Source organism: Mercenaria mercenaria, chromosome 6 (assembly GCF_021730395.1).
Source record: "Mercenaria mercenaria strain notata chromosome 6, MADL_Memer_1, whole genome shotgun sequence".
NCBI lineage: Eukaryota > Metazoa > Mollusca > Bivalvia > Venerida > Veneridae > Mercenaria > Mercenaria mercenaria.
This window is the reverse complement of record NC_069366.1, coordinates 11,226,115-11,477,894: the sequence shown is the minus strand read 5'-3', so window position 1 is coordinate 11,477,894 and position 251,780 is coordinate 11,226,115. Positions and strand designations below refer to the sequence as shown.

The 251,780-nt window shown below is 35.0% G+C and overlaps 11 protein-coding genes across 16 annotated transcripts; 5 read left to right on the top strand and 6 right to left on the bottom strand.

The window, feature by feature from the left end:
- Positions 1 to 7,511: 7,511 nt before the first annotated feature.
- Positions 7,512 to 22,115, bottom strand: LOC123550317 (C-type lectin-like). 2 transcript variants are annotated; one of them, XM_053545107.1, is made up of 3 exons: positions 21,468 to 22,115; positions 8,806 to 9,012; positions 7,512 to 8,447 (listed from the first exon to the last, which is right to left on the bottom strand). In XM_053545107.1, coding segments are annotated over exons 1-3 (444 nt in total). In that variant the 5' UTR covers positions 21,469 to 22,115; the 3' UTR covers positions 7,512 to 8,211. The 2 variants fall into 2 exon arrangements, with proteins under 2 accessions (XP_053401082.1, XP_045194681.2); XM_045338746.2 differs by lacking the exon at positions 21,468 to 22,115 and adding an exon at positions 11,717 to 12,120.
- Positions 14,494 to 17,468, top strand: LOC123550318 (gamma-glutamylcyclotransferase-like). Its single transcript, XM_045338747.2, has 3 exons — positions 14,494 to 14,658; positions 16,033 to 16,181; positions 16,850 to 17,468. Exons 1-3 carry the CDS (start codon positions 14,560 to 14,562, stop codon positions 17,130 to 17,132), a joined length of 531 nt encoding a protein of 176 aa, XP_045194682.2. The 5' UTR covers positions 14,494 to 14,559; the 3' UTR covers positions 17,133 to 17,468.
- Positions 18,576 to 21,474, top strand: LOC123550319 (gamma-glutamylcyclotransferase-like). Its single transcript, XM_045338748.2, has 3 exons — positions 18,576 to 18,844; positions 19,055 to 19,203; positions 21,094 to 21,474. Exons 1-3 carry the CDS (start codon positions 18,746 to 18,748, stop codon positions 21,302 to 21,304), a joined length of 459 nt encoding a protein of 152 aa, XP_045194683.2. The 5' UTR covers positions 18,576 to 18,745; the 3' UTR covers positions 21,305 to 21,474.
- Positions 22,116 to 35,973: 13,858 nt separating the features above from the next.
- LOC123549660 (serine/threonine-protein kinase Nek4-like) lies at positions 35,974 to 43,011 on the top strand. The gene is made up of 12 exons (XM_045337923.2): positions 35,974 to 36,145; positions 36,316 to 36,496; positions 37,242 to 37,324; positions 37,801 to 37,901; positions 38,196 to 38,292; positions 38,918 to 39,025; positions 39,726 to 39,869; positions 40,195 to 40,503; positions 41,093 to 41,114; positions 41,637 to 41,679; positions 42,032 to 42,122; positions 42,578 to 43,011. The coding sequence occupies exons 1-12, from the start codon at positions 36,050 to 36,052 to the stop codon at positions 42,680 to 42,682; spliced, it is 1,380 nt and encodes a 459-aa protein (XP_045193858.2). The 5' UTR covers positions 35,974 to 36,049; the 3' UTR covers positions 42,683 to 43,011.
- Positions 43,012 to 67,153: 24,142 nt separating this feature from the next.
- Positions 67,154 to 133,166, top strand: LOC123549661 (flavin-containing monooxygenase 5-like). The gene is made up of 5 exons (XM_045337924.2): positions 67,154 to 67,311; positions 123,236 to 123,403; positions 124,605 to 124,769; positions 126,911 to 127,598; positions 128,905 to 133,166. The coding sequence occupies exons 2-5, from the start codon at positions 123,238 to 123,240 to the stop codon at positions 129,239 to 129,241; spliced, it is 1,356 nt and encodes a 451-aa protein (XP_045193859.1). The 5' UTR covers positions 67,154 to 67,311; positions 123,236 to 123,237; the 3' UTR covers positions 129,242 to 133,166.
- LOC123524309 (uncharacterized) lies at positions 100,136 to 101,146 on the bottom strand. Its single transcript, XM_045302409.2, has one exon. It carries the CDS (start codon positions 101,144 to 101,146, stop codon positions 100,136 to 100,138), a length of 1,011 nt encoding a protein of 336 aa, XP_045158344.2.
- On the bottom strand, positions 101,520 to 103,613 carry LOC123555228 (uncharacterized). Its single transcript, XM_045345900.2, has one exon. The coding sequence runs from the start codon at positions 103,611 to 103,613 to the stop codon at positions 101,520 to 101,522; it is 2,094 nt and encodes a 697-aa protein (XP_045201835.2).
- On the bottom strand, positions 103,619 to 105,271 carry LOC123545214 (uncharacterized). The gene has a single exon (XM_045331560.2). It carries the CDS (start codon positions 105,269 to 105,271, stop codon positions 103,619 to 103,621), a length of 1,653 nt encoding a protein of 550 aa, XP_045187495.2.
- Positions 105,303 to 107,147, bottom strand: LOC123524328 (uncharacterized). The gene has a single exon (XM_045302434.2). It carries the CDS (start codon positions 107,145 to 107,147, stop codon positions 105,303 to 105,305), a length of 1,845 nt encoding a protein of 614 aa, XP_045158369.2.
- Positions 133,167 to 135,528: 2,362 nt separating the features above from the next.
- Positions 135,529 to 164,253, bottom strand: LOC123549662 (uncharacterized). Of its 5 annotated transcripts, none has more exons than XM_053545106.1 (9): positions 164,235 to 164,253; positions 157,126 to 157,233; positions 156,673 to 156,760; positions 151,279 to 151,378; positions 150,895 to 151,028; positions 149,639 to 149,741; positions 143,234 to 143,398; positions 138,789 to 138,859; positions 135,529 to 136,612 (listed from the first exon to the last, which is right to left on the bottom strand). In XM_053545106.1, exons 2-9 carry the CDS (start codon positions 157,193 to 157,195, stop codon positions 136,558 to 136,560), a joined length of 786 nt encoding a protein of 261 aa, XP_053401081.1. In that variant the 5' UTR covers positions 157,196 to 157,233; positions 164,235 to 164,253; the 3' UTR covers positions 135,529 to 136,557. The 5 variants fall into 5 exon arrangements, with proteins under 5 accessions (XP_053401081.1, XP_053401079.1, XP_053401080.1 ...); XM_053545104.1 differs by lacking the exon at positions 164,235 to 164,253 and adding an exon at positions 163,861 to 163,977; XM_053545105.1 differs by lacking the exon at positions 164,235 to 164,253 and adding an exon at positions 163,734 to 163,752.
- On the top strand, positions 164,049 to 181,539 carry LOC123549663 (cytosolic iron-sulfur assembly component 2B-like). The gene is made up of 6 exons (XM_045337928.2): positions 164,049 to 164,158; positions 171,444 to 171,612; positions 174,204 to 174,283; positions 176,068 to 176,193; positions 178,523 to 178,568; positions 180,026 to 181,539. Exons 2-6 carry the CDS (start codon positions 171,492 to 171,494, stop codon positions 180,130 to 180,132), a joined length of 480 nt encoding a protein of 159 aa, XP_045193863.2. The 5' UTR covers positions 164,049 to 164,158; positions 171,444 to 171,491; the 3' UTR covers positions 180,133 to 181,539.
- The last annotated feature ends 70,241 nt before the right edge of the window (positions 181,540 to 251,780 follow it).

Below are 251,780 nucleotides of genomic sequence, written 5' to 3'. Positions count from 1 at the left end.
CTTTGTTTTTTTGTTACTATATTTATTACATAGACACAATCTTGTGCGCACATTCTCTCATCCCTTGAACAATTTAATGAAACTTCACACAGTGATCAGTAACAACAGTAGTTTTGCATGGGCATGTTATTTCTCTTCAGAAAATAATTTGCAGAGTTATGGGACTTTGTTTTTTGTTACTATACTATATACATAGACACAATCTTGTGCGCACCATCTCCTCATCCCTTGACACAATTTAGAAACTTCACACAAGTGATCAGTAACAACAGTAGTTTGTGCATGGGGCATGTTAGGTTCTTTCAGCGACAAAATTGCAGAGTATGGGACTTTGTTTCTTGTTAACATACTATGTACATACAGTCTGCATATGCAATTTGTGCATGCCTAATTACCAACCCCTGCACACAATTTAATGAAACTTACACAAGTGATCAGTACCAACCCTAGTTGTGCATGGTGCATGTTACATTCTTTTAGATAAATATTCTGCATAGTTATGGGACTTTGTTTTTTGTTACTATACTGTATACATACAGTCTATATACATACAGTCCACATAATTATGCAATCTTGTGTGCGTCAAATTGCAATGTACTTTATCAGTGCATGCGGGGGGTACATTCATCACCTTTAGTGATAGCTCTAGTTTAATATGGGCAGGGCTTTTTAACTCTCCATCTCTAGAGATGTTGTAAATATCAGTAGTCTAACATTGTTATGAATTTTTCATACTCGTCGAAAGATATAACATAGTTTGTAGTAAGCTTTTTATTGGGACTTGATGTTATTTTAGTGCGTTGAGACGGAAGAGCGTGGCTTATTACCAATAACTTGCACCAAATATGATTCAATCCTTAAAACACATTCACCATATATCAATGTGTTGAGTAAAGTTAAAATGTTGTTTAAGATATACAGTCATTCATCTGGACACAGAGTATTATAGTTGATTGGCATTGAATATTCAATCAGACATCATTACGTTGTAAATAAGAAATGTATTATGTGCATAATATATTCAGGCTTTATATCAAGTTTACATAAAATTATTGTTTATATTATTATCCCATTATCCCATGTATACTAGACTGATCTTTTTCCGAATATTAACGTAGACTGAATTGCACCTCGATTTGTGTAAACCTCTTTCATGTTAATAAGGCAAGCAGCTGGTACTACCTAGGAGTCTGTGTGTACCTACATTAATGCTCAATGGTGATCGGAGAAATTTGCACCCTCAAAACTAGAAACATACCAGAATAAACAAGCTTAGATCAGCAAATACGCGTGAGTTGTTAACATATTAATGACGTCATTTTGTATATAAACTGTATTCGGAAAGTGTTGTTTCCTACTATAAACCGACTTTTTATTGGAAGATTTTTCAATGTGATATAAGTATGTATACATTGTATTACTTTTCCCAATATATGTATTTTTACAATGTATAAAATATGTCCTGACCTATAATAAACTGATTTTTTTGTTCAAAGAACATAACTAGTTATGCAGTTATCACAAATCAATTCATTTTGTAAATAGTTTGAACTTCTCTGTACTTAAATTAAGTTTTCATTTATTATATATTAAAGTGTGATGTCGAGCTACCGATTGCCCGGGTCCTCAAAGCTCGATTTTAATTAGAAATTAGCTGTTCCTTGCAACTTATATATGAAATGGAAGTAGTTCTTTCTGTGTTTATATTATAGTATATTACATTTTCCATTTTATATCGTTTTTGTTAAGAATTCAAATGTCCAAGTTCGTTTTATATAATTACTTTTGTTATGTATACAATGTCCAATTATCAACTTGTGAATGCACTTGTATATATTGTAGGCACAGAAATAGCAGAAGTAGGCTGTATATAAAAGTTCTGAATTCAGCATTGCTGTGGATATTTCTTTGTTTTTTTTTCTATGCATGCTGATAAGATAGATGTATATATTACAGTCACAACTGCTGTTGTAGGCTACGATTGCATATTAAAGACATATAGATAAAAAAGAATTATCATTGGGAACTTACGGTTGATTTTTCATCAAACTTATCATTGTCTGTACTGTTAAAATGTGTTGGTATACCCAAAGATGTAAATAGATCAATCATTTTGCAAGAATGTCATTTTAACATGACATGTTGCAATCTGTTTTATATAATTCTCTGACACATTACAATAGTTACAATGTTACATGATAGTTGATCTTGTATGGTTTGCTTTTTTTTGTTGTTGTTTTTTTTGTTGTTGTTGTGGCTTAAGTTTCCTATTGCGTTTAGAATTGTTGTAGTTATATGAATTATGCCGTGAAGTGTAACGCATGTTTTGAATGAAGTATGTTTGAATTTTAGTGTAATTGGTAAAAGTGATCTTTTAACATGCATCTATTTTATCTGATAATTGTGTGTATTGAATACATTTATAGTTTGATTTTGTTTGTTCTTGCTCTTGTATTACACAATTATTTTACTTTTATCATAATCATAATCATTTTAGCTATAAAAATTAAACAACATACTTTCGGTTGATAGTCTGTTGTATCAACACGCGTATTAAAAACAAGTTGCGCAATTGCATGAAATTAAGATGTTGTTACATGTCTTATTTTGATTTTTAAAAATGATTTTAATTCTCAAGGCCTACACTATTTTCACTGATATAAGAAAGCATGGGGCATATATCTGTCCGTGTTTCAGTTTTTAGCTGTATTCAGTTAAAACCGTTAAAATGCCTGCGAAGGGACCCGATGTATTAAACTTTATTAGTGAATTTTAAGACTAAGAATTTATATACAGTGATTATAGGACTTTAAGTTTTGTCAGCTCTATGAGTTGAATCATGTTTTCTGAATTGATGTATACAAAATGGGTATATATAGCTTTGACAGTTTAATTACATTGATGTTTGTAATGTGTTGCATGACCATGTGTTTATATACATAATGGGTGCAAAATTGTATTTTTTCAAATTTTATATGTGGGACCATGTTGTTAGTTTAATCATATACAGTATGGGTGCATATAGCTGTGAAATAATGCGGGAACATGATGCATGTACTTAAGTGCATTATGGGGGCAAAATTGTATTTCCTTTTGAAAATTTAGTATGTGGAACCATGTTGTTAGATTACCCATTTAGAGCATGGGTGCATATAACTGTGAAACTTTAATTATGTTTGTTTTATAATGCGGGACCATGATGCATGTACTTATGTGCATTATGGGTGCAAAATTGTATTTCCTTTTGAAAATTTAATATGTTGTAAGATTTACCATATAGAGCATGGGTGCATATAACTATGAAACTTTTATTATGTCTCTTGTATAATGTGGGACTATGATGCATGTACTTATGTGCATTATGGGTGCAACATTGTATTTCTTTTTGGAAATATTGTATGTGGGACCATGTTGTTAAAATATATACAACATGGGTGCATACAGCGGTGTATCTTCTATATATATGCTTATAATGCGGGACCATGATGTATGTTTTTACATTATGGGTGCAGATTTGTAAATTACATATGTGGGACCATGTTGTTACAACAAATATATACAACATGGGTACATATAGCTGAGTTACTTTAATTAAGTCCGTTTAATAATGCGGGACCATAATGTATGTGTGTACATTATGGGTGCATGTTTGCCGACCTATCATGCTTAAAGTATTTTGATATGCGTTTATATGCATTACTATTTTTCTACTTTATAAAGGATCGTAGACAAATCATTACCAATATATTTTAAGGAATAAATCTGGAAACTGCACGTCAAATGTGGATTCAACTTTCCAATTTCATATATTTAAGATAAGAACATATGGTCAATTTTCTAACATTTACGTGTGAGCAACACATCGAAACTTCATCGTCTCTGCATTCATGAATGGATAAATGAGATATCAGCAAAACTAATTTCTCAACTGTTTTTGAAAATTTAAAATACGACATTTTGCCAAATATTCATCCTCAAACTATGTCGAATATACTATTAGAGGTGTTTTTGCTAAAAACTCATTGCGCTCCTTTTAATCCAAAATCCTGTATCTGCCTTTGGTATTAATGCTAATGATATGTCTACGATTATCTTAAGGGACAACAGCATGACACTAGACAGATTTTACCTGATTTGCTATGGAAAGTTGCAAGTCAAACGTATGACTGTTCAGAAATGTGATCTGATTATGATAAGTGTCATATATTGTAACCTTCGTGATGCAATATGATTTGTTGAATGGTGATTGGTCGTTCATGTTATATGCAAAGCAGTGTAGATATATGCCAAGTTGATTTATATTTCACACCGTTGTCCCTTAATACTAACACAGTACTTCAAGTTAGAAGATTTGTGTAATTACTGCTTCTAATATTGTATGTATTAGTTGAATAAAATCTTTCTATATATGATGAGTCGTTTGGTCTTATATTGTAAGGTATGCACATGAATCTAGCTCAGATTAAGAAAACAAGAGCTCGTAGAACACGAAATGCACCCTTGATGCATTCAGTAATTGTACAAGGAACAGAAATTTGGTCATCTTCTGGTCATGATAACCACGCCATTACGTTCTGTGATCCTAGGCCCAAGTGTTCTAAAGTTATCATCTGGAAACGTTTTAACTGTTATGGGTGACGTGCCCTCGATCTTGGACCTACTGATTTCAAAATAAATCTTGGTCTGCTGTCAACTTTCATGATCTTTGGCCAAAGTGTTCTTGAGTTATCATCCGGATACTGTTTAAATGTTGCGGGAAACTGTGACCTTGACCGTTGTCAACTGACCTGAATATCAATAGAAGTTATAGGTTATAATGCAGTAATTCGGTCCAAAATGTGCTTCCGTGGTGTAGTCGAAAGAAGTCCCTAATAAATAGATCCTAATTTTTCCATTTTTCGCGCATTTGCGCGTAAATCGGGGGCCAAATGGGCATTATTTCACTCGTGGAATGAATTTTACATAAAATAGGACACGTTTCATGCTAACACTTGCATGTTTTCGAGTTGTTTACTTGAAAACGAAAGTAGGGTGTTTATTCTGCGGACCGCTTTCTGAAATGCGGCAATATGAGGGTACCTGACTTCAGTTGACTTGCATTTCACTGCATACTATTCAACACCCCTTTTTCCTTTCGTTTTCTTGAAGCAAATGTATGGATATCTTGTGGAAAATAGGTCTACGACGAAGTGAAAATCTAGAAACTGTAACAAAATTGGACTGAAGTAGCTGAATTTTATATGAAACAAAGAACAATTTCTTTTATTGGTATATAGCCTATAATTATATGCAGGTCATGGTTAACGTCCCTATAAAATTTTATAATCGTAGGTCTACGTGTTAGCGTCCGGAAACCGTTTGAATGTTCAGGGTCACTGGCCTTGACCGTTGACCTAATGACCTTAAAATCAAGTCATCTACTGGTTATGACCAACCTCCCTATCGACTTTCATGATCCTATCTCCAAGAATGGTTGAGTTATCATCAGGAGCCCGTCTATTTGTTCCGGGTCATCGTGACCATGATCTTTACCTTACTGCCCTCAAAATCAATAGACATCATCTGCTTGTCATGATCAACCTCAGTATCAAGTTTTGTTATCCTAGGCCTAAGCCTTTTCAGGTTTTGTCCTATAATAGTTTAACTCCTTCTGGATCACTGTGACCTTGACCTTTGACTTGCGGACATCAAATTCAATAGGGGTAATTTTGCTTTTCACCATCAATGTCCCTATTAACTTTCATGATCCTTTGCCAAAGTGTTCTTGAGTTTTCATTCATCAACCGTTTAACTGTTAAAAGTCACTGTGAACTTGACTTTTGACTACTGACCTCGATTTCAAGAAGGTTCTTCAACCTGTCATGCTTAACTTGCATATTACGTTTCGTGATCCAAATCCAAAACGTTCTTTAATGATCGTCCGGAAACGGTTTTAATGTTCCGGGCACAATGACCTCTACCTTTGACCTTATAACCTCAAAATTTATAGGGGTCATCTGCTTTTCATGATTAACCTCTCTATTAGTTTTCATGATCCTTGGCCGAAGTGCTCTTAAGTAACCGTCTTGAAAACCGTTTAATTGTTACGGGTCACTGTGACCTTGACCTTGGACCTACTGACCTACTTCAAATTCAAGAAGGACATCTACTGGTAAAAACTTACTTCTCTGTTAAGTTTCGTGATCATAGACCTAAGCATTTTCAAGTTATCTTCTGGAAACCCGTTTAACTATTCCGGTTCACTGTGACCTTGATCTTAAACTTGCTGAACTCAGAATCAATAGGGTTCATCTGCTGGTAATGATCAACGTCCCTATGAAATTTCATGATCCTTGGCCGAAGTGTTCTGCGTAATCGTCCAAAAACTGTTTAACTGTTCCATGTCACTGACCTTGACCTTTGACATATTGACCTCAAAATCAATACGGGTCATCTGCCACCCCCCCCCCCCTCCACCTTTTATGATCCTATGCCCAAGCGTTCGAAAACCTTTAAACTGTTCTTAGTCACTTTGACCTTGACCTTTGGCCTCAGAATAAATAGGGGGCATCTGTTAGCCATGACTAACATCCCTATTAACTTTCATGGTCCTATGCCTAAGCGTTCTTGAGTTATCATCCGGAATCCGATTGGTATACGGACGGACCGACCGACCTACCGACTGACATGTGCAGATTCAGTTTGATTTAATACATCCATGAGCGATAATGAAAAGTGAAACAACCCTCATAACCGGTTATAATAATAAAAGTAGTCAAAACTACAAAAACTTTTTTTAAAACAAGTCACTTTATTTTTCACTATCGTTTCGGCTTCATTACCATTCTTCAGGGTTCAAAATATACATAACAAAGGAAGTGACGTCAACGTCAAACAACATTAACTTCAAAGTTTACAGAGTTTAACGTAAAATCATAAACAGGATCACAGTATGATACATAAATACTGGTGAAAAAAAATACAGTATAAGTACAAAGGTTAAGGGAAGGCACCAGTAAAAACTGATTATGGAATAAATACACAACATTTATATAACAGGTATTTTTACAAAAGCATTAATACAGAATATTTGAGTGACACGATGTCCAAACGATACATCTAGGAAGTATTTTTTAATATCCTTTTACAAGCATTAATTACTTTAAATCGATTGGCATAAAAGAGAAATTCTGGATAGTATGTCCTTGAGAATTAGAATGTTCAGAAACATTAGTAGTTGTTTCTGGATAATGATTTATAACAAACCTATGACTATTCATTCTTTGTGAACATTGCTGATGCGTTTCTCCAACATTTATCACATGTTATCAAGTTATAACATCAGTTGCACTGCATGACAGATCATGTCTTGCATTATAACAGGGTGAATTGGTGGTACTAGAAAGTGAATTATCTTAATTATCTTCATTTATGTTTACACAGTGTGTACAGCGACGTCTATAACATTTACTTGTATCACCATTGCTGCCTATCTTGCTCAGCTTAAAACATGAAAATTCTTGGGTCTTTTCGTAAGCAACAATACGTTTATAGTTTATAGTTATATAATTGCCTATTATTCTCATGTTGAGAATACTTAAGAAAATTCCGATATTGGTGTATTATTTTACCAAAATTAGACAAAGATGAATAGTAGGTACATACAAAAGTAACGACTTTATCTGTATTTTTGTCGCATGATTCAAGAGCATCTTGCATTGTTGCTTTCTTAAGTGTCTCATTTATAACACATGCAGGGTAGTTAGTGCTAGAAAGTATCCTCTGAATTTGTCCATTTCCTTGTCAAAAATGGTACCGGTATTATCCCAATTAATACGCCTTAAACGATTAGCCTGACTAAAGGGAATACCCTTTTTACATGAAATAGAGTGACATGATAAAATTTCCATGTACTGATACCATTTTCATCTTTTTCTACTATAACATCAAAAAAAGTAGACGTCAGTTCAGAGTAATAATATGTAAATTTTATAGTATCATGGAAAATGTTCGACCTGTCAAAAATTCGAGTTTGATCCCGTCCCCACCGCGTTCATCGAGAATTTCATGATGCAGTGCGGTCTTAATGGTGTTCGCCTGAGTGTGATTGGTAGCAGATAAACAGATAGAAAACCAGGTGTGTATGAATATTAAAACGTAAACATAATTCAGCAACTTCAAGATTGCAGAATAGTTCTAGCACATAAAATGTGTTGGAAAATTCCTAATTAACTATATCCCGTCTAATGGTACTTCACAAAGGTAAGAGTTGCGTTTAGAACATGTTGCAGATGCCCAGTTGAAGTCGTCTTCTTTTGATAATCCTATGCAATTCCTGTTATTTTCTGGTTGACCTTGACCCCATTTAAAGTATGAAAGAGCTTCGTCATCTTCAAACGTCCAAACTGTGCCGTCGTTGTCAGGCCGACGACCATCTATGATGGGGCTATAATTTGGATAAAGTGTTTCTGAAAACAAAATATGTATCTTAAAAAACTTTCCGATTTGTTTTGTATTGTGCAAAAAATAATAATCTTATACTAATAATATTCTATACTTTGAGTTTAGAATATACTCAAATATATAAAATGTCATTTTCTGAATACATCAAAACTGTTCAAAAACAGTCTTGAAATATTACGGAGCATACACACACACACACGCGCGCGCGCGCGCGCGCACACACACACACACACACACACACACACACACATCTTAATACCATCTTCTAGAAGGCAGATCTACCTTTTTGCTATGTGTTAAACAGTATGAATTAAACATTACTTTACACACCAATGTTATATTATAAGGAAACGAATAGTTTACCCATATATTTGACAACAGCATTGTGTTGCATTTCGCTCTTGATTTGCAAAAACCTGCCTCCAGCCGCTGTACAGTTCTCTCTAGCAGCAGGTCGGTATATTTTCTCCTCTGTCAAAAATTTGAAACAAAGATTTGCTTCTTCATCGAAACTGAATCCAGCGTGTGAAAGACATCTCGTCTTTGACGGTACCTGTCGCCTCATCTTCACTGGATTACAAATATAAATGAGTCGCACCATGAGAAAACCAACATAGTGGCTTTGCGACCAGCATGGATCCAGACCAGCTTGCGTATCCTCGCAGTCTGGTCAGGATCCATACTGTTCGCTAACGGTTTCTCTAATTGCAATAGGCTTTGAAAGCGAACAGCATGGATCCTGACCAGACTGCGTAGATATGCAGGCTGGTCTGGATCCATGCTGGTTGCAAAGCTACTATGTTTCTCATGGCGTGGCTCAAATAAAAAGCAACAACATTGAAACGTGTGTAAAATGTACGTAGTCAGTTTTGATAAGAAAGTAATTCAGCAACTGTGTTATTCGTGCAAGCAATCATGGAGGTTCAACATTAAAAGGTTAAAATTATGTGCACAAATGTCTAGAATATGCATTTGTCAATGTACTTTGATATTTCAAATAATCTATTGTGTTGCGCTCACTATAAACTGTTTCACTGTGAAGAACCATAAAGTGTACAGATTTTCATTTAAACAGCGTATATTGATCAGTTTGAATAAAAAAGGTCTATTTGCAAACAATGTCATTTATAGGAGTTAGAGGTATACCATGGGTCCCTGGTAGAGCATTAGAACTATGATAAAACCCTGAAGGATGAGAATGACTTGGTGATGGACCAACATTCAATGTCGCACCTGTGGGAGCGCTAAATTATACAGTTAGAATACATGGTACAAATGACGTTAAATGACACAAAACTACAGCTAAATGATATTACATTTTAGGCTCCCTAAAAGATACATAACATTGACACTAAAATACAATTTTACATTTGTTGACTAGCTCGCGACATTAATGTTCTGCACGACTTGCACGACTTGATATATATATGATCTCAAATGTATTTTCCTGGAGTGTTCGCCATTTACAACAGTTACTGTACACCCAAAGAATTCATTAAAAAAGGTGCTAAATATACAAAAATAAAGTGAAATAAAGTTGATGAAACAGTCATATAAGCTGGTGTTATATTTCATATATACCATTTTACCTCCGGTAGTAAGTACTGTTTAAAACAGGATTAAACTAGTTTGACCGATAGCGCGCGCCAATATGACAACGGGTACGATTTATACATGGTTGCCATGGACTGCTGTAATTTATTAAGCCTCTACAAAACTAAGCAACATTTTTTATGGACAGTATTGGTAAAACAGCCAGACGTGGGAGCATACATAATTATGTACAGCAGAGTATTGGAAGTAAAGAAGTAAAATATACCAAACAACTATCTGTAACCATAGGTTGTGTAACCCTGCATATCTTGAAATTATCAATTGTAGTTCCAAACTCTAATTTTAAACGAAAGACCGGCAAAAGCCACATTAACAACAAATATTATGGCAAATCCAAAGCATTCCAGCGTTTTCGTTTGTGTTTTAGTGAGAGATTGTATTAATAGTTACAAGAGGTATTTACCATGCGGATTCTTCAAAACAATTGTAAAATCTATGTAAAACAAATATGTAAAATCGTTACGGTGGTGGATATTTTGCAACAAAACTAAAAATTAGAATTTTTCCAAAAATTGTTGGCCAATAACATGAAATAGTTTAATAAAAGAAAAATATGAATTTCTTCATTTCGTTTAGATTATATCAATGATGACCATGGTACTGCTTTAGGCATACGTTTGAAACATTAAATGACATTCATCTATGTACCACCGATTCCATCTTTTACACCACTAAAATAACTGTGTAGAAATTGCATAAAGTCTCATTTAATACCACTGTGCTGGCTAGGACTCCAAGAAAATACGTTTGTTATCATGTATATGTTTATTTAACAGGGTACATATAAAACTATATTCAAATTTTGGTTTTAAGTCGTGCGTTAAACTGAGATGATAGTAATGTCGCAAAATAGTCAACAAATGTGAAAATTCTTTATAAAATTACATGCCTAGTATATAAACTTTGTATCATCTAGCGTCGACATTTTGTAACTTTTAAGGAGCTTAAAATCTTGTATCATTTGAAGTTAGTTTTGTAAATTTAAGCGAGCATCAATGTTGTATCATCAGGCGTTGGCTGTATCATTTAGCGCCAGTTCAATGTCAATTGTATCATTTAGCGAAGTTGTATCATTTAGCGAAGTTGTATCATTTAGCGCCAGTTTAATGTCAATTGTATCATTTAGCGAAGTTGTATCATTTAGCGAAGTTGTATCATTTAGCGCCAGTTTAATGTCAATTGTATCATTTAGCGAAGTTGTATCATTTAGCGCCAGTTTAATGTCAATTGTATCATTTAGCGAAGTTGTGTCATTTAGCGAAGTTGTATCATTTAGCGCCAGTTTAATGTCAATTGTATCATTTAGCGAAGTTGTATCATTTAGCGAAGCTGTATTAGCGAAGTTGTATCATTTAGCGAAGTTGTATCATTTAGCGCCAGTTTAATGTCAATTGTATCATTTAGCGAAATTGTATCATTTAGCGTTCCCACAGCCCTCTAAGATATGAAGTTACGAAAACATATCATTGTTAAGAAAGATTCCCCAATACGATACCAGTGCTGTAGCAACTAGGTTTGTGCATACTGACATCCTTGACAAAGATTTCGTTCCCTTAAAATTGAATTCCCTATTTTTTAGAACTTCCATGTAATAATAAATGTAACGAAATAAGTGTGATTGTTTGGTAAGGATCACATATAAAATGAAAACATTTTATACCAAAATATTTCCAACCGGTTTCTCCGACAACTTCGCCGTTAGTTAGGTTGGTTGAAATAAGACGGCACTCCTCGGTGATCATATTTTCAAAATATGACGAACACTCTGAATTCCTGTGGCAAAGCCTCCAGCATGTGGTAGAACTATTTCTAAGATCCAGCCGCTCTATGATGTTTATATTCCCAACAGTATTAGTAAAAGATTCCATTTCAGTAAAAACATATACTTCAACACAAAATACAGGGGCTGTTACAAGTGTGCCAAATATAAATGTTACAGTTGCACAAAACATGATTTAAGCAGTCCTTTAACCCCTTCGAAACCTTTTAATGATAGAGTTGCTTTTTAATAAACTGCGATAGCTATGCTATAATACTCAATAAGTAATTGATATAAATTGACATGATTTGTGATGCGTTACAGAAATAATTGAGCCGCGCAATGTGAAAATCAACATAGTGGGTTTGCGACCAGCATGGATTCAGACCAGACCGCGCAGTCTGGTCAGGATCAATGCTGTTCGCTTTCAAAGCCTATTGCAATTGAAGAAACTGATAGCGAACAGCATGGATCCTGACCAGACTGCGCGGATCAATGCTGGTCGCAAACCCACTATGTTGATTTTCTCATGGCGCGGCTCATATGTGCTTCCGCCTTAGAGGTTATTCGTAAACAGACAATATTTTATGGAACCAAACCATACCTCCCATCAATATCTTAAAACGAATTATCATGTTTATGTGTGATTTTCCTGTCAATATTCATAGATTTTTACACGGTGCAATGCATTAAGTAAAACAATGTCACCCTACTCAAAGAAATGATTTACTTTTATCTGTGAGATCAATGACAAAGCTGTCTTTATTTACTATGGTATCGGTCCATTTAGAGCGATGTCTCCCTTTCCTGGGTGTCAACTACACAACCTACTTAGTTTTATCTTTGACTAAAGGGAAATATAACGAAGACTACAAAAGCCTTAGTATTCAATCCAGCGTCATTGTTCAACCGGAAGTGAATCGTTAATTGTAATGACACTGCATTTAAGCCAAACATATATGCATTAAAACAGGATTCATTTTACCATTCTGATTTATGGGAAAATGAAGATGACTCGTACTAGATGCCATTGAACCAAAAGTACCAATTATGAATTGCGGTATTATGTGGACGTCTATAGATAGCTTTCTCGTGTTTGTACAACAGCAACTTCCGGAATAAACGTGCTGTCGGACCCATATAGGGTTGTTTAAATAGCACGTGATTACTGAAGTGCTTTACATTTGCTAAGTTTAAATAATACAATAATGCAACCCACTTAATACGAATAGATAAAATGAAACGATAATTTACGCTATAAAGGGAGGCATGATCTGGAACTATGCTATTTTAAGAGAGAAAGCAATTAAATGTATAGATTAAGTGTGCTAAATTATATATGATATAGTAGCATGTCACCTTCTGATCCAAGACGGACAGTTAATCTCTAAATGTCATCTGTTTATTATGTTGTTTGTTTCTGTTTATTCACTATTTACTCTTTAACCACATAATCACAGCTTTAACAATGATACCAGTCCGATTACCACAAAGAGCTCCCAAACAATATAGAACGCATATATATCACAAGTATCAAATATATAAGGAAATGGATCGGACTCCCACTTAAAAAAGACATAATTAACCGACACATTGTGATTTGTGATTTTTTAAATACCACCGAAACGTGAAAATGCTGTCACAGTTTTAGATATTTACATGAAACTTGATGGTTACGTTTCTTGTTGCTAGAATACGGGAACATTCGAGTGTTCGCACTATTCTCTAACGATCAATTTTTGAAAACATAAAACGAGAAACGACAGTATTTAAGACATTAAAAATGCGTGGACACCAAACAAAAACTGCGCGTGCGCATATTTTGCTTCCGTCATGCCAAAGGGACGCCCGAGAAAAACCGATAGTGGCAAAAAAGAAGCTATCATCGTTTCAATGCAAAACAAGTTAATATAGGAGACCAAGTAGATCGATGGACCAGCCTAAAAGGACTTATCGAAACGGGTATTGATAGAACATTAGCTTTTCTCTCACTGTCACGTGATGTTTGCAAAGTGATCTCTGCACGGAAAACCGTTGGGGAAAAAACCCTGTCAGAAATCGAAGACGAATGTTTATATTTCACATTTATTAGTAAAACAACGATTTTCAACAAAATTCAATGAAAAGTACATTGCGATAACATCAAACATATCACATAAGGCGTAAAAAAAATTGTTTGTTTCCGGTATCCCGATCTACCCTAAAATGTTGGCCCGACCCTAAATGTTTTTATGGCCTTGGAGAATATGTTTTCAACTTTTTAACAAAATGTTGCAAAACTGCACTTTTTATGCTTTAAACATGACCGGTGGTGTTAAAAATCAACTTACTGATGCTCTAAAGGCATAACCCCCTTATTTGTATTTATTTTTTGACACAAAAATAATTTCCGAAAAGTCTCCCTTTATAAAAAAAAATCCAAAAAAAAAACAATTTTCCGACCTACCTACCCTAATTTTTTTGAGCATGTTACCGGAAACAAAGATTTTTTTTAGGCCTAAAGATGATATAGGCCAAGTTTTTGTTATTTTAATCTGACACCACAATGTTTGGTTAGTCGCCTAATGAGATGGCAAAATTCTACTTAACTTAGAGGGCAAGATCGTCTGCTTAAATATTTACTTCTTAACTTAATGAATTGGTTAATATGCAGCGACATAGGTTAACACACTGTGTGTACAATGATAAACTTTGAAGGCATATTTATTTTGAATCATGCAATACTTAATGACAGATTGTAAATAATGACGTTCTTATACTTCGCTTATGGAAGCAATTTATTGCAACAAAGATTACATATGGGAAATCCGAGTGCGAGATTTGTTGCTATAGGAGAACTAAAAGTAAGTCGAAATTGTTTCAAATACTTAAACGGGACATGCTTCATCAAAATTTTACAATAGACATGTACGCACATTAATCTATGGTGGCACAGAAGTGACATAAATGTTTTTACGTGCGCATATAAGTAATTATATGCGAACGTGTTACTTATTACGTTAACATGTTTCAGTTAGAACGTGTGCACGTATTATTGATTGCGTTGACATATATTAGCATTTTAGTTTTCACGTGCGCACGTCATAGCTAATACGTGCTTAAGTGATAGTATAAAACATAAAGGCACAGCGATGACATAAATGTTTCTATACTTTTGCGTGCACACGTATTTGTTATTACGTACGCACCTATGACTTATTAAGTGCTCACTTACTAATTAATACGTGAGTACGCATTACTTATTGCGTAATAGCTAATACATACGCATATGGTAAATAATACGTGTACACGCACAAATATAAATAAATCATCTATATCACATCTGTGCCATCGTATCAAACAGAATATCTTATTATTTTAGCTGTAATTTGAGGAGTATGACGTAAACTACAGCAATTGATTATTTCTGTCTAACATCTCATACCATTGCATGACTAAAACTACTGAATTACTTCATCTAATACTTTTTTATTTACTGTTATTGTGCGTTTAAATGACCTGACGGGGTGGGGTTTCGCGACGGTCCACTGCATTATTGTGCAGGGTATGTAGTATATTCGGCAACCTGATTTCTTATTCCAGGGTATGTAGTATATTCGGCAGCCTGATTTCTCATTCCATCTACCTTACACTGTAACCACTGTAACTCTACCTATTTTGCTCCTTTTTTGAGATTACTATTATTTGCATAAGCCAGAGATTAACTCCGCCCCGCCAGGTCGAATAAAATTCACTATACTATCTGCAGAAATGAAAATCTGACACAAATCTTGAGGTGTGAGTGAGGTAAAATCGTTTCATAACAAAATATTCAATAGTTTGGCTGTGCGTATGTAACCCTGGATTAAACTTATGATATGCGACCGATTATTTATTGTAATTTCAATTGTATAATTGTTGGCGAAGTTCGATTACTTCTATACTAAGAGGTTCTGATCCTTTTGAATTTTAACATTTTACATATTACCTCTTAATTTGGCACGTCCTCATTCCTAAACGAGGTTATCAAAGTTTACTCACCAGGCATGTAAGGAAACCTTGGATTGCCATTGTTAGTGATTACCTATTTATTATTTTTAATTCACTTCTTATTCCTTATTACCTTCACATTAACGCTATTTTAAAAGACATTGAATGGTTTCGTTGCAGTTGTTATACCTGAGCATGACCTGGTTTAGCAATTGTTTTCTATTTATTTCTTTTAACTCGTATAACAGGATCACACACTAGCCTTTAGTTGCCTCGGTATGAAACCAGAGAGAATGAGATGGAGGGGAGGCGCTGCCAGTATACGAGAGGACCCTACCAGCTCAGTCTGGGGATGTGTATGGAGGTTGGGAAACGAACATAGCAACACGTTAGACAGGTGCGTTACAGATCGACTGACATTTTTAATATCTACTATATTTCCGTTTTATAATATGTCATGTTATATAAATGTTTGAACTGATTTTAACCATCTTATTTGTAAGAATATGCTATTTGTAAAATATTTTGTTAGTTGTTATGATATAATAATGTCTTTAGTCATCACATGCCTCACAAATTGCGGTTGAGTTGTACCCGCTTGTATGAAATACAAGCCAGTTAGGTGTAAATGGAGGTCGACCGCACGTAATTTAAACACAAGCATGTGCTTTGTGCCCGACCTAGTCGAATATTTATAGTTTAGTACGTTATTCTTTCATATTATTTTTATTGTTATCCAAGCTATATATTAATGAAACGACAAATTTTTCAACAAAAAGCGGGTAGTTTTTGGAATTACAAATTCTGTGGGCGACGTCCGGTAAATGCTCTTCTCATATATCAACGTAATGAATGTAAACAACTGCAGCCAATAGAACGCTTTATCTCCAAAAGCTCAAGCTTTTTGGTCGGTAGATTTAAAAAGAAAGAATGCAACAACTGTATACAGTTTTCATTGGAGGAAATGCCTGTGTACCGTAAATACATTAAAATGTCAGCTAATCAAAAATACCTTATTATTTCGTTAAAGAAAGGTTCATTTTATCTAGAATGTTTAATTTTCAGACAAGAACTTGTTTATGATTCCAAAAATGTTACAGTCACATCATTAGACGGAAGGGAGTACACATGTAGAACGTATCAACTTCCGGCCAGCTATTTTGAGGACGAAGGCCCAAACAACAGGCCTTCACCCATGTACTTGGATATAATCATAAAAGGCGCAATTCAAAATAAACTGCCAGAAGATTATGTGCATTTTCTAAGAACAGTAGAAACAAATGACCTGCTAGATAATGATCTTGAAATTTATGCAGACATTTTGAAACGTGTAAATGAAGAATCATGAAGATTGTAAATAAATTAGTAACAAAGTCATTAAACATTGTCATACATGTTTTATTAAGTGTATTAGTTTAGTTTTGGCCAGTTTAAAGTTAGCGAGGTAGGCCTTCGCGAATACTTTAAATATATCCATATATTAATACCCCCCAAAAAAATTCTCAACTAATGTTGCATAGAAGATATTAAGATAAACGTCAACAGACACTGTTTTAAGGGGCAGTTGCACACTTAATCTAGCGAGCGAGGTCATTACTATAGTGGATGAATGTAGTTCAGAAAACTGTTTTGCTTCATGTTTTATTGAACATGTCAGAATATAAATAAACAATGCCTACTAGTGGTTTATAGTCTGATTTCCTCTTTCTCATCTTTCAGATGCTTAGTTATCTAACCAGTTGGGCAGTCGCACACTCCCCCGCCCCCCACATCCCTTTCTTCCAATGGTTCAGTTCCTGCGCATCTTAACTCCGTTGTAAATCAGACGATAAACAACAGAAATACATTGCTTATTTAATATGCAAAACAAATTTATCGGATTTTACATGATTATAAATGTACATAACTGCATTAAACGATAAGACAAACGTGAACACAATCTGAAGTGCGGAATTATGTTGTACGTTAGTACTTAATAACAAGATTAAAAGTAAAAGGATAAGCTACTTATAATGAATGGTTATTTAAGAAAGATTTATTTTTGAGTTTGTTGGGTTTAACGTCACACTGGCACAATTACAGGTCTAATGGCGACTTTCCAGCTTTTCTTGGTGGAGGAAGTACACAGGTGCCCCTCCGTGCATTACTTCATTAGGGGCAGGCACCTGGATAGAACCACTGATCTTCTGTAAGCCGGCTGGAAGGCATCTTCACATGAAGAATTTTACGAACCAAGTGAGGTTTAAGAAAGATTGTTGATTTTAATAATTTTACTAAATTGCTCCATGTTGAACTTACTGTAATATCATTTGCGACATTTGAATATTCTTAAGATTGAACGAGATTTGGTTTTATTGTCAATAACCATACATATGGACTTTCGGTCTTAGAACCTACATGTATCAGTATAATAAAAAAATAAAAAATATTTTTTTTTTCGTTTTAGGGTTACAAACAGTAGCTTTTAACTTTTTTATGGGCTCCAAGACTGGATAAGCAAATATGCTGTTTAAGGCAGACATATACTTATTTGGAGGGCAATTTTATTTTAAAAAAAAATGATTGTAAACCGGAAGACAGGAAAAAATAGAAAATTAGATAATTCCAATTTATTGGGATTGTCTACGAAAAGAGCCTCGATATTTATAATTTTTTCGATTTAACTTTATAAGACAGTAACCAAATATTCTCTATATGATAGCGACTCTCCATATTGATAAAGTGAACATGTTATTGCATAATTTAACAAATGTATGTATGAATATTATATATGTGTATGTACAGGTAAGGTAAATGTAAAGTAACATACGAATATTTAGGAGTGATTGCTAAATGGTTGACTTGGTTGTGAGATGTATTAAAATAGTATTGATTGTTGTACATGTTTTGTCGAGTTGTAAAAATACAGTAAAACAACCGTTTTATATCTTATAACAAGATTGGAAAGGTCACTTGGAAATAATGACGTTCTTATACTTCGCTTATGGAAGCAATTTATTGCAACAAAGATTACATATGGAAAATCCGAGTGCGAGATTTGTAGCTGTTGGAGAACTGAAAGTAAGTCGAAATTGTCTCTTTATATTTATAAAGATAATTTAAAGTTTTAAAGAGGCATGCCCCTACACGATTATATATGTTTCAAAGGGAGAAAACGTTAAGTTGGAAAAAAAATAAGATCTTGTGAGCTATTTTGATTGTAACTTATGCAGCAAGTACCTTATTTACTGTAAAAATTTTCAAATGCCTTTGATTATCTCATTATCACAGGGTCACAAGCTAGCCTTTAGCTGCATCGGTATGAACCCTAGTGAAATACTATGGAGGGGAGGCGCTGCCAGTATTCGAGAGGATCCCAATAATTCAGTCTGGGGATGTGTATGGAGACTTGGAAATGAACATCTTCAAACATTAGATAGGTTGAGTGAAACACTAATACAGAGTTAAACCTTGCTCTTACCTGTACTTTTTTCATTAAGGTTAAGGAGTATATCATCAAAACACAGAAATATTTTGTAGAGTAACAACACCTTTACGAAAATCTGGCTGTCCATTAATGTTCTACAATACTGTTCCATACGAATGGATACTTAAAACATTGTCAAAAAGTTGCCCCCTCCCTTTAAAAATAAATGCCATTTGTAACGAAATAAAATTAAATAGCCATTTGCTGAAAACTACTTTCCACAGTTTTATGTGATATTTCAACTCAAGGAAATTACTGCTTCGGTCAGTTAATCGGTTAAACCATAACTGCCGTTTTTCAACAGTATTTCAGTTCTGTAACGGCGGGCAGTTAACCTAACCATTGTTACTGGATTCTGTACCAGTACAAACCTGTTCTCTGCAAGTAACTTCCAACTTCCCAACACGAAACAGAGGTGGAGGACAAATAATTTCAGAACAATGTCTTTTATCAAATCGTCACAGAGAACATACGCCCCGCTCGGGGATCGAACACTCGACCCCGCAATCCGTAGATCTGAGCTCTCCTTATTGAGCTAAGCGGGCGGTATCACTCAAAACAAAGTGGGATTCTGTCAAACGAAGTGGGGTTCAGTCAAACGAAGTGGGATCTTACGATTAACTTTATGTGTACGAGATACTTTGTTTTATTTTCATGAAAATTAATAAATGGATCGATGGCAATATGAAACGTAAGCACAACCCCTTATTTTGCTGCAATAGATGTTACAATGACAACAAATAATCCAAAATTCTTCAATTACTTAAAGTACAATGGATTATGTTAAAACGTAGAAGGAAATATGGATTGCAAGCACGTTTTTTATTTGCTAATGTCATATCATCCAGTTACATTTTCCCTAGGATTCAGTACATTTTGAAGCTATATTTCGGGGATTACCCTGTGACACAATTATTGAATATAATTTATGGTACACAATGTGAAATTCATTAAATCTGGACGGTATGTGTACAGTCTGGATAAGTCACTAGTAATTGACAATCAATATCTAATCACCATATAATTATGGTCTTCTTCACAAATATAATGTCAGTTTTACCTGCTTTTTGATTGTCAACAGAATCAAATAATATTATGTTATTTAGCACAGTTCTGTACAATACGGAGATATATTTGGACGAGTATCCAGCTGAGAAAACCGTACTGGACGAGCCGCTAGGCGAGTCCAATAGGGTTTTCCCAGCTGGGTACGAGTCCAAATATATCTCGTATTGTACAATAAAAGGTTAAATATATTCTATATCTATTTTATTTTAGTTTAAATTAAAATGATTCAATGAATATTCTGATTTCAAGACGCATTTATATCAAACTTTCTACTTCACCCGATGTACATTCGGAACATTTTTACGCGTTTCGGGCTTTATCGGATGTGTAACATGGGACTGTTGAACCGTCCAAATACTGAAATAATACAGGTTTTTTGTACGCACGTGCGTCCAGTATGGTAATATATTGTACAATCACGTGTTGCAAATAAGCGTTCACGATTGAATTAATAAAATTGATATAGAATAAGAGTTTCATTTTAATAAAGACAGAATATTTTTTCTAAAAATCACGGACAAATTTTATTCAGAAAAAAAATAAATGGAAAGATTAAGAAAACAATGTTTAGAGAAATGATAGCGATTGTTTTTGAATTCAATGAATGTTGAATTTGCCTAAAGAGAAAGCCGCAAATTAAACATGTATAATCATGTTTCGAATATATCCCTAAGCACATTGAAGCATTAAATTACCTCTACTCATAGAGTTTACATTTACTATAATATTTTCAGCCTCATAGTCTGTTTAAGGCAACGTAATGTTTAATTTTCAGACAAGAACTGGTATACGACTCTAAAGATGTTACAGTCACATCAATAGACGGAAGGGAGTACACATGTAGAACATATCAACTTCCGGCCTGCTATTTTGAGGACGAAGGTCCAAATAACAGGCCTTCACCCATGTACTTGGATATAATTATAAAAGGAGCAATTCAAAATAATTTACCACAACATGTATGTGGATTTCCTGAGAACAATTGAAACTAATGAATTGCTAGATAATAACATTGAAATTTATGCAGATATATTGAAACGTATAAGTGAAGAATCGTGAAGATTTTGCAAATTTACTTATACATATATAAATCAAATTTATTGATGTGTAAACAGCATCTTTACTTATAAACAGCAAGAACTAATTAACTTTCACTCCTCGATTAGTCCAACACAAGAAGTCCTTTATGTGTCCACAGAAAAGGCTATCACCAGCCAAGATCAAAACGAGGCATGGACAGCCGGAATCAAAAAAGAACGGATACTTTTCTCATTTATTTAGATGAATAAAATAGGAATTATTGATAAGTAAAAATTCAAAACTTTGCGTGTGTAGGTATATAAAACAAATAACGTATTATACCGATTTTTATAACTCATATAATAATTATGAGTTATCAAATAAAGTGCTAGTACTCTACTCCATCATGTTAACATTATAAAAAAACATTGTTTTCTTTTGACAGCTATATTCCATAAACACGTGAATTGAATATCATAATTAGCCTGTGTTTTGTTCACAGGAGATAACTCCTGAGGCTAATTAAATTTGTATAATTATGTCCCTTTACTTCTCAAAATAATCAGAGCCAAGAAAGATCGGCCAGAATATATAAGAGAAATTATTATAAAAAATAAAAAGATTATCTAGTCGGTAGCCAGACTAATTACTAGTATATATGTAAATGATAAATTACCCATTTCAAATTACATGTAGAAAAGACGAATAAAAGATCAATAACCAGAAATACAGGAACAATTTACAGGTATAAGAACAATAACCAGAAATTGTTCCCTGTCCAATACTGAACGCTCTTTTTTTTTTTTTTTTTCGCAGGGAACCAGAGTTTAAGACTGAGGTCGAGAATTTACAAAAATACTGACGACAAACTAAATTAATATGAAAACTAGATATACTTGAATTCGTCATTTTAGACAATTTTATTTCATTTGGTGTTACGAAAGTGAAATCGTTCTGAAATGATGGATAAATTACCACAGAAACGCTACCAAACATAATTTCGTTAATATGGTGTCATGAATAAAACTCTTTCTCAGCTGAACTACAATCATGCTGTATGCTGTCGCGTGACCTGGTGAACGGCAAGAAAATGTCAAGATGGCGGACGCGGATATTGTGGAAAGGCAGGCTCCTTCTTTGTTCATTGATTTCTCTGTTAATATTTCCTTTAGGGGATACTTTTTTGTCGTATAACACGGCACTGACATTTGTCTTTCATCGGCTGTATACCATTACCTCAGATAACGGCTCGATTTTCTAGACTTTGCCCTTGAATGCAACAAAAAACAACGGAAAATAAATTTAAGCCAGGAGAGACTCAGTTTTTCGAATTTTTCAGAGTCTAAAAGAAATCATGCAAAACATGTATAATTATCATCACGGAAATACTAAACATTCTATAGCGCGTCTTTAAAGGTGTAGATACTTACTTTTCTCAAAATTATGTTAAAAAGGTTTTTTTTTTCTTTCCAGTACTGACTTACACTACTGGATGCACATACCATTAAACATGGTTTAAAACCCTGTAAAATACCCATTAAAATAGGAAAAACCGTTAATTAACCCCATTAATTCTTGCATCACTTTATTTAACAGGTTTCACAATATTAATGGGTTACTTGTTAAAATACCATTAAAACACCCATATTTTACCATGAATCATGCCATTAGAAATTAATTTTGGTAGCTAAAAATGTTAATGGCTTTGAAAAAATAGTGAAATTCTGTATATTTTGAATTTAACAGGATTATTCATGGCCCTTAAAATTAATTTAATGCCCATTAAATGTTCAGGTTCTGTACGATTTCATTTAAGAGTAAACTTAATGGCCCTTAACAGCAATGTGATGCCCATTAAATCCTTCATTCTGTAAAATTTGACTCGTATATTTTCATTTTTTGGTTTTTGGCTTGCACTCCCATTGAATGCTTATAATTCCAGTCCCATATTGTTCTAAAATGGACTTTAATCACAATAAATACATACTATGCACACATTATCTATAATATATCATGATGTTATATTTAGTTGCATTAAAGTTATTTCCCCTTGATGCAGTTACGCCATTGTTTTTCAAATGTTTGCCAAATTGTGTTCCTACAAAAAATCAGATTTATTTCAATGAAAGTCGGATGAAAACATATTAATTTATTAGATAACATAAATCTACATTATTTTGGTAAAGTTAAATATGTATTGATGCATGCCACTTTTCTGTTTTTTGTTTTTCCTGTCCAAATAATTAGCATTTGTATAAGAAAAAGGGTGGGGTAAGGAATTTACATTATAAAATGTGCTCAGACCAGTTTAGATTTTCAAATTAATTTTCCAATCCTTGAGTAGAAACTAAGGTTTAAAGAGAAGTGAACAGTACACATGATTGTGAAGATTTACAGTCTGACTTAAATCCATTTGGGGCATGGGCAGATCAATCGCTTCTTCGTTCCGATGAATCAAAGAGTGTGGTACGCTTGATTGGGAGGGGGGGGGGGGGAACTTGCGATGCAATCCCTCAAACATTTGCTCTTAGCTGTTTAAGTGCATGCACCTGAGCACAAAGTACTGAAGTAGAGCTATGTTGTGATTGCCCATTGTGCGCTGACATTGTCATCAACAGTTGCTTTTTGAATACACCTGGTGCCTAATGTCTGTACCAATAAAAACTTGGTCAGAATGTGGGTCAATATTATAATGTTGAATAGTTAAAACTACCCACATGGTCACTTGATCTATTAAACCGGTACCTGTAAACCTTTCTCAGTACAAAACAAAACAATACAAAATCCATTTATTTTCTCATTTCATATGAACATATGACAGAATAAGGATACAATATGACAATATGTACGAGGCTGTTACATGTGTTTACATTACAAAATAATGAGAGAAAAAAAGAAGAAACAAATATTCTAGCATTTTACACAACAGTACATATGTATAGATACTATTACACGTGTAGTAATACGTAGTTAAAATCAATACGGCAAAAAATATATATGAAGTTGATTATCTTAAGATGTCTAATTCTTATGGCAAATTTTCATGGCCCTTAATTAGATATACCATTAAAATATTACGAACCCATTAAAATTGAATCTGGCATATTTAATGAGACCATTAATCAATTTTTTAATAATTAACGGGCATTAACAGAGTATTAAAAGAATTAATGGTCCCATTAGTTCTTACTAATTAATGGGGAATTAAGGGGTATTTTTAATGGCACATTAATTTCATGCCCATTAAAAATTTTCACGGAGTTTTAAGGAGCCTGTTAACTTATTTTAATGGTTTATTTTAAGCAGCTTTTCATGGCCATCAAAGTCATTTTAACAGGGTATATTGTACCAGGCTTTTAATATACATATTTCATGGCTTTTTAATGTATTGCATTAAAACTATGGTCATGAAAATCCCAATAAATAGTAAGAACTAAAGGGTGAATTTTAATGGTAACCTGTTAAAACTCTGTTAAAAACGTTTGAAAAAGTTAAGGCCAATTTCATGACCCTTTTAATGGCATGTGCATGCAGTAGTGTTAACAAGGTATTGTACATTTTATGATTTTATTCTTGTATTCTAAAAAAACTAAAAAAAAATGATATAAGGTTTCATAACATGTATGTGTTTTGTGACTTTTGAAATTGAGCATTGTCGTAAAATTAATTTAACCAGGATAACATATTTGGCTATTACCAGTGTAACAGATGATCCTTTATTCTAACATGCTTGTTTCTGTTAAAACACGCTAACGCTAAAATGACGCCACGTTAAAGAGCGATAACGTCAATGTTTATGTTGCGACCTCTTTGCGCGCTATTGTATTTTATCTACTGCATAATAGAATCGAAATAATGTATAGCAAAATCGTGTTTTACCTAAATTAATAAACTCAAAACCGGTTATACGTCGCTGGAATAATTTACTCGGGATACGCCCTCGTGAAATTATTCCGCAGACGTATAACCTCTTTTCGTGTATTAATAGCGTTAAAACACAGGTTTTCTATACATTATTTCTTTATCAAAATGATGTAAAAATACCATCCAAATATGACATGAATGGAATGAATTCAATTTATAGGCATCATCAGAAGCTTAAAATATGTACAAGTGGTTAAAGAATTAATTTTATTTCTAATCCGCGCGCCAATCCCTCCCCCCCCCCCCCCCCCCCCCCCCCCCAAAAAAAAAAAAAAAAACAGAACAAAAACTATTATGTGAGACGAATGCATCAGTGTAGCCTACATAGAAAAAGCAACAATATTGTACATGTAAGTATGTCTGCAGGAAAATACATATTTGTAATAACAGAAATAAACGAAAGAAAACGTTTGAACTCTACAAATAATGTAACTTGAAAATAAAATATAAAGACATATACCTAAAATAATTGTTTTCTATTTTTTTACTATTAAATAGAAAAGATAGAGGATATTTGTTTGTTTGCAGTGAGATATCGAAATATATCATCACCGATAAGGGAGACAATTCTGATATTTTCTCTCAGGCGGAACAAATTTTCTTTTTATTTTATGTTAGTTTGTGAAGATCAACGAATTTTCTGTTTATTACGTACATAAATGTTCATATAAATCCAATATTTCATGACGAAATTCGGATTTATTTAAGCTACCGTGTTACATATGATACATCCGCTAAATTACCATGGACACTTAGGCACATTAATATCGAATATTGGTGATAAGTTCATTAAATCAACACGACGCCATTTTGTTTTTAAAAAACAAAAACTGCATTTAAATATTTTGTGTAAAAAATACACAGTCCACGGCTAACAGAGACATTGACAAATGCCGGTAGTAAAGTAGAGGCATATTTAAAACTTTTCGGGTCAATCCGTCAGTTCGTTGAATAACGGGAGGTTGCTTTGTTTACCAAACCCACGCTGAAGGTCAGATTAAAAAAAGGGCGACACGTAAAATCTAAACAACTGTGGAATATGCGTAAGGCCTTGGAAAATCAAGCTGCGGAATATAATATCATCATGGATTCAATAGAAATAGCTAGGACATATTGATCTAGGAGTTGCATAGCATAACAAAATGGATGGAAGTTGGAACACAACTGGCTTGGCTTGGAGTTGGAGTGGGAAAGTACTTCGACGAAAATTCTGGCATATTACGTAAGGTTGAGTTGACGTCTTGTGATAATTAACTAAGACAACAACCAACTAAATGTGCTGTCGCCAGTAAAATCTACCACACGATAGTGAACCAATGGAAAAAAGGTAGAGGAAATACACATAGATACATGAATGGCAAGGCCAAGCAACCATGCTGACATTTAGGTAACATTATTTCTTTTGCAGATTTAATTATAGCTAGCCTGTTCTATATAGGATTGTCTAGCAGTTCATGACTCGTGTATCACTGTATGGCTTGAGTATTAGTATAATCCAGTAATTTTAAAGGCAGCAAAGGGAGGTAATTAAAGAATATATTTCAAGGCAGATAATTTATCTGGAAAAAAAGAAGTTCGGCTCTGTGAGTGATGTAGATTTATATCTCACTGCTATTTTCCAGTATTTCACCAATAAGCATAAGATAAAAGATAATATTGTTTGAAACGTAGATAAAATGATAACTTTAACGGAACAGTGAACAGTATACACAAATGTAATGATAGTGTGGATGGAGATGGTCAGAAAAAAATGTAAAAGACCAGCCATAACAGCACCCTTCTCCCCGAGGCTTTTTCATTCCTGTTGCTGGGTACGACTGCTTAAAACCTTACAGTAAAATTACAGTCGATGTATTATATTAAAATTAATTTATGACATTAACACTTTAATTGTCTAACCGTATGCCTATTTCTGATATGTACCACAGGTAATGTTTAAATTATTGCCTGAAAAGTAAATGTGCTGTAACATTTGATAAATGTATGTGCACGCTACTATTTCCTTATTACCTTAAAGTTCCTGTTCTCTCAAAAATGAATATTTAAATTATGTATTTTTTTCGGTTGACATTTCTGAAAATCCTATATACTATAATCAATCAGCACATTTATCTCTGTATACACGTATCATGATTCATTATAAATTTTGTTTGTCAGTAATTTTTACTTATCAAGGACAGATAACTCTTTTTCAATACTGGTGACCTGTGACTTTTATTGCATATCTTTGTTTCTTAGATGATTGTCCTTCAATCATGATCCAAAGTTTGAAGAAATTCTATTACTGGGAAAAAATTCGCCTGTCTCATATATATGGAATTCTAGCATACGCCTTTAATTTTATTTTGTAATTATATATTTCATTATTAATGTCAAGTACAAGTAAATTTCCTTTTAATGCAAAGTATCGTTCATAGTGCTTCATCCAGGTTGAAACTACTCGTATTATACATTGTTGGGTGTAATGTTTGATGACTATAAGGTGAAGACTGACCTGATGAATGACCAGTTGAATGGCGGGCTCTCTTTGATCGGCATACGAGCTGGTAATCCTTGGATAGAGGACCGAATTTAGCAACATAGTATCCATGCTCTTTACCAAAAGCACTTCTAATTGAATTAGAACAATCCAAAACAGGTTTTAATAAATCTAAACAAGTCACTTCACCAAAATATTTAAATCCTTTATCCTGTTGAAAAAACAAATTACCCACAATATTCTACTCTGATATATGTATTAAACACAGTCATTGGTTTTTGATTAGTTTTGCCATGGAGGTAATATATATTACCTCCATGGTTTTGCCTATTTTTATATATTTTTTGGATCAATAAGTACTAGTAAGTCAAACAGGAAAAGCCATATTCAAAGAACGCAACCGCCCTAACACGCACACACAAATGAACGCAGTAATAATAAAGGAACTAAGAGACACAATACAGGGAGACACTCTATAAAGTTAAGCTATAGCACAGAATTAATTTAAGACACTCGAGTCAATGTTACAATACCTTACATGGCTGCACTCTTTTCAATGAATGGCGTATTCAATATTTAAGCTTAAATTCGTTTCTTAACAAATTCTTATACATGCAATAAAGTATCTTAAATTCTTTTCTTTAAACGTTATTTTTTATGTTTATTCTAAACCTAAAATTTCTTTTAGTCTTTTCTCAACACATTTTTGTATGCATCTTCTTTTATGTTCTTAGATTCTTTTCTTAACACATTTTTGTATACACCTAAACTTTTCTGAAATTTTTCCTTAACACATTTTTCTGTATACACCGTCTGACAATTTCTACATTCTTACAATACAATTTTTGATATGCACTCTCTAAACGTAAATTTTCTTACATTCTTTCCTTAACAAACTTTCTGCATGCACCCTGTAACATTTTCTGGAATTCGTTCCTGAACAATGACCCGGTCATGAAATACAGCAAGAAGTTGAAGCTAAAATTACACCACATTAAGGACCTTGTCACGATGTTTATAAGCTGATACTTTGCGAATGTATGTTCATCAACGTGTACGTTGTACTTCACAAGTACGAAGTACGTACAAAAAGGTACGGTTGTTAAGATAAACACGCCGCAAAGGACGAAGAATATCTTTGTACTGAAACCGTTTCTACGCTTTTGGTTGGCAATATTACTTGTATCGCTACCCGCGTGTTGTCGAAGTGCTCGCCTACGCTTGGTCAAGGATATTCCGACAATTGCATTTGCAGTCACGATGAAGCATATTGGCACAACAGAACCCGTTAGGGTAAACATGATACCCAACGCAGTATTGAAGAACTCCATGTATTCACCTGGGCGTTGGGTGCATGTTTTAAAGCTTTCAAACTTTCTTTCGTTAACTTCTGTCATGTTCACCACTTTCATGTTAACCTCTGAAATGTTCATCTCTGTCATGTTCACCTCTGTCATTTTCACCTCTGAAATGTTCACCTCTGTCATGTTCACCTCTGTCATTTTCACCTCTGAAATGTTCACCTCTGTCATTTTCACCTCTGAAATGTTCACCTCTGTCATGTTCACCTCTGTCATGTTCACCTCTGAAATGTTCACCTCTGTCATGTTCACCTCTGTCATTTTCACCTCTGAAATGTTCATCTCTGTCATGTTCACCTCTGTAATGTTCACCTCTGTCATGTTCACCTCTGAAATGTTCACCTCTGTCATGTTCACCTCTGTCATGTTCACCTCTGTCATATTCACCTCTGAAATGTTCATCTCTGTCATGTTCACCTCTGTAATGTTCACCTCTGTCATGTTCACCTCTGTCATGTTAACCTCTGAAATGTTCACCTCTGTCATTTTCACCTCTGAAATGTTCACCTCTGTCATGTTCACCTCTGTCATGTTCACCTCTGAAATGTTCATCTCTGTCATGTTCACCTCTGTAATGTTCACCTCTGTCATGTTCACCTCTGAAATGTTCATCTCTGTAATGTTCACCTCTGTCATGTTCACCTCTGAAATGTTCATCTCTTGTCATGTTCACCTCTGTAATGTTCACCTCCGTCATGTTAACCTCTGTTATGTTAATCTTTGTCATGTTTACGTTCATTTCAGTAATGGTCATGCCGTAAAGCAAGTGTCCAGTATATAAGATAGTAGCAATAACTAGAGTCAGAGAGGCAATCAGTGCGTTTCGAGGTGTAACCTTTGGCTTTGCTTTCACTGGAAACAATGTTAATAGTGTTCGTTCGACCGTAATTAGTACAATAAGCCAACAGGACATGCTACCTGATGGAAAGACAAGCCATCTAAACAGGCTACAGGAAGCTGCCGAAAGGGTGAAAATGTCAATACAGGAAAAAATTCTTACGATTTGTGCAAGAGGTCCTGTACATAACACTGTAGTATCTCTTACAGCCAGAAATACGAGGTAGATGCATATTGACTTCTTTCGAAGCTCCTTTCTCGACAAGACTGCTATGTTAAAAATATTTCCTAGGAGTCCAACAACTACTAGAACGACGGGTATGATTCTCCACATCCAGTAAGCAATCGTACACTCAATATATCCCGTCTTGCCACAGTTTACAAAAATAAGATTATCATATGTTACGACTGGCATTTTGTCATTACAGTCTCAGTGCATCATTTATATCTTCTGCCATCTCTTCATAGCGCCTAGAAGCATTAGAAAATAATCTGTCAATATACGAGACCATTATATAGCACCTTTCTCCAGCGGTCAAATTCTCGATGAGGTTAGAGACCTGTAAACAGATAGGCTTGGCAAAATCTAATTTTGGCCGGTGAACTTGCGATGCTTTAATGTATGTTTGATCTGCAGATTGGTCACTGCCTGGATATAATTATTTTCTACAGTAGAATCAAACGACATATCAGAGAATTTATAAAACATAATGTACAACGTTCGGCTCATCTTTTCAAAAATTGATATTTAAAACTGTTGCTACTTTTTTTGTGGGAGTGGGGGGGGGGGGGGGGGGGGGGGGGTGGAGATCGGGGCTCCGTTGTTAGAAACGTTAACAGGCGCTTACGCTAACGGTCGATTAACTTTTAGGGTTGTATTTCGACTGTTTAGAAAACTTAGAAAAACCAGTATATGAGATAATTATCTTGAACACAAAAATATCTTTGCAGTAAAATTAAAACATCGTACTGGTGTTTCCCACTTAGACTAGTATTTTGAATGGCGGTTAGTTTAACAGCCTGTTAAAGTTCCGAACAACTGGGCCCAGAATAAAATCACACAGAGCAATCACTGATTTTATTCAAGCTCTGAGAAATGGCAGAAATTACAGGACTCGAAATAAAAATATTATAAGGAACTGACATAATGATATTGATGATTGTGTGTGTAACTAACAGAATCTATACGAAAATCCTGAGCGTCGAGCACAATCAAGCAAAATGATAACTGGAATACTGATTTTTGTGCGAAGTTGGCATGCCCTAAACGCGTTTAAACCCCCAGTATAGGTTACTGACCGTTCCAAGGCGATGCCTTATTTTCAACTTGTTTTCCGTCCGTCTTGTATTTTGTGTTGCGTATATTGTCTTGTTTGTTATTGTTATTAGCGTTTCTTTCCTCTTTCTCCTCACACCTTCTATTCCCTCCCCCCCCCCCCCCCCCACCCCCTCACCCCCACCCTCGTGTTTTCCCCTTGCATTTGTGCTCTCTTGCTTTGACATCCCCTCCATTTTTAGTAAGAGTTAGTTTTCGTGCCCACTTAATTTTGGCTGACGAAATCCTAAAGCGGTGCCCGATTGTTGTTTTTCTTCCTGCTTATGTTTGTGCGTTTGTCTGCTTGTGGGTCTGTGTGTCTTGGGCGGTGCCCTACAGTGTTGTTACATCTTACATGTCTGTTTATCTATGTAAGTTAGGTATGTGTGCGTGCGTGTGTGTGTGTGTGTGTTTGCCTTTTGTACGCGAGTGTCTGCGTTGCTGTGGTTTGCGTTGTGATTAATGAACGTAGCATTCCATTCCCTTTTGAATATTCATCCTTGTTCCATTTTCACCTTCAACACCCTTTCCCCCCCCCCCCCCCCCCCCACCACTTTTCCACCCCATTCCCCTTCCTCCCCCTTTATCTATATATATAATTTGCATAAAATTGAAATGTTCCTGTTGAATATTTGAAGCAACCCGTCTATAATACTTTTCCGTTACAGCTTCTTTTTGTTGTGGGCCTACTTTGCAAATGCATGGCTCGGAGGCTGTATTTGTGGTGCTCTGTGCTTCCGAGAAATCTTCTATTACCTATTACTTTTTGACATTAAACGATAAATGAGCTGTGCCATGAGAAAATCAACATCTGCGCATTCTGGTCAGGATCCATGCTGTTCGCTAACAATTTCTCCAATTCCAATGCCCAAACGGAACACCGTAGATAAGGGTGTATCAAGAGTGTGAGCTCCTACGTTAGTGACTCTCTCATGATTATTCCGAAATATTTCTATCAAAATTCATTATCATGTCCTTTGATTTCCGATTCATCCAATAATTACAGGTAACTTAAAATGATGTTAATTTCCTTGAAATATGAAATACATTAAGACTGACCAGTCAGTTACCTTTGTAAATAATAATTAGCATTCATTTCTATAAGAAGATCTATAAGACGTAAAGAACAAAACAAAGCAAATTAATTGGAGAGTCGGATGAAAGAAGAAAAGTGACTTTCTTAAGGTGATAAACCCGTGACGACAATCGGCATTTTACGTGCGATTTCGGCAACCATCTGATTTTTTTTTTCATAACAACAGAAGAATGCCGGAGAATGCCGAACATTTAAATGGAGAATACGTAATCGGTCGGAGTTTTCCGATTGTCATTAACGCTTAGCCTTACATTTGGAAAAAAACAATCGAACAACACCAACTCATAGAAAGAAAGGGTTGTTTAAGCTGAAACTTGAACAGCATATAAATCATCTGTATTGCTCTACAAATCAAGAATAAAGTAGCAAACTTTAGGTTCTCTTAAAGTTAAAGCATATCTACATTCTCCAATTTTTGATATTCGATACAATGCTCGTAAAAATGCAAAACTATGATGACACTCACCTTTGTTGACGTTCTTTTATCGCGACATGCACTAGCTCGAAAGTTGCGACACAGCGATTTACCGTATACCTCCGGAAGAGGTAGCTCTGTTGTGTACCAGACGTGTTTCGGTGTCTTGAAGAAGTCTTTAGTGAAATAGTGCCTTTGATAAGTTTGAATACTAGTATTTAAAAAGTTTTTGCTAAATAGGTGTGAAAATTTAGTTCGAAACAAAACAGATACAATAAAAAAAGAACGAATCGACTTTAAAAGATGAGAACAAGGAATATAATCTTGTTTTATACAAACCATGTGGCGAAAATAAAGGTGTTCTTGCAGCGGGTAGATAAAAATTGCTTGCTTGGTTATTTTAATGCTGGCATATTTTGATATATTTCGGATAGATATTAACTTGTGCGCACCCGAGATAGTTGGTATATTGACGTCATCCGTTCGCAAACTGTGGACAGTGGTTGAACAACAGCATGATGTAAAATAAACGTAAAATTGACTTAAGTATTTAGGGCGGAGAGGGGGTAAGAAACGGGCACAGTTCAGGAAATATCGGTGCAAGAATCGGGGACTCTGTTACATATGATCAGAATGGTGCAGTGGAACAATCGCTGAGGCAAATTGAAAAAAAATAAGATAAATGGAAAACTGCATATAATGTTTAACCTTAAACTATAAAGGAAAAGCCTTGAAAAAGCATTCAATAAATCATTAATTCAGGTTTCACGAAGCTTTGTATTGGTGTTATGGACCCATCTTATGTTAAGGAATAAGTACGTTAAGTTTGAGGGGCCTCCGTGGCCGAGTGGTTAAGGTCGCTGACTTCGAATCACATGCCCCTCCGGCACCGATGTGGGTTCGAGCCTCACTCGGGGCCGTTGAATTCTTTATGTGAGGGAGCAATCCGGCTGTCTTACGGAAGACCGGTAGTTTTACCCAGGTACTCACCCGTGATGAAATAAGGCACGGAGAGGCACCCGGTGTCTTCCTCCACCATCAATGCTGGTAAGTCGCCATATGACCTATAATTGTGTCAGTGCTACGTTAAACCCACCAAAAAAATGTTAAGTTTGAATCAAACTCATAAGGGAATTTCAGAGACAGAGCGAAAGAGCATTTATAAATCCATTAACTAAACATCTTATTTATGAACTAATCATATGATGTAGGTGATCATGATAACTGGAACAAGGTTGAAGCAAAATCATTGAGTATTATCAAGGAAAGATTACAGACGAACCCAAACATTTGTTCTTTTCTGCATAAATATTGTCGGACTACTTAACATTTAAAAAGGAGCTCATTCCAAATTCTACAACAACTTTTTAACGTTCAAAGAAGAGTGGGTAACCGTTTTCGTTTGTTTTATCAATCGCATTTATCATTTAATACAATGTTGTAATTGGCCCTCATTTTGTCGGTTTCTTTATCCAAAACTGTAGAGGGAGGAAAGAGGAAGAAAGAACTTACTTAAACCGCCGGAATGTTATATTGTTCTACAAGTCTAACCGTCGAAATGTTATATTGTTCTACAAGTCTAACCGCCGGAATGTCTAACCGCCGGAATGTTATATTGTTCTACAAGTCTAACCACCGGAATGTTTAATTGTTCTACAAGTATATCTATCTATCTATCTATCTATCTATCTATCGGTAGTCTGCCAACCCAACTCGCGAGTGTTACAGGCAGGAAATAAGTGCACGTCGGATTGAGAGAGAGCTAAAACCTGAAAGTGAAAGCATGTCAGGATAAGTGAGACTGGAAAAGTGTTCTATATCAATACCGTTTTGAAGTAGTGTTGAATAGTAAAATACTGTGAGAGTCGTACAATCTGCAACGAAAGCAGCGATCAATACGCGATTCTTAGATTGACTTCTTTTAAAGGTTTTAAAATAGGCCTATTAAATCATTTTCTTTTTATTTTGTAATTGACGTTGGAACAAGTGCTCGGCGTATTCCTGTAAAAAAATCGTGCAAACTGGCATCTTCTCAATATATACTTAATATTTTAGAGGTATTGAAATCATTTATTTTACAATAAATTGGAATAATTGAATGGTAGAATTTATGCCGTCGATATTGAACACCAATCATTTCCAAAAACAGGAAGTGCATGAATCCCAGCTAAATATTAAGCCGGGTGAAACATAAAACGCTACTGGTTTACGAAATCTGACCAATAAAACGGGGTTTTTTAAACAGACATTTTTTCAATGACCCGTGCCTTCATTAATGAACACAAAGTGTTTAATGTCACGTGAACGAAAATATAACGAAAACGTATTCAAATTGGTTGAAAGGTACAATGTGACTTCCATTTCACTCTGTCGTCTCAAATCAAGAATCAAGCGAGTCGTATTCTAGCTTTTTTTTAAAGCTCACGTTGTTGGATGTACGTCGGCTGAAGTTGTACGCGGCTTACATGACCTATATCATCAGTTCAAGACAAATCATTTACCTGATGCGAGTTCTTAGTAACACTTGATACGATCAGCTTATCTCTAATACAAATATGAACGAAATTGTGTTCCATAGTCCAGTACGCCGAACAAACATACTCTGAAAACGACAGCTTTCCGAAAAAAAAAAGAAGAGAAATACATGAGAATTAGGGTTTTAAAGAAATTTCCCGCTGTAAGTTTGATTTCTTTGTAAAAGATTTCGGAACATGACTAATCTCATTCAGTCGACCTACTCATATTTGCTCCTTATTTTCTTCATTACTTCATCAGAAAGTAGCAAAACAAAGAATCGGTATACAATTAACATCTCAGTCTTCGTGTCCACGGGAAGAGTATATCTCCTTTTCGCTGGATGTACGTATATATTTTGGATTTTTTTCACTTCAAATAGTTCTGAAATTGTTATATATTCAAATCTGAATTACTTAATTCACAACATAATTAGGAGAGTCATGAATAGCAAATAGACAAAACCCACTCATTATTAACATGTAATAAACAAACATAAATCAGTTTATTTTTCCAAAACTGAAATAAAATATAATTGCGTGTACGTAGCGACACGTTGAGAAAACATCCAGTCATCTATACCTCATGATTTTTGTCAACAAAAGTAGATATTATTACGAGAAAGTCTATCGAGCGTGATTTACTTCCCGTTTTGATGTGTGTTCTATATAGATTACTATCGGGTTAATTGCCTTCCTTGTTGTATTCTACGAACGATACATCAAAGTGACAGAAAATATTTGTAGAAAAAAAAGTTCAGTAGTTTAAATATGTCGGCGCCGGAATTCAAAATAGAAAAATTACTTGGTGAGGGTGGATTTGGTAAAGTGTTTTTGATTGAAGACAAAACGGACCCAAGCGTCAAAGTATGTATCAACAGACACATTTCTACTTTCGATTTCATGTACATTTATATAGTTGGAAATTTTGATTATTGAAAAAAATGAAATATCAACTGTTCGTAAAAAATATAAACTATTTTCGTCTCAGTAAATACTTACAGTTAAAACGAACTATATACATGTTTTACATTTAGCATGCAATGAAAGTCATGGACATTGGGAAAATGGACAAAGAGACGTTAGCTTTGACGTTGCAAGAAATCAAGCTTCTGTCTGAACTTGACCACGAGCGCGTGCTGTCTTACGTCATGTGCTTCCAGCAAGCAGGAACTCTTTGTATAGTGACAGAATTCTGTCCGAACGGTGACCTTTCCGGTAAATATGCTACAAACGATTTTTAGATTAAAGATCAGTACATGTAGTCTTACTCATAACTTAAAATCACAGATATGTAGTAACTATAAGTCAAAATATAGTACCAATGGTTAGGTCTAAAAAAATCTTTGTTTCCGGCATCATCATGACATGACAAAAAAATTAGGGGAGTTTTTTTTATTAAGTGAGACTTTTCGGATATTATTTTTGTATCAAAAATGAATATAAATAATGGGGTTATGCCTTTAGAGCATCAGTAAGTTGATTTCTAACATCACTGACCATGTTTAAAGCATAAAAGTGCAGTTTTGCAACTTTTTGTTAAAAATAAAAAAAAAATCTTTAAGGCCATAAAAACATTTAGGATCGGGCAAAAAATTTAGGGTAGGTTGGGATACCTGAAAAAAGCATTTTTTTACGCCTTGGAGATACATGTTAACCACTTTTATTTTATAGGTTGTGGCAACAAAAACTCAGTTAAGCTTTAATACTTCATACAGAGGAAGAATGCTTCTGTATGAATGTGTTGGACCATTTTTATTTTCATCTTTCAATAAAATCATTTACCGTATACTACCTGCGATTGACGATAAATTCTAACCTCAGGCTACTTGTGCAAAGTATTGTACTGTTAATTAAAATGATTATGCTGAACTTTGAATCTTCTGTCTTGCAGAAATATATATTGATGACGCTTTCTTTTGTTATCCTGAGTTCTGAATCATTACGAACTTTTTTTTTTCAGATTACATAAAAAATCAGCATGGTTCTCCACTGGAGGAGGCCCGGCTTATAGAATGGTTTCGACAGATCGCAAGTGCAGTTGAGGTATATAGCATTACTACTTTTTCGAATCTCAGTAAGGAATGTGACAGATAAATTAAATTGACTGAACAAGAAAGAAACCCTGTTTGCACTTAGAAATAGCTAATAGTCCTAATTTGTCTAAAACAATCTGTTTACATATATATGAAATTGGTAAATGCTTCTACCATGATCTAGACAGAAATCAAAATATGTAAAGCCTCCTGATATTGTACATTTATGTCTGTACTGCAGATTGGATCATTTTCACGGAGGCTTTATTTAGCGATTTCATGGTTAGCAGCCAAATTCGCGGTGTTAAAATTCGCGAAACGTGAGTGTGTGTTTTCATTACCTGATGTAAATCAGTATATCCTAGATTCTAATGTATACTATTTTGAATTGACGAGATGCATTTAGCGAATATAAGCGAAAAAAATACATCGCTAATATAATCCAATTTACAGCATGGTTGAGTTTGTATCAGTTTATATTTTCAGTATCTTCATGGCAAAAATATCATTCACCGGGATCTAAAAGTTCAGAACATATTTCTGGATGCTAATATGGATTGCAAACTGGGCGATTTTGGAATAGCCAGGTAATGATAACTGGTAGGCTTTGTAGGTTAATGTTACATTCGCGTGTTGTTTTTTTTTTCTGTCAAAATTGTATGTTTAGACGCGATCACATTTAATTGACTTTTAATTCTTTATATAGATACATAATGTATAATATTTGAGATAATAATGTTCGGACATCTCACATCAATTTTCAGCTTTTTTCTTCATGAATTACAGGTTAAGTTAATATATAAAACACAGCATGTGCTGCTAAGTTCGAAAACGGATACTGCACAACTATATATATGTATGACCTTTTGAAACTTTTTCAGGATTCTAGACTCTGTGACGGACATGGCTCAGACACAGATTGGCACTGTTCACTACATGAGCCCAGAAATATTCATGGGAATACCTTACAATGCAAAGGTACAAACATTCTTTGACAGAATTCGTCACTACGGCTAAATCTTGACTTGAATTGTCACATTGGTAGTTTTGTTTACTGGTTGATTGGTACGTTTGATTAAACACAAATATATATACAAAAACAAAGCTCGTGGAACCCCTCACTTTCTAGTACCCCTTACTGAATTCCAAAGAAAATACGCAAACATAACACCAGCATGGTGTCAACATCCTTTTCTGAAATAAGTTGGAAACATTTTGATTTTAAGAAATGGATAATTGTGTAATAAAAATGAAGGAACTTTAATGCAGCAAAGATGTTACTGGCTTAGAAAATGTACTGGTTTACACAATTCGTGCTGTTTAAAGCAGGAATAATCCCAATGTAATAATACTGAATGTATTTTCATTTCGGTAGGTAAAGTTTGTATATTTTGAAAAAAAAAAAACGTTTTATTGTATACATCTATATATGTGTCATTTTACGAGCAAACGACGAGGGAATTCGACAAGATTTACCCACTTACTCTTGATTAAAAGATTCATCTATGATATCTGAAATGACAGGAGTGGGCAGGCAGCATACTTAAGAGCATGCATGGAGTGCGCGGCACCACATTTTGTTTACTGTTCTCGTTTTTTCCAGACGGATATATGGTCTCTAGCTGTTGTAATATATGAACTTGCTACCCTGGAGAAACCGTTTGATGCCTTCTTTTTACCCTCGCTTATTTTCAAGGTGACACGAGGCGAGGTAAGTCACCAGTTTTCATACCTAGAGACAAACCTTTTGGTATTTTTTATAATGAACCGGATTATTTTCACATTAATTACACAACTATATATGCCTTATACACGTTATGTACATTCTTAAGGAAATGTCAAGGTATTATACAATACAACATAGTCAACGCCGCGACTGTAATTCTTTCAAGGTCAAAATGTTATTTGCTTTTAATCAAGAATGAAATGACCGCAAACTAAACCCTTCGATTCAACTGTTAAATAATAAAATGCTTCATAGAATTAAATTCTCCGCGCGAGTCTCTCTCTATCTGTACGGTAACACTGGCCACTGAGACGAAAACAACATGGAACAAAATCTGTAAAAAGAAATTACACTGCTTCCATTCTTGATGTGAAGACCTGTGGTTGTTTCAAGCGTGGACCGGCATCAAGGTAGAACCACCGGTCTTCCTTAAGCAGGCTGGATGGCCTCCTCATTTGAAGAAGTATACCCTCCAGACGAGGTTTTGAACCCACATCCGCGAAGGGCAAGTGATTCGAAGTCATCGACCTTAACCACTCTGCCATGGAGGCCCCATGGCCCAGATGTAGAAGCATGGACAGTTGAAATATTTGTCAAGTTTGCGAGTTTCCAGGTTTTAATAAAACATTGAAAACTGCAATTTGCTTTTGTAAAGTTACGGCAAAGATTTTTTTATTGTTTGAAGAAACCCGACATGCCACGTGGTTACAGACCGGACTTTGCAGAACTATTGTCCAAAATGATGGAAAAGGATCCTGACGACAGACCGTCGGCGGCACAGATCATGCAAGACAAACTCTTCAGAAGACCAGTAAAACCAACACGAATGGTGAGTAGGTGTCTTTCTATCCCCCGCTTAAATGTATAGCTTTTAATAAATGCATTGTTTTCTCTAATTATATGTTCCAATGAAAAAAATGCATAATTATGCAGTGTTCATAGAAGAAAAATCAAACGGCTGAACTGCGCCTACAGCCAAGATGAATAAGTTAGCAAGTACAGAACTATATTAAAATTCCTGTTGTGCTGAAATATCCAACTATATTGTGCAACGATGTTTCAACAAGATTTCTTTTAGTTTTGCTAATGTCCTTAGAGCATTATGTGCTGTGATGTTTTTGTCTAATTCAAATAAATATGCTTTGCATATTAAGCAAAACCTAAGATCTCCAGGTGACTATGGAAGCGAGGACTATGACGAGGGTGAATTCAACCTACAGAATTTCCTCAAAACCATTAGTGATATGTCAGTACCGGGCAGGAGACCCGGAGGCAAGAAACCAACGCCTAAGGCCAGACCGAGTCATGTGGGTGAAGGCGACAAGCACGTAGTGAAACCTGTGGTTGGAGCTGAAATTGGCAATAAAATTGGTAATAAAATTGGTAATAAAATTGGAGATGTTGAGAAGGAAACTATCACTGACCCTGTGATGGAGCTCGTCACTAGAACCCTGACAGACATGGTAATGTTCAATTTGTAATTTTATCTGATAATCCTAATTATTGTTATTGATGTCTGTACTTAAAACTCAACTGTACCGAAACTGGAGGCAAAACATGCCTTATGCTAGAACGGGTCCTGCGGGTAGAGGCGTGAAGTCTTTGGTAGGGCATGTGGGTGGAGTTTGGAAACCTGATCTTTTTGCTTAGGGTAGTGCTGAAGGTGGTAATAAACTACGAGTTGTCAAAGGGGAAATTATCACTGGCCATGTGATTGAACTCGTCATTAGAACTCTGTCTAGACTTGGTAATGTTCAGATTTAAAGGCATTTACACAATGCACGTGTTTACTGAAATTGCTTCGAGTTCTTGGTTTTCAGGCTGATTGTTCGATACCTTACACTATTTTCACGAGAATCTTGCCCTTATTTGTTTTTAGAAACGTCCTAGGATAAATATCTGCAATGACAGTTATGTATATTCATAGAATGTGTTTAAGGTTATGTTTTGTCTAAATATATTTTTAATAAACGACATAAAACACACAGAGAAAAAAATCAGTTTTACAAAAAATGAAAATCCTAACAAAATCGTAATTTGTCTGTTTTGCAGGGTCACAATACACTGCGACCAGGTAAGGACCACTAACATGCAATAATTGTTCATATAAATGTAGTACCATTTCATTACAAAGTTAAAACTATATGGAACGCTTGCATCGCCAAGGACTAAACTAGCAAGTGTTAGATTTACAGTGTTAAAAACTTACCTGCTGAGCTAACTGACACGTCTTTGACAAGTCTGTCCATATAACCTCTCAGCTCATACTTCCTTTGTCACGTGTACCGATTGCTACTGACTAGTTTGACCAATGATTTTAAAATGATTGTTTAAAACATCAATCTACTAAAAAGGTCAGGCATATAATCAATTCAATATGCGGTCCGTATTGTACAACAGCTGGTATCAAACAACTTAAATCTTTGACCTTTTACCAGCTATGTTTCAAACCAAACACGTTTCATATAGTTCAGACGATCGACTTCCTGTTTTAATTACCGAAGGGCACGTAAAGCGCGAAAGGGACCGAATTCGCGACACCTGTTTTATATGATACAGAAATATTAGATTATTATTCATCCTATATCCCTTTCAGCTGGAAAGTCTCATGTGCAACAGCAGGTTGACTTGCTCAAGTTGTAAGTTAAAGCTTCCACAAATAAAACATATTTTCGGCAATGCTTCTTATTATACAGATGTTCTAAAAAGTAGTTCCATTATTTCAATAGTGTATTTAAAAAGTAGTTCCAATTATTTCTATAGTAAACACATGTTTTAAAAAGTAGTTCCAATTATATCAATAGTGTACACATGTTTTTAAAAAGTAGTTCTAATTATTTCAATAGTAATGATTAAACTATTGCTGTAGATATTAACAGTGCAGTCTTCCTTTGTTAAAAGTTAAGATTGCTTTTGTTCTGCCATATTTGAAAAGATATTGAAACTAATACTGCGTGTAACAATACTTAATAAAGTCCTTTCTATGGTCAGTTACATTTTGAGTGTGCTTGACAATGACAAAGCTCTGTTTGACAAAGCAAGCAAAGAACTTGATTCAACAGCTGGCCAGGAAGAGCTGGAGGTAAATTTCTTCTTGTGTACTACATGCTACCTTTAAAACAAGAATTAATCTGTGTGCCTTGTCCCCTTGAGGATTCCCGAGGTTGGAAGGATGTCACCAAAAGCAGTAGCATTACCTATCGGTGGTTGACTTAAATTAATGAATCCGTAATGACAGTCGGCTATATCCGTGCGATTACGAATCCACCGTATGTGATTTCGGCCCTCATCGGGAATATACGTCAACGAACGGAAATTGACGAATGCCATTACGGATCTATAACACATACTGTCATTTCTAATTAGATACTATTTGTTGAAGTTTTCTACAACACAAGAAATAATTGGTAACAGTGTTAAGTCAACGTATTTGAGAACTGTAATAAAGTATTCACTTATTTTAAAATCGTCAGCATTTTGTTTGTTTGTGGTAAAATGTTGTTTGTTTGTGGTAAAATGTTGTTTGTTTGTTTTCAGGAAAAGCTTATACGTGTTCTCGGTCATGAGAAGTTTGGACTTTGTGGTGTTGAACTTTTACACTATAAAAACTTTACATACAATCTTAAACTTATGAAGAAATAGTAGCATCAGTCAAAGAATCCTGCATATGTTACAATATTGCTCACGGAATGAAAATCAAAGTGTGTGTGGTTATATTACTGACTAAACTGAAGCTGACTTGTTACATTATATAGTTTCTCAAGTATTGAGGATGTGTTCCTTACAACTGACTTAAATAATATTTTTTAATAGGGCAATTTTACACAATAATCAAAAATATCATAATTATGCGGAAGTGTGCATATATCATCAAGAGGCAATGGCTTTTTTTTTTTTTATCTCAGATGTTAATTTCTTTAGATGAATTGTTTCTATGAAAGGACATATTAAATTATTTATTGTATAAGTGACATGGTATTTGTTTACTTAAACAGAGAAACTGTAAATGTTTATTCTCTTCTTCAAGCAAATTGTCAATGCATTTCTTTGTTTTAATCATGCATATTGCACAATACAATAGGGTTGTTATAACAGTAACTCGATCTGGGATGCTGTTTTCGGCTCGAGTGGATTTTGCAAGACCCGGACCTTGCAAAATCCACGAGAGTCGAATACAAAATCCCAGATCGAGCAACTGTTGTAATGACCCTTTTATTATATACCTCCGCCTTTTTGTTTGTTTGTTTGTAATCGAACGAAATCTTAAACGTTTGTTGATGTTACAATGAAATGAGTGATGTTTTTGTGTGCGCTATTTATATAAGTGTCAGATCCTGCATATTTATGAAAGTAGTCCGGCATCATACAATACAGGAGCTACAATACGGGATTTTGGAAGGTACAATACGGGCTTTTTCAGCCTGTTCGTATTTCCTTGTGAAATGCAAGCTGTATTTTTGACAGAATTTATATAGGTATACGATAAAATATATTACAGTGATAAAGTGTTTTATTTGACTCTGTATGTCGCTCAAGCACTAACGAAGAAACTATTCGAAAATTAAACAGAGCAAGAAAATGTCTGTCCATCGTGTAACGGTAGATAAAACTTATTTAAGAGCTCAAAATCACTGAACAAGTCATCTCCCTTAGATGGCAAATAAATTAAAATCGTACAAGTGCGGCAGTCTGAAAGTCTTGCAACTTGTAGCGCATTAGGAAAACTGAACGTATCAGTATATATTTGACTAGTTCAGGCCTTCGAAGTATTCACACATTGACTTCGGCGTACTTTTTAACTGTCTACTCCATTGGGTAAATGCCTCACTGTAGTCACTCTCAGGTATACTATTAGTGCGCGGGTGCACAGCTCTGCCCAAGGCCTATCGGGGTCTCAGGTTTTTGTCCCCTAAGGCATTGCTCAAGAAGGGGATTCAGTCAGAAATCACATGGAGAAAGATCTGGACTATAGGACGAGTGTGGTAAAGTTTAAAGTCCCTGGTTGTACGACTACGAAAACGTGAGCCGGGGCATTGTCATGCAGCATTTTCAAGCCAGTCATCCGGACCTTTGGACGGTCCTCTGTGTTGTGGCGCACCACATAAAATGAGCCTGTGACATCAAGGACAAGAAATTCGGCTATCAATCCTCCTGCATAAAAAATAAAGCGTATTAAACGCGTTTCGCATGCCCTTGCCCATGTCGCCATTTACACCCACACATATATACTTCGTTTTTCTTTTCCACGAGGCTCGTAGAAGGTTCGGTCAGTAGTAAAATAACACAGAGTTGTCCGGGTAACCCAAAAACAAACATTTTTAGGCCTAATATATTCAGTAAAAATACCGTGAAAAAAATGTTATGCAGAGCAGATATTCATCAATGCTTTAAGCCTGAAACTGACATATACTTGAGAACGGCAAATATTCATTTTGTCATAACTTTGTTTATTGCCTGATAATTTGCTGGACTGGTGGACATTCTCACAAAGTTTCACTACAGTCTATGCTTATTAAATAACGACAGAGTAAAATAAAAATTTAGAGCCTTTAAACGTTGGTGAATATGTAGCCTGGACACACGTTCATCAAACGTTTTAAGTATGAAACTTTTACTTTAAATACCAACAGATTGTAACAAAAATTTGAACGTATCTGTGTTCAGAAGCTAGACATTTCTGCAAAATTTCATCTGTATAAAATGCCCGATTACTTGCGTTAGCGGGAATAACCTTTCTTTTAACTTTTTTTTTATTTGGCGGATCACGGACTACTGTTAAATAACTGATTGTATTTGTAATAAATATTTGTGTTTTGCTGTACGTTCAATCTCATTTACCCAGGCGTAATTTACTTCCCGTTTAGTTGTCTTGCATGTAATTGAAAACGTGAATTATTTAAAAGTGTTCTTGTAATAATATTCTTCCTCATTGTGTTCTAAGAAATGTAAGCTTAAGTTAAAACTAGTATTCTGAGAAAGCAATTTAGTTGTTTAAGAAAGAAAATAGATATGAATCAAGTGTTATGTTAATATAAATATTTCGAAATGAATTTAGTATCCATTCAACACTTTTTCAGAATTCTGGATTCGGCGACGGACATGGCCAAAACGTGACATGAAATTCATTTTGTAATGTCCGCTAGTTCTGCAGCTCTCAAATACGGAACTATCTACCATCCGAGGCATATACTGACACTTTAAGACAACATCAAAAGGACGTTTTGAACGATTTGACGAAGTTCCAAAAAAAATCCCATATACCCTTGCTCCGTTACGGACCCCTGTGGGATTTGTGTTTATTCCGAGTTCAAATATTTTTTCGTAGATGAAAAGCTGACATGTCATGCTAAAGCCCAGGTATTTTCAAGTCGTTAAAAAGTGCTGAAAGTTCGGCCATTTAAAGTACAAAAAATTATTCAAATCAATGCAAAATTTGGACATTTTATTGTGATAATGTCGCAGTTATAATACACCGTGAATTGTAGAACATTTTGAAATAAAAGAAACGGAACAGTCTGATCCGGATTTCCGGTTACCTGAAACGGGATAATTAAGGTGACATTTAAATGCCGTCAAGTGTGCGTGCTCCTGCATTATTTCCGGCGTGGCTCAGAAAATAACTCGCAAGCTGGGCTCTCAGCTTATGATTTTTACTCACACAGTCCGATATTTTGGTCTCACTTGGCGGCCGCTAATCTGAAACACTGCCCTAAGCCAGGTTTTGAACCCACATCGGCGAGGGGTGGGTGGTTCGAATTCAGCGAAATTAGCCACCGAGAAACGTGTATAATTTGATAGAAATTTTGATAAGAAATACGAGAAGTATTAGCTTTTATCAGCTTTTGTAGTAACTGCTAGTGATAATCATAATTTATGGGTGAAATGTTATGTTAAAACTAATTTGACAGTAAGGGTACCCCATTTTCCCTGACGCCCACTTCTTCAATATAGTTAGTCACTTCCTAAGTAAAAAACAAAACCAGAGCGCGTGAACACTTTGTGCCTTTTACTATTTCTACAGTTTTGATGTCCTCCGGCACAACAATTTTAAGAATTCCAATGTCATTTATTTTCCTTATTTGTCTCACTATCATTGTTTAATAACGTTGGCATCTTGTTGCGGAGGTTCGCATGCTTCAAACGTTCTTTTTCCAGAAATATTTGGTTTGTTCTCTGGCAATATTTGAAATTTTGACCAACATTTTAAGTCATCCCTTTGATAAGTTCGCACCGTGTTTGAACAGTGTTTGGATCTGCTTATCACCGATTTGTCACTGAACTGATTATTGTATAACGTTAAGCAAAGTGTAAACCTTCCAGAATGGTTTGAAATGTTTCTATTCTCCATAGAAATTTGAACCTCATTGAAAAACGTTCCGAAGATACCGCCGAAGTCCGGCGGAAATCTGACGCAAAGTATCTGGTGGATAAGGTTTACTATGCTTCCTAATAGGACCGTGAACAAACCTTTTTAGCCAATAATCCATTACTTCAAAATTTTGAAAACAACAAATATCCTCGGAAATAGGATACCCCGAATCATTAAATGACTGTGGCTGTAAATTTCGAAATACTGCCCAATCCTTCCACACGGCTATAGTCCAGTTGTTTGACGACTGAGTAGTGCTTGGCGTAGTTTTACGCTTTTTAGCCTCGAGGTGTTCTCGCGCAAGAGGTGCATCATGCGTCAAGATCCTGTCACCAATGGCGTCGAATCTTGACCGGCGGGTTTATGCGGCACAGATATTGGCACAGTCGGCACTGTAAAGGGATTGGATGCCACAATCTCGGGAGGAGTAATCTTTACTGAAAAGATAAATTTACATTTAGTAGATATATTTCTTCATTTAAACTGATTTCTAAATTCCAGAAAGTCCCCTCATCGTGAAAAATCGAAAAACAAGAAATTATTTAATGATTGAAGTTACAAACCCTTAAAGACACTGAATCTGGTATGCGAGGTATATGGCCTGTGGGGATGATATAGTCTGCGTATTGGCGGTTAGGGCCAATATACAAGACTGGACCTAGCTTCTGTTTATCATAATAAGCTACTGTATAACTACTGTGCAGTACATAGATTGCATGTGATATTGCTCACCTTTATAGCAAACCAGTTCTCATCTTTATAACGAGTTTAGAAAGCCTGATTAAATTAGGGCTAAACAAGCAAAGTGATAAAATACAACAATATTTTTATTCTTAAATGAATCAAGTTTTATTACTATAATATATCAATATTGCTGGATTTTTTATGAAAAATAAAACAAAATGCATTCAGGCATATTTTATAAATAAAAAATCATGTATATTTTGAACAGTGATATCTCTTTATTGTTGGGTTTTATTATAAATAAAAGAAAATGTATTGAGGCCACACAAAGGGAACTATATATTCCCAAATCATAGTTTTTATACTATAATCAGAATTTTCTGCAATTAATAATTATATTTCTTTTTTATTTTTTAAAATGCAACTGAACGCTTCTTTAATTTCTAATAAAATCTAGCAATAATCAATTTTTCTGGTTTTATTTTTTTTACTTAGATAAAAAGATCATAATAATTGAAAAAAGTACTTGTCATTTCTCTTATTCAGTTTAATTGAAATAATTATTTTATTCTTTATTAAATAAAGGTGAGAATTGAACCGTTGCAGATACCCAGTTAGCAATAATTATGCAAATTAAACATATATATCTCTTTCTTGCTCTTTAGCTCTTGCAATACTGTTTATATCCGTTCAAATTTGGAATATACATTCACTTATACTTTTATCAGGCGATGTACATCTAAATCCAGGACCAGGGTCGAATGATTCCATGTCGTCATCATCCTCAATATCGACCTTCACGGAGCATATCGATCTCTCCAAACATATCTCTTTTATCCGTAGCCCGCCCGCTTAGCTCAGTAGGTAAGAGCGTTGGTCTATGGATCGCGGGGTCGTGAGTTCGATCCTCTGGCGGGGCGTATGTTCTCCGTGACTATTTGATAAACGACATTGTGTCTGAAATCATTAGTCCTCCACCTCTGGTTCATGTGGGGAAGTTGGCAGTTACTTGCGGAGAACAGGTTTGTACTAGTACAGAATCCAGGAACACTGGTTAGGTTAACTGCCCGCCGTTACATGACTGAAATACTGTTGAAAAACGGCGTTAAACCCAAAACAAACAAACAACCTCTTTTATCCACTACTATGTTGAAAGTATAGTTGCAAAGTTAGATTCCCTTTTCGCAGAGCTAAAGGGCTTAGACATCTTAGTTTTTTCTGAAACATGGTTACATATAGATTCTCCAAATGACGAATTAATTTTGGAGTCTTTTTCAATTCAGCACCCCCGCTACCATACCTACAACCCGTTGATCACGAACTCCTTGCTGGTATTAATATTTCCCCATATGAAGTAATATCTGTCTTACAGTCTCTCCAACTAGGTAAAGCCACTGGGCCTGGCGGTCTTAATAATCATATCCTTCGCGAGCTTTCTTTAGAACTACCCGGCCCTTTGTGTGACCTCTTAACACGCTAAAGTTACACCTATTTTTAAGTCTGGAGATCCTTTTCTTGTAAATAATTACCGACCTATTTCTCTCATAAGTACTGTCAATAAAGTCTTTTAAAATTGTCTTCAAACATACTTTTAAATTTCTTTTCCCGACATAATTAAGGTATTCGACCGCGTTTGGCACAAGGGTCTCATTTTATAGGGAATCGGGATCGATACCTCTACGGTAACATGCGATATACCGAATGAGATATATACTATCGAATTAAAAAAATTGTACTTCCGGCACGTGCACAGAGCATCTGACTTCGGATTTTTTTGGAAGAATACGCTTTTTCCTTGTGCCTAATAAGCGTCAACATAACTTGTCCGAACCGCAACGTCTTTTTATTCCAAAATCTACCTTTAAAATGATACGGAATCGATCCCTCTACGGTAACATGCGATATACCGAATGAGATATTTACTATCGAATTAAAAAAAATGTGTCCTTCTATGCTATCAATAGACAGTTCTTTTCAAATCTTATGGGATGCGTTGAAGTCGGATCGATTCCCGATTGAGGCAGTGCCTTATTTCATATTAAACTTAAGTCTATTGGAATCTCTGGATCTTTATTATCCTGGTACTCCTCATACCTGCATGATCGAAAACAAAGTGTTATACTCCCTGGCTGCAAATCAGCGCTAAAGGTAATCACTGCAGGGGTTCCCCAAGGATCAATCATTGGCCCCCTCTTATTTCTCATCTACATCAATGACATAGTCCTAGATATTCAAACTAATAAACGATTATTTGCAGATGAAACGAGCCTTTCAGTTGTAGTTGAAAATCCAAATGCTGCTTCTGCTATCTTAAATTCCGATCTTCAGACGATTTCAAACTGGGCATCAAGATGGCTAGTAAATTTTAACCCTTCTAAAACCGAGTCGTTATTAATATCCCGCAAACAAAATAGAGCTTATATCCTCCACTAGTAATGCAAGGTCAACAAATAAACGAAGTCTACGATCATAAACCAGTGACGTAGCTTCCATAAGGCACCGCAGGCCCGGGCCTGCAGATTACCCGAGAAAGTGAAAAAATATAAATGCCAAATATGCAATAAAAATCGAAGGGTAAGGGGGGTTAGGCTGTAGGATGTAATGAATCAGTCACTAACAGGAGCGTACCTGGATGGTTTTGAACTGTACGCTAGATATGAGCAGCATAGTTACGAACGAAGCAGCGATGCTGCGAGTATGATGTAGATGAGGGAGTGTGTCTCCATCTCCCAGAAAATTGAGATTTAGTGAATGTTTTAGGCAAGAGATGCGTAGTTTGCTATATTCCAGCGTTAATCTATTTTGTTTGTCACATTTGTACTACATACTACGGAGGTAATCATTTAAAATCAAAGTTTAGCACACCGCTCATGCTTAATGGCAGGGATCGTGACATTGTCTAAAAGCAAAAACTGCAACTCGAGCAGCCCAGGATATTTTGAGGAATACAACCATTTTTCGTATACTTTATTTACAATTTGGAGTTCTTATTAACTTGACCATGAAATTGTGTATCGCTCTAACACGGCTAAGACTTAGAACGTTGAAGAATCAGAGTTCTGCGAATTGCTCTACACAATATACTCCCTGTTTTCGTACATTAGACATCAATACTAACAGTAGATATATGGTTATGTTTCAAAATATTTGTGTCACTGAAACACTGTGTCATTCTATGATATATTTTATTGTACAACTGCCAAGACCCGCTCACGCTAAAGGGGCCTAACACTATGGCAGTTTGGGTAACTGCATCTAACTGCACCACACGTGAACAAATCGAATATTTGAACCGTGTGCAAAGCTGTCACTATGGTTATTTATTTATTTATTTATTTATTATTCATTTAATTACATAGGCAATGAATGGAACGTTACCTAGCTCATTAAAGGTATACTAGGTTTTTTTGTTGTTATCGTATTTGAAATCTTCGTCAATGCATTGCGTCTGCATCAGCATTTTGGTAAGGTTTTGATACCTCGCACTTTAAAGGTATACTAGGTTTTTTTTATTTTTGTTGTAATCGTATTTGAAATCTTCGCCAGTGTTTAATTTAATGCATTGCGTCTGCATCAACATTTCGGCAAGTTTTTGCCGGATTAATGTATCTATGCACACATTGCAAACGTTTCAAGTTTTCTCATGGGAAGCTTAAGATTTTTTAGTCAGATTAAACATCTAATTTTGGCGAATGCAAATTTAAAATGCGCGAATTGCTAAAAGTATTTCTGTATTCAGATCTGGATATAGATTGATAGATGTTATTGCAACCATTAATAAAGTCTTCGATATCACGTAAGCAGTCACGTTTTTCTTACTCGAGAAAACGGAAGGCTATCATTTTTATTCTCCCACTGCTCTGTTTTATTGCATCTTATTGATACTTGAATAGCAGCCAGGCGGGTGATCCTTTATGCAAACAGATTCCGACATGCCCAAATTGAGTATACCGAGGTTCAGTTGGCAAAGTGAAATGTAGGTCTGTTTGTAGAAAACGAGCGCTCGGTAGTTGCCGTAGAAACTTGCATGCACAACAGAATCTCGCTTTTGACTGAGTATCGCAACTTGGGGTTTGTGGCAAAATGTTTCGCCTGAAGTGGTGGTCTAAATCTAAAACATCCAAACATCCAGTTTATATACATGTACCGATATGCTGAGATTTAGTGTCAATTAAATATAAATCATTGGCTAAACTTTTTGTAATAGCAGCAAATATTTATACTGTGTTTAGCTATACATGCATTACGTCTTATCTTAAAACTAGGGCATATAGTACTTTTAATACAGATAAACCTGTTACTTTATGTTTACCTAAACTATATGTAGTAACTGTTCATATTTTCCTAGTATACCCCTGAGACATAGTCTTTATATCTTTGTATCCGCTTGTATCTTTGTATGTTCGAAACCTCGCACGAGGTGTCTATTTTTTCATTTTTCGTTGTGAGGAAACCATCAGGTTGGCTTTCTGAACAATTTATGGCTTTATCCAGGTATCAGTTCATACATCAGGTTGGCTTTCTGAACAATTTATGGCTTTATCCAGGTATCAGTTCATACATCAGGTTGGCTTTCTGAACAATTTATGGCTTTATCCAGGTATCAGTTCATGCCTAAAGTTATGTCCGAAGTAGACATCCGGGGTCTTCCACCCAAAATTAAACACTGTTAAAAGCTGGACAGTTCTTTTGAGACATAAACACGTACTTGTAAAAATTACAGTTGATGATTTTATACTAAACCTCTGAAACTGTTTAGGGTTTACCTACATACTGAATCGTATATAATGCAGAACTCGCATTAAAATATATCTGCGTTGTGCAAAATACATAGAATCATATTTCTTTCCTACAAAATATATGTACGTAAATACACATGTTTTCAACTAGACAAAAAATTTGAACACGGTCATTATATGACCTTTTAGTCACATTAAATATTTGTTGATTTCTTGTACTAACAGTATATTTAGTATGTTGTGGGCGGAAGCTGTTTGCTTTGTAGAAAGGTATTTCCATTCAGGAACTTACGACACGCACGCACAGTCCAATGTACACACACTAGTTATAGCATATTCACAATCTGACTACATCTCCAATTAACGCTGCGCTTTGGATCTGAAGACGTGCTATTGATAGCCACGTTCTGACTACTCTTCCCCCAAGCCAATCAGAGCCTTGCTTTCAACATTTTGAAAGTGAAAGTAGAAGTTTAAAAAAAAGCTATATTTAACCTGGGTTTTTCATGTTTACAATTCTTATGACGACCACATCATGACTGCTCCCTCGTGTTTTGAGAGGAATCATACGTCACGGTACGGACTTGGTCACGGAAGGTGTCAGTTAGCTCAGTCGGTAGAGCACTCGCCCTGTAAGCGAGGGGTCACGGGTTCGAGCCCGGACTGACTGCACATTTTTCTCACCCTTTGACATTCGAGGCTATTTTGATGGTTCAGCCAAATTCTTGTTGAAACGAGCCGTCAGACTGGTTAAAATAAAAATAAATTTGCGAAAATAAAATTAGCAATATCGGAAATCCAAATATACAGAAAGATGAAAGTGAATGGGTCATCCTCAGATCTTCGTTTAGAAGATCAAGTACTTTAGTCAGATTGAGCACATTCACTCACAAGTGTTGTCACATACTCCTTTTGAAAAAAAATTACCTCGTTTTCAACAGGGCTTAGTATATACCATTTGGGTCGAAAGTCTGCTTTGCGTTAGCGCATATTTCAATTTATATATGTACTCGTAAATATGTACGTCCGCGTGTAATTTTTATACGTGTACGCGTAAATATGTAGGTGCACGCTTATATGGACCTGCGTGTGTAAATATAAATGCGCCACCTGTCAAAATGCATGCACGTATAAATTTATGCATGCATGCCCACGTACGCGTGCACCCACATATTTACGCACGTGCGTTTAAAAATATATACTTGCACGTATATATTTAAGCGTGCACGCACATTCTAGCTGCACATAAATATGCGCTTATACATTTACAGTGCACGCGTAATTATATAATATTTACCATTGTACGCGTATAATTTTATGCGTGCATGCTTGATTCTGGGTGCTTGTATATTTAAAAATATGTAAATTTATAAGTACACTTGCAATTAATGGTACACGTATATATACGCGTGCACGCATATATGAACGTGCACGAGTAAATTTATACACATTCGCACGTCCATATAAGCATACACCTATGTATTTACATTTGCTCATATGAGCCGCACCATGAGAAAACCAGCATAGTGCATTTGCGACCAGCATGGATCCAGACCAGCATCCGTGCAGTCTGGTCAGGATCCATGCTGTTCGCTTACGGTTTCTCTAATTGCAATAGGCTTTGACAGTGAACAGCATGGATCCTGACCAGACTGCGCGGATGCGCAGGTCGCGCAGTCTGGTCTGGATCCATGCTGGTCGCAAATGCATTATGTTGGTTTTCTCATGGCTCGGCTCATATTTTTCCATCACATGTTTGATGTCGTTTCAATGAAATAAAGCCATTGCATAAATATGATAATGTAAAGAAAGAAGAAATTTTTATGTTTCAGCAGAAAAAAAAAACTTACATGTGATACATTTGTGTCTTTCCACATTGAATTTTATCAAACTCGTTGAATAAAATTCATAAAATGCTCGACAGCGCCTCGGATTTTATCATTTTATTCAAATTCAAAATGACAAGACACTCATGTAATATCCTCTATATATGTGCACGTATGAACAGCAGATTTCGGCCGAATTTGTGCACCATATGTAGGACAGTCTATTGACCCAGCCAACCTCTCTTGTCGTACGACAGACAGGTAAAAGATAAAATATGATATATATAATCTGTATTGCCGGCTTATGTGCCTGTGTAATCAACTTCGATTCAATTTTCACTAGTTTATGTAACTAGTTTTATGAATACAATGACTGCACGGATGTTGCTGGCGAGCACTCCAGAAAAATTCAGTTGGGATCATGTATATGTTTATTTAACGGGAAACATACAAAATTATATTTACATTTTCGTGTGACAACTCCTGCATAAAATAAGATAAGAATTTTGTGAAATCGTCAACAAATGTAGAAATTCTCCATGTACCCCTATAGAAAATTTGTATCTTTTAGCGTCAACGGTTTGTATCTTTTAGCGAGCCTAAAAATGTTGTATCATTTAGCGTTAGTTTTGTATCTTTTAGCGAGCCTCGATTTTGTATCATTTAGCGTTGGCTGTATCATTTAGCGTTAGTTTTGTATCATTTAACCTCCATATAGTTAAGTGCAGACTGTGATGTTACCCAGTGTATTTGGTTTTCAAGGACTGTATCTTTTGTCAAGGCACATTATAGATTTTTTCTCAATTAGTGTTCGAAGATTTTCTTATTATTTTTTGTCATAACTGAGAGACAGGATCATTGTAAGCTAGTTAAATGTAACACTTGACTTTTTTTCTGCAAAACTGCCTTTTTCAAATTTCAATAACTGCTGTGAATTGTATTTATCTTAGCCAGAGGTAATAGTTCAGTGTTGTTGTTTGCATCTCTTCAATATAATATTGAGCCGCACCATGAGAAAACCACAATAGTGCATTTGCGACCAGCATGGATCCAGACCAGCCTGCGCATCCGCGCAGTCTGGTCAGGATCCGTGCTGTTCGCTAACGGTTTCTCTAATTGCAATAGGCTTTGAAAGCGAACAGCATGGGATCTGACCAAATGCACTATGTTGGTTTTATCATGGTGCGGCTCATATATTATTTATTTCAGGCTCTTCCATTTACAAAATATATACAAATATACATCAAAGTATACTGATACGTTAATATGGAAGTCAAATCCATATTTCAATGAACAAGTGACTAAGGTATTTCGTCACATTCCATTAACAATAACAATTATAATTAAGCATACTAAGTACAATGAAGAATATTATGCTCTTGTATGAAGAATTTGTAGACTTATAACTTAAATTTACAATGACTGCAAACTCTACCAGTATAATGGTGGATTTGATAAGAGTACCAACTATTGTTAATCACAGACAACACCCAGTGTTGTCTATATTAAAGTAATTGTCTTCTCCATATACTGTTTTATTTTAAAAATAGAGATGAAATACATGTACCCACGTCAAGTTGCAGTACGTTTTGTTTATTGGATATACACATCAATAGCTTACAAACGTGTAATATTTTCTCGGATAAGCAAGTTTGACATATATAGACACATTGTATAAATATAAAGAAATGAAAATCATTTCCACTTCAACGTAGAAAACGGCAAAATTTGTAGTTTCCTATGCACCTAACACCCAAGTTGCACGTGCGAAATATGTACTTGAAAGAAGGGGACAAAGTTATTCAGAGATTGATGCCCACGGAGCGATGCACCCTGTTTTCATGTACGGAAGCCTGCACACTTCAGAATTTGTAACATTACATTTAAAAATCAAATGTTTTTAAGTGTCGCTTGAATAAGCAATAAACAGAACAGATAATGATCTTGAACAAGCAATACAATGAAGCAGTCGAAAAAAAACATAATCATTCGTAATGTCTTGTTTACTTTAATAAAGAATAAAACATAAGCATTGTCTTTTTATTAATTCCCATTTTATTGCCGTTATTAAATGCCTCCTTTTTGCTATAAAAGTGCGAAATATCCACTATCACCCCCATAATTATCCATGCATGGTGTTAAAATATCATTACAGTGAAAAGGTAATAAAGTCAAGTCAAAGTTTATTCGGCAAAAACATATACATGTTCATCGCCAGTTACAATTTGGCGGTACATACACATATTACAGAAAAGTATGAGTCATATATGGTATGAGCGGAATGTACAATCAATTATAAACATATTAAGCATTATGAATAAATATACAAACAAGCAAGAACATTTCATTCATTACAATACTATTAGCATAAAAGTAACAAGCAAAGGACTATCTAATTAAGTATCAGTTAGAGTTTACGCAAAAATTTATATCTATTACATCTGATTGAAATAAAAATCCCGATATAAAACTGTCAGTTTCTAAATTAATCTTCGCTTACGCTGTCAGAGTTTTGATTAACATGCTAAAAGATTGAAATACGGATAATTTACTCTCCATCTTATCATTCATTAATATGTATAAGTTGTCATTTAACCATATTAAAACACTTCGCTGAAGCGAACTGGTTAAAGAAAAGGTTGAGGAATCTTGCATGTCAAGGTGTGTGCAAATAACAAAAATAAATCGCACATTTTTGACAGTTGAGGACATTCTTCATCCAATACAAGGATCATATTTTGATGTACTTAAGAAAACAATTGGACAAATAATCAAGTTGACACTTTCTCTAAGTACAGACAATTTCATCTTTGTGTCTGCTTTTTTCCCGAATAAAAGATCCCATATGTATCTACTTTTGTTTACCTCTGGTCCCTTCTTTCACGCATTCGCATGCCAAAATATGTATAACCTTTAATCATTGTTATGAAAAATAGACGCAAAATAATTGATAAATTATGATGATTACATCCAGGTATTTCCTTAATTCCAGTTTGTTTAGTTCTGCCCATTGTTTTCTCGTTTGGGGCAAACCCATTATTTTATCTGGGGACCAAACGCCGTTCTTCATGGAATTACACGTCTCAACACGTGTATCATTGAAGATTCCATGTTCACCGCCGTTTGAATACATCTGCGGATGTCTCTGAATTGCTTTTTGTACTATTAGCGTATATGTGTAAATGTTGAGTTCTGCTCTATGACGTACCATTTGGGTCAAAAGTCTGAAATCGCTCGAGCGGTACCATAATACACGGTAAGCGTGTAAATTTACACGCTCACCGTGTAAATTTATACGTTAAGCGTGTTTTTTTACACGCTTAGCGTATAAATTACACGCTAAGCGCGTAAATTTACACGCTCACCGTGTAAATTTACACGCTCAACGTGTATTTTTGTTGACCCGATTCTAAATTTAGAATTCGAGCGGATAGACCAATCAAAATTTAGTTTAGAACTGCAAAAATGACTGCATTTACCGCGGACCAGTAGTATGATCGTCTTCTGTATGGATCCATATGAAAAAATGCAGACAGCAGTAGTTTCTTCAACGACTGTATATTATTAAATGGGTAATAATTCATATCTACAATCAAATGGAGAATAATTTCATTGAAGAAATACATAATATTTATTTCCGGATAGCCAACGACCGGCTGCGCGAAGTCCCAGTAATGTATATGATGCGTACCTGTAACTAACAAACTTATACTGAAATGGATAATAATTTATAACTACAGCGAAACGGAGAATTATTTCATTGGCGAAATGGATAATATTTATTTCTGGGTAGACGACTGGCTACGCGAAGTCCCGGTAATGTATATGATGTGTACCTGTTTCTAACAAACATAACTGAAATTGATAATAATTTATAACTACAACGAAATGGAGAATAATGGCAGCATTCGCTGAGTTATCTTCCCAAATGATTTGACAGGTGTCGCTACGGGCGAATAGGTCCTATCATGCGGTGTACTCTCGGCTTTTATCATAGTGTTAAACTCTTTTTCTTAACCTTTCATGCATTTGATAGCTGAATAATAAAATAATTAAAGCATTTAAAAAAAAATTCTAATCATGTAATTTATCAATATAATCTATCTGGATAGCTGTTTCTTTGGTTTTAACATAAAATTTAAAGCCTTGTAAAATTTTCATCATTTCAAAATGCTGGCTAGTAATATATAACTGAAATTATTATTTTAGCATTAATTTAAGCGAGTCACATTTCCGTATAATTTATAAGCAAAGTGGGGCTAGCTAGTAGCTAGTTGAAAATATTGTTAAATTTTACCCCTGAATGGAAGCTTTGTTTCAAATAGACAATGGTTACTCTGGAAACATTTAGTTTGCATAAAATTTCCTATCCACCGGCTGCATACTGATTGTTATCATAAAATGTGCATGCCATGTGTCCTGTTAACTCTAGGGGGTTAAATTCAAGAATATGTCCTTAAAGCAGACTTAACACTTTCTGCTCCCACTTAGGTGCTAAATATCGGTCAGATGTTAATGTAATGTGTATAATAAGTTTTCTTAATACATTGCAATTTGAAATAATGTCTAAAAGGTCTCACAGTTGTTTTTATTTTTAAAGCTTCACAAATTTGTGGTCTGTGTATTAAAAATCCTACGGGTGTTTTTATTAAATGTAAAGATTTATATTTTAACTTTATGTGGGCAAGTTACTGTGAATTTGAATTGACTGAAAATTAAAGAGGCAGCAACATAAAATTAAATTAACACGTGGTATGTCAACTTGTCAATAGAGATCATTTATGCCTCATGGATGATATTTTGAAATATATGAGAAAACACCTATAATAAATTAATTGAGCTGATGGAAAATTGAAGGTACATCTTATCACAAAGGCATATATTCTAACATTTTACAGTAATTATTATTATAATTTCTATATTATTCAAGATCTCATTGCATTAAGCTGTGTTTGCAGATCTTTCCGATTAATTTTGTAACTTTAGGAATATATACTGTCTAGTATATTGATCCTTATTCTAAGAATATAGTCTGAATACTTGCACAATGATAAAATGATTTTCCAAGGAGGCATTTCAATATTGAAAAATACTTTAAAGCTGAATAAAAGCATTTATTGTCACAATTAACAAACATAACAATCATACAGTCCATATATAAACTGACACACAGAAAATGCACTTTAAAACAGTCCTTACAGCTAGCCTCATATTTTTTAAGGCACAGAGTATCAATAAATATAAATAAAGTTCTTTCTTCAATTGCTCAAGAGATAAACAGCTGAATTTTGATTACATAATCGGATATTTTCCAAATCTACTAATATAGTTTGAAGTGACAGCGACTGAATAATAATGTAAATAATGTAAACAAACTTTTCTAGGACCTATTCGCATGTAGCGCCACCTATACGCGCACCTGTTTAATCAGGGGAATTAACTGACCGATATCGCCCAATTGGCAGCATTCGCTGAGTTATCTTCCCAAATGATTTGACAGGTGTCGCTACGGGCGAATAGGTCCTATCATGCGGTGTACTCTCGGCTTTTATCATAGTGTTAAACTCTTTTTCTTAACCTTTCATGCATTTGATAGCTGAATAATAAAATAATTAAAGCATTTAAAAAAAAATTCTAATCATGTAATTTATCAATATAATCTATCTGGATAGCTGTTTCTTTGGTTTTAACATAAAATTTAAAGCCTTGTAAAATTTTCATCATTTCAAAATGCTGGCTAGTAATATATAACTGAAATTATTATTTTAGCATTAATTTAAGCGAGTCACATTTCCGTATAATTTATAAGCAAAGTGGGGCTAGCTAGTAGCTAGTTGAAAATATTGTTAAATTTTACCCCTGAATGGAAGCTTTGTTTCAAATAGACAATGGTTACTCTGGAAACATTTAGTTTGCATAAAATTTCCTATCCACCGGCTGCATACTGATTGTTATCATAAAAATGTGCATGCCATGTGTCCTGTTAACTCTAGGGGGTTAAATTCAAGAATATGTCCTTAAAGCAGACTTAACACTTTCTGCTCCCACTTAGGTGTTAAATATCGGTCAGATGTTAATGTAATGTGTATAATAAGTTTTCTTAATACATTGCAATTTGAAATAATGTCTAAAAGGTCTCACAGTTGTTTTTATTTTTAAAGCTTCACAAATTTGTGGTCTGTGTATTAAAAATCCTACGGGTGTTTTTATTAAATGTAAAGATTTATATTTTAACTTTATGTGGGCAAGTTACTGTGAATTTGAATTGACTGAAAATTAAAGAGGCAGCAACATAAAATTAAATTAACACGTGGTATGTCAACTTGTCAATAGAGATCATTTATGCCTCATGGATGATATTTTGAAATATATGAGAAAACACCTATAATAAATTAATTGAGCTGATGGAAAATTGAAGGTACATCTTATCACAAAGGCATATATTCTAACATTTTACAGTAATTATTATTATAATTTCTATATTATTCAAGATCTCATTGCATTAAGCTGTGTTTGCAGATCTTTCCGATTAATTTTGTAACTTTAGGAATATATACTGTCTAGTATATTGATCCTTATTCTAAGAATATAGTCTGAATACTTGCACAATGATAAAATGATTTTCCAAGGAGGCATTTCAATATTGAAAAATACTTTAAAGCTGAATAAAAGCATTTATTGTCACAATTAACAAACATAACAATCATACAGTCCATATATAAACTGACACACAGAAAATGCACTTTAAAACAGTCCTTACAGCTAGCCTCATATTTTTTAAGGCACAGAGTATCAATAAATATAAATAAAGTTCTTTCTTCAATTGCTCAAGAGATAAACAGCTGAATTTTGATTACATAATCAGATATTTTCCAAATCTACTAATATAGTTTGAAGTGACAGCGACTGAATAATAATGTAAATAATGTAAACAAACTTTTCTAGGACCTATTCGCATGTAGCGCCACCTATACGCGCACCTGTTTAATCAGGGGAATTAACTGACCGATATCGCCCATTCCATTGACGAAATGGATAATATTTATTTCTGGATAGCCGACGACCGGCCGCGCGAACCCCATGTAATATTTATCATGCGTACCTGTAACTAACAAAGTTATTACTGAAATGAATAATAATTTATAACTACAACGAAATAGAGAATAACTTCATTCACGAAATGGATTTCTGGGTAGCCGGTGACCGGCCGCGCGAAGCCTAGGAAATGTATATAATGCGTTTAATTTTTTTTATCAAACTTCGAGTTAATAATATTTTATTGTTTATTACTGTTTACATTTATACTAACAAACATCAAGAAAATAAGCAAATGGGTCGGGCCACAAGTACATGTAACTAACAAACTTATTACTAAAATGGATAATAAATACAACGAAATGGAGAATATTATTTCATAGCCGAAATGGCTAAAATTTGTATTACCTAAATGGAAAATAATTATATATATGGAACATTTAAAGATCAATTATTTAAACCAAAGTTTTTGTCTTATTTCCTTGCTCGACCTCGCAGAACTTACAACCTGCCGCAATAAGCTTGCATGATACTTGTAATATAATTAAAAGTGAAAGTTGAAAATGAAATATTCAATTAAGTCCAGCTATTATACAAACAAAACTTACCCTAAATTTTAGCAAAAAATAGACATCTACAATTGACGTCAATGGAAAACAAGGGTGGTACGTTTAAAAGTCCAAAGGGTAAGCGAAAGCGTAAACTTACAACATTTAAAATTATACCATCATTTAGATGAAAGATTAAATCAACGAATGCCACCGAAGCAAATTCGTTATTTTAAACCATTTAAAAGATATAGCGAATAAATCGAAATTATCCTTCTTTATTTAATGTGTCAAAAAATCGATAATACCGATTATTGGAAAAATTGAAAGTTCAATATGCTTAAGTAGCAAATTCCCTTGTCATTTAATTCATATTCAAATAAGGCAAACATTCTTATTCTGAAAATGACTCCCTACTTATCAAGTCTATGTTCTAACAATATCACATCATAGAAACACTTTATGTTAAAAATAATTGACATACGGATTACTTTCACATGTTGGGAATAAACTTTGCACATCACACTGCCTTGTACATACCCATGAATAAAATTCAATGACAAATAATATATCGTTACTGTGACCTAAGTGTACTGTCATTTTCACATTAGACAAGTTAGCCTATATTTTTAACCTACCTAGTGCACCACTTTCAAGACAGGAATGAGATAAAAAAAAAAAGTGCACACCATCAGCATTTACTGTTAGCTTTCAGGTCAACACTTTTATCCTCTGTATTAACTGAGGCCCCGGCATAATTTTTAATATAGCACAAGTATTTTAGTTAAACAAACCCTGGAATGAATGTTAAACTGTATTTACAGAACTCAATTGAAAGACAATTTCTGTTTTAAATATGCTGTTAATTTTCTGTATGAAATTTAGGAAGACTGATATCAAAATCAAAAACAATAAATAATAAAAAATAAAACGAAAGAAAAAGTAAGAATACATAGTTTTTAGTCCAGCTTAAATTCTCATATTCGGTACGTTTTCATTATTTGGACACCACTGTCAACAATTCGTTACAACACATTCCGGCATATGTTCTGGTCGTTACCAAGTTTTGTCTATTAGACTCACAATTTAGACCGGTCGTTCGATATGAGCCGAAAAGAACTAGACAAATATGTCTGTGTATCTGGTGGGATTCGAACCATTACCCTTACGTCGAAAGCGCCTAAAGCTGAAATATATGTGAAGCAAACCAATGCCATGCTCTATTGCATACACCCCATTTAAAATGTTGCGCATAAAAAGATTACATCATGAAAACGTATGGAACATCTTGTATTAACTTAACATAGAATTATAAAATATATTATTTTATTAAGTTTTAAACACATATTTATAGTGCTGTAACTAGCATGTAATATATTGGTTAAACATATCTAAACGTTCCTTTAAATGAATTGAATTATTGATAAATTGTCATATTAACATCTCCGACATAATGACGAACAGGGACTTCTAAAACAGCAGTAGATGTCATTACACATAATTTATCCTTAAATATAGCATTGGTTTCCACTATTACTTGTGAAAGGTTTGTGTAATTATACGTGGGTATATTTCGGGTTTTGTTAGATATATCTTGATACTGCATGGATATTTTAAATTAGCTTAAAGTACACTTAGAAAATAATGAAAAGCAACTATTCTTTTAATTTGGTTTAATTTTTGAGTAATTGAAACTTCTTGTATACTCCTTTGAATGTCCATACTCCATTGCCGTTCAAAGGCACTGACCTCCAGACCGTACGACAACAAAAAAAAAGGAGAAAAGTTTTAGATATGAGAAAATAATTGCTATATTTCTTAAATCAGTATAAGTCCAAGAAGTTGCATTCGAGGGCACATAGGAAAGGTTAACTGATAAAATTGTGATATTTTATGTACCGGTAATTCGTTTAGATATAATATTTTCAAATTTATTGCATTTCTACTAAATTTAATTCAGATTTCAGAACTATATAAAGAGTACCATTTGTTTCAGTTGTATACTTATGTTTTTATTATAATGCAGTATTTTTACTCTTTTGTTCCAGACTTTAGAATTTTTCAAAATTGTTAGAGACTGCGTTTTGTTTATGTAAAGCATGAATACGTGCATTTCCCAAATAGAGAGAATAGTGTGGTGCCTGAGGAACCCTTTCCCAAAATGGTGAAATGTGGAGCCCATGATATATAGAGGAAACATTTTCCAAATTGGGAGAATTAGGTCTCAGGACATACTGGGGGATCATTTCCCGAAGAGAGGGTTGAGGTGCCTAGGACATATCGAGGAAGCATTTCCCAAAGAAGGAGAATAAGGTCCCAGGACATTTGGGGAAGTATTTCCTGAAGAGGGGGAATGAGGTACACAGGAAATATAGTGGAGCCATTTCCCGAAGAGACGGAATGTGGCGCCCGGATATATTGTTGTAATATATAGAAGATATTATACGAATGACTTTTCATACCAACACCATGCACTGGCTTTATTTCACTCCAACAAAGGCAAACGTGCAGTAGCATTTATATTTATTGACGAATCTATTGTTTCATTATACAAGCATTGCGGTGCTCTCAACTTTATAGCTACGGTACTTGTTAGATCTTTCTCTGTACATGTACACATTCTGCATATGTGTGTCAAGTGATATTTTCAGTTGAAAAAGTAGTACATTTAGATCATTGGTTGGTTCCCATCTACGTTCGTGTCCCCACCAGCCTCCAAACTAACAATTCCCGTCTGGTCACTTCATCTCTTAACTTTGGTATGAAAAAATCGAATTGTAAGATTATATAACTTCTATTTCGGAAAACTAGATTTATCATTCTAAGTTTTTTAATATCCTCAATAATTGTTTTCTTCGATTATCTGTGGATATAAATCTCGGTAAGAAATATTTAATTATGTGTGTAGAGAATCCGTGATATTTGTATATTCTATTATATGATATATGCACTGTTTATTTTATTATTTTAAAAATTTATGAAAAAGGCTATCTGACTTAAACTATTTCTAATACAAGAGCTGTCCGTGAGACAGCGCGCTCGACTTTTCTCAGTGCTTGACTCTGAATTAGAGCTTTGCCAGTAAAAAAATTCCAAGTTAAAAAGGGACATGTCTGTCAAAATTCAAATCAGAGTTATGGGAATTGTGTCTCCTGGTGTAGACTTTGATAGTAAATAACTACTTTGAGTTTCAAGTCAAAAGCTTTAATAGTAACAGAGATATTTTAACAAAAAATTCTAAGTTAAAAAGGGGCATAATTCCGTCAAATTTCAAACCAGAGTTATGGGGATTGTTTCTCCTAGTGTAGACTTTGATGGTAAATAAGTATTTTAAGTTTCAAATCAAAAGCTTTGATAGTAACAGAGATATCTGACTTTATCAAAAATTTTAACCAACAATTCTAAGATAAAAATGGGCATAACTCTGTCAAAATTCAATCAGAGTTATGAGAATTGTGTCTCCTGGTGTAGACTTTGATAGTAAATAACTATTTTGAGTTTCAAGTCAAAAGCTTTAATAGTAACAGAGATATTTGACTTTATCAAAAATTTTAACAAAAAATTCTAAGTTAAAAAGGGGCATAATTCTGTCAAAATTCAATCAGAGTTATGGGGATTGTTTCTCCTGGTGAAGACTTTGATGGTAAATAAGTATTTTAAGTTTGAAGCCAAAAGCTTTGATAGTAACAGAGATATTTGACTTTATCAAAAATTTTAACAAAAAATTCTAAGTTAAAAAGGGGCATAATTCTGTCAAAATTCAAACCAGAGTTATGGGGATTGTTTCTCCTGGTGTAGACCTTGATAGTAAATAACTATTTTAAGTTTCAAGTCAATAGCTTTGATAGTAACAGAGATATTTGACTTACCAAAAACTTTAACCAACGGCGACGCCGACGCCGACGCCGGGGCGAGTGCAATAGCTCTACATTTTCTTCGAAAAGTCGAGCTAAAAACGAAGGTTGCATTCCTGGGAGGGTGATATAAAAATGTTCACCTCTCGGAGTACGAATATCAACCTCGGCTGATGCCTCGCTCGGTATTCATTTTTCTCGAGGAAAACATGTTTCCTATCACTCATGTATGTGTGAACCCTGGCGAGTTGTTTTTAATGATTAGCTCTCCGTGCCAAAAATTTCGAAAACAAAATTTTAACAATTTTAAATCGAAACTATGCGCATAGGATAAGAAACGATCTAACTCAGAAAATGAGTGCTCACAGTTCTATATTTAAGAAATAAGAAAAATATCGCCGGTATTCAAATGTTACTGCTGTCGGTTTCGTTCCTAGCCTATTCTCATAGGGTTGTCTAAAAATACGGAACTTCCGTAATGCTAGAATCGGAGGCTAGGATTACGGTACCGTAACCCTAGCCACTGCCTTAATTTTATGGAAGTGTCTAGGGGTACGGATCCGTACCTCTAGAATCTGATTCTAGAGGTACGGATCCGTACCTCTAGACAAGCCTGTAAGGGGTTTTCTAGGGGTACGGACCTCCGATTTTATAGAGATTAAGGGTCATTTACATTTCAAATTTTGTTGAAAATGAAATAACAAATAAGACTTCATCATAATTCACCTTAAACTTAAACCTAAATGGTTTACAGACAACACCGTTCACCCGATTTGTTATATTTTCTTTCGAAACGTAAATAACCGAGGAACACTAAATAAATCATAAGGATTCGAACTGACAGAAAAAAAATACAAAGATTAAACAAAATAATGTTAAATATGTTGGGGAAAAAACTATTTTTAATGATAATTAACCCTTAGGGTATTTATGTTTTCCATTCATTTGGTAGCCGTTAGGAGATACAAGGGACGTTTTCACAAACAGTTTTCTTTACTTAATGTCGGTTAATTGATTATTAAACAATCAGTTCCGTGCCGATTATCATTATATCTTGTTAAAAAACAAAATAAATAGGTGCATATTATTATGAAGAAAAAGAAGAATGTTTTATTTGACTTAAACTTATACAGTTTCTCGTCATACAAATACAATTCATAATTATAATAAATACAAAAATATACAGGTCAAAATCTAAGTAATAACTTATATAAATTCTGAGGGTGGTCCTAAGCATGAACTTCTTTCTATCGTATAAAAACTACAGTTTCTCGTCATACCAATACAATTCGTAAAATTTTATAATATATACAAAAAATACAGATCAAAATCTAAGTAATAAATTATATAAATTCTGAGGGTGGTCCTAAGAATGAACTTCTTTCAATCGTATATAAACTAACACAAAGAGAAAAAAAAAAATATGCTTAATTTATTTTTTTTCTGCTGAATTTCAAATAGAAATCATTTAAGGGTTACATGCACTCACTTATATGTTATCAACAGTTTATTTTACAACAAACTGATCGGCACGGAACATTTTATTCATTTGGAGTTCCTCGGTTATTTTGGTTTTGAAATAGAAGGTAAACAATCGGGTGAACGCTGGTATCTGTAAACCATTTAGATCCAAGTTTTAAGTGAACACTGGTTAAGTCTTACTTTTTTATTTCATTTTCAACAAAATTTAAGATATATATAACCCTAAATCTCTAGAAAAAGGAGGTCCGTACCCCTAGAAAACCCCTAACAGGATTGTCTAGAGGTACGGATCCGTACCTCTAGAATCAGATTCTAGAGGTACGGATCCGTACCCCTAGACACTTCCTAATTTTAATGTCATGTACATATCCTTGAGTAAAATAATTAGGTACCTTCGACAGCTTTCTTGGTGCATTTTTTTTTTTTTACAATTTGACAAGTATTTCACAGAAAAATCAACTGTAATACTTTCTAGCGAGTCCACTGCAAATATGCATGAATCCGCCATTTTGGAAGAAGCTTGTGGGAAGCAGCAACAGTAACTAAAGGGCGGAGTTTATTGATCGGTTTACGGATCCATGCATTGAAGGCAACTCGACCAGTGAATTGCATACTTTAAGCGCACATTACGTTACAACGGGCTGCTACATATTTGATGTTAACCCAGACTTTATAGTTAGAAGGATTTTTTCTATAAATTAAATATATTATTTGATTTCAAACAACGAAACAAGGTAAGCGTGATTTTTTACATTTTATTTCTGCACAAGAACTGGATTTTATACCTAAAGGAAGAATGTTTATATATTATATAATATGTAAGATAAAGGCCTGGGGGTAAATTATAATTATTTTTTTTTAAATTTTACACACTACGTACAGTAATGTAACGGTTTAGTAAAAAATTTAGAGTCGACTTTTCAGTGTTTAATCATTGCAAAGTGATAGCATAGTAAATCAAACTATATGATTATGGAAATTATATTCTTTAAATTATATTAAAAACATACCTACTTGATAATTGCAAAATGAATATCTGAAAATCTCGAAAGCAAAATGGACAAAAGTTACGCTTGTTTTGACAGTATTTTAACCCTCATCATGTTAAACACGACAGATTCTGCCTTTGCGACCAGTGTAGATCATGATCAGCCTGCACATCCGTGCAGTCTGATCATGATCTGCACTGTTCCCCATCAAGTCAGTATCTTTATTAAGCACCCATTTTAACAGATACCGGTACTGTCCAAACTGAAAGATGGACGAGTTCATTACAGAAATTTAGCAGGGTAAGGGTTAATAGTTGAGGATTTTGAAGGTTATAGTCTACATCAAAAGCCCCCAAAGATAAAGAATGCTTTGAACACTTTGAAATAAGCTACACTGGAATTTCCTTGTGTTTTATTATAAACTAGGCAATAGTCTACAGTACCATAGCCAGACACAAATTTTAACCGGGGCAATCTAGGGGCGTCGGTGGGCATGCCGCCCGGAATCCCCCCCCCCCCCTCCCCCCCAAGGACGTCTCTGGTGCGTTCTGGAGCACTCTCAGACTGTGTTGTATCGCAGTAAAAATCGTCCTTTTCGCAGTTACTTTCATTTTTAAGATCAATTATATTGATAACAATGATAATTGGGGATTTATCCTAGTCTAATAGGGTTGGATACAATCATTTTTGTAACTGAAAGGCAATTAAATCAGAAAACCATCATTAAAGAATACAACAACATGCTATTTATCAGTTTGTGGTGCATTGTTTCGTCTAAATTTTGAGGTACTGTAGGAGGAACCCTCCCATGTTAGGGGGTGTAGGGGGCTCTCCACTGGAAAAAATTGAAATACAGGTATGAAATGGTGGCCTCTGGTGCATTTAAATGTGCGGATATGGGTCATAATTCTAGCAAAAAACAGGGCGGAGTTATGTTTCTTGCTGTACAGAGCCAGCTTTTGATGGTGAACAAGTGTTGCAAGTTTTAAAGTAATATCTTTGATAGTTCAGGAGAAAAGCTGACCTAAACATAAAACTTAACCAAAAAACCTGATTTTTTAAATCCAAAAAGGACCATAATTCTTGCAAAAAGCAGGGTGGAGTTAAGTTTCTTGCTATACAGAGTCAGCTATTAATGGTGAACAAGTGTTCCATGTTTTAATCAATAGCTTTGCTATAGTTTAGAAGAAAAGCTGACATAAGCTGACGCAGATCAAGTGATGACAATAACTCATCTATTTTTTTCTCAAGTAATCACATGAGCTAAAATATAAATTATGATTTAAAATTTACAAAATCCTTTTAGATCTTTGGAGCGTGTATCTCCATGTTCGTGTTTGTATTTATATACATCTATCAGATACTATATAATATTATAGTTATCAAGTATATTTTACAAAGATTTTTTTCTCACGCATCAGTGAAAAAAGAAATTATATTTCACTGCATTAGAACAGTGAACATATCAATTTGATTTCACCGATATAAGTCTTCACTCATTATTTCTTATTGTTAGATATATACGCTAGATATATTATATGTTTTATATCATTGTTGCTAGTACAAGTTAAAATATTTGCATTGACAATTGTTTAAGTCGTAAACTTCCTTTTAATCAAGATTTGTACTTAAACTGTCTTGCACTTGCAGGGACTCGGACTGACTTTCAAATAACTTTTATATTGACGTTTCGACCTGGACAAACTATAGCCTAAAATGACTCTTGTAGTGAAATCAAATGCCCACAGTCTCTGACATAAACTATTCCATTTTCGGCACGAATATGATAATTTAGTGAAAGTCCTTCGACAAGAAATGGCTTAAACCAGAATCTCTTCAGATCGTTCAGCGCGACATTTATAAATGTTGTGTTAGTGTACTGTTAAATTTTTCAGCTTGAACATTTCAGTTCGGGTGTTTCCAATACTCCCGCCTTTTGGATATGGTGCCTGCTTTTTTGTTTTGTCTTTTGGCAGTGTATGTGATATGCAGGCTCTATAACCACAGATCCCCTCTCTAAATTTCAGTTGTTTATTTCTGCCCATTGTTTTCTCGTTTAGGACAAAGCCATTATTTCATCGGGGACCATACGCCGCTTTTTATGGAATTGCACTCAGTGCATGATTGAAGGTTTCATGTGTACCGCCGTATGATCACATCTGCGGATGTCTCTAAATTATATCCTAGTACTTATAACATGTGTAAATGCTGAGTTCTGCTCAGCCTGTGACTAGAGGGCGTGGACGGTAGCTTGCATATCCGCTACCGTCCATGAACAGGCCCAATCAAACCGAGCCTGTAACATTTTCGTTTATGTCGTGTTGGGCGACCTGTGGTTTTCCACTATTTTTTATTTATATCCAACAATTACGAAAAAATGCCTGCTAAAACATTTAAGATCAATTCTCTGTAAGAACCAAAAAAAAAAAAAAAAAAAAAAAAGAAATGGACGGAAACTCATAGTGTCAGAATTACTTCATATCTGCATCCTTTTTAGTATTCAAGCCATATGAAGAATTAAGGGTGAAAATATATGAATCAGCTCTGGTTACCATGGAAACAGGAACTTTAATTTTTTGCAAAAACCGGCAATTTTGGGGTCAAATTTACTAAATGTACAATTTTATAGCAAAACATAAGTATTTCATGTAAATTTATTTTATAAAGTTTTACTGTCCAAAACTTTGCCCAAAAATTTAAAGGAAATGTCCGTTACCGGCAACCAACAAGAAAATTATTTGCCATTTTAAGCACTTTTCGTATCAATTTTGTACTATAAAACAAAAAATTTCATCTGCAAGCGTCAATGCTCTAAGGCACCTAAAGCATATTCTGGGCAAAATTGGTAGGATCAACCAAAAAAATGATCATGAAATTAAAGGTGGGCGAACCTTATTCGTCAAATATGGCATTCCCTCCGATTTTGATGAAACTTGTCCCCTGTACAAAGGGTTTCAAAACTTTTTTTCCGCGTTTGGCAAAAATGCTTTATCAGTGATGACATCCCAAACGTCACAACAAAGGGCCCCCAAAATGTCAAAAATACGCCGTTTTGGTCCTTAAAATGCCAAATTATGTTTTAAAAACAGCAAAAACTGTCATTTTGAAACTTTATTTAAATTTATATTGGACTACGTGTTTTGTAAGTGGTGTCGCACCTTTACAACGGACATTTATATTTGTAAAGAAAACCCAGGTTCCTTCTGTTTTTAAAAAAATTTTGACAAAAATGGGCAAATATACGCGAAAATGCATTTTTAAAAAATCTACGGCCCTTTAAAAAGTCTAAATTTTCGGCACAATCATCAATTTTGCAAGAAAAGTCAAAAAAAAAGGGAACTTTACCTTTTCATTTTTTCACATATTGTGTTGAAACAACTGTCCTTCCGATTTTGGGACGTCAACTCAACTTTTTTGACGTTAAGCCAAGTGAAAGCGGCCATAGCATTTGATATCTTACACGGTTTGTTCTCGTTCTAGAGGGTTTTACAAATAAGCAAATATAACTAAGGGAAAAATTTTTGAAAAGGGTGCGTATTGATAAAAGAAGGTGTAAAAGGGACAGTTCCAAAAATTTATTGTATGGGAGGGTGGAAGGCAATTTTGGAAAGAAAAAGAAAAAAAAAAAAACAACCCATATTTTTTATTTTCCCCAACCCCACTTCCATGATTTTGTTTTCCTCCACCCCCCTATATAATTATGAATTTTTTTACTAACTCCCCCACCACAGTTAAAATGTCAAAAATCGAAATGGAGAGGGTCTGGGGGAATTTACCTTTTTCCCCCTTTTACATCAAAAACGTCTAAGAATCCCCAAACTGTTTCTTTCCCTTTTTAAAAATTTGCCGTTGGTGGAAAAATGTCCAAACCCCACCCTTTATTTATTATAAGCCCCCTGTAAAACATTTTGTTTCAGTTCCAACTCAGACTTCAAAAAGTGAGTCCCGACAAGTAAAACAATCGCATCATTACTTTTTAGTTTTTTTAAACTTAACACCTTTCTTTTTTTTGAACAGAATATAATATTAAATTCTCGAAAAAAAAAATCATAAGGCCTTGCGGCGAACAGACACGATAAAAATTCAAGCTCTTAAGCATGCATTTTTTTGGTTGTAGAGCATTTTGTTAAAAATAAATAAAAGCTTCAACACAATGTTGACGCAGAAATATAACCTAAAACGTAATTTTCTATAACATTCGGTCATTACCGAAGGGAAAACATGGAAGGCACATGCTGTTTTTTCACCCAAAATACAAAGAGAAAAAAGTCTGCTTCCCTATCTGTCAAGAAAACCCCATATTTACGCAAGGGGGAAAATGTGCATTTTTTTCTATTTTGGGGCCAAAACTTGGAAATAGGGGGGCGGGCCAGACGAAAATCAAGGTGGCAAGTTCATTTTGTGAAAAACGCCCAAGCAAGGTTTCATCAATTTAAATTTTAAATCTTTTTGGGCAGGCGCTCACGAACTTAAGGCGGAAGGATGCACGGACACACGCACGGACGGACAAGACCAAATCTATATGCCCCACCACTCATGGCGGCGGGTGGGTGGGGGGGCACAAAACACTGATCATGCACATTCTAGTGCCAGTATATACTCAGTAAATACAAACTGCAGTTGCAGACTATCCCTATTAAGGCCCCTTTTAAAGGCAAAATATGTTTCTCAACATGTGCAAGGGCCTTTTTGAAAAAAAGGGGATGCATATTTTTAAAATTTTCAAAAATTATCAAAATTTTTTAGTTACAAAACAATGAATGTATATCAATTTAAGTTATAGAAATCCTATAGCTATTCTTTTATCGTGATTGAGAGGTCAAGATTTCAATTTTTTTTAGTATGGGCTTGGGGGGATTTCATTCTTTTCATTCGTAGTACTTTTAAAAATTTTTAAAAAAGGCTGTGTACATTTAAAAAAAAAGCAGACTTTTGTTAGCAATGGATTTTTTTAAAAGTTTTTTATTTTTAGCATTCAGTGAGTTTTTACTTTAGTAAGTCTATATTTTTTCGGACTTGGCAAACACAATACACTATTGAAATGACTAATAATTATGATTACCCCTCTAGAACCCCACTCACTTCATGTTGTTTGACACTTTTTCATCAAGCAGTATTTTTAAAGACAAACTCACAGCTGAAAAACAAAACAAATAAATTTACAAAAATATATACATTTTGAAATATAAATATGTCTTTATCTGCTTTTTTCAAATAAATAAAAAACTGTAATGGTTTTATTTACAATAAATCAGGGGGTAAAAAGTGGGAAAGACTATCAGGTTTCCCCAAGCCTAGTTACTTAGTGCTCCCTGCAGTTGGTGATAAAAGGGAAAAACCAACACCTAATATGCCCAAATTTTAAAACATGTACAAAATAAGCTGTTGTGAGGGAAAAAGAAAAATTAGTAGGGGGGTTAAAAACGGATAAAAAAAGTATATATAATAATTAGGTTGGAACTCGATGCAGCCAGTGCTGATTTGAATCCGAAGTTTTTTTCAGCATGATACATGAGATGGTAAAAAGTTCCACTCTCCAGTTTGGGGAAGAATGAGTACTTGTGAGTCATGGAAGAAGGGTTTTTGCTGATTAAGTGATGGAATGTTAGATTGTCAGTTTAATTTGGGCGAGTATTTTTTAGGATCAAAAATCAAAAGATTAGAACCCTTTTTAAAAAAAAACCAACCTACTTCTTTTTTCTGGGTTGGAGGGAATTCCAACTTAAAAATTTATCAAAAAAATTTATTTTTTCTGCTGAACCTGTGCACTTTTCAAGATGTAGAGCACAATTTAAAAAGTAGTTTTGTTCCTAAAAAATATTTTTCTTGCAGAAAAAATCTGATCAACAAGAATCAAATAAAATATTTGGGGAAAAATTAGTTTGGTGTGAAACCCTTTTTCATTTGCCTTTAAAATTTTCAAATACGAAAATAAAGGACACTTTCAGTCTTCCAGATAACAAAAGGCAAGCACCCTGATTTTTTTTAAAAAAGCAAGTGGGAATTTTAGATCCTCGTTTCCATGGGAAAAGGGACATAATTGAAAAAAGAAAAACAGGATTTTCTTAAATTTTTCACCTCTTCAAAAAAAAAGGTTTAAAGGAAACCAGTGACTGTTCTGGTTTTTTAATTTTTTTGGTTCTTTAAAAGAATTTAAACTACTGTAGGTACCAAAAACCCAAAACGAACGCGCCGAGTCTAACATTTTTGTGTTTTTTACACAGTGGAATATTCGTACATAACTTTCAAATTTATTTGTAACTTCTTAAGTCTTAACAAATGTCATCATCTAAAGCCTAACTTAATCGTAGTATTATGAGACCCATTTCTGTCTCATGCACCTGGTCCTTCCTAGACACTTCTGCCGAAGACCCTCGCCACGAGATATCTAAAACATCAGTATATATAGTAAATTTCTAATTCCTAACCAGCAAACATATGTAACTGTCTGACAATTGACGTATAATACGTGTTTGTTTGATATAATAAACAATTACAAACCATGAATCATATATCAATTTTGACAGGTGTGTACTGTGTACTGTCTACCCACTGATTATTTTACACTCGTTATCCCACCGAAAGAAAAATTTTGAATTACAAATGTAAATTTTTTTTAGACTTGAAGTACTATCTGACGCCTTACAGTATGAGTAGTAATAACGATGCGTTTTCGGAGATTTGGGCATTGGGCTTTGGGCATTGGTGCATTGGGGCAATTGGGCAGTCGGGCAGCGGGCATTTTAATCCGACATAATCCCTAATCCGGCTTAATCCCCTCGTAAATCGGGCAATGGGGCAGCGGGGCAGCGAGATTTTTGTTATTAGGACTTCAGAATTGCGTTTTGGCTCTTATCCTACGTAATCCCTAAGCCGGGCAACCCTATCACGGTCTGTATTTTATTAGAAAACCGTTGACAGCGAAGAGCATTCTATCAAATCGTGTCCATGACGAAAAGACGAACCTTTTTCCCTTTTTTCCTTTTAGTTTATATCGGTGATTGATTTGAGGAACTTAAATGGATATTTCCAGAAAATCAAAAATTAGATTTTAAGCAAGCATACGAACGCGTTTTTTACGAAGACAGATGAGAACGTTTGAACTGTGGTCTAAGCAAATACGACCGGTTAAGTATTTCTGTATCGAAGGCTGGATTCTGCTTATTCTGGTCATTTCCGACAAAGTGATTTGTTTTAGTCTGCGGCGTAAATGTGGTAAGTTGTGAGTCTAACGACGAACCCTTGGATAGAGCACGAGATGTGGGCTCCGGACTGTACATACTGAAAATCATAAGGCTACGTAACTCCCAACTAACAGCTTCAATGACTAGGGAGCGTTTTTCGTTAATTGTCAGACAATACGAGTCAAAACAAGTCTGTATTCGGGTCCAGCTCACAGAACCACGGATTCAAGTGGCAAATTAAGACAACCTAACGTTTTTCGCCTGAAATTGGGATGTCACAGTACTATATCAAAAGCAGTCACAAAAATGAAATAAATAAACACAATGTGTACCTTAGAAGACGAAACATTTAGTTATTAGCGTGATAGGGAGGGTAATCACTAACACTAAATTCACTAATATTTTCCACTATGTAAACAACTTTCAAATCTTGGCTGCTTCATCAAAAATGGAAACGTGACTTTCCGTGTACATATTTTTTCTTTTCTCTTCCAATACTTATATGATATTTAGACACTCTCGACCAAAATTTTATCCTCAGGAAAACAAAGAATAAACACAGAACTTTGGCCGAATATTATAAATAACGAACGCACAGAACGTACAATATATGCACATTTGAGTGACAGGTTAATAAAATATCACATTTTTTAATATCTTAATTTTATAAAACAGAAATAGCTTGTGCTGAATTGTGTTGATTAATTTGAACAGAATTCTTTATACTATGGATACCCAGTATCTCAATCCGAACAATAATAAGGAAACATCCATAGACATACGAAAAAAGTTTTGTTTTCATATTCAGTTTATAAATACAAGGGTTTTTCTTTTATTTGCATTCATTTCAAGATACTTAATCCCCTTCATCAACGCGCATTCGTTACAATCGGATTAAAGTAAAAAAACGCCACCGAATTAGTACCGAAAACTAATCTCTATTGTAGACAAACAATAAATGGCATTCTAGTATAGGTTGATACACTACCTCCCTATTGTAACATTAATCGTAAAGAATAACAACACCGACATAATGGACGAATAAGTGCATATATTGTTTAAATGTTTATGTCAAACTTCTGAGTTTTACTACATCTTAACAACTGTCATGAGAATCCGTAATTGCTTGTCGGTCCCCAATTCTATGACAAGTTTGATTATTATGTTACACTTTTAATCTTTATCTTAGTTTATTTCCCATTATTTTAAGTGACTGAAAAGAAAATTAACCTCCGACGGGCCGTCTGGCGATTTCTTTTCCTTTTTGTTTTCCTTTCTAAAGACGTTATAAAATCTATCACAAAATTACAAAGTCATTTACTGCATAATTTAGTACAAACAATAGCAGTGAAAATGAAATAATTAACAGACAATCGTAACATTAGAAGAACGAAAAACATTTTATATTACGTTGTTCAAAGTAATACGTACGATATTTCAGTGTTTATAGAAAGCTTACCTAAAACATCCACCCCTCAGCCGTTTTACAAATCTCTATTATATTTCCCGGTCCCCTTATACATATTTACAAAATCTGTAAAATGAGTTTAACAACATCCTTTATGATTAAAGAATACCTACTATCTCAGACCGTACAATAGTATGGAAAAAGCGCAATAAGAGTCCAAACAACTTAATGTTTTGTTTTATAATTCAGTTTTTCGTTAGACACAGATTTTTGTTTTATTGCTTTTATTCTAAGATACTTAATTCACTTCAATGCGCACAGTGCGTTGACAATGGGGTTTAAAGTAAAAAGTTGCCACCGGAGTACGTAAACTAATCTTAGTAGAAAAACAATAATGGCATCTGTATATTTAGGATGTTACACTACCTCTGTTGTAACTTAATCGTGAAGAATAACACCGATATATATGAGAGAAAAGTGTAAAGATAATTGAAAAACATCCAAAGTTGTTACTGTAATAACGAAATTGTGATATATTATATTATAATAAAACAAAACGAATCTTTTAATAATAAAAGCGTTGAAAGTATAAATTAACTGAAAATGTTATACGCTATAATACAAAGCGCTAAACGTACTGATGTAATTAAAGGTACGTTTAATGTAAGTTCTTAAACTTGTAAAACTAAAACGTTGGCTGTTGTAATCAAAGCGTTGAAAGCAACTAGTTTTTCTTCAAAACATGCATAGGATTGAAAACCTAGGACTTACTTCATTGCTTTTCAAAAACATAATCAATCTTAAGTCTTCATATAGTGAACATTCTAGAATAACATTATTTCATCATCTAAAATCTGACAAAATGGACACAAGCCTGATCTACAGGTAAGTCCGTCATATCTTTTCCGGTCTCAATCCTGATTGGTGCAACACCACATCTAAATGTTACAAAAGGTTGAACGATGTTTTAATGGCACAACAATAGTACAATATTTCCCTGCTACACCATTACTCTTCTTAAAGGTACAATATGTTCTAACTTATACCTCCCCTACGCGAGTGACGCAGTAACTAAAAGGGGGGTAATTTTCACAACCATTCATTTTTAAATTGGTCTATCAAACACTGTTCAACTGACTTAACAAGTATCAACACTTAGACATAGCCTGTCAAGATAAGAATACATATTCGAGACCAATAGATTTCAATTGTTTTCTAATCACTAAAAGTAACCAATTGTTAATAGTGTTAATCCGGGATTTAGGGTGAGTCAAGGGGAGAGTTTATTATCCATTAGTTAATATTCATCAAATTAATGAAACGATATTTGAAAATTGATTTACATATATGTCGTAGTTCAATTATTTTCTAATCAGTTTATATTATGTTTTGAAAAGGTCATAAGTATACAAAATATAAATAGCCCAAGGAGTGATCTCCTATAAAAAAAGGAATAAAAAACTTTTGAGTCTAAAGAAGAGACTTGTCAAATATAGCTGTAAAAATAGGATTTGTTAAAATACCCACTGTCTATCCATTCAATTAATTAATTTAGGTAAAGGAATACGGTAAAAGCGTGGTTTGCAATTAAGTCACTAAAGACTGAAAATGTTAGACGTTAAAAAAGTCAAAGCGCTAAACGTACTGAAGTAATTAAAGGTGAAACTGGTTAATTTGAATTATCATTTATTATTGTGGTAAAGTTTAGTATAAAAAGCGTTGAAAGTACTTTATTATTTCAGTCGAGGACACATTCCTCGTTATTTAAGGGAAGAACATTAATTAGCTACCTCGGTGCCGTTCTAACGCGTATAAAACAGTAAGAAAATAGTCAAAATAAATTCGAAAAGTGATGGAAATTATCACTAAGGGAAGAAACCTTGATGAAGTAAGTCAATTTGTTTAGTCGTGTTTTTTTTTTTTTTTTTTTGAAAAAAGTTTTTCATATTTTCTGACACAACCGTCTTTGGTTTTATTATGTTTTAGAAGGTCATAAGAATAAGCAAAAATTTAAATTGCCATCAGAGTGATCTCCAATAAAAAAATCGAAGCAGCAACAATCAAACAAAAAGACATTGGGTCTGAGGAGAAAGACAAGTCAAATTTAGCTCTAAAAAGGATATGTTAAATACTCCGCTGTCTTCTATTCAAGATTCTATAATTTTATGTAAAAAAAAATACTGTGAAATCGGGTTGCGATAGTCACACTATAGGCCCTAAAAATGTACGGCGTTAAAAAATCAAAGCGCTAAACGTACTGAACCAATACAAAGTGAATACCTATAGATGTGTACCAATCATAAATGCGTATCGTACTCTATCAATTGTAGTATATAAATAACTATTTATCTCCTAATGTAAAATACGAACGTACTATTAGAATGGACGAAGCAAATGTTTTGTCTCGACAACACCAAAGTGTTTGTAGACTCGAGTTCTCTTTACAATTAAAGTATGCTAGTAACGTCGTAGATACGCTAGAATCTGTCGCTTGCATCACACTTGTCTCGGGTGTAAGCAAAGGTTGGCTGTCACAAAGGATCATACTTGTTTTGAATAATAAACCGAGTCGTGCTAGCCAAGACGTTATATCATAACAAAATTTGTACTCAAAGAGAGTAAGTAAGCTGTTTACTTATTAGGGCGATAAGCATAGACGGTATTGACGACGAAAAGCTGTGTGTTTGACTGGGGGGGACGGAATGACAGGTTTTGGACATGTTGCACAGCTTATAGAACAAGTTCATGTTACAAAGTGAAATGTAAAGACTATCGAGAATCTTCGCATAATAATAATCTCCGCCTGGGAGAGAAACGTTTTGAGGCTGCCAGAAGCATTCTAAACGCAGCACGCATGCTAAAAATAAATCGAAACTCTAATTTAACTAACAAGTTTGACAATTTTCTTTCCCTCACTGCGAAAATGACGGAAGGAACTTCAGTTTTAATAGTAGAAAAATTGATCAACCCATCACGAAGTTTTAAACCATGTAATTTACTTGAAAATGAAAAGCTGTTGTTTGCCTGGGAGACGGAAATGAAAGTTTTGGACATGTATGCACGAGCATTATAGACATTCATGTTACAAGTGAAAAATGTAAAGACTATCGAGAATCTCGCATGAAAAACAAGCAATCCCCCTGGAGGAGAAGCGTTTGGGAGGGGGTCGCCAGAAAGCGTTCAACGCAGCATGCACGCATGCTTAAAATCGACGAATACGTAAATAAATCTAACACGTAGTCATTTTTTTTCTCACTGGCAAAATGACGGAGAAACTTCAGTTTAAAAAGGTTGAAAATGATCACCACAGATCGGCGGAAAAAGAGAAGGAGATCTATCAAGTAGAACTTGTTACCTAACAATTCAGGCAGAGCACCTCCAACAAGGAACTTTTATCCAATATGGTCTTTTTACCTTTCATTCATATACATCATTTACAGTTACAATATAAACGGCATTTACTTGAACATGAAGATACAACTGTGTCTTTCTATCAATATATCCGTAACGAAATTTGAATATAGCCAGATTTTTATAGAGTTAGCATATGCTTGTTAGTTAAATGATAGACTGTAAAAAAATTTAAAATTAGTGTCGCTAAAGTATCATAACAGAGTCTATATAGAACATGTCTTTCTAAATGTTGCGATATATTTTGGGTCGTTTATGTTAATGTTAAAAATTATTTTCCACTTATTGACTTTTCAGGTAATATTTATTTAAAAACCCAATAAAATAGTTTTGAATTTAGGGTCGCTATAACAGCTTTCTGTATTATTTTAATGACCTATTTCTTGATCTGGACATTCATGGTTGACTATGATGCGCCAAGCTTTTTCTATATTTATACATATCTGTGAAAGTTTGAATGGCTTTAATAATAAGCGTTGTTAATTACTTTTTTTTTGATTTATTTATTTACAGTCGGAGAAGATCTTTCTTGTAATTGTGAAGAACATTAATATTCCTTTGTTTATAAAACCCATAAATTTGAATTTGATTTGACAGAAACGAGGAATCTTGTTGTACGTATTGGTGTACACAATTAAAATAATCGTATTCCTTATCGTATTTTTTATTTTCTCAACAGTCGTTTTACAATATTGATGATCATGCTTATCAATAAGCGTTTTTTCTAACAGTTCTAATGAAGAATTGCAATCAAACGATTATCTACAGTATTTCGTAAGCAGAATACGATTTTGTTATTTACCTTCTCTATGACGGAAACCAATGTATTGAAGTTCTGGGCACCACTGTTCGTATCACATCTTGGACATAATGGCGCTATTTCCTCCTTCTCAGAATATAAGTCCATCCATCACATTCACTGATTTGCCTCAATATTCAAAAGCATCTTATGAAAACGAAATCATATCGATCAAAGTGTCTTTAAAAGAATAAAATGTGCTCTTTTTCTAAGCCATGGTTGTGATGCTTCCGTGGGGAAAAAATGTTGTTGTCGTTGTTTTTTGCCAAGAGCCAGTTATAACGGCTCATAGTCCCTACACGTAATATAACGGTATGTATGGTCTTTCAACACAGTCCAGAAAATAATTGTCCACATAGATCCATGCGAACACATCCATCATTGAAGATTATTTAAAAAACTGCCTCTTCGGCGGTTTTCATACAAACTTGCGTGTATTGATGAACAACAAATCAGCAAAAGCTATTTTCTGTTTTTTTTAAATGAAATTAAGAATACTTCGCTAAAAAACGAAACCTAGAATAACACGATATAGTAGGTGAATGCTCAAGTGCATTTACATTACACAGTGCGCTTCCAAATAATCAGTGTTTAATAAATACATTAATAAAATCGTACATAGCATCGGAAGGACTGGAATTGTTAGACTAAACGGGCATCGGGGACATTTTTCCATATTTTTATATGAAGTAAGTTTTTTAGAGTACAAAATTCTAATTTATAACTTTAATAAGTGAGACTTCTTATTGGTTTAGCTTATTTTCTATTAATCAAAACGCGATTAAAAAATCTGTCTTTCCAGTCTGAGGATTGCTGTGGCTATGACTTGTGGTAACTTGAAACACGAACCAGATGGAGCAAATCATCTTTAAAAAATACATGAATTTTAATATATCAGTGTTTTTGGTCATAGTTTACATTTAACAGTCAGAGATAAATATGTTCTTTACAATTTCCGATTTCCGCAATTAACAAACGGTGATCAAGTATGGCATACATTACCGCATACGAGATAGAAAAATAAGTAAAAAGACAAACAATAAAACATTCACGTGGTGATCCCTATTTATTTTCGTGCGTATGGCAGTATAAGCCGTACTTGCTAGTCTGGTCGCGTCGCCCGAATTCTATGAACAATTTGTTCGATGTTTGATAATTGGGTCGCGCGGTCTGGTAACAAAAAAAATGAGTGTAATTAAAAACAATGAGCTGTTGGGAAACATTCGACGCTAAAAGAAATATTTAAATGCCTTATAATAGCAACACTTCATTTTCTATCCCCCATGTCTTTATTATAACCTTTTTTATTTGGGATATTATTATTGCTATAGCTAAAACCCTCTACCACTTTCGTTTTCGCATGAATAGATTATTATTGGGCGCCGTGGCTATCTTTTCAAAATCTGGAAGCGTTTAGCAAAAAAGAAAAAAAAACTTAGTCTGAGTGCTACAAATATGGCCATTAACCTTTAACATAAAACTTCTTTTTGTGGCTATATCATTAGTATCATTAATATCATTAGTCTTTACAAAAACTTACTTAGTTATACAAAAAGGTTGATTAGCGTTTACAAAAACTTACCCGATGCTCAAAATATGCCATTACCTTTAACAAAAAACTTCCTAGAGTTTACAAAAACAGAACTCATTAATACAAAAAATCGATGCGACATTTGACAAAAATTACCCGAGGGCAGACAAAAACTGAAACTCGATTTTTTACAACTATATAATTTAAAAACGGGATTTAACATTTTTGTGACTATTCGCGCAAAAACATCATTAGTCTTTACAAAAACTTACTAACTCTATACAATAAGTTTGATTAGCGTTTCAAACTTTCCCGAATGCAACAAAATATGCCTTTACCGTTAACAAAAACTTCCCTGAGTGTATACAAAAACTGTTTCGATTTATACAAAAAAATCGATCGACATTGACAAAAACTTACCCGAATGCAACAAAAACTCGATTTTTAAACTATGATAATTTAACATGATTTAACATTTTTGTGAAAATTCGCGCAAATCTTCATGAGTCTTTACAAAAACTTACTAACTCTATACAAAAAGTTGATTAGAGCGTTTACAAAAACTTACCGCGGATTGCTCAAAATATGCCATTACCTTTACACAAACACTTCCAGAGAGTTTTACCAAAAACTGAACTCGATTAATACAAAAAATCGATTGGACAATGACATAAATCTACACCCAATGCAACAAAGAATCGATAATTTTACACTAATAATTTAAAAAACGGATTAACATTTTTTTGAGGCGTTCGAGCAAAAATATCATTAGTCCGTTACAAAAACTTACTTAGGTTATACAAAAAGTTGATTAGCATTTACTAAAAACGTACCCGAATGCAACAAAATAAAACCATTACCTTTCAACAAAAACTTCCTGAGAGGTTTTACAAAAACTGAGCTCGATTAATACAAAAAATCGATCGACATTGACAAAATCTTACACCGAATGCAACAAAAACTCGATTTTTTTTACACTAATAACTTAACTGGATTTAACATTTTTTTGGACTATTCGCGCAAAAATATCATAGTCTTTACAAAAAACATACTAACTCTAATACAAAAAGTGGATAGCGTTTACAGAAAATTAACCCGAATTCAACAAAAATATGCCAGTTCCTGGCTACACTATGCTAAACAGTTGCGTCAACTCTCCCTCACTTGAACTGCTTGCCGTCAAGGCAAACCAGCAAGCGCCCTGGTCACAGTAGCTTATGGTGTGAATGTTCACACCCAGGGCGCTTGCTGGTGCCTTGACCGGAGCAGTTCCAAGAGAGGGAGAGTTGACGCAACTCGTAGCCATAGTGTAGCCAAGGAAATGGCATATTTTTTTTTTGTTGCATTTCGGGTAATTTTCTGTAAACGCTAATCCACTTTTGTATAGAGGTTAGGTTATGTTTTTTGTAAAGACTAAGATATTTTTTGCGCGAATGAGTCCACAAAAAATGTTAAATCCCGTTAAGTTATATATGTAAAAAAATCGCGTTTTTTGTGGCATCGTGTATAGATTTTGTCAATGTAGATCGATTTTTGATTAATCGAGTCGTTTTTGAAACTCTCAGGAAAGTTTTTCGTTAAAGATTATGGTATATTTTGTTGCATTCGTGGTAAGTTTTTGTATCGCTAGCAACTTTTGTGGTATGTAGTAGTAAGTTTTTGAAAAGACTAATGATGTTTTTTTGCACGAACAGCCTCAAAAAATTTTAAATCCCGTAAAATCATATAGGTGTATAAAAGTGCGAGTTTTTGTTGGCATTCGGTAAGGATTTTGTCAATGTCGATCGATTTTTCGTATTAATCAGTCACTTTTTGTAAACTCTCAGGAAGTTTTTGTTTAAATGTAATGGCATATTTTTTGTTGCAATTCGGGTAAGTTTGGTAAACCTAATCAACTTTTTGTATAACCTAAGTAATTTTTTGTAAGTACTAATGATGGTTTTTTGCCGCGAACAGCCGCAAAAATGTTAAATCCCGTTAAAATTAAAAAAATAGTGTAAAAAATCGATTTTTTGTGCATTCGGTAAGTTTTTGTCAATTCGATCGTTTTTTTATTAATCGAGTCAGTTTTTGTAAACTCTCATGAAGTTTTTGGTAAGGTAATGGTAAGATTTTGTTTGCATTCGGGTAAGTTTTTGTAAATGCTAAATCAACTTTTTGTATCACCGTAAAGTAAGTTTTTGTAACGACTAATAAATTTTGCGCGAACTGCCTCAAAAAATGTTAAATCCCGTTAATTAATAGTGGAAAATATCGAGTTTTTTGTTGCATTCTGTAATTTTTTGTCAATGTCGATCGTTTTTTTGTATTAAACGAGTCAGTTTTTGTAACTCTCCAGGGGAAGTTTTTGTTAAAGGTAATGGCATATTTTGTTGCATTCGGGTAAGTTTTTGAAACGCTATCAACTTTTTGTATAGAGTTAGTAAGTTTTGGTTAAAGACTATTGCTATTTTTGCGCGAACAGCCCTCAAAAAAATGTTAATCCCGTTAAATTATATAGTGTAAAAAAACGAGTTTTGTGTTGCAATTCGGTAAGTTTTTGTGCATTGTCAATCGATTTATTGTATTAATCGAGTCATTTTGTAAACTCTCAGGAAGTGTTTGTTAAAGGTAATGGCATATTTTGATGCATCCGGTTAATTTTTGTAACCGCTAATCAACTTTTTTTGTATAGAGTTAGTAAGTTTTTTGTAAAGACTAATGATGTTTTTTGCGCGAAATGTTACACAAAAATGTTAAATCCTGTAAATTATAGAGTGTAATAAATCGTGTTTTGGTGTTGCATTCGGGTAAGTTTTTGCAATTCGAGCGATTTTTTTGTATAATTCGAATCAGTTTTTGTATACTCTCAGGATGTTTTTTGTTTATGGTAATGGGCATATTTTGTTGCATTCGTGGTAATTTTTTGTAAACGCTAATCAACTTTGTATAGAGTTTAGTAAGTTTTTGTAAAGACTAATGATGTTTTTTGGCGAGCGAATAGATCACAAAAATGTTAATCCCGTTAAATATATAGTGTAAAAAATCGAGTTTTTGTTGCACTCCTGGTAGAGTTGTTTGTCAATGTCGATCGATTTTTTGTAATAATCGAGTCAGTTTTTGTAAACTCTCAGGAAGTTTTGTTAAAGGTATTGCATGGCGTTGGTGAGCATCCGGTAGAGTTTTTTGTAAACGCTAATCTACTTTTTGTATAACCTAAGTAAGTTTTTTGTAAAGACTAATGATATTAATGATACAAATGATATAGCCACAAAAAGAAGTTTTTTGTTAAAGGTAATGGCTTATTTTTTGCACTCATATAAGTTTTTTTGTCTTTTTGCTAAACGCCTTCCAGATTTTGAAAGATAGCCACGGCCGCCAATAATAATCTATCAAGCTAAAACGCAAGTGGTAGAGGGTTTTTCACTATAGGCAATACTAATACCAAATAAAAGGTATAAAGACATGGGATAGAAAAGAAGTGTTGGCTTATTTAAGGCATTTAAAATATTTCTGTTATGCGTGCGGGGGTTTGGGGCCCAACAGCTCATTGTTGTATACACGCTGTGTTGTTTCATGAAAAAGACGAGACTAACTTAAAATCTACATCGTACAGACTTTCCATAGAATTCGGGACCAGACTAGCAAGTACGGATTCACATGAAAATACGCACGAAAAAACTAGGGATCACCAGTGAATGTTTTATTGGTTTGGTCTTTTTACTTATTTTTCTGATCTCTATGCGGTAATGCTATGCCCATACGTGATCACCCGTTTTTGTTTAATTCGCGGAAATCGAAAAGTGTATAGAACATTTAATCTCTGACATGTTAAATGAACTATGAAAAACACTGATATATTCAAATATTCATGATTTTTTTAAAGAATGATTTACTCTCATCTGGAATCGTGTTTTCAAGTGTCCACACAGTCATTGCACAGCAATCCTCAGACTGGTAAGGACTCAGATTGATCGCGTTTTGATAATAGAAATAAGCTAACAATAAGATGTCTAACATATTAAGAGTTATAAATTGAATTTGTACTTAACTTACTCTAGAAAGATTGGAAAACATGTCCACGTTGCCCTGTTAAGCTATCAATACAGGTCCTTCCGATGCGAGTACGATTTATTAATGTATTATTAACTGATTATTTGAAGAGCAACGTGTAATGGTAAATCATGAGCCATTCACTACCTACTATCGTGTTATTCTAGGTTTCGTTTAAAAGGAAAGTATCTTAATTTCATGTTAAACAAAATAGCTTATTTCTGATTTGTGTTCACAAATAAACGCAGTTTGTAATGAAAACAGGCCGAAGAGGCAGTTGTAAATATATAAATGATGGATGTGTTAGCATTGGATTCTATTTGTGGAAAAATATTTTCTGACTGTGTTAAAGACGCATACATACCGTTATATACGTGTTGGACTATGAGCCGTATAATCTGGCTCCTTGGCAAAATAACGACACAAACATTGTTCCCACGGAAGGCATAAAACAGTGCTTAAGAAAAAGAGCACTTTTATATCTTTTAAAGACTATTTGATCGATATGATTCGTTTTCATAGATGAATTTGAATATTGAGGCAATCAGTGGAATGTGACTGGATGACTTTATATTCCCCTGAAATGAGAAATAGCGCTTTATGTCAAAGATGTATACAAGTGGTGCCCAAGAACTTCAATATAATTGTGTTTCTCCAGTCTTAGGAGAAGGATATTAACAAAAATCGTATTCTGCTTACGCAAACTGTAGATATCGTTGAGGCAATTCTACTCAGTTAGAACGGTTAGAAACGCTTATTGAAAATCATGATATCAATTTTGTTAAAAACGTTGTGAAGAAATAAAAATACGATAAGGAATACGTTTATTTTATATTTTTGTGTACAACCAAATACGTCAACCAAAGATTCACGTTCTTTCCAAAACAAATTCAAATTTAATGGTTTTATAACACAAAGGGTATATTAATGTTCATCAAATAACAAGAAAGATCTTCTCCGATTGAAAATAAATTAAAATAAAAAATAAGTAAGTTCAACGTTGGGCTTTTGATTAAAGCCATTCCAAACTTTTACAGATATGTAACAATATAGAATTAGCTTGCGCAGTTAGTCAACCATGAATGTCCAGGGTTAAAGAATTACGGGTTCATTAAAATATTACAGAAGCTGTTTATAGCGATCCTAAATTCAAACTATTACTTGTTTCCTGAATATAAATTTTACATGAAAAATAATAAGTGGAAATAAATTTAAAAACATAACGACCCAAAAAATATATCGCTACATTAGAACGAACAGGTTTCTATATAGATCTGTCTGATATTTAGACCACACTATTTTTATTTTTTTTTCAGTCATCATTTAACTACACATCCAATGTAACTCTATAAAATCTGGGCTATAATTCAAATATCTTTTACAGATTATATTGATAGAAAGACACAGTTTGTATCTTCATGTTACAAGTAAATGCAGTTTATATATGGTTACTGTAATGATGTATATGATGAAGGTAAAAAGACCATATAGGACTAAAAAAATCCTTGTTGGAGGAGTCTGCACTGAATGTTAGGTAAAAGGTTCTACTTGATAGATCTCTTCTTCGCCCGTGTGGTGATCACTCTTTCTACTTTTAAACTGAAGTTTCTTCTCGTCATTTTTGCAGTGAGAAAAAAAATGTCTACGTGTTTAGTTTTATTTACGTAGTCGTCTATTTTAAGGCATGCGTGCGTGCCGTTTAGAACGCTTCTGGCTACCCTCAAAACGCTTCTCCTCCAGGCGGGATTGATTGTTTTTCATGCGAGATTCCGATAGTCCTTTTACAATTCACATTGTATCATGAACATGTCTATAAATCTCGTGCATAACATGTCCAAAACCTTTCATTTCCGTCTCCAAGGCAAACAACAGCTTTTCATTTTTCCCTAGTACAATTACATGGTTTAAACTTCGTAGATGGTGATCAATTTTGATTCTTCTACTTTTAAACTGAAGTTCCTCCGTCATTTTCGCCAGTGAGGAAGAAATTTGTCAACTGTGTTAGTTAATTTACGAGTTCGTTTATTTTAGCATGCTTGCTGCGTATAATGCTCTGGCTGCCCTCAAAACGGTTTCTCCTCCAGGCGGGATTATTTTTCATCGAGATTCTGCGATATTCTTACATTTCACTTGTAACATGAACATGTCTATTAATGCTCGTGCATACATTTCCAAAACCTTTCATTTTCCGTCCCCAGCAAACACAGCTTTTCGTCGTCAATACCTTCTATGATATCGCCATAATAAGTAAACAGCTTTACTTACTCTCTTCTGAGTACGAAATTTTGTTATCGATAAAGCGTCTTGTGGCTAGCACGCTCGGTTTATTATTCCAACAAGTATGATCCCTTTGTGCACAGCCAACCTTTGCCTACACCCAGACAAATGTGATGACATGCGACAGATTCTAGCGTATCCAACTACGTACTAGCATACTTTAATTGTAAAGAGAACTTCGCGTATAGCAAACACTTTGTGGTGTCGAGACAAAACATTTGCTGCCGTTCATTTAATAATATACGTTCGTATTTTTTGAAATTAGGAGTATAAATAGTTTATTTAGATACTACAAGTGATAGAGTACATAACGCATTTATTGATTGGTACACTCATAGGTAATCACCTTTGTAAATTGGTTCAGTACTTTAGTGCGCTTTGATTTTTTTAACGCATAACATTTTTGTGCCTTTAGTAGACGATCGCAAACCACGCTTTGCAGCACCGTATTTTGTTTGACTAAAATATTGAATTTTTGAAATAGACAGACAGCGAGTATTTTACATATCCTTTAGAGCCTATTTCTGACTAGTCTTTCTTCAGACCCAATGGTCTTTTTGTTTTTTGTTGCTTTATTTTTTTATAGGAGAACACTCCTGAGGCAATTTATATTTTTGTATCTTAGGACCCGTCTAAAAACATAATAAAACCAAGACGGTTTGGTCAAATAATATGAGAAACTATTTTCAAAAAAAAAAACAAAAAAAACAACGACTAACAAATGTGACTTTTCATCAAGGTTTCTTCCCTTAGTGAATAATTTCCATCACTTTTCGACTTTATTTTGACTTTTTCATACCTGTTTTATACGCGTTAGAACGGCACGAGTTGCTAATAATGACTTCCCTTAATTAACGATGAATGAGGTTCGCCGACTGAAATATAAAAGTACTTTCAACGCTTTTATACTAAACTTCCACTTTATAAATGACTAATCAAATTAACCTGTTGTCACCTTTTAAATTACTTCAGTACGTTAGCGCTTTGCCCTTTTTAACGTATAACATTTTTCAGGTCTTAGTGGACTATTTGCAAACCACGCTGTTTATCGTTTTTCTTTACCTAAATTATAAATTTGAATGGATAGACAGTGGAGTATTTTACATATTCCTTTTACCAGCCGATTTTGACAAGTCTTTCTTTAGACTCATGTTTTTTATTCCTTTTTTTATAGGATATCACTCCGTTGGGCTCATTTATATTTTTGGTATACTTATGACCCTTTTCAAAACATAATAAAAACTGTTAGAAAATAATTGAAATACGTACATATATTATGTAACTAATTTTCAATATCGTGTAATTACTGTGTGATGAATACTAACTAAATCGGATAATAACTACTCCCCTGACTCACACCAAAAATACGGATTAACACTATTTAAAAATTGTCTTTATGATAGAAAACATTGAAAGATAGTGGTCTCGATATGTATTCTTATATTGACAGGCCTTATGTCGTATAGAGTTACTTGTTAAGTCAGTTGAACAGTGTTTTAGACCAATTTAAAAATGAATGGTTGTTGAAAATCATTCTGTTACTGGTCACTCGCGGTAGGGGAGAAAAGCTTAGAACAATTGTACCGGTAATAGTAAGAGTATGGTGTAAGAAATTTGTACTATGCTGTTGCCATTAGAAACAATCGTCAACCTTTTGTAAATTTAGATGTGGTGTGTCACCAATCAGGCTTTAGACCGGAAGATATGAAGATCTACCTGTAAGATCACGCCTTGTGTCCATTTGTCAGATTTTTAGTTGATAAATACTGTTATTCTAGAATGTTCACTATATGAAACTTAAGATGATTATGTTTGAAAAAGCAAATGATGTAGTCCTAGGTTTTGTCAAGCTATGCTTTAAGAAAAACTAGTTGCTTTCAACGCTTTGATACAAGCACAGCCTACGTTTTAGTTTACAATTTTAAGAACAATAATTTTAACGTACCTTTAAATTTACTTCAGTACGTTTAGCGCTTTTAGTTTTTTAGCGTATAACCATTTTCAGTTAATTTAGTTACCCTCAACGCTTTTTATTATAAAAAGTTTCCGTTTTGTTTTTTATAATACTAATACACAATTTCGTTCTACAGTAACACTTTGAATGTTTTTTACTTATCTGTTACACTTTTCTCTCATATATATCGGTGTTATACTTTACGATTAACGTTACAACAGAGGGAGCATCGCTCATCCTCTTATACAGAATGCCACTTTATTGTTTTTCGACAATAGAGATTAGTTTTCGTTACTACGGTGGCACTTTTAGCTTTAATCCCAATTGTCAACGTGTGCGCAATGAAGTGGATTAAGTATCTTAGGAATAAAATCAAATAATATCAAAAAAAATTAAAATCTGTGTAATAAGTATATTGTGAGATATAAAAACAAAAACATTAATTGTTTGACTCTCCTATTGGTTTTCCGTACTATTTTTTATCGGATCTGAGATATTAGGTATCTGTAATCATAAAGATGTTGTTAAACTACATTAAGATTTTGTAAATATGTATAAGGGGACCGGAATATCAGAATTTGTAAAACCGTCTGAGGGTGTTATGTTTAGGTAAGCTTTTATGAAACACTGTAAATATCGAACGTAATTCCCTGAACAACGTAATATAAATTTTTCGTCTTCTAATGTTACGATTGTTGTTAATTATTTCATTTTCACTGCATTGTTTGGTACTATATTATCAGTAAATGACTTTGTAATTTTGTGTTAGATTTTATAAGTTCTTAGACAGGAAAACCAAAAAGAAAAGAAATCGCAGACGGCCCGTCGGAGGTAAGTTCATTTCAGTCACTTAAAATAATGGGAAATAAATAAGATATTGATAAACGTGTAAATAATAATCAAACTTGTCATAGAATTCGGGGACCAGATCTAGCAAGTACGGATTCTCATGACAGTTGTTAAGATGTAGTAAAACTCAGAAGTTTGACATAAAACATTAAACCATATATTGCACTTATTCGCCCATATATGTCGGTGTTATTCTTTACGATTAATGTTACAATAGAGGTAGTGTATCATCCTATAATAGAATGCCACTTATTGTTTTTCTACAATAGAGATTAGTTTTCGGTACTAATTCGGTGGCGTTTTTTACTTTAATCCCGATTGTCAACGATTGCGCATTGAAGGGGATTAAGTATCTTGAAATGAATGCAAATAAAACAAAAACCCTTGTATTTATAAAACTGAATATGAAAACAAAACTTTTATCGTTTGTCTATCTGGATGTTTCCTTATTATTGTACGGATCTGAGATATTGGGTATCCATAGTCATAAAGATTCTGTTAAATTAATCAACACAATTCAGCAACAAGCTATTTCTGTTTAAATAAAATTAAGATATTAAAAAATGTGATATTTCATTAACCTGTCAAATGTGCATATATTATACGTTCTGTGCGTTCGATATTATAATATTCGGCCAAAGTTCGGTGTTATTCCTTTGTTTTCCTGAGATAAATTTTGGTCGAGTGTCTAAATATCATTATAAGTATTGGAAGAGAAATGAAAAATATGTACATGGAAAGTCAAACGTTTACTTTTCTGATGAAGCAGCCAAAGATTTGAATGTTGTTTACATAGTGGAAAATATTAGTAAATTTATTGTTTGTGATTACCTCCCTTTATCGCTATAACTAAATGTTTTCGTCTTCTAAGGTTACACATTGTGGTTTATTATTTCATTTTTGACTGCTTTTGTTTGTACTGTGAACTCCCAATTTCAGGCGAAAACGTTAGGTTGTCTAATTTGCCACTTGAATCCGGGGTTCTGTGAGCTGGACCCGAATACAGACTTGTTTTGACTCGTTGTCTGACAATTAACGAAACCGCTCCCTTGTATTGCAGCTGTAGATTTGGGAGTTTCGTAGCCTATGATTTTCAAGTATGTACAGTCCGGAGACCACTTCTCGTGCTCTATCCAAGGGTCGTCGTTAGACTCCCAACTTCCCACATTTACGCCGCAGCTAAAACAAATCACTTTGTCGGAATGACCAGAATAATAGAATCCAGCCTTTGATAAAGAATACTTATCCGGTCGTATTTGCTTAGACCACAGTTCAAAAGTTCTCAATCTGTCTTCGTAAAACGCGTTCGTATGCTTGCTAAAATCTAATTTTGATTTTCTGGAAATATCCATTTAAGTCCTCAATAAATCACGATATAAACTAAAAGGAAAAAGGTTTGTCTTTTCGTCTTGGAAACGATTTGTAGAATGCTCTTCGCTGTCAATTCGGTTTGCTAATAAATACAGACCGTGATAGGGTTGCCGGCTTAGGGATTACGTAGGATAAGAGCCAAAACGCAATTCCTGATGTCCTAATAACATAAATCTCGCTGCCCCGCTGCCCCATTGCCCCGATTACGAGGGGATTAAGCCGGATTAGGGATTATGTCGGATTAAAATGCCCCGCTGCCCCGATGCCCCAATGCCCCAATGCACCAATGCCCCAATGCCCCAATGCCCCAACTCTCCGAAACGCCTCGTTATATACTACTAGTATGACATGTAGAATGATATTTAAAACGATCAAGAACATTAGAATACTATCTGAAGGAATGATATTAAAGAACAGTGTTAAAGAAAAAATCTTAAGTCATTTATACAATTAATGATAAACAAGAACAAAGGAGAATAGTATTTAAAACTAAACAATTTTCACATTTCATAAAAAGTCTAGGAGAATAGTATTTAAAACTAAACAATTTTCACATTTCATAAAAGTCTTTTTTATTTTATATCGGCCTTTGTAGTGGCACTTCTCCTTTCTTCCTCCAAGACTTTTTCTTTAACCCGTGTTACATCCATATTTCACAAAACCAATAACTGTAAAATAAAGCAAACACAGGTGAGTATCTTTTTAGAATATATGCTATATAAGAGTTAGGAAAAAGATAACAATTTCGTTTGATAACATTGATAAATTGGCTGTAATTATTGTCGCGTGTATAGAAATTTATCATGATATTTAAATTTCACTTATTTATACAAAGATTTTATTCAGCATATTCATCTTACTTTCGAAATATTTTGATATTTGACTACAAATCTTAAATAAATAGTAAAATCGATATGTAATGACCAAAAGGTATGAATTATGTATTGATAAGTAGAAAGAGAGAGAAGATAATTAGTTTTTTTAGTGTTCTGTAATTTCCCAACTGGACCATTTTCTTCGCCAAACTTCACAGGCTCACAGCTTGCAGTCCACTTTCGCCATTTTCGCTTGGTTTCGCCATCTTTCTACACATTTGTCCTTTGGTTTCGACATTTTATACAGCGTAACGCATCACCATCAGTCTCAGTAGCTAACAATCTCCCATCATAGGCCGTAACGTTGTACCGCACTATCCAAGTTTATGATGTTCATCCATCTAATTTCATTTGCTAACTTCTGAAATTATCTAGAGTTCTCCAAGTTATAATATTATTGTTTCATTAACGAAATGTTCAATATTTCAATGACCTCCGAAAATACTTTGTTATTCATTGTTCCTATTTGTCATAAATGACAGTTTATGACAGATAAAATCAAGTCTGCATGTTTACAAATTGTCATAATACAAAATGCAAATGTCATCATTTTGCTTTGACAGGTACTTCTCGATATGTAACCGTTAGGTATAATTAGTTTCCCTTTGGCTATTACATAATGACAGTCCACAATACGACAAGACTTATAATGTTGACTTGGAATACACTTTTTCCCATGTTAATTTGACAGTTTGTTGGTATTTTATTTCGGACAGTTCGTATTTTATTCAAGGCAGTTCGTTCGTACTTTCTTTTCATAAGTGGTATCTGTACTTCGAATAAACCGTTATGTTACCGAAAACCTTACTTCTTTGTACTTTGTTTTGCAAGCTATGTCCTACGTTTTACATTATTCGAAAAATAAAGATAGCAGCCAAAATATGTTCCTAACAAAAAGCAAAACATGTTCTCAAAATAAAAATATACTTTTTTAAAAATGTATAAGAAAGCTATAAAAATTCTACAAAATAAAGCATTTAGTCATTTCCAAATACAAACAGACATACATACAAAACCAACACCAACACCAATATATAAACAGAATAACTGATAATAATTTCTTCCATGATTATATTTACACAATGTAACCTTTCTAGATGATTCAACAGAAATATTATGTCGTCCGCGAGAAAAATATAAATTTTCCGGCAAAATACCCTGCTTAAAACCATTAAAGGTAACCTAAAAGTAACAGCACATTCGACTGTTTTTGCAACTCTTTGACAAAAATACTACATCAGGTCTCATAAAACAAAAAGCTATTGCGCTTAAAATATCTGGTACACACCCGTACCTCATAATGCAATATATGCATCTATTTCACGCTATGATAGTAAGACTCCGATTTAAGATTTCGGAAGACAGTATCTGTGTCTGTATAATAGTATACATCTTACAAACAACTGGGATCACAACTTCCAGTCTCACAACACAATATCAAGTAACTCTAAGTATCTCACAATATATATAAATTCAACCTTACTGGAATTCCAGCGACAATATCGAGTCATTTTCGCATAATAAACATATTCTTGTGCCATATCAGGCTTCAATATATTTCCAGCACAACAGACCAGACCAACCTTTTAATTAACTGAGACCTGAAGTAACCATATGGTTAGAAAGATAACCATGTACACATTTATTCAGCAATGACAATTTAACCCAACAATGCATTATCATGCATAAAACATCTTAAACACGAATTCCACGTATTTAACTAGTTTTCAGCCGTTCCATGTATTTTCACATATATTCGTGATGAAATATTACCCATAACCTCAACAGAAACTATTTACAACTCATTTTGCGCATATCTATGACTATAACACAAGTTTCATAGGACAATCCATCTTCCTTCATTTAAACAATTTGTAAATGCGGGAATGCTCAAAACTGTTTAAATGTGGCCATAAGGGAAACAAATATCATATGGAACAAGTAAAATAAACATAATACGACAAGTAAAATTTTCGAAAAACAAATATTTTCACATTTGCATTTCATTAATTCAGTCTCTTGAGTATTTTTCTCAATGCATTGTTCCTTACTTTTTACGTTTTTTTTCTATTTATTTTACTCTTTTTTTAAGAATTTTGAATATTATGAGTTAGGTTTTATCATTTTATAAATTTGAATTTCTTTTCATGTCTAACAATTGATCAAAATAAATTTACCTTGAAATTTTGTTCAAAAATAGAAACAAAAATTTAATAAAAGAAAAGACTAGCTTGCAAAATTATACAAGAAGATAGGTAAGATGGTAACTTACAGTTTCTCTTCATTCGTCTTGGCAGCGTGTCGTCGTTGGCAGAAGTACTTCGCTTGGTAATGTCGCAACAACCCATCCTGAAATTCGACATCCTGTCTGCGGCTCCAAAAATTGAATAAGGTTGTGTAGCGTAACACTAACACAACACGAACGCGACACGAGTCTATACATTTTTGATGTTTATTTACACAGTGGAATATTTTGTACATAACTTTCATAATTTATTTTGTAACTTCTTAAGTCTTAACAAATGTCATATCTAAAGCCTAACTTAATCTTAGTATCTATGAGACCCATTTCCTAGGTCTCATGCACCTGGTCTCTTCTAGACCCTTCTGCCCAAGACCCTTCTCCACGAGATATCTAAAAACATCATTATATATAGTAAATTTCTAACCATCATACATATGTACTGTCTGACAATTTGACGTATAAAACGTGTTGGTTTGATATAATAAACAATTACAAACATGCATCATATATCAATTTGACAGGTGTGTAGCTGGTGTACTGTCTAACCCAACTGATTATTTTACACTACATGTCTAACTAGAACCTTCGAACAAAAACGTTGTCAAAGTCCAGACTTAAAAAACTGTCTTCGTATCGTTCTGTAATGTAGAATAATAGAATAACATTGAATAATATTTCATTTTACGGTGATAGTCATAGTTTGTGGGCATGATGAATTATGGAACGCCGGGACTGTCTGATGTGATCAACTGTAGTTTTATTATGTTAACATTACATATTGACTTATTTAAAGCTGTGTTTTCTTGTTAGTTTGCGGTACTGTCTTGTCTACTGACCATAGTATCTTGTCAAACGGACGTGCCATTATGTTTACATACAGTATTAACTTGTTTAAAGCTGTGTTATTTTGTCTGTTTGCTATACTGTCTTGTCTACTGACCATATCATCTTGTCAAAATGACTTGTCATAGTGTTTACAGAAGTGTAAAAACTTGTTTAAAGTTGTGTTATTTTGTCCGTTTGCTATTCTGTCTTGTCTGCTGACCATATTATCTTGTTAATTTGATGTACCATTATGTTAACATGCAGCATTAACTTGTTCAATACCATATTGACTTGTTCAACGCAATGTTGTTGTTGTTAGCACACTGTGGTGATGTCATCAGTTCGTCTCTGTGGTGAGTAGGGATAGAGTGCGAAATGGACTCTATTTCGCGAAATCGACTTTTTGTCTACGAATTGGGCTTTTTTCTTAATTGTGACTTTAATTGCAATGCTATCTGTATTTTCTTAAATAAATATGAAAGATAAGAGAAAATACTAAATGATGGTCACTTTTGATAATATATTTATATAATTTATAACCAAAATATTGCAATTTATTAAGACCGCGTCACTCGCAATAGAGATTTTCATGCCAAACTTCTACGAACTGGACATTTATTTACTTAATTGTGAGTTTTTCAATGATTTCTGTATTGTCTTTAAAAATATCCATTTCGTAGGACGCGGTCTTAATTAAGTGTAGCATTTCGGTTATATATTAGATAAATATATCCTTAAAATGGCCAACATGTAGGTTTATCTCTTTTTAAATATATCAATCTAAGAAATGACAGATATCTTTCAAATTAATGCTGAAGTTAAAGTCCATTTCGTAGAAGTTCTTGCAAGAAAATGTCCATTTCGTATGATGCGGTCTTAATAAGTCGTAAGATTTCCGTAATAAATTGGAAAAATATATTATTGAAAATACCCAGCATGTAGGTTTAACACCTATCTTTCATATTTATATAAGAAAATACAGATTTCATTGAAATTGAAGCCATAATTTAAGTAATAAAAGTTCATTTCGTAGATGAAAAGTCCATTTCGTGAAATGGAGTCCATTTTGCACTATATCGAGACGGACTGAGAACGTCACCGTTATGTGTCAACAACAACAACATTGCGTTGAACAAGTTAATATGGTATCGAACAAGATAATGATGTATGTTAAGATAATGGTATGTCAAATTGACAAGATAATATGGTCAGTAGACAAGACAGTATAGCAAATGGACAAAATAACACAGAATTAAACAAGTTAATACTGTATGTTAACATAATGGCATGTCCGTTTGACAAGATAATATGGTCGATAGACAAGACAGTACAGCAAACAGACAAAATAACACAGCTTTAAACAAGTTAACACTTATGTAAACATAATGATATGTCTTATTGACAAGAAAACATGGTCAGTACACAAGTCAGTATAGCAAACGAAAAACATAACACAACTTTTAACAAGTTATTACTTATGTAAACATAATGACATGTCCTTTTGACAAGATAACATGGTCAGTAGACAAGACAGTGTAGCAAACCGGCAAAATAACACAGATTTAAACAAGTTAATACTGTATGTAAACATAATGACGTGTCCTTTTGACAAGATACTATGGTTAGTAGACAAGACAGTGTAGCAAACGGACAAAATAACACAGCTTTTATTAAGTTAAAACTTACGAAAACATAATGACATGTCCATTTGACAAGATAACATTGTCAGTAGACAAGACAGTATAGCAAACGGACAAAATAACACAGCTTTATTCGTTTAACAAGATAGCATGGTCAGTAGACAAGACAGTATAATAGCAAACGGACAAAATAACACAGCTTTTAACAAGTTAACACTTATGTAAACATAATGACATTTCCTTGACAAGATCACATGGTCAGTGGACAAGACAGTATAGTAAACGGACAAAATTACACAGCTTGAAGCAAGTTAATAATGTAAGTTAACATAATGGCATGTCTGTTTGTCAAGATAATATGGCCAGTAGACAAGACAGTATAGCAAATGGACAAAACACAAATAGACAAAACAGTATGGCAAACAGACAAAATAACACAGCTTTAAACAAGTTAATACTGTATGTAAACATAATGGTTTGCCCGTTTGACAAGATAATATGGTCACTAGACAAGACAGTACAGCAAATTAACAAAACAAACGCAGCTTTTAACAAGTTAATACTGTATGTAAACATAATAAAACTACAGTTGATCTCATCAGACAGTCCCGGCGTTTGAATTGTTTGAATGATCGTCAATCACATCTTCTGAAATCTTGACCCACTTTATAATGCATGCTGTACATGTACTTACAAAGTAGTCCGTCAGCACCTGCCATGTAAAGGCGGGATGACGTAGAAAGCCAATATTTACATGGCAAGCCGATCTTATCGAAATAAATGGTAGCGTATATTATGTGGAACGCCGGGACTGTCTGATGTGATCAACTGTAGTTATATTGTGTTAACATACAGTATAAACTTGTTTAAAGCTGTGCTTCTTGTTAGTTTGCTATATTGTCTCGTCTAGTGACCATATTATCTTGTCAAATGGACATGTCGTTATGTTTGCATATAATATTAACTTGTTTAAAGCTGTGTTATTTTGTCTGTTTGCTATACTGTCTTGTGTACTTGTGTTTTGTCCATTTGCTGTACTATCTTGTCTACTGACCACATTATCTTGTCAAACAGACATGCCATTATGTTAACTTACAGTATTAACTTGTTTAAAGCTATGTTATTTTGTCCTTTTGCTATACTGTCTTGTCTACTGTCAATGTTATCTTGTCAAAAGGACATGTCATTATGTATACATAAGTGTTAACTTGTTTAAGCTGTGTTATTTTGTCCATTTGCTATACTGTCTTGTCAACTGACCATGTTAACTTGTCAAAAGGACATGTCATTATGTTAACAGAAGTTTTAACTTGTTTAAAGCTGTGTTATTTTGTCTGTTTGCTATACTGTCTTGTCTACTGACCATGTTATCTTGTCAAGAGGACATGTCAATATGTTTACATAAGTGTTAACTTGTTTAAAGCTGTGTTATTTTGTCTGTTTGCTAGTATTTTGTCAAAGAACATGCCATTATGTTTACGTAGGTGTTAACTTGTTTAAAGCTGTATTATTTTGTCCGTTTGCTATAGTGTCTTGTCTACTGACCATGTTATCTTGTCAAACGGACATGTCATTATGTTTACATGCAGTGTAGCAAACAATCCATATTTACCAGAATTCATATGTTTTAATAACTACAAATTAATCAGTAACACGTCAACATTTCTAACAACTTTTAATATTTCCATTTTTGTCACATACAGCAATATTATCTAAACATCAAGTAACCTTTTTTTATTATAACAGAATCAAGTCCTTATATACTATAGCAAGTTTAAAACAGTTCAGGAAAAACACGTGGAAAACGAGTTAATTATTTGGAACCGGCGGAATATGAATATAAAGATATGCCGGCGGTACATTATGTAATAGTGATAAACCATGATATCAAGGTGCCGTCGGCTATAAGGTTAACAAATATATATCGTTTACGACACTCCCGACGACAAACAGTAAATATGATTTGTTACTTAATTTATATAATTGTAACATTTGTGGTTGTGAAAACAACAACAACAACAACAAAAATACAATGACACAAAGTATTTATACAGAATGTCAAATAATCATCGTAATGTCAACATCATCATGAAATAACTTTCTGTTTATAATGTATCACTATTCAGTTTATCGCTATCCTTTTAACAACGTTCTAATGGTATAGAAGTTTAAAACCAGTCTTCTGAGTAATCATGACTAGCAGAAATATATGAATCTATTTCCATTTCATTGCTATAGGTAGATATTTTGCAGAAAGTTAAGGTTAATGTTTGCACTCTTGTTTGCAGGTTGGAAGGCACAATAGATTGATCATTACTAATTTCATCCCAATGATCAACTTCGGTATCGCTTATATCCTCATATATGAAAATCGTATTGGTCTGGTTATTATTTTCGTCATATTTTGAGTTATCATCGTTCGTGACGTCATCATCATTTTCCATGACGTCATTATCGTTTTCAATGACGTCATAAATTTTATCCTGATTAATATCAGCTGACTTTAAATTAGATGTACTCGTGACGTCATCAACATTTTCCATGACGTCATCATTAGAACAATCACTAACATCATTATAATCCAGCTCCAATTCTGAATCATTTTGTAACACTCTAGAAAGCACACTTTTTTCATTTTTTACACAATTTTCCTTTTCACCACACTTTACTCCATTTTTATCACTTTCATCATTCACACTTTTATTTTCACATTCATTTTCAACACTATCCACTACATTCTCATTTATTTCTTCACTCATAGTACTCTCGTACGTGATTGTGTCGTCTTCCTTGTTAACCGGCTCTTGAAGTAACGAAATGTCGAAATTTGATATAGCACCTACATATTCTAGGCTGACATTGTCACCATTTCCTTCCATTTCCTGTATAAGGCTAAATATGCTTTCGTCCTCACTTATGTCCTCATAGTAAGCACCACTATGCTGTTTCTCTTTATCTCCTCTAGGAACATTAATTGCTGTTTCTTTGGCTTTACTTGACTGGAATTTATGTTTCAAAATTAGATGCTTACTAAGATAGTTTCTTCTTATAAAACGTGATGAACAATTATATTCTGTACACGCAAAATATTCTATTCCAGAATGTTTTTCTTTTATGTGTCGCTTTAAACTTCTCATACTTTTGTAACTTTTGTTACACGTATCACAATACACTGTCATGATGATTACTCCTTTGTGACAAATTTTCAAAATCAATACACTTATAAAGCTTACACTACCTTATAGGTATACACCGCTACACGAAAATCACGTGCATTTCATGGTTAAACATTACAAGATCACTTTGCACCGCCAATTTACAATATTCACGTGCACCTCGAGGAGTTTAAGTATTTTACTTGACTATACACCTCTCTTAAAGTACATGGCGGTGTATAAGTGTATAGGATAATGCATACATTAAATTTTCATTCAACACTCAATTAGTTACAATATATTATTAAACATTTCATTTACACTAAAACGAGTATTTCTCATTGTCTGTACAGTACTAATTTGTATTAAACAAATTCTGTAACACATATCTGCTGTATTATTGTGAGAGTTGTTCACGAATTTTGCGCTTAGCATCCTCCGCAGCCGCGCGTGGTACACGGACAAATTTAATTGGTTCACTAACTTTAACACTTGACGTATCAACATGTGGCGAAACTGTATCACTAACACAGGTTGACGTTTCAATAGGATAAAGCAAGCATAATGGACGTCCAAGCAATTTTCCAGATGGCATCTTGACCTTTGCCGAACGTATCTGATTGTCACTGCTCTGCACTAATTTTACTATTTTGCCACATTTCCAACTTCCTCTGGGGAGATCATCTTTCACTAATACTATATCACCTTCTTGTGGATGATTTTCAAAGTGTGATCGTCCAGTTTTTAGGCGCGTTTGCGTTCGCTCTCGGAGGCTTAAGAGGTAGTCATTGCGCCAAATGGTCCAAAACATATTAAGTACTTTTTGACCTTTTTTCCATATTTCAAGCAGCCGATCTTTTGTACTTTCCTTTGTCCTGAAATCAGTATCTTTGTCATCTTTTTCTGACTCTGGTATACCAATAGTTGGGATTAAAGTTAAAAAGTGATTGGGCGTTAACGTAATGCTTGAGTTGACGTCATCGCCTACATACACCAGTGGTCTTGAATTTATAACGGCTTCGGCTTCTTTAACTAGTGTTTGTAACTGAATAAGTGTCAGAAGACGTCTTCCTAATGCTTTTCGAAATACTCTTTTCACAAGACCAACGAGACGTTCATAGAATCCACCCATCCAGGGAGATAATTCAATTATGAAAATCCACGTTATTCTTGCGTTTGACACATATGTTTGAACTTCTTCACTGCTAATCGTTTTTCTCCATATCTGATCTACGATTGAGCTAGCAGCTTTAAATTGGGAGCCATTATCACTAATAATCTGTGTTGGTGCGCCTTTTTGTGACACAAATCGTCTGAAACACAATAAAAACTCTTCAGTGGTCATATCTAGGACAACTTCTAAATGTACTGCTCGAGTTACTAGGCAGGTAAATAAACAAATCCAAACTTTTTTAGGCGTTTTGTTCTTCACAAAGTGTGGGCCTAAGTAATCCAATCCTGTGCGTCTGAAGGGTTTTGCTTCCGTAACTCGTGATTTTGGTAGAGGAGGCATCGGCGGCATCTCGTAAGGTGCACCTTCAAACCGGCGACAAATTGTACACTTGTTTATGACATACTTCACAGCAGCTCGGCCATGTGGAATCCAAAATCTTTGTCTTACTCCAGCTAAGGTCTGTGAAACACCACTGTGTAATATTTCCTTGTGCATTTTTTCTATAACAAGATGTGTAAACGTATCCTTTTTGTGTAACAAGATAGGGTGTCTAGCGTTTTCACACAATCCGGCATTTTCTAACCGCCCTTGACATCGCAATAATCCATTTTCATCTATGTAAAGGCCCAACTGTACTTGCAGGTTGTTCCTTTTGGCATTTGAAATTGCGTCTAATTCACTTGCAAAGTATTTCTTCTGAACATGTAAAAGCCATTTTTGCTCTACGTCCTTTAATTCGGAGGATTTTAAATACCCATTCTCACAGGATTGTTGTCGTATTTTCTTAACGAATCTGAGTGTAAGGGCTGAAACTCGAAGTAACTTTGTTAAGGAGGAATACTTCTCAATGTTTATTCCAAATGGCACAAGATTTGTATCATTCTTGTCTTCATCAGAAACTTGTAGCACCATGCTTTCTGTATCATGTGCTTCCTGTTCGTCTTGTGGACAGTTTGTACTTGTATTATGATCGTGATCTGCCCATGTGTTCGGAGCCTGTAGTAACCATTGTGGGCCATGCCACCACAATTCACAATTACTGACTTCCTTTAAGTAAGAACTCCTTGAAGCAATATCTGCAGGATTTTCACTTCCCGAAACATGTTTAAAGTTGATGTTTTGGTTTGATCTTATCTCTTTCACTCTGTTTTGAATAAAAACAGGCAATACCTTTGTAGACTTTATCCAGTGTAAAACGCACTGTGAATCTGTCCATAGATACAGTTGTTTCAAATCCAACTTTAATTGGTCCGTAACAAATTTCAAACAACGAACACCTATCAGCACCGCCATCAGTTCTAATCGTGGAATAGTCATACCTTTCATAGGCTACTTTTAGTGAATACTAAATTCACTGTTGTTTCTTTTTCACTTCTCTGATGAAGGTATATTACAGTTGCGTAAGCCATTGCCGATGCATCACAAAAGCATACAAGTGAATGTTCCGTTTTATCCACAATTGTGTTCATTGCAATACACCTTGAAATTGTAAAGCTTGAAATATTTTTCAAGTCTTCTTTCACATTTCGCCATGAATTTACAATTTCACTATCAGAATCATCTATTGTATCGTCCCAGCCTATTTTCTTTTTCCATATTGATTGCAAAAGTAGTTTTCCCTTTAGCACAACTGGACACAATAATCCTAACGGATCAAACACAGATGAAATCTGTTTTAACATAATCCTTTTGGTCAATCTTCTGGTTTCACACGTGATATCTGTCACACACAATGCAAGAGTATCATTCGATGTATTCCAAGTGTGTCCTAATACCTTTATTACTTGATCATCTGTCTTGTCCTTTGATGGTATCATTTCCATAAGTTCCTTACTGTTGGATGCCCATTCTCTTAAATTCACTGATGCGTCATTAAACATCTTTTTGCTGTCAGAGTACAGTTCGAACGCTTCTGGCCAAGTATTTGTGCCCGTAATAACGTTATCAACGTAAATATCATCTTTGATCTTTTCGGCAGTGCTATTACCATACCTTTCTAGATGACTCTCAATTGTTGCACCTAACAGAAAAGGACTAGATATTACGCCAAATGGTACACGGCAAAATCTGTACTCTTGAATATTTTCAGTAAACACAACGGGCTGTTTAATATCTTTAATCCAAAGAAATCTCGTGACATCTCGTTGGCTAGGTTGTAATCCTATCTGTAGAAACGCCTTTTCTATATCGGAAACAAGAGCGATCCTATTGAGTCTGAAACGCATGAGCAATCCGCATAAATCATGCAACATTACAGGATCTCTATAGAGACTATCATTTAAACTTCTGTTTTCAGCTTTCGTTTTTGCCGAAGCATCATATACCACACGCAACTTAGTTGTAGATTTATGTGGTGTGATAACAGCATGATGGGGAATGTAATGCACCAAATCACTCGTCGTATTAGTTTCAACTGGTTCAGTCATTCCTTTGCTGAGTTGTTCTTTAATCACATTGTTGTATTTGTCTAGTATATCTGGTTTATTTCTCATTCTAGCGACATTTGATCTTAATCTAGCCAATGCAAGATCTCTGTTGTCTGGTAATTCTGGTGCAGCCTCTTTCCACGGCCATGTAACGTGATACATTCCATTGTCATATCTCAAGGTTTCTTTGAATTTTGTCAGTGCAATTTTGTCACTTATTCCATCTTGTTCTTCGGAAATTCCAAGTGATTCTATCTTCCAAAAATCTTCCAAGTCAGGTTTTGTCTGTACGACTGAATCAACTTTTGAGAACACTTTGGTTTTTGACATATTTGTTCCATGTGTAAGAATAAACATATTGGATTCACTATCACCTTCATTTGTTTCATTAGTCCTACCCGTAAGGATCCAGCCAAGCTTTGATGCCAGTATGTAAAGTCCAGGTTGTACTTCAATCTTTTGCAACATGACTACGTCAAGATAGTAATCGTTTCCCAATAACATGTCAATACTTGAAGATCCTTCAGTAGAAATGTGTGTGTCGGCCATATCTAGACTTGTTACAAGATATTTCAGATTTTCATTTGAACATATGTTTAACTGTCTTTTCTGTATGCTTCCGCTTATAACAGGCACTATATTTGCACTGATTTCTATGTATTCGCCATTCTTCAACTTCATGCTCACTTGTGTAGAAAACGTTTTTATCGTTTTGGGTTCCAAAAGTTACTAACTTTATCTGCTCTTCTTTTCCTTGCTTAATCCCAAGTTTCTCTGCCAATGCCTGTGTAATATAAGTTCTTTGTGAACCCGAATCGAGTAGAACTCGCACATTTTTACATTGATTTTGCATTGGACCTTTCACTTCTGTTCTGGCTGTCTGCATTAATACCATTTCGCTAGAAGAAATAAGCACATTTTCACTTAAAACTTCATTGACGTCAGATGACACGTTCGTCTCGGAACTAATCGCACAAAACTCCGTTGGTCTGAATTTCTGCAAACATAAACTTCTATGATGCACATTGAATCCTCCGCAATACACACAATGTTTATTTCCTTTGCACTCAGATGAAGAATGTCCGGGCTTCAAACACTTGAAGCAACTCCCTTTTAATTTTTTCTTCCTTTCATCAATAGTACGAAATATTGGACACTCATCGCTCCAGTGTTTATTATCGCAGTACCGACACTTGTTAAACGTGTTCGTTGTATTTGGTGTTTCACATTTTGCAGTTTTCTGTTGTTCATGTGTAACAAGAGCTTCAGCAGAGCCTTTTTGATTTGGTCGCTTAGAGTAATCGGACATATGTTGATTACCTAGGTATTTCTGTCGATGTTGTCCCGTATTACTTGAATAAATTGTATCACGTTTTTCTTTCCGCGATTCTGACTGAGACACAGCCTTTTGTTCTGCCTTTTCACGTGCTGTCACATAGATATCAAGTTTTTCTCGGAGCTTGGAAACAGTCCATTTATCTGTCTTTCCTTTCTGAATTTCTAATTGAAGCAATACTTCTTCTGGAAGTTTAGTTCGTATCATTGATACAAACACGTCTTGTTCCGTGTTTTGATGAAGTACTTCTAGACTTCGTATATGTTGGTCCACTTTATTCAATAATCCTCTTAAACTTTCTGTTTTATTGCTCGCGGGAAACAGATTGATCATTTGATTGTAATGTAAATCGATAACCTCTTGAATATTCCCGAATCGGTCTTTCAGGATTTCAATTGCTACCGTGTAATTTTCGTCTGAGAGTGCAAGACCCGCTATTGAGCGTTTGGCTTCTCCATATAACTTGTTTCTAAGATAAGTGAATTTTTCAATGTTTGACAATTGTTTGTTACTATGTATAGTACACTCAAATGAATCCCAAAATTCTAACCACTTGAGCTTGTCACCGTTGTAAGGTAATAGGTCTAATTTTGGGAGCTTCAAGGATGATTTGAATTTGTCTTGTTTCATGTTCATGGCTAACATTTTGTTTTGCTGTTCCATGTGTGTAGCCACAATATTTTTCATTTCATACAGTAATTTTAAGATATCAGAGGCACTCACCATTTGTTTTTTCTCTTCAAGCTCTTCTTCTTTATTTTTAAGAAACAATAATTTCTCCTTGCTATTCTTTAAATCCATGCACATATCCCTTGCCTTTTCACAAAGTGAACAATCCTCCTCAAGAATTGTTTGAATATATGTTTCCTCCTCTTTGCTTAATGCACTTGCTAGTTTATCCGTTTGATTCTCGAGCTTTTCACGATATACCTGCATTTTTTCAACACATTTCATTACACATTCCACATATTCATCCTTATCACAATACTCTAAATCTTTTTGTAGTATTCCCTCTGCAATTTCAACTTCTGTTTTTAATATGTTGACATATCTTGTACGAACACCTTTCAAATATGGTATGTTTGCCATTTTGTTTTCTTTTTATCCTTTATCCTTTGAAACTTTTGAATTTAATTTTCACTGGTTTTATGTTCCCGGGTTCCGGCGCCATAAATGTAGCAAACAATCCATATTTACCAGAATTCGTATGTTTTAATAACTACAAATTAATCAGTAACACGTCAACATTTCTAACAACTTTTAATATTTCCGTTTTTGTCACATACAGCAATATTATCTAAACATCAAGTAACCTTTTTTTATTATAACAGAATCAAGTCCTTATATACTATAGCAAGTTTAAAACAGTTCAGGAAAAACACGTGGAAAACGAGTTAATTATTAGGAACCGGCGGAATATGAATATAAAGATATGCCGGCGGTACATTATGTAATAGTGATAAACCATGATATCAAGGTGCCGTCGGCTATAAGGTTAACAAATATATATCGTTTACGACATGCAGTATTAACGCGTTTAAAGCTGTGTTATTTTGTCTATTTGCTGTACTGTCTTTTTTACTGACCATGTTATCTGGTCAAAAGGACATGCCATTAGGTTTACATAAGTGCTAACTTGTTAAAAGCTGTGTTATTTTGTCTGTTTCCTATACTGTCTTGTCTGTTGACCATGTTATCTTGTCAGAAGGACATGCTTTGCTATTATGTTTACATAAGTGTTAACTTGTTTGTCCGTTGCCTATATTGTCTTGTCTGTTTGACCATGTTATCTTGTCAAAAGGACATGTCATTATGTTTACAGAAGTGTTAACTTGTTTAAAGCTGTGTTATTTTGTCCGTTTAAAGCTGTGTTATTTTGTCCGTTTGCTATACTGTCTTGTCTACTGACCATGTATCTTGTCAAAAGGACATGTCATTATGTTTACAAAAGTGTTAACTTGTTTAAAGCTGTGTTATTTTGTCCGTTTGCTATACTGACTTGTCTACTGACCATGTTATCTTGTCAAAAGGACATGTCATTATGTTTTGCAGAAGTGTTAACTTGTTTAAAGCTGTACTACCGACCTTATTATCTTATAAATTTGACGTACCATTATGTTAACATACAGCATTAACTTGTTCGATACCATATTAACTTGTTCAACGCAATGTTGTTGTTATTAACACAGTGTGCTGACGTCATCAGTCCTTTCTGCGGTGGGTAGGGATAGAGTGCGAAATGTACTCCATTTCGCGAAATCGACTTTTAGTCTACGAAATGGGACTTTATTTTCTTAGTTGTGATTTTACTTGCAATGTTATCTGTATTTTCATAAATAGATATGAAAGATAAGAGAAAATACTAAATGATGGTCACTTTTGATAATATATTTATCTAATTTATAACCAAAATATTGCAATTTATTAAGACCGCGTCCTTTGCAATGGAGCTTTTCATGCAAAACTTCTACGAAATGGACATTTATTTACTTATTTCAGTTAATTGTGACTTAATTTAAATGATATCGGTATTTTCTTTTAAAATGTCCATTCATAGGACGCGGTTTGATAAAGTGTAGCATTTCGGTTATAAATTAGATAAATATATCTTAAAATGACCAACATGTAGATTTATCTCCTATTAAATATATCAATTTAAGAAATTACAGATATCTTTGAAATTAATGCCGCAATTAAACAAGAGCTGTCACAGGAGACAGCGCGCTCGACTATTTCGATGCTGGATAGTGAAACTGGGCACATCTGAGGAAACTAGAGCTGTCACTGGAGTGTTTAATGACTCCAATTGTGGATGAAGATATTGCACAATAGCCTGAGTCTATGTCAAAAATATCAACTTAAAGTAATAAGAGAGGTAAAGATAAAATGTATCAAAACACTATATGAGTATATCCTAAGCAAAAAGGGGCATAATTCATTAAATATTGGTGCCAGAGTTATGCACCTTGTGTCATATGGTGTGGGTGATGATGTTGAACAACTATTTTAAGTCTGAATCAAATCCATTCAATAATAACAGAGACAGAGTGAAAGTGCATCAAAACTTTAACCTAAAATTCTAAGTAAAAATGGGGAATAATTAATGAAAAATTGGTGCCAGAGTTATGCACCTTGCGTCATATGGTGTGGGTGATGATGTTGAACAATATTTTAAGTTTGAATCAAATCAATTCAGTAATAACAGAGACAGAGTGAAAGTGCATCAAAACTTTAACCTAAAATTCTAAGTAAAAAGGGGAAATAATTCATGAAAAATTGTTCCCAGAGTTATGCACCTTGTGTCATATGATAAGGGTAATGATGTTGAACAATTGTTTAAGTTTGAATCAGATCCATTCAGTAATAACAGAGATAGAGTGAAAGTGCATAAAACTTTAACCTGAAATTCTAAGTAAAAAGGGGCATAATTCAAGAAAAATTGTGCCAGAGTTACGCATCTTGTGTCATATGATGTGGGTGATGATGCTGAACAACTATTTTAAGTTTGAATCAAATCCATTCAGTAATAACAGAGGTAGAGTGAAAGTGCATCAAAACTTTAACCTGAAAATCTAAGTGAAAAGGGGGGATAATTCATGAAATATTGGTGCCAGAGTTATGGCCCTTATGTCAGATGATGTGGATGATGATGAGGAATAAGTATTTCAAGTTTGAATCAAATCCGTCAAGTAATTACAGAGATAAATTGAAAAAAGAGAAAGTGTAAAAAAACTTTAACCAAGGTGGGGACGCGGAAAGACGCCGACGCCGGGTCGAGTAGGATAGCTCTCCTTATACTTCGTATAGTCGAGCTAAAAATTAAAGTCCAGTTCGTAAAAGTTCTTGCAAGAAAATGTCCATTTTGTAGGATTCGGTCTTAATAGATCATAAGATTTCGATAATAAATTGGAAAAAAATATTATTGAAAATAACCAACATTTAGGTTTAACTCTTATCTTTCCTATTTATATTTATTTAAGACAATGCAGATTTCATTGAAATTTAACATTGCGTTGAACAAGTTAATATGGTATCAAACAAACAACTTGTAATGTAACAGGTTTGAAAGGTTCGGAATATTGTATATTCTATAAATCATTGTTTAATATGCTACGTAGAAAGATGATAAACTATCATACTTGAATCTAAATTGAAAAGCTGAATTGTCAAAACCTGTCACAAAACATGTAGCCAAGGGTTTAAACAGGTATACTTAGTGTTTATATCATTTACTTCGGGATCAAAGTTAGATATGTTAAGGAAAAAGGCACGGGGGATTGTGTAATTTTACATAGCGGCTAGACTGCTTAATTAAATATATATGCTGAAATTTTAATTATCTAGGGTCAGAAAAGAGAGTTAGATTTAGAGTTAGAGAGAAAGATGGGTTATAGATGCTAGATTGATAAGGTCACCTTTACTTAATAATATCTAGCTAAATGTTATGATTAAATATAAAGACTGTTGCTATGATAAATAAAAACTGGTTATAAAGGTTATGTTTGTTGTATTAAATGGCCACGCTACGTTACAACGCGCGTTTCTGGTGCGCAGACCAGGATGGACCTTGGAATGTTGTCAGGGCACTACGATGAAGTACGCAATACCACTAGATGATCACGCCGAGAAACAAGGTTAGAAAACTGTCTATTCTTTTTGCTTGTTAAATCATTTATTTTAAATGGCAGACAACGCTTCTATTCAGCAATATTTCAAGATTTGGCTATTCAATTAAAAATGTTTCCACCGCAATTAGGAATCAGAGCGTACAACATATGATTTCAAAATTTGATGGTAAATCTGAAGATTTTAAGTCGTGGGTAAAATCAATAGAAATATTCTTTTTTTAAATGATTTAAATGATGGAAAAAAAAGAAATTAATTTGCTATCAGACTGCAACAGGGCCAGTGTCAGATTTCATACATAGATTTATGAACAAAAATCAAGATTGTACTTGGGTGCTTTGAAAAATGCTTTATTTACTAGATTTTCTACAGTACATGACTCACAGCATGTTTTATTTCTTTTGCAAAGTATAAAACAAAAACTGGTGAAAATGTAAATGTCTATGCTGAAAGATTGTTAACTTGGCGGAAGATCCCTATGAAAATCAGGATCAAGGTCAAAACATACTGTTAACTTAGCAATTATTCAGAAACAGTTAATAGGTCATTTTATTGACGGATTAACAGAAAATTGCCCTGAAAATGAAAGTTATGCGTGATTCGCCGGAAACTTTACAGGCTGCAGTTACGTCAGCTATGAATGAACAAATTTAAGAGATCGGTTTAATTTACGATTCGGAAATGTACTTGCCAGCAAAATATTTCAGAAATTTGTCAAAAAGCTAAAGACTTAGATCACACTCAGCCACAAATTCGTTGTCAATATTGCCGAAGGCTAGGTCATAATGTCAAGCAATGTAGGACACGTCAGAAATATGTTCATGCAATATTATTACGAAAGAAAGCCACTAGACATATGCAGAAATTAAGCCAAAGTAAATTTAAAAACCCAATTACGATTGGAAAAAATATATTGATTGCTGGAACTTGGGAAATTAGGACATTTTATGAGAGAATGTAAGAGTGTATTGAGACCTAAAAGGAATATATTTAGGCTTTAAACTAAGATCTTCCTATCATAAAGAAGTCGATGGTAGGAATAATGATTTGTCAACTTTATTTTATAGCGCTAGCAGGAAATCCAAACTCTTGTACAATTAGAATAGGGAAACAGAAGATTAGGGCATTAGTAGACTCTGGAGCAGAAGTCTCATTAATTAATAGGAGGACATATGAATCATTAAATAGAAAGCCAAAATATTAAAAATCATAAGTTTCATTACAGTCTGTAAATGGTAATTCACTGCATGTAGATGGATACACCAATCTTTTTTTTCGAATAGGTGGTGAAAAAATAGAACATAAATTTTATGTGGTCTCAAATATGAATAGAAAGCAATACTTGGAAGGGACTTTCTCATTCAGAACAAATGCAGAATTTATTTTGATCTTTTATCAATGAGAGTTAAAAATAGCTATGTCACATTACAAGAAGATGTACATATTGCTTCAGTAGTTAGGTTGCAAAAAGATACTGTAATTAAACCTCAAACAGTGCATATTTGTTCAGGACAATTACGAAAAGACTCTAAACTAAAGAATTTTAAAACATATGAATAAAAAGTGTTGAAGATGGTTATCTTAGTACAGAACCTGGTTTAATGGTAGCTAATTCAGTCATAAAATTACGAAAACATCGTAGGTTTCCTGTTATGTTAGTAAATTCTACAAATAGAACAATTAAATTAAGAAAAGGGTGTGCTGTTGCAACTGTTGAACAAATTGATGAAAAATGCATAGCTTCTGTTTCTGATGTCAATAAATTATCACATAATAAGGGTGAAAAATCAAGTATTAATACAAAAGAAATAGTAGCACCTAAAGAACACTTTCAGTATGTAGAAAAATTAGTTAAAACAAATAGGGACGTTTTTGCGAATAATGACTCAGAATTGTCACAGACAGATCGATTACAATGAAAATTCCTACTGTAGAACATGAACCGATAAAACAGCGACCATTTTAGAGTGCCATTAAATGACAGAAAAATTATGAGTGATGCTATAGATGAAATGCTTAAGGCTAAACGTAATAAGACCTTCTCAAAGCCCTTATGCAAGTCCTGTTGTGCTGGTTAAAAAGAAAAACGACAACAGTCCCAGATTTTGTATAGACTTTAGGAGGATCAACGCCCTGGTGAGACCCACAAGCTATCCTCTACCTCATATCGATGATATATTGGCTCTTTTAGGTGATTCAAAATACTTTACTCCCCTAGACTGTCGCTCAGGATTTTGGCAAATACCGATTGATGAAAAAGATAAAGAAAAAACTGCATTTACCACATTCAGAGGTCTATTCGAATTTAACGTTATGTGCTTCGGATTAGTTAATGCCCGGGGGTGTTCCAGGATTTAATGTCTAAAGTCTTAGAGGGATTAGATTTTGCTGTGGCTATTTAGATGACTGTCTCATATTCAGTAAAACATTAGAAGAACATAAACGCCACTTAGACATTATTTTTCAAAGGTTAAGAGAGCATAAACTTAAACTTAAGTTGAAAAAGTGTCAATTCATGCAGCCTAAAACCGAATACTTAGGTTTTGTATAGATGAAGATGGCATCAGACCAAATCCTGATAAAGTTAAAGCTATAAGGTCACTTCCGGTTCCAAAAAATGTGCGTGAAATTCGAAAAAATAATTGGGGCATCCTCGTTTTATCGTCGATTCATCCCCTCATTCTCAGAATTAGCAGACCTCTTATTAACCTTACAAGGAAAAAGTCTCCATTTATTTGGACAGAAGAATGTCAGAAAAGTTTTGAGAAAAATTAAAGAAAATTAACAGCTATTCCTTTCTTATCTTACCCAGATCCAACAAGCCGTATCACTGTATACCGATGCCAGCGATAGTCATGTGGCAGCGTGCTTAACTCAAGCGTGTAATTCACCAGAATCAGATGAAAATAAAGAAAGGCCTATATATTTTCTGTCTCATAAACTAAGTGAAACACAAAAGAATACAGCACTATTGAGAAAGAGGCATATCCCATTTTTTATTCTTTACAACGTCTGGGATTTCTTTTTACACAATGCTGAATTTACAATCAAATGCGACCATTCTCCGCTTCAGTATTTATTAAAAACCCCAATGCAAAACAAGAAAATTCAGTTATGGGCATTGTCTATTAGTGGTTACAACTGTAGATAGAGTATCTTCCAGGAAAGGCAAATGTTATTGCTGATTTCTTTTCACGCCCCCCAGAACCTGAAAATAAACAAACAGAAAGTGAGCAAGAAATTGAACCAGATATAAATGACAATACCTACAAAATATTGACAAACATACAGTGAAAAGCATAAATTTTTATAAACTCTAACAAACTTAAATCCGAAAGAAGTAGCTAACAAAGAATATCAAAAAAAAGATTCTTTATTTAGAAACTGTCCCAGCTTTTTGCAGATTTAGATATGAGATTAGAACAAGATAAAGATCCTGCAATTGTTCAGATGAAATGCAACTTAAGCATGGTGACCAAGTAAGGCTGAATTGAAGAAGTATTTAGAAGTAGACAATGTTCTATACTATATTTCGAACCCAGATGAAGAACCAGTTATGAGACTATATGTTCCTAGTCATTTGAAATCATTAGTTATAACAGAATATCACAACAATGGTCACCCTGGTAACAAGTATGTTTGCAACTATAAAAAACAAAGTATACTGGCCAAATATGTTTAAAGAACTTCATAGATATGTAACAACTTGTGTTGATTGCCAGTCTAGAAATTTGACAAAGGTTTTAAAGCGCCTTAAGAGAAACAAATATTGCACCATTTCCATTTGCTATTGTCTCAATAGACATATGTGGTCCTTATGAGAAAACACTTAGTGGCAATCGTTACATCATTTGTTTGTGTTGACATGTTCAGTGGTTTTCCAGAAGCTTTCGCAGCTCCTGATAAAAGTACAAATACAGTAATAGATTTACTTTTGAATGAGATATATCCTAGATATGGATGTCCTCTCCAGATAATTCATGACCGAGGGTCAGAATTTACGAGTTCTCCCTTTAGGGAGGTCCTGAAAGAGTTAAATATTGACAATGTATCATGTACAGCATACCACCCAGAAAGTAATGCAAAACAAGAACGAATGCACAGAGTTCTACATGATATTTTAGCAAAAGAGTTCAAGGTAATACACGAGAATGGGATCCCCATCTTAATATGTCTTTAGCAGGCATACGTCACAATGTTTCTTCAAGTTCAAAGTTCACACCTTTCTATTTAGTTTACAACAGAGACCCGATTTTACCTATTGATAATTTGCTAAAGCTAGAGCTAAATACCATGGCGAAGAGTTTCATAAGATAGTTCTTCAAGAACAACATGCAAGTTTCCTTACTGCTTATAGACATTTAAAGCGCTCGAAACGAAAACATAAGGCACAAGTAGACAAAAAAGCAAAGACATTAAAGTTCGAAATAAATGATCCTGTCTATTACAAGAACTATCAAAGAAAAACAAGCTTGAAGATCGCTGGAAATCACATTACAGAATTCTTGAACAAAAAGGTCCAGTTACATACCTTATTAAGAACCAGCTTGACAATTCAGTTGTTCAAGTACATGCAGATCAGATAAGGCTTGCTGACATTGCTGAATGGCCCGAACGCAAGCTGTCAAAGGTTATCCAAGACGAAGGGTTAATTATGTAATACCTCCTGATGATTCTAGCTCAAGCAGTCATGATGAATCTGATGTTTCTGATACTGAAATATCAAACAAAATCAGAAAAGTTAAAATGCCTAAAAGCACAAATAGGGTCCCTCAAGAACGTGAAAATTCTTCCCCGGAAGATAACATTCCTTTAGCTCAGTTAAGAAAAAATTTAAGAGAACAGAGTAGGGAACAAATGATCAGAAACGGAACAAAAAGCAAGCAATACTGGCGAAAGTTCAGCTAGTATGGGTAACAATACAGAAGGAAACAATTACCTTGATAATGAATCCGTATGGAATCAGGTGCTTCCCATTCTGATCAGTCCCTAGAGACAGATGACATGGATACACAGTCTTTGTCAAACGAGTCTGAAAATAATCAAAGTAACATGGTTATTGAAAATGTAACACGACACACAAAACACCTAATCATGTTATGAAACATGATACTGATGACAAACAAAAATATCTACAAATGATTAAGTCACATGGCTGAGAATGAAAAAAGCAAAAATGACATAATGCAAGGTTTGCTAAAGACATTGTTTTAGACTTAATGTTAGACAATTGTTTCAGGGCTTAAACGAAGGTCTATCTTAGAGAATACTTTGCTATTTTGTAGCATAAAATGATTTTAACAAGAGATTGGTAAGAAAAGTAGCGCTATATGATGACGTTGATAAATCCAAATGACTTCACCCAAGGTGTATATTCATATACACTGTATTGTTTTGTAAATATCTTCAATTAAAGTTATTTGTTCATACATTTATTTTTATAACTGTTCGGTGTTGGTTAAGTTCCTAATGCACAAAGTTATATTTTCTGCATAGTAAAAGGCTAGTAGAAAATACAAGATAGACCGCAACGTAACATTTGTTTCTTTATTCTGTTGAGAACAGAATACCTATGTGTTATTCACATTTGAAATTATGGTTATCAAAATATAGTGTTCTGAGACCTGTGAGAACAATTATATCGTGAGGTTCACTGTTTAAGCATACTTTAGTAATGTAAGACGCAAAGAAAAAGTCATAATGTGAGATTTACAATAATGGTTATTGATTAATGTTAACAATAAAGAAAAATTGCCTGGCTAACATTTTTATGTATATTTTGTGTTTTGTTTCTGCAATTAATGTCAGCTGCAGTCTGTAGAGTATAAAAACGGTTGTCACGATAAGTTTCTCCACGCACTGTTTACATTAAACTGGTGTCATGATAAATTTCTCCACGCACCTGTTCCAGAAACGGTGTCATGAAAGGTTTACACACGCACCTGTTACAAAATCCGGTGTCATGGTAAATATCTCCTAGCACCTGTTTAAAGTATTTCTGAAGATTTTAGCTTAAGATTACGAAAAAGAAATAGTTATATTCAACCATCTGAAGTTTCTATACGAGATTTATGTTTTATTAAAGCACGTTCGCTTTGCCAGTATCTAATGATATTGGATTTTTTACAGTATTTTTTCTTAATAATAAAATGCAGATACGACTAAATTAGAGGCATAACCCAAAAAATTTAATACTTCATAGAATAAGCCGAATAAGTAAGGCTTACAATACGTAATTACTTTTATTGCAATATGATTTTTGTTTATTTAGATTTAGTGTTCTCAGACCTTTTTTTTGTGAGAAACAAGCATATTATTTACTAGCAATTATAGTTAAAGCACTTTACCGCGATACATTTCCACGAAATGAATAAATTGCTGTAATCGTATTAATTCTATTTTTTGTATCAAATCTACATGTTTCAAAGTTCATATCCTTAAAGTATTTATTTTAAAGTTATATTGTTCAATTTTTAAATTAATAAAGTAAACATGGTCACAAATGCTGTGAAATAAAAAGAAAATGCGGCAACCAGTACAAAAATTGTTATTCGTTTAACTATGTATCAAATTCACTTGCCCGAATAATTTTAGCGAAATAATTCAAAAAATATAAGTCTGTTTGCAAATGCAAATTAAATGTTAGAGTATTTTATATTTAAAACAATTTATATCAGTTAAAAGATAAATATATAAAGTGCTTACCTTATAATAACTTGAATACGTGTAATCATTCCTCCTGTCCATTGTTATATCCTTTTATTATATCTGAGTGCTCGTATTACGGTGGAACTTTAATTAAATTTCAAGCAAAATTTCTAAAACACGTCTGCACACAATACAAGCAAGAAGACAATGCCAGTTAACTAACAGCTTCGGCTACATATGCAAAAGGGAACTGACAAATTCACGGTTGAACGCACGATATTGACCAATGAGAAACTGCGTAACAATAACAGCCTCAAGGACTTATTATCAGTCAACTATATCAGCAACTTCCTGGTGGAAAAGCCAAAGTGACAAAGATAAAATCATGAATAATACAACAATCAACGAAAAATAACCCGAGCTATAATGATATATCAATCTTTCTCTCCATCTACAATTAAAGAAACTTTGTTAAGACAGGGAAATTTTTGAAAAATGTTAAAATGAAAAAGGAAATAATCTGAAATTCTGTGTAGAAAACAACAAAGAAAGAAGACAAATAAGAAACATTTTTTGCAACAGATATATTTACACAATGCAGATTCTCGTCAGAGTATTATACTTTTATTCCCCATGCAATTCTTATTGAGAATACCCGACGCAGTTTGCAAATAAATTGATTATGAATGACTATTTTATCAAGATGATATGAAGACTATATTTTGCCCTAGCTGAAAACTGTAAAGAATTAACATATTAAAACTAACTGGAAGTATTTTAGGCAGTTTTAGTAATTAGCAAATTCAGGATCCCACGGCCTACTCCGCAACGAGATGTGTGCATATAGAATTCAAAACAACAGACAATTATTACGGAACTATGGGACGCCGATGTGAACAACGCGAAACAGCAGACTTGGTGCCACTGACCGACAATGATGTTTTACTCTGCAGGGAACTGGCTGATGTTGGAGGCAGATTTGTTTTAAATTTGTTCATTTATTGTTTATTTCATTTGATATTTAAAAGAAAGAAAGGAAATTTATAAAAAAAATAAATAAATAAATGTTTTCGGTGCATACAAATGTATTTATAAAATGTTATACTCTATTACAAAATGTATACTCTAGATACAAGTCTCTGCAGAATTTTATTTTAATAAATAGATATCCGATTCGGCGTATTTCACTTGTAGCATGAGCGCAAAAAAAAAATACATGTTCAAGGCATATAAATACCCTGATCTTTAATCTGTACTTTATACATGTGCGCGTATTTAATTTTAAAATATTAGCATGTTTCAAAAGATATATCGTATTATAGAAGATGTGATTTTACGGCTGTTGATATTTTATAAACATGTAATGTAGTATTTAAAACCAGATATGTATTTTGCTTTCTAATTTCAGAACCACTTATGTTTTATATGTATGGCAAGCTCTGATAGATGCATCAGAAAGACGGAATTTCCACAAAATGAACGAAAAAACGAACAAACAGACGTTCATCTGACAAACGTGATACTTTAGAGTTATACTATTATATCTATATTCTGTTATATACATGTACTCGTGAAAATATAGACAGATGTGATTCGCAATGAAAAACTGTTTAATTTCAATGTATAATGTAATATTGTAAAACTACAGACGAATGTTTTGAAAGATATATAATGCACTTTATTTGTATGAAAGAAATCATCACGTTTTAAGAAATTCCTCGATTATATTGATTATGCTTGCACTAACTATTCTGATGCCCAAATACTGAGAAATTGTATCTATCTGTAATATTATGTACTTTAAATTGTCTTTTAATTGTATGTGTAAAATTACCCAACTGTTAAATCGTGCATTCAAAGCTAATTACGTTTACTAAATTATACCTGGCGAACCCTCGGCAACAATAATCTAAACGATTAACATAAGGATTTGTTATAGCTTAGATTACTATTAATCTTTTTATTATTTTTGTGGAAGAAATGAAGGGATTTGTAATGTAACAGGTTTGAAAGGTTCGGAATATTGTATATTCTATAAATCATTGTTTAATATGCTACGTAGAAAGATGATAAACTATCATACTTGAATCTAAATTGAAAAGCTGAATTGTCAAACCTGTCACAAAACATGTAGCCCAAGGGTTAAACAGGTATACTTAGTCGTTTATATCATTTACTTCCGGGATCAAAGTTAGATATGTTAAGGAAAAAGGCACGAGGGATTGTGTAATTTTACATAGCGGCTAGACTGCTTAATTAAATATATATGCTGAAATATAATTATCTAGGGTCAGAGAGAGAGTTAGATTTAGAGTTAGAGAGAAAGATGGGTTATAGATGCTAGATTGATAAGGTCACCTTTACTTAATAATATCTAGCTAAAATGTTATGATTAAATATTAAAGACTGTTGCTATGATAAATAAAACTGGTTATAAAAGGTTATGTTTGTTGTATTAAATGGCCACGCTACGTTACAAACTTAATGCCGTATGTTAACATAATGGTACGTCAAATTGCCAAGATGATATGGTCAGTAGACAAGACAGTATAGCAAATGGACAAAATAACACATAATTAAATAAGTTAATACTGCATGTAAACATAACGACATGCCCGTTTGACAAGATAACATGGTCAGTAGACAAGACAGTATAGCAAACAGACAAAATAACACAGTTTTAAACAAATTAATACTGCATGTAAACATAATGACATATCCGTTTGACAAGATAACATGGTCAGTTGACAAGACAGTATAGCAAACGGACAAAATAACACAGCCTTTAACAAGTTAACACTTATGTAAACATAATGACATGTCCTTTTGACAAGATACTATGGTCAGTAGACAAGACAGTATAGCAAACGGATAAAATAACACAGCTTTAAACAAGTTAATACTGTAAGTTAACATAATGGCATGTCTGTTTGACAAGATGATATGGTTAGTAGACAAGACAGTACAGCAAATGGACAAAACACAACTAGACAAGACAGTATAGCAAACAGACAAAATAACACAATTTAATACTGTATGCAAACATAATGACATGTCCATTTGACAAGATAATATAGTCAGTAGACAAGACAGTACAGCAATCTAACAAAAAACACAGCTTTAAACAAGTTAATACTGTATGTTACCACAATAAAACTACAGTTGATCACATCAGATAGTCCCGGCGTTCCATAGTATATCTTGATACATTTGGGTAGGGTAAGAAATCGTAATCTTTCCCAACTAAGTAGACAAGAAATTACCAACCATGCATAAACTAACAAAAAAAATTGACTTCAAATTGTAAGTATATGAATGTGACACTTGAGAATGTTTTTACTATGTTTTATGAAAATCCACCGATGCAGAAATGGTAGACATTTTCCGCTTAATGAGGTCTAAGGTTATAACATAAAGAATTTTGAAAACATTGAAAACACATCAACAAGTGTAATGAAGTGTAGATCTTGTTTAAGTGTAAGTAGAGTCTACCCAGTTTGTGTATTAACTCTCAGCCTGATAAATTTCTAAAATGGACTGGTCCATCATTCAAAATGGGCAGACTACAACTAATTATTCAAAGGAGTGTTCACTGATGATTCACTGACTGGATAGCGAACAGTGCAGACCATGATCAGACTGCATGGATGTGCAGGCTGATCTTGGTCTGCACTGGTCGCAAAGGCTGAATCACTTGCCGCCTGCAGGATAAAGGTTAAATTAGTATAACAAATGTAGAGGTCAAATCAGCTATTATAACATACTCATTACATTGGAGTTACAGTGGAACCTAAAGCGTCAATATTTTCCATATTGACGTCCAAATTTCATATCGGGTGCGTGACGTCATTTGTGACATCAGTCGCGTTTAAAGTTCTTTGACGACGATATTTCAATTTTACACCGGCTAAAAAATAAATTTATATTATTTATATTATTTATATATCAATTATAAGTGTAGTGTGTGTATGTAATAAAAAGATTATTATACCCCCACAAAACGAAGTTTGAGCGGGGTGTTGGTGGGGGGGGGGGGGGGGGTTTATATAGGAGTGAGCTTGTCGGCCGGCCGGTCGGTCCGTTGGTTTTCATGGTTTTCGGACAATAACTCATGAAAGGCTTGACCGATTTAAATAATTTTTGGTTTACAGGTACAACATCAGAAAATACAGGTCAGATTTGACTTGCTTGGAGGTCAGTAGGTCAAAGGTAAAAGTTATACGGTTTCCGGATGATTACTTGAGAACGCTTGGGCCTAGGGTTATAACTTTTTGTACACAGGTGTAACATGATAAAATACAGGTCAAGTTCGACTTTGAGATTAGTAGGTCAAAGGTCAAGGTCACAATGACACAAAACAGTTAAATGGTTTCCGGATGATATCCTGAGAGCGCTTTAGCCTAGGATCATAAGTTTCGGTACACAGATATAGCATCATGAAATACAGGTCAAGTTCGACTTTTAGGTCAGCAGGTCAAAGGTCAAGGTCACACTGACCCGTAACAGTTAAACGGTTTCCGGGTGATAACTTGAGAACGCTTGGGCCTAGGATCATAAATTTTTGTACAGAAGGTAACATGATAAAATACTGGTCAAGTTTGACTTTGAGGTTAGTAGGTCATATGTCAAGGTCACAATGACACGAAACAGTTAAACGATTGCTGGATGATAACTTGAGAACACTTTGGCCTAGGATCATGGAAATTTATAGGGAGGTTGGTCATGACCAGCAGATGACCTCTAATAATTTTGAGGTCAGAGGTCAAAGGTCAAGGTCACACTGGGCCGGAACATCTAAACAGTTTTCGGACAATAACTTTATCTGCACAGTCTGGTCAGGATCCATGCTGTTCGCTTTCAAAGCCTATTGCAATTAGAGAAACCGTTAGCGGACAACATGGATACAGACCAGACTGGTCTGCATCTATGCTGGTCGCAAATGCACAATGTTGGTTTTCTCATGGCGCGGCCCAAATATTAATAATTGTAATAAAAGGGTCATAAAAGGTAAAAGTAAACGTAAAGTATCTTGTTTACGTGGGTAGTCGACGAAAGTCCCCACTTGGAACGGACGGAAAACATTTCCAGCCGAGGCCGCGGCAGGCGTCATAGGCGTCATATTTACCTCCCCAACATCCGGTCTAATCTGATACTGCAGGAAACAGTACCAATTTAAGTAAATCACCCAGCACTGAACACTAGTCGGGATATCAGCCGCGACCGGGAATCGAACCCGGGCCGCTGGCGTTGTCCAACCAGCTAACCACTGCACCACTGATTCCTATGTAATGATTACTCTGTGTTTATTTGACATTGATAGAGAAAATAAAAAATCGAATGTTTTAAAGTTTAAAGGGACTGGCCTCCAGATCGTTCAACAAGAAATTTTTTTTTAGATGTCTGGAAATAAATGCTACATTTCTTAAGAAGGCTTTAAAACTTAATTACTGACAAACTATCTGTCCCGGAAACACATGAGAATTTGTTGTTTTTACTACTTTTTTTACGATGAAGATCGAAAAGCGTTTGTAACGCTTTACCCCAGTTAAACTATCTTGATTATGAATATCTATATTTCGAAATTATGATTTATTAATTCCGCTATAGCTCTATTGGTTACGACGACGGGAAAGTGTCTATTGTCGCTGTGGTCTGGAGTTCGATTCCCAATGTGGTCATCTTTTTTCTTGATTTGGAATTTTTAAAATATTTTAGAAACAAAAACTCATATTCTAATGTTCATAATATGACCGAACTTCAATTTGAAAGAAAGATTAATTTTTAATTTGGAGGTCTATGCCTTTAAACGTTGATGAATAGACGTGTCCTAAAAATGTAGCATCATCACGATAAAATGTAATAGAAAGTTTTTATTTCTTATCATTTATGTTTATGTTACATAGCTATGTCTACTGCAACTAAGAAGAGCATTTGTGTAATTGGTGCGGGTCCAAGTGGCATGTCTACCCTATACCATTTCGCCAACATGGAGGACACAAACGACGTAGAACTTGTGTGCTACGAAAAGCAACGCCAGTGGGGCGGATTGTGGAACTACAGCTGGAGAACAGGTAGCTTACAAGCACATTACCTTACAGAATATGCACATATTGTAAGAAAACAAAACGACTTTGAGAAATTCTGTTACCTAATCTATCGATCCATCATGGTTAATTAACAGCTGTAGAATGATACAATTGAGCCGTGCCATGGGAAAACCAACATAGTGGGTGTGCGACCAGCATGGATCCAGACCAGCCTGCGCATCCGCGCAGTCTGGTCAGGATCCATGCTGTTCGCTAACAGTTTCTCCAATTCCAATAGGCTTTAAAAGCGAACAGCATGGAGCCTGACCAGACTGCGCGGATGCGCAGGCTGGTCTGGATCCATGCTGGTCGCACACCCACTATGTTGGTTTTCCCATGGCACGGCTCAATTAAAAATATGTTGCACTTTCCTAAGAAAACATCATTACGCAAAACAGGCTGTTCACAGATGTTCTTCTAACGTGTAGATAATTTTTGAAGTACAGTGCAACCTCTGTAGAGCAACACCCTTTAGGAGATGCAGAAATTGGCCTCTGTTGAGAGGTTGTTGCTCTATAGAGGTTAAATTGATAGTAAATTTCAACTACGGGAAATTTTGATGATGCTGTTGGGGGCAGGTTTTTGCTAGAGAGGGCCGCTCTGGAGAGGTTGCACTGTATATATATAATATTCTGTCAGACACACATAATTTCAATTTTTTGTGTGAGATACTTTTAATGTTCTGGTCTGCATTTCTTAGAGAGTTGTTTGTTAGTCATAAGTCCTAGGACCAACGTTAGGATGGAATAGGTTTGCATTTAGACTGTTCCGGACTTAAACAATCTTAGTCAGAACGTTTGACTTAGGACCAATTTGTTCTCTCAAATAGAAGTTAAAAAACATATGGTATTACAAATATGGCAAATAACATTTTGTATTTAGAATTTTACAAGTAACTGTCATTACTAACAAGTAAAAGGAATTCGGCAATAAGCATGACACACTGGCCTTCCATACAATTCAGTGTTGTGTGAAATATGAATTGTGAGTGTCTTTTCTAACAATTTCTCAACTATATTAAGGATGCAGTGAGCGCAAAGCCAAACATTATAGTGCTGCGCCTCACTGGAAAAGCAGGCAATAGACAAGTGACATGATACCTTAACCAGTCACCGTATTCTGACACCTGGCTGACCAGTCCTTGTACATTGTAGTATCCTCTTCTTTGTATATATTCTTTCTGTAGGTAACGACAAGTATGGAGAACTGTGTCATAGCGGCATGTACAAAAACCTATTCACAAATGGTGCAAAAGAGTTCCATGAATACCCCGATTACACATTCGAGAAGCATTTCGGAAAACCAATTCCTTCATTTCCCCCAAGGCCAGTTATGCGAGACTATCTTGAAGGTAAGAATTTAATGATGACATCGTACACATAGATAACCCTGTGTTTCAGAGGAATGTATAGACATATAGTCATATCTGGCTTAACACAATCCTGAAATGAAATGTTATTCGTCATTTTACCAAGCCAGATTAACCGTAGTCTCAGTTCACCCTTGAATATTTAAACAGCCCAGATCATCCTACTTTTATAATGACCTTATTGTACTAATATGGAAATTTATTAATTGACAGACTGGCGGCAGACGTACGGTGTAATCAGTAAAATATTAGTTCACTTTTCAGTTCAGTTACAATAATATCATATGAATGGATCAGTTTCGCAGTAAACATACTTAAGACGAAACTTTACTGTGCAACTTGAAGGCTATATGAGCCGCGCCATGGGAAAACCAACATGGTGGCTTTGCGATCAGCATGGATCCAGACCAGCCTGCGCATCCGCGCAGTCTGGTCAGGATCCATGCTAATCGCTTTCAAAGCCTATTGTAATTAAAGAAACTGTTAGCGAACAGCATGGATCCTGACCAGACTGCGCGGGTACGCAGGCTGATCTGGATCCATGCTGGTGACGCAAAGCCACTATGTTGGTTTTCTCATGGCGCGGCTTATATCTAGGCTGCTTACTTCGCGCATATATATAATTCTAAAGATTTTCAAGATATACATGTAGTTATTGTTCCTGTGCATATTAACTCCTCATATTGCAGTGTATCATTGTGTCAAATTTTACTAAATTTTCTCCAGTGATGTCTTAAATGTTTTGGGACGAACGGACGGGTCAAAGTGATCCCAATAAAGCCTCCAGAGCTTTGTCGGGATATATTAAAAGTATTCTACAGATAAAATCGAAATAATATAACTGATTACATGACACGACTGCTCATTTCAGTCGCCGGCCCATTGTTTGTAATATTGACTGGTCATTAGTTCAAAACTTAAGTCAAAACATAAAGAAACAAGAGCACCGCCTTGCGGGTGCTGACGCTCATCTGATTTTTTTTGTATAATAGAAATATTGTCCTACCCATGATTTTCTAAGTCTAAAAAGGGCCATCATTCTTGCAAAAAGCAGGATAGAGTTATGTTTCTTGATGTACAGTGTCCACTTATGATGATGAAAAACTGTTGCAAGTTTTAAAGCAATAGCTTTGATAGTTTATGAGAAAAGTATACTTAAACATAATACTCAACCAAGAAAATGATTTTCTAAGTCCAAAAGGGGCAATAATTATTGCAAAAAGCAGGATGGAGTTATGTTGCTTGCTGTACAGGGTCAGCTTATGATGGTGAACAAGTGTTGCAAGTTTCAAAGCAATAGCTTTGATAGTTTAAGAGAAAAAGTTCACCTAAACATAAAACTTAACCAAGAAATCTGATATTTTCTAAGTCCAAAAGGGGCCATAAATCTTGCAAAAAGCAGGATGGAGTTATGTTTCTTGCTGTACAGGGTCAGCTTATGATGGTGAACAAGTGTTGCAAGTTTTAAAGCAATAGCTTTGATAGTTTAGGATAAAAAGCTGACCTAAACATAAAACTTAACCAAGAAAACTGATTTTCTAAGTCCAAAGGGGCCAATAATTCTTGCAAAAAGCAAGATGAGTTATGTTTCTTGATGTACAGGGTCTGCTTATGTTGGAAACAAGTATTCCAGTTTCAAAGCAATAGCTTGATAGTTTAGGAGAAAGTTGACCTAAACTAAAACTTAACCAAGAAATCTGATATTTTCTAAGTACAAAGGGGCCATATCTTGCAAAAGCAGATGAGTTATGTTTCTTGCTATACAGGGTCAGCTTATATGGTGAACAGTATTCAGTTTCAAGCAATAGCTTTGATAGTTTAGGGAAAACTGACCTAACATAAAACTAACCAGGCACGCCGCGCAGACGCCGACGCGACGCGACAACGCTCAAGTATGACAGTAACTCATCATTTTTTTCAAAAATCAGATGAGCTAAAAAAAGAAACTTGACTTGCTGGTCATTGTCGAACTATTGCCGGTGTCCAGAGAACGAGGCAGATAGTTTGACCATTGATCAGCAAACCATTTAATATGTGTTTAATGCTGACTCTTCATTAACAATCAAATTCATTATCTAAAATGCTGAGCTTTATATTTAAACTTGCTTGTGTGTTTATTTAAGGGCGATGGCAACAAAAAGGTAAAGCAGACTTGAGCAGATATATTAAATTCAACACCGTTGTACGCCATGTCAGTTATGATGAAAAATCTGGCTTCACGGTAGAAACCTACGATCTGGCGGAAAACAAGACCACGAGTCGGACATTCACGCACGTTGTTGTTGCAGTTGGCATTTTCAATTGCCCAAACGTACCTTACATCAGTGGCATAGAAACCTTCGAGGGCCGCGTTTTGCATTCCCATAATTACAGGAACGCCGCAGAGTTCAAAGGTCAGCGCTTACTCGTCATAGGAGCAAGCTATTCCGCGGAAGATATCGCCATTCAATGTAAGAAATATGGCGCAAGCGATATCATATGCACATGGAGGAACAAGCCCATGGGATTCAAATGGCCGAAAGGTATAGAAGAACGCCCTTTCGTACAAAAATTTGAGAGAAACCGTGCATTTTTCAAAGATGGGTCATCGGCAGAGGTGGACTCTGTGATTTATTGCACCGGATACCTTTACGCTTTCCCGTTTATGGAAGACAAACTGCGTTTATCATCGAGTCTGTCTCTGTACCCAGATAACCTGTACAAAGGCTCCCTTTGGTTAGGGGGCGGGGACAACAAGCTGTTTTACGTTGGTGTTCAAAACCAGTACTACAGTTTTACCATGTTTGATGCAACGGCTTTGTGGGTTTGTCTGTAAGTTTATTTTCCATATTGCAACGCACTGTGTCGTTTACCAACATTCATGTCGTAAAATTCTTTGAAATAGACGCAGAAATGTTTTTATTGAACATTAAATGGTACTTGCACTAAATTTCAGTCAAAACTTCTAACGCGCTCTCGCTGTTTTGACAGTATTTAACCATTACCCTGCTATATTCTGTAGCGAGTATTTCAATTTGGACTGTACCATTAACTGTTAAAATGGGTGCTTACCTAAAGAAACTGACTGAATGGCGAACAGTGCAGATCATGATCAGACTGCAATGATGTGCAGACTGTTCATGATCTACATAGGTCGCAAAGGCAGAATCAAAATACAGATGAATGCTTTGTTTTTACGCAATGAGAAAATATCATTTATAGGGATGCAGATGTCACTGACACATCAAGTATATGGTTAAAACAACTCTGTTAAGTCTGTTTCCAAGATAAAAGGTAAAGAGCATGTGACTTGCCGGCCTAATGACAAAATTCGCATGTTTGTAAACTTTAAGCTATTATGTTTTAATGTGACTTTTTAAAGTTTGGTTGAGTCATAAAAGACATATATGATAGAGTGTTATTCAATTTTGTAGAAATATTTGTACAGTAGAACCCCGCTAATAAGACCACCAACGGTTCTTTCAAAAAGTCTTAACTGAGGGGTGATCTTAATAAGGGCGGAAGTAATCCAACACACACCTTAGGTCTAAAATGTGCATTTTACTTGTACATGTATATAGATATGGTGTGTATGTCATTAGCAACATAATGGTCTAAATGTGTTAACAATTTTATATTAGTATTATGAAAGTTATTAACAACAATGACGCCACAGTTTCTAAAATGATTGAAATTATTTGATATTTTAATAACTTAAAGATGTATATGCAATTTAAAATGTTTCAAAGTGTTATATATAATTGAGCCGCACCATGAGAAAACCAACGTAAGGCATTTGCGACTAGCATGGATCCAGACCAGTCTGCGCATCCGCGCAGTCTGGCCAGGATCCATATGTACTGTTCGCTTTCAAACCCTATGCAATTAGAGAAACCGTTAGCGAACAGTATGGATCCTGACCAAACTGTGCAGATGCGCAGGCTGGTCTGGATCCATGCTGGTCGCACAAGAACTATGTTGGTTTTCTCATGGTGCGGCTCATATATAAAATTGTGGAAGAATATTCACGTTTCATGTTGTGTAGTAGTTAGCTTCTTGTCATTTAGATTTTATTACATTTTTGTGATAATTGTTTACTTACATGTCTTTTTTTTTGTCTTTCAAACAAAACACATAGGTACATTAATGGTAAGATCAAAGGGGGACCAAAGTCCAGGAAAGAGATGGAGGACGATGTACGACAATGGGTACAACGATGCTCTAAACTGAAGGACTGTCACGAGGGCATTGATTTCCAGACAGATTTTGTTGCGGATTTGATCAAAGACACAGGTTATCCGGCTGGAGCTGTGAAATCCGGAAAACTCATGCATGACTGGATAGGGCATAAGGAAGAAAATATTCTCACTTACAAGGATCAATGCCATGCTTCCAACTGGACCGGAACCGTGGCACCAAAACCAAAGGTCCCAATGTTTGAAGCATTTGATGACAGCATGAAGGCATTCATTTGAATTAAGTCTTAAGAAAGTTGGCCCCCATAATGACACTCGACAAGTTACGTAATATCCGTATGCGAAATCGGTATTTTCCGTATTTTACGGAGAGTCATGCGCGCGTTGAGCTATATTTGCATACGAGCATACGTGATCACACGGAATTTGCCGAGTGACATTTTGGATCCACTACCTTAAACATTAACATTTATATCGAACTGGTTCAACATATACCATAATATACGGATTTATTTGTGCATTTATATCATTTACGGTCAGCCTTATGTGGGATGACGAGGTTAGGACTGTTATCAAGTTTTATTATTTATGTTTTTATTTGCATGGACAGTATAATCTGCTTTTGGGTACAGGATCGAATTCTATGTTATATTAGTTACAATTGTAAAGAACTATTTTTAAGTATTTGCAAGCAAGTAATAGAAAATGTCAAGGTGCAAAAATTATCAGGTGTTTATATAGACAACACATTGTCGTGGAATGTTCAAATTGAAACAGTTTGCACTAAACTTTACTCAAAAATAGCATTGTTGAGACATATATCGTACTATTTGACAGATGAAATGAAAAAGTTATTCTTTAATGCATATATAACGTCAATATTTGATTATTGTTGTACTGTATGGTGTCAAGGAAATAAGAGCTCTTTAAAGAAAATAATGAAAATTCAAGGTAGAGCTGCAAGAATAAGTTTGAATATAATGTTTTAATCAAGAACAAAAGATATGCTAAAAGAACTTGGGTGCATGCGCGTAGTGTGGCATACTCAGTTACTCGACTGAGTAACATTTAAAAAAGGCTAAAAACTCCGTAGAAGCAATATAAAACTGATAAGGAGTGGGTATGGGGGTAGGGACAATGTCATAGCATATGAGTATGTTGTTGTCTTGGTCCTTGACTAATAATTTTTGTGACGGCAGATTGCTGTTGCTCTTTTATCAAAATTTCGATCAAAATTTATAAATTTTGTTGTTTTTTCTTGCTCCACTTGCACTTGTTATTGTAAATACATATTTAAATCTAAATACATTGAAAATTCTAAATATATATATGATTTCAGATGCATATATACTGTAGCTGGTATTGACCATAAGAACGAACTTCCTAATGGCAATTGTCCATCACTAGTAAAATTTGGAAGGATAAGCAACCGTGTCTGTAACAACTATCAATTCCCAAGCATTATTTCCTAAACAAAAATAAATTATCTATCCCATAATCAAAGAGAGCAAAAAGAACAGATTCAAAAATTAACATTTAGACTTTGTTATCCTCATTGCCATAGTATAACACTCAATTTCAGTCATATAAACTATCAATTCATTAATTTCTACTTGGAAAACATACCGTTATGACTATATGTTTCCGGGTCATTATACTGCAAAGCACCTACTCAACCCTACATCACTCCGTCGAGGGAGGGGGTAATATAAAGAAACCAAATTTCAATTCCCGAGCCGCCTTCTTCTTATGCCCTTACACTCATCTCCCAAAATTTATTGCAGAAAAAATACATCAATCAAAATTATTTAACGCACGAAATAAGTATAGTAGGTCGCCCAACACGACATAAACGAAAATGTTGCAGGTTCGGTTTGATTGACGGTAGTGGAAGTGCAAGCCCTCTAGCCCCAAGTTGAGCAGAACTAAACATTTACACATGTTATAAGTATCAGAAAGTAATTGAGAAACCTAGGATATACATATGTGCATATTGCCTTTTGTTTGAATAAACTATCTATCTATCTATCTATCTATCTATCTGTGTAATAAATACTCAGAACCAGCAAATATTTAATTACTAATATCGTCTGGACAATTCCTTTATTATTGTTTCGTGATATAGATTTTATATTTCAGCCTAAACACCTGTCACAAGGCTTTTGTCTCTGAATCATTATTTACTTGATGGTTTCCAATAATGTAGTGATACATTTCACGCAAATTGTAAATTTTGAAAGGAAGACAATTGTGATATCAAAAACATGCAACAGATGGCAAACAATAACTTGGTCTAGAAATCAATATAATGCTTACAACATTTTCCTATAACTGCAATATTTAAAAGAGAATTTAGCGTAAATTTAGCTGAAGAATGAAATAAGAATCTGTTGAAATAGCTTCATCATTTTGTCTGTTTTGAAATTGTGCATAAGTCAAAGTTTGTCATCAGCAGTCTGATCAGTTCATAGGCATATTAGAGTATTTACTGCAAGGTAATTTGCATACATTCTGTTGTAACACGTATGAACACATGTGTACTTTATTTAAGAATTGAATGCTATTTTATGTGCGTTTTTACGGGTATAAAGCACATTGGGACTTCCTGCAAATTCATGAATCGCGCAAGCGATTCTTGGCCTTCCAGTGTGGTTCATACCCATATGAACGCACAAAAAAAATAGCATTCAATTCTTATATTTACATTTTACGATAGCTTGCTACAAAAATACCTGATTTGCTTTCTAGGAGTATCAGAAAATCAAAATAAATGTCAAGATATTGATCTTTCCGTCATCCTATAACAGAACAGTCAAAAAGGCCCGCCCACGTTAAACTATAATTCGCCTTCCGATAAAAAATACAGTTCCTGGTTTTGTTTGAAATATTTTAACTCCAGTGAAAATTCATACAGTCGTGTTCTGTAATTTTTGACACCAGAAAAATTAGTTAAAGCTATAATTAAATGTTCTTTTTCAAAGTTTTGGCGTCCAATTTTGAAATAATTTTTGGAACGTGACCATTCTGTTCATGTTTTTGGTCAGACGTCAGATTACGCGTTCAATCTCGCGGAAAGGGTCGTCATTCATATTATTACTCTAATGTTGTTTTTATGACAATTAACGCATTTGTCTTTCCATATAAAATGTATAGTTAATGCAAATTTTGTATACAACAAATAAGTTTGGAAAAATAACTCGTGTTGTTAATTTGTGAAAAATAAATTTCGTCCTGCCTAGTCCAAGTCTTTCCAAAATCACGGTCAGCCCCACTCCTCTCCCCGACCCCGATCTGTAACGTTTATCAACTTATATAGAACTTTCTTTACATTCCGAGCCGTTCGTGAATATTTTGTTCTAAACTAAAGGAGCATAGTTTTGGTAAGAAAAGTCACCAAAAATTTGCTCTAAAATTTCCACGGGGAGACTCCCCGGACCCCGCCGGAGGAGGGGATTCCTCCTCCCACACTCTCCCCTTGAGTAACATCTAAATGGATCACGCTACGCCCCTGCTTGGGTGGATGTCATTTAATGAAAGATGCAACTTCTACACAAGCTGTCTTATTTACAAAGCTTGCAACTTTTAACCTTTCCCAGCAATGAAACATACAATCTAAGATCTGCTGCTCATAATGACATAGTCATACCTGAACATGGTACAAATTATGTTAAAAAACTTTTTCTTACAAAGGTGCAAATGTTTGGAATTCAATACCAAATGAAATTCGCTCAACATGTTCTCTAACATCTTTTAAATAGATAAAAAGTATATCTTACAGTTGACTGCCTAATGAATCTCTTTGTTTATATCAGCTGAATTATAACTATGCCATTTTAACTGATAATTATAACTAATTGATTGCTTAGTAAATGTAAATTGTATAAATGGATACTTAAAGGCAATATATATTTTAAGGGGTGTTTATCTAAGAATGAATGTGATATTAATAAGGATGAATGTGATATTAATTACGTTAGGTGATAGTGTAAACTGTATTTGGTTGAAGTGCTTTTTCAAAGGCCACATTTAAAATCAAAATGTATCATTTGTACTCTGTAATGATCCATTATCTGCATGTGCTACCTTCTATAAATACAGATGTTAAAATCATTATTATTATTATTATACATGAATATAAAATGCTTATTTAAACATATATTTTTCAACATTATAATAGCAATAAACAGATTTAGATTTGTGATAATGCTATGTGTTATTATGGTCATCATATGCATTGGTAAGCTCTAAAGACGCACATGTCAACTTCTGTATTTGTAAGCCCTTTAGACGTACATGTCAATTTTTCCTGTTTGTTAGTCCTCTAGATGTACCATTCATTTTTTCCATATTTGCAAGTCCTTTAGACATACTTTCTAACATACCGTATATGTAAGCCCTTTAGACGTACCTGACAACATACCGAATAATTTCATTTAAACCCTTTAGACATACCTGCCAACATACCGTAAATGTATGCCCTTGAGACTTGCTGATTTGTTTGTTTATTTTGGGTTTAAGGCCATTTTTCAACAGTATTTCAGTCATGTAATGGAGGGCAGTTAAACTAGCCAGTGTTCCTGGACACGGAGAACATACGCCCAGCCTGGGGATCAAACTCGCGACCACGTGATCTGTAGACCAACGCTCTCCCTACTGAGTTAAGCGGGCTGGTTGAGACTTGTTGAGGTGTTTGTACTTGCAGAATGAACATTCTCACAGTTTCATAACAATCTATAAAAATGAAAATTCAGCATTTTGAAGTCAAAGATTTAGACTTAATAGGCTTTAAACTTTAAAATTGACTCTAAAATGTCAATACACTTTTCTGTGTAATTGTTAATTCGCACAGATTGTATATAAAATTTTCAACTGTCTCAGCAACAAACTGTGACTGTTGGCAAACTTGAATGTAAAACAACTGAAAAGAGTATTTGTGAAAGAGCCTAGAGTTATAATTAGAGGATTTCAGTTACACCAGTCCTGTATATCAAAAATTATTTCAATCTGCCAACAAAAATGGTGGTTTGTAGCCAAAATCGAACTTGACCTGTATTTTATGATGTTACACCTGTGTACCAAAAATTACTCAAAAGTCATGCCAATCAGAAGTTATTGTCTGGAAACAATGAGTTGGGCAAACTGTAAGTTGGAAAGGGGCCATAACTATGTCAAATATGGTGGTTTGTAGGCAAGGTGAGCTTGACCTGTATTTTATGATGTTACAAATGTGTAACAAAATTTATATATTATAAATCAGTCAAGCCTTTCATGAGTCCAGAAACCATGAAAACCAACACACTGACAGACCGAAAAGCTCACTCCTATATACTGTATAATTTGGCTGGGTTTGCATTAATATGTCTCACTCCTATATACCTCCACAAACTTCGTTTGTTGGTTTGTTTGTTTTTTGGGTTTAATGCCGTTTTTCAACAGTATTTCAGTCATGTAACGGCGGGCAGTTAACCTAACCAGTGTCCCTGGATTCTGTACCAGTACAAACCTGTTCTCCGCAAGTAACTGCCAACTTCCCCACATGAATTATCAGAGGTGGAGGATGAATGATTTCAGACACAATGTCTTTTATCAAACTGTCACGGAGAACATACGCCCCGCCCGAGGATCGAACTCGCGACCCCGCGATCCGTAGACCAGCGCTCTCCCTACTGAGCTAAGCGGGCGGGCCGTTTGTTGGGGTATAACAAATTATCATTATAGTCATTATGTATTCTCGTGACTTTACTAAGTGTTTCCTGCTATTTAAAACTGTCTACAAATTAATATATAAGCAACCTGTCATAAAAGCATTGAACATTTTATCTTACACTTATTTGTTTTCCAGCAGCAAAACACAAACATGAAAATAAAACTCATGTAGAACTAAAATGTGAAAAGTTACAGCATATAGTCATAAATCTAAAGTTAATCAAAAGAAAAGGATCTTGTATCAAAACTTGATAATAGCTTTGTTGAAACTTTCAACATCCTTGGACAATTTAATCATTCCAGACAGAAATCTGAGATAATTGAGCCACGCCATGAGAAAACCAATAAAGTGCATTTGCGACCAGCATGGATCCAGACCAGCCTGTGCATCCGCGCAGTTTGGTCAGGATCCATGCTGTTCGCTTTCAAAGCCTATCGCAATTAGACAAACCGTTAGCAAACAGCATGGATCCTGACCAGACATGCTAGTCGCAAATGCACTATAATGTTAGTTTTCTCATGGTGCGGCTAATATCATTTAGTTTTGATTAGCCTAAATACTTTTAATTGTGAAAAACATGCAAAAACAGGTTTTTGATTGAGACATGTGTTCATTTCAATTTAAAATGCTACAAGATATTGGAAGACGGGCAGATGGCAGTTTGTCTACAATTTTTTTTTATCTCGAAATATATGAAACACAAAAAATTTACAATAGTCACTACACTTGAGCAAAAAAGTACCAAATACAAATTTATTACGTAGAAGATTATCATTATATTCTGCCCTATATATTTGTTGATTTATGAATTCACAGTAGTGTGACTGAAGGAAAAGCTGGTAGGTGTTCGGAGCCGAGCCTTGTTGTTTTGAATTTTTACACTAAAAGAAACTTTACATACAACCTTAACCATACGAAGAAATAGCAGTCTCTGCCAGTGAACCTGTTAGTGTGACGATGTTGCTCATAATATGAAAATTAAATTACTTCAACCTTTATTTTATGTAAATAACAGTGCTATACATTTTCAATGAAAATAAAAATGCTGTATTTTTACAGCCATAGCAAAAAACATTAGCCTTGTGATGAGTTTGAAAGCTGGGAACAAGTTGTTTCTGAGAATCTGCTTATATGCAAGACATTCACAAATTTCTATGTTAGGCAGAGACATAATTCTAACAAAATATAAGCTAGAGTGATGAAAGTTGTCCTGTGAGGTCATCCAATGATGCTGAAGACATGTGAAGTTTGAAAGCATTTGGACTAGTAGTTTTTGAGAATAAAGTTAACATGTAAAACTTAAACTAACCAAATACTTAAAGTTCAGAAGGAGGAAGCTGAAACTACATATCTTGTCTTTTGAGGTCATCTCATGATACCAAAGACATGTGTGAAGTTTGAAAGTCCTTTAACCTAAAAGTTTCTGAGAAAACTCTTTATACACAGAACTTTTTGGGAAGTGGATGTCAACACTGACTGCAACGTAAGGGTGACAATTGTGAAACAAATAGTTGAGCTAAAAATGCGAGAATGATTAAGTACAAATAGTGTGATTGACAGTTAAGATGTATTACTACAAAACTTCTGTCTTCATCTGTATTTGTTTATTTGCTGTCTGCAGCCTCTAGTCAGCTTTCCCCAGCACTAGAAAGTCTAATTCTTAAAAGAATTCTGCAAATACCTTAAAACACAAGGAACATTTTGTAAATATCTTTTTAGAAAATTCTTTTAAATTCCAAACTCCATTCTAATTATTTACATCGTGGAAGCATAAACAGACATAATAGTCATTTCTCTCCTCCAAAATATTCTGGATCAAATTCCCTGGCCTCTTCTCAAATGCAAAAATCAGTGGCACAAATCCATGTGGGTCGATTATCTAACAAGTTCATGTTGCTGAGTCCTGTTTCATCCGTTGTAGCTGTGTAATTTCTCTCTTTAAACTGAAAATAGATATGGAAACATTCACAGTCACAAGGACTTTAACAAGTAATTTCTATGAATATTTGATTCATCTAATGTGTAACAGGACTTTTTGTTCCTTTCTTTTAAATTAATATCTGACAACTAAACTGTTCTTTTAATATTTGACAAGTTCACTATTCCTTTAGGATTTGACAAGTTCACTGTTCCTTTAATATCTGAAAAGTTCACTGTTTCTTTAGGATCTGACAAGTTCACTGTTCCTTTAATATCTGAAGAGTACACTTTTCCTTTAAGATCTGATAAGTTCACTGTTCCTTTAATATCTGACAAGTTCACTATTCCTTTAGGATCTGACAAGTACACTGTTCCTTTAAGATCTGATAAGTTCACTGTTCCTTTAATATCTGACAAGTTCACTATTCTTTTAAGATCTGACAAGTTCACTGTTCCTTTAAGATCGGACAAGTTCACTGTTCCTTTAATATCTGACAAGTACACTGTTCCTTTAATATCTGATAAATTCACTGTTCCTTTAATATCTGACAAGTACACAGATATTACACATCATAACATAGAAATCACAGTCATAAAAAAACTTCTTAAATTAAAATGCTTTTGAATATATATCTAAACAATGCTAAAGTTACTGTACTTAAGAAATTACAGTTGAACTTCATTTGCTAGATATCGGCAGGACCAAAAAAATTTGAGTGAGTTATCGGTAGTTCAAGCCATCGGTACTAAATGCACTAAATAAGGTTTTTGCCGGCACCAGATGATTACTTCGAACAAAGGGTGGTGTTAGAATTATCAGATTTTGATCAAACAATGTTTGATTGTAGTTCAATTCTTCAATAAAATTAATTTCCACAATTTTGGACCATAGTCTTTTGAAATATTTAGTCTGACTATAATAAACTCTTGTTCTTTAGTGGGGATTAAACTCCCATTAACTCGACTGCAGTAAGAAGCTTTTCCAGTCATCTTGATAGAAACAGGTTTATTTATACTAATTTATTTTAGATCAACTGACTTTTTTACTGTGAACAAAAGTTATACAACTGACTTTTATTAATCACTCTCGACACCTTGTTCCTGATGGAATTCATCACCATGAGAGCACAAGGCAGTCTGAAAGACAGCTAAATTCCCCGCCATTGTTTTGGATAGTGAAAGGGTAAACCTTTGACCCTAAGTCATGACCTTGACCTTGAACCAACATGGCTGACTCATGAGTTCTGCACATCGCCTTGATAAGGTGATCATTTGACCAAAGTTTCATGAAAATCCTTCAACGGGATTAGGAGATACAGAGCTGACACAAAATGGAAGGTTTAAACCTTTAACCCTAAGTTGTGACTTTGATCTTGAGGCGGCATGGCTGACTAATGAGTGCTGCACATCGTCTTGATGAGGTGATCATATGACCCAAGTTTTATAAATTTCCTTCAAGGGGTTAAGAGATACAGAGCAGACACAAAATGGAAGGCTCAAACCTTTGACCTTGAGTTGTGACCTTGACCTTGAGCCAACATGTCTGACGCATGAGTTCTGCACATCGTCTTGATGAGGTGATCATTTGGCCCAAGTTTTATAAAATTCCTTCAAGGGGTGTATGAGATACAGAGCAGACACAAAATAGAAGGCTAAAACCTTTTACTTTGAGTTGTGACCTTGACCTTGAGCCGACACTGCTGACTCATGGGTTCTGCACATCTTCTTGATGAAGTGATCATTTGACCCAAATCCTTCAAGGGGTTTAGGGGTTTAGGAGATATAGAGCAGACACGAAAGGGTTACGGACAGAGACCATTCCTATAACCCCCCCCACTCCCCACCACTTGTGGCGGGGGATTAACGAAATAAGAGGCCAGTTTCTCTTTCAATGCTGAGCACCAGGCAAGGGAGCTACTGGTACCATTTTCACGTCTTTGTTTAAAGAGTGAGGTACATGACATCTCCATACATACTAGTAGACATAATCCTTTTCTTGTCAATAGCAATATCAAACCTTCAATGCATGAAAAATATTAACAGAAGGTTATCTAAAACTCAGACTCCTTTTCTAATAGATAGCAGTGAAATGGTTGTAAAAGGTAAAACAGTAGCCCTCTAACTAAGGTGAATGTAAAATGAATGTAAATCTTTTTAAGGAAATACCTGTCGGAGAAATTCTTTAATTAAATACATTACCTTGCAATTTTCTGCTGACAACTTTCATCTACCTCGTGTCTAGTGAGTCGAGCTAATTCAGTCATTGTGTACTGAAAAAAAGCAGCACTTTTTGACTTGATTTGATCTTTAAAGAAATATCCTTTATATTTGTTCAAGAATTTGTACAGCCTAGCCTTGATTAACATAATTATTATGACCTTGCTTATACCAGTCGATATAAAGTTTTAACATCAACAGTCTATTTATACTTAACTTGTTTAATATAATGTTCCCTTGTTCAATACAGCTGGTTAGCAGTTTCACTGAAGTTCAAAACAAGATGGGCATGAAGGCCCTTTTAAGCTCTCATGACACAGTTCTTACACAACATAACCTAGTATCCAAGTTTACTAAGAATTCATTACATGAGCTGTCACATGAGACAGCATGCTCAATTATTTCAATGCTGGATAGTGAAACTGGGCACATCTGAGGAAGCTGGAGCTGTCACTAGAGTGTTTAATGACTCCAATAAGAATGAAGATACTGCACAGTCAATAGCTTGAGTCTGTGTCAAAAGTATTAAGTAATAAGAGAGATAAAGAACATTAAACAAGAACAGTTCTAAGCAAAAAGGGGGATAATTCACGAAATATTGGTGCAAGTGTTTTTTTGCACTTTGTGTCATATGATGTGGGTGATGATGTGGAATAACAACTTCAAGTTTGAATCAAATCCATTTAGTTATTATAATAACTGAGATAGAATGAAAGTGCATTAAAACTTAAACCTGAAATTCTAAGTAAAAGGGGGGAATGAATAATGAAATAATGGTGCAAGAGTTATGGCCCTTGTGTCATATGATGTGAGTGATGATACTGAATAACCAGTTAAAGTCTGAATCAAATCCATTTAGTTATAACTGAGACGGAGTGAAAGTACATTGTACATCAAAATTTTAACCTGAAATTCTAAGTAAAAGGGGGGATACTTCATGAAATATTGGTACCAGAATTATGGACCTTGAGTCATATGATGTGGGTGATGAGGTGGAAAAACTATTTTAAGTCTGAATCAATTCCATTTAGTAACAACTGAGATAGAGTTAAAGTGCATCAAAACTTTAACCTGAAATTCTATGTAAAAAGGGGGGATAATTTATGAAACATTGGTACCAGAGTTATGGACCTTGTATCATATGATGTGAGTGATAAGGTGGGACAAGTACTTTAAGTTTGAATCAAATCCATTGAGTAATAAATGAGATGGAGTGAAAGTGCATCTAAACTTTAACCTGAAATTCTAAGTAAAAAGGAGGGATAATTCATGAAATATTGGTGTGAGAGTTATGGCCATTTTGCATTATGCTGTGAGTGATGATGAGAAATAACTACATTAAGTCTGAAACAAATCCATCAAGTAATTACAGAGATAAAGTGCATCAAAACTTTAACCAAAGTGCAGACGCGGAAGGACGCTGACACCGAGTCGAATAGGACAGCCCTCTATACTTCATATAGTCAAGCTAAAAAACAAACATTCTGATCATTTTGATATAATATGAAATTATTTGACTTTGTGGACATAAAACTATTTTTGTTTGGCCAAAATGGCTACATTGCGGGGACTCTGTGGACTCCAAATTTCATACGCTCATTCAAAGAGTTTCTATTATCTGACCGAGTGACCTAGTTTTTGACCTTATATAACTATGTTTAAACAAGAGGACCATGATGGTCCTGAACCGCTCACCTCTTCCCACATGACCCAGTTTTGAGTATGACGTCGTTTTTTCTATTATTTGACATAGTGACCTGGTTTTTGAGCTCATGTGACCCAGTTTTGAACTTGACCTAGATATTATCAAGATAAAAATTCTGACCAATTTTCATGAAGATCCATTGAAAAATATGGTCTCTAGGTTTTTCTATTATTTGACCTATTGACCTAGTTTTCGAAGGTACGTGATCCTGTTTTGAATTTTACCTAGATATCATCAAGGTGAACATTCTCACTAATTTTCATGAAGATCTCATGAAAAATATGGCCTCTAGAGAGGTCACAAGGTTTTTCTATTTTTATACCTACTGGCCTAGTTTTTGACCGCACATGACCCAGTTTCGAAAGTGACCTAGATATCATCAAGGTGAACATTCAGATCAATTTTCATGAAGATCCATTGAATAATATGGCCTCTGGAGAGGTCAAAAGATTTTGATAATTTTAGACCTACTGACCTAGTTTTTGACCGCAGTTGACTCAGTTTCAAACTTGACCTAGATATCATCAAGATGAACATTCAGACCAACTTTCATACAGATCCCATGAAAAGTATGGCCACTAGAGAGGTCACAAGGTTTTTTATTATTTGACCTACTGACCTAGTTTTTTATGGCACGTGACCCAGTTTCAAACCTGACCTAGATATCATCAAGGTGAACATTCTGACCAATTTTTATGGAGATCCATTCACAAGTATGGCCTCTAGAGAGGTCACAAGGTTTTTCTATTTTTAGACCTACTGACCTAGTTTTTGACCGCACATGACCCTGTTTCGAACTTGATCTAGATATCATCAAGATGAACATTCAGACCAATTTTCATACAGATCCAATGAAAAATATGGCCTTTAGAGAGGTCACAAGGTTTTTCTATTATTTGACCTACTGACCTAGTTTTTGATGGCAGGTGACCCACTTTCGAACTTGACCTAGATATCATCAAGATGAACGTTCTGACCAATTTTCATGAAGATGTCGTGAAATATATGGCCTCTAGAGAGGTCACAAGGTTTTTCTATTTTTAGACCTACTGACCTAGTTTTTGACAGCACGTGACCCAGTTTCAAAATTGACCTAGATATCATCAAGATGAACATTCAGACCAATTTTCATACAGATCCCATGAAAAGTATGGCCTTTAGAGAGGTCACAAGGTTTTTCTATTATTTGACCTACTGACCTAGTTTTTGATGGCACGTGACCCACTTTCGAACTTGACCTAGATATCATCAAGGTGAACGTTCTGACCAATTTTCATGAAGATGTCGTGAAATATATGGCCTCTAGAGAGGTCACAAGGTTTTTCTATTTTTAGACCTTGACCTAGTTTTTGATAGCACGTGACCCAGTTTCGAACTTGACCTAGATATCATCAAGATGAACATTCAGACCAACTTTCATACAGATCCCATGAAAAATATGGCCTTTAGAGAGGTCACAAGGTTTTTCTATTATTTGACCTACTGACCTAGTTTTTGATGGCATGTGACCGAGTTTCGAACTTGACCTAGATATCATCAAGGTGAACTTTCTGACCAATTTTCATGAAGATGTCGTGAAATATATGGCCTCTAGAGAGGTCACAAGGTTTTTCTATTTTTAGACCTACTGACCTAGTTTTAGACGGCACGTGACCCAGTTTCGAACTTGACCTAGATATCATCAAGATGAACATTCTGACCAACTTTCATAAAGATCCCATGAAAAATGTGACCTCTAGAGTGGTCACAAGGTTTTTCTATTTTTAGACCTACTGACCTAGTTTTTGACAACACGTGACCCAGTTTCAAACTTGACCTAGATATCATCAAGATGAACATTCTGACCAACTTTCATGAAGATCCCATGAAAAATGTGACCTCTAGAGTGGTCACAAGGTTTTTCTATTTTTAGACCTACTGACCTAGTTTTTGACCGCACGTGACCCAGTTTCGAACTTGACCTAGATATCATCAAGATGAACATTCTGACCAATTTTCATAAAGATCCCATGAAAAATGTGACCTCTAGAGTGGTCACAAGCAAAAGTTTACGGACGCACGCACGGACGGACAGACGGACGACGGACACTGCGCGATCACAAAAGCTCACCTTGTCACTTTGTGACAGGTGAGCTAAAAAAACAAGTCTGAAATTTAAAAGAGAAAAACATTATGACAAAGTTTTATAAAGATCACCTCTATATGGGATTTATCAGGTGATCCTATCATTTGACTTCATGACCTAGTTTCTGACCCCAGAAGACCCTGTTTTGAACTTCTAAGTGGGGCCAAAATTGTGCTCACTAAAGTAATAACAACAAATTGTTAATATCTCAATAGCTACATGTACCTTGAGCACTTTGTGTTCAGGTGAGCTAAAAATTAAATATCAAATGTTCAAAACTTTGAGCATGAATCTAGAAATACTCATCAGTGGCCGAGTGGTTCAGGTCGTTGACTTCAAATTACTTGCCCCTCACCGATGTAGTTCGAGCCTCACTTGGGGTGTTGAATTCTTCATGTAAGGAAGCCATCCAGCTGGCTTATGGAAGGTCAGTGGTTCTACCCAAATGCCCGCTCTTGATGAAATAACACACGGAGGGGCACCTGGGGTCTTCCTCCACCAACAAAGCCGGGAGATGCGATATGACCTACAATTGTGTCTGTGCAACGTTAAAGCCAACAAACACAAAAACAAGTTAATCAATCACCATTCACTCACCTGTACTAGGCTGGCTTGCCTCCTAAAGAAGCAGTTACCCTCTTCATCATCATGTATAGGATGTATATTAACCATTGGTCCACATCCATCATCTTTATTCAGGGAATCATTCCCATCCCAGGGCTTGACCTTTATTTCTATGATGTAATCTTGAAGCATAATACCCTGTGACAAAATAAATAGCATCTAATCTCTATCTGCAAACTATTTCAAACACAGAAATATGGTCTAACAAAAAGCAATAATGAATTTCAAAGTAGAAGCTCTTATTTCTTTAACTTCTTGTTAATAAAGCAGCTTGCATTTATAAACAAAAAGACAACTTAATCTAACAAGAGCAATGTCTTGTGGGTGCAGATGCTCATCTGATTTTTTTGTCTCTTGTATAATGGAGATATTGTCCTATCCATGATTTTCTAAGTCCAACTAGAGCTATCACTAAAGGTGATGAATATACCCCCCGCATGCACTGACACAGTACATTGCAATTTGACGCACACAAGATTGCATAATTATGTGGACTGTATGTATATAGACTGTATGTATACAGTATAGTAACAAAAAACAAAGTCCCATAACTATGCAGAATATTTATCTAAAAGAATGTAACATGCACCATGCACAACTAGAGTTGGTACTGATCACTTGTGTGAAGTTCCATTAAATTGTGTGCAAGGGTTTGGTAGATTAGGCACGCACAAGATTGCATATGCAGACTGTATGTACATAGTATGTTAACAAGAAACAAAGTCCCATAACTCTGCAATTTTTGTCGCTGAAAGAACCTAACATGCCCCATGCACAACTACTGTTGGTACTGATCACTTGTGTGAAGTTTCATTAAATTGTGTCAAGGGGATGAGGAGATGGTGCGCACAAGATTGTGTCTATGTATATAGTATAGTAACAAAAAAACAAAGTCCCATAACTCTGCAAATTTTTTTCCTGAAAGAACCTAACATAACCCATGCACAACTACTGTTGGTACTGATCACTTGTGTGAAGTTTCATTAAACTGTGTCAAGGGGATGAGGAGAGATGGTGCGCACAAGATTGTGTCTATGTATATAGTATAGTAACAAAAAAACAAAGTCCCATAACTCTGCAATTTTTTTTTCTAAAAGAACCTAACATGCCCCATGCACAACTACTGTTGGTACTGATCACTTGTGTGAAGTTTCATTAAATTGTGTCAAGGGGATGAGGAGAGATGGTGCGCACAAGATTGTGTCTATGTATATTAAGTATAGTAACAAAAAAACAAAGTCCCATAACTCTGCAAATTTTTTTTCTAAAAGAACCTAACATGCCCCATGCACAACTACTGTTGGTACTGATCACTTGTGTGAAGTTTCATTAAATTGTGTCAAGGGGATGAGGAGAGATGGTGCGCACAAGATCGTGTCTATGTATATTAAGTATAGTAACAAAAAAACAAAGTCCCATAACTCTGCAAATTTTTTTTCTAAAAGAACCTAACATGCCCCATGCACAACTACTGTTGGTACTGATCACTTGTGTGAAGTTTCATTAAATTCTGTCAAGGGGATAAGGAGAGATGGTGCGCACAAGATTGCGTCTACAGACAGACGGACAGACAGACAGACAGACGGACAGACAGACGGACAGACAACCTGAAACCAGTATACCCCCTCTTACAACTTCGTTGTCGGGGGGTACAAAAAGGGCCATAATTCTTAAACAAGAGGACCATGATGGTCCTGAATCGCTCACCTCTTCCCACATGACCCAGTTGATAAACATTCAGACCAACTTTCATACAGATCCCATGAAAAATATGGCCTCTAGAGAGGTCACAACGTTTTTTCATTATCTGACCTACTGACCTACTTTTTGAAGGCACGTGACCCACTTTCGAACTTGACCTAGATATCATCAAGATGGACATTCTGACCAATTTTCATGAAGATCCATTCACAAATATGGCCTCCAGAGATGTCACAAGGTTTTTCTATTTTTAGACCTACTGACCTAGTTTTTGACGCACATGACCCTGTTTCAAACCTGACCTAGATATCATCAAGATGAACATTCAGACCAACTTTCATACAGATCCCATAAAAAATATGGACTTTAGAGAGGTCACAAGGTTTTTCTATTATTTGACCTACTGACCTAGTTTTTGACGGCACATGACCCACTTTCGAACTTGACCTAGATAGCACCAAGATGAACATTCAGACCAACTTTCATACAGATCCCATGAAAAATATAGCCTCTAGAGAGGTCACAAGGTTTTTCTATTATTTGACCTACTGACCTAGTTTTTGAAGGCACGTGACCCACTTTCGAACTTGACCTAGATATCATCAAGGTGAACATTCTGACTAATTTTCATAAAGATCTCATGAAATATATGGCCTCTAGAGAGGTCACAAGGTTTTTCTATTTTTAGACCTACTGACCTAGTTTTTGATGGCACGTGACCCAGTTTCGAACATGACCTAGATATCATCAAGATGAACATTCAGACCAACTTTCATACAGATCCCATGAAAAATATGGCCTTTAGAGAGGTCACAAGGTTTTTCTATTATTTGACCTACTGACCTAGTTTTTGACGGCACGTGACCCAGTTTCGAACTTGACCTAGATATCATCAAGGTGAACATTCTGACCAATATTCATGAAGATCTCGTGAAAAATATGGCCTCTAGAGAAGTCACAAGGTTTTTCTATTTTTAGACCTACTGACCTAGTTTTTGACCCCACGTGACCCAGTTTCGAACTTGACCTAGATATCATCAAGGTGAAAATTCTGACCAATTTTCATGAAGATCTTGTGAAATATATGGCCTCTAGAGAGGTCACAAGGTTTTTCTATTTTTAGACCTACTGACCTAGTTTTTGATGGCACGTGACCCAGTTTCGAACTTGACCTAGATATCATCAAGATGAACATTCTGACCAACTTTCATAAAGATCCCACAAAAAATGTGACCTCTAGAGATGTCACAAGGAAAAGTTTACGCACGGACGGACGCACGGACGACAGACGACGGACACCGCACGATCACAAAAGCTCACCTTGTCACTTTGTGACTGGTGAGCTAAAAAGCAGAATGGAGTTATGTTTCTTGCTGTACAGGGTCAGCTATTGATGGTGAACAAGTGTTGCAAGTTTCAAAGCAATAGCTTTGATAGTTTAGGAGAAAAGTTTACCTAAACACAAAACTTAACCAAGAAATCTGATTTTCTAAGTCCAAAAAGGGCCATAATTCTTGTAAAAAGCAGGATGGAGTTCTGTTTCTTGCTGGTCAGCTATTGATGGTGAACAAGTGTTGCAAGTTTCAAAGCAATACCTTTGATAGTTAGGAGAAAAGCTGACCTAAACATAAAACTTAACCAGGCCATGTCGATGCCAATGCCGATCAAGTGATGACCATAACTCATCATTTTTTTAAAAAAATCAGATGAGCTAAAAATAAACACAATAAAAACAAAAGTGAAAGTACTATTGACTTAAAAACGATTACATGTGTGTGTGAAAAGTAAGGCAGAAAATGTATTAATTTAATGGAAATAGTTTCTTGTTTAGCATTGAAAGTCAAAGTCTAATATACGGAACAACTTATATCCAACTGAGCTCATAACAAGCATCATAATATTTACCTCTCAAATCACCAAGCCCTGACTAATACTGCTGAAAACAGCACCAATTTAAGTAAATGGTCATCAATTATGTCAAACCTGCTAGCTAGTGCACCACTGGCTCCCTTGTGTTAACTGGAGAAGTTTTTTACAACTGTACACCCCTAATGATAGCCTATTGGAATGCTTTAAAGGGTATTGCTAAACAAGCAATATCTATATTGGTTCATTACGGCCATCTACAAACTGCTGGTTAAAAAGCAAGAAAATCTGTCTACCAAAGGCCTAGCATTCTCAAGACACTGACCAGATATCGGGTTTTCAGCCTTGAGGTCACTGTGATGTTGATCTTTGTCTGACCTACTGACATTTGTGTGTTAGGTTTCATCTAACTTTTAGCATGCTGGACACAACTGATTCTGCCTTTGCTATCAGTGTAGATCTTGATCGGCTTGCACATTCACGCAGTCTGATCAAGATCTTCATTGTTTGCTATTCAGTCAGTAATATTTTGGTAAGCACCCCTTTTAACAATTAATGTTACTGTCCAAACTGAAAGATGGGCAAGTTCAACAAAGAAATTTAGCAGGCTTCATTTCAATGACCAGTGGCAATTATTCTATGAAGACAGACAGTCACAGGACCAAGCACCTTCCAGTTAATGCTCAGAAACAAAGTAGTGTAATGATGGATTGTCCAACAAACAAACAAAAGTTAAACACAAGTTAAACAATAGGTCCCCTCTTCTTCCACAGAGTGTGAGGGGAAGTGGTGGTAAGTTAATAAATGAACAAGTGAATGAAGTATTGCCATGCAATACAAAGTCCCTACTGGAAGGCACCTAATTTTCTCTACTGCAGTATAACATAATGAACTGATATCTGTCAATGATGTATAAACAATATTGTACTATATATACAATATGTTATAACAAAACACTTGGATTAAAATTTATATATATAAAAACCTACAGTTGTTTTCATATTGAATTTTTTTGGCTGATTATAAAAATGTTATCATGTAAGTTATTTATAGTAACAACAAAGGGAAATTAATCTTTTAAAAAAAAAAAAAAAAAAAAAAAAAAAAAAAAAAAAAAAAAAAAAAAAAATCTATATAATACAAGTCCACAAGAAACTCTTTACCAGGTAGAGATAGGTCAAAATACACCTAAAAATTGGATGTAACATGCATGCTGTACCACAGAAAAGTGGTCTCGATTTTTCTCTACCGCCAGTAATAAAAAAGTTACAATAAAATCTATTTATAGTAAAAACAAAGGGACGTAATTCTAAAAACAAGGGTGCCTCATGGTGGTGAACATTTGGTCCAAGTTACATCAAAATCCCTCCATGCATGAAGAAGAATTGTCCCGTACAAAGTCATTATTGAATCTGACCTTTGACCTCTAAATATGACCTTGACCTTAGACCTAGGGACCTGGTTCTTGCGCATGACATGTTGTCTCATCCAGGGGAATATTTGTGCCAGCTGATATCTAAATCCTGCTTTGCATGACAAAGTTATAGACTGGACAGAAAAAAAATCCTCTTGACCTTTGATCTCAAAGTGTGACCTTGACATTTAAGCTAGGGTATTGGGTGTTGCGCATGACACGTCGTCTCATCATGGGAAACATTTATGCCAAGTAATATTGTAATCCCTTGATGGATGACAGAGTTCTGGATCGGACAGGGCAAAAACCTTATTGACCTTTGACCTCCAATTGTGACCTTGACCTTTGAGCTAAGGGTCTGGGCTTTGCGCATGACATGTTGTCTCATCATGGGGAACATTTGTGCCAAGTAATATTAAAATCACTTCATGGATGGCAGAGTTATGGACGGGACAGGAAAAAAACTCTGTTGACCTTTGACCCCCAATTGTGACCTTGACCTTTGAGCTAGGGGTCTGGGATTTGCGCATGACACGTCGTCTCATCATAGGGTTGTGCTAAGTGATATTAAAATTCCTTAATGAATGTCAGAGTTATGGACCGGACACAAAACAGACCCTGTTCATGCTATGTTAACATTTGACTGCTAAGTGTGACCTTGACCTTTGAGCTAGGGGTCTGAAAGTTGTGCATGACACATCGTCTTATTATGAGGTACATTTGTGCCAAGTAATATTAAAATCCCTTCATAGATGGGAAAGTTATGGACCGGACAGGAAAAAAGCCTTGTTGACCTTTGACCTCCAATTGTGACCTTGACCTTTAAGCTAGGGGTCCAGGTTTTGCGCATGACACGTCGTCTCCTCATGGGGAACATTTGTGCCAAGTAATATTAAAATCTCTTCATGGATGGGAGAGTTATGGACCGGACAGGAAAAAAGCCCTGTTGACCTTTGACCTCCAATTGTGACCTTGACCTTTGAGCTAGGGGTCCGGGATTTGCGCACGACACATCATCTCATCATGGGGAACATTTGTGCCAAGTAATACTAAAATCCCTTCAAGGATGGGAGAGTTGTGGACCGGACAGGAAAAAAGCCCTGTTGACCTTTGACCTCCAATTGTGACCTTGACCTTTGAGCTAGAGGTCCGGGTTTTGCGCATGACACGTCGTCTCATCATGGGGAACATTTGTGCCAAGTAATATTAAAATCCCTTCATGGATGGCAGAGTTATGGACCGGACACGAAATTGCGGACGGACGGACGGATGGACGGACAGACGGACGGACGGACAGACGGACGGACGGAATGACGGAAAAGTGCATTCCTATAGTCCCCGACACTGGTTTTCAACCAGTAGGGGACTAATAAATCAAGGTTAATCCTGTTACTTACTGCATTGTATTTCATGACAGCATCCCTATCACACCAACAATAATTGTGCTGTCTCAGTACATGTGGACGGCCTGCTATGACAGGATCAAAGTCCTGGTCAAGGCTGAAATTAAAAAGTTACAAGCCAACATTTTTCAACAACAAGGAATCTAACTTTAGCAAATCAAAGACCAAAACCACAAGGGAAGACTTAATTTTTAAATAATACACTGCATTTTAGTTACTTTTCTCTTAATTATAACCTACAGTACAAACTCGACACTGACCATATAAAACAAACCAGCTAAGTATATAACCCACATTCTCAACCATTTATTACAGGCTGATAGCAGCCAGTGTCTATTTGGAATATGGTGTTAAGTTTTTTAACATGCGGTTTGATCAGTCTCAGGATTTCGGAAAATGAACCAATGTCTGTATAACAACAAGAGCTGTCTGTAAAACATGTATACCCCCATTGATGGCTTGTCCCATTTTCAGTCCCTTGATCACTATGACCTTTTTTCTGAAGTTATTGAATGGAAACTGCTTTCAAGGTTCAGTACCCTGTGATCTTGACCTTTGACTTACTGACCCTAAAATCAATTTGGGTCTTCTACTTCATGTAGACAATCATGCTATCAACTTTGAAAGGTCTTGGTGAAGTGATTCTCAAGTAACCATGCATATATAGTTTTCAACGTTTAGGTCCCTGAGTCCTTGACATTTGACCTACAAACAACAGGGGTCATCTACTTCATAAGCCCAATCATTCTGTGAAGTTTGAAGGTTCTGGGTCAAGTGGTTCTTAAAATACCGAGGGAAACTGTATACATAGTTATGGCCCTTTTGACCCTAAGAACAATAGAGGTCATTTACTTGATATGCCCAATAACACTACTAGGATTGAAGCTTCTGGGTCAAGAGTGACTCTGTACTCTGAGCTACTGGTCTGTGTCTTGTACATTGCAAGTTGTCTTCTTGTGAAACTTCAAATGCCAAAATTATTTATCAGTTACTATGGTTACAACTGATAATAAAATGTTCTGCAAGATGCAAGGAAAATATCATTTTTTATTTGTAAACAAAGCTTACCCTGCATAAAAAAGTGAGTTTCGTCTTCACAAAAGCTTATTTCAGTATTTGCCAGTTATATTATCATATACACAAGCAGGTTGCAAACATTTTACTATTATACAGTAAAATCACGTATGAATCAACTGTGTGTTAGTGGCTTTAACAGGATATACAACATATATGATCAATGATAATCCTACCTCTTGGTAGCTCCTGTATTACCAGCATCATCAGTATCACACACTGGAACAAACTTGATAGAATATCTGTGTTTCTTCACCGGAGGGGTATATCGACTCATTACATCGTTAACACTGTCAATCACATGCATTTTCTGGAATATCAAAACTACAATCTTTTAATAATTTGATATAGTATATTTAACAGTTTCATACTGTTTGCCTGCAAGCAAACTTTGACAACTCCCATTTATGAAAAAAATATTTGAAAATGTAACAATCATCACAATTACATCCTAGATAGAGTTGTCATAAAAATATAGGTGCTGTTAGGGATGGAGAACATCTGGGCTGTTAGATATGGTACAGTACAAATAAGAAGTGACCTGAAAATTAACAGTTTACCTGATCAGCAGAGAGCTGTAGACCTTTCACTTCACCTGAATCGATCACTCCCAGGTACACTGTTCCACCTTTACCAGTGTTTAGAAAGGCACTGAGAACTCTGCAACAACAACAACTTGATTAATTGTTTCAGTTAAACAACATACAACATCAATAATCTGTATAATGTAGCTAACACATGAACAGAAAAATGTGTGCTATATCAATATACAGTTGAACCTTCCTAGTGGCCACCTGTCTAAAGTAGCCATCTGTCTTCAGCAGCCACCTGTCTCAAACAGCCACCTGTCTTAAGCAGCCACCTGTCATAAGCAGCCGCCTGTCTTAAGCAGCAGACTGCCTTAAGCAGCCGCCTGTTTTAAGCAGCCACCTGTCTTAAGCAGCCACCAGTCTTAAGCAGCCGCCTGTCTTAAGCAGCCGCCTGTCTTAAGCAGCTGCCTGTCTTAAGCAGCCACCTGTCTTAAATAGCCATTTGTCTCAAGCAGCCACCTGTTTTAAGCAGCCACCTATCTTAAACAGCCACCTGTTTTAAGCAGCCATCTATATTAAGCAGCCACTTGTCTTAAATAGCCATCTGTCTCAAGCAGCCACCTGTCTTAAGCAGCCACCTATCTTAAGCAGCCACGTATATTAAGCAGCCACTTGTCTTAAATAGCCATCTGTCTCAAGCAGCCACCTGTCTTAAGCAGCTGCCTGTCTTAAGCAGCCACCTGTCTTAAGCAGCCACTTATATTAAGCAGCCACTTGTCTTAAATAGCCATATGTCTCAAGCAGCCACTTGTCTTAAGTAGTCACCTGTCTTAAGCAGCCGCCTGTCTTAAGCAGTCACCTATCTTAAATAGTCACCTGTCTCAAGCAGCTACCTGTCTTAAGTAGTCACCAGTCTTAAGCAGCCACCTGTCTTAAGTAGCCAGTGTCTTAAGTAGTAGGTTTTGTCGCTCTCTTTGCAGTCTGCTTTAAGCAAGTTTGTCTGTATCTGTATAAATATTGTGTTAGCAAATACAGAGAACCCAAGAAATGTAATGTCATTATTTTTTAAGGGTTCACAATATCTGCTATCACACGCATATGCTTCTGATATGTATCCTATTATACTGAAAAGTAGGTCTGGGATGATTTCAAAATTTTGAAACCGTGCGCGGTTAATCATTTGTTTGAAATCGAATCGAACTGGTTAATCGGCAGCCATATTGAAAATGCTGTTTTGTTTCCTGACGACCGTATCAAGGTACTTTCAGTAGCTGATTTCATTAGAAACTTACCGACTTAATCGTTTGCGAGCAGTGTGATAATTAATAAGTCATATTTTGATGTACTTTGTTTAAAATATAACACGACATACATATCAAAGACTACTGATTATGTCCAGCTCATATGTTTTAGCGGAAATATACTGCGGGTCTATGTGCTGGCCAAAGAAACATATGAAGATAAAGTACGACTCGTGATGTTTATTGTATGACAGTGATTACCAGTTTTGCAAAATTAAAACCGGTTTCACCTAGTAATCAAATCGGATCCAGTCTTCAAGTGATTGACATAAGGCAATATGCAAGAAAAAAGTAATGGTTCTTGGTCTTCCTACTCACCTATTGTGTATTCAAGAAAAAGTGAACATTGAAAAAAAACCCCAAGAAATATCAAATAACAATGTAAAACAACAGCTGTCACTATTGGTGACAAATGCCCCCGAAGTAGGCCCAAGAATGCCACAGTTATATGCGCAAAAAATCACATATCATTTTGTGACCTTGACCTTAGAGGCCACACTTGTGTCAAATTTATTTTCAAATCCCTTGATAAATGGCAGAGTTATGGACCAGACAAGAAACACCTTTGACTTCTAAGTGTGACGTTGACCTTGAAGCTAGGGGTCTGGGTCTTGCGCATGACACCTCATCTCATTATAGGGAACATTTATGCCAAGTAATTTCAAAATCCCTTTATGAATGGAAGAGTAATGGACCGGACACATACATACCCTGTTAACATTTGACTTATAAGTGTAACCTTGACCTTGGAGCTAGAGGTCTGGGTCTTGCGCATGACACGTCGTCTCATTATGGTAAAAATTTATGCAAAGTTGTTTAAAAATCCCTTCATGGATGGCAGAGTTATGGACCAGACACAAAACAGACCATGTTAACCTTTGACCTCTAAGTGTGACCTTGACCTTGGAGCTAGGGGTCTGGGTCTTGCGCATGACACGTCGTCTCATTATGGTGAACATTTAAGCCAACTTATTTCAAAATACCTTTATGGATGGAAGAGTTACAGCCCTGACAAGAATTACCGGATGCACGGACGGACGGACAGTGTGATTTTAATATGCCTACCTTTGGGGGCATAAAAAGCCGTAATTCTGACAGAGCTCAAGACAAAGTTATGATTCTTGACCTCCTTACTTCATCTAATGATAACAATCAAGCATACAAAGTTTCAAAGATATAGCTCTAAAGACTTATAATTAAATTTAACGAGTGGACCTGAAAAAAAAATTAACCAAGAAGTTCTAATTTTCTCAGTACATAAAGGGCCAAAATTCTAATAAAATGTGTAACATAGACTCTTCCACGCGTTAGATACTACATATTAACGACTGTTACAACCCAAGAACTATGATGCACCAGGTATAAAATTAGTGAAAGATAGCAATCGCTGATTGGCTGAGTGTATATATCAATGTAAACGTCACGTATAGCTCCCTTTTATTTTAGATCTTTCTTTTTTGTCGGCTGCTAGATGGAGTTTACAAAAACATTACATATTTCTGTAAAAAAATAAATAAATAAAAATAAAGAAAGCAACACACCATTCAGTATCCTTAAATCCAAAACAATTAATGTTAGAAAAAATAAATGATGGAGATACATTAGTAATTTGACCCACTGGATATAGTAAGTCATTAATTTATGAAGTTCTGCAGAAGATTTCAATTAGTTATACCGAATTACAATTCTGTTATCAATACTAGATACCTGCATAGAAAGAGAATAATTTATAGTAAGTTACCAGTAGATCTGTTTGTACCTATTCTACAACATGGACAATATAGCTGACTGGAAGCACTTATCAGCTAGTTGTGTATTGTTTAAACCTTCGTAGTTTTAGGTTTAACTTGTTATGTTAGGTGATTGTCTTATTAATCCTGAAAGGATTGTTCAATGTACATGTACTATATGCATTCAATACCAAGGTTTAACCTGAGCTACACGTTTCTCTTTGGGAAAGCCTGGCTATTTTTAGATTAGCCTTCGCGCAGTGGATTATGGTATTCGTACAGAAATCTGTACGTTTTTAATCGGTTTGTAACTGACTCTGTATTCGATAAGACAGATCAGTGAAACAGACTATGTGTAACAGAGTTAATCATGGTTCTTGACCAGCATACTGAACTAATGTTGATAAGAAGACTGCAAAGTTTCTGAAGTATTCAAGAAAAAGGGATCTAAACGAAAATTTTAAGCATTTTATTCTTCAAATTTTCTAAGCATAATAATGATAAAAGGCATGTGAGAGTAATGTTTCTAAACCCACATATATGATGATGACAAACAAAAACAAGAGCTGTCCATAAGACAGCCAAGCTCGACTATTCGAAATATTGTCACAGAAGCAGGAAAATATTATCCAAAAAGGTTAAATATCAAAAGAGTTTTAAGTTCAAAAGGGGGCATAATTTGACCAAAATGCATATCAGTTATGGGACTTGCTGCTATCAACTAGTTTTATAACCCCGAAGGCACATGTGAAGTTTCAATTCAATATCTGCATTAGTTTTGGAGATAGAAACTCGCAAGTAAAACTTTACCCAGAATTTTCAAAGTCCAAAAGGGGGCATAATTTTCCCAAAATACATGCCAGAGTTATGGGATCTGACCCAGTGAGGTTGGTAATTGATCTAGAAAAAGAAAAAATAAGTTTCAAATCTATATGCCTTTTAGTAATTGCCGTATGTACTTGCACGCAAAACTTTAACCAGGATTTTCTAAGTCCAAAAAGGGGAATAATTTGCTCAAAATACATGTAAGAGTTATGGGACTTGATCCAGTGAGGATAGTAATTGATCTAGAAAAAGAAAAAATAAGTTTCAAATCTATATGCCTTTTAGTAATAGCTGTATGTACTTGCACGCAAAACTTTAACCAGAATTTGCTAAGTCCAAAAGGGGGCATAATTTGGCCAAAATGAAGGTCAGAGTTATGGGACTTGCTGCTATCAACTAGTTTTATAACCCCGAAGACACATGTGAAGTTTCAAATCAATATCTGCATTAGTTTTGGAGATAATAACTTGCATGTAAAACTTTAACCAAAATTTTCTAAGTCTAAAAGGGGGCATAATTTGCACAAAATACATGTCAGAGTTATGGGACTTGACCCAGTGAGGTTGGTAATTGATCTAGAAAAAGAAAAAATAAGTTTCAAATCTGTATGCCTTTTAGAAATAGCTGTATGTACTTGCACGCAAAACTTTAACCAGAATTTTCTAAGTCCAAAAGGGGGCATAATTTGGCCAAAATGAAGGTCAGAGTTATGGGACTTGCTGCTATCAACTAGTTTATAACCCCGAAGACACATGTGAAGTTTCAAATCAATATCTGCATTAGTTCTGGAGATAATAACTTGCATGTAAAACATTAACCAAAATTTTCTAAGTCTAAAAGGGGGCATAATTTGCTCAAAATACATGTCAGAGTTATGGGACTTGACCCAGTGAGGTTGGTAATTGATCTAGAAAAAGAAAAAATAAGTTTCAAATCTATATGCCTTTTAGAAATAGCTGTATGTACTTGCACGCAAAACTTTAACCAGAATTTTCTAAGTCCAAAAGGGGGCATAATTTGGCCAAAATGAAGGTCAGAGTTATGGGACTTGCTGCTATCAACTAGTTTTATAACCCCAAAGACACATTTGAAGTTTCAAATCAATATCTGCATTAGTTTTGGAGATAGTAACTTGCATGTAAAACTTTAACCAAAATTTTCTAAGTCCAAAAGGGGGCATAATTTGCTCAAAATACATGTCAGAGTTATGGGACTTGACCCAGAGAGGTTGGTAATTGACCTAGAAAAAGAAAAAATAAGTTTCAAAGCTATATGCCTTTAACTGATGGCTGTATGTACTTGCATGCAAAAACTTAACCAAGGTGTGACGCCGACGCCGACGCCAGGGTGAGTAGAATAGCTAGACTATTCTTCGAATAGTCGAGCTAACAAGTGTGCAAGCTTTCAAATCTATTGCACTTACAGCTTAAAAATTTTGAAAATATAGCAGACCAAACTTGTCCGTGCAGGCTGATTTTGGTCTGCACTGGTCGCAGAGGCAAAATCAATTGCCACCAGCAGGCTAAAGACTGAACAACACTTACAATAAGCAGTGTAATTGAAAATACCTTGAGACAGCTCTTCTAGAAGGCTTGGACTCAGTTTTACTTTCTTGTGTCCAGGGAGGTAAATCTTCCACACATATATTTCTGTGTCCTAATATATAATCCAAACATATTTGCTTTCATTACATCTTAAAAATGTGATTCTTATGTTATGTTTTATTTTAAGCAAGCTTACATGTACAATTCCTTTCAATGATAAAAATTATTTTTTCTTCTATTAAAAGGCTCACGGACAATTTGATCTGTAACCAAAGAATTCCAAGAATTCTAATTAAACATACAGCCTCTAATCTAAATAAGACAAGAAAAGTAAAGCCTATCAAAATGTCTTGTAACAAAGTTTTTCGAAGTGCACATAAGTTGTGTTCAAAGTTAGATACAGAATTTCAACAATAATCTAGTATTACCATTAACCTATATATTAAAAATCAAGTCAAAAATTGTTAATGTTGATACCTTTGAATTCATGTGTGAAATCTTCCTCAAATGGAACCACAGTATTCCTCACATAGTATCTTTTTGCCATATCACTGATTACAGTCTGGTTTGATATATTCTCTCAGTCTGAAAATGGGCAAAGTATATTGTCAATTAAAATTTTACGAGTAATTTTGAAAAATAACATTTATGCAGACATAATATCATATTATTTTTAATGTTATCCTAGGCTTTTCTCATATATTAAGTTTTTAGGGTTTTGGTATGTGCATTACAAATAACATTTATTCTTTTAAAAAAATTAAACCGCTTGTACATAGTTTTATGACCTGATATTGCATAGATTTTAAACTGTTTCCATTGTGCTACTAAGGATTACCGGTAATCTGAATATTTTAGACAAAAAAACACTTTAGTTGTTTAATGGATTTTTTAGTTTTAGCTCTTGCAGCCCCTAAAAACACTGTCAAGCAGAACCCTTCAAACACTTTGAGAGAGGTCCATACAAGGATGCTAACAAGAGCTGTCAGTGGACAGCGCGCTCGACTATTCTCAGTGCTTGATAGTATAATATAAGCAATGAGTAAAACTTTAACATTACAATAAGCATATTCTAAGTCAAAAAGGGGCCATAATTCAGTCAAAATGCTTGATAGAGTTGCCTCCTCCTTTTTACAGACTGGGGTCATGATGGTAAACAAGTATGCAAAATATGAAAGCAATATCTCAATGGACTTTGAAAATATTTGGGGTGGTACGCAAACTTTAACATTTGTGTGACGCCCACGCTCACGCTCACGCCAACGCCGGGGCGTGTAGGATAGCTCCCCTATTCTTCGAATAGTCAAGCTAAAAACCAAGTTTGGTGAAAATGGTTTTTGTATATTTAGCTCCAGTGGCCCTTAAAGGAGTCTGAGGAGCTCTGAACAACAATATATGGAGTCTACATGTAAAACCATGGTGGATTATTTGAAGTGTGTAAATTTCCATGGAGTTGTGATATGTAGTTAGAGATACTAACTCAATTACAAGAGATCACAGAGTGATCTTGGCGCCCACCAATGTGCCATTTTTGAGTGTTCCAAATTTCAAGACTTACTGACTAGCTCAAGGTCAAATTTCATTTCCGTACACAACACAAATCTATGCAAGTGGTCCAAATTTGAAGGCTGTAGCTTGAGAAATGTAAAAGTAGGTCACTAGGTCAAAATCAAAGTCAAATTTTACTTCGGAATACAAAACTATGCATGTGGTCCAAATTTGAAGCCTGTACCTTCAAAAATGTGAAAGTAGGTTACTAGGTCAATGAAAAGGTCAAAGTTTGTTTCGGTACACAAAACTATGCATGTGGTCCAAATCTGAAGGCTGTAGCTTGAGAAATGTAAAAGTAGGTCACTAGGTCAAAATCAAGGTCAAATTTTATTTCGGAATACAAAACTATGCATGTGGTCCAAATTTGAAGCCTGTACCTTAAAAATGTGAAAGTAGGTCACTAGGTCAATGTAAAGGTCAAAGGTCATTTCAGTACACAAAACTATGCAAGTGGTCCAAATTTGAAGGCTGTAGCTTGAGAAATGTAAAAGTAGGTCACTAGGTCAAAATCAAGGTCAAATTTTATTTCAGAATACAAAACTATGCATGTGGTCCAAATTTGAAGCCTGTACCTTCAAAAATGTGAAAGTAGGTCACTAGGTCAATGTCACGGTCAAAGTTTTTTTCGGTACACAAAACTATGCATGTAGTCCAAATTTGAAGGCTGTAGCTTGAGAAATGTGAAAGTAGGTCACTAGGTCAAAATCAATGTCAAATTTCATTTTGAAACAGGAAACTATGCATATGGTCCAAATTTGATGCCTGTACCTTCAAAAATGTGAAAGTAGGTCACTAGGTCAAAATAAAGGTCAAAGTTTTTTCCAGTGCACAAAATTATGCATGTGGTCCAAATTTGAAGGCTGTAGCTACAGAAATGTGAAAGTAGGTCACTAGGTCAAAATCAAGGTCAACTCATGTCAAGGTTCATCTTGCCCCTCAAAAATATACATGTGGTCCAAGTTTGAATGTTGTAGTTACTGACAAGAACATTTTAAAAGCTTTTCCCTATATAAGTCTATATGAACCATGCGACCCCCGGGGCGGGGCCATATTTAACCCTAGGAGGATAATTTGAACAAACTTGGTAGAGAACCACTAGATGATGCTACATTACAAGTATCAAAGCCCTAGGCTTTGTGGTTTGGACAAGAAGATTTTCAAAGTTTTTCCCTATATAAGTCTATGTAAACCATATGACCCCCAGGGCGGGGCCATATTTGACCCTAGGGGTATAATTTGAACAATCTTAGTTGAAGACCACTAGATGATGTCACATACAAAATATCAAAGCCCTAGGCCCTGTGGTTTTGGACAAGAGGTTATTCAAAGTTTTTCCTTATATAAGTCTATATAAACCATGTGACCCCCAGGGAGGGGCCATATTTGACCCCAGAGAAATAATTTGAATCATCTTGGTAGAGGACCACTAGATGATGCTTCATACTAAATATCAAAGCCCTAGGCTCTGTGGTTTTGGACAAGAAGGTTTTCAAAGTTTTTCCCTATATAAATCTATATAAATTATAGAAATAAACAAAGGGCCATAACTCACTCATAAATTGTTGAACCAGTCTGTTTTTCAGGGGGACACAACTAGGGTACCAATACATCATTCTGACAAAGTTTGGTCAAAATCCCCCCAGTAGTTTCTGAGGAGATGCGATAACGAGAAATTGTTAACGGACGGACGGACGGACGGACGGAATGACGGACGGACGGACCACGGACGCAGAGTGATTTTAATAGCCCACCATCATCATGATGGTGGGCTAAAAATTGCGAGCAGATTTACCACAGACACTGGTCAGCTGGTCCAGTGTGGAATTTTTTGTTAACAAAAAATCCCTTTTTTTTCACACAAATGTACTTTTCATACATTGGTCAAATGAAAAAAAATCGATGACCAAAAATCTGGTCACAGTAGCATATATGCATTCAAAGTATAGTGTAGCTAAAACTTTTCAGGTCAGCGATGTTTATATGCTAGCTGAAATGAATCCTGTATTGAACCTAACCAGAAATCCTGCCAGAAGACTGTCACAATAATTTTCCTGAAATGTCATAGACTCACCTTTACCTTTAAAATATTTCTAATCCATTTTTCTTTTGATCTGACATGAAATAAACAATTAAACCATGCAACAAATTCTAAACACGGTTAGTTATACACATAAATTTCAAATGGGTATGGCTGTCTACAATATTTTGCCTGCCACTGCAGTTTAGTCGAACTCATCAGATGCATACAGTTTGTTTTTATATTGTGACAGATCAAACTACGGTGGAAGCACGCAAATGTCAAAAACTAAAAAGCAGCCACTCAGCGACAGCAAGCTTGTCTAACTGCCATTGTGACCTGATCAGGGTACTCTACATTTTTAAAACAAATAGACTGTATAGAATCGTTATTTGTTGATCTTTTCTGTGAATTTAAACTTAGGTATGTTTTTCATGAACTTTGTTGAAAATGGATATATCTTTAATTCAACAGAGTGGGTGGGGGGGCTTAAATTGAGAAACAACATGTCAAACACCGGGGTGATTAAAACTATTTTTAATACATCTACCGGTTTCGGTCTTATCCAGACCTATCATCAGAATTCATAAATATACAAAATGCTGATCCTGATTTTCAAAATTTTAACCATGTGATATTAACTTTGCTTGACATCATCAGTTTCTATTGACAGTTAAGGTGGTGGAACCTATGCTCGCGCCTCGCCATAATCCTATGCTCGTGATATCTTGATAAATACGCTCTCTGTAGAAGCACAGATGAAAATATTTTATCTTGCTATGTTCAACACCGACCAGTGATGATATGCCTTTACAACAAACACAGTAATAGCCGCATGTGCGGTTTACGTGACGTATACATACTGCAGCCGATACACTTTATATGCAAACTGTTTTCATCGCAAAAATCTCAGACAAATACATCAAAATCACCCAGTCAAAGTTAGTATATCTAAGAAATCATGCATTACATTCAGATATGAAGTATTTTTAAGAGCAACAATGATAAAAAAAATTAAATACATGTGTAAAATCCAAAGTTATGATGAATTTTGCCCAAACTGTCAAATTTGACACACAGCGCAAAAATGGCCGTATTAAGTTTGATCTGAATCATTAATCTTTAGAATGAAGTTTAAATAGTAATATTTATATAAAAAAAAAAGTTTACTCCAGGAAGAATACTTTCATACGATGCAAATATTTACGGTTTTTTATCTTTGTTCTTATAGCGACTTCATTTCTGTAAGAGAAATATACAAATAGAGGCCCATACTATTGAAATTTCATGCTCATTTCTTTTGTTTTTCACATAATAAATGTTATTATAATGTTCTAATTTGAAATTAACTAACTTGAATATTAGTATGCTTGTCTGTTCATTTTTAGCCTTTTGATTTTTTTTCTCTGCTTTAGTTTAATTAATTTAGAAATATAACATACCGTCAGCATAGGTTCCCTTCACTCAGGGCGAAATTTCAAGTTTTTTATGTAAGTCTTGTTGATAGCCCACAAGATGATTAAGTCATTAGTCGAACTAATCCCACGCATACAGTTTGTTTTATATTGTGACAGTCAAACTGTAATACTAATCCGACGCATACAGTTTGTTTTATATTGTGACGGTCAAGCTGTAACATTAATCCGACGCATACAGTTTGTTTTATATTGTGACGGTAAAACTGTAACTCAGCGACAGTAAGCTTGTCTAACTAAGTCACGTAATGACGCACATCAACAACATGTTTCGATAAAAAGGGGATAACTTTATGTTTTTGCACAGGCAAATCGAAGTGGTAAGTTTTTCTTGCTTGTACAAAATACCGCGATCATATAGGTTCCACCACTCTAGATAGTGCCCAGATGTTGCATTTTGACACTGGTTAGGTAACAAATTTATGGGGTTTCGCCTTAACTTAATGGACGCGACCATCTGAAAATACAAGAGGGCCGTGATGGCCCTATGTCACTCACCTGAGTACAGTTGCTTGCTTGAAAAAATTTCTAAGCTAAAGCTTTAAGATCTAGGCCTTCTGGTTTATTTTAAAATTTTTGAAGATTTTCATATGTAAAATCAAGTGACCCCAGGGGCGGGGTCAATTTTGACCACGGGGGTCATGATTTGAATAAATATTGTAGAGGTCCACTAGGCCATGCTACATGTGAAATATCTAAGCTCTAGGCCTTCTGGTTTATTTCTAGAAATGTTTTGAAGATTTTCATATGTAAAATCAAGTGACCCCTAGGGCGGAGTCAATTTTGACCCAGGGGGACATGATTTGAAGAAATTTTGTAGAGGTCCACTAGGCAATGCTACAAATGAAATATCTAAACTCTAGGCCTTCTGGTTTATTTTTAGAAAATTTTTGAAGATTTTCCTATGTAAAATCAAATGACCCCTGGGGAGGGGTCAATTTTGACCCCAGGGGTCATGATTTGAACAAACGTTGTAGAGGTCCATTAGGCAATGCTACATGTCAAATATCTAAGCTCCAGGCCTTCTGGTTTATTTTTAGAAAAATTTTGAATATATTCCTATGTAAAATCAAGTGACCCCTGGGGCGGGGTCAATTTTGACCCCGGGGTCAAGATTTGAAAAATTTTAGTAGAGGTCCACTAGGGAATGCTTCACACCAAATATCTAAGATCTAGGCCTTTTGGTTTTTGAGAAGAAGATTTTTTAAGATTTTCCTATGTAAAATCACGTGACCCCTGGGGCGGGGTCAATTCTGATCCTGGGGGTCATGATTTGAACAAGTTTTGTAGAGGTCCACTAGGCAATGCTACATTTGAAATATCTAAGCTCTAGGACTTCTGGTTTATTTTTAGAATTTTTTTTAAGATTTTCATATGTAAAATCAAGTGACCCCTGGGGCGGGGTCAATTTTGACCCCGGGGTCATGATTTAAACAAACTTGGTAGAGGTCCACTAGGCAATGCTTTACACCAAATATCTAAGCTCTAGGGCTTCTGGTTTTTGAGAAGAAGATTTTTTAAGATTTTCCTATGTAAAATCAAGTGACCCCTGGGGCGGGGTCAATTTTGACCCCGGGGTCATGATTTGAAAAATCTTGGTAGAGGTTCACTAGGCAATGCTTCACACCAAATATCTAAGCTCTAGGGCTTCTGGTTTTTGAGAAGAAGATTTTTAAAGTTTTTCCTTTCGGTTGCCATGGCAACCAGAGTTCAGTATGGAATTCAATTCTTTGAACAATTTTTAAAGAGGAACATCCCTGTGAAGTTTCATCAAAATTGGCCTGGTGGTTTAGGAGGAGATGTTGTTTAAAGGAAAGTGTGGACGGCTGGACGGACGCCGGACGGTGAGCGATCACAATAGCTCACCCCGAGCACTTTGTGCTCAGGTGCACTTTGTGCTCAGGTGAGCGAAAAAACCATGTCAGTTAATTAATGGTTGCCAGAACTATGTATTTTATAGTGCTCAGTTTTTCAGCTGTTTAATTGCAGTTTAGGGGGACACACTCTCCCTCCTCAAGTGGACGAGGACGTGTCGACCATACCATACACTAGATCTAGTAACTACATCCTTATGTTATCTAAAAAGTGACACAGCCTGGCAATTCTGCTGGTAGATACTGCATGAAATAGTGAAATAAATAAGAAAAGTTTTTTTGCATTTTTGCTTACCTATTGCAAATGTCACATGCATGTAAAATAAATAAAACACCGTTTTTGTATATTAAACGAATTTCTTTCCAAAATTTTTCTTTTAATATAAACATATTCAGTAATAATCCAAATAGGGTAATAAGAAAAATGACAGTTGTGAAGGAAATATATAGGTTGCAATAATATCCTGATAAAATATGAGAGTTTTCATTATTCCCATTCAAATACACTTATATAAATTCGGTCCAAAAAATTTAGTTTTCACTTTTCAAAATGGAGTAAAGCGTAACAAATTTATAACGGATTCAAGATTTTTGTAAGTTTTTTTTGTCAAAGGGAAGACCATGTTCCATCTGTTTTAAAATTATACGTAAACTTGAAGCAATTTTAACCTGTACATTAACAAAAATAACTTCAAGTCGACAAAATAAGCAGCAAAATTGGGTTCATGCAGAGGTGCTGTCTACTCTAGGTTGAACGCCACTAAATCATTATGCTCATTTAGGTTACCACACACTAAATTAATTAATAGCTGTTCTTCTTTATGAGAATATGAAACCCCAAATTGTAGTGGTGTTGTATGATCTAAGTAAATTTCCTTGACATTTCCATTACATTCTGTATTGTTAATATGAAAAAGGCAAAGCCTCTGACGAGCGTAACTTAAACGGCAAATAAACTATTCACTGCTTAAAATAATTCCGAGAACCTATTCACTTGAAAAGAAACAAAAATTTAGTGTCATTATACCTGTAACAGCGAATATCATACGTTGCAAAATTTATGGAAAGCCGGTGTCACGGTGACGTCATTACCTGTTTGTGGCGTTCTTATGGCTTTATGCTTATTTATGATATTTTATCCCATTTTCTGGCCAATGCTTGATCTTTTAAAAGAAAATCATATTTTTTACTACCAACTGGAAATCTTTCTTGCATTAATTATTTTTGAGTGATGGATAATATTCAGCAATCAAATGAAGTTCTGTATTCACTGCCAACAAAGCATTTCCTGTGAGCACCTGCCCTCTAGGGACACGCACTTAATTTGTAAAATAATAGCAAAATTGAAATTGCGAACGACAAGAAGAAGAAGAAGAAATTATTTCCATAACATAACTTTTTTAAAAATAAAGACACCTAATGAACATAGATATTGTAACTCAAATATAGAATTTAAAAAAAAACAAACAATTTTCCTGACTTTGACGGAAGTAGAACAAAATGGCGGCACCTAAAATGGCGGCGCCCAGATGACATCACTTTGCCCCATTCGGCACACCTTTGTTATATTCGCTTACACATTGCCGTAAGGCGAGCTACGCGCTCGCTATTATTTCATTACTGGTACTGATGATAAACCCGGACAGATGACAAAGTCAACCACCTTGGAATTATTTGATTGCAATCGGTTATTTATATAATTGAACACACCATCTAATAGCAACCGTGCACTTACAACACCATCTGGTGTAAACAAAAACAAAATTGGTAAATATTCTGTATAAATAAATGATATGCAGTCTCCATAACCTCAGATCCCCTTTCTAAATTCCAGTTTGTTTAGTTCTGCTCATTTGTTTTCTCGTTTAGGGCCAACCCATTATTTTAACTGGGGACCATACGCGGCGATGATACGCCGCTTTTCATGGAATTACACACTAGTGTAGCATTGAAGGTTCCATGTGCACAGCCGTATGAACACATCTGCGGATGTCTCTAAATTGTTTTTTGTACTTTTAATGTGTAAATGTTGAGTCCTGCTCAACCCGGGGCTAGAGGGCGTGGACGGTAGCATGCATTTCCACTACCGTCCATGAACAGGCTCAATCGGGCCGAGCCTGAAACATTTTCGTTTTTGTTGTGTTGGGTGGCCTGTGGAGTTTCCACTTTTTCTATTTACATTTATCTGTATAACAAAATATTTATCCAAAATTACTGGGGAAAGAGGGTGTTTTTTACGCATGCTCACTGTCAACACATAAAAGCCTGACATTGGGTCACATTTCATTATTTGATCCGGAATGACTGTTGCAGCATTTTTGGGAAAGTTTCAATATAATACTGTGAGGAAAATTTTGTAAATGATAAAGTGGTTGAATTTATCATCAGTCAACATTGTACAGTCCCCATTTTACATACCCCTTTCAGGGCCTCAGTTCATGTGAGTTTGCTTACTAAATATAAATTTGAATTATGTAAAGTTTTCAGCAAATGTTAAGCTTTATTTTGATACCAAGTTACCAACCATTGATAACAATTTGCAGAAATAAAAAAGTTACAGGTAAAAAAACCCATTTTCTGTCTGGGTTTATCATCAGTACCAGTATGAAAATGCTACCTACATCATGTACATGTCATGTGATTTCAGGAAAAAAATTGCAAAGAAAGTTAGGAAAATAGCTCTACAGGGCAAAAAACTCACACACATGTGGTCGGTGAGGACTATATGAATCCAACATTATGCGACTACCTTTTTTTTTGCACCATTAATTTTTCCTGTTTAGTGTCTGTATACCTCTAGTGTACATTCCAATAAAACTAATATGAAAAAGGCAAAGCCTCTGAGTGAGCATAGCTTAAACAACAAAGAAGCTATTCACTGCTCAAAATAGTTCGCGAGAACCTATTCACTTGAAAAGAAAGAAAAATAGTGTCATCATACCTGTAACAGCGAATATCTTACATTGCAAAATTTATGGAAAGCCGTTGTCACGGTGACGTCATTACCTATTTGCCGCGTTCATGTGGCTTTAGGCTTTATATTAATGACATTTTTTCCAATTTTCTGGCCAGTGCTTGATCTTTTAAAAGAAAATAATATTTTTTCTATCAACTGGAAATCTTTCTTGCATTATTTTTGAGTGATGGATAATATTCAGGAATCAAATGAAGTTCTGTATTCACTGCAAACAAAGCATTTCCTGTGAGCAAAAGCAAAATTGAAATTATTTCCATAACATAACTTTTTAAAAATAAAGACACCTAAATGAATAATATAGAGATTGTAACTCAAATATGAAATTTAAAAAAACAAAACATTTTTTTTCCCGACTTCGACAGAAGTAGAAAAAAATGGCGGCCCCCTGTCGATGGAGGTTTTTCAGCTACATCACTTAGCCTCATTTGGCACACTTTCGTTATATTCACCTACACATGGCCGTAAGGTGAGCTATGCGCTATTGCTCACGAGCTATGCTCGCTATTAAAAGAAATCATTATTTACTTGTTTCATATAAAATTCAGCTACTTCAGATCCATTTTAATACCGTTTCTAGATTTTCTCTCCGTCATTATGACATCTGTAGACTTACTTTCTGTAAGACTGTCTTATATTTGCTTCAAGAAAACATAAAGAAAAATGGGTGATGAATAATATGCAATGAAATGCAAGTCAACTGAATTCAGGTACCCTTACATTGCGCATTACAGAAAGCAGTCCACCCTTATAAACACCCCTTTGTTTTCAAGTAAAGTAAATATAAGCATGAAAAGTGTCTTATTTTATGTAAAAAACATTCCACAAGTGAATTATTTTTTTTTAATAATGTTCATTTGCGCCCCGTACCACCCCCCACCTCTGTCAAAAAAAGAGAAGAAAAAGGAAAAACAGTCAGGGGTGTAACTGTTTCAAGTTTTGCAGTTTATAACCCATTTGAGTTATTGCTTATACCGGTACATGTACATGTACTTTCATAACTTGTTTCAGTTATTATAAAATATTACAAAGCCCTCCTGTGCCAATTCCTCATTTTGAATGAGACTTAAATGCAATTATTTCCTGAATCCTTGAACTTTTATCTTTCCAGCAAAAAGACTTTTTGAATAACTTACCTGAGTTAACTATATTTTATAACTAATACAGGTTATAAAATGCTTGAATTATGTTGAAAAAGTAACTGAAATAGGTTACATAACTTAAAACAGTTACACCCCTGACTGAAAAAGGGTGTTAAATTGTTTGCAGAGAAGTTGAATTCATGTACCCTCATACATGTCATATTGTCAGCCCACAAAATAAACAAACTACTTCTGTTTTCAAGTAATAATTAACAAGTTGAAAACATGGGAAAAACATGAAAAGTGTCTTATTTTATGTAAAGTACAAGTGAAATAAATTAAATGCTCATTTGGCCCTCAGTTAATGTGCAATTGCATTTCTATTTCTCAGGGACTTCTTTCTATTACATCACGGAAACACGTTTTTGACTAAATTACTCCTATATAACCTATAGGGGGAACTATTTTATTTAGTTTTCGGCAGTTTATGCCGAGCCCGCCTGCGTAAGTGAAGACATAGTTACCAGTACTCAAGTCCAAATGGCTGTTTGGTGTATGTTCGTCCGTCCGTGTATGCATGTGTGCGTCCGTCCATCCGGATTTGTTTGTACGGACCATAACTTTGACTTGCATGAAACAATCTTGTTTATATTTTGCATGAATGATGGAGTGTCATGCACAAACCCCAGATTCCTGTCTCAAAGGTCAAGGTCACAGTTGGAGGTCTAAGGTCATGTCAGATCTTGCCCGGCCCATAACTTTGGCATGCATGGAGGAATCTTGTTTATATTTGGCATGAATGCTAACCTCAGTGAGGTGGAGTGTCATGTGCAAACCTCAGGTTCCTATCTCAAAGGTCAAGGTCACAGTTGGAGGTCAAAGGTCATGTCAGATCTTGTCCGGCCCATAACTGACATGTGTTGAGGATTTTTGTTTTTGTTTATATTTGTCTTGAAAGCTAAACTCAGTGAGACAGACTCTATCTCAAAGGTCAAGGTCACAGTTACCGGTTAAAGGGCGGGCTTGACATGTTGCCCGTGGGCATGTAGTTACCTTTATTTCTCAAAAAACTTTCAGTAAAGACAAGTTTCATTTCAGTGTCATATATGTAAAAGTCAAGAAATTTGCAAATTACATTACACTTACAAGCTATGCATAAATTTTGACCAACATTTAATTTATAGCTTTTTACTGACATAAACTAGAGGTACAGGTAAGCTTGCAGAGTGGACTTGGTATCACACCATTAATTTTCTTTGACTTGCATATATTCTACGGTATGTTGTCTAAACTGAATTGGGTATTTTAAAACATGTTACTCCATGAGCTTTATTTCGGTTTGTATTTCTCACATTGATTACTGGATGCCTAGGAAATCCCTACTGGTTAAGCTAGGCTTTAGTTACTGGATCCAGTATCCACACAGTGGTGTTGGAGACATATAGATTTACTCCTGTCTGTGTGTGTGTGTGTCTCTGTCTGTCTCAAAACTTGTCCGCACTCTTTAAGTTGAACATTTCTCATCCGATCTTTACCAAACTTGAACAAACATGGACGCAGTGGCCGAGAGGGCTATGGACGCAGTAGTTGAGAGGGCTTCACGGAGGTGAAGGCACCTGGTTCGAATCCTGGCTACTTCCATTGCGATGTGTCCGTGGGCAAGGCACTTTATCATGATTGTCTCAGTTGACCCAGCTGTAAATGGGTACCAGCAAATTGCTGGAGGTAGGTATAATTGGTTTTAACTGTTCTTAAAACAGGGTTGCTCAAAAGCTCTACAGAGCTTATGGTAATTTTTTCACAAAGCAACGGTAAATAGAATTTACCTTTACCTTTAACAAAATGTGTTTGCCAGTAAGTCCTCGGCCAAGTTCAATAACTAGCCAAATCTGCCCAGGCACTTCGGAATTATGGTACTTGAATTACCGAAAATCAGCCTTTTTAGCTTGACTTTTTGAAGAAAAAGTAGAGCTATTGCATTCGCCCCGGCGTCAGCATCGCCGTCGCCGTTGGTTAAAGTTTTTGATAAAGTCAAATATCTCTGTTACTATCATAGCTATTGACTTGAAACTTTAAGTAGCTATTTACTATCAAAGTCTACACCAGGAGAAACAATCCCCATAACTCTATTTTGAATTTTGACAGAATTATGCCCCTTTTTAACTTAGAAATTTTGGTTAAAGTTTTTGATAAAGTCAAATATCTCTGTTACTATCAAAGCTATTGACTTGAAACTTAAAATACTAATTTACCATCAAAGTCTACACGAGGAGAAACAATCCCCATGACTCTGATTTGAATTTTGACAGAATTATGCCACTTTTTAACTTAGATTTTTTTTTTTTTAAATTTGATAAAGTCAAATATCTCTGTTACTATTAAAGCTTTTTATTTGAAACTCAAAATAGTTGTTTACAATCAAAGTCTACACCAGGAGACACAATCCCCATAACTCTGCTTTGAATTTTGACAAAATTATGCCCCTTTTTAACTTAGAATTTTTTGTTAATTTAAGTCAAATATTTCTGTTACTATTAAAGCTTTTGACTTGAAACTCTAAATAGTTATTTACTATCAAAGTCTACACCAGGAGACACAATTCCCATAACCCTGATTATAATTTTGACAGAGTTATGTCCCTTTTAAACTTTTTTACTGGCAAAGCTCTAATTCAAGAGTCAAGCACTGAGAAAAGTCGAGCGCGCTGTCTTACGGACAGCTCTTGTTACTCTTGTCCGCACTCTAAGTCAAACTTTTCTCATTTCATCTTCACCAAACTTGAACTGACTTTCTATTTAAATGATTAGGCAGTTGCGGGAGACCTGCGCTTTTCTCAAAAGACGCTCTAGTTTATACATTGATTCACTACATGTATTAAGTGTGTACTTTCTTTTAAAAACTTAGTGCATTATAGTACTGTTAAAATACATAATTATATTTGCTAATTTTATGTTTAAACAAACTATCTTATAGATCTAGTAATTGTTTTTATTTTCAAATCTGATATTTGGGTCTAGCATACCTTTAAATGTTCAGCTAACTTGAGCACATTACGAAGAAACAAGTGAATGGGAGCTAACCCTGTAAGAGAACTAGACTGTTGTCTGGAAATAATCACTTCCCTTGATACACAAAACATGGAATAAAACTAACTACTTATTACCATTCATTATCTGATATAGATTAAGTAGATCATTCATAATTCAAAAACTGGGTATACATAACATATTTACATTGATGAAACTTGTATGATTCTGCTAATTAAGGAGATAGTTCAAACTTTGCATCAGAGTCATAGATGAACAAAGTAAAATCCTGTGAGTTTTTATGCCCCTGGGCATATAGTGACTGAACTGTCTGTACGTCTGTGGGTACGAACTAGATTTGACTGTTTCGCCTACAGCCAACATTAATGACCTGCAGGTTTAGATCATACTCACACTCAACAATCCTTCTGGCAAGACCTGCAAACTGACCTATATATAAATGACCTCGACACTCATATGAACTTCACCTTCAAACTTAAAACTCTAATAAATGATATTTTTGGTCCTACAAGCTACATTAATGACAAGATTTAGTTCATATTCACACTTATCAACATTGTGAGAAGACCTGCAAACTGACATTATGTAGGTGAGTCTGAACTTCATATGATCTTCACCTTTGAAGTTAAATCCTCAAAAAACAGCTTCTTTGGTCATCCATATATACCCAGAGGCATGATTTTGTTTTGAAAATGCAGCTCCTTGTTTAACTCAAAAAGTGTCTGACATAGAATAGTTTTGAAAGTTTCTCTTTATCACTTGTTAATCTTTTCAGAGACAAACATATTACACTGTTTATTCAATGTGATGAGATAAGGCAAGAATGAGTTCCTCCTTGATTAATGCTAATCCTGTTGTGTATGAGAAGACGCGAGAGCGGGAGTGGAGGCCAGAAGATGAAGATGATGATGTACAGGATGAAATAGATGACCGGGAGGTTTTTGGTAAGGTTTGAACTTTGGAACTTTGGTTCTTCATGTTGAACATATCATTTATATCATTTCACCTAAACCAAAAGCACAGAATGGGCTACGTAGATAAGTGTTGACTATTACACTGTTACCAATTGCTTGGCACTCCGGTTTTTAGCTCGACTATTCAAAGAATAGGGGAGCTATCCTACTCGCCCCGGCGTCGGCGTTAGCGTGAGCGTCACACAAATGTTAAAGTTTGTGTACCACCCCAAATATTTTCAAAGTCCATTGAGATATTGCTTTCATATTTTGCATACTTATTTACCATCATGACCTCAGTCTGTAAAAAGGAGGAGGCAACTTTTTCAAGCATTTTGGCTGAATTATGGCCCCTTTTCAACTTAGAATAAATGTTAAAGTTTGCATACCACCCCAAATATTTTCAAAGTCCATTGAGATATTGCTTTCATATTTTGCATACTTGTTTACCATCATGACCCCAGTCTGTAAAAAGGAGGAGGCAACTCTATCAAGCATTTTGAGTGAATTATGGCCCCTTTTCGACTTAGAATATGCTTATTGTAATGTTAAAGTTTTACTCATTGCTTATATTATACTATCAAGCACTGAGAATAGTCGAGTGCGCTGTCCACTGACAGCTCTTGTTGTAAAAGCCAGGTCTTCTGAAAGAATTAGACTGGTATTATATTTTACATGAAGCTTTCTTTTGTGGCTATAGGTATCAAGGTTGTTTTTCTAACACAAAATTATGATATCAAAAAATTGGCGTTATTTATTGAGACACTTAAAGCCCTGCTCTGCGGCTATTCAAATTCTGTTATGTGTATGCAACCCATGATTACAATAGGTAACAGTTAATGGCCACGTGCCACACTTTAGCAAGCAAAACCACAGGTATTTTATATAGAATTTTTTATAAAATAGACTCTATTTTGACAGGCGTCACTGTTCATAGTCAGGATTTTCATGCTTTTTCAGTGACAATTTAAGGTTAAATGGTAGGACTGGAGCAGGTCTTTAAGTAGAAAATGAATGCAAAGTCTTCTCTATAATCGTTCTGAAGCAAGTCTGTCTGCAGATTCCATTTGTGGTATACACTTAGGAAACTTTAAACATATCGATCCTATCTATGCATTTGGAAAATTTATCCAGGATGGTTTTCGTAATGCATACATTAATAAAATATTGAATATTGGTTATAAAGTGGTATTTTTTCTGTGCTAACAGAAGTTTGACTATAGTTCGTATTAGTTTTATTCAGATAAATAAAGATTGTCATTGCCGAAAATAATATCAAAGATCTGTTTAAGTCATTACACTATACATGTACTGGTACTGATGATAAACCCGCACAGATGATAAAGTCGACCACCTTGGAAATATTCGACTTCAAGCATTTTTTTTTATAAAATTGAACACACCATCAAATAGTTTCCAATTACAACACCAACTGGTGCAAACACAAACAAAATTGGTAAATATTCTGTATAAATAAATTCCTTACATTTATTTGTTTAAAAAATGTTTATCCAAAAATACTGGGTAAGAGGGTGTTTTTTGCGCATGCTCACTGTGGAAACATGAAGGCCTGACATTGGGTCACTTTTTATTACTTGATCAGAAATGACTGTTGTATCTTTTTGGGGAAAGTTTCAATATAATAAAACAAAGAAAATTTTGTAAATGACAGAGTGGTCGAATTTATCATCAGTCAACTTTCATACAGTCCCCATTTAACAAACCCCTTTCAGGGCCTTACTTCGTGTGAGTTTGCTTACTAAATATAAATTTGAATTATGTAAATTTTTCAAGAAATGTTAAGCTTTAATTTGATACCAACCATTGATTACATTTTGCAGAAGTAAAAAAGTTACAGGTAAAAAACCTCATTTTCTGTTCTGGTTTATCATCGGTACCAGTACAAAGATGTAAGAATACAACGGTCAGATTTTCCAGTGATAAAAGGTTTAAGTTGATTTTTACATTGCAAAACACTAATATACATTTAAATGACTATTTTTCATGACCTGCTTCACAGATCTTCATCAAGCTTGGGCTGTAGCATCATTATAAGATCTTCTCTCAGATCCGTTCAAAAGTGGACACTCAGCCCCTTGAAGGGGCCCATAAAGCTAAAAATTGAAATACATTTGCATGGCTTCATTTCATGACCTTCATTAAGCTTGGTCTCGATGCCATTATTATAAGATACTGTCCCAATTTTATTCAGATGAGGATGCTTCACAGCTTGGCCCCTTGCAGGGGTCGCCAGAGCTACAAATAGATAAACCGGTAACAACTTCTTTTTATGAATAGCTAAATGGATCATCATGAAACTTAGTCTGTACACCATTATAAGATCCTCTTCCAAATCTGTTGAACAGTTCAAATATTTACATTTGGGCCCCCTTTTAGGGGCCAATAATTTATACAAAACACAATGGTTACTGTTCATGATTCATTGTGTCATACCTATATTCAAGGTTTAACAGTCAAGGTCAGGTGAGTGACTTAGGGCCACTATGGCTCTCTTGTATCAGTGTGCAAGGACATAATAATTATATGGTACAATTTTTCAAGATAAATCTATTGTTTTACAGATCTTATCAGATGTATAAATGACCCAGAACATCCTCTCACCCTAGAGGAGTTGAATGTAGTTGACTGTGATAATGTACATGTAAGTATTGTATAATTGGTTTTATAAACCCCAAAACACATTATTATTAGATTTTTTGTACCAATTTCAATTCCATAAAACCTCCAAAATACAGCAGATTGTTAAAACAAGTTTCTTTTGATAGCGGTAGTGGCAACAGAAATCACTTCACTTTCTGAAAAGTAAATTTACTCCTATTTTTTTTTCATGCAATTTGGAGCACTTTACCTGTCTAGCACATTTGTGGTTCTGTATATCATGCACATATTCAAGGTCAAATAGTCAAGGTCACATGAAATGTAGCAAGTATAGTCAAAATGTATAATGAAATACTGTGAATGCAGTAAAAAGGTTGAATTTTGAAAAAAGAGAGACTTTTTATGCTCCCGAAGGGAGGCATATAGTTTTTGAACCGTCTGTCAGTCTGTCAGTCCGCAGTTTTCGTGTCCAGTCCATATCTTTGTCATCGATGGATGGATTTTCAAATAACTTGGCATGAATGTGTACCACAGTAAGGCGACGTGTCACGCGCAAGACCCAGGTCCGTAGCTGAAAGGTCAAGGTCACACAGACGTTAAAGGATAGTGCATTGATGGGCGTGTCCGGTCCATATCTTTGTCATCGATGGATGGATTTTCAAATAACTTGGCGTGAATGTGTACCAAAGTAAGACGACGTGTCGCGCACAAGACCCAGGTCCGTAGCTCAAAGGTCAAGGTCACACTTAGACGTTAAAAGTCATTTTTCATGAAAGTGCATTGATGGGTGTGTCCGGTCCATATCTTTGTCATTCATGCATGGATTTTATAATAACTACGCACGAATGTGTGGCACAGTAAGACGACGTGTCGCGTGCAAGACCCAGCTCCGTAGGTCAAAGGTCCTAAACTCTAACTTAGGCCATAACTATTCATTCAAAGTGCCATCGGGGGCATGTGTCATGCTATGGAGACAGCTCTTGTTTGGGTTTGTTTACATTTAATTTACTGACCACTCAGAATGGACTAAAGCTTACCTTATTACCAGGTACAGTGTACATGTATATGTTTACCATATTCCCAACAAAATTCCCTACACTTTTAACGTCACCTGAGCATGAAGTGCTCTGGGTGTGCTTTTGTGATCATACACCTTCCATCTGTCAACACTTCTTTAAACAACATCTCCTCTGAAGTCATAGATAAAAGTTGATGAAACTTGGCAAGGATGTTTATTGTATGATCCTCTACCAATGTCATTCGAAGAATTCCAATCTGTCCATTTTATCATATGGCAACCGAAAGGAAAATGTTTTAAAATCTCCTTCTTCAAAACTGCATGGCACAGAATCTTACATATTTTGCCTGTAGAATTGTGTGGTGGTCCTCTACCAAGTTTGTTAGATTATGCCCCTGACGTCAAAACTGGCATGCCTTGGAGTTCACTTGTTTTACAAAGACTTACACAGGAAAAACCTTAAATATATTCTTGTGTAAAACCTCAAGGCCTAGAGCTTAGATATTTAGTATGCAGCATTGTGTAGAGGTCCTCTACCAAATTTATTGAATGCATTTACCTGTTGGAGTCAGGTGACTATAGAGGGCCATCATGGCCCTCCTGTTTTCCATCTTATCATCACAGAGAAAATTGCCTTGTTCAGGTATCCAACTTGTCAACACTTAGCCGACAGTCTAGGCTCAACTAAGCTAATCAGGTGGGCTGCTAGATATATGTATGTATTGGACTATGATATAATCCATGGAATAATCTTCAAAGAATTATGTCTTAATATATGTAATACTATATATGTTATATTTTCATTTCAGGTGAATGATTCTGACAGTACAGTAGAAATTTTATTTACCCCTACAATACCTCACTGTAGTATGGCCACATTGATTGGTTTGTCCATACGAGTAAAACTTCTAAGAGCCCTTCCTCCAAGATTTAAAGTAAGTGATTTTTTATGATAGAAAAAGCATTTCATCCTTTTCAAAGAAATTTACATAAAAATGTTCCGTTTTATGTAGCAGAAACCCTGTTCTGATTGGAGTTGTAAACACTGTGGAATTGTTTGTACCCTCCTTATGTTGTCTGTGACCTCACGAAGCTTAATTTCCTAAGGAAACATGTCTGTGAATACCCATGGGTGCTTTACCACGCTACTCTACATGTCTGACAATGAGTTATTATTCTTTTGCATGCTTATACAAAAAAATATTATTGTTTGTTCTCTGTGCCATTTTCAGCAGAGTTACTGTAAAAACACTGGTCAACAACTTATCAGTAATTTTTCATTTTTGTTTATACATTTTTGTACTTGTTTATTTAAGCTTGGTTATGATGAAAAGTTTAAGCTTTATAATTGAATCACTCTGGAATCCAATTTCTCGAAAAGTCAGCCTTGGTATCTTATGGGAAGGTGTGGTATGACCCCATTTGGGCTTGGACCGAAGACCTCTGGGATGAGTGGCAGTCATCTTAATCACTAGACCACTGCTTTTTAGCTCACCAGAGCACAAAGTGCTCAGGGTGAGCTATTGTGATCGCTCACCGTCCGGCATCCGTCCGTCCACACTTTCCTTTAAACAACATCTCCTCCTAAACCAACAGGCCAATTTTGATGAAACTTCACAGGGATGTTCCTTAGATGGTCTTCTTTAAAAAAATTTCAAAGAATTGAATTCCATGCAGAACTCTGGTTGCCATGGCAACCGAAAGGAAAAACTTAAAAAATCTTCTTCTCAAAAACTAGAAGCCCTAGAGCTTAGATATTTGGTGTGAAGCATTGCCTAGTGGACCTCTACCAAATTTGTTCAAATCATGACCCCGGGGTCAAAATTGACCCCGCCCCAGGGGTCACTTGATTTTACATTGGAAAATCTTAAAAAATCTTCTTCTCAAAAACCAGAAGCCCTAGAGCTTAGATATTTGACATGTAGCATTGCCTAGAGGACCTCTACTAAAGTTGTTCAAATCATGACCCCGCCCCAGGGGTCACTTGATTTTACATAGGAAAATCTTCAAAAATTTTCTAAAAATAAACAGAAGGCCTAGAGCTTAGATATTTCACGTGTAGCATTGCCTAGTGGACCTCTACAAAATTTGTTCAAATCATGACCCCCAGGTCAAAATTGACCTCGCCCCAGAGGTCACTTGATTTTACATAGGAATTAAAATCTTCAAAAATTTTCTAAAAATAAACCAGAAGGCCTAGATCTTAGATATTTAACTTGTAGCATTGCCTAGTAGACTTCTACAAAATTTGTTTAAATCATGACCTCCTGGATCAAATTGACCCCGCCCAATGGGATTACTTGATTGTACATAGAAAAATCTTCAAATATCTAAAAATAAACCAGAAGGCCTACAGCTTAGATATTTGACATGTAGCACTGCCTAATGGACCTCTACAAAATTTGTTCAAATCATGACCCCCAGTGGTCACTTGATTTTACATAGGAAAATCTTCAAAAAATTTCTAAAAATAAACCAGAAGGCCTACAGCTTAGATATTTCACGTGTAGCATTGCCTAGTGGACCTCTACAAAATCTGTTCAAATCATGACCCCCGGGGTCAAAATTGACCCCGTCGCAGGGGTCACTTGATTTTACATAGGAAAGTCTTCAAAAAATTTCTAAAAATAAACCAAAAGGCCTAGATCTTAGATATTTGACGTGTAGCATTGCCTAGTAGACTTCTACAAAATTTTTTCAAATCATGACCCCCGCCCCATGGGGTCACTTGATTTTACATAGTAAAATCTTCAAAAGTTTTCTAAAAATAAACCAGAAGGCCTAGATCTTAGATATTTGACGTGTAGCATTGCCTAGTAGACTTCTACAAAAAAAAATTCAAATCTGGACCCCCAGGGTCAAATTTACTCAGCCCCAGGGGTTACTTGATTGTATATAGAGAAATCTTCATAAATTTGCTAAAAATAAGCCAGAAGGCCTAGATCTTAGATATTTGATATGTTACATTGCCTAGTAGACTTCTACAAACTTTGTTCCATTCATGACCCCCAGGGTAAACTTGGCCCTGCCCCAGGGGTTACTTGATTGTACATCAGAAAATCTTCCAAAAAAATTCTAAAAATCATCAGTTTGACATTTGAAACATGTAGCTCATATTACTCTGGTGAGCGATCCAGGGTCATCATGACCCTCTTGTCTTGATTTCATACTATTAACTAATTCAGCAAAGTAACTGACATTCTTAATTTTAAGAATAATTGTCAGATTTTGAACATGTACAAATGAACATGTATCTTTATCCAGGTTGATGTGAAAATAAGTCCAGGAACCCATGCTTCAGAGGAGGCAGGTATGTGATCATAATTGTTAGAAAACTAGGGCAATATTTCATATTCCTTTCACTACCCAGAACAGAGTTCTAAAAATTCAAGAGTAATCTTCTAATTGTTGTCAAAGGAATAAAAACTGTACACTGTTCTGCTCTTTATACCCGCAGTTATAAATTTACACTAGCAGGTATAATTTTATTACTACCTGTGGTACCTGGAAACTTTCAACCCAAATGGTACGCCATAATACACACTATCCATAATCACACACTGTACACATTTTCCATAACCACAGACTGTACACACTATCCATAACCACAAACTGTACATAGTATCCATTACCACAAACTGTACACACTGTCCATTACCACAAACTGTACACATTATCCATTACCACAAACTGTACACACTCTCCATACCACAAACTGTACACACTATCCATAACCACAAACTGTACACACTATCCATTACCACAAACTTTACACACTATCCATAACCACAAACTGTACACACTATCCATAACCACAGACTGTACACACTATCTATAAACACACACTGTACACACTATACATAACTGCACACTGTACACACTATCTATAAACACACACTGTACATACTACCCATTACAACAAACTGTACACATTATCAATTACCACAAACTGTACACACTATCCATAACAACTGTCAACAGACTGTACACACTATCCGGAACCAAACTATCCATTACCACAAACTGTACACACTCTCCATTACCACAAACTGTACACACTTCCCATTACCATAGACTATACACACTATCCATAACCACAGACTGTACACACTATCCATAACCACACACTATACACACTATACATTACAACAAACTGTACACATTATCCATTACCACAAACTGTACACACTATCCATTACCACAAAATGTATACACTATCCATAACCGCACACTGTACACACTATCTATAAACACACACTGTACACACTATCCATAACCACACACTGTACACACTAACAGGTGATAGACAACTTGTAATATTGGGCTTTTAGCCTGTCCAGTTACATCGTAGCTCTTCTGATTGTGCTGTCTCACTTTTAATCCAGGGGTTATATCACCTTATCAGCTTTAGAAGATGCATATTAGTATATTAAATGGGTTGTTCTTTATCTCTGTTTCATTCATGGAGTTGTCATTAATTAGTAGTTAACTGCAGTTGCAGGTCATTTGAAATTTGAGCTGCACCATGAAAAAACCAACATACTGCGCTTGCAACCAGCATGGATCCAGACCAGCCTGCGCAGTCTGGTCAGGATCCATGCTGTTCGCTAACAGTTTCCCTAATTGTAATAGGCTTTGAAAGTGTAGAGTGTTTAGAGTTTGGTATAAAGGCAGTTTACTAAGCCATATCCAGTGTAGCACTGTGGCAAGAGTTCTTCCATTTTATTCAAATTCAGCTTTATATTGGGATCATTATATACTTTTCAGTTAACAAACAATTGGCTGACAAGGAAAGGGTTGCCGCTGCTCTGGAGAATTCCCACCTTCTTGAAGTTGTTAATCAATGTCTGACGTCTAACAGAACCTCTGGATAAAGAAGCATAATTAAAACAGCATAATTAAAGAAAATTATCATCTTAGAACTACCATTGAAACTGTTTTGCTTCTAGCATGCAGCAGAGAATCCAAATAAACCTGGATCAATAATTGATATACTGAGGTTATAACAGTTCCATTAGTGTTGAAGCTGTCAGCTGCGGTCTGGAATTGTAATGGAAATTCTAGATAAAGAGACCTCAGGACATTATTACTGAAAAATAAAAAAATCTACATCATCTTGGAGTTGTAAACAAGTATTTGTCACGTAATACAAACTCTAGATCAGCAAACTGTATCCAGTGTGTACACAGAACAGTGTTTACAAGATACAAGATACAAATTTTATTTAAAGTCTGTGTTACATATACAGACAACATTAGCTATGTATAGCTATTGACCGACATAACTTCTAGAGTGAATTACTTGACTGTGTAAAATTAATTTAAAAAATATTTTCAAGTACAAAGCATGTCTTACCCACTTAGAATTGTCTATACAGGATGAAATGCTTCTGGCTAATTTGCAGTAAATTGCATTATGTTTCAACTGTTAAGTTAAACCATATTCAGAATATGACTGTGAGCATTGCTGACAACCTAAATTGTTCTATTTTATATTATGCTCCTGGTGCTAATTTATATGAGCCGTGCCATGAGAAAACCAACATAGTGGCTTTGCGACCAGCATGGATCCAGACCAGCCTGCGCATCCGCGCAGTCTGGTCAGGATCCATGCTGTTCGCTTTCAGAGCCAATTGCTATTAGTGAAACTGTTAGCGAACAGCATGGATTCTGGCCAAACTGCGTGGTGCGCAGGCTGATCTGGATCCATGCTGGTCGCAAACGCACTATGTTGGTTTTCTCATGGCGTGGCTCAGGAAACTTACAGAGGAAATTCTGAGTGAATAATCTTGTAAACAAGCCAGATGGAACTAAACATTGTTCTCATTTATTTACATTTAGAAAATCTGAAGAGTATTAATCATTGGTATGTAGACACTTTTTGATTCACGCTCATGTTTATAAGATCTTCCCTTAGAGCTGTTCTGTTACTGAGGATTTCTGTTTTCTGTTTTCTAGAAACTTGTGTGATATTGCTAGTCTTTAGATAAGTTTTCCTCATAATTATAATTATTATGTAATTAAGGTTCATATGAAAGGTTTTGTTTGCTCCAATCAAGTATATTTTACTGTTGTAGAAAGCCTCTTCAGACTATTTCTCAACAATGTTATGTATTCATTTTGAAGTACATTGATGTAAAAAGCATACATATGGTGGAAACGAAACACTTAACATGAACCTTAAGACAGAATAATATTGTGTTATTGCATAACTTGTATCTTCAAATGTAATTGCGTCACATAATATTATTTGTCAGAATATGAATAAATACTAAATTCAGACATTAAACTTTATTTTGACTGTCTCATTTATCTGTCCAAATAGCACAGATAGTGAGGTGATGAGTCTTGTTTATCGGAACCAAGAGCCTTAACTCGCATCTCACCTGAACAGTGGGTCAAGTGGGTGGGAGAGCCAGAAGTACAGGTGGATCAAGGTTATATTTTAGATGTCGTCCAATGTTCACCAGATAACCAAAAATGTCTTGGTATTGAACTCTTTTGAACACACATTTGTTTGCTGCTTGACTTCATTTAGGTTCTACAAAATAATTACTGAAAAACCTCTTGATATATACAAACTGCACATTAAGAGAAGAAGATTTGTTTCAGATACATGTATATCTGTATGTTGAGACACTGACCCCTGTGGTTTATGTTTGTACATAAAGTTTCAAAAGGAAACTTTGAAAAAATCTCCAACAAAGCAAGACTTGTTTTGTTTTGATATGTTTTCAGTTATCACATTAACATGATTAAAAGCATTAAAGTCAACTGGCTGGAACGTTTATTAAGTCTTTAGAGGTCACATTTTATACCTGGAACCTTGTATAAATAATTGTCTTTGTGTAATATAGGTACAGTTTGAAGCTAGCAATTTTGTCTCACGTCTCACTGGCACACTTTCCAGCTCCCAGATGCCCCTACAGGCATTTCACTTCCAGCCTTCCCTAAGCAAGCCGGATGGCTTCCTTACATGAGAGAGTTCTACACCCCAAAGAAGGATTCTCAAAACCACAGCAGTTCGAAATCAACAACTGACAATACTGGATAAAGAATTAGGTGTCATGGTCACTTCCTAGAAAATCCTTGTAAGCATACCAGAGACCACAGTTTGCTATCTGCCTTAAATCACAACAAAGAGCTCCAATTTTGGCTACACTTATCGGCAGCATGTCAATACATGCGATCAGCTGTTAGGACAAACGGCTTTGACTTGCTATCTGCTATACTTGAAATCTTGTCAGGATGTTTGTCTATATCAAATCTAGGTCAGTTTGGAAACTGGGTGTCTGGGTTCAAGAACTAGGTCAGGTAAATGAAACAAGGCCATGTATATAGTTTTTGAAAAAAACATACTTTGAAACTTTTAGGTAATGTTTTAGTATGTCAGAAAGTCTTTGTTAAGCCTCACTTGTATTGAACTCTGTATTGTAGTTGCAGCTCCTCTATTTCCGTTCGCCTTTGATCAAATTTGCACAGACTTTTTTTTTTATCACATCCCACATAAACTTAACATTTTCTTTACTTAGGATACTAGCCAGTTCAGACAGTCTAAGACCTCTTGTTTAATTCTTAATACTAGTAGATTAAGTTCTGACTGCACCTGCTCTTAATATCTTATACCATCCAGTTGAAATTAATTAACTTCCATTAATAATTCAAAATTGTGAAACTTTATCCACGAAGACCACCCTAGTAATATTCTGATACGTTTATTGCATTTTGCAAGAAAATATGTTTAATATCTTCTTGAACATCTCCAGACAGTCGGAGCATTTTCCCCGATATATTATAAATATTACAGCTTGTTCACAAATATCAAATTGAAAAGCTACTGTAGATTTCCCCAGATTAGTTTAGACTGGAAACTATTTTAATCAAATTTTGATATTGCTTATTGTTTTTTACTGCGCGAAACGTTACACTAATTACAGGGCATTATTCACCGCGGCCAATCTTCCAAGAAAATTAATTCATCATTTATGACAAAAACATGTTACATGAATGTATCAGTGATATCACGGAATTGGTAGTATTGCATGTACTGGAAATAACGCTTTTTCTGAGTCACGGCATTGTTTACCTGCTATTTCCGCATGGTTTTCCAAAGTAATTGAGAAAAGTGCTAGAAAACGAATAGCAACGAGTATTCCATAATGTTCGGAGCACATCTTTCATTGTATACCGTCCTTGGCAGTAATTTCTAAATAACAGAATATACAATTTTCTTACCCAAACTGGCCAAAACCACTCCATTTGATCCGAGATCATGCGTTACTGATCCGGGTTTTCAAAGTGATGATTGGACGCAGTGTTATTGCTGTAACACTGAGGAAAACCTGAATTCAGATAGTTTATAATTTAGGAAAGAGTAACTCAACCAGGGTTGATATCTCGTATAATGAATATGTAAATCGTAATAATAAGCGATACATTTTTGTACAAAAAAGCCTAAACGGCTATTTCCTTTTCCCTGTAGGTAAATTTGCAGGATTTTTTAAATGTTATTTCATGGCCACGAGATATGAAAAGAAAAACCGCAACAGATGAACTATTATGTAGCCACAAGGTATATTAAAGTAATCTCGTTTGCACGACAAGTAAGAACGAACAATAAACAAGAGATTTAAGCTGTCTGGTTTCCATTAGACAGAAAAATTAAAAGCAACCGCAAACTGGACAGGTTTGCTGCAAAGAAGAACAACAAAAACAAACAAACAAAAAAAAAAGAAAAAAAAAAAAGCCTTAGCTGTGGCACCTTTTCGCTTTGCATAATAAACGTCGTCATTATGTCCAGCGACGTGGTATTTTCCGATTTTTAGCAGGAGCCAGAACATCAGACAAAAGTTCGCAGAGGGTACATATCATGGAAGTACAGAGCACAGCAAACACCGTCAGCCATATGCCCTACAGAGAGTTGTTGTGACTGTACACCTAACAAAAAGCAAATAGTAAAAAGGAAAGGAACAAACAAGAACTTAGTACAGCCAAGTAGAATGTTATCTTCCTGGTAATAAAAGTAGTACAAACTCAATTTCACTCCTTATCTTTTCGTTCTTACTTGAGTTTGAATTGATATTACTGGAAATAAAGCATGCATCAATTACGACGACTAATATGGTTAGCGCAGATCACAGGCACGATTTGCGAAGTTCATCGAACGTTCAAAATTTACTGCTGATAAAAGGAGCTTGCTTTGTGTACACACTAAACACTAAATAATGCAAAGCTTAGACTTTATCATAGTCAGATAGAGGATGCATCTTTCGCACTTAAAGCAGGATATGCGCTTAAGCTTTCAGAGGGATCTTAAACTCTCGATATTGCATTTACAAATAACAAATCGGTACTGAAATTGCCAACAAAATTAAATATGATTGACTGGTTGATAATATATTTCTGATTAAATTTGATGGATTCTGCAACAAGATCTATTACAAGAAGAAATTAATCCTAGGCGGATATTGATATTATCAGAACCTGGCATATTGTGTGCATTACTGGTGCAGACGGGGAGAAAGATACGCAGTGTCTATGAAAGACAAACGCAGTATCGTATACAAAATGACAATATATGTCATGGAAAATGAATGTTAATGTCACATTTATTCCCGAAAGAGGATAATTTAAAGGTTCAAAATCCAAATCTTCGCCGGTCTCTTCTCTATTGAGTTAGATATAAATTTGAATGTTTAATTCAAATGCGCACTTGTGTCCTTCTCGACCTGAACGATCCTGAAGTCGCCATGATATTGAATAGTGATGTGGACTTTTTTAGAATTTGAAGACATCTAAGTAACATTATTTGACCAAAAATATATTTTTTTTAGCTTTCTTTTCAAAGTGTTATTGTCAACATGGATGTGTTGCTTTCTTGAAAACTAACAATTGTTGAATTTGATAAGAAAGATCATAAATGCAATTAAGATAAAATGGTGTCGAGTCTGGAAATATCCATTGAAAATGAGCGTTTATATTGATAAATTAAAAACATCAGTAGATTCTATTATTTGTAAACATTATTAAGAGCTACTTTTGCTACGGCTTGAGTTCTTTAGAAATATGCTTATCCATTTTTAGCTCTCTATGTGGTTACTTAATACATCTGACACAGGCTAAAACTATTGTCCAATGTCTTCATCCTCTTTGGAGTCATTAAACGCTCCAGTGACAGCTCTAGCTTCCTCTGATATGCCAGCTTCAAAATAGCCCAACGCGCTGTCTCCTGTGACAGCTCTTGTTTCACCACGAAGAAAAGCAATCGTTGCTGGTGATATATAGGCCAGAACATCATTGCTATCATATGGAATTTGAACTTCGACCTCAAGTGTGACCTTGACCTTGACCTTGACCCTAATGAACAGTGTCATGCACATTGACTTGATGAGGTCGATAGACCAATACTGGTTTTATGAAAACTCTTGAAAGCGGAAAGGGAGAAGACAAAATTAAGTTATTTGACCTGCTAGACTAAGTGTGATTTTGACTTGAAGGTACAGATGTGTAGTTTACGATTTCCGAGATATGCCTGACGGTCCGACTGGCGGATGTACATGACTAATAATATTCCATATGTATACTTAGTGTCTCAAAGTGTATCACACTGTTACATAACTGATGAAAACAGTACTCAACAAATATTATGACCTTACGATTCTAAACTGAAACAAAACGGAGCATAAATGTGGTACGATTCTACGGAACCATGGGTACAATTTCTTAAGAAGGTTAGATAATACGCTATTATTTGTGCATATATTTTATAGAACTGTTCCAATATGAGCTGTCAGGCGATATCCAGTAGTAAAGATATTTATAATATAAAAAGGCACATTAACATTTCAAAGAGATACTTTCGGGCTTTAAATTTGATAAAAAACACAAAACAGTTCAGAATACAACAAACAAGTCATTGGGTATTGTATTACACAGCAGATACCAGTATATATGCGCTCAAAATTCACAAAAGATACATATATAATATATACTCGCTCGAAACTTACAACAGATATACTTTTATTTACACTGTCTTGTAACTTTGGTGGAGTTTAAGAGGGCGGTAAAGTTTTAATTACTTACCGTTTCAAAGCGGTACTAAACTGTGTTCTTTTACATGTTTGTTTCGTCCACTCGTTGCCTAAATACGTTTTACTTCGATTAAGAATTTTGTGTCTGTTTTATGTACATCAATACATACACACCTAGAGATTTTGAATTGATTTGAGGAGGCTGGGTTTCTAGAACATGGCTTTACACACTGGATCGTTGTCCTTTCTAGTGGTGTTTCTTATTGACGTTTGTGGTACTCAGCTCTGATGAAACACTGCTAAAGTTTTCTAATTCCTTGCTTCGAGGCCATCTATAAACGTCTTGCCAATTACAGCGTTCCTGTCTTTGAAGTTAAACATTATTATAATTGATCATCAAATGCTTACTATTTCTGCCTCTGAATATACATGCTGACTTGTTGTTTTAACAAATTATTTACTGTACACGAGCAATATGTAGCAGCCATTGATCATAGAGGCAACTGAACCGGTAGAGGTCCAGCTAGGATAAAGGCTCAACGTCCTGAAGATATACCAGCATCTATTTTCTAAAAGTTTTCCATGCCTCAATTTTCTTTCAAATTCGATTATATATTATGCAGAAGCGCTTGTCTGTTAAAGCAGAAAAACAAATTTCGTTTCCTCGAGTGGACACCAAACGTTTAAAAAAATTGATGTATAATGAATACAAGAAAAAACATTCTTTTCAAGCCATATAGTATATGTGACATGTTATTTTTCTGTCTGTCTTGGTTATCTGTTGTGAGATTGTAACAAGTATGCATCTGTTGTGAGTTTTGAGCAAGTATCTGTTGTAAGTTTCGAGCAAATATGTATCTGTTGTGAGTTTCGAGCAAATATTTATCTGTTGTAAGTTCCGAGCAAATATATGTGTTTTAAGTTTCGAGCAAATGTGTATCTGTGGGGAATTTCGAGCAAATATGTGTCTGTTGTATGTTTCGAGCAAGTATATATCTGTTGTAAAGTTCGAGCAAACATATATCTGTTGTAAGTTTTGAGCACATATCTGTTATAAGTTTCGAGCAAATATGTACCAGGGATGTTCAAAAATTACGTAGACTTTTGCTATCAAAAGCCGCATATTGTGTTTAGAGCAATGTGAAATTTACCACTGTAAATCGTTATCTTTCTCTTGTTTCGTCATATAGTTTATGTAAAAATTTTGCTGATACGTGTAGAACGTTTTAATTACCGTAGTTACGCATTACCGGCGCGGTCATTTTTTCATCTGTCATGATTTGATTTTTATCGCTAACGTTCGCACTGAAGGAACACTTGTTTGCCAGAAAATACGTCAAAGGTGTACCAGCACGTCAGGGCGACATGCACTGAGAGTATGGCATCATTCGGATGTGGAAGGCGGAAGTAAACAACCTTTAAACTAAGCGAGCATTATTGGTCAGAGACCACCAATTCAAAAAAGTACGGGAATAAGGTAAGTGTATACCTGGGAATAAGGTAGCGTCTGTACGTTCTGACTGGTCAGTCATGTAAACAAACCCAAGAAGTGATTATTTTTTTCAAAATGGAATATTTTTACTGCATTTACAGTATTTCATTATACATTTTGACAAAATTTGCTACATTTTATGTGTATTGAAAAAAAAAGTTTCATCAAATGGATTTCTCCCGCCATGACAACGGTGTAAACAGGGGGTCATCTCATTCACAAGAAAATTACTTAACACTATTCATAATGATTTTCGTCCGATATTTTGGTGGAACTAAGATAGTTCTTGAAAGAAATGTGATTGGATATGCATGTTTCGATTTATGGAAGGCCGTACAAGCCATAATGTTATAATGGAAGTCTATGGGAAAACAGTTGGTTTCTTTTACCTAAAACTATAGTTTATAATACATGTTACGTCGTTATCGACTCGCATAGATAATCCTTAAGTGACTGTTTTCGAGGATGCGGAACTCCTGACTATATGATCATAATCGCGTCAAATTTGCAGTAACGTTACTTGAAAGATTGCTAATCACGATGGTATATTTTTCGTTTTGCTTCATTAAAGTATATAAAAGCTACAGAAAATGTCTACGTTATTTCCGAAGAGCCCTCGTATCTGTTGTAAGTTTCGAGCAAATATGTATCTGTTGTAAGTTTCGAGCAGATATGTATCTGTTGTAAGTTTCGAGCAAATATGTATCTATTGTGAGTTTCGAGCAAATATGTATCTGTAGTAAGTTTCGAGCAAATATGTGTTTTAAGTTTCGAGCAAATGTATATCTGTTGTGAGTTTCGACCAAATATGTATCTGTTGTAAGTTTCGAGCAAGTATATATCTGTTGTAAAGTTCGAGCAAACATATATCTGTTGTAAGTTTCGAGCAAATGTCTGTTGTAAGTTTCGAGCAAATATTTATCTGTTGTGGGTTTCGAGCGAATATGTAGCTGTTGTAAGTTTCGAACAGGTATATTTCTGTTGTAAAGTTCGATCAAATATGCATCTGTTGTAAGTTACGAGCAAATATGTACTATCTTTTGTAAGTTTCGAGCAAATATGTATCTGTTGTAAGTTTCGAGCAAATATGTATCTGTTGTGAGTTTCGAGCAAATATATATCTATTGTAATTTTCGAGCAAGTATCTGTTGTAATGTATCCATTGTAAGTTTCGAGCAAGTATCTGTTGTAAGTTTCAAGCAAATATGTATCCATTGTAAGTTTTGAGTAAGTATCTATTGTAAGTTTCAAGCAAATATGTATCCATTGTAAGTTTCGAACAAGTATCTATTGTAAGTTTCAAGCAAATATGTATCCATTGTAAGTTTCGAACAAGTATCTATTGTAAGTTTCAAGCAAATATGTATCCATTGTAAGTTTCGAACAAGTATCTATTGTAAGTTTCGAGCAAGTATCTGTTGTAAGTTTCGAGCAAATATGTATCTATTGTAAGTTTCGACCAAATATGTATCTGTTGTAAGTTTCGAGCAAATATGTACTATCTGTTGTAAGTTTCGAGCAAATATGTATCTGTTGTAAGTTTCGAGCAAGTATCTGTTGTAAGTTTCGAGCAAACGCTAGTATCTGTTGTAAGTTTCGAGCAAATATGTATCCATTGTAAGTTTCGAGCAAGTATCTGTTGTAAGTATCAAGCAAATATGTATCTATTGTAAGTTTTGAGTAAGTATCTATTGTAAGTTTCAAGCAAATATGTATCCATTGTAAGTTTCGAACAAGTATCTATTGTAAGTTTCAAGCAAATATGTATCCATTGTAAGTTTCGAACAAGTATCTATTGTAAGTTTCAAGCAAATATGTATCCATTGTAAGTTTCGAACAAGTATCTATTGTAAGTTCCAAGCAAATATGTATCTATTGTAAGTTTCGAGCAAGTATCTGTTATAAGTTTCGAGCAAATATATATCTATTGAAAGTTTCGAGCAAGTATCTATTGTAAGTTTCGAGCAAATATGTATCTATTGTAAGTTTCGAGCAAATTACTGATATGTATCCATTGTAAGTTTCGAGCAAGCTTCTGTTGTAAGTTTCAAGCAAATATGTATTATGTACTTATATTTTAGCATGTGTTTCTCTTTAACGAGAGTAATACACTCGATTTCACTTCAAATATTCGACATGACATAAATATGTATAGATATTAATGTAAATAAACGATGCATTGGCAGTGGCTATGAAATTGTTGATGAAAAGAATAAATGTAATGTTTGTAATAGTTCGTGATGGTGAAATCAGTCTAAGACGAGTAGCAGCTGTCGTGATGCAGTATCTTGCAGATCAAACGCAGTGTTCCATTTGATCTTCGGTAATAAATGTCTGTTTATCTTCCTTCCACAAAGTACCGTCAATTAAAATGTACAATGATCAAACGGTTATACTAGTGCAATATTTGTATTGAAAGTAATGTTTCTCGTCTTGCATGGTTTGCTAAAAGTACATAATGTTCATCAGCGTACTGCTGGTTGGCATGGTAATGAAATACTAACAGTGCACTGCATTTATTCTTTTACGGTTGGCCTGCGTTGTGTCTCTGGCTACGTCCGCAGTGCTCAATGATTCCGGAGAGTATAAACCTTTCATTTTTGATTGGTTGAAAATGTAATCTGAACTACATATGGTAGACCATACAAAAGGATCTGTTACGGGAAGCAATTAATTCAAGTATTCGAACCTGTATCAGAGAGTGAAATAACATGATTAGATTAATAGATAATGTCTAAGAAATATTTTACCAATAACAGTTTTAACAATATTTTCCATTACATGAAATAAAGTTTTACTTTTTGTTGAAAATTCCCTGACATTGAACAGTGTCTGACTCATTACCACCCATAAGATACATGTATGCAATGCTTTAAAATACAGCTTTGTCAAACAAAAACATAATAATGTAAATAAATATATTCCTTAAAATATTTGATTTCTTTAACTTTCTGAAAACATAATTCGCATACTTACATGCGCAACAATAATCATATCTGAGAAATGACTTTTTATAGGAAGTACACCAGCAAACTTTCTTGAACAATGATATATGTTACTGAAGCAATAGCTACTCGCTAAATAGCATGTCCTTTTTGCAAGGAGGCTTCAGCTGCAGAATGTCAATATTCTTCCAAAATGTAAATGTAGCGGAATGTAAATGTAGTAGAATAGGATTAGTTGCATGTAAGCTCTATACGAATATGCAGATAATAAAGGAATATTAATAGTCTTCTCCTTGTTGCGAGTAGTAGGACATTTTTGCTCATGAATCAATTTTGAAATATAATATAGACACTCTTTAAGAATTTTATCTTCATTTCTGCTTTGTGGAATTTACACACAATTTTTGTTTGTCTGTGGAGTCTTAAACTAAGAGGTAAAGTTCTACACCATATTAGTTTGGATATTCTTAAAATCCACAATTATTGAGGGAAAACAACATCTAGCGATATAAATCACTCCAAACAGCTAAAATAGCATCCCTTGGGCTTCGCACTGTAAATGAGAACTAATTAGAAAGGACATTGCCTCAGTCGACTGTATTGATGTATCGCGGTAATAATATGAATCTATATATAACTTGACAAAAATAACATGAGTAGGTATTTGTTTTGACAGTTTGCTCTTAAAATGCATGACGTACTCTGCCCGAAATTATTATTATTATTTCAACAGAGTATCATCAACTTCTCATGCTAGGAGCCAAATGAAGGTTAACCTATTTTAAAGAATAACATCAGGATTCAGACGTGCGTGAAAGACTGTGATTATTTGTACTCCCAGTCGTCGTCTCTATAAAGGTCAAGAGGCAGAAATTCATTTTCGACTTGCTGAACACGTTAATGAACGTGAAATTGAACGTTTGAAACCGAAAGGTTAATATTAAAAAGATATATAAGGACCTAGGCTGAGCACTTGAAACTATAATGGCTGTTATTACATTTAACCAGGAGCAAATGGTCATCATTTTACTTACTTTGACGTAAAACACGATTCTGTGAGAGCAACATTATGACTGCTACAATGAATCCGATACGAAATATGGGATGTTGGCATTTCGAAAGGTGTCTAAAAAGTAACCTCATGTCGTTTTAAAGTATGTATCGTCCTGTAATAGAGAACACTTTCTGACTAAATAAATTGACATTTGATATCACTACAGAATATCAAGGAATAATTTAGCTCAGTTAGTAAAAACAGAAGTCTCTTAATACGATATAGATCATATGAATCTCTGCCGAGGCGTATGTTCGTGAGAACATCACGTGTGAGACATTTATTCTAGGAAATAAAATTATCAGTTGTCTACAAAAACAAGTTGATACTGGTACCGTATCAAGGAATGCGTACATGACCATTATTATTTTTATTTTTTAATTTAAAACTTTAAAAGCTCAGATCTCTTTAAAGAAATTGTTGAGTATTTGACAACTGATGTATACGTGGTAGGTGGGCGGGTGGTATAGTGGTAACACGCTTGACTGCCAATCCAGAGGTCCGGGGTTCGAATCCCGGTCCAGGAACTGGACGTATCTGAGATGCTCTCGAGTGTCTCCCACCTGACTAAGAGGCCTGTACTGGTTCTTCCCAGGAAAGACGTGTAACGCGTGTATCGGTGCTATACACCGGGCACGTTAAAGAACCAGACTGTCAATTCACAAAGAGCTAGGCTAAGTTAGCCGGACAGGTCTGTATCTCTCTCTGTTCTCTCTGTCTGTTCTGGGGGCTTTATCGCACTCTGTCCCTCTGGTCAGATCGCTCTACATAAATCTGGTATAATAATAATAATATACTTGTCAATTACTTGTCCGGAAAACGTTTTGATGCCCGTGCAAGAAAATAATCATGATGCAATTTACAAACATAATATATGATCTGGAAAGATTGTTAAATATGCATGAACTTATTTCTAACGATCGGTTTTCTCTCGATGAACAAACAAAAGCTACTACATTAATCAAGCGAGAGGCTTTAGAAAATTACTAACTTTAAGAAAACTAGTCTTGAGTCAAGCGAAAATCGAACAAGTTAGCCTTATGATTGCTGGTCGACATACAATAAGCGTGCACAGCTCAACATTTGTCAAAATAGCAAGTCAGTATCAATCTCAATTCAGATTTGAAACCTCATAAACATCAAGCATAGCGTGAGTGGTTGTTACCACAATGTCCAACTGCGTTGGCAGAAACGCTTTAAGTGGCAAGATGTTTACGGTAATAAAACAACAAAAAATTATAAGGAGCAGAAACCATTTTACTTGGTGAAATCATATTTGTGTACCGATCCAAAGTAATAGGACAGTGTAAATTAAAGCTATCCATGCCAGTCCATGCGCGATATTTCTTTGTTTAAACATGCGAAAAAGGCTTGACTATAAAAATCAGTGACCTCATTTTAATATGGGTAGCAGCTTTCACGTTGCAGTATCTTGCAGCTCACACACACTACCATAGCCATGGAGGATCCATTTCATTAAAAGCAGAATTTCGCCTAAAACTGCCTGAAGAATTTCAAACACATGATTTCAAAATGTGCAGATTGTACAAACGGAAAATCGATGAGGAAAACAAATCAAGGAAATTAAGTCTGATTGTCTGAACTAAATACGATGGAATATACAACCAGTTCTATTACAGAAGCAACTGATTCAAATCAGATATTGATATTATCAGAACCTGGCACAGAGTGTTAATTTTAGACAATTAGTAAAACAATACGTTGTGCCTAAGAAAGACAATCTCAGAAGACATAAATTATAGTTATAATTATAAATATCTTTTATTTCACAAAATTGTTAACATTTCTCTGACATTGATTGTCTCTACACTAATTCTAATTCTATCATACAAGAAGGCATGTGTATTTAATATTTCAGACCCTACAGCTTTGACTGCCAATCCAGAGGTCCGGGGTTCGAATCCCGGTCCAGGAACTGGACGTTTCTGAGATGCTCTCGAGTGTCTCCCACCTGACTAAGAGGCCTGTACTGGTTCTTCCCAGGAAAGACGTGTAACGCGTGTATCGGTGCTATACACCGGGCACGTTAAAGAACCAGACTGTCAGTTCACAAAGAGCTAGGCTAAGTTAGCCGGACAGGTCTGTATCTCTCTCTGTTCTCTCTGTCTGTTCTGGGGGCTTTATCGCACTCTGTCCCTCTGGTCAGATCGCTCTACATAAATCTGGTATAATAATAATAATATACTTGTCAATTACTTGTCCGGAAAACGTTTTGATGCCCGTGCAAGAAAATAATCATGATGCAATTTACAAACATAATATATGATCTGGAAAGATTGTTAAATATGCATGAATTTATTTCTAACGATCGGTTTTCTCTCGATGAACAAACAAAAGCTACTACATTAATCAAGCGAGAGGCTTTAGAAAATTACTAACTTTAAGAAAACTAGTCTTGAGTCAAGCGAAAATCGAACAAGTTAGCCTTTGCTGGTCGACATACAATAAGCGTGCACAGCTCAACATTTGTCAAAATAGCAAGTCAGTATCAATCTCAATTCAGATTTGAAACCTCATAAACATCAAGCATAGCGTGAGTGGTTGTTACCACAATGTCCAACTGCGTTGCAGAAACGCTTTAAGTGGCAAGATGTTTACGGTAATAAAACAACAAAAAATTATAAGAAGCAGAAACCATTTTACTTGGTGAAATCATATTTGTGTACCGATCCAAAGTAATAGGACAGTGTAAATTAAAGCTATCCATGCCAGTCCATGCGCGATATTTCTTTGTTTAAACATGCGAAAAAGGCGTGACTATAAAAAACAGTGACCTCATTTTAATATGGGTAGCAGCTTTCACGTTGCAGTATCTTGCAGCTTAAACACACTACCATAGCCATGGAGGTTCTATTTCTTAAAAGCAGAATTTCGCCTAAAACTGCCTGAAGAATTTCAAACCCATGACTTCAAAATGTGCAGATTGTACAAACGGAAAATCGACGAGGAAAACAAATCAAGGAAATTAAGTCTGATTGTCTGAACTAGATACGATGAAATATACAACCAGTTCTATTACAGAAGCAACTGATTCAAATCAGATGATATTATCAGAACCTGGCACAGAGTGTTGATTTTAGATAATTAGTAAAATAATACGTTGTGTCGAAGAAAGACAATCTTAGAAGACATTAACTACATAAATTATAATTATAAATATCTTTTATTTCACAAAATTGTTAACATTTCTCTGACATTGATTGTCTCTACACTAATTCTAATTCTATCATACAAGAAGGCATGTGTATGTAATATTTCAGACCCTACAGCTTTCGTGTACCGGCGTACCGAGAAGCAATAATATAAATAAATATACTCATTAATTAAATGGTAATTTGCATACCAAAACAGCACTTCCGTAAAGTGGCATTTTTGCATTCTGTCATGACTTTAAGTCTCCAAATGAAAAGGAAATAGTGGATCTTACTTGCTCAACGTCAGATGCTCAGTCTATAGAGCCTGTTTTGAGTTGGCATTATAATGTTTTATGAATTCTATTCTCTCAGCACTTTAAACATTTGTACCTTTTATATTAAATTTAGAAACAACTTAAATGTATATTTTTTAAAGAATCTCACTAATCACACTAATATACATATGATGATCACAATGAACCATATTTCGAATAGTTTTCGTAACACATAGCGTAGAAATCGCAGTTGTCACGATTTTAGTTGTTCCCAGCAATGACTTTCCGGTACAGTTATATTACTTGCTTCGTTTGAATATCTGCCATAGTAAAATTCATTCCGAACAACTAGACTTTACCAGAATTATAATGTGAGCATTACTTTTGTTCGACCAGACCTGAGTATGGAAAGTAAAATAATTCGTAATCGGAATGATCTAACTAGATGTACAACAGAAATTGTAATGGTGCAAGCAAAGCGCGATATTCCCGGTAGAATAACTGAACAATTGTTAATTTTCTCATCTTTATTTTTGAGTCGGCTAAAGGCTGAAAGCCTTTTGACGAGTCCTTGCTATCCAACGATTCTCTAAATGGACCAAATAACACAGTGAAGGGATGTAGTTCCATTAGATTTCTCAAACTTCAAACAGTCCACTGCATGAATGAAGTTAAGTTGTGTCAATTCCCTTTGCTATGACCAATATACGATGTAATCTATCATATTTATGACTTGTAATTGTGCAATTCTCGAATGTAACTCATTAAGCATAAATGTGCATTTTAAGAATTGCGCAGGCTTACAAAGCTTGGGTAACATCCAGCGAAAGACAAAAAATAGTTCCACAGGGCTCCAGATAAGATGCGTATTAGCGTAAATTACGTATAGAAATAATGCAAATACGCATGTCTAATAATTTCTAAGCGTATAAAAACGTATATAAAATTACAGAAACGCACACAATGCTTTTTTAAAAACAAAATCTGAATCGTCTGGACGCGTTAGGTAACATAGCCGATCAGCCTTAATTCTCCCACATTGAACGTAAACACGCATCGTATGATTTCTATAAACTTTGCGTGGGTTGAATTTTGCAGTCAGTAAACGGATAAATTATCGGAAGAAGAAGCTCTTACTGGTTTGTTTAGTTACTACTGATATTAAAAATGATTTTAATTCTTATTTTTCGAGAAATAAACAAATCGGCGAAACATTAAATTGTATTTTCTTGTAGTTTTTGAAATCGAAAGTAGATCGTCTATGTTTGGCTGCTTTCACTAAACGAAACAACTTTTTTATGAAAAGATTTAAATAAGAGGTAATTTAACCGTAAACTTCAATGTCAGATACTGCCAATTGCTGCTAAATGTCTTCGTATCATCACAATTTGTAAAATATATTGTTCAAACTGGAGAAAAGTGTAATCGTATCCGGATATAATATTTTGGTTAAATATCGAGCTGTGTTATGAAATTTTAAGAAAAAAACTAAAAACAAACTGAAACTGGTAGACTATACTGTCAGTACATCAATCATTAGCCGACTCAGGCCATTCAGGCCTTTGATTTTTTTTTTGTCTTCTGCTGCTAAGGCACGGTTGACATTGTGTTACGCGTGAATTCAAAAACAACATGTTGTGAAACAAATTACTTAGAATTACCAGTGTAATATTCCCCGGGCTTCAGATTCTGTATCAGACATAACCAAAATCATAACTAATTGGAAGGCATAAAGAGCCAGATTGCTTCGATATATCTCAGTGAAAATATGAATTCATGTCTTAACAAGAGGCCCTATATCGCTCACCTGAGTTAAGTTGCCTGCTTGGACAGCTTTGGTAGATGAATTTGCAAAGAAACTGTCTTTGAAATTACTTTGAAATATGGCCAATGTTCTCAGACAAGAATATGTTTAAAAGTTTCTATTTATTAGTTACAGGCAGGTAATGTTTAGTGCGGAGGGGGGGGGGGGGGGGGCAGGAGGGAGTGGGAGTTTGGGGGAATGATGTGATTTGATAATATCAAACAGGAAGTTTCCACTACATACATAAGGGGTGAAACAGGATAATTTGTACAATCTTCGGAAACGGTCATCTAAGAAATATTTCTCTAAAGTCATTTTAAAATTGGACCTGCTGTTCCTGACAAGAATGTTTTTAAAGCTTCCGTTAAACACATTTAAGGAAAAAGTGACCACACACCCCGACAGCATGTTATTTGAGGAATCAAAACAATCTTAGTAATCTTAGTAGAGGGTTACAAAAGGACCATTTGTGTGAAATTAGTTCAAAATTGGGCCAGCAGTTTCCACTATATATATTTAGGGAAAAGAGACCACGCCCTCTTATGGGCATGTTTTTGACGAATCGTAATAATTTTGTACAATCTCAGTTGATGGTCACACAATGGCCATTGTGTGAAATTATTTCAAAATCGGGACAGCAGTTTCATGCAAGAAGGGCTCTGGCGGCCCCTATGTCCATCCAAGCGGAACCGTGTGAACAAGTTTGGAAGAGGACTTACCAAGGAATATCCTGTTTAATTAATTTTAACCAAATGGTGTCAGAGGAGATGTCGTTTGAAGAAAAGTGTGGACGGCTGGATGGACGCCGGACGGTGAGCAATTACCCTGAGCACTTTGTGCTCAGGTGAGCTTAAAATACATTATCACATAACCAAGCAATGGCAACCTGACTTGGGATTTCTTTGATAGTTTGCTCTTTAATTACTTATTGTATTATATGGATTGCAAACATGAAAAAAGCCAATTGGTAACGATCGAAGTATTTCAATGAAATTAATTAATTAAATGTGTTGGCTTCTACAACAGGATGTGTTACGGGAAGCAATTTATCAAAGGCGGATTTCGATAGTATCAGAATAATTAACTGATAAACTGGCTCAAAGAGAGGATTTCATATGATCAGATTAATACGTAGTGTCAGAGGAAGACACACTCAGTAGATTCTATATAGATGAAATATTTTATATGGTATAAGACCTTACGTTACTTTTACCTAGAGTGTCTTACTTTATCTCGTTACTTGCAACGAACATATAATATTTAGATATAAATTAGAAAAATTAAGACTTTGACGTACCATGGAGCTGTTATATAAATAAATATACTCCACAGATTAATTTAAATATTTCTCTTTTCAGCAAACATAACTGATACAACTTACGAGTACATACCAAAGTAAAAAGAAACAGTCATTACATGTATGTCAATTAAAAGATATTTTTGCATAGGAAGTTCACATGTCTGTCATTATTGTAAGTCTTCCAAACTTATTTAACTCATAATTATGGTAAAAAGTTACTGCTGTAAGTAGAATATATTCCTCCTGCAGATTTTTTTTTATGAATTTAGCCTGTCTGTTACAGTTGTTATTGTGCTTCATTTAAGAACCTCCCGTCTGAACACCGACATTGTGGAGGTAATTATTATACTGGATCAGGGATTAGAAGTATTAAATGTAACTGTCATCAGAACATCCGGTCTAATTAGATATAGAGCCGGAAGAAAAAGCGTGATATTGTCCTTATGAAATATTTTTTTCTATAAAATATTTCACAGTTTTAATGCCACTTTTTAAGACTTGTCTCTTCAGAAATTCTGTTGTACTGATATCTACAGAACACGTTTTTATCTATAAGGAATAAAAGTATATGACGAAGCGTAAATTGTCCAAACAAGGGTCATATCAATACCAATATTGTTCTACAAGATGCTTCCCCTTATAACAAATGTACAGAAAAACGAAATTTCAACTGGTTCATCCAACGTTAACGCGTTAACATTATAAGCTAAACGTGAAAATTAGCAAGAACATTTGGTATGCGATACTATTCATGTTTTAGTTAGAACATATGACTTATATATAATTATACTTATGGACCTTTTGGGCTGAATATTTTATTTATCCCGCCCTTTACAAGATTCCGGCATTTCTATTGTTAAGAAACGTCACGTCCTGACCCAAAATATGCAGGTATGTTTAATCTTCATATTGTATGTATTATCACTACACATTCGACAAATGCCGATTAATTAGGAGAGGAAAAATCGAACGCTATTACGCAACTCAACAAACGGGCACCAGCATCAACACAATGAAGTTCTTTGCTTTTCGAAAAGAACTGACATAAAAAAAGAATGATCATATCCATAAGAAGTTACGTTTGAATATACATAGGCATGTTTAAAAAAAAAAACATTATAAAGTTGTACTCTCTATATTCATGATTCACTAATAGTATGTCAGTATTATGTTTATATATCGACCAGTAGGTACTTCTTCTTCTTCATTCGCTTCGATAAAACTCGTGGTTTGTCGCAGATCCTCAGTGCCTCCATACAGTTTCTGGTGGATCAATCGGCCAAGTCGCAGCTCCGTAGTCGGACCTTCCTTACCACATGGGCAGGTTGATGATGGTGCCAGTCTGTATTTCTTGTACATGTGAGCATTTACCTTGTTGTGCCCTGAGCGAAGCCTGACCAGCATCACTTGTTCAGACCGATCAAGAAGATGAAAAGGATCTTCCTCTATCCTTGGTCTCGTTAGTGCCTTGATGATGGCGATTTTCTCCTTGTAGCTCATGGGTGTTGTTGGTTGCTCTAACTGAGCGCTTAGCTTAGCCAGTTGGTCTGCCTCTTCATTGCCTGCATGTCCACAATGGAATGGAATAGACTGGAGTGCTTCTTTGCAGGTGATACTCAGGCTCTGCCTCTCCTGGCCAGCTTTGGAGCTTTATTGTTGATCAGAGCTTCGATGACAGACAGAGGAGCTTTCTTCTGCCGAGTCTTCAATCATTGAGACGGCCTTCATCAGTGCTTCAGTCTCCGCCTTGTACATGTAATTGCTGCAGTGTTTTCCTGTGGCTGCATGTAGTGTTTCTCTCTTGCCAGATGGGTATAGAATGAAAACTCCTGCTCCTCCATCTTTGATGGCGCATGCGGCTGATCCATCTGTATAGACATGAGTCCATGTTTCCGGAGGATAGTCTTCATTAATCATGGCTATTGTGAGGCTCTTCCGAATACCCTAATCCTCTTGTTTCCCGCGGTCAAGATGAGGAACAGCAAGTCTCACAGTCACTGAAGTCAGATCATTCCACAGAGGGTTTATAATGTTTTCTCTACCTCATTAGTCATTAGTATGTTCAGCTCAGTTTCGAACTCTTCATCGAGTTTCTTTGCCTCGTGAACGAAGCTGCTACGCTTGAGCCGATTTTTGGTGCTGCCATCCAGCTTGGCTTTCATGGGATGGTCTTGAAAAGACCTGAACTTCTCTGCTTGAAGCAGGACCTTTGCATGTCTCCTGTCTTGTAACGGCTGTATACCTGTTAGCTTCTCCATGTAGGAGATTGGTGTAGACTTTGTAGCATCTGTCATGATACGCAATGCTTGGTTTTGAACCTTGTCTAGTGCCTTTCGGTTAGTTTTGGCAGTAGTGGACAAGGCAGTTGAACTATACTCTAAATGGGGTCTCACTGTTCCCTGATATACTGTCTTGAGTATGTGCTCATTTGCTCCCCACGTTGTTCCAGCAAGTTTACGCATCATGGCAAGCTTCCTGCGCACTCCCCCCCCCCCACCTCCCCCCCCCCACCCCACTCCCCCAACCCCGTCCCTTCTGCTTGACTAATTTGGGATCTCCAGGTTAGCCGTTTGTCAACGGTCACTCCAAAGCATGTTGCCTAGGCTGCTTCAGTCAGCGTAGAATTTCCCATCTTGATTTTGCCCACCCTCTGCTTTAACGACATGGAGAATAGTATGGTGAACGATTTGTCTGTATTGATCGCGACATATCAATCTTCAGTCCAAGCTGAAAGCTTGTTAATGGCTTCTTGCATCCTGTATGTGGCTGTTGTAGCGTGTTCTTCCTTGCACCATAACACCAGGTTGTCAGAGTAGAGTGCAGCCTTAACTCCTGACATCAGGTATTTGATGAAAAGCAGGAAGAGTGTAGGGGATAGGACTCTGCCTTGCGGGACCATGACGCAACAGGAACCTGTAGGTACATTTTGTATTCATTTCCAAAACTATTTTTCATCAGTATTGTTTACTGTATTTCTTGTATAACTGATACTTAAATTCCTATCAATTGTTTTGTCTTATAGTAGGCTTGGAGTACCTATTGGACAGCAAGGTCAAAACTTCATAAGCCCGCACATTTAATGAGTAGAAATAGAATGAAGTTGGACCCGGGATACGTTCTCCAGAAATGACAGGGAAGTTTAAACGTATCACAGTGTTTACAAGTTGTAAACAAACGGCAAATCAATAACTGTCAAAATATAATATTCATTCAACTTTTACTTGGAGTTCAGTTCATTTAATTGTGATGTATTGCTGAAAAACACACGATGGAATTCAGATAAATGTAAAATGACAAACAGAATGATAAACGTAGCATTTATATCTTTTATATTATATTTCTAGATGAGACCGTTCTCCATCATATAATTCTATTGAAAGTTGTCCAAAAATACCGTCTACTGGCACTCTTCAAGATCTATCTGAAATAAGTTATTTCATCTGCTGCTTTGTAAACTTAACTGTAAACTGACGAAAAATGCCACAAACAATTTAAGCCATTCAGCGAAATTGTAGTGTGAAAAAGATAAGATTGCCTACTCATCGTATTATATTTTACATCATATAAATTCAATAAGCAGGTGGTCGAACGTATTTGGACTCGTTAAAATTTTAAGCGAGAGCAAAAGGTTCGCGAAACATAAAATGGCTGACATCAGTATGTAAACAAGATACAGGGTCAGTATTTTTTTATAAAAATATGTAATTTCAACATTTTTGCGGTTATTTAAACTGGGCATCGAGTAGACAAATGTTTCAGCTAGGTAATGCCATATCTACAAGAAAGAGCCATAGCGTATATAAAAAGTTATTGAGTGTAAAATGACAACTTTCGTCTTCTCGTCAACGAAATTTTACATCATGCAATACTTAACTGGAAGCGCGTAACCATATTTTATTAATCATAGATGTATTAAGCAGCCGCATCGCCAAAAAAGTGGTGTACGAATGCACATAAGTTGGATAAACCTAATGTACGCTCAAAATGGTTGGTTTTGGATTAATTGTGTATGTATATTTTTCCCTATCGGGGTTAATTTTCGTATTGAGAATATATATTTGTTGATACTCGGGGGATTTTAAAATATATATTGGAAGTTGAATGATAACACAGTCAATTTATTTTGCGTCAACTTCAAACATGGCAAACATCGCATTGGTGCGTAGAGGTAGATTTACGTGCATCTTTCCCACAAACCTTTGCTACATGTTACCTCATTTGTTTTGGTAACTGAAGGACTGTTTGGCACATATCACACTGAAACAGTTTTTGGTCTTGATGTGCGGTTGACATATGGCTATTTAGGTGAGCTTTGCTGCTTAATGATTTGCCACAAACATCACATACATAGGTTCCTTTGTTAAAATGTAATACGTCACTGTGTCGCTTTAAGCTGTAATCACGCTTGAGAGATTTCCCACATATAGAACACAGGTACTCAATTCCCTTGTGTGTCTCTAAATGAACCTCTTAGCGGCTTTTAAGATGATATCCTTTGTTACCTACGTGGCATATGCATTTTTTTCTGTAGTGTGAAGTTTAAGATGATGCTGAAGACATTGTTTACTAGACAGCTTCTTGTCACATATGCCAGGTGAAATTGTCAGTGTCGCATTCAGAACTGAAAACAGATAAACAAATATTTAATCAAAGGATGGCAGGAATTCATATATATCTCTGTAATTAATAAGAAGTCAGTAAAATCCTTGTGCAGGAATAAAATGTGTAAAAGTACAATTGCCAGGAAATAACAGAAGTAGACCTCAGTTTTTATCTATAAATTTAATTTGACACTGCAAGTGTTTTCAGTGTTAAACATATCTTCAGGCAGTTACATTTTGAAATATTATAATGACGTAACGTCATTACAATGAAATACGGGACACGCCATTAAAATACTGTGTGGCAAACTTCACATGAACATTCATGATAATGCAGTGAAATGCATCTCAAGAATATCCCTATACACATAAAGAAACTTCTGAAGCAGGTAGAAACAGATACCGTACCAATAAAAGGGGAGAATAACTAAGTTAATATATGGTCTATTGTTTAAAAAACTGCCACTTTTTAGTGGGAGTGCACAGTTATTCTGTGGTTTGCAATATAGGTTTTAGAGTGTCTACTATTTTAAACAACTACATAAAAATCATGTAGTAACTTTCCATATTTTCTAATATGTAATTTGAGTCTAATATATCTTTAAAGGTAGAGAACAAAATTCCAAAACCAACCGTCCTTTAAGGAAAGATTTTAACCCAAATACGAACTGATAACATTAAATTTACCAACATGTACGTAACTGTCAACATCTCCACAAGGACGAATGAGTTCAGACACAATGTCTTTTTTATCAAATATATATATATATATTTATTAAACTAGTAAGCTTTTTCTTGGAAGTAAAGCTCTAAGAAGTACGGGAGATAGATATAAACTTTACTTTTTTATATATTCTGCATCAGTATTTAAAACGGTAAACGATATTACCAGATATGTGTCAAAATTTAAATTATTTGCTTATTTGCTTGTTATTCCTACAGCTTTATTCACACGTACAGTTATGTTATGGAAACAGTAAACGTACTTACACTTCGTGAATGCGTTTTCGAAATATAATGCACAGGTGAGTGTCACTTTTTTGTAATTCATTTTGTCATATAGCTTGTTTGCAGCATTTCTTCACTAAATCATAATCTCTATGTATCATTTAACGGTGATATTCTTTATTTTAGATGGCGTGTCCACGTTTTGTTTACAAACACAACAATAGTTTTTTATATTTTGCTATTGTCTTGCAGACTTTATGGTATTATTCTAGATGACCTTAAAAAAATCACATTGTTATTAATTTCAAATAAATGAGAAAAGTTTGAATTTGAATGATAAAGTATGATGTCACGATACAGGTCGTTTCCGTTAGAAAAGATTTTACGTTACAAAACAGCGTTTTTTTTCATAAAGAGTTATGTTTGTATATAGTTCGGGCTACTTTGTCTTGATTCTAATAAAAAAATTATTTCAAAATCAAAGCGAAAATAATGCATATAGTTTTATCTCAGAAGCATAATATGAACTTTGGTTGCCCTGCTAGTATAGATTCCAGGAAATATTCAAAACGTTCGCTCTAATAACATAAGATAACGACAAGAACAAAGTGCAACTAGTATAGTCTGATACCTCACGTAGCTACTTTATTGTCTTCATTATTTAACGTTTTTTTTTTTGTCATTCGGATCTGGTTGATTAGTGGTAAGGTCCATTCCTCTCCAAACAGTCGGTCCTGCGAGAAGTGACGATAGCACGTAGTGACCCGAATCACACAGATCAATTAATGTAACTTTCCCGATGTTTCAGATTGTAAAACTTCTGACGGAATACACATGGAATCACATGGAATAATAATTACAAAAAGAATGAGGTCTCTGTTTTTATAAATATGAAAACATCATAACACATCTTCGATTATTGATATCTTACAGACAATGCGCAGACACTGCTAAATATTTGCCCAAAAGAACAAGTCGGGATTTGTTTAAATTCAGAAGTAAAAAAATCTTGTAAATAGTTAATATTATTGTGTAAACAAAAACGCTTTCCTGTACATGTCGTTCTGTCATGAACTGGTATATGACCATGTCTCATTTTAATATCACAAATTAAAGTAAATCAGAAAATATCGAAAGCATATGAAATATTTGTTTGTCTGAAGATACACAAATTAAAGTAACTTGTATGAATATCCAGATGATTAGCCTGTTGTTTTTGACACAAGCCGCTCCTTTCACATTTAGTGCCCAGCATATAATACATAGAGGATATTACATATTAAGTGTCTTTTCATACTGAGTTTGAAAAATTCAATATGGAATGATATGCTTAGTTACATATGTTTTCGGTTTAGATAAAACGTTAATTCGCTATTTTGTCAGTTGATTTTCTATTATTCTCATAACAGATGAATATCAACTGTAAATAAGTTGAATATTTCCAGATATTCCTTTCTAAAATGCATTATCGCGTGAGAGAGAACACTCTAGACATTCTTACATCATATCTGTTTGTCATCTTCAATTTTATCTGATATTCATTGAGAAGATATCCATGAAAACTTCGATTTTAACTAAACATTGAGTTGAAAAAATAACGTTGAAAGTACTGTGATGCTCGTCGTAGTTATGTTATAATCTCTCATATGTTTAATTTACATAATGCCTCACTTGTTAAAGGATCCTAAGTCATAATTCAATAATAATAGTTACGTGTTCTTATTAAAACATCTTCTGTTTTTCTTTTCTTGTTTTTTCTTTACTAACGTGTGTTTCTCATCCGACATTCTCGTGAAGTGCAATGTTCCCCCAGTCTTCGAAGGCGTGAAGTGAAATACAGTTCCAAAACAGAACAAGTAATGTAATATTCCCTTTAGGCTTTAGTCTCTGTATAAGACATCAGCAAAATGAGAAGAAAAACATAGTAACTCAAACAGTATCAACAGATCTCTGACATGACAGGATTGCAAGAAAAACATGTTCATCCATCAAATGTTAGTCAAGGTATCAAGTCAAAACAATGATTTTTTTCTCGTTTATTGGTCAGCGTGACCACACATAATTACTTCTGGGGGTGGTTTTAGCCAGATAATGTTTTCGACCCTCCGAACTTAAAAATACATTAAGAATTATACTGTTTAAAATTGATAAAAGTCGATACAAAGAAAGATTTACTCATGAGATACTTAGACATTTGTCACGAGAAATAATGCTATTCCTTGTTAATTTGGTGTCAATACTGAATGGCGCTTTTCTCGTAGATTTATGGGTTCTTCATGTCCTAGACGATTTATCGCGAAACGACTGCCTTTGATTGGCTGAAACTTGTAACCTGTAACGTAAATAAAACAAACATCGACAAACTGTGCCAGAGGTTCAGCTCGGTGACCATGGTTGATCTCTAGTATGAGAAAATGTAAAACAATAGATATGGATCAAGTTTTACAGATTTTTTTTCTTGAAGCACCTGGCGTTATAAAGGCTGGTTAAAGAAATTATTATCATTATTTAAATAATAGGCGTGTAATATTGATTAAACTTTAGAGAAAACTAAGGACCAAGTTTCAGTTTTAAAAATATTCTATGAATCGTAAAACAGCTGCAGTTCTGTGTAAGTCTTATCGATGCCAGCAATTCGTTTTCGAAATGTCAGACTGAAGCGGTAATGGACATAAAATCCAACGTATCATATTAATATTTAAGGGTAATCCTAAAAAGGACCGCCTATGGACACAGACAATGTAATTGAACCTATCTGTTATTACACTGTATTAGTGGAAAGATAAGCCTTATTAAACTTGTTTGGATGTAACACAAGATGCTGCGAAAGAATCATTATGACTGCTGCATTAAATCCGATACGTACTTAAGGACGTTGGCATTTCAAGTTATATATAAAATGACCTTATGTCGCTTGGAGCATACATCGTGCTGAGTTTGAGATTTCTGTCTCCATGAATATTATCAGTATAATGCCCATGTAAACAAGTCAGTAATGTAATAAATCAATTGCTATTTAGAGTTCCCGACTTTAGCCAAATGGAACACATTCCATACTTTTGACAAATACTACATGACTGACAGTACCTCCTAACCTCTGCCATTACTCCTGGCCAGTAAAATTCGCCTAATACCCTATCACTAGTTTTCCTTATACCTAAATGGCCTGACAGTAACGAGTCATGTGCAACTTTCATCACAGTTTCTCTAAGACATTTAGGTACAATCAACTGTCTACTTTTGTCTAAATTCTGGGCGGTATACTCTCTATATAACAATCTATTCCTAATCTCAAACCTAACTGAACCTTTACCTCTACACTGCCTAATCGTACCTTCCTCAGCCTTCTTTCTACACAAATCTAAAGTGCTATCATTCTGTTGCTTTTCTAAGAATTCCTCTCTAGATACATCTAAAATCTGAGACGGAACTTTAAGCTTTACTTGCTTCTTAACTTTGGCTTGCGCCCTAGTTTCTACTGCTGACGCTAAACTACTAAACTGAGGTTCTACAGCTCCCTCTACATTACCAATTATAACATCATTGGTAGGATTATCTACAACCAACGCCTCTACTGTACCCTTGAAATACGGACAATCAATATCTATTCTAGCTACATCTAGCCTATGTTCACTCCCATCTATGTACTTACATCTACGGGTTTTCTCTAAAAACTGACTTGCTTCTACTAAGTTCCGTTTCACTATCACACATGTACAACCTGTATCCCGCATAGCGATTACATCCCTACCATTACAAGTACCGGGTTTTGTAGGACATGTACTTACACTAAGCATACCTAACTCCTCTACATCACTTAGTTCTATAATACTCAAGGTCAATCAAGGTTGCATAGGCAACAATCAACAAAGTACAGTGACAGTAGGCTGTAACAATACCTTAGCCTTATCAAATATCAATCAACTGTAACTGGTGTTAACACTTTAGTGTAACAAATAAAACAAAATAAATAAGTGCTTTATCCTAAGATAAAGAATAGGTATAACACAACTGTGTAGCACTAAAACTTAAAAGTAGGTAAAAGTATATGCAAGTAAACAAGCTTGCTAAAACACACAAATTAAAATACTGTATCTAGTATGTATACAGTACACTAATACAAAATAGGATCACTGGGAGAAGTAGGGCGACGCACAATTAAGAGTGAGTAGGATAACTCTCCTTGTCAAGGGCGGTCACTCTCAGCACAGATATATGATGGCTTAATCATAGAGTGACACAAAATAAACCCAAAAGAAAAATAAAAGGAACGAACTCACCCCAGAATCCAAGTGTCGTATACAACTGTCTATTAGTCTGTGACCACTAAAGCTGGTTAGCTGAAGTTACGGATCTGTCCTTGTCTGGTCTGAGGTAAGCCGTCACTCTGAAAAATGAATAAAACTATTATATGTGTAACAATAAAACAAAACAAGAGGAATCTTTACAAATTATTGCTGCAGTTAAATGGGTGTTAATAATGTTCGAATAGCTACTGTGTCTGGTCGACCAATCCCACTTCTGACACCATTGTGACAGGAAAGGCCGTACCGGCGACAGCAACCATCAGAACAAATCAACACCCTTTACAATATTTACAAATTTATTTACATAAGATGATTATTTACAATGAATAGATATGAAAAGAAAAAAAAAACTGATTATAAGAAAGAAAAAAAAGAAAGTTCAGTATCTCTAGATACAAAAGTTCTTAAATTCCATTCTAATCTGACGTGACACAGTTCTTTAATTCAATTGTGAACTTTAAGTAGCACAAACAAAATGTAGCTTCTAAATTCAGTCCCTTTAAACCGTGAATACGTTGATTCCGTGTTGGCTCCCTATGGTGGTAGGTGATTGCATCCCTGAGCTGACTTCAGAGGATAACAAAAATCATCGTCTTTGCGGTTTACGGCACAACCATGGGACGAAAGCTCTGCGCTGGGAATATCACATCCAGGCGAGTGAAGACAAGTGAACCTCGGGCATTGTACTTCCGGGTTATGACATCACCAGGAAAATCGTCTGGCGGAAGAAGCTAAAATATATAACATATGGTAAGCACCATAGCAAAACAAAAAAGTCAGGGCATAAAACTGCTCCTTTGGGCACACCATACCTCCGTAGGCTCCCATAAATAATACGTGCTACTTATACAAAACATATGTGCTACTAAGTTCATACGTCACATGATTAAAATACGTCACTTATTACTTCCATTATTACAAAGATTACTTACTTAAAAGACTAAAGTTAAAGTATGAAAAAGATATGAAAAGTATATGATGAAACATTATAGATACGGACATGATAAACTGCAGCTATTATTTACAACTACAAATTAACAAAATTCAAGGTAAATCAAACGTTATATCATAGTTGGCATCCATATAATATCTAATGCCATACACTAAAACGGACATTGTATGTGTATGCAATAGACTGTCACACAATTTCATATTACAATAATATATACATGGTACTAGACTTGCCATATAAATTTATACATAACAATACAATGCAGTAATGGCGTTCCATAATTAACAAAATGTTTGACATAAGTTTTTGAAACAAAGTACTTTATAAATATCATGTTACAAATTTCAGTACAAATCTAACATCTTATATAAACGAAACGTTTAGACTCCTCTTTCGAAATAATTTACAAAAGTCTGAAAAATTTAATAAATCATCCTGACATACCGAAACTAGCCAAAATCATATGCCGAAAAGTAAATGTTACAGAATTCTGTAGAATGAACAAAAATTTACCAAATAAAAATCGTAATGCAAAAATCATACAAAAATCTAACAAATAAATTTCTTACCTCGATCGAGCATAAGTTTCTAGCAAGAAAATAATTCAGACATAGATTCGTCTATAAAGTCGTAAGGTGGTGTGCGCAAGGCATATCTAGTCCAGTCTATTTAAAGGATAATGTCCCGCCAAATACTAAATTTCATGGGATTCACGGCTAAGCCGTGGACTCCGACTATTTGTGTTTCCACGGGATTCACGATATAGCCGGGGAATCTAACTACTTTGGCGCGGATTTAAATTGACAATTTGAGGCCCATTATAGTGGTTTTGGGGATAAAAACACGAATTACTGAAGTTTATAAAATATCAACTTTCTTATTACTGAACAGAATTTAATGAAATTTACATGGAAATTTAAGTTATGAAATACAGAAAAACATGAGAGGTATTTCATGCGTGAAATCTGACATTTACCTCAATAACTCAAAAATTTACAAAAAGATGATGCAATACCTGCATTTACACTACAGCTAAAATAAGGCCCGTATGTCAATTTGTGACAGTAATCCTAAAAAGGACCGCCTATGGACACAGACAATGTAATTGAACCTATCTGTTATTACACTGTATTAGTGGAAAGATAAGCCTTATTAAACTTGTTTGGATGTAACACAAGATGCTGCGAAAGAATCATTATGACTGCTGCATTAAATCCGATACGTACTTAAGGACGTTGGCATTTCAAGTTATATATAAAATGACCTTATGTCGATTGGAGCATATCTCGTGCTGAGTTTGAGATTTCTGTCTCCATGAATATTATCAGTATAATGCCCATGTAAACAAGTCAGTAATGTAATAAATCAATTGCTATTTAGAGTTCCCGACTTTAGCCAAATGGAACACATTCCATACTTTTGAAAGACAAACAATCAAGAGTCAAGAGAAAACAAAAATCTAGGAAGAGGCATCTGCCTTGTGAACAATCCTACGCAAAAACATTGTCGATAAGGTTTCTAGCTGTTGTTTGTGAGAAAAGTGCGAATAGCCTATAATAAATTACTGTATCTCTGGTATTGTGAATCATGTGACTTTCATCTGGCTGATGTTGTAGAAATAACTGTTTTGCTTTAGCTTCTTGTTTATTTCTATTGTGACATTTTATGCGCAATAAAATCTGAACGAAGATCCTTTGGAAGCACAAAATACTACCAAACAAAATAATAGCAGAGTGTCTCGGTTTGACTGACTGAATCAGTTCATGAGGGGTAAATAAATGTGCTTCACCCCTCACGCACCCCTAGCTAGCACCAGCTTAAGTGGTACTCTGTTTTAGAAAGATAGAATACAATCAATTGTCCTAAAGGGCCAGAACATACGTCAACAATATGGCTGAATTAGAATGTCTGTTAGATGTTAACTTAATGTATGTAATTATTTGAAATGAAGAGCCGTTTTATTGAGTAAAGAAATAACATACCCCTTACAGTGATCTGCCGTTGAATAAAACTATTGTTTGGAGTTCAGATATGAAAGAATTACTAGTATATCACGAGGGCGCAGCCCGAGATAAAATAAAACGCATCTAAACGATAAACAATGATTTTATTCAAGAGCAAATTACTGTTTGAGATATATTATTTCGATTCTAGCACGTAATTAAGGATTATTTTGTATATCCTTCACGACATCCACCGCATATTTGCGCCGCTATGACGTTTGACGCCATGAGGTAACAATTGTGACGTATAAGCAGTGATTGTTGCACAATAACACACATTTCCGGTCTTCCTTATATTACAAGAAAGCAAATCGTTTCGTATTATAATTCAGAAATAAAATCCACAGGACTTTCACATATTTCATAGATTTATTGGACGAGTGCTGCATACTAAATTTGCACCTAAGTGCCTGCATAAAAGCTCCCTCTCCGCATGTACGCGGATACTTGCCCATGTCGAGCTTTACTGAAATAATTTATTATTAAGATATCACTAAAATATCCAAAGGCAATAAGAGAACGACACAGATATTCAACAGGAGACAAATCACACTAAACGATATGAACAAAAACCATGATGAAATTAAAGGATACCATCGCGGAACTGTCAGAGGCAGAGAAATGAAGGCAACAATATTTTTATTGCATGTCAGTATCACACAGTCTTACACGTGCTCGCAGTAATATAATAAATGACCTTTGATTATTTTACATTATGTCTACTTGTCCAACTCGTGACGCAATTACCCCTTTCAGTTCATTTCAGTTTGATATTTCTGTGGACGGACCGTCAGGAGAGGTATCTGGAGTCACGGATGGACCATACTTAAGTTTGAAATTAAAAAAACTTGTTTTCCTTCAGAAGACAGGTGGTGATATACTTTACGGAAGTTTAGACTTGCTGTGTTTGTTGGGTTTAACATCGCACTGACACAATTGTAAGTCGTATGGCGACTTTTCAGCTTTGATGGTTGAGGAAGACCCCAGGTGCCCTTCCGTGTATTATTTCATCACGAACGGGCACCTGTGTAGAACCACCGACCTTCCGTAAGCCAGCAAGATGGCTTCCTCACATGAAGAATTCAACGTCCCAAGTGTGGCTCGAACCCACATCGGTGAGGGGCAAATGATTTGAAGTCAGCGACTTTAACCACTTGGCCATGGAGGCCCCTTAGACTGATCCAGCTAGAATTCAAGCATGTGTCTTCTAGGCTTCGCTGCTGATATATGTTACACGTACAGTTAAGATGATTATCAATATAGACAGACGTTTGTAAGCACAGAGTGCAATTAAGCAAAATAAAATCAGATACGGTCCAATTCAGCGCCTTCATGAGAGGTAATGAATGAAATGTACACCAACTCTCTCGCCTTTAGCATCGGGTTAGGCAAATCTCTATTACAGAGAAACAAGTTTGAATATAGTTTACTTCAGATGTGAACTTCGTAATATTCGTATATCAATTTTATGATCTGTTATTACCACCAGATACTCTGTAATGTGGCATGCCTTTTACGGTATCTAAAGCAACCAGTGACGTCAAGAAATTACAATGTCATTTTGTAGGTTCCTCAACGTCAGAAAAATACTAAAGCCATATGATATATTGATTCGTTCAAACAGGCATAAGGCAAATTGTTTTGCAAATTCTGGTGCATTTTTTTTTTATACAAAATGCGCTCTAAACAATAGTCAGTTCAATCTGCTATTATTTGTTTCTAATGAAAGTAATACATCCGACTTCACGTCATTATTATTTCATTATTACTTAAAATTAAATTGATAAATTATCACAATTTTTTTTTCACAGCTTTTATTATAGTGATTGTGAAACATGTATAATATTGGCAACAACAGTTACTGCAGATCAAACACAATTCCGTATGATTTTGACGAATGTTTGTTTTATCTGTTTCTCTATTAGCACAATTTACCTTATATAGAAAAAAGAATCACGTAGTTACACAACTGTAAAACTTCTACTAAAAGCAATGTATCTCAACAAGTAGTTCATCAGGGCCTGAAGGCCCTGCTCCCGTCTTACCTTTTAACCTTGAATTGTCACTGAAAAAGCATGAAAATCCTGACTATGAACAGTGAAGCCTGTCAAAATAGAGTCTATTTTATATAAAATTCTATATGAAATACCTGTGGTTTTGCGGACTAAAGTGTGGCACGTGGCCGTTAACTGTTGCCTATTGTAATCATGGGTTGCATACACACCAAAGAATTTGAACAGCCGCGGAGCAGGGCTTTAATGATGTTTCTTTTGTTGCTCTGCATCCACCAAGGACATTGAGTAGATATGCTGATTTCGTTTTTTAGGTTTTCTTCACATGTATTTCATTTTCTCATTACTTTCAGTCATACCGTCTTGTAACTTTGGAATACGGCAGGGATAACGAGTGATGTTTTGTAACTAGTTAACCTGTTAAAAATTCCCCAGTGGATTTATTTTTTATTCTTCCGACCGTTCCAATATGATCGACTTACAATGTAAGCAACATCCCGTGTTATGAACAGTGATGAAGCCAACTTCCCCAATTCTTTCGTGCAAAACATATACATATACACAACAGTCAAACCTGTCTATAAAGATCACCCTTGGGAAAGCCAAAATGTGGTCTTTATTAGGAGGTGGTCTTCATTCACAGGTTAAAATACACTGTAAATGTTAAAATGGGAAACAAAACATGTGGTCTTTAGAGCCAGGTGGTCTCTGTTCAGAGGTGGTCTTTAACACAGGTTTGACTGTACATCAAACCTGTCTATAAAGACCACCCTTGGGAGGGCCAAAATGTGGTCTTTATTAAGAGATGGTCTTTATTCACAGGTTAGAATACACTGTAAATGTTAAAATGGGAAACAAAACATGTGGTCTTTAGAGCCAGGTGGTCTCTGTTCAGAGGTGGTCTTTAACACAGGTTTGACTGTATATTGAAATATCTGGCAGGATAAAGGCTTCATAGACTTCTGAAAATAACGGACGAGAGTAATATATCTTATGCTATAAGATACAATTTCTTTATAATTGATACTGAATTGATAGAACTTAAAAGTTATCACCGACAATGATGATCAAAGATTTAATTTAAATAACTGTAATAATGCTTATTTGTTAAGTTAGTCTAATATGAACAACAGCTGCCAGGCTGCATTATCTTGCAGATCAAACGCAAATATTTCACTGTGAAGATAGAAAAAAAAACAACTTCAGATTGAATAAGATAGACTGTTTTAATAATATACTTTTGATATGTTGGCTCCTACAACCAGATTTATTAAGGGAAGCGATTTTTGGAAGGCAGACGTTGGTATTATGAGAACTTTTAAACATAAGAAGTAATTTGCTGAGGTACAGGAGCAGACAAGATTTCAAATGATTTAACTGATTCTTAATGTTTATAGAGATTCTTCCTATATCAAATGGATTAACAAGAAAATAACGTCATCAAAATATACATTTTATTTAATCAACATATTTTGAAAACTAAAATTGCTACTTTTACAACAGTTTGAATTCTTTAGAATGACGTTTCGTATCAACATGTTTATAACAAACTAAACATGACGAAATAGCATGTAACGTGTATGTGAAAAGAATACTCACCAACAATAAGGACATCACAGCCGGGGAGACCCTTAATTAATAAAATTGACATAGAAAGAGCAAAAATGGAAGATGCCATTACTTGTAAATATATTTAATAGCAATACATAATGCGGAGGGTTCGGTGCACCATGCGCCCGTTTGAGCTGTTCCGTTTCTTTTGTCAACCAGCGAGAAGAGATGCCAGGAGTCTAGTGAAAACAAACTCCTTTAATAGACACAGACATTTCGTGAACATCAAGGACAACTAAAGAATGTTGTTCTTATTGAAAGAATCACTCTTTTGACTTAATATTCTGTATTTATAGGAAAATACATGGCAATTTGAGGCAGAATTACTATTCTGTATTTTAGCGGAATAAAATGAGTAAGTCAGACAAAATTGATTTAAAGGTTAATCCTATGGACGTAGGGAGTATAATTGAACCTTTTACCCCCATCATAACCGGTAAGGTAGACCTGTATCTTACGAGTTTAATCAATGCCAAATTAGGTTCAGTTGACTTGTTTTACTTAACGAAAAACATTGTGATAACATTATTACTGAATGATCATTTTACCATTTCATTAATCATCATGTTTTAGATTCCTTTTATTTCAGGTAGAGAAATGTCGGGACGCAATTTTTTAAAGGAGGGAAAGTGTGTGTTAGGGCAAATTATCTCACGTTGTGGTTTTATAATAAAGTATACGATTAAGCATAATAAATTAATCGGACATGTTGTTTTCCATTTCGTTACTACCCGTTTTAATTAAATAAATACGGAACTAATCAAATACAGCCAATCATATACAGCCCGCCCCAAAAACGCCGACAACCCTCCAATACTCCTCCAATATTGTACAGTATAATCTAGTTCACTAATATCTTACTAACCTGTGACCCGTAGCGTTTATGACGAATGTAATGCTTTATTGTATTCGCACTTGCTATATTGTAGTGACCGCACTGTTTCATAGATTACTTAAGAAGAGAATAAATAATTATATCATATCTTGGTACTCTAAATGTGTACAGTAATATACTTTCATAGTTGAACAGTAATGACTATATTAAAAGGAATCTTTGTTTCATTCTCATATACAAATACTTTCTTCATGATTATTCATTGCATTCGCCGTGAACACACAATACAATGGTTTTATAGTGAATAAATATGTACTATGTATATTATATCTAGGATATTGTTTTACAGTTTGAAGTGTCCTGCCTATCCAAAAAGTATCCACGTCCAACCAATAATAAATATGTCGTCACGTGAATGAAGCTTAGGCCAGAGCCACCAATTAGGCAACAAAGGGCTATATAAGCTCTACCAGTTGTAAGCAGGCCGTGACACGCCAATAATTTCGATGCGGACGAAAGAACGTTTGACATTTCTAAAGCTAAGCAAGTGACCTAAAGTCGCTGTGCTGCAATTAAAAACGGGTTTCATATTTCATATTTAAAATTAGCACAAATCATTAAAAGAAATTCTCCAGGCAATTTTGTAGTTTAGTAGGTTGACCAAAAGAAAATTCCAATCTGGAAGCAGCTATATGTTCAAAGTCTAGCCCAGACATGTTCTTCGTGATGATTGACTGAGAAGGCCAAATGAAAGATGAAACGAGTATGTGGCATGATATCAACCTCATATTCGCCATAAATAAAAAGGCGCGTCTGTAAACACGAAATTATGACAAGTGGTGTTTTGCCGTCTGAGACATGCACGATGTGTACTACATATGGCTCATTTGGGCGATCGGAACTACCACAAAATGTTTGTAAAACATAACAATTTTTATCGTGATATGCCGAATTAGGTCAATATATCACTTTAGAGATACGAATGATATATCGTTAAAACGTAAAATGATTTAAAAACGTGTTCTGTTCTGGTGGTAATAAAAAGAATACCATTAATGTCACTATAAAACGATCCTTTAAGTTTCTGAAACTCTCTATAGAACCGGAAAAGAATTATCAAAAATAATGTTTTCGTTCTTTTACTCCGACAATAAATCTTAGTGAGATTACTTGTACACACGACGTCATAAATACATTTGTCTGATGTGTTCTATGTGCCATAATGAGAAAATTGAATCTCTGTGGATTTGAAACTTAGTTCCATACCGCATTGCAGACACCATGCAATTGAGTAATCGAGATTTCCCAAAACTGTTTAAATGAAATTTGAAAGTGAAAAATAGCAGCTAAAATCGTTAGCAGATTGTAATCGATGTCACATCATTTTTTTTAAATATTCTGATTTATAATCTTTAAGAACCATTCGCATAAACAGAAGTATATATGTTTATATATCAGCGGCCTCATTTCTTGATTAATCTTCTCGAACTATACATAGAATCTAGGGAATAGTTCCGATCGTTTTTCGTCACTGAGATCGATCACTTTACGGTAACATTCGAGATACGAATATTAATTCTAACACGATCCGCAGCAGTTGCTATATAAACATATAGCGAAATCGCCTATACATGAATCTACGATAAAATATAGCTCTTCCATTCCGCCCTACGATTGTAACACGACTGAGATTCTACTCTGCTTCCGTTATATACCGACTAAATACTCGACTTTTTCAGTGTTATGTAGTAGTAATAAAAAGTACATCAAATTTTCTGAAACAAACAATATCTAACTGATGAATTTATTTGTTTATATTTTACCGTAAGAATATGTTTCAGCCCGGTAAGTTTCAACTTCAACACCAGTGCATCTATGTCTGGTCGTGTGTGTAGTTTACAATTTCTGCGTTGTAGGCACAACAAATGTCAACTAGATTCTACTTTGACAGTAAATAAATTATTATTAATTTTCCAATCTTCCAGACTCAAGTTTTTACGTGTTTATATGCCGGCGTAATGTTCTGGCGTGTATGTTTCAGTGCCATCATGTAGGTGACGTGTACTATTTTTAGAAACTGCATATATAAACCTTGAATTAAGTATTTACCTCTGATTTCTATATCCGACCTTTGATGTTATTGAAAATAACATTTTCACGGCAATAACTACTTAATACTTTAATTAAAATTTACTGAATATCGGAAAATTCCGTTTGATGCAACGCCAATCTGACTAAAGTACTTGATCTTCTAAACGAAGATCTGAGAACGACCCATTCACATTCGTCTTCTGTATATTTTGGATTTCCAGTATTGCTATTTTTATTTTATCCAATCAGATGACTTGTTCGAATGTCAAAGAGTAAGAAAAATGTGCAGTCATTCTAGGGCTCGAACCCGGGACCCCTCGCTTACAAAGCAAGTGGCCTACCGACTGAGCTAACCGGCTATCTGATACATTATGACATAAGAATTATAAATATCAAAAGTCAAGGCTACAGGTAGATTTGCAAGATGTTGTAAGTTAGGCTCTGATTGGCTAGCGAAAGGGTCGTCAGAACGAGGCAATGAATAGGTCGTTCTCAGATCCTATGCGTAGCGTAATAGGATATGTACTTTAGTCAGATTGATGCAACGCTTTCCATTCGTGGGGAGGTTTTTATAATAGCATATGGGGGGCCGAATGACAATCGCGCTAAAATGTAGTGCTGTAAAATGCGAAGAATTCACGTGGTTAGAATCGAAATAATAAATATGTTCCAATAATTTTATCAGTTAATAAAATATGGGCAGTCGTTCGGATGCGAATATTAAATCACTCGTGCTACGCACTCGTGATTTAATTATTACGCATCCGAACTCCTGCCCATATTTTATTAACTGATAAAATATAGGCACATATTTATTATTTCTTAAATAAAATAATGTGTCCTTCTGCCACGTGCACTGAGCGCTTAGCAAAGAAGACACATATTCCTCGTGTTAATAAGCGTCTAAGTAACTTGTCGGACCGCAAACGTTTCTCGTATTGTAAACAAAGTAACAATCGGTGGGAATCGTTTATGCCATTTCAAATAGAAGGAATTCTTGCAGTGTTTTAGAGTCCGGAACTAGCTTAAAGAGACAATTGTTACGCTTAATGAAACACTTCACGAGTGAACATTCAGTTAGACTCAACAAATGGAAGTCTGCCCGCTTAGCTCAGTAGGGAGAGCGTTGGTCTATGGATATCGGGGTCGTGAGTTCGATCCCCGGGAGGGGCGTATGTTCTCTGTGACGATTTGATAAAAGACATTGTGTCTGAAATCATTCGTTCTCCACCTCTGATTCATGTGGGAAAGTTGGCAGTTACTTGCGGAGAACAAGTTTGTACCGGTACAGAATCCAGGAACACTGGTCAGGTTAACTGCCCGCCGTTACATGACTGAAATACTTTTGAAAAATGGCGTTAAACCCAAAAAACAAACAAACAACAAATGGAAATACTCGTGGTAATTACACTGTAGTCAGTTTTCAGTCGTAGTCTTGTTACTGAGAACAATAACTATATTGTAAAGGCAGGGCAGGCTCCAGGCTAAATAATTCACTAGGATATATTCATGTTTTTCAAGTTAAATCTAACATAATTATGATAATTATTTTGCAATTTTGAGGGGTTGCAATAAGGACAGACTGGTGCACTTCCTCTGACAAAAAAGGAAACATCGTTTCCTGGTAATAGTAACTGTAATGATAATTGTTATGCAAATTATTTTTTTCTAAAGAAACGTATTCAAATTATATTGAAAAGCACGTGTACCTTCATTATTTTTTTCTAAAGAAATGTATTCAAATTATATTGTAAAGCACGTGTACCTTCCACGTAACATGATAAGATAGACGCAGTCGAGATCAACTTCAGAGAAAGCAGTTACAGCTTACATAAGTTTTTTTTAAATATAAGAAGAGTCTCTTTCAGGAAAATACGTGTAAATCTTATCATATAAAACGTAATTCAAGAACCAGTTTGTTAGTACATTATTTCTACACATCAAATTTTGTGATAATTCCAGAACTAGTTCGTGACAGTACAAAATTACTACAATTCTAATGTTCTGATAATTCGAACACTTGTTTGTCAGTACAGCATTTCTGCAGTCCAAATTTTCTGGTATTCCAGCACTATGGCCATCGGTCTTGGCACAGATAATATATACAGAGCATACAGTAAACAGTTTAGCAGATGTTTTTAAAATGCAACTTACATTTAACATTTACGTTTCAAATATGCATGTTTATTTTATACATTACCATATTCCTAATCAAGTTTATCTTTGTCAGCCATAAATACTTAGAACTTGGTCAAAACTTTTGAAAAAAAAATCATGATGAGCGTGCTTTTAAGTGTAAATTATTACGTCATAAAATAGGTCATAAGGGCAATTAAGATCAAGACTTTGATCCTTCCGCTTCATGATCTAATTAGTACGGATGTTCTGTTGACACTTAATGCAACTTCAAAGAAGAGTTACTTAGTCAATGTAAAATCAATGTTAAATCGGAGGTTTTTCTACTAAGCACAATAACTGCTGTTAAAAACTGGATCTAAGCTGAAAAATACATTGGAATATATTCAAGTTATACCATTGAAAATTGAGGACTTGGGCTGATACACTTCCTATACAAACATTTCATTTAATGGATATGAGGACTGTTGTTCTATTTGTTAAAACAGTTATGTTGGCTGAAAAGTATCAAAATCATTTTAAAGAGTACATTTATTAGTGTTAAAAATGCACAAGTTTAAGTGTACATTTTATGTGGCGTGATAGAGTTATGACCCGTAGACACAATCATGTTCAAAGAAAATTAAATGACACAGTTATAGGTCATATGGCGACTTTCCAGCCTTGATGGTGGAAGAAGACCCCAGGTGCCCCTCCGTGCAGAAATTACTTATCAATTTAACAAACTGAAATCAGTCAATTCAGATAATGTCAATATTCACCTTAAGTTAAGTTAATTTCTTCCCGTAAAAGACACTGTTGTACAAGCCATCCTATTTAATTAAAAGGATATTATCAACCAGTAAACTTTTAATGTTTCGTTACCGATTGTCGTTAACGCAATCCTCATTCTGCAATAGAATGAGTCAGAAATTGGGCGCAATATCCTGTTTTTCGAAACTGATCCTTGGCTGGACTAAACTCCACAGCTGTGTATGTAAGGATATGTACATGATTGACATTGCACCATAGTACACGGACAAAGTGTAGCAATTAGACAAAAACAAACAGACAACACGGACAAAACAAAGTGTTCCACTATCAAAGTTTTTTTTATAACATTATAAACATACCTATAAACTGCAGGCATAAATAATGTACATTTTTGCAAATAAAAGAAATTCGGAAACGTTTCTTTCAGTACAAATATTACTTGTCATGAACAGACTCAGTCAAACCGCATCCGCTTAATTTTTTTGTGTTCTGTGCTTCCAATGATTTTCTTATAGATATTGATCATTTAAATGTATATGTAACATGTGTATGTAAATAAGCCTTGAAAGAACTGGGTCAAATCTCGATCGGTTCTTAACCGGCACCTATTATCTGCATAACGGTTAGTTTCAAGCTTCTAATCGCTTGTGCAGACGTTCTATGTTTTACGATGGATGACAGGAGGTCATTTCATCCGGTGAAACCACATGTATAAAAACTCATGTACTATGACCACCAAACATAGACAACTTTGCAGCATGCCATATATTACGTGCGACAATTTTTTACACAGACATCATGATAATTCTCGGAAATGCGCGAAGCTGACATGTAATAAACCGTTTAAAATTTCAGCTGCTTTCATTTCTCTGTAGTTGATCATTCAAAGGCAATGCCACTACTTAACATTTTGGTGTATCGTATGTCTGTTGTTACGTCTTTGTTATATTGTATTTCATATTTCTTTTGTTTCTTTATACTTAAAAATGTTGATGGAAAGGTAGGCACGGATGCGTTCACGTTAATCCGCGGCTAAGGAACATTTTGGCGGATATCAGTGTGCACATTTAGTGGCAGACACTCAATATCTCTAAACTCAACTAAATGTCTTACCGGCCACATTGGCATTTAGATTATTGGAGTAAACTAAACTCAACTAAATGTCTTACCGGTATTTAGATTATTGGAGCAAAGTAATGCTTCCGCATTTGGCGACGAGGAAGTATTTTTCTCCATAGTGAAGAGGGAACGTCATCCAATTGCTTAAAAATTCCTACAAAAGACGCTTCCAGTAATGTGCATATATTGATTACATTGTTTTTAAACATAGTTCTTGAAGGAAATTGGATGCGGCAAATTGCAGATGACGTCACTTTGACGTCGACTCCTCGGTAATTTTGAGAAGTTGCGAAGAAAAAATGTAACGTCTGATTTTTTCGAGCTTGCTTTGAGGTTTGGCCTTATGTCATCATTTATACTCAGACTGTCTGGGGATGTTCAACCAAAAATTCCACAATTCATATTGCAATATCTAATTAACAAGTGATCAAATTACTTTTGTGGGTTTTAGACGGAATAGATTCTTAAATAAGCGTTATTAGTTTCAGCTAGACGACACCCGATACTCGGGATTTAATCTGTAAAAGGGGAAGGATGCCTGACAAAGAGTTGATTTTTATATGAAAGCCTTCTTTAAGTATTTCATTATAACCAAAGAATTTGTAAAATCGGACTTATATTATAGATAGATATTGCATTTTGAAATTTAAGGAAATGGCTTATCCTGGATGGAGCCATTTTAATGTGTTTATGATGTCATTTACACACTGTTGAATTATTTAGAGCAAGATACCTTTTAAATAGATGCATAATATCGTGATGTCGTGTCATATTGTCGTGCGTGTCGTGTATTGCATCGCATGTCGCGCGTCGACCTAAATGAGTTTGTAACACGACAATGTGACATGACGCATGGCAATGCAACACGATGTGACGACATTAATGTTGCGATATCGCGTCTTATTGTCACCCATCCTATCTAGCGTCGTTTCGCATGGTTTGTAGAGTACAATCATTAACGAAATGTAAAAGATAAGGACTTTTTTCTGGTATTCATGCATAAACCAAGCCCTTAACGTACATGTTTTAATTACCATAAAGCCTCTTTGGAGTGTTCGTCATATGGAAGAAAGAAAAAGCAATCCGATAATATATATCAGTTGTTTCTCCCCGTCAATCTACGTCACAATATGTGAGCCATCCTGTCCGTATTCAAAATAGACAAATGAAATAAGGTTTTCTTCGCAAGGTTATTCTGACAGATCTGATGATTTAATGTCCACTGTCTGGATATTTAATTCAATATGTGATTTAGAGGGAGAAGGTATTATACATTTGTTTGACTGATGATATCTTTTCCTTATTCAAATCTGCTTGTTAAAGAAAATCTTCTATAAAATGTTCCATAAAAGTATTTTTTCCATGAAAATATATTTCATATTTAACATGTTTCTGATATTTCGGAAGGATTAAAGTTCTTCCAGATCCACTACCTCACACCTTGACCATATTCTAAACGACTACTGGGTAACGATGTACTTGGAAACCATGTTTACAAGCTTTCTTAAGCGTCCTCGATATAACTTTATCATTTGTAGCAATTACTTAACCATAAATCATGCGTAAGGTGCACCGTGCGCTCATATGAGTTGTCATGAACCTTTCTCAACTACTGACGAGTCTTACATTTTAAGGAGTCAAATGAAGATGAATCTTTAATAGGCAACGAAGTTATTTAATGAACTTGAACGACAGCTAAATCATTAGGCGCTGTTTGAAAAAAAATTACTCCATAATTTCAAAGCATTCGTCTGAAGAAGATTGAGAGACGAAGTGGAGCAAAAACTTGTTTTCGGAATGTTAAAAACATTAATGGATTTAAGGTTGTACATTTTTCTGAGCATTAAATGTCAATCCTGAAACGGAAAATGTATGGACGTATTAAGTGTAATTGAGCTTACTCCAATCGCTAGAACTGGTGGTCATTTTGATTTTAATCAATGCTAAATAAGCACCATTCGACTTGTTTGGATGTACCATGGTGTTTTGCTAGCATTATTATGAATGCTACACTGAATCCCCTGTTAACTATAGGACGTTGACAGTTCAGGGACTATATCAGTGGGTAAATGTCGCTTTAATGTATGTATTGCACTGTGATAAAACACATTTTCTTCCGTTTACATTGATATTAAATGTAATATCAAAAGAAAGATTGTACCATTAATTATTTAGCTTGATATAGCATGCGACTTCCAATCAAATCCAGGTCTAAGGCGAGTACGTGTTGTCACTGACATAACTGACAGGAGATATTTTATTTGATGTTATTTGTCATACGCCTCTTTATTCTTGTGTTGAAATGAATTGTCAGTTAATTTCAGAAAATACGTGAATTCTGGTAAGGGTTTTAAGAGAAGTTACGCATTTCATAACTTCCTATGAATAGACTCTCGAGAACCAAAACTGCTGTTAATTTGCTCAAACTAGTGCTAATGAATAACGGAAATGTTGCACATTTCATGCTTCTCATGGACCGAGTCTTGATTTTATTCTATGTTTCCAAAGTTTTTTTTTTTCGGTTTACGGACAGCCGCAACTAACTGTAATACTGTTGCAACTCGGCGCTAGTTAAATCAAAGCAAAACAATAAACAAATTGTTTGGAAGTGCTTAGCGTATACGTACGATAAGATATCTGTTAGTTTTCATTCTGTTTTAAGAGACATAAATCAGTTTAGTTCCATTATTCATTATAAATCCGACAATACTCAGAGGGAAAACATTCAAAGAAGCATGCTTCAGTTGCGATTAAATATTCAAGTATTTAGTTTAGAAAATTAAAGCAGATGGCGTATATAGCTCACTCGCGGCTTGAATCATAGGCGACATGAAAGAAAACACTGAAAAGATATGAACAACAAGCAAATTTAAAACAGATACATCGCCTTTGGACGGTCAGCTACAGAGAAATGAATTTGAAGTTTAAACCGGTTTAAGGGAAATATCATCAAATTTGCATGACAATCATCATGATTCCTGTGGAAGAAAAATTAATATGCGACGTGACATTTTGCAAACGTAATATATGAAATGCACGTCACTTTTCGCAGACTAATCTTGTTTCTGCTATGAAGGAAATTTTATGTTTTATGTCTTCATGAACACAGGCAGATTGCATCACTGCTTCATGCTATCTAGACGATATATATTAAATGGATAATATGAGCCGCACCTGGAGAAAACCAACATTTGCGTTTGCGACAAGCATGCATCCAGACCAGCCTGCGCACCCGCGCAGTTTGGTCAGGATCCATGCTGTTCACTTTCAAAGCCTATTGCAATTAGAGAAACCATTAGCGACCAGCATGGATCCTGACCAGACTGCGCGGATGCGCAGGCTGGTCTGGATCCATGCTGGTCGCAAAAGCACAATGTTGGTTTTCTCATGGAGCGGCTCGTATGTATTTTATAGCTGATGTAGTTTCATACTAAAGAGCTGCAGCTAATATTTTGTCATTATAACGTTTTGAATAAATTGATATCATGGACAATACAGCATGCATCGAAAACGCAGTTTGCATATTCATTTGCATATCTATCATTTTTTCCATGAAAAAAATGTATATGAAGAACACCAGTCTATTATAATATTTAGATGAAACAGCTAGAGTCTTTTAATTGAACATTTATTTTATAGACTTAATACAGTGCATTTCTACCTTCACGTATCAACGTTTAGGAACATATAGTGTAAAAGAACTATTATCAGGATATCCTTTCTTCAGTAAAACATTGCAGAAACAACTAACACTTTTTAATTCAAAAATTTATCTTTATTTTTCAAGTTCCCTTTTTGTATTTTTACTTCTACTTTAAAAAGTGTATGGATCTTGCCTCGATAAAATACTTTTGTAATATAATAGTTCACATTGAAGTGTACATTCTTATCACTTTCTTTCAAAATCCTTTCTGTTTTGTTTAGGCCGGGGAACAACTATAAAAAGGATTGAGGTAGAGAAATGGCCACTCTTTTTGTATACAGTGAGCAAGCAACATCAGAGGTTTATATCAAAATTTCAAAGAAATTAGAGCACAGCCTTTTTTAATTTTTACTCAAGTCTTCTTCAGCACCATTGTTGCAAATTGTGAAAAAAATATGTTGAATGATTGTCTGGAAGTGTACTTTCCGGAGAAGTGTACTTTCCGGAAAAAATGTGGTGTCTGCTACAAGATTTGAATTTACCTCTCAGATGATTGGCAGCTTCCCCATTGGATGAGAGCTAATCATGAAACAGCGGTTGTATGAGTCACACTCTCTATGTATCATTTGACATAAGGCGGGAAGTTTTCACATGTTTATGAACATGTATTACAGAATTACATAGAAAACTGTTGTCCCAAAAATTATGGCTTTCAGGAATGGAAATTGAACAGCTATCTTCACATTCATTGATATCAAGCGAAACAAACCTACAAAACAGACAATAGTATCAGACCTGAGTTAATTGAACTGGTAATTGTAATTAATTACTATCAGTTTCATTTTTCGAGCAAGTGAGGGTAATGCTTAACTAAACATGTTTTCGTTACATGAAATGGTGATTTAGTTAATAACATAGCATTAGGATGTACGTGTTAATTACATTTAATAACATTGTAATACCAAGTCATCTTTATATACAGTTATACTATGCTACTCTTGTTGAACAGACATTATCAAAGTTAAGGTGACATTATCATAGTTAAAATGAATACACTGATTCAGATTGTAAACAAATGGCACAGCAATAACTGTCAAATGATTATATAATATGAATTGAATTTAAAATGGCAGTGTCACACCCAGTATGGCTCCCTTCGAATAAAGCTCATTGGGGAGTATGTGCAAATCCGAATATGACTCCCTATATATGGATTAAAATGCTGTAACAGTAATGTAAAAACCATTCAAAACATGAGTATGCGGCAAATTGTTTCTTGGACATATGATATTATCCGCGTTTATGATATTATTCGCCTTAAGGAAGCGAGGAAGGCATACAAATTTGCTTTTCTCCGTCCGTGTGTACGAATGAGTAAGAGAGCGAGCGTCCGTCTCGAAAATGAGTACCATTTGATTGACAATCACCAAACTTTTCAAAAATGATAACAGGCAAGGAAAGTTGGGCACCTGAGTTTAAATGTTTGCATCTGGTCTGGCAGTTCAAACCTTGATTTAGTGCACATACTGTAACAATCAATTATCTTCTGAACTATGTGAAAGAGTCACCAAATTTGAAACAAATGTTAATTAGGTGTAAGTGACTATTTTTTATTTTTGTATCGAACCAATAACTGCTGAATTATACCCATTAACGAAATACAGTAATTGCACCAAAGTCGCAAAACTGTACAGAAGTATTGAATGGCAAATAATGGTTAAGTTACGACTCTAACGTTAGATTTTAGACATCGTATGTGACATATTGTGACACAAGCTGGTCCTTAAAACCTATACAGTCACCAGGTTTAGACTCAAAGGAGAATAAATAGTAATACTTTTGTTTTGTGAAAAATCGGCAAAGTGAGGACACCCATATTCTATCGAGTTCTGTGTGAAGCCACAACAGAAACAATCCGACTGTGTGTTTGCACAGGAATGAAGTGGTCACCTTCTTTGAAAGAACACACGATGATATATTTACGATGTTGCGATATTTCAACGATAACTTGAATTATGTAACCGGTCTGCCATTCTCTGTAAATGCAAAAAAAAGAATATGTGTTAGAGACAATGTTGTGACACTTCAGCTCTGTATTATGTTTTGTTTTGCTATATAAAATCGGATGCAAATGGCCGAGCTCGACATTGCAGCTCAGCATTCGTTTTTCACTATATGAATGTGAATACCGATAGCCAATCCATGAGCAAATTTCACATACATTGCTTTACTGAACCTAGAATGCGGATCCAGACTATTAATTGTTTTTAATCGCTTTTTGGAAATTTATCTCAATGTCTTAAACGAATGAGCAACTACGTTATCTATATTGCATATTGAAATAGGGGTGTATACGAGGAACAGAGCTGCAGGTGTTCCGTGTATAGCTCTAATTTTAGCAAGGGTGCTATATACGGAGAATAAGCTATATACGAACACGTGCCCCGAATACAGTTCCCAGAGGAGCTATATCTGAAGGGAGCCATATAGTGTGTGACATGGCAGTCCTTTTCAATTTAATTATTATCTACTCGTCTATACTGTGCAATCCAATTCACCATAAAAGAGATACGTGGCATCTAAGAAACACATATGCAGCAGTTCTATATTTTATATTCTTTCTCTGTTTCCTATCATAGTCATAGAGTAAAAGTTTAAGAGGATAGTCGGGTACTTTTTCAGCAAAAATCCCTGATTTGTTTGTATTATTTTACTCAGTCGATTCAAAGAAATGAAAATAGAATTATTTGAAAATATGCTATTAATTCTACAGTCACTGTATATGCAAAACAAAAAATATCTTTAAAAATGATGGTCGGCGAATTGTAATAAGGAAAGAAGTTTATGAATTTTTCATCTAACATTCATCTTTCATCTAACATTTTTCAAATTGCAAAACTAAACACCGCACTTTAACAATTTAAATGGTTCTCTTTTAATTTTTCGCAAAGGTTTCGTAGGGTTGCAATTTTGTTTCGTTTATCCTTAGACGAATAATTACAGCAGTAGTTTGATGAAGATTCATGAAGCGAGGTCATTAAACGTGTTTATATTTTTAGCTAAATTGGTCCCTATCCCCATTTGTAACAAAATAGCAGGAGACCTTACGATAATGTTACACATCGAGTTTGATAAAAATCCATTACATTTTAGTGGTTAATGCGAAGAAAGGCATATCTACTTTTAGCTACAGTGGTCCCTAATAGGGCCCAAGTTCCTATATAAATAAATTTGGAAGAGGACCTTATAATGATGCTCCAGACCAAGTATGACAAAGATCCACCAAGCTGTTCATGAGACGCTGTAAAAAGGCATTTCTAGTTTTAGCTCTAGCAGCCCCTAAAAGGGGTCAAATGTCCCAGCTGAACAAAGTTGGCTGCGGGCCTAATAAAGATGCTACAAATCAAGTTTGATTAGAATACATGAAAAAGGATTTTTTTATTTATTATTTTTATTTATTTCTAAAATAGGCCAACTGATCCCGCTTTAACAAAGGCATATTCGCTATTCATGAATCTTTGGACAATGACGTCACACCTATAAAAAAGTGAAGGTCAAGCAAAACATACAATTGTAATTATTTCAATATTTTTGTTTCATAAGGAAAGTTTGACCGTAGTTCATATCACATAGATAAACTGTATGCAGCGTACCTTCATTTCAGTGTAATGAGATTCAGTCATTATATAGCATATATATAATAAAACAGATTTCAACTGAGTTCAATATTTGCATACCATACTAAAGAAAAATATTCATATATAATAAATCAGTTAAATAATTTATAACAAATATACAAAGCAAACAAGTATTCATTTTAATATGCAATCTGAATAAGTCACAAAAGCAAGACACCTTTTCATATACAGACGACAACTGTAACAAGGAAAATCTTTTAAAAAGTACTTCTCTACACGAAAGACTCTTATCACACCCTTATTCATGTGATACGCAGACCGCATTCAGCTCTTTCTTTAATTTGACATATGTTGGTATTTGAACAGATTTTTATCATATTTATTAAACTTACTTATCATTTTGAGATATATCAATATTCTTGCTAAATATACTGAGCCAAAGTTAGCTTTAAAACTGTGAACAGCGTCGTTTAGGATAAACGCTTTGTCTACATTTTAATCAGCGTAGCACAATCAACAGAGTGAAAGAAATTGACACTCTCGTCCGATCAGGTAGAGTGTTACATAAATCTTTCATTTTGATAAATTATCTATAATACGTTATCAAGTAGTTTGATTTGCAAACTGAAGTCACGTGGCATAGGAAACGAAAACGAATTTAGACGGCGTTCGCCGAAAAATGTGACAAATCTTCCAATTAAGAATCTGGCCTTCACATTTCATTATCATAGCTTGTCTGCATAAATGTCAATGAACATTATTTTGAACATTCAAAATGCACATGTTAACAGATATTTGCTCACAGTTTAAGGGAGAGTGGGGTTCTGATCTATGTGTCTGTGTTTTCTACATCGGCATTCAGTCCCGCTTTCATTGTAAAACAATATGTAGCGATAGAATGACATAGAGCAACTACTTTGTTACAATATTCTGAAAAGACATCAACAAAATGAGAACTAAACAAAAAGCATGCTAACTCAGACTATGTCGATAAAGCTCAGTAATACCATGAATTTATGGCTTAAATGACAATAAAGTCCTTTAAAATATTGTACTTGACATTACAAACACATCTCCTGGCTTTGGCAGATTTTAGTACCACAAAAATCAATAAGAAAGTAATCAAGTCATACGAGATGTTTGTTTGTCTACACAGGCATAAAATAATTGTTTATCAAGAGCTTTATTAACGTCAATTGATCTCTTAAAGAACCTTGTGTACCATCTATTCTACAAACAAAGGTAACGAACTCGAAGTCACTTGATATTATTTCTTTAAAACTGAAAATGAATGTACTAAAAAAAAAGCGGTCACCAACAGAAATAATTGAAGAGTAGATACTAAAAGAGCTGTAATTATGCGTTATTGGCAAATTTATCCAATATGAGCAACAGTTGTGACGATGCAACATCTGGCAGAGCAAACATATACATGCAGCACGCGGACTGCAAACAATGATAGACTGGTTCATAAAACACTCTTAATTGAATACTTTAGCCTATTATCAGAAACAATGTTATCAAGGCAAATAGGGAAACACTGTGGATGTAAGGTACTGAAAACTTGTGCAGACAAATTTCAGATGATTATATTGATGTATAATGTTTAAAGAAATTTGCCCAATATTACACAATTTTAAAAATATCTTACATAATAATAGTCTATTTTATATTATATATTAAGATGTTACTCTTTAAAATTCTTGAAATTTCTCCGAAAAAAAGTTTCTCATTTCAACTCTCTGTGGGAGTTTTTGCTATCTTTATATAGATGAATGAATAGCGGAACGTTCTTTTAAGTCTTTAATTTGAGATTAATGGAATGTTAGGTTTATCTCAAATTTTTGGTTATATAAAGCTAGACATTTGATGTTTATTACGAACTGTTAAAATTACAAACAGAGTGATTTGGTTCTAGTTACAGTGGTATTTATCACAATACATGAAGGAGCAACGTAATACGTTAATCCATGTAAAAATTGTTTATTGGGACTAGACTAAATTTGTATGTACTATGCATGGTAATCATGCAGTATAAATATAAGCAAAATCAGACATAGGTTTGTTTGTGTCACGAACAAATATTGGTATCTATTTTGTCATTGTCTTATGGATTTCCTGACCTTTTTAGGACGAAATTTTAAGTTGATTAATTCAATTTTAATAGAATATCAGTTAAAAGAGATGAAGTGTAGTTTTAAAAGAAAGAGTTAGTCCCAAAACTCTATTGTTCGAATAAGATTTAATTTACAAACTGACCATGTCCATGAAATAATATTTTGTGTATAGATTGCTCTAGCCTGTCATGATTTGAATGCTTGGTTACTTTCTATGTCAGCTCTACCTAGCAGGTATGCACTGTGGAAATGTACAATGAAAATAATTGCAATTATTTTATAAATGCTATCGTTCTCTCTACCATTGTTGTTTGTGCTGCCAGAATTCGGCCTTGCGTGAGGTGAAAGAGTGCAAGCAATGTAATATTCTTTAGGCATCGGATCCTGTAAAAGACATCATGAAAATGGTAAGTAATTAGGATACCATGTGAACAAGTTCTTAAGGCGCTTAGGAAAAACACTGCAAACAAATGATAGAACTATGTCAATCTAAAGGATTGGTGCACGATACGAAATTGTAAGTTCAGATGGTATTTTATCAAGTAATGCAGGAACTTAAGATGTAAGGCGCCAAATAAAGCCGGAACGCTTTACGGACATATTATCGATTCAGAAACGTTTGTTGAATTTTAAGGAAATCCATAGAATAATGTGATCAATCCATGATTCTAGCGGGTGTGAAAGAATGCCGTTCTTTGTCAACCAAATAAACATCTCTGTATTGACAAAGAGACTTAGGGAGAAATTGAAAAGCGTTAATAACATAAAAACGACTGTTTTCATTATCTGAACAGTAAAACTTCATCCCAACTAAGAAAATGTATGAACAGACGGTGTCAATGAGCTTTGTAAATGTTGAGTTCTGCTTAACCCGGGGCTAGAGCACAGGTGGCAGTAACGTACCTAGGATACAGTATGGGTCCATGAGCCATATGCACTTAAATTTACTACAATTATAATGTTTTCTTAGGGAAAAAATGACAAAAAGCCATTTTGAAAAAAAATTTGCTCCTGTGACAATGAGCCATGAGAAAGGTGATCAGGAACAGTTTGACATGTGCATTGCTTCCAGGTCCGTATTTTTTTTTCAAAACAATATTTCCTTATCAATGGTTGGCCACCTTTTCGTCAAAAGAATAATCTTTCAGAAAAACCTTACTTCAAAACCCAGTTCCAAACCGTTTACGCATCACGGGCGAGCAACGGCATACAAAACGATAGTAATTTCTCCACCCAAATAAATCCCACACATTTTTCGTATCGAAGTTTCCCCCCTTTATGCAGCATTATTTGCATTATTCTACAAACGATATGGATATTACACATGTTTTAGTATTAACGACTGCAGAAGCCTGATTTAGTCTCGGTCATCAACATATCCCAAAGGATTCTGCAGACGTTAATGATGACTTTACGGTTCCAATACAACATTTATTACGTACAAGTCAGTTGTTCTTGGAAACGGTCAACAATAAATATACATAACCGAGGCGCACAACTCGACAACACTACCAAAAGCATGTATTCAAATGTTTTTAAACGATCATTTTATTTCTCGTAATTACAAACATGACATTAACCATATCTTTGCATATCACTTAGAGGTTTGGTAAACAGGAACACAATTTCAAAAATATTAACTTTCAAATTATAGCTTTTATGCCACACAAGTTTTTTATGGAAGAAACAAGATGCAGATACCAGATATCCATCTGTACATAAATATTTGTCCCTGGCAAAGCATTTAAAAATAAAAATCATGTATTTATCGCCTTGTTAATATACGAGTTTTCTCCAGTTAATACTAGGGCGGATCGAGAGAAAAAAGTAGTAATGCAAGAATAACATTTAACATACCCAGTCTCAGTTCTGACAGGTAGATAGTACGAATATTAAGGCTGTACATATACATTTTGTTTTAAAAGAGTAAAGTTGTCCATAAATTACAAAGAAAAATACTTCTGTATAAAATTGTAATATTTTCACATACTGTTCAAATGTACTGTTTCATATACCAATGATCTCCAATGTAAATAAATACATTCCTCAAAATACTTTGAATATTACTATTCGGCAAATAATACACTTCTCAAAATATTTTAAATATTACTCTTCGGTTAATAATTTGCATGACAAAATTGCACCAAAGGCACCTTATCTTTGAAATGACATTTTCCTCTGTATGAAGTGAACCCGTCTGTCTTTATTATAACGTAATACGAGGGGCGTTCAATATGTAATGTTACTCCGTATGTATTTCCGTAACCGCTGGTTATTTTTAGATGCGGTTTTCGGCACATTATAGAGAGAGCAATTTATTGGGAACACAGTACTATATAAATTATAACAATTGGTAGGTTCAAAGTAAAAATACAATCATTTGAGTGAGGTGTACTCAGGTATACTGGACCATAATTATAATTTAGGTTTGCCCTGGGCATCCAGAGTCTCAGGAAAATAGAATAACTTGTATAATCACAAAATTCTATCATTTTTCTACGAGGTACAGCAATTTGTGATGAGTTTGCATTTGTTTTAAACTATTTATTGCATTTTTAATTTTACAGCACAACTAAAAATTCTAAACTCGAGGTTGATTCCATCTGGAATGGGTGTTGAGAGCGATTAATCAATGTTATAAGAACTAGTTTCGCAAATGAGAATGAAGATACTAGTATCAACTTAAGATAAAAGAATTTTTTAAATGATGATTATCGCCCCTGACAAAATTGCAGAGGCTTATTGTACTCAACTTATCATTTTTCGAGTAAAAATATACACATTTCAATTTAATACTGTTATAAACTTTTTTATTTTAGTTTTCAAATGTTTTTGTGAAGACCATGATTTGTTTTATCTGTTTAAACTGAAAATTGAACTATAGTTCTAGTTGTTGGATAGTAGAATCAAGGAATTGCATATTACAACCTCAATATTTTGGACATAAAATTGTCCAGTATACCCGAGTACACCTCACACAAATGATTATATTTTTATATTGAAGCTACCGATTTTTATAATTTATATAGCATTGTGTTCCTAATAAATTGCTCCATAATGTGCCGAAAACCGCATCTAAAAATAACAAGCGGAACTACGTACGGAGTAACATTACATATTGAACGCCCCTCGTAAATATGATAGATGTTACATGTATAACTTGAGTGTGTTCCAGTGTATTATCTGTCTCGAGCCTGTCTTTACGGTACTTACTGATCTCAGTAAAACTCTCTGACTGAACATTGATTTTGTGGGCTTATTAATTCTCCTGTCATACACCAGCAATTTGAAATAATTAGTGCAGAAATAAGAGAATTAACTGTCATCAGGGCATCCGCTATAATTGGATCTGATAGAGCTGTATTATAGTGCAAAAGCTTTCATTTTCACTCAAACCTGATTTAATCGTGCGTTTTAAGGCCGACATATACCTGCATTTCAGTAAAGAACGGGCAGTTTTAAAAACTTTATGATCTCCTTATTAAAACACGCATACTCTCCTGGTAAAACCTTGGAATTGACAATAACAGAAGCTATATGCAAGCATGCTTTGTTTTTTAGTCTGTTTAAAGGCCTAACATTACTAAACGAACCAATGCGGGAGACAGGGAGACATTTGGTCTACTATCGTAATGGCGAACAGGTCTGTATTGTTCCCTATATGAGATATATATGGTACTGATTTAGCACATTTCATTATGCAAATGCACTATAACGGAATTTTGGAAGTTTCGTAAAATTTGTCAACAAACAGATGATTTTTTAAGAAAGTCAAAACCCACAGAATTTCACAAGGTAATTTGTTGAAAAAGCTACTGATGGAAAGAGAACAATCTCTACTACCCATACGTATGCGTCAAGGTATGGGGAAAATATCTAGAAGTATGCGATCTGTCTGAAATTATTATGTTCGAAATGATAGAATGTGTTAGGGGCTGCTTTGAATACAATCGTTAAATGTATGTACGAATTCGGTACTTCGATTTGAAAAAGAGTACTATCAGTGCTAGGAGGGCGCAATGGGCTTTGCACTTTTCATTACCTCTCATGGACAGTCATAATCAAACTGAGTCTGATATTTATCTCCCTTGGTAGCGTCCTGTGCCTCCTACGGAACTTCTTAAAAGATAAGTTAAGAGTAGATTTCCCGGAAGCATAGAACACCCGCACGCAAAAAATGTTTAGCTATGCTACAAACGGAAAAAAAACTTTATTGAAATTACATGCAAGAAATGTGACACACTCCATGTCAAGACTACTTTCTTTTAATTAAAGCAATTAGTTCGTCATTTATTAGATTGTAATGAATTGGTATATAAGTAAAGAAATCGTATGTACTGACTGGAGATATAATTTTAATTTGTTCTAGAATTTCACATTAATACTTACTGACTACAAAGTGTTTACCAGACTTTACATATATAATATCTTAATATCTTGTCATGCGTAAAAAGATTGTTTGTTTGTTTTGCGTTTTTCAACAGTATTTCAGTTATGTAACGGCGGGCAGTTAACCTAACAAGTGTTCCTGATGAAATGAACTTTTTAATGTGATTGTTTGCATAATTTAGGAATCAACCACATATTTGGAAGTTAATATTTCTACGTCATTGACCATCTAGTCTGCTGGAACTAAAATATAGAGAGCAATTCTTAGTTTATTTTCAGAGATGTCTGAAGTATGTATTCATTTGATCTGACCTTTACAGATTCATTTTAATTAAAGCGTTTTATATCATAAAATGCTACTCTTTTAAATTCTTGAAATTTCTCAGAAATGACTGTTATTGTTTCTCATTTTAACTCTCTGTGGGGGTTATTGCTATTTTTGTATAGATGACTACATAACGGAACACTTCAACAGTCTTTAATTTCTTCTTTATGGAAGATAATTGAATTAATGGAATATTTGAAAGGGGCATGCTGTGAGGTTTATCTCAAATTTAGGTAATAAAGCTAGATATCTGATGTGTGCTACCGGCAAAAATTACAAACAGTAGTATTCATCATAAAACAACTCGTGCAAACTGAAAAATGCATATGAGCCGTGCCATGAGAAAACCAACATAGTGGGTTTGCGACCAGCATGGATCCAGACCAGCCTGCGCATCCGCGCAGTCTGGTCAGGCTCCATGCTGTTCGCTAACAGTTCCTCCAATTCCAATAGGCTTTAAAAGCGAACAGCATGGAGCCTGACCAGACTGCGCGGATGCGCAGGCTGGTCTGGATCCATGCTGGTCGCAAACCCACTATGTTGGTTTTCTCATGGCACGGCTCATATACATTTACCATATGAGGAGTATACTGAATGTATCTGTATTATACTCACGCAGTATAAACACATAGAAAATCAAACATAAGATTGGTTATATTCTTTAACAATTTTTGGTATCTATTGTTTTTACTGTTTTGTTGATTTGCTGAAATTCCTTTACCGATAACTAAGGTTTTCGATATAACATTAAAACAAACAAATAGCCTGTATCTAAAAATGATTTCTCTCTGTCTGTTCTGGGGGCTTTCTCTCACTCTGTCCCTCTGGTCAGATCGCTCTGTGTCTGTACTAATAGGCCTAAGACCACAGTTATTTTACTATATGTTCTATATAGACACTGGACACTATTGCAATTTTGCATGCATTCCAAACCCCCTAAAAATATCTGAACTCAACTGTTCAAGAGAAAAAATTCCAACGGCAATAAACATGGGGTTGACCGGCTCTTTTTTCCACCATTTTGAACCAAATCACATGCATATGAAGAATACTCTCTAGATGGCCGCAAACAGGCAAAACTGGCCCTATCAAAAAGTCATGCTATGCATATTCTGACATTCTCATTCTGTCAAATTGTACATGTACCTACTATTTCACATCTCCTCTATTTAATCATGCCATTTATTGCAGGTCTTTCTCTCAAAAATTCACTATTTTCTGCGTAACCACTTCCTTATTGTGGTCAACCAAGGGCAAATAACTGTGTTCTTGTGCCTATTTAGACCTATTTTTCTCTTCAAACTAAAAAATATTTTACCAGTACAATCTAAGATGTTTCACCTTTGTTGAACTATGTACTAAAATGTCACAGCTTTCAGTGTTACACATCGTATCGGTCAAATCTGAGCGAAATAAATTTCGCGTACGTTTCAGATGGAAAAAAAAAACCCGCAAAATTCTATAACCTTTTTTGTTTGATGAGATTTTCACCCGAAATAAAAAGCAGCATGTTTGCTTATTATATATCTATCTAAATTTAGAACCACTTCAAATTTGATCACAATATCACTGTTCAATTTTTATGAAAATTATTCATATTACAAAAAGCACATCGAAACGCGTCGTCTGCTCATACGAAAAACTAAAATGTGAACTAAGAAAAATCCTGTAGCTGTTAAATTTGCCTAGTATGTGGCAAATATGAGAATGAATAGCTTTTGTACATAAATGTGTCGTATACTTTTCAGTGATCATTCATATATGGCTAACCTAAATAAAATTGAGTCAGACAGCTCTAAAATGTCCAATTCTTTCTGGAATGAATATTTCAGTCAAATCTTACACTTTAAAGAAATTCAGTGCACTCTGTACATAAAACTTGCACACCATGACCATTTACACTGTACAAAATCTTAAACTGTGTGTCACAGCTGACCTTTCTGGCAAAAACAGCCCCTCTCTGTATAAAGAATGATTTAAATGTACATCACGGCCTGCGTCAACCAAGGGCAAATAACTGTGAACTTGTGCCAGTAGGGGATGACTTTCGCGCCCTGTGTGGCTGCGTTTGCTCTATGTAAAGCCGTTGAACGTGTTTATCACGAAAAGGGCGCTATATAAATCTGGTATAATAATATATATATAATAATAATAATATTCTCTTTGGCTCGGCTTGATACAATCTGTTTTCAAGGTTTTGTGCCATTTTCAGTAAATGTAATTACCTCTTAAATAGCTGTTGCGCCATAATTTGTAACATCTTGTCTGGCTGGGTCTTACTTTTGACAGCAATATTAAGGTTGTACATGTACATTGTGTTTCGAATAATAACAGTGTAAAATTCTCCTTACATTACAGAGAAAGAATCTCAGATATGAAATGGTAATATTTTCATATAATGTTTAAATGTTTTAGTTATAACAGTTCTTGTATATCAAAGATCTTTGATATAAATAAACGTACTACTTAGAAAACAAGTTACAACATCCATGAAATGACTTTTTTTCCACAAGAAGTGAACCAGACTGTCTTTATTATTACGTTATAATTATGACATATTCTACCTGTATTTACGGTAGTTATTGATCGCAGTATTCTTACTGAACATTGATTGAGTTTTTTTCCCTTTATAAAGTTTTATTGTGATATAATAGTTAACATTTGAAAGGACAAGTTTAAATTATTTCCTTTTTTAATGCATTAACGCAATTCTAGCATAAGACGTGTAAAAAGCTAAAGAAAATATTTCCGACCATATCTCGCGGGAGTCGCATAATGGCGAACAGGTTTTGTTGAAAGCCCTAGATCAGATCCGCATGGTGGCTGATTTGGGACATTTCGTTATGCCAACGCACAATAAAGGAATTCTGAAAGTTTCGTTATTTCCTCTTGGCGAGAAAAAAATCAACGCGTCACGATGAAACATTTCATACGACTGAAAGAAACATTTTATTTCGCGTTGGCGCGCGCGCAATCAACAAAATTTCGTGTCAGCGCGTTTCCGTGTGCGTCAAGACGAAATAAATTGTTTCGTTTTCCCGCGGTGGCACTACAAAATGTGCCCCATAAATAGCACGCACGCCAATGCGATGTAAAGAAACATTTTATTTCGTCTTTGCTTACGCGCCATAGCGCCAACGCGAAATCTTTGAGAATGGAGCGCACGCCAGCACGAAGTAAAATGTTTCGTTTTTTCACGTTCAACGGTTGGTATATTCGATTTGACAAACTTGCGCGCGCTCCAACCCGGACGACAAAAAGAAACTTCCAAAACTTTCAAAATTTCGTTTTGGAAAGATGGCGCGCACACCAGAACGACACAACGAAAGGTAATTCATAACCGCATGCACGCCAATGTGACATACCGAACTGTCCTAAATAAACAACGACAGTTCCGTTGGTCTTCCTAAACCAATAAAACATTGATGAGTCTCATGTTTTAGTAAACAAAATCCTTCAAGTGTTGTATTGTATTGTTTCCCGTTCGTCAGGGTTCTCAAGCTATTGTTGATGTGAAATACGAGTGTCATGGAGAAGAGCTTCACACAAACAGTATACGACATTGAAGAAAACAATGCTGAAAAAAATCCTTTATATTAGTGTCATCAATAGTTTTATTTATCTAATTGATCTAACTCGTTAATGTATTTAATAGGACCTATCTTATGTAAACATATAAACCATCTATGGATAAGCTGTAAAAAGGAACATAAAGAAATCGTTTTAACATGTGCATTGAAACATTCTATATCCTACAATTCTCGCAAACTACAGGAAACATAACTTATAAACAACCAATTTGCAAATATTTATTACATCGGATGCATTTTTCATGCGTTACTATCATGTGCTTTCATTTTTGATTGATTGAAACTTCAAAATGATCATGTGCAGTCTAAAATAATCGCTCTAAAATATTCTGTAAAATCACAAGCCTTTCGTTATCTTTTGTGATGAGGTCCATTTCTAGCCCGACATATGTCCCACTTGAATTGAAAACCAACAAGCACATATTATGTAAAAGACATCAGCGAACTGATGAGTAATTAGAAAGTATAATAATTTGGATTGTATCAGTATAATTATCTACATTGAAGCTATATACAAAAAAATGTACAACCAGAAAATAAGACACAATTACGACTCTCTTTTCATATTTACGCTTGAAATATCTGACATGTTCTGTCAGGCAACATTACTGAAATTAGTGTCATTATTTCAACAAAGTATTAATAATGATGGTGTTCTTGGCATCTAATCAGCATTGCAGGAAAAAACAACCTGTCTTGGATAAAAATTGCGAGTGATGTTTTAGAAAGCTATGTATTAATGTCAATAGGAGGCAGTATTAGTTTTAAGTTTAAGATTAATTCTTACCTAAAGATGTTTTATGAAATTTTCTGGCAGAAGCAGTGCTACGCTACATCTACGCTGGCGTCGGTATTCTTAAATAAGATGTTATAACTGTAACATAAACAGAATAACGCCATATTTGTACAAAATAAATAGCAAAATGTCCTCGCAGTAAATTGGTATACTTGATATCACATGTCCTACAGAATCCAATAACAAAATACTATTAAGAAACAAGTGTCCAAAATGTTTGCAGTTTAAAATATAATTGGTTGGTTTTATATAAACATTTAATAAAGAAAAAAAAAACATTTTGAAATCTCCCAAAAGAATTAACTGACTCGAGTTCTTAGTATCACTGTTTACATCAAATATTCTGAAAACGACAAAAAAGCCTGTTTCAAATTTGATGAATACGGTACTATCCAAAAGGTCGAAACCCTTAACTGAAACATTAAATGTCATGAAAAGTAGAAATTATTGTTTATTGGTATGAAATTGCGCTATGAAACTAAGGGTACAATGTCGCGGTTTATAGCATAACCCGATGCACCATACGCCAATATGAGTTGATTGTCATCTATTGGACAGGGTTGTTATGTAAGAGGCTTTATGGAACCGAACCTTCAGTATAGACGTATATGCAGACCATACAATGTTTATCGAACTTCAGGACAAACAAAGCATATTGTTCAGTAGAGAGTCATCGGACAAAGTGAAAAACTAAGTAAGGCAGATACTATTTTCATCATAACACCTGATGATTTGACGTCATCATTATCAATGCTGCAATAAATCCGATACAAACTGAATGATTTGGCATTTCAAAAGCTACGTAGATTTAATGCTAGATGTATGCACATTGTTATGCTTGAAAAAAATCTTTCCAAATAAATTGACAGTGTATGCGTATGACCAATATTCACAACTGTCTCAATAAACAGATTTTAGTCTTTTTTTTTTTAGATTTTTTATGCAATATCCATTATGTATGTATGTACACATCCATATAAACGCTCCTGTTTTTTTAGTTTAATGCCTTGCGTTTATTAGTGGTATTTATTAGCTATGTCTAACAACTTTGTTTGCGGGGGGATATCTATATAGCAAACTAACTTTATTTCACAAAATGGTTGAATATCATGTAGATGCGGATTCTTTGCAATATCTTGCACCTTACTCAAGACAGTCCAGACTCTACAATCATCTGGCATTTCAGGTTTCGTCCACTTTAGCTGATTATTACAGATATTTATTCTTTAGAATAGTGGAACACATTACCATCTCATGTAGTCGGTGTTTAAACGGTCTCTGGATTCAAATCAGCACTTGCTACATTGATGTTTACACTACAATTTCAGTACAAATCTTTTTATGCTTTTATCCTGTTGATAATCTTACTTACATCTTTCTTCCTGCACAATAGTTGTGTGTATATAATTTGCAGTTAAGGGATTTAGGCGTTAGGTTTTGACACCAGTTTTATCACAACTGCCAGGAAACATTCAGTGACCTGAGTAGCCTAGGAAAGACACAATAATCATCAATGTGCCCTCAATAAAGATGAAGTTATCTACCCCTTTGTACTTCTTTTCAATGATTTTAGACAATAATGTTGACTTCACAGTAAGTAATTTAATTTGTCTTTGCACATTGAATGATGACACTTTACCGGAATGAAGAACAGACGAACCATAACTCTGTCATGACTATTCGTTGCATTTTGTTTGTAATTACAGTTTCATATTTATGATTTGTGGCAATAATTTAAAGCCAATGAAAGGTACAGTGTTTATTATTTATGACCTTTTCAAATAAGGCTTTTAGTTGAGGTATGAATCACATTTAGCGATAGCTTTAGTTCTTCCTGCAAATTAATTATGTACCAATTAACACGTATTACCACAGAATTTGGCGTGACCCTGACAAAATTAATTTCGATAATTCCATTTGCAGTTCTTTTAGTTAACAATGTAATTTGGCACGTGCTTTAATTTGTCTAATATATATATATTTTATCAGGTGTTTTTTTATTGCAATATGATAGAACTAAGTTGAGAAATCCCAATTTACTGTTGCTATTATTTACTGTACTTTGATCATCGTGTTATGTTAGACTACAATTAGTTCCCGGCTTAACGTTATGGATTTTATATCGGCAAGTAGCAGAGTGTTTTAGAGGAAATGAGAGTAGAATCGTTGTCGGAGATAGTCGACATTACTTAAATTGACTTTGTGTGAAAACTTGCTTTTACTGTTACCTTCATTTTACCAAAATAAAAAAAATAACTTCAATGTTGATTAAAGTATAAAATGTTTCAACGGTGTACCTTTTTTATTTCAAGTGAAGGAAACGGGAAACATAAAAATTGAGAAAAAAATGCAGGAATTTATTACGTTCGTCAGAATTATTGGAGAGATAAATTAGACTTGTAGTAGCTTTACAGGTATGAATCAAAACAGTTGAAACTGTTTATTATCTCAAAACGATCTCAGTAAAGTGTATTGTGCTTGATTCCAGTTTTAAAATAAGCTTTCAGACATTGTTGGAATCTATGTAAACATAAGCTTAGTCAGTATTTTATGGATTGTTGGAAACGTTAATAATTAAACTCGGTGCTTAATTGTTTGTTAATTGGATAATTCTGTTGTTGTAAGGATAGCTGTATTTATTTATTGCGGATATATTGATGTAATATTAATACAGAATGTTTGTAAATATCTAAAGCACTCACCATGGAATTAAATTTATTGGGTGACTAAATCAATAAAGATGATGAATGTGTCATGAACGTATTTTTTTCTTAATCAGTGGATGAAAGATTTAAAGGAGTAAACATTTCTCAACATTAATAATGATAGATAAAAAGAAGGTTTGTTCAAGAAATTTGGATAATGAATTTGAGTAACGGACAGAACAGTCCGTAGGATTGGATTAGTATTAAGTTACAATAAACTGAATTAGGAAAATGTCAAGAACAGATGAAAATACGAACGCCATCATTGGAGTATCACTATTGGCCGTTTCAGCCTGTCTGGAGTTAGTGTGTTTATTTCTTGTCCGGATACTTGCTCACACTAAGCATGGTGGACATATTTCTACTATCCGTATGTGGCTACATATGTCGGCCGCCTTAGAACAAATATCATTTATTGTATTCCACGTAAAGTATCATTTCTTAAACACAGATTTTGACATGCAAGACTCATGTATTGTATTACGGTTTACATCAGCTCTGACGTCAACTATGACAAATTCTTGGATTTTTGTGATAGCTTCGTTTTATCTCATGTTGACGATAAAACCAGCAAAATGTTTCACGTTCCATTCACGTTTTCTCTCGCACTGTTTCACGTGGACGTGGACTTTCGTGAGTTGCCTGATGTACTTAATGATTTCATTTTTATTAAGAGAAGAATATCACGTGCGTTATATACATTCATGTTGGGAGAGTAATCCTAGAACAATCCATATGTATCTTACGTATGGAAACGAGTTTATTCCATTCATACTGACTTTTCTGTTCCTCTCGTGCGCTCGCTGCCGCATTCCCTTGAAACGAGAAATACTACAACGTTTTACACAGCACTCGGAATACCACATCGACGTGAAATGCATCACAAATACCATCAACCGTTATTTGATACTTTCTGCATTCCTAGTAACGTATTATATTTCCATTACGTTCAGAATTCTACTTGACGAAAGAGGCTCAGACTTGGTTCTTATGGTTATGCAATCAAGCAAGGGGATAATTATAGCAATTATGACGTGTTTCCTTTCGAATGACGTCATGTCCTTAATTCGTCACCAGAAACATTCCAAGCCAACCACCAGAAATGGATACAGGCCTGGCTCTATCAATGGAAACATTGGAAATATAGAACATAACGAGATGGAAACATTTACTTTTGTATCATAAATAGTGTTAGCGCTGAAAAACAACGATCGAACACACAATGGCTAGATATTTTTTGCATACAGCCTTAGCAAGGGACCATATTATCATGTTTTTGGTTTTGTAAGTTATAACGCATGTCTCAAATAAATACTGTCAGAATTTTTTTTAACCATAATTTATACTGATAATTAGATAGCGTGTTACATGTGATATTTCAAAAATGAAGATATTATAGTCCGTTTTATCATAAAACATGGATATTTTCTTTTGAAGTTTCCGCGCCGACTTGACATTGACCGGTATTATTCCTTTTAAAAACAATTTGCATTTATAAAGGATTCTAAATATATTCCACCTGCCAAAATTTATATAATGATTTTTTTTCTCTTTGTGTGGAATACATCGCTTTGTGAAATTTTATTCATTAAAATGTTCAAATGAATGCAAGTTTTTACATTACATTTATAAGATATATAAACATACATTTTTAAAGGTATTTTAAAGCTTAAAACAAATCAAAACTGGTAATAATTCTTTTGATACAGGTCATTAAAGGAAATAAATGAGCCGCGCCATGAGAAAACCAACATAGTGGGTGTGCGACCAGCATGGATCCAGACCAGTCTGCGCATTCGCGCAGTCTGGTCAGGCTCCATGCTGTTCGCTTTTAAAGCCTATTGGAGTTGGAGAAACTGTTAGCGATCAGTATGGAGCCTGACCAGACTGCGCGGGTGCGCAGGCTGGTCTGGATCCATGCTGGTCGCAAAGCCACTATGTTGGTTTTCTCATGGCACGGCTCAAATTGTCCTGCACATTTTCAATTAGGGGTGACTCCCTTGTACTTTAAAATTTTATTGCATTTTATACATTATAAAAATCATTAAAATCTACATTGTAAACAAAAATTCTATGAGCAAAAAAAATAACGAATTTTGGATTTTTGTTTCAGATCAGTTTAGCAAGAAATCAAGCATACGAGCCATCTTCTTTACCTACAGCATGTTTAAAGTAGATCTTTATTCTAAAATTCTGGAAAATCAGGATTAAATGAAATTGTACATTAGAGAAAATATTATCAGAACTAACTTAATCATGCATTTGAAACGCATATGTTTTACTAAAATCTTGGACAATGTTCTTTCGTGCAGGAAATATTGCATAGAATGCAGTAAAATACTACTGTGTATAGGGAATTAACCCTGGCTGTAAGCTTTGCTAACAAATTGAGAAGGGACCTGCTTGGCCGAGTAGTTAAAGTCGCTGACTTCGAATCTCTTGTTCCGCACCGCTGTGGGTTCGATACCTCGCCTGAAGCCTTCCAGCTGGCTTACGCAAGATTGTGGGTTGTACCAAGGTGCCCGCTCATGCCTGAAATAATGCCCGGAGGTTGCATCTGTTGTCTTCCTCCACCATTGAAAGCTGGAAAGTCGCTATATGACGTACAGTTCTGTCGGTGCGACATTAAATGCAAAAAAAATCAAAAAAACAGAACAATACAAAAATTGATGATGGACAATTCATTTTGCTCCCTTTAAGCGACCTGTATCCTTTTGTTATCATAAGGGCTCTAACGAGATTTAAATACCTTTCCCAATTTGTATAGATTTATATACTTTCTTTATATATTGAAAAGACATAAACATTTGAGGATTTTATTTAAAAAAAAACCTTCAAACATTACACGCCACTTCAAGTGACTGTTACTATGTATCTTAAACATCAATCGAAAATTGTAAAAAAACGCATATACAAACAGCACAATATATGTCTTGATCTCAAAAGACTTTATCTTTCTATAATATATCAAATCTCACAGAATGCTTCGCTAAATAATAAAATAGAATTGATACGTGTATAATTATAATAAATCGTTTATTTTGTGACTCTTTCTTTGTTTGACTATTACCTTTGTCGATTGATTCTTGTACGAGATATATACGCGACTTTTTTTCTAGACATTCAACAAGTTTAAGTTATCCTGGAATGTCATAAAGTTTGGATGGTATTAGTAAATGGATCTTTGCAGGTTTTGGGTTCTACATGTAGAAAGGTTATATATGATGACAATATCCTACTAAACGTAGGCCCTGAAATACCGTTAGGACTGTATGTAAATAATCGTTTTGCTTGAAAAATAAACAGATCATCAACGGTTCATGTAAGATAACAAATCGCTCTCAAAACATATTCTAGGAGATTATATATCTGTATACTATATAATTTATGAATTGTTCTTCTATTTAATTATTGTTGTGTTGCATTGGTCGTACATTTGCCGACATCATAAACATCTTGTCTGAGCTTCAAATACGTGTTGCCAGGACAATCCATAAAGCTGTTATCATGGCATCATTGGCAGATCAGTAGGCGGAAACTTCGGTGGATATCAATCACTAATCAAGTAGCATATCACACACGTGTTCTTATAACCTATAAATCACTCAGTAATATGACACCGCAATGCATTAGTAAATTGATTTCAAATGTTGCTACCCAGATGGAAAACAACATATATGATAGGTCATACACGATGTGTTGATCCAGGATGTGGAAAACACCCCCTTATGAAATCAAAATTTTAAATCAATTCAAAATAATAAATAAAGTATGTGGCCTCTCATGGAAAATTATAATGTATTCTCCGGTTCCTGTATTCAACTTAAATGTTCATGTTTTTCATATGTTTGTCATATAATCTCCGGTCTCATTGAAGTGGCTTGTTATTAGTTGGATATCTTTACCTGCTGGACATGTTATTTTCTGTAGTCAGGTGGATGTCTTTACCTGTTAGACAGATTATTTCATATTGTCAGGTGGATGTCTTTACCTGCTGGACAGGTTATTTTCTGTAGTCAGGTGGATGTCTTTACCTGTTGGACAGGTTATTTTCTGTAGTCAGGTGGATGTCTTTACATGCTGGACAGGTTATTTTATGTTGTCAGGTGGATTTTCTTACATGCTGGACAGGTTATTTTATGTAGTCAAATGGATGTCTTTACCTGCTATACATGTTTTATTTCTGTAGTCACGTGGATATCTTTACCTACTGGACAGGTTATTTCCAGTTGTCAGGTGGATGTCTTACTTGCTGGACAGGTGATTTCATATTGTTTGGTGGATGTTTTTACCCGCTGGAAGGCTCTTTTCTGTACTCAGGTGGATGTCTTACTTGCTGGACAGGTTATTTTTTGTAGTCATGTGGATATCTTTACCTACTGGACAGGTTATTTTCTGCAGTCAGGTGGATGTATTACTTGCTGGACAGGTTATCTTCTGTAGTCAAGAGGATGTCTTTACCTGCTGGACAGGTTATTTCCTGTTGTCAGGCGGATGTCTTACTAGCTGGAAAGGTTATTTCATATTGTCAGGTGGATGTCTTTACCTGCTGGACAGGTTATTTTCTGTAGTCACGTGGATGTCTTTACATGCTGGACAGGTTATTTTCTGTAGTCAGGTGGATGTCTTTACATGCTGGACAGGTTATTTTCTGTAGTCAGGTGGATGTCCTTACATGCTGGACAGGTTATTTTATGTTGTCAAATGGATGTCTTTACCTGCTATACAGGTTTTATTTTTGTAGTCACGTGGATGTCTTTACCTACTGGACAGGTTATTTCCTGTTGTCAGTTGGATGTCTTACTTGCTGGACATGTGATTTCATATTGCTAGGTGGATGTCTGTACCCGCTGGACAGGCTTTTTTCTGTACTCTGATGGATGTCTTTATGTGCTGGACAGGTTATCTTATGTAGTCAGGTGGATGTATTTACCTGCAGGACAGGTTATTTCCTATTGTCAGGTGGATGTCTTAACCTGCTTGACAAAATTATTTTCTGTAGTCGTGTGGATGTCTTAACCTGCTGGACAGCTTATTTCCTATTGTCAGGTGGATGTCTTGATTGCTGGACAGGTGATTTCATATTGTTAGGTGGATGTCTTTACCCGCTGGACAGGCTATTTTCTGTACTCAGGTGGATGTCTTTACCTGCTGGACAGGTTATTTCCTATTGTCAGGTGGATGTCTTTACCTGCTGGACAGGTTATTTCTTATTGTCAGGTGGATGTGTTTACCTGCTGGACAGGTTATTTCCTATTGTCAGGTGGATGTGTTTACCTGCTGGACAGTTTATTTTCTGTAGTCAGGTGGATTTCTTTACCTGCTGGACAGCTTATTTCCTATTGTCAGGTGGATGTCTTACTTGCTGGACGGGTTATTTCCTGTTAGGTGGATGTCTTTACCCGATGGACAGGCTATTTTCTGAACTCAGATGGATGTCTTTACGTGCTGGACAGGTTATTTTCTTAAGTCAGGTGGATGTCTTTACCTGCAGGATAGGTTATTTCCTATTGTCAGGTGGTTGTCTTTACCTGATGGACAGGTTATTTCTTATTGTCAGGTGGATGTCTTTACCCGCTGGACAAGTTATTTCCTATTGTCATGCGGATGTCTTGCTGGACAGTTTATTTTCTGTAGTCAGGTGGATTTCTTTACCTGTTAGACAGGTTATGTTCTGTAGTTAAGTGGATGTCTGCACCTGCTTGACAGGCAATTTTCTGTAGTCCGGTGGATGTCTTTACCTGCTGGACATGTTATTTTCTGTAGTTAAGTGGATGTCTGTACCTGCTGGACAGGTTATTTCCTATTGTCAGGTGGATTTCTGTACCTGCTGGACAGGTTATTTCTTATTGTAAGAGGGATGTCTTTACCTGTTTGACAAAATTATTTTCTATAGTGATGTGGATGTCTTTACCTGCTGGGCAGGCTATTTTCTGTAGTGAGATTGATGTCTTACTTGCTGGACAGGTTATTTTCTGTAGTCAGGTGGATGTATTTACCTGCTGGACAGGCTATTTTCGATTGCCAGATGGATATCTTTACCTGCTGGACAGGTTATTTTCTGCTGTCAGAGGGATGTCTTTACCTACTGGACAGGTTATTTTCTATTGTCAGGTGGATAGCTTTACCTGCTGACAGGTTATTTCCTGTTGTCAGGTGGGTGTCTTTATCTGCTGGATGTCTTTACCTTCCGGTTGTCAGGTAATGTTTCAACATGCTGGACGAGTCGTTTGATGTTTCTGTCTTTTGGACAGGTTTATATTTCCTAGGTACTAAGCTCTTTTCATTACTTGCACATGTTTTTCATTACATAAACCCGTTATGGCTGCATTTCAAACCGTTGTACTGTATTGTATTTTAATGTCTTGATGACAAAATATAAGAACGGATTTTAGGGTTAAATATGTAAGCCTCGCTTAGTAAAGCTATTATTATTATTATTATCATTATTATTATTACTATTATTATTAACATTGCTGTAATCAACATATATTATAATGTTTAATCTTTGTTGATTATAAACACTGACACCCTTTAACACCATGACGGTACCTTCTTCTTGTGGAAAATATTTGAAAACCGTTACTGACACTAATAACTACGATAGAATTCCATAACATGAAAACCACACTAAAAAATAAATAACAGTTTCCTTCACGACTGATCAATTGTAAAAGTGCATAGAGAAGATGTGCAACTCGAACTGCTGTGTTATGAGAAAGAAAAAATATGCTAGTTCTGAAAAATGGAACGTTAAAATGATGACATTTACATTTAAAGCATTCCATTTCATTTTGTATGTCGGCTGTATATTTTCTAATAACTCCTGATACTATATTTATATAGGTACTTGATGCCATAAAGTAGGCAAGGCATTATCTTACTGTTTGTCTGTTAGTTAAATATCAAAAAGTGATTTCACGAGTTTGGTACATTATGCAAGTTCTAAGCTTTTAATATCCACTCAAATAATATTTAGTAATGATATTTAGTAATGATGTTTATATGTGTATATTGAAGTTGTTATCTATTTTAATGACATTGATAGTGTGATATACTGCTGGGGCAATGCTATACGCGTTCAATAAAACACAATTATTGCAGGTCAGACTCAGAAGAGCATATATTTATGAAAACGTGAAAACTAAAAAAAAATAATAATAAGCCTGTTACTGCCTGGTTTTGGATGTTGTAAAATCATAAATATTTGTGGCGGACTAATTATTGAGGATATCTTGGTTGAGTCAGTCCACGATATAAATCCCAACCAACATTAAAATTCCTATTAAAGGCACCGACCTCCAGATTGTGTCTAAAATGATCTTTCGTTTAAAACTGAAGTTTAGTCATATTATGAACAATGGAATATGAGTTTTTGTTTCTAAATCTATAAATGCCATCAACATAAGGAAAAAAAGGTGCCCGAGTCTGGAATCGAGCCCGGGCCGCTGCGGAAATTAAAACGTTCCCGCCCGCTGTCTTTACCAATACACCACGGAGGAATAATTATGTACGTAACGAAGGTTAAATCTATATATTTATAATTAAGGCAGTTTACCACGAGTAAAGCGTTACAACGCTTTTCAAATTTCAGTGTAAGCTAGTAAACAACTAATTCGCATGTGTTTCCTTAAGATACAGTCTGTCAGTAATTTCTTAAGAAGTATAGCATTAATTTCCCGACACCTAAAATGTTCTCTCTTTTTTTGTTGTCGTACGATCTAGGGGCCAGTGTCTTTAATATTATGTTTAAAAGTTGTAATCAACGAACTTATATCCTCGCTTTAGTCAAAACCACGAAAGTTCGTGCCAATAAAATTGAATGATCCCATTGTAATCTGTATCGTCTAGCATTTATAACAGGTTGAAATTCAATATGCTGCAGTGTTACAGAAGAAAATAAATGTGACAAAACCATCTTGCATAGACAATTAAACTTTTGAACAAATATGTTTTCGTCCCAGAACGCATATGGGAACATCTGTCATATAATACAGGTATGTTTTATTCAACAGCCTGTCTTTATGAATGCAGTGTAAATGAATCCTGAATACCTGAACTCACTGTTACAATGGTTATTCAGTCAGAGAGAGACATTTGTTGTTTTCATTAAACATAGTTCCGTTTAGGTCTTCATAAAGGAAACCAATCTAGTTTTCTATTATAGTCTTGTTAAATTTACAGCTTTGAAAACACGTGAATATTCCAAAGCAAAAGAAAACCTTTTCGAAATAATGACATTTTGGAGAGTAGTATGGATTATATTGTAATTAACTATACGCTTTCTGTCAAATAAAATGACATTATATATCTGTACAGAATATCAATTGACAGATCAATAGAGTTCATTAGCTATTACAATTTGCTATTAGAGTCTTTTATATGCATTGATTTATTTCGCTTTAAAGACTATTTCTGCTCTACTCGATGTATGTTCAGAAATATTTCATCTAATGGGGTTTAAAGTTTCATCGAACTATTTTAGGTGACAAAGTGTCTTTCCGGTTGTAATAAAGGAAGTAGTTGCTTTTGATTTATAAAAAAACATTAAACGGTTACTAGTAATGAATTAATTAAACAGTGGACGCTAGTTGTTTACTCAAACGAATCGTCACCATGCCAGTTATTTGCTAGCTTTCGCCATGTATTATTTACAATTTTGTAAAGGTTAAGTGCTTCCAATTTTCCTTGATTATCGAGGTTCTCCGCAAGCTAACTGGATAGTTTCCTTACAATAATGAATGACTTAACAAACTCCATTGAATATATCTAGGTAATATATAGTTCTATAGAAGTGGGACTGAACACAGAACTGAGTATGCGATGACTTTGCTTATTTGTGCTCCATGCTTCGAATGGGTCTTCCTGTAGAATTCATTTAAGAAATGAAATGATTT

Coding starts and splice junctions, on each gene's coding strand:
- LOC123549661 (XM_045337924.2), top strand. CDS start 123,238: ATGTCTACTGCAACTAAGAAGAGCATTTGTGTAATTGGTGCGGGTCCA. Junction 123,404..124,604: donor GAACTACAGCTGGAGAACAG/GTAGCTTACAAG, acceptor TTCTTTCTGTAG/GTAACGACAAGTATGGAGAA. Junction 127,599..128,904: donor ACGGCTTTGTGGGTTTGTCT/GTAAGTTTATTT, acceptor CAAAACACATAG/GTACATTAATGGTAAGATCA.
- LOC123550319 (XM_045338748.2), top strand. CDS start 18,746: ATGACGTTCTTATACTTCGCTTATGGAAGCAATTTATTGCAACAAAGA. Junction 18,845..19,054: donor TAGCTGTTGGAGAACTGAAA/GTAAGTCGAAAT, acceptor TCATTATCACAG/GGTCACAAGCTAGCCTTTAG. Junction 19,204..21,093: donor CATCTTCAAACATTAGATAG/GTTGAGTGAAAC, acceptor TTTAATTTTCAG/ACAAGAACTGGTATACGACT.
- LOC123549663 (XM_045337928.2), top strand. CDS start 171,492: ATGAGTTCCTCCTTGATTAATGCTAATCCTGTTGTGTATGAGAAGACG. Junction 171,613..174,203: donor AGATGACCGGGAGGTTTTTG/GTAAGGTTTGAA, acceptor ATTGTTTTACAG/ATCTTATCAGATGTATAAAT. Junction 174,284..176,067: donor TTGACTGTGATAATGTACAT/GTAAGTATTGTA, acceptor TTTTCATTTCAG/GTGAATGATTCTGACAGTAC.
- LOC123524309 (XM_045302409.2), bottom strand. CDS start 101,146: ATGACAGTGTATTGTGATACGTGTAACAAAAGTTACAAAAGTATGAGA.
- LOC123524328 (XM_045302434.2), bottom strand. CDS start 107,147: ATGGCAAACATACCATATTTGAAAGGTGTTCGTACAAGATATGTCAAC.
- LOC123550318 (XM_045338747.2), top strand. CDS start 14,560: ATGACGTTCTTATACTTCGCTTATGGAAGCAATTTATTGCAACAAAGA. Junction 14,659..16,032: donor TTGCTATAGGAGAACTAAAA/GTAAGTCGAAAT, acceptor CTCGTATAACAG/GATCACACACTAGCCTTTAG. Junction 16,182..16,849: donor CATAGCAACACGTTAGACAG/GTGCGTTACAGA, acceptor TTTAATTTTCAG/ACAAGAACTTGTTTATGATT.
- LOC123545214 (XM_045331560.2), bottom strand. CDS start 105,271: ATGGCCGACACACACATTTCTACTGAAGGATCTTCAAGTATTGACATG.
- LOC123550317 (XM_045338746.2), bottom strand. CDS start 12,008: ATGTTTTGTGCAACTGTAACATTTATATTTGGCACACTTGTAACAGCC. Junction 9,013..11,716: donor AACCGGTTGGAAATATTTTG/GTATAAAATGTT, acceptor TTTGTAATCCAG/TGAAGATGAGGCGACAGGTA. Junction 8,448..8,805: donor TGCTGTTGTCAAATATATGG/GTAAACTATTCG, acceptor TTTTGTTTTCAG/AAACACTTTATCCAAATTAT.
- LOC123555228 (XM_045345900.2), bottom strand. CDS start 103,613: ATGACTATTCCACGATTAGAACTGATGGCGGTGCTGATAGGTGTTCGT.
- LOC123549660 (XM_045337923.2), top strand. CDS start 36,050: ATGTCGGCGCCGGAATTCAAAATAGAAAAATTACTTGGTGAGGGTGGA. Junction 36,146..36,315: donor AAACGGACCCAAGCGTCAAA/GTATGTATCAAC, acceptor TTTTACATTTAG/CATGCAATGAAAGTCATGGA. Junction 41,115..41,636: donor TCACAATACACTGCGACCAG/GTAAGGACCACT, acceptor TATCCCTTTCAG/CTGGAAAGTCTCATGTGCAA.
- LOC123549662 (XM_053545106.1), bottom strand. CDS start 157,195: ATGGCAAAAAGATACTATGTGAGGAATACTGTGGTTCCATTTGAGGAA. Junction 156,761..157,125: donor TTTCACACATGAATTCAAAG/GTATCAACATTA, acceptor ATTATATATTAG/GACACAGAAATATATGTGTG. Junction 136,613..138,788: donor TGTCAGCAGAAAATTGCAAG/GTAATGTATTTA, acceptor ATCTATTTTCAG/TTTAAAGAGAGAAATTACAC.